This window comes from Pygocentrus nattereri, chromosome 5 (genome assembly GCF_015220715.1).
Source record: "Pygocentrus nattereri isolate fPygNat1 chromosome 5, fPygNat1.pri, whole genome shotgun sequence".
In the NCBI taxonomy this organism is placed as follows: domain Eukaryota; kingdom Metazoa; phylum Chordata; class Actinopteri; order Characiformes; family Serrasalmidae; genus Pygocentrus; species Pygocentrus nattereri.
In genome coordinates this window covers 27,887,461-28,169,511 of record NC_051215.1, presented here as the reverse complement: position 1 = coordinate 28,169,511, position 282,051 = coordinate 27,887,461, and the positions used below count along the sequence as shown (strand labels likewise).

At 39.5% G+C, this 282,051-nt stretch overlaps 8 protein-coding genes across 21 annotated transcripts; 3 read left to right on the top strand and 5 right to left on the bottom strand.

Moving 5' to 3' along the window:
* Positions 1–17,898: 17,898 nt before the first annotated feature.
* On the top strand, positions 17,899–55,024 carry dlk2 (delta-like 2 homolog (Drosophila)). Of its 4 annotated transcripts, none has more exons than XM_017690664.2 (6): positions 17,899–18,588; positions 40,364–40,452; positions 48,064–48,139; positions 49,740–49,870; positions 49,993–50,137; positions 52,424–55,024. In XM_017690664.2, the coding sequence occupies exons 1-6, from the start codon at positions 18,554–18,556 to the stop codon at positions 53,241–53,243; spliced, it is 1,296 nt and encodes a 431-aa protein (XP_017546153.1). In that variant the 5' UTR covers positions 17,899–18,553; the 3' UTR covers positions 53,244–55,024. The 4 variants fall into 4 exon arrangements, with proteins under 4 accessions (XP_017546153.1, XP_017546155.1, XP_017546154.1 ...); XM_017690666.2 differs by lacking the exon at positions 17,899–18,588 and adding an exon at positions 26,204–26,217; XM_017690665.2 differs by lacking the exon at positions 17,899–18,588 and adding an exon at positions 27,791–28,067.
* Positions 55,025–61,869: 6,845 nt separating this feature from the next.
* Positions 61,870–67,193, bottom strand: dnph1 (2'-deoxynucleoside 5'-phosphate N-hydrolase 1). The gene is made up of 4 exons (XM_017690418.2): positions 66,907–67,193; positions 66,330–66,401; positions 62,446–62,556; positions 61,870–62,216 (listed from the first exon to the last, which is right to left on the bottom strand). Exons 1-4 carry the CDS (start codon positions 67,040–67,042, stop codon positions 62,089–62,091), a joined length of 447 nt encoding a protein of 148 aa, XP_017545907.1. The 5' UTR covers positions 67,043–67,193; the 3' UTR covers positions 61,870–62,088.
* Positions 67,194–67,965: 772 nt separating this feature from the next.
* mea1 (male-enhanced antigen 1) lies at positions 67,966–71,706 on the top strand. Its single transcript, XM_017690671.2, has 4 exons — positions 67,966–68,123; positions 69,508–69,820; positions 70,738–70,846; positions 70,930–71,706. The coding sequence occupies exons 2-4, from the start codon at positions 69,536–69,538 to the stop codon at positions 71,091–71,093; spliced, it is 558 nt and encodes a 185-aa protein (XP_017546160.1). The 5' UTR covers positions 67,966–68,123; positions 69,508–69,535; the 3' UTR covers positions 71,094–71,706.
* ppp2r5d (protein phosphatase 2, regulatory subunit B', delta) lies at positions 71,561–114,663 on the bottom strand. Its single transcript, XM_017690670.2, has 17 exons — positions 114,511–114,663; positions 113,427–113,510; positions 108,918–109,095; positions 91,894–92,093; positions 88,188–88,298; positions 86,553–86,645; positions 86,008–86,138; positions 85,696–85,755; positions 85,463–85,571; positions 85,053–85,106; positions 84,209–84,379; positions 78,857–78,984; positions 78,564–78,665; positions 78,234–78,306; positions 77,713–77,760; positions 75,272–75,385; positions 71,561–74,213 (listed from the first exon to the last, which is right to left on the bottom strand). The coding sequence occupies exons 1-17, from the start codon at positions 114,535–114,537 to the stop codon at positions 74,076–74,078; spliced, it is 1,821 nt and encodes a 606-aa protein (XP_017546159.1). The 5' UTR covers positions 114,538–114,663; the 3' UTR covers positions 71,561–74,075.
* A 5,531-nt stretch (positions 114,664–120,194) lies between these two features.
* On the bottom strand, positions 120,195–137,356 carry znf318 (zinc finger protein 318). 5 transcript variants are annotated; one of them, XR_001857551.2, is made up of 13 exons: positions 136,930–137,356; positions 135,567–135,676; positions 134,407–135,061; positions 130,379–131,744; positions 130,188–130,285; positions 129,045–129,144; positions 128,652–128,947; positions 125,037–125,201; positions 124,795–124,885; positions 124,385–124,503; positions 120,718–123,707; positions 120,593–120,628; positions 120,195–120,493 (listed from the first exon to the last, which is right to left on the bottom strand). XR_001857551.2 is itself a non-coding variant. In XM_017690673.2 (12 exons), exons 1-11 carry the CDS (start codon positions 137,152–137,154, stop codon positions 120,936–120,938), a joined length of 5,997 nt encoding a protein of 1,998 aa, XP_017546162.1. In that variant the 5' UTR covers positions 137,155–137,356; the 3' UTR covers positions 120,195–120,807; positions 120,922–120,935. The 5 variants fall into 5 exon arrangements, 2 of the variants coding, with proteins under 2 accessions (XP_017546162.1, XP_017546161.1); XR_001857549.2 differs by having other exon boundaries at positions 120,593–123,707; XR_001857550.2 differs by having other exon boundaries at positions 120,195–120,628.
* A 947-nt stretch (positions 137,357–138,303) lies between these two features.
* On the bottom strand, positions 138,304–159,185 carry si:dkeyp-121d4.3 (titin homolog). Of its 2 annotated transcripts, none has more exons than XM_017690675.2 (19): positions 158,190–159,185; positions 154,757–154,855; positions 153,477–153,628; positions 153,348–153,390; positions 153,036–153,161; positions 152,841–152,939; positions 152,238–152,459; positions 151,382–151,519; positions 151,149–151,280; positions 149,762–149,884; positions 148,109–148,336; positions 147,360–147,497; positions 146,751–146,855; positions 146,568–146,662; positions 144,824–145,589; positions 144,342–144,731; positions 141,817–143,985; positions 141,487–141,577; positions 138,304–140,217 (listed from the first exon to the last, which is right to left on the bottom strand). In XM_017690675.2, the coding sequence occupies exons 1-19, from the start codon at positions 158,832–158,834 to the stop codon at positions 139,598–139,600; spliced, it is 6,381 nt and encodes a 2,126-aa protein (XP_017546164.1). In that variant the 5' UTR covers positions 158,835–159,185; the 3' UTR covers positions 138,304–139,597. The 2 variants fall into 2 exon arrangements, with proteins under 2 accessions (XP_017546164.1, XP_017546166.1); XM_017690677.2 differs by having other exon boundaries at positions 138,304–138,866.
* A 936-nt stretch (positions 159,186–160,121) lies between these two features.
* LOC108423187 (cullin-9) lies at positions 160,122–207,616 on the bottom strand. 6 transcript variants are annotated; one of them, XM_017690678.2, is made up of 42 exons: positions 207,438–207,616; positions 203,044–203,691; positions 193,684–193,838; positions 190,796–191,383; positions 190,550–190,691; positions 189,848–190,038; positions 188,689–189,112; positions 188,210–188,402; positions 186,681–186,882; positions 185,991–186,181; positions 184,571–184,767; positions 184,181–184,418; positions 183,732–183,837; positions 183,384–183,611; positions 183,202–183,292; positions 180,581–180,752; positions 179,675–179,780; positions 179,490–179,585; positions 179,119–179,294; positions 178,073–178,221; positions 177,759–177,944; positions 177,425–177,454; positions 176,970–177,109; positions 176,628–176,810; positions 176,312–176,469; positions 175,963–176,164; positions 175,586–175,757; positions 175,304–175,449; positions 174,971–175,100; positions 174,567–174,769; positions 170,795–171,045; positions 168,425–168,800; positions 166,774–166,914; positions 165,984–166,148; positions 165,604–165,767; positions 164,115–164,208; positions 163,902–163,976; positions 163,706–163,816; positions 162,510–162,627; positions 162,209–162,342; positions 161,831–161,922; positions 160,122–161,620 (listed from the first exon to the last, which is right to left on the bottom strand). In XM_017690678.2, the coding sequence occupies exons 2-42, from the start codon at positions 203,684–203,686 to the stop codon at positions 161,401–161,403; spliced, it is 7,779 nt and encodes a 2,592-aa protein (XP_017546167.1). In that variant the 5' UTR covers positions 203,687–203,691; positions 207,438–207,616; the 3' UTR covers positions 160,122–161,400. The 6 variants fall into 6 exon arrangements, with proteins under 6 accessions (XP_017546167.1, XP_017546168.1, XP_017546169.1 ...); XM_017690679.2 differs by having other exon boundaries at positions 177,425–177,451; XM_017690680.2 differs by having other exon boundaries at positions 178,088–178,221.
* An 11,322-nt stretch (positions 207,617–218,938) lies between these two features.
* Positions 218,939–257,744, top strand: LOC108420861 (synapse differentiation-inducing gene protein 1). The gene is made up of 4 exons (XM_017690420.2): positions 218,939–219,554; positions 224,610–225,262; positions 235,300–235,437; positions 256,742–257,744. Exons 2-4 carry the CDS (start codon positions 224,717–224,719, stop codon positions 256,898–256,900), a joined length of 843 nt encoding a protein of 280 aa, XP_017545909.1. The 5' UTR covers positions 218,939–219,554; positions 224,610–224,716; the 3' UTR covers positions 256,901–257,744.
* Positions 257,745–282,051: the final 24,307 nt, after the last annotated feature.

Below are 282,051 nucleotides of genomic sequence, written 5' to 3'. Positions count from 1 at the left end.
ATTTTCTCGCTGCGTTTCCTTTCAACCTGTATTTAACATGTTGTCCCCACTATCTATGCCAATCAGCTTAACCAGCCAATCAAGGACTTCTGAAGGAGTTAATTAGCTGGAGCAGGTGTGGCAGATTGTGGATAGTCCATAGTCTATAGTCCATAGAAGGTATCTCCAGGACCCAGGTTGATCACTGTTTTATAAGCCTTAAATTCTTCAGATGTCTGGTTCCTATCAGTACCATTGTGAGCAATTCTGACTTGGTAAGTCCCTCTAGAATGGAGCATTTCACATCAAATCACTCTGAATGACTTTATTTACATTGTCATCATTTAATTATGCATACATTTTTGAAATTTGTTGGAATTCTCCTTTCAGTATGTTTGCTACAGTTCCTTAGAGCAAGCATCTGTGACCCACAAGAAATAGACCAAAAACAATGCTGTGCTATAACAGCATGTCATTAAAAGCGAAAGCTTCTGTTTCCACTGTGTAAAATCACTGCAGCAGCTAAATTCCTGTTTTGCCCGTATAGCAGTCAAGAGGACACTTTGAGCGTCTGCTTTGTTTGAGTGAATAGAGTGAACAGTTTTAGCAAGAGCTCATTGAAACAGATAAGCGCTCCATGAGGGCCAGATCTCTCTGCTGTTTCAAGAGTAAACATATAATTTTACACTGAACCAGGGATTGTTATGATAAAACACAGCCCAACCACAAAAAAGCTCTTAACTTTGCAGGTAGCGTAGCCTGGATGGTAACAAAAAGTGCATAATGATTTTGTGTATGTGTAAAGCTCTATGGCTCTCATGCGGGCCACTGCTCTCCATTCTATTCTCCACCAGCAGCTTTGGCCTATGGCTATGTTTGATTTTCACGGTTGGAGTTGGTTATGGGCTGCTGGAAAACCCATTCAAAGCGCAGTGGGGAAACCTGCTGCTCTTTCTCAGAGGCTAGGAAGTGCATGGGAGGGCTTCTGTGTTGCTAATGTGAATCAGGGGGATGATGCAGCCAGATTTAATACCTCAGGCTACTGGTGGGATGTCGTATTGCTACTTTTTGGGACCACTTTACAATATGACTCCCCTAAAAAATAGTTTGTTAATGAATGTTATTAATTAGGCCAAAAAACACCTTAATGATCATTTATAAGCAGAAAAAGTAACCAATTCCATACTTATTTATTGAATCAGTTTAGTATCTAAGGGTAATAATTAAAAGGGCAACCTGTTGCTTGCCAAATAGTGAGCACACATTCATTCATGCTGTTAACCCTCACATCTCGCTGGTAAGGTTAAGTGATACTTTTTTAATCCCACTACCAGGGAAATTCCACCTCCACTTTTAACCCATCCGTGAAGTGAAACACCACATACACACACACTAGGGGCAGTGAGCACACTTGCCCGGCGTGGTGGGCAGTCCTATTGGGGGGGTTAAGTGTCTTGCTCAAGGACACCTCAGTCATGGACTGTCGGTGCTGGGGTTCGAACCGTCAACCTTCCAGTCACAGGGCCAGTTCCCTAACCTCCAGCCCACGACTGCCCCCATAACTTGTACTGCTTCATCTTCTTCAATTGGTCAGCATTAAACCTGTCCACTTCATCAGATATTTATGTTCATCAGACATAACAGCTCACTGTTGCCCTTTTTGTTTGTAGCTTGATAAGGTTTTCAGCTAATAAATAACCATAAATGGTTTATGGACCAAATCTGAAATGCATGTAAATATAAAGGTTGGCTGTGCTTTCAAGTAGATAACTCACATCCAGTCAGCATGAAATCAGATCAATTTACAGTAAATACAAACACAACAGACAAAAAACTGACAATAGTAGTAAATCTGTTATTTTTGAAGCTGTAATGTAAAATTTTTTTTCCTGTTTTACAGCCTTCAATAGCAGGTAGACCTGCTATAATTAGTATTAATCCCATCGTTGGAAACTCTCGCAGCTGAAGCCACAATAAAGAAATCCTTTACATCAGTAAGACCCTTGGGCTGACCATGCGTGACTGAAGTGCCCTTCAGTAAGATACCTAACCTCTGCTCCCCAAGTCCTGTGAATAGGGCTGCCCATCACTATGGGCAAGTGTGTTCACTGCCCCTAGTGTGTGTGTGCTCACTAGTGTGTATGTGGTGTTTCACTTCATAAGATGGGTTAAGGATCACTTAAAATGTGAACTAATTTGGTATATTGATATTTTAATTACTACTTTTAGAATTATTACTTTGTAGAGAGTTGCCACAAGGTGACATAAGCTAGTTAAGATGCTAACGCATTTAACATTTACACTAGTGGCCACACAACGACTGTTGTTTCTCAGAGTTTCACACTCAAAAGAAAAAATTTGAAGCATTGATTCTGTGTAAATGTAAACATTTGTGAGTACATTGTTTTATATCAGCCGATAAGTTAAGCTAACTAGCTGTCACAATTGGCCCCTCCCAGTCCTTTCCATGTGTTCATGTTGTGTTTACTTCCCAGTCCTGTCCATGTGCTTCTTTGTTTTGGTTTTCAGTCCTGTCCCATTGTTTCGTGACTCCACCCCTGATTGTCTCCACCTGTTTCCCACCTGTCCCTCATCATCCCTGTGTTACATAAGCCCCGTGTTTGCCTTGGTCTGTGTTGGTCTTTGTTTGATTGTATGTTTGTATGTTCTGTTGGAAGTATTTGGGTTTGTGTTTCATGAGTGTATTTCGACATGTCTGTCCCTAATTCAATCCGTGTTGGCTTTATGAACCTGGACTGTTATGACTACAACCCTGGATTTACCCGAAATAAAACTCTCTTATCTCTGCATGTGTCTGCCTCATCGCTCCACGTTACACTAGCAAACAAGGTCAATTTTTGTAAAATCTGATTTATATTGACATAAAAACAACCAAAAAGAGAATTAAAGCAGTTGTGGTTATAATCATGGTAACACAATCAGGTGGAAAACGAACTAGAACTATGAGTTCACTTGGTTTATGTTTTGGGAAAGTCCTCATAGTTCAGCCTGTTCACTTTGGCAGCCATTTTTGCAACACCACCAGGCAGTTATTTCCAGCTACACATAAGCAGGCTCCTATCCCTTTTAATAGGTAGAAACTAAAAAGCTTGACACTGACGGTTAAATCGCTGTTTCAAAAAAATACTTGAAATCACTAATAAAATATGACAAATTTCATAAATACTTTGTTGTGTTTGGCTCAGTAACACACACAAAAACTTGTTTTTTCAGGTTGTTTTGGCTACTGCACTCACGCTGATCTCCACAATGAGGGTGGCTTTTCCCACTTGAAGCATAGCTGATTGATTTTTCTTGAGAAGCAGGCCTTTCTCCATGAACAGATGCCATGTTAAACACTACGAGCTTTCCCAGTCATATTTCAACCTTTTATTATGTCTCTGTTTTTGGGTCAGTTCTTGTTTTTGAATATGCAGTGGGAAACCCCTTCATAAAGCAAAATCCAGTACATGTTTATGATCATATAAAAAGAATGAACTGTATAAGAACTTGTATTTTCTGTTTTTACAACACTAAATAACTAAATAACTAAATGATTTCCTGTTTCCTGAAATGTTAATTGCTGATTTGTCTTATTTTGTTATTATGCTGTTTGTTGGTGGAATATTGGTCAGTCAAATATTGGCCAGAGGTGACAGTTTCTTGGTTGTCTTCATTTTGAAGCTACTGACAATACCAGAAGAAGCCACAAGAGGAGGATAACTACCAGTGATTGTGGAGAAGATTGTATAACTCTGTATAAGATCTACTCTCTTACCCTTCTGGCTAATTGCTTGGGGTTTTCTGTAGCAATATAGGTCAGAAGGCAATTTCTGAGAAACATATGGTGAATATATTGACATTTAGGAACGATGATTAACTGAACTGACAAGCAGCTAACATTCTGAGCTAAGATTTCACGCCTTTTCTTCTCTTAATACAAATGTCTCCAGTTAGACGTCAAATATGAAGAGCTGATAAGGTATGCAAAACAGCAAGGCCTATCTGCAAGAACCATCTCATTATGCTCCCTCAGCTTCTAATGTCAGTGTTTTTTCTTTCTGCCATATGCAAGCTCTAATTAAAATGCACCCATGTCTCTAAATAAACTCGCTCTGATTTAATTTCCCCACCAATGGCCTGATACTTTCAGAATGTCAGCATGAGTTAGAAGCAGCAGACTTTATCAGTGCAAGTTCAACATCTAAAAGATCACTAATAACTCTCAGGTCTCATTCTTGTTTCTTTTTCTCTCAGATTATGGCAACACTGTGTATTAAATTTTGCAGTAGAAGACATATTAACATGCTGTTATGGATCATGGATTAATCATAACTTGTTATTCTTCCATTTCTTAATTGCAGTGCACTTATTTTTCTGTCCCCTCAAATAAAGTGAACAATAATGTGTTGTAATCATTTTCAGTTAAATAATAGTAACTAACGACTAATTAATAATCAAAATGAGCCCAATCACTGTGTTCCATTCAATGCTGCACAATTGAGGAGAAACGTGATGTTAAATCAGAAGATTCATTAACTGATTAAAACAGGACTAACACATAAGTACAAGTTACTTCTTTGTATTTGCTAATTTATTTCAGTAACACAATTAGTTCACAGAGTAATAAGCAATGGCATGTACACAGTTAATGAGTAAACCAGCTCTGAAATAGTGACAAACTATCAACTGTCAATAATAACCTAAATCACTAAGAACTTAATCAGTTACTAAGTAATAACTAAGTACTTAACCACTTACTGTCTAATAGCTAAATATGTAACCTCTTTAAATCCCATTATTATATACTAAAGCTTATTATTTGGTAACTACAGGCATGTTAATGCAAACTGGCTGAGCTATTCTTAGATTATAGCAGTGTGTAATAAAACTTTGGGCCCTGGCCCTTTAAGGGCTTAATCAGTTGCCAAGTAATAACTAAATACTTAATTAGTTACTATGTAATAATTGAGTAGTTACCCATTTAAAAATAAGAGCTAAGCACTTGAGCAGTTCCTAAGTAATAATGTATTAGAAAATCAGTTACTAAATAATAACTATCTAAGTAGTTAATCAGTTACTTAACAATAACGCTGTTTACTGAACAGTTAAAAAATGTCAATGATAAGCAATCTATGACTTATTAATATAATTAATTACATTTTGAACCCTAAATGAATTCATTCAATAAATACCATCAATAAACTGTTAACTGCACATTTTTGAGAATCAATTTTATGAGAATTGAAAGTTATACTCTTGTCATCAGTCCATCTAAAAGAGTGACATCAAAAGGCCCTGTCAATCTAATAATTAGATGTTATTAGATGTTATTAGAGTGTTACGCTTTTTTTTTTTTAGCAGATGCTCATCTCCAGAGAGACTTACAACTTGACTGTAAAGACAGTGTTAGGACTTGACAACTTGACAACATGACTTGCAAAGGTAGCGTTAGGAGTCTTGCCCAAGGACCTATTGATATACGATATAATGATATTAATGATATAACATAGGGTCTTGCCCAGGTGGGAGAACGAACCCCAGTCTGCAGCATGGAGGGCACCGATAATCTATATTATCCATACAATATAATGCATACAGTATACGACACTAATAGACCATAGAACATAATATTTGGAAACCTGGCATCTGGTACATGTATAATTCAATCTATCTTCCTCTTAACTGTGTCCTCATTAGTAGCTCACCATCTATGGTTCTCTTCATAATTCAAATGACTGTTTCCTCAGCCATCACTACTCTCATAATCAGTTCAGGAGCAACTGTGATAGTGGGGCAATTTATAAGGCAGCAAGTTGCTCTGATCTGGTCCTCACTGTGGTTAATTGGAGCACTGCAGCTGTAGAGGCAGCTGGTTAAATGCAGTAATGACACACAGGTCATTCTGAATCAACCCCCGCAGTCCTTGTTCCACCTGGTTATAGTACAAATCTGCCAAGCTTATGATAGGACATAGACAATGTCCACACTCAATACTTCAACGACCCCTGCAGTCTCAATCCACTTGTCTCAGAGCAACACATTGAAGAACATCTCTGCATTATTCAAACAATGGAAGCTATTACAAGCATGCCCATTGGTTCTGGAGTACAACTCCCGAGTCCAGCAGCTGCTGGTCTTGTTCTGACCTCTGCTTCTCCACTTCTGTTGCTAGTGTTATTTTAAACCACCTCCAACGCTGTTCTCTCATTCTCTCAGAGGCCCCATCTCTGCTGATAAAACCAAAGCAGGCTGTACAGGTTGAGAGATACACTGCCGATGTTTCAGTATATAGTTGTCGGCAGATGACAACATAGGCATAAATGTAATCTTCTGGCAGTTCAGACATCAAAGGCCACCGCGTCAGACTTGAAATAGCGCCTCATTTCACCACCTCTACCACTTGGTCCCTGCACTTGCCACCAATCAACCACAAGCATACAAAGGCCAGCCCTGTAAGTAGCACTCCCTGGTGAGATACACATGCCACCCAGGAGCCACAGCAACAAACCTATTCAATAACAGTTCATTTCCATATTATTTAACAATGCTTTTGGTAAATTTTCATGTTATGATGTGTCAGGATCTCTCATACCTGAGCATTACTCTGAAAAAAAAACACATAGTTGCTATCCATTTTTTGTTTATTTGTTTTTCTGCATCATTTGAACCTGGTATTATCCTTTAAGCTATCCAACCACAAAAATCCATTAACCAAAAATGTCACTTATTGAGTGTCTGTACTTTTACAGTAAATCACCTGTTAAGAATCTTTGACTTCACAATTGTTCCTTTTTGCTGATGCAGTTTGCAATGCTGGGGAGCGAAGATGAGGCGGACGCATATGCGAAAAAAAGCAAGATTTATTAGGGGCAAATCCATAATCAGGGTCAAGACAGTCCAGAAGAGACAACATGGATAGAATGAGGGACAGACATTACAAAAAAGGAAAACAGACTAAACAAACACCAGCAGAACAAACACCAAACGATACAATACAATACAGTGACCAGCACCCTAACAGGGAAAAACACAGGGCTTAAATACAGGTAACAAGACACAGGTAAATAACAGGTGAGAACAATCAAGGGCGAAGTGTAGAAACAAGGGGGCAGAATAGGGAAGAAACAAAACAAGGAAGCACATGGACAAGACCAAAAGGTAAACAGGCACATGGAGGACTGGGAGGGGTCAATCGTGACACAGTTTGACAGTGTTTGGCAGTTACACTTACAGTTTTCAATACACACATTCCTCTTGGCACAATAGATCATTCTGCTGTTTATATGACCAATGCATCAGCAATTTACTTGCTGTTACTGGTTGTTTCTGTTATTTTGTCCACTCCATGTACACTTTTTATGTCACAGCATACACGGATGAGTCAAAACATGACCACTCACAGGTTAAGTAAATACTGTTAATTTTCTCATGACAACATTGCATATCAAGGTCTGAGAAATATTATATGGACAGTAAAAAGTCTGTTCTCATAGTTGTTGGTGTGCAAGTGTGAAGACCTGAAATACACCGACAAAGGCCAAATCATCATGGTCAATGACTATGCTGAAGCTTCAGCGAAACACCCAGATTCTGATCAGCGGTGGTGAGCACCTACCACCAGTTGCCCGAGGGGGGACAAACCATGACAGGGTTTTAGGTACACAAGGCTCACCAGTGTGGGATTGCAATGAAGGCTTTGCACAAGAATGGTGATCCTTATTTCTTCATAAGTATAAGTGATACTTTTTTAATCCCACAAATGGGGGAATTCCACCTCCGCATTTAACCCATCTGTGAAGTGAAACACCACATACACACTAGTGAATACACACACAATAAGGGGCAGTGAGCACACTTGCCCAGAGCGGTGGGCAGTCCTATCCATGGCACCCAGGGAGCAATTGGGGGTTAGGTGTCTTGCTCAAGGATAACCTCAGTCATGGACTGTCAGCCCTGGGGATCGAACCACCAACCTTCCGGTCACAGGGCCAGTTCCCTAACTTCCAGCCCATGACTGCCCCCCATTTCATGGCAATGAAATCCCCGATGGCAGTGGCCTCTTTTGGCAGAATAGCAGGCTATGGCACATTGCACACATTCTTCAGAATTTTTATTTTTTTTTAATTTCCTCCCAAATTTAGACATATCTAATTCCATTCACTATTTAGGACTGTTCCAATCACATGATTGCATCTTTTCAAACTGCTTCTAAACACACTCGGAGGAAAACGCTAACCATCTAAAGAGAGGGCCATCCTACCCACTCAGAGAGATCAATGCCAAATTGTGCTCTCTTGGACTTACAGCCCCATGGATAGCTGTAGTATCACCAGGCACTGAATTCACAATACAGGAATGATTTGAGAGACATGAAGAAGAGTTCTGTGGGATGTGCTAGAACAGTGACTCCAATCTGTTACAGCATCTCAGAACTTACAGGACTTAAAAGATCTGCTGCTAATGTCTGGGTGCCAGACACCACAGGGCACCTTCAGAGATCTTAGAGAGTCCATGTGTCAGCAGGTCTGAGCTGTTTTGGTGGCTTGAAGAGGATGAAGCACATTAGTCAGGCGGACATAATGTTGTGTTGTACTTATATAATGTTGAGAATGATGCTTTGTATAAATACCATAATTTGAACTTGATTTCCACTTATGAATACATGAAAGTAGGGCAGATAAAATGCACAGAAATCTTCAGTTTGACTAGTTTGCTATATCCTATAAATGAATGATAAACTAATCCTTGTATTGTCCAAATAAATGAGTGCTGCTCCTTCTACTTGTTGTTGTGTTTGTTGTTTTCTTATGATGGCAGCACCTTCTCCTTTTTCTTCAGTGCAGCAATTCTGTATCTGGAAAGATTTGCTGGTGATTTCTGCTACATGTGCCGTCGGCACCTTTTGTTGTTGCACTATTTCAGCAGCACTTGTCTTCACATGGTAAATCCCCTTTCCTCAGGGCCCTGCCTTTGGCCTGAACCTTTACCGTCTGCATGATTGATACGCTGTGTCTTATGGAGTGTCTTCACCCCCACCTTCAGCAGCCACGGATCAGATGTCCAGTTATTATAGGCTCTCATCATCTGATGGTGACGCTGGCTTCTTGGGGTCTCGAGCTAGAGGGAGGCGTACTCACATGAGGGGGTGGGGACACTTAAATGAAGGACAGGACACCTCTCAGCCAGTTCACCTCGAAATCTTGCACTTCTTCCAAATCTTCCAAAATAGCTTGAGGGTATTTATATGGGGAGACATCAGAGTACACAGTGAAAGATGGCCTCCTTCTGAGGGATGAAGTAATAGCGAGGGCCAGTGGGTTCAGTAGCTCATCCTTACATGCTGTTAAATGCGCCCTCCAATGGTGGTATTTGCTGGTGTGAAGTAGAAATCAGGCCCCATTCACCATGATTTAGAGCAGACAGATGGCATGTAGACACATTATCAATACCTACAGCAAGAGATTCACTTTCAACCTTTAAATCAATCTTGCTGCTATTCCTTACCAGACAGAGATAACTAACAAAGAAACTCTATCTCAGCATTTGGCAGTCTTGTATGTAGATTTAGAAACAGATACGTACACTTAACACCAGCACTGACACATGCACATACAGCTGTATGCAAAATTCTAGGAGCCCCTACTCAAATGACATGTTGTGTTGATTTTATGAAGGAAAATGAATGAACACATCCTCTACAGAGAACACACTTCTGCACATTGTAATGCACAATTTCAGTTTATTTACTGAATTCAACATGCTAAGTGAAGAACAGACTACATAAAATGTGGCGTGTGCAAAAGTTATGGCACCTTTTATATTACATGTTTTTTTCAATATGTTAAAATCAGCAAATGCATACAAATTGTGAATGAAAATGAGCAGAAACGTATGATTTTAAGGGTGGTTTATTCTGTAGAGGATGTACTTACTTATTTTCACTTTGAAAAGCAACACACCATGTCATTTGTATATGACGGGACATGAACATACGAACACAGAAACTCGCTGTGATAAAGAAAATACAAGAAACATCTTTCTCCCAAAAGTGTGTCAGGTCATCCTAAGGATGTCCTGACATCATTGAATGACTCACCTTATGCCTGCAGATCCCTTACAACAGCTAGTGCTAAGACTGTGTGTAATCAGAGACACAACGTCTTGCCTTGCACTTTCCCCTATATTACAGTGAACCTGCATCTTGGCCAACATGGTAACTGCATAACAGTGTTTTACTTGTTGAATATCTCTGCACTTTTACAGCCCTCATTTATGTTCCTAAGCTCGAGTGTATGCTCATTCGGCGCCTATGGTCCGCACACAGGCAATCTCACATCTGCATTATCCGTTAATATCGGTGTGACGCTTGGAAGAGGATCACTCAACAGACAGGTGGCTTAGAGAGTACAGTTGCACTCGAGGGCTGTGTGAATAAGTTCACATATTGCAGTAAGCAACAAATCGCCACATGGACACTTAACTCGACGGAGAGAGTGCTGCAGTTAAGCTTTTGAAAATACTGCTTTGGTTCAGCTACAGGTGAGTTCTTTAGAATGCTTCCTACCTACAACATGCAAACTAGTACTTTTATATAAGCAAGAACACATGGATGTGGCAGAGCGACTGAGCAAGTTCTTGGCACGAGCTTTAAAGAGAAGCATTTCTATTCGTACTAATGTGCCATCCTGACAGGCTTCTAACAGCAGTCACTGGTTTTCATGGGCCTATTTCTCACTGATTCTCTAAACAGTAGTTGCTGGCTTTCATGGACTTAATTCTCATTCTTACTCTGACAGGCTTTAGAAGTCATTGGTTGTCACAGATTAAAGGGAATTTCTTTCAAACTTTCTGTATACTGAGATGTAAAGAAGTTGGTATTTGAAATAATACATTGACGAGATTTAGATTTCTTTAGATGGGTGCTGATAGGAACCAGGGGCCTTTTATTTTATTTTAATTTTATTTACTATCCAAGACCATCAGTGAAACTACATGTGTCTTCTATTTGTGATGTTTTATTTTTAATGTTGATGATGATGATAAAATCGTGGTAAATCCTAAAAAAAAAGGATTTTTTTTTATTGGGTTTTAGCATATATGGCACATGCCCATCTGCAATTGACGTATTATAATAATTGTTTTTAGCTGAAAGTTTCTCCCAAAACTATCATAAAACAATGTTTCAGGCATCAGGAAGCACATTCATAACCATATTATGTAATAACTTTCTGAGAGGCAGGTTTTACAGATCTGGACGTCTGGTTCCTATCACAATCATTGTGAACAATTCTGACTGTAAGTTTCTCTAGAACAGAGCATTTCATACCATACTACTCTGAATGACTCTGTCTACATCTTAATAGTTTCATTATGTAGATATTTTGGAGAAAAAAAAGGTGAAATTCCTCTTTAATTTAAATATTTCTATTTAATGCTCATTTCTTTCCTTTATCAATTATTGACTGTCAAATATTTATTAATTACTCATATTGCTGTTGTGTTATTGTTTTGTTATCTGGTGTTGACCAGAGGAGCAGGGGTTCTTGGTTCCCCTCAAGGTTGATTCCTTGACTTATTTGGGGCCTGGACCTGGATTTCTGTAATATTGCTTTGCGTAAAAGCCTTTTGTTAAAAAAGGCTAGATAAATAAATCTTCAATTGAGGTGAATCTTTTTGTGCACTGAGGCAATCTAATAGTACAGCCTTGATATTTATATGAATTTTATTGAATCATTGCATCTCAGAAGTAGTGCAAATACATTTACATGGTAACAGTAAACAGACATAAAAAAATGGCTTATCTGAGGTTTGGTTATTCAAATTCCTACTCCTTCTCAATAGACGCCAGTGTTTTACTCTGACACAGAGCTGGTGGTCGCATCACAGACACCAGATCTGTCCCTGACTAAAACCAGATTAATGTATGGGGATTATCGTGGGGTGGGTGGTCTGCCATTAAATACCAAGATTAGAGGGCACACTGTATTGAAGTCAGACTGTTTTGTAAATTTCCCATGATGCTGTACATTCAGGTCTGCATTGCACCTCTCAAGACTGTTTCCATGTTGTTGTGGTGCAGTGTTCGCTATGTGTGTTGAAAAGGAGAAATGAGAGGGCACACAGCTTTGATCAAGGAGATGAAAGTGTAGGCGTGACCAGTTGTGCTGCCAAGGTTGGGCTAGGAGGTGGTTTTGATCGGTTGAGAGTTGGAGGAGACCAAGAAAAGAACAGCTTTGTTGACAGAAGAGATAGATAGATAGATAGATAGATAGATAGATAGATAGAGAGAGAGATAGATAGATAGATAGATAGATAGATAGATAGATAGATAGATAGATAGATAGATAGATAGATAGATATATAGATATATAGATAGATAGATAGATACTTTAGCAAGAAATTTAGCAAGAAGTAAAAAAAGTCATAAATTAGCACACAGATTATAGATTATTTTTTCTAACATCTTTATCATTTTCCAGTTTTTGTTGAAAATATGAACATTATTTATAGGCTTGTATTGTAGTGCTATTTTAAGGAGGGCACTGTTTCAGAGCTCCACAACAACATTTATGTATCAAAAAACAGTCATGACAATTTTCCTTCCTCCAGAATTTAACAGGTTGTTTTTGTTACTGTGCCTTTAAGGGGGATATATGTAAAATAGCTCTTCCCTGTATTGTGACTCTGTTTAAGTGGGTAGGGTTAAACTGCTGAATGCCTACATGCTGGGTGTATGTAAATGACTTGTTTTTTTAATGACACCACAAGAACAATGAATTCAAAACAGACTATTTTTGTAGCTTAATTTTCTTTTATGGACTGTGCTGACTGAGGATTGAACAGTATGTTTTAAAACTTTAACAATATTTACATACTATATCAAACTTGGACTTTCAGACAATGTTACACCTTTAATGGGGCTTGTATAATCTTCGCACTTTGAAGAACAATCAAATGCACCTGTGTAGCACCTGATAATGTGTTGAAATTCTGTGGTCTGTACTGAAAAGCATTACAAGAAAAGTCTGAACAAAACCTGGAACCAGACTTAATTAACCAGAAGTAATTCTGGGTAATTTCTGTTTGTCCATTCATCATGAACGATACATTTAATGCATTTTCAAATCATGTCAAAAACTGAAAAATGGACAAAAATGGAGATGTGAGGTTTTGTTCCAACAGCAATTAAAAATAATAACAATAATAAAAAAAATATATATATATATTATATATATATAAAATTGTGTTGTCCAGAATTGTGGCCTATAATGCTGAGAAACTGCCTTATTGATTTGTTTAGCTCCATTATTATCAAGCCTTTTTTATACCTCGCCTCACAGTGGGAATTAATAATGTAGCTGCAGCCTTCTCTGCACACTGGCGTAAAAAGATCAGGTGTCAAACCCTCATGATGGGTATGATGAACGCAGACTGTTACTCTCCATGTATATCTTTACTCTCTCTGCTTACTACCTACCTTCCAGACATGCGGCAGTCATTCATATTTGATTGTGGCTGAAGACAACTTTGAAAGGGTGTATTAGTCACTGTTCAGTATCACATAGCTTTTGGCAAAGAAGAAAAAAAGGATGTCAAGCTGCAAAGAAAGCATGTGTGGTTATGGTTGATTAATATATGCCCCCTATATGGGTTTACCTATTATCTCAATGAGTAAACTATCTACTGTGAGTTTCCCATGAGTGCTGGTACTGTTCAGAGGATCAAACCAGCGACCTTCTGGTCACAGGGCTTGTTTCCTAACCTCCAGGCAAATGACTGCCCCATGTTAATGTAAAGAGATTTCATTCTAAGCAATTTTAGAACGTTTGTATTGGTCATCACCACAAAGTGTTCACCCCATGTAAAGGGCAGCTGCTGAGCTCAAATTATGCAGAAAACTAAAATGACAGCAATGATATGCTGGCTTTGCTGGTGACCAGTACTGCAGGTCTATGCTGTTGCCAGGATTGGATTCATTTCAGTGGAATACAATGCATCAAGCGTCATAGACTTCCAGGTCAAATCCATTTTGTGTGTGAAATTTCCATCCTCTACAAATAATGCTACAGCTTTCGCCAGACCTCAGAAGGGGCGACGCTTCATATAGCAGCGCTGAAGCTCAAGAAACGCTAATGTAATCAGCATCTAAACACAAACCTTTCAATATATCTTCCTCACTGGCTTTAAATAAACATAGAGTATGCACTTAGTCGAGAGACTGTATTATTACCTTTTGATGTTCACTGTTTGTCACAAGTTATTCATCTTGCTAACCGTGATGTTAGCTCCATGGCTATTTGAAGCTGCACAGAGATAGAGATGGCCCATCTGTCACCAGCCAAATCAGCTATCTACACTTTTCTGCTACAAACAATTGGAGATAACTGAGTTTGTTTTCTGCTGTGACAAGTATATAGTTACCTACTATAATTTATGTTCACTTTTGTGTTTTCATTGCAGGCGATTTTTATGGGAGGTTAGGGAACCAGCCTTGTGACCAGAAGGTCGCTGGTTCAATCCCCTGAGCCAACAGTACATGACTGAGGTGCCCCTGAGCAAGGCATCTAACCCCCAAATTGCTCCCCGGGCACTGCCCACCACTCCGGGCAAATGTGCTCACTGCCCCCTAGTATGTGTCATCACTACTGTGTATTTGGTGTTTGAACTGCATGGATGGGTTAAATTGCAGAGGTGAAGTTTCCCCATTTTGGGACTAATAAGGGTCACTTAATCAAATTAATAATTAATTTAGCCAGGTTGCTAAATGCTAGCTCCTTGGCTAACCACAAATCACACAAGTCCTCTATTTTTTTGGCAGCACTATATGCTCACAAGTAAATAAGTATCTGACATAACTGCGTTCACTGTTGTACTGTTACTGTATGGTTTGCAAATTAGCCAGCTTGTTAAAGTGTGACTGTGGCTTTAGGCATTCTACTCCTTATATACTCTCAGTATCATGTGTTTTCTGTTTCTTTATGGCTTACTATTAAGGGTTGCACAACTATTAATTGTTAGCAGTTGACTAGTTATAAACAAAAAAGCTAATTTTCCAGAGGTCTGTAAACACTATTTAATTAGTGGTGTGCTATTACGACAGTAGATACTACGATGTGATGTACAGTGTGCATGTCAGAGGTTTGGTGTTGTGTTTTTGCACATTTCAGCCTTAGACGCAATGCTCACAGAAGCAAACAGACTGTCTAATGTAAACTGCACCTTAAAATCACCACAGCTTTCAGTATCTAATCTCTCACAGATCATTTAAACTGACTCTGGCTATCTATTTGCTGGCTTTATCAGGGAAATCAGCAGAATGCTAGTAGCTAGCAGCTGTGTTGCCACACATTGATATGCCTTCCCGAGTGACATATAGGTCTACAGAATGCTATCGCACATTAAGATATTGTTCCAAAGTTAGCAAGTAAGCAAGATATCCTTGTGCGTTCGCAAACCGGTACGCCACAAAGGTGAGTGTGTTTTGGCTATGAGCACATCTTGCTAAACAGTCAGTGACTGCATGTCAGTCACAGGGCCTTTTCCTATAAGAGATGCCAGTTCCAGAAGCTGATCTGACTTAGGAGGTTGTATTTCAAAGTATTCTTGTGGAGGCTTCATCTTGTGAAGTATTTCCAGACAAACAAAGTACTCTGGTGCTTGTTTTTAGCAGACAACTTCAGATTTCTGTTCTTTGTTCTGTCCTCACTGCAGTTTTTTATGGGACTGTATTTCAGGCACGGTCCTCGACTAGCCAACTGCTGCCCACTAGTGAGTTTATTAGTTGACTAGGCTATGCAGCCCATAGTTAATATCCTATTATGATCATAGCTTTTCTATTCCTTTATGAGTTACTGTGCTATTAGGAACAATGCCTTGATTTAAAATGACATGCAAGCCCAACAGATCTGTCAACAAAACCAACAGACATGCGTTTGGCTTCAGATGCTGACCCGAAATTAAGCAATCAACTGCATGTGGCAAGTGTAGACAATTACTTGGCTGCAAGCTAACACAGCTGAACCTGTAGCGCTATTCCATACCAACATTATAATAGCCATACTTTCAAAGTATGAGGTTGTTAGCTCAACTGTTGCGTTCCACGCGCCATATCACGCCACTGTTTGTGTTCCAAGAAGCTCAGAGCTGCTTGGTGTAAGGGGGGGTCAAAGTGCAGCATGCTCATAAATCAGAACCATTGTGCTGCTTCTCAGGAGACACAAGGCTAAGGTTACAATGCTGACTGCCCCAACTGTCACTCAGCCTTAGAAATTAGGCTTCCATTTCTGCAGATGAGCTAGTAAATACAGAACATTCATTATTGATAGCTTTTATACATCTTGCCATGCACGGACATAAATTAGACATTAAAAGAATGCTAAATTAGCAGTGCAGTGCTCAATGATGGCTCTTCAAAGCTACTTGCATGCTAAGCATGGACATATGCATATTCATAAATTATGCTACTGCATATTCATTCATTCTCCAGTTTCCATTGTTTACATATGAAAGAGAATTATAAAGAGAAGCACTACAGAGCTACAGTATATGGTTTAACATATAAAGGCTGTTTGAATTCAGGCCAAACTGCATGAGAAGAGGCTTTTTCACAGTCAGGCTTGTGAGAAAAGAGCTGATGTTTATTCCTCTCATCTCCGGATCTCTGGGTTTCAAATGCCCAATTGTCCTCGTGTTCTTCATGAGCCTCAGCTGCTCTGGGGTCAAGGCTGCCGCTAGCGTGGAATGTTTGTTGTTCCCTGCTCCAGCAGTTCAGCACCATTTTCATCCTAACATAAACAGACAAGAGTTTGGGCCAGGTGGCCGGGGAAGCATCTATGTGCCACATATTTGGGGGTCACTCAATACCGCAGCCATCAAGGTCTCCGTCTGCTGACAGATTGCCCCCCACACCCTGCATTGTCTGCAGATTACTAGCAGTTAGGGGAGAAGGCATTTCACAGCTGCACCATACATCTAAATGTGCCACCTCTCAGGCCCTCCACTGGCGGCTATTTCAAAGCCACCACTGGGCTGGGTCAAATTTAGCGCGCATCACTATCAACCCCCTGCTCCTCCTACTCACCCCCCCAACCATGTAACAATGAGCTGTAGGATTCAGTTACAACAAGCAGGCCATATCCCACGGGCCCAAAGCACCACCCCTGCACAGAGAAGGAAAGCCACTGTGTATTTATTGCAGTGCAACAGGCAGACCGCACCATCAGCACCGTCCTGTAAGTGACAGGAGTGGAGCATCTGAACTATGGAACGCTAATTCTCGCTTCCTGCTTGTAGCACACGGGGGAAGAAGGGCGTTAATGATCTGAGTGATATCTTCTTACAAAACAAAGATCTCTGAAGAGCAGAGAAAAATCGATTCTTTACAAGACTTGGTCTCGCCGTTCAAGCAAAGGCTTCTAAGGCTTATGTTTGGCCTCCTTCTAATGCAGAGAGTATCTTTTTTTTTTTTTTTGGTCACTTTTTCTCTCTCCATGGTGGCATTGCTACCTGGGCACTGTGGCACAGCTGGCTAGAGGTTCAGCTGCTCACTCGCCCAGTTTTGCTTAACAGAGTTGTTACGTTCCACCTATTCAGGAAGGCTTACCAAGGGATTGCAGCTCAGTACAAAGTCAGATGTCGAAAGGATTATGTGGGCTTTGGCCCCTTGTATTTTTTTCCTTCCTGTCTGGCCTCATGAGAAAGAAACAGAAAGGAACATTTTCCCGCTCTGTGTGGATACGACTCTGTGGTGTTATCGCTTCAAATCAAATTGCGGGTTTAGCTGTAAGTGCCTTGGGACTCTGAAACGATTAGCAAACTCAGAGGCATTTCATAAACACATTGTTTTTCTTTTTTCTTTGTTACTCGTTGCAGGCTATGGTGGAAATACCCATGATACCTGGAGGAACTAGTTGGACTCCAAAGAACTGCTGTTTCCTGATGCTGGAGAACCACAGTGCCTGTAAATCAGGAAATTCATCAAAGCACAGTCATAACATTTCCGTAAACAAAAAACAATCTTTCCAACGTCTACCAGGACTGAATCTAATCATCCTGAGTCTGAGAACTGTTGCCGCAACCCAGCACAGGAGACCAGGCACTTCTGGAAGAAGTAAACAAATCATATTCTGCGAAATGAGAGCTCAGAGACGTGCTTCTGAGTCACACTCCCAGTTATTTCTCTGAACTCTCTGAGAAAAAATAGCTGTCAGAGTGAGAAGGACTTCTCCACTGGGCTTAATTTAACACGGTCACAGCAGGTTATCTAACAAAGTGCGAGCAGCCGTGTGGGTCAGAACCTGGAGCAGAAGATCAAGGCTGGGTGAGAGGGTGTGAAGTGGGACAGTCGCATGCGCCTCCTTGACCATGAGAGGTCGATGAATTGGGGCTGTGGGAGAAGGGGTCAGCAACACATTCTTCTGGCTGTCTGCAGCTAAACACACCAAAATAACCCCCACCAAGGGACTCTGCCCATCATGTGCAGCCTGTGAGGAGCTGGACACACTTGAAGGGCACTACAGTGCAGTGAAAGGATCAGATGAGAGGCAAGCGCTAGACCTTGATATCCACAGAGATGACACTGGACACTGGCTCAGATCACAACAAAGGGTAGGTGGACGCTACATCTCAGAAAAGTAGTTTTGGAAGCTATGATGCTGTTTTTTGAAAGACTTGACAAAAAGTAGTTTTGGAAGCTATGATGCTGTTTTTTGAAAGACTTGACACATCTACAAAGTATATAAAAGTAAATGAATGAAAAGGCTTTTATGTTAAGTGAACTGACAAAATGTACATAGTACAGTTGTTTATTTAATTTTAGGTCAGAAAGCACTTTATATACACGTTATTTACTTTTCAGGAATTATTTTTGAGGATATTAGATAGAAGACTGCATAGGGAAGGGGAAGGAGTTTCCAATAAGGCACAGAGAAAATTGAACTCCATCATACAAGACCTGGTAGATCACCAAAACTGTCCCCATCAGATAAACAGCATTTAAAGCTTTCATCTTTGAGGGAGAGGAGAAAATCAAGCTGATTCAGATCTGAAAACATCCACAGGTGTTTCTGTCCATCCTTCCATCCTTGAGAAGACAACTCAGTGCTATGAGTCTGAAAGGATGTGTCAGCTTTTGAGGAGAAGTCCTTACTCAGAAAAGAGAGTTTAAAAAAGTCAAGTCCTGGTTTGCTGGTGCTCTCAGACCAAAAGACTGTCCACCCTAGAGTCTAGATCTCAGCGTCTTTGAATGTGTTTGAGATTACTTGGATCATGACAAGCAAGAAATGCAACAAACTTCAAACACTGAGCTTTAGAAGATGTGTAAAAAACATTTCTACGTATTTCTTTTGAAATGGAAAGCCCGTCTTTTGAAGAGAGTGAAAGCTCTGGGTGGAAACATGAAATAAAACTTGATATATAAGAAAATACTTTAAAAATATTAATAATGATATATTTAGTTGTTGAGGCTAAATATGTTTTCTGCTTTTCTTCATGACACTGAAAAAGTAGCCTTCTACTTACTGGCCATTTTTACTGGGAAACAAATGAAAGGTGGTGACTTTTGCACAGTAATGTGTGTTCCTAACCCTAACCCTAACACCTTAAACTGCAGGTTTTATGCATTTTTATTAAAAGATTACTATGATTATCCGGTAACTGTTCCAATTTATTTACCAACTACTAAGGAACTAAGTATGTATTTGTGACCCCTGCAGATTTAGGGGTTAAATGATAGATCCTCTGTGCATCCAAATCCATAAGAGCTCTAAGTCTGTTCATACTGATGTAATTTCACAGGGGGCCTTATGTTACTCACCTGCTTCTCAAACGTCCCTGGAGGGCACATTGCTCTGCTCTGAGTGGTGTGGGAGACTTCAGTGGGCAGTAAACAGAGTTCGTAAATACCACTGCTTCCTAATAAAAAACAGTGACAGGCACTATAATCTACTTTCCCTGGAGTTCACAGTCTGTGGTCTCTGGCACGACTGGCAAGAGGCTGATCAGATTCATCTGATGACAGGGCAGAGTTATGTACATTAGAGTGACAGACAGAGAGCAGCAGAGATGGAGAAAGTGGTAAATTCTGGCCATGTGATGAATTAAACTGGCAGACTGCATGTATTCTGCCAATAAGAGATGTTTATTTTTTTGATGATTTTCTCTTTTGCGTGTATGCATTTGACAGAGAGCAGCTTTCACGCAAGTAATGTTACTGCAGCATTAGGAGCCTTACCCAAGGACTCTTATTTGCGTAAGGTGGTGTGCTTGGACAGGCAAGGAACTTAACCTAGTCTGCTGTAAGTCAGCAAAATGAACTACTACGCTACACCAACTGCTACACTCCAGTACCGAGGTGGTCTCCCATCACAGTACTAGCCAGGCCTGACCCTGCTTAGCTTCTGAGATCAAAAGATTATGGCACATTTAAAATGTAAACATTTTTTATTTCTCCCTAATATCATAATTAATAATAATAATTTATTTTTATATAGTACTTTTCACTCTGTCACTGTGCTTTAAGGTCATTCAGAGCCTTAAAAACTAGTAGCAGAACTTTTAAATCTGTCCTGGACGATACAGGTCACCAGTGCAGTTCATTTAAAATGGGAATGATATGATCCCTTTGCATTGTTTTGTTAGGATGCTGCTGATGTGTTTTGTACAAGTTGTAAGGGATGTATTGGTTTCTTTGGAAGTCCAGTAAAAAGATCATTACAGTGATCAATTCTGCTTGTAACACATCTTTTGTCGCTCTGACACAGAAAAGGCCGAACTGAATTCAGAACCATCAGCCTACTGTGCTTGCACACAGAGGAATTAGACCCCCGCATTCTGTGCAGAGTAACACCCACATACATACATTCTAGTGAACACCCACACACTAGGGGGCAGTGGGCACACTTGCCCAGAGCAGTGGGTAGGCCTATCCACAGCGACTGGGGAGCAGTTGGGGATTAGGTGCCAAAGGCATTTCAGTCACATACTGTCGGCTGAGGGGATCGAACCAGCAATCTTACGGTCACAAAGCTGGTTCCCTGAACTGCAGCCCACGACTGCCCCCGATGTAGCGATATTTCTCAAATGACAGAAAGCTACTTTAGTGACTGTACTTGTGTTGGATAAAACAGAGCTCAGCTAATATATTAAATTAAGCAAACAAATAGAAACTGTTTTTTTAAACGTAGAAAATCAACAAAATATGATAAGGCAGAGTTATGGACAGCTATTTACAAGTGGTAAATTATGTTCATGCGATGAAGGAAATTGGAAATGCTTAAAGAGATATTTATTTTTTATAATAAAAAATCAAAATTCTAACATTTGCGTATGATCATAAAAACTGGGTATATACATGTCTTAAATATTCTTTGACAACAGCCAAAGAGTTCAGAAAAATACTTGTGACCTGTGACAGACATAACGTGATGTCTTAAGGTTGACTCACTTGTTAGCGGATGCAAACCATTTGGGTTTGGTGGAAACGAGGACTAAAACCGTCCTTTGACTCACCACGTGCCATATGTCCAACAGTGAAGCAATATGTTGGAGAGATCAGGGGAAGGATGCTCCAACCTATCCAGACAGAACCAGCATCCTTTCTCTGTTGCTATAGTAACAGTTACCACTGTGAACACACAACCAACGTTCCACCGAGCTTCTCATAACAAGATTACTGTTTTATCCACCTTTATACTTGAGATGCGAGTGCACTACCGATGCAGTACAAAGACGAGGAGGTGTATATACAAACCATGGGAAAGTGCCTTTCTTTGAACATGCTTTTATCTTTTAAGACGCTTATATTTTCAATTGCTGAGCATTTGCATGTGAACAGTATAAATATCAAAAGCTATGGGTAGAACATAATTGCTAGAGAGCTTTTAAAGTGCATTTTCTCTGAAAGGCACAGTTTGTCTCACATCCAGGCTTTTCTGCTTCAACTGCCAAACACCCACATAGCTTCCTGTTCATACTTCAAGTCATGCGAGTCAGAATAAACTAAGAAGAAGATACAGAGTGCATCTTCATTTTGGAGTCAAAGATATTCAGTGGCAACAAACTAATGTTTTCCCTTCAGTGCCTCTGGCATAATGAAGCAAAGGCAGGTATGGACAAATGCTAGACTAAACAAGCCATGGAAAAACAAAGCCAAGACAAATGCTGGTACTCATTAGACAGAAATTCTGAACAACTGTGAAGATATGATTGTTGTTTATTACTCTGTAAAAATATGACTGTTTAATGAGCCGATTCACAGTGTTTTATTTAGCGCCATGGACTTCAGGGACTGAACTGGCAGAGAGAGCTTCTAACATGTGAAAGAGCTAAAAGAGACTTCCTATTGAGCTGATAACGCCAGACCTGGTGATAACAGTGAAAACTGGATGACAGTGCTGGGAACTCAGGTTGCTCTGTATCAGGAGGTGAATCTGGGCAGAATGCTGCTTAGATAAAAGCTGGAGCCGTGGTGAATGCTATCATGATGTTCATATCTGGAGACACCCTTATCTCTCCTGTATCCACTAACATGCATTGTTCAGGAGAATGTCGACTACCAGACTAAAGAGACAGAGGCAGACAGACTGTAGTCATTCAGAATCACTGTAAAAAAGAAATCATTGAGAGGAAATAAATATCAGAATTCCCAAGAAACATGATGCATTAACATATTCTCAGCAGCTGCTTTTCAAGTCATACTTGCAGAGCTGAATTTGTTTTAACCAACTTAGATTTGTTTGTTCATTCAACATTAGGCTGCTGACACTTAATCGATTTTTTTAAAGGGAGGAATTTACATTGATGGAACCTGGCAGACGCTCTTATCCAGATGGCATCACAAAATACACAGTGAAGTAAAGTCACTTGGCTGCCAAATTGGTACTCCCTCTCTGCACTGTAAAATGAATGCTGGTATATGGGTGAATGTAAACATATTCCCAAAAAAAAGGAATATATAATAAAAATGCTGTGATGAACTGCAGTTTCCTGCAACACTATAAACTTTTTAGGCTTTGGCAAGACATTTAAGGTTTAAATACTCATATTAAAGTTTTATTTTATGATAATAGTAGTGTAGGGTGCTTACACTATACTACACTAACCAGAGGTGTTACCCACTACACTATACCAACTACTAAACATGCTTTGTGTAAGTACATGGTTTCATTTACCTAGCTTTTGACTAACTCAGCAGACAGCTCAGACAGGTAAGACGCTCCAGGGTGCATTCACATTATCCCTTTTAACCATGCACTTCTTATGTAGACATTTTTTGTGGCCATGCACAGAACAGTGTGGTGCACTATGGTGGCGTGCCACAGCCAAAGTTTCAATTTGTTGAACTCGCTGAACTTTAAATGCACAGCCAGTGACTAGGCTATTTCTTGTCATCCTGTAGTTTTAGGTTTTTTGAACCCTAAAATAATCCGTTGAAATCATGCGTTTGAGTTCCTGAGTTTGAGTTCCTCTGACAGGTGTACCACCTTAAGTCATGATGTAGTCAGATATTGCTGATTTTCATGACGTAGTCAGATCTTGTGGAATAGTGTGAACATATCTTAGTGCTTTAAGCTGAAATATTTTCAGAGTAATTCACTAGAAAAACTGCAAAACACAGGAAAGAATGTTACATGTACCAACTTCGAATGCTCATTTATGCAAAGCTGCTTTCCAGTGTGGACAGTTGGTGCTAACGTCACTGTCACTGTCAACATACTGATTCCCACAGAGATGCTAGGATAAATTACAATTATTATGATGATAGTAAACAAGACTTTTTTGCATTATACTATGAATGATCAGATGCTGTGCACTGCAGAAAAAACCCATTTGATTCTATTGTATATCTCAAAGAAAAAGATGAAAAAGATCTTTATATATTAATACATGTTAATATGGATTATATGCTACAGTAACTGACCTCTGTAACATGATTAGTAACATGCTGTATATATGTGGACTCCACTTTAAAAGAAAGATCTGTTATTGGTAGCCTAATGAATGCTGATGGATGCTGGATGATTAAACAAATCTAACTTGGATGACAACAGCAGCTGCTGTTGGGGGGGGGGGTTGAACGCTGCTGTCGTCGTTTTTCAGATTTTGAAATAATTAGAAAATGGCTGTTGCTCTTTACATTCTTCCAACAGCAGCAAGTTATCAACAGTTTTGTTTTAAAGTAATGTGTGAAACTGAGTCACTACATAAGGAAAACATAAATACTTAAGTATTCAAGAGATATGCATATACAGATGAAGTCACTGATTTCCTAACATGTAAGGCTGAATGTGTTTAGGAAACATAACACTGGTAATAGTATAAAATGTGGGCCATGAACCACGCTGGTCAGAAAGAAAAGCTATAATTATTGCATTTCCACTTCCAGCACAAACATCACAATCAGGCTGTTGCAACAAGAGCGACACCTAAATGCGCTCTTAAAGTGGCTGCACTGAATAGTTTGAGTAATAGATGTGCTATTATCTCAATATAAACACGAGCTGGGCAATCAAAACAAATGAGCTTAGAGTGCTTTTCCATTCATGTGGCTTTAATTTCCGCCGAGCAGAAGCCCAACACTATTCAGGAACGCACTTAAGCTGGACGGAATCAAGTGAACAAAAGACCTTGAACCATCACAGTAACTGATGGTATAGAGATTGATGTCCAGTTTGGAACAGATGCATGGACTGACAGGTGCTTAATAGGGCAATACAATACAGTGCATTTAGGGCAGCACTTTGAAAATATAGCTGTTGAGGCTAAAGTTAATTGCGCTAATTTTGGAGATGACAAAATCTCCAGACACATGAGCTACATGCAAACAGTTGAGCGAAAAACACTGCCATACTTTGCAGGACAGTGCTTAATGTGTGGTCTCTGTCTCACCATGACCATATTTGCATACGTGGGCTTGTTCGCGAGTGCATGACTTGTTGCATCGTCTTTCGTCAGACCGTGGAGAGAACATGTAGATACCTGTTTTAAAACATTGTGCAGGCTTGATATTGTGGAGATAATCTGCTGAAAAGCCATTCTCTCCTTCCTACGACTGGCAGCAGAACATCAGGAGCTTTGTCTGTCGCTACAGCAACAAGGAAAGACTCTCATTACCACACAATTCTAAAACATTTCTGCTAGGTTATGAAAAAGCAATTAACGCATACATGCATCCTCGTATCCCTATTAGACAGCAAAAATGATCCCAGTTAACAGAATGTTTGCTGAGGTCTATTCAAAACCCAAAACGCTGGATGTTAAACAGTCAGTACACTCTCAGCAAATAGGGTTCTGTGACTCACAGTGGCAGAACCTTTATATGGACAACATAGAAGCATTTTAAAAGAACTACAGTACTGTGCAAAAGTCAGAAAACACCCTTTATTTACTTAATTTCCAATAAAAATGGAAAGTTATCCACTTTTCAGCAGAAAACTGTTATTTCACAGAAAATGACACAGAAGCCTAACAACTAATTCTATTTGTTTTCAGTATTTAGTGTGTCCACTCTTTGTCTTTATTACAGCTCCTACTCTTTTGGGAAGACTTGCTTTCAGTTCAAGACATCAGCAGGGATATTTTTACATACCTCTAAAGTTCAGTCTTGCAAGTTGGTTGAATTTTCTGCAATTCCAAACACATCCAGTGATGTTGAGATCTGGACTCTGGGGTGGTGAGTTCACTGTTCTCAGTGAGGTTTTTGACAGCTACACATCCTTTCAGACCCACAGTGCTGAATTGTCTTCTCACAGTTGTAGGATGGACGGAAACACCGGTGGATTTTGATTTTTTTAGATCATAAGCAGTTTGATTTTCTCTTCTTTCTCAAAGATGAAAGCTTTAAGTGATGGAACCAGTTTTTGGTGGTACAGTTGTTAGGAGTCCCATTTTCACTTTATCTTTTTAAAAATGTTTTGGGTGACACTTTATTTATGTGGGTCTTTATGAGTGGTCTATTTTTAAATGAAACAAACACTCAACAGACTCTCAGTAACATGTCAAAAATATATGAGAGTTAGGATTAGGTTCTGGGTTGAGGTTAAGGTTAGGGTTAGGATTAGTTTTTGGGTAACAGACGTAACATACACTACATTTCCAAAAATTTTATTTGCTCATCTGCCTTCATACGCCTATGAACTTGAGTGACATCCCATTCTTAATCCATAGGGTTTAATATGATGTCGGCCCACCCTTTGCAGCTACACCAGCTTCAACTCTTCTGGGAAGTCTTTCCACAAGGTGTGTGTTTATGGGAATTTTTACCATTCTTCCAGAAGCACATTTGTGAGGGCAGACAATGATGTTGGATGAGAAGGCCTGGCTCACAGTCTCTGCTCTAATAAATCCCAAAGGTGTTGAGGTCAGGACTCTGTGTAGGCCAGTCAAGTTCTTCCACACCATACTCTTCCATTCATGTCTTTATGAACCTTGCTTTGTGCACTGGTGCGCAGTCATTTTGTAAGAGGAGGGGGCCGTCTCTTTGTGGTGTTCCCACAAAGTTGGGAGCATAAAATTGTCCAAAATCTCTTGGTCTGCTGAAGCATTAAGAGTTCCTTTCACTGGAACTAAGGAGCCGAGCCCAACTGCTGAAAAACAATACCACACCATAATCCCCCCTCCACCAAACTTTACACATGGCACAATGCAGTCAGACCAGTACCGTTCTCCTGGCAACCGCCAAACCCAGACTCGTCCATCGGATTATCAGACAAAGAAGCATGATTCGTAACTCCAGAGAACACGTGTCCACTGCTCTAGAGTCCAGTGGCGGCACTTTACGCCACTGCATTCAACGCTTTGCATTGCGCTTGGTGATGTAAGGCTAAACCCATTCCATGAAGCTCTCTATGCTGTTCTTGAGATAATCTGAAGGCCACATGAAGTTTGGAGGTCTGTAGCGATTGATTCTGCAGAAAGTTGGCGACCTCTCTGCACTATGCGCCTCAGCATCCACTGACCATATGCTGTCATTTTACGTGGCCTACCACTTCATGGCTGAGTTGCTGTCGTTCCTAATCACTTCCACTTTGTTATAATCCCACTAACATTTGACTGTGGAATATTTAGTAGCAAGGAAATTTCATGATTGGACTTGCACAGGTGGCATCCTATCATGGTACCAAGCTGCAATTCACTGAGCCCCTGAGAGTGACGCATTCTTTCACAAATGTTTGTAAAAACTTCTTCAAGATATTTACTTCAATGTATTCAGATGCTTCACTACTGCTACTTCACTGATGTTGTTGATGCGTTACTGATCATCTGTATAGAGTTTATTAGTCATCTTCAAAGGACCACTGAAAATAGTGTTAACGTTTTTGTGCTTGTTTTTAAAAATTCCTGTTTTTTTCACTGATTTTCTTTTGATTTTGCCACTTTCTTATGCTAGTGGATCATCTAATTTCTAATCTTCTCAGAAATAAGGTGGTCTCTGTTGCACAGCTTTGTATATGTATACAACATATTCTATGGAGTTTAAACATGATAATAACAATAACAACACAACTACCAATTATTCATGGCAATAGAGAGTAGAATATCTGACTACCAAAACTTTGACTATCAACTATCAGCAATATCAGAAAGGTCCACATAAGAAAGAATAATTTTCTACATCACAAAAAATGTACACATTCAAAAGGTTCTTTGAGTGTTTTTTTTTTTTATATTTAACTACTGTCTTTACTAAAGAATCTCTATTGCTTTTAAGAGTGTGGCGAAGAAAAAAATGAGGTAGGCGTGAGGAAGCTGAGGCACGTGTGCTGCTTGTGTCTCTGTGAGTGGTGGTAAAGGAGAGGTGTAGTGAGGGAAGCGAGCCTGTCTCTTTAAAAACTGGTCCTTGGGCAGGTTGTGCTGTTGAGTGGGGAGGTGGATCCTTGCCTGTCTTTATTCTGCCTGTTTTTTCCCCCAACAAGCATTTCTATCAACAAACCCTGCCTCACCGACAGCCTGCTGCTGAGCCAGTGTGTGAGCATAATTGATTGAGCAGTGTGTGTATGTGTGTGTGTGTGTACGCATGTCACTTCATCACCTGAGGACTGCATTCTACTGAGCAGGACTTCTCAGCTCAGGTAGCACCTACTGTACCAGTGAGTGTCTTTACTCTATTTGTATTGATTAGAAGCTTATGCATTATTAATGAGATAATCTAGGACATGATTTCAAACGTATGATTATCTTATTGTTAAGGGCTTCGGGTAATAGTAGATTTTAGCATATATGGCGCAAAGTTGTTGGTATCTGAGGAACGCTGTTTAATTGGGAAGCAAGCATTTAGAATGTTTATGGAAAAACACTCAAATTAGAAAAGATAAAATTAACTATTACAATAAGGAATAATTTTATGTCTGTCAATGTGTTTGTTTAAACATTTCAAAACCCAACTTTATAGTTATTTTTTTATTGTAGTAGTTGCAGTGGCTCAACCAGTCTGCCTTTAAGTTAACCCCGGTGTGCTGGTGATGGAATTTAAACAAATCCATGTGATGGCTAGAGGTGTCGAGGAGAAATCTGAAACTAGCTCAAAACATAACTACTTTTTTTTCTTGTTAATTTTCACTGCATGCTTATTTGTATACAACCCCAATTTCAATGAAGTTTGGACATTGTGTAAAACATAAATAAAAACAGAAGACGATGATTTGCAAGTCCTTTTCAACCTATATTCAATTGAATACACTACAAAGACAAGATATTTAATGTTCAAACAGATAAACTTCATTGTTTTTTGCAAATATTGACGCATTTTAAATTTGATGCCTGCAACATGTTCCAAAGAAGTTGGGACAGGGGCAACAAAAGACTGGGAAAGTTGAGGAATGCTCAAAACACACCTGTTTGGAACATTCCACAGGTGAACAGGTTAATTGGAAACAGGTGAGTGTCATGATTGGGTATAAAGGGAGCATCCCTGAAAGGCTCAGTCGTTCACAAGCAAGGATGGGGTGGAGTTTTACCACTTTGTGAACAACTGCGTGAGCAAATAGTCCAACAGTTTAAGAACAACGTTTTTCAACATGCAACTGCAAGGAATTTAGGGATTTCATCATCTACAGTCCATAATATCATCAAAAGATTCAGAGAATCTGGAGAAATCTCTGCAAGTAAGCGGCAAGGCAGAAAACCAACATTGAATGTCCGTGACCTTCGATCCCTCAGGCGGCACTGCATTAAAAACTGACATCATTCTGTAACGGATATAGCAATTTTACAAGCACAAACACAGTTACCGCTAAGATAAATGGGTTGATATTAGCAAAATATTGTATGTCTGACATAATTTGCAGATACATAAACAGGTTCTATGCTTTTACTGAGTGTATTTGTGTTTCTCTATTAACTCTATGATGACAATTTGTTTCTTGACATCTGATCATTTGACAAATGCCTGAACCTGAACTGTAAAATGATTTTTTTTAAAGCCAAATGTAGGCCTACATAAAGAAAGTGTCACACTGCAGTACCTCATTGTCTCCAAGTAATGTGTAGGTTCTTAAAGAACCTTTCAATGGATGGTTCCTTGAGGAACCATTTTCCTAAATTATGTGCACAAGTGTGAAGAACCTCTTTAAAGTTTACAAAGCCTCCATATCAATTAGCAATTTCACCAACACTCTTAAAATTAGAGGTGCCAACAAGGGTTTTTTTGTGTGATGCCATCGAAAAACCACTTTTGGTTCCCAAATAACAATTTTTATTTAATTTTCTATCATAGAAAAGAAAAGAAGAAGAAAAAAAAAACCCAACCCAAAATAATAACCAAAAACAGAGGAGGGAAAGAAACTACAGAACCACTCCCCTACCCCATCCCACTAACAACAAGAGACAGCTTGCTAGACATAAAGGTGGACATTCTAGACATTCCATTCAAAAAACAAATACATATAAATAAACATAGACATCCGCCTTCATACATCTCGGCCAAATCTGAGCACAGGAAGGGAGACCAAGTATGCTTAAATTGGCCTGTATGATGAACATTCATTACTAGGTCTCTTTTTTAATATAAGGGAGATATTTGCTTCGTTTAGTGAAGCAGGCATAGTATTTTTATTGAATGAATCTAAAAACATGTTCAAAAGCTGGTTGATAATTGTATCTTTACATTTTTTGTAAAACTCTAGGATGTATCCATCAGGTCCAGGAGCCTTTCCTGCTTTAAGTATGGCAATAGCATCCACAACCTCCCTTTTGGAAATCTGCCTGCCTAAAGCTTCCCTTACGCCTCGGATAGCGCAGGGAGTGAAATCTTTTCTAGAAACTTGTGTATTTTTGGGCCAGGTGTTTCGATGGATGATTTATACAGCTGTAATAAACCCTCATTGTCTTATTAATGTTTTTAGTTGCAATCTGCAATTTTCCACTTGAATTTTTAAGTGCTGCAATAATATTAGAATGTGATCTGTTCTTAACCAAAGAAGCTAAAAGTCGACCTGGTTTGTTCCCTCACTCGTGTCATTTTTGTCTGGTATAGAAAGTAGCTAGTTCTGCTTTCTGTGTCTGTATTCGATCTATAGCAGATCTAGTAGCTAACAGTTCTTTATAGAGAGCTTTGGTGGGAAAGTTCTTAAATTTCTTATCACATTCCTTTAATTTAGCCTCGAGATCCAACTGTGCTTGTATGGTCTCTTTTTTTGGCAGTGCCATATGAAAATATAGACCCCCTCATAAATGCCTTTCCAGTGTCTCATAACAATGAATGGCTTACTTCTTCCTTGTTGTCACGTATTCGGCTAGCCAGCCTATGAACTACACTTCCCAGAGTCCTCAAAGTCATCACCTGACTGAAGGAAGCTCATCAGTGGACTATAACCGCTTAAGTTCTCCTGAATACTGATGATGTTCACCTGTATGTCTTTATCACATGGCCTGCCTAGATAGTATTTTAGCCCAGGCTATAGTCAGGTTCATTGAGAGGTATTGCTTTCCTAGTGAAACTACTGAGCGTTATTTCTGGTTTGATCTTCTGTTTTTTAGACCTTGTGTTTTCTCCTGTTTTCTCGTTTACGCTGATTTTTGGATTTGCCCCTTTGTACTGTTGCCTGTTTTTTGGATATTTGGTTTTTGACTCATTGCCTGTGTTTTGGACTCTGCTCTGCTTTTCCCTGCTTGGTTATGACTGCCTTCTGTTTTGTGGATTACTTTGGAACTGACCTATGCCTGTGTATTGATGATGATATATCTGCCTGACTCCCAACGTAAAGCTTCTTCTCTGTTTTATAACCGTGAGCATCTGCTTACTGGTCAAACGTTACACTTGTCATTCATCACTAAGAAATAGCTCTATTGATCTTCCAAATATTTTACGAAATGTGGACTACTTAGCAATGAAGCATTCAATCTCCATGACTTAACACTAAGTCATAGGCTGGAGGTTAGGGAACCGGCGTTGTGAGCCGAAGGTCACCGGTTTGATCGACAGTACGTGACTGAGGTGCCCCTGAGCAAGGCAGACCACCTCTCGGTTCGTTTGTAGTTTGTTTTGTGGTTGGATTAATTTGTGCATTGTGAAAACAAAACAGCCCCAGTCCGCTTTAGCTCTGCTTTATGATGAAGACCTCGAGGCTCACCGTTCACGCAGCAGGTAAAACAGACTAAGAATCATTTATAAGGTTCTACTCAGGATAAAGTCTGTCAGTGATGTGAGACAGACAGCAGCTCTGACTTATTAACGCGATAAGATGCGAGACCTCGCGTGATTTTGCCGTGTTAAAGGCTCAGTCTGGACACGCAACACAATTTTCAGCTGCTTTCACACTGAACGATGAATGGAGCTTCACTGAGGAGCACAGCTGAAAATGGAGCCCACCACGACAGACCCGCGGGGCCATTTTTGCAATTTTGCGCGATGCACTTCGGCCAGTTTCAACGCGGCCAATAGCAGAGCAGCAGGCGGGTCTGGTGGTTCTTCTCGTCACCTGATAGGTCGGATTTATCAGCGATCGCCGCCCACTTGGTGAGCGCTGTGTACACTGTGAGTGCCGTGAACGGGGCCTGATCTCTAACGGACTTGTGGTCCGAGACCTCAAAGGACCAGAAAGAAAACGGTGTCCTCTTCACAGTTCACTCACATTCTAATGTTTAAACTGAGGTAATCTGCAGTTGGTTCCCCTCCGAGTTCACTCGGTTCAGTTCTTTCAAAACTATAAGTGAAACACTGTTACACACGCGGCTCTTCGGCAGCGAGCTGCAGGAACAGCAGCAGCCTCCGATATGAGCGGATAACTGTCATCTTTAAACGGAGGAAACGGTTAGTTAGCTTACCGTACAGTTAACAGACCGTTAGGTGATGGCGCAAAGCCCAGCAGAAGCGGCTGCCTCTTCCCTGTTTAGCCTCAGACTGACCATAGCCGGCGGCGTTCAGACAGTCCAGCGCCTGCGTGGGGGAGGAAAAAGACATCGCACCTGCTTCAGTGAAAACCTTCAGAGTAGCCGGGTACCGCATGGCGAATCTCCCCCCACGCTGCTGGAGCACGTTGCACGTCTGACTAAACCCTCGGTGTTTCTGACGGACACAGACAGAGAAGTCCTGTTGAATACGCAGCCGGTGCTCTTGAAACTTCAGCTGCTCCTCAGCTTTGGCGGCAGACGTGACTCAGACTTTATCCCAAAAGCTGTGGAGCTTGATGACCAATGGCCGCGCCTCTGGCTTTGGCCCAAGCCGATGTGCTCGGTCGGTCTTCAGGCGGTCGTTCTTGCAAACGAGCCCGAGAAGTGGTGAGTGGTGGAAGCCACGTCTCAGAGAACTCGACAGACTGCACCTTCAGGTAGATTTGTAAGGATAACATTGTCACGCCTGCTCCGATTCTCCAAGTCCATCCATCTTCTCCATCTTCTCCATCTTTGCCTCCACTTTTTCCTGCAGGCGGCTAATTCGGATTCTGCTGAAGTTAGCTAGCTAGTTAGCTTATCCTCCGCATTGGAAACCCGCGTTTCTACCTCAGTCAGCCGAACTGTTGTCTTGAACTTTCATGGCGATCGAACCCAGAGTTGTAACTAGCTGGCCGAACTTTTGGCCCAGGGCCGCTGAGATGTTAGCGGTAATGTCCTTAATTATTCGGTCGCTATCACTGCTGTATTTGTTGGGGCCATCTTGGTCTGCAGCCAACACGGTTCGTTTATCCTTCTAAAATAACCCGAGCCTACACTAAACAGTTATGCACAGCGCAAGTAAAATTAAAACATTCCAGTGGAAAGTTTCAGGAGCAGAGCGCTTCTAAACCTCTCAGCTCAGCGTCTTCACATGACCCGACCTGAAGAACCTTTTAGTGAATGGCTCCTTGAAAAACCACTTTAAACTTCCTTTAAACCACTGTTACATGTAAATGTGAAAGCCCATTTTCTTCCAAATAATGTAATAGTATTGACATAGAACCTTCACATTATGCATGTGAACCTTTATTTGGTTCCTTCATATTAACAAGCTGTTTTTTTAAAACACAGTTCTTTGGGAAACCAAAAGTGGGTTTTACTTGGCCTCTTTCAAAGAACACTCCTGAAAATACGTCTAAGCCAAAAACACATTAGAAACCCATTTTAACCAGGTAATACTGAATATATCATACTTCCCAAGACGTCCCTTTACAGCCAAAGGTTTATATTTCCTAGAGGAATGCAGAGATGGAGGTTATGTGCCGTCAGACAGAGTTGCGAAAGAAGGAAAAAACACCTCGCCAAGAATATCCCAGCAGCCACTTCTGCTCACACCTCAGCTGTTTGGTGGTGACATTTTGACTCTGGCTACTGACGTTAACTCTGAGAGTGTGACATGTGGTGTGCATGACCGCAGCAGGTCTAACAGGAGGATAAGTTGAACACGACCCCTAAACCAGAGCTAAAGTGCTTAGAATATGAAAGGAAGTAAGTGCAATTAACAGAGCGACTGGAACTTGTGACAATTAGTCACACATTACAAATTTGCCACGAGAGAAATCAGGTTTGCATGTAGCCAGATTTAGACCCACTCTTTTTTTCTGACGTTTTATAGTAGTTTTACATTTTATATTAACAAATCTAACAGATTCAAAAAAGGAAAGAAAACAGGTACACATTAAAACTGATAATTAGTGGTCATAATCCTTGCAGAAACACTCCAGGAAATGTTTCTTGTTTCGCAGAAAAACTGAGTGTCTCACCTCATCTATTTATGTGTATATATATATATATATATATATATATATATATATATATATATATATATATATACTACTGCACAAAAGTGCACCTTGGAAAATTACAATAAAGTCGGTACTTGGTTACCTGTATCTCCCTACTGTGATCAGAAATGGGGCTGATGGGTCATACAGACGCCCACAGTTTAACTAATACTGTGTAAAAGTTATAGACTCCTAAGCATGGTGTGAACACCATTTATCTTGGCAGTAAGTTCTTTTTTTGTGTTTTTTGCTTGTAAAACAGCATATATCATTAGAATTCCATGTTCCATGGACATGGAGTTCCATGTTTCTCCTCAACATACGTAGTGACTGCATAGATTTGCTCAGTTCCATCACCAGCTCACTTGATTTAACATCATGAAGTATTGATCTGCCAAATAATATTGGACTGCATCAGGGAGACGTTTGGATGTGGTGAAACAAACACACTGACATGCATAAAATCAGTACTTGTACCAATGTTATTTGTATTTTCACTCTCTCTCTCTCTCTCTCTCTCTATATATATATATATATATATATATATATATATATATATATATATATATATATATATATATATATATATGTACTGTTGGCACATTGTCCACTGAGGAGAAAAGACGATGAGCCTCCATCAGTGTCCAAGGTGCACCAGTTCACTCTTAGTTCATTAACTCATCTGAAGAGGAGAGTTTCTGTTACTTATTCAACATGAAAGCCTATCAATTTCTCTTGGCTATTTTTGATTATCATAAATCAAATGTTGTGCTTCATTAATCCTTAAAAATACTCAGATATCAAAATTTGTTGAAATACACACCCATAGATAATACCTGTCCATTTTTCTCCAGTCCTTGCATATGCTGCAACCTTTGCCAGTTCATTAAGACATTCCTGTATAGAAGGTGCAGGTCCTGACTTCCACCCCATAACCACAACTTCTATATGAATCTGATATGAGGCTGATATGAATCCAAACAGTTAGAGAGCCAGGAAAATGAGTGCAAGAAGAAAAAAAAGACTGCAAGGGCTCCAAGAAGGTAAAATCTAGGGTAAAATTTAAAAAAAGGATTTTCATTATTTCAAGTAACTAAACAAGAACACAAAGCCCAAATTGTTACATGTTAGGACAGAAAGGACAGAACCAGAGCACATGCATCAAGCTGCCCTCCCCTTCCTGACACAGAAAACTATCATCAACATTGTTAACTGCTTAATCCAGAAAGGGTCGTGGTAGCAGTTGGGAGAGCAGAGAATCCCAGATGACCCCATCCCCCGCAACTTCCTCCAGCTCATCCCCAGGGACCCCAAGCCACTCCCAGGCCAACTTGGAGATGTAATCCCTCCAGCGGGTCCTAGGACGACCCTGGGGTCTTATCCTGGTAGGCCGTGCCTGGTACACCCCCACCAGGAGGTGTCCAGGGGGCATCCGAATCAGATGCCCAAACCACCTCAGCTGGCTCCTCTCAATGCATAGGTGTAGCGGCTCTACTCTGAGCTCCTCCTGGATAGCCGAGCTCCTCACCCTATCAAATAGAGTGTAGCCCGCCACCCTGTGAAGAAAGCTCATTTCTGCCACTTGTATTCGCAATCTCATTCTTTCGTTCATTACCCACAGCTCATGACCATAGGTGACGGTCGGGATGTAGGCCCCCCCGGTAAACAGAGAGCTTTGCCTTATGGCTCAGCTCCCTCTTCACCACTACAGTCCAGTACATTGACCGCATTACTGCTGCCGCCTGTCCCAGTCTGCGGCCGATCTCACAATCTCTCTTTCCATCACTCGTGAACAAGACACCAAGATACTTAAACTCCTCCATCTGGGGCAAGTCCTTTCCCCTTACCTGGTGTGGGCATGCCATCCTTTTCCAGACTAAGACCATGGACTCAGATTTGGAGGTGCATACCAACCGCTTCACACTCAGCTGCAAACCGCTCCAGTGAGCGCTGGAGGCATCCATGTGATTCAGCCAAAAGAACAACATCGTCTGCAAATAGCAGAGATGCAACCCCCTGGCCTCCACACATAATGCCCTCCTGACCTTGGCTACGCATTGATACCCTGTCCATGAATATCACAAACAGGAGTGGAGACAGGGCACAATCCTAGAGGAGTCCAATGCTAACACAGAAAGAGTCCGACTTGCCGAGTATATGAATCACAGCTCTCACTCCGGGAGTAGAGATTGAATGGCCCAGAGTAGTAGCCCTGGCACCCCATACTCCCTGAGGGCTTCATGTTCCCCAAGATATCTTGGGGAACATGGTTGTAAGTCTTCTCCAAATCCACAAAACACATGTAGACTGTGTTGGCAAACTCCCATGCCCCCTCAACAATCTGTGAGAAGGTGAAATGCCAGTCCATTGTTCCATGGCCCGCATGGAATCCACATGTTCCTCCTCAATCTGAGGTTCAATTATCAGTCGAAGTCTCCTTTCCAGCACCTTGTTATAGACTTTCCCAGTGAGGCTGAGCAGTGTGATACTCCGGTAGTTGACCCACATCTTCTGGTCCCTTTTCTTAAAAATAGGGATCACCACCCCGGTCTGCCAGTCCAAGGGTACTGTTCCTGAGGTCCATGCAATGTTGCAGAGGCATGTCAGCCATGACATCCCCACAATATCTAGAGCCTTAAGCATCTCCAGACAAATCTCATCCATCCCCGGTGCCATGCCACTGAAGAGCTTGCCAATTACCTCAGAGACCTCCACCAGGGAAATGAAGCTTGACATGACAGAAGCCTCTGGCCCTGACTCCCGTGAGGGAGGCATGTCTCCCGGATTAAGGAGTACCTAAAAATGCTCCTTCTATCAACCGAAAATATCCTTAATTTGAAATCAAAGTTTCTCCACTGCTGCTGAATACAGCTTGGGTGCAGCCACCCCGACCATGCCTGAGTTGCCAGACAGTTGTCCAGAACCTCATTAAGGCTGATCGAAAGTCTTTTTCCATGGCTGCACCAAACTCCTCCCACGCCCTGGATTTTGCTTCTGCCACCTTTGCGGCTGCCACCTTTTTTACCTGTTGGTACCTATCTGCTGAGACCTCTTTCTTCAGCTTGACAGCGTCCCTCACCACCGGTGTCCACCAAGGGGTTCTTGGGTTACCGCCCTGACAGGCACCCACAAGCTTTTGGCCACAGCTACACCTGGCAGCTTCCATAATAGAGGTTTTGAACAGGGTCCTTTCAGACTCCATGTCCCCGACCTCCCCCTTGACATGAGAAAAGCTCTCCTGGAGTTGGGAGTTAAAATCATTCCAAACAAGGGCCTCCGACAGTTCCCAGCATTCCAGAATCCCATTCCCCTTTCCAGAATCCCGCCTACTCGCTCCAAGAAGGCCGAATACACAACACACATAAGCACACACAACAGTCAGAGTTTTCCTCTCTGTGATTTTAATTCGCATTGAGGCGACCCTCTCGTCCACCGGGACAAACTCCAACTGCAAGGCCGCCAGCTGGGGACTCGTGAGTATCCCCACACCTGCCCGGCACCTGTCACCTTGTGCAATCCCTGAACAGGAGACAACCCCACATTGTCTCTTCGGGCTGGACGCTACCCACAGGCCTGGCTCCGGGGTCCTGATGACCCTCTCCAAGGCAGGGTACACGATTGTCTGTGTCCATTTTTCATGGAGGTCATGAAGACCTGTTCACCCTGGGAGACCCTACCAGGAGAATATTGCTCCTGATGACTTAGATCTGAAGATCTCTTGACCACACAAGCCCATCCGCCATGACAAGGCCCGGATCCAGGAAGGGACCAAAAAAGTACCAATAGTGCTAATTTTTAAAATACTATCAAAAACAAAATATCTGTGATTTTACTGAAGACTTCATGTGCTGCACTAAATCCAATTAGTCAGGACTAATTATGCCCTTTGTAATGAAACATGCAGTTGGTCAAGGTTCTAGATGTACAGATGATTTTCACTTTATACTCAGATAAGCACACTGTGACATATTGTGATGTAACTCATCACTATAAATACCAATTAATCACATTAAATATTGCCACATTGTCCACCCCTACCAGCAACACCAAGACAATGCTGATACAATCTACAGTACAATTACATTCTTAAAAATAAGTGTTAAAAGGGTTCGTTGGAGCAATGCCAGATTTTTGTTCATCATCAAAGAACATTACAATGAATGAAATGTGCAAGCTTGAAGAACTGTTTCCAAATTTAAAGACCTTAATGTAACATTATCCAATTAAATTTTGCCACCAAGAAACATTATCTTTAGGATATCAGGTTCTTCACACTCACATATCTCACTTAAAGTTCTTTAAGGAAGCATCCACTGAAAAGGGCCTTTAGAGAACCCAAATTGGTTCTTCTACTGCATCACTACAAAGATCGCTGTTTGGCACCATCATATTTAAGTGTATATATCAAGTTTGAAGCATGGTCTCACATCTGGTGCTTTCTGGAACTCAGACCTGGTAATGGGTATTTGGTTGTCTCAGCTGGATGATAAACATGCTACCCAAACATAGAGAGGTGAAATCCCCATTTGGGCCCTCTGTGTCTTTAACAATGAAAAAAGGGACAACTGCCAAAACGGATACTCTCACTTCATTTTCGGCATCCTACAAACTAGCACAGGCTGATTACACACAGCTAAGTATAGCACCTGGCATAATCAATGGCTGAGCGATTGAGCTGTGAAAATGACAAGAACGGATAAATATAGCTTGTTTATTTTCACTGCCAGGTGGCTCGATGAGAGATGGGGTAGAAAGTCGAACTGATAATTGACATGGCATCTCTAGCATCAAGGACAATAGATGTTAGCTATCTACAATGACATGAGAAAAGCCTCTAGTTATGGAAATAAATCTCTTCTCAGGTTTCAAGCTCAAAGCATTTCCCAAGTTGCTTTTATTAACAGCTCCGTTCAGCAGGCAAGAGAGCAACCAAAGTGGGCAGCAGGAGCTCAGCGGCCAAAGCATCATCACCTGGACCAGAACCTATGGATGGTAATTGAGAGATTACCCAGAAGGGTAACCTCAAGCCAAGAGTGTCCTGAAAAAATTATACACTATCATTCTCTCTCAGTTCCAAGGGCTGCCATTCCCATTTTGAATAGTAGCATCATCCAGATAAGTGATTAAGGATTGACCCCCAAGTGGTTGCCTGCAAATCAGATTTTGAAAAATTGAGTCTAATTCACAATGACAAGCTTGCTAATCTTACACAATGTAGCTACTGCTGTTTATCCATCTATAAAGAAGGTGCAGATGCTGCTGCTTTGAAGACATCTAAAGTAGTTGTATCAATAGGCAAACAAGATGGGGAAGAAGGCGTGTGGTCCTGTTGTAAATGTCCACCATTAAAGATTCAAACAGTCATTTAAATTATTGAGAGAGCATCTGTTAGCTATTCTACGGTCAGGTTTCACCTCGGATTGATCTTCAGGGGGTTGAAGAGTCAGTAGGAAAGAGCTCCTGACAATTTTTGTGCATTGGTTTATGGGTGGAGATACAAGTATTCTGTGTGTCCAATAATTATATCCAGGAGCTGAAACACTGTTGACTCATTTACTGTACAATTCACATGATGTTTCAACTTGCCCACAGAACATGTATATGTTTGCATACTGATGCTTATGTTGTTGTCATTTGATGTCTTTGGAATCCTTTAGCTCCTGGTATTTTTCCTCTGGGCTGCATTGGCAAATACATTAGGCACCAATATATTTACCCTGCTATTCAACTGTGTAGTGTTACATAAGCTTTCAATGGATGATGCAGACATCCAAGAGAGCATAACTGGAATCATTCTCTCTGGGTGGATAGAATCAAAGCCAGTTCATGAGGAGCCACTTCCTATTTCTCCCATTAGATCATACAGGACTGCAAACATTGGAGGGCTCCTGTAAATGAATTCATGATGAATGGTGGTGAATGTAACAAAATGGCTAAGAATGAAATATTAAACACAATTATAGTGAAATATGTTGGAACTTTCTTTATAGAAGAATATATTCCATTAAAAAACAATTTGTAATTAGCACCCTCCTCCAAGTATTTTAAGCATATAATGGCTGTTTCCAAAAAGCTTTAAATTGAACTTGCTAATATGGCAACAAACATTGGCACTTCATAAAACTCTTATTGATAATTGCTATCCAGGTTTTCTTGAAAACAACCTAAATTAATGAACAAGGTGATAACGGTCTTTAATACTAATGCGAGATTCTCTTGTTGTATTTCAGATTTCCCTGCACCATGATACAGAGGGTAACCCTGACCCTACTCTTCTGGGGTAGCTGTGTCTTGCTCATTCCTAACTGCGAAGGCCAAGGTAAATATCCCTGACCGATTTTAACCAACCATCTGGCTATGAAAAACACATCAAGCTAACCATCTGACTATGAAAACACATCAAGCTAACTATCTGTCTATGAAAACACATCAACTAACTATGTGCACTGCAAGCTTATCCGAAGACTATAAAATATGTACAGTACAAAATGGATGAAATGAGTTATGTTATACTGACAAGTCCAAAGCATTACTGTTGGACTGGCAATCCCAAGTCACAATCCAAATAAGTATCTGTTTCTTTGTCACGAACGTCTCAAACAAGATCCAATGATGCGTTTGCTCAAAGTATTAATTGCGTTGTTCTGTTAATGACAACCTCCACTTTCAGCTCTGATGTACAGCTTTCATGACCAGTAGAGTGTAATGCAGTATCTATGACTGGGTGGGGCGGATTTGGTGGAGGGGTTCCCTCAAGGCTGATACGCCTCATGAGAATTCAGCTGTGAAATTCCTGTCTGGTTAGAGAATGTTATTAATCTGTGCCTTGGTCATTATGGTGACTGGACAAGACATGATATGCTATGACTGGAGATGTGCGACACGTGTGTCAGAGTGCAAAGGTCAAGAAACTAAGTCTCTAGCACACAGCCTTTGAAAAGCTCCGCTAGCTCTTGGGTAACCATAGTACCTTCTGCACCTCCTAGGCTAAACCTTAGGGTCAGGTCAGATCCAGGGGATAAGAAGGCAGATCTGTGCCTGGTTGTCCAGGCTAAATGTTTTTCTAGGGATCCAAATAGCTGAGCAGATGCTAGGACTGAACGATCCTGAATTACATAGGGATCTGGTTACAGCTCCCTCAGGCTCTACATTAAGCGCCCAGCTCCTTCCCGGCCTGCTCCCGAAGCTTAGACACACGCACAGAGTCGTGTGGAGTGGTGGCAGGCGCGCAGCCTGTCTGGGGATCAAAATGGAGGAAACCAAACCTGCATGTTTCAGTGGCACCAGGGTGCTGGCCGCAGCCACAGGGGTGCAGGAGATCTAGGGTAGGATTTCATGGCCTGAGTAAATTTAGCTCATGGAGGCTCGAACATGAAGCCTACTGGCTAGATCTGCTGAGTGCAGTCCCCCAGAGGTGAGCGAGTGAGACTGCACCCCTCAGGAACAAGCAAAAGGATGGTGGAGGGAAGAGCCACAGACAGACAGGCAGACAAAAAGAACAAAATAATCACAGCATCAGTTTCTCTGTTATACCCTCATTTCATGTGACATTTTGAAATGCGGAAGTAGCAACAGAAGATTCAAGACTTATCTTGAACTGTTGCCCAATTTTACAATAAATGATAAATATAAATGAGCTGAAGAGAGATATAGCAGTTCAAAGATCAGTGAAAAGATACAGCAACTAGATTGAGGGCTACATTATTCACTGTTGGCCAAATTTACAGTAGACAAGGTCAATTTTTGTATTAGTCCATTGAAGTTATCATTCTATAGTCAGCATCTTGACCATATTAGAAACTCTGGGTCTAAGCTGGATTTTCCCATGTCACAAATTAACTATATTTTTGAAAACATTCATTTTTGTCACAAAGAAATCCAGCAGAGACACAGAGGAGCGTAATATGGGCCTTACAAGCATTCAATTCATTCTTAATTAATGAACCATTAAGAACCACTGAAAACTGCTGTTAATGGAATGACCTTTGACTGTTATGTGGCTCAGGTAGCCCACCGAGTGTACACCGAGTGTTCTGCCATTAAACTTGAAATAAGTTATGGAATTCCTGCTTCTATACCCAAATAGAGCACTATGTGTCCACTGTGGAATTGTGCAGACATGGCTGAATCACAAATATCCATGTCTTAGACATATTATGCACTGTTTAGATGCAGTACATAATGCACTATGTAGGGAGCAGGAAGCCAGTTAAGATCCAGCCCATGTGTGGAAAAAGGTATGTACAATGCTATTAGCTTGATGCTAACAGAAGACTGGAAATTGCATAGAGGCACTAAAGGACATTAGCATTGTCACTGTGATGTTTTTTTTGGTGAGTGAAAACTACTTATAAAGTAAAGGTTTTTGCATCAAACACTGCTATGCTATATATTCACTATTGAATGACAAAAAATTAAAAAGTTCATGAAGTGAAAGTAATACACTACAGCAGACTAACAATTTTGTCCTCCTTCAGTGCTCCATGGTTGCTGGGCAACAACGACATACTACAAACTACATCTCTTGTTTATTGCAATCAATGGTAATAGTAATGATTTTTTTGAGAATCATGTATTTTATCTTATTTTGTGTTGTCTGATGTTTTATAAAAGCAATAGACCACTTGAGGCAGTGCATTACAGTGATTTTACACCTTGCGTCATGCCTAACACCCTTAGTCATGATAAAATCACTGTAATGCACAGTTTCTAATAAGATTATTGCTTTAATAAGTAATCTCAAAGCATATAGTTGCTAAAATGGACACTATTCTCCATCTGATTAACATGAGTTAACAGCTGAAACAATTCCCAGGGCTGAATTTGAACAGATAAAATTTTGTAATCAAAAATATTTCCAGTCTTACAGAACAGCAGAGCCCCTATAAATAGACACATGAACTTAGTAAGCTCCGGTATCAACTGGCAGGTTGTTGTTCCAGTTGGCTACAGTGAAGCTAACTGTATAAGGCCACTTGTATGGAGGCCCACTGTGGGACTGGGCTAGGATGGTTTCCCTGCCTTGACTCATCTGGCTTGCGTGGAGTCCTGCTGGAATGAAAGGCAGACACGCTAGCATAGATGACGAGGCCATAGAGGGAAAAAAAGAAAAGCAGTTATATGTACCACATCTGTTTGTCAACATTCTGAGATACTTCTGCAAACGCTTTCTGCAACCAGTCACTCAGTTCCACAGGAAAGTTGATTCACATTCATTTGTCATTGCCAAAGTCATACTGCCTGGGTTTGTCTGTAGATTCTGGATGTGGGTTTATGGCGATGAAACATTATAATGCTATTTCAAAAGTGCATACAATGTATTTTTAAGCATTTTACTATCAAAACAGCCACAATCTAACCCAAGTCAGTCCATTAAGTCATAAAAAAAGTATACCTCGTGAGCACAGGCTGTTTGGTTCTGTTACCATACCTCCGTTTAGAACTAATCCATGGCTTTCCCAGCTGTCTGTATTTAGGAGATTACTCTTCCTATTGTTGCTCAAACACTCTCAGATAACAGTTAGTACTTTTCAGCTGTTGCAGTGAAGGCGCGGGAGAGCCAGGCATGCATTGTTCAAGGTTCACTACACTCCCACGAATACAGGTTTTACTGAGAGCCAGTTTAAATGGAAAATGCCTCCCATACCAGCCGTAGTGAATGAGTGTGAGCTTACACACCAGTGGTATGGCATTATGTCTCATCCAATTCTCAGATTGGTACAGAAATAGCAATGATATCCAAGAACTCAACGAGAAATGTGGTGATGGTTCACCCAACGTGCAGAGAAAGAAACGCACCAATACCATTGTGACCAAACAAATGCTTCTGCCATCAGTACTACTTTCCTGTAGGGCAGTGTTCATGACGCTACATAACACCCACATAAGCCCTTTATGACAGCTGATGTAGGCCTACATAAACATGTATATATACTTATACCAGCAGGTGCCATTTGTTATAAAGGTGAAGTTGACGTAACACCTGTGTTGTTTTTTTTCTGACATTAGGTTGTCGTGGCGCTTTCTGAAGGGAAATGAGAGACTTTGTAGCTCAGTATATGTTATAGTAAGGTCGGCTGAACAAATGCAAGCATCTTCTGTGGCCTTTAAAGTGGATTTCAAGATGCAAGATTCATTCAAGATTCAAGAGATATATGCACAGAGAAACCGACAGTTAGACACTGCACAATGACATTGTCACTCTGCACTACCTCATGGACTATAAGTTGCTGTACAAACAAAATCTAAATACTAACAAAGGGGAAAAGCTAAAGATATAAATGTACTATTTATTTATTCATTATATACAGTATGTGTATAGTACCATAAAAGATACCATCAGTAAGATTTAGGCCATTTCCCATCATCAGCATTATGTCCCTATAATGTGAAGTCTGTTGTTAACATGCTATACCAACTCACCCAAAAACGTCTTATGAAACAACAGTCAGAAAACTGTCAGAACAAAATCTGTCTCCTGACACAGGTGTGAAAAAGCTCATGGGAGTAAGCCTTTAGAAATGTTTATGTAGGTTTTGTCAGTTTTCATGACAAGTTTGTGTAGGTTTGTACAGCTCAATGTGTGTATACTATATATGTATATGTGTATATCTATCTATCTATCTATATATATATATATATATATATATATATATATATATATATATATATATATATATATTACATATACACACACACACACACAGGCACACAAAATGCCCATGTAAGCTTGTCATGACAACTATCATAAACCTACACGAACACTTATAAAGGTTTATATCTTTATATCAAGAACAAGAGCTGCCAACTACATTTTGTAAACTCCATAATAAATGGACCAACAGAACTGATCCAAAATTACTACCAATATCATCTCACATTCAAAACTTCCATTTTAAGTTAAGATTGTTTTTTTTGTTCTCCTGAGCTGTATATTTAGTACATTCACTAGCATCTGCACGTACAGACTATCTATCAACATAACACATAAAATGTACTACACTATTAACTTACTACCAGAAATGTACCCATTCAGAAGAAGTGCACAGGGTGAAAACTTCCTGCAACTGTGTGACATATTATGCAACAAGCTCTCAGTACATGGACTGATTACAAGGGTTTTGGAAAGTGCTCAGGGGGGTGGGTCCTGAGTGATGGCGAATTCCAGTGGTGTTGAGACAAAGCTTGTACAGGTGGCGGCATGAACACATTCCTGTCCTACCACAGCACACGCTCCCCTCGTGGCCATCACCACACACATGCTTCAGACTCAAATAGACTCAAATATACACCCCACACCCACTGACACATCAGGATGTGTAAAGGACGGAAAACAGAAAAACAACCCACGTCATTCCTGGAAATGTGAATCATTTCATATAATTATCATGCAAATCACCAATGGAACTTAACCCTTAAACCACATCCTAAGGTTTATATTCAGTAATGGGAATTCTACCAAATTTGTAAACATAAGTCAACTGCTCTGTTCTAGACAAAAGAAGTCAAAACTGTTCACTGTGGTGATGATGGGAACCACATGTCCGAAGAGTTTAATGTCTCTAAAAGCTCCCTGACAAAGTTATTACATGAAATGTTTACAAATATGCTGCCTGACACTGTTATATTACTGAACAAAATCTGTCCTGACAACTTATGATAGCATATGACATCTGCATTTACAAGTTTATCGCACAGATATGTCAGGGTTAAGGTGTTATCAGCTTTTCAGACATATATCAAGTCTATGCTAAGGAAGAGTCATTACTGAAAATCCTTTGTTAGTCTACATTTAGGATTAATCTAAGAGCGTGAAAGGCGGGACAACTATTAATGCATTAGCTTTCATTGCCCTTTGTAATGTTTCAAGTCTCCTGAGCTGATTTCCATATGTGCAGAATTAAATTTAAATTAACTGCAACCTATTAATGTGCCACTCAAGTCAGGCAGTGGTGGGGTGACTGTAATTACCAGCTTCCAACTGGGAAAACTCGTTCAAGTGTCACTTTGAGTTGTAATTACAGTTGAGCTGTGATGTATTATGGCTGGATGTCGTCCTCCTACAAGAACACTTAAAACTGTGTAAAACTTTCAGCTGACAGACTGCATTATGAAAGGTTTTTATGAAATTATAAAATACTCCTACCTCAGTGCTGTTGCATTGAAGGTAATCACCTGCTAGTGCACTCCATATCTGAAAAGGTGCTTCAAATGATCTTTGTGTAAATTTAATGTTGGACCACCCTCTGTCAGTCCTCCAGAGGATCCTACTGAAGGAAAGGTTCTGACCAAGTCTACACTTCAGCCACCTTTATCAGTAGCCTTAATAGCATTATTAGCACAACCAGCCAACCTGAACACCAGAAACAAGCATCTGTGATACCACCACCTGCTAAAATGCTCATATACATTGTCTGAAAGTATCCAGACAGCCCTTCTAATTAGTGATTAGTGCACTCACTGCTGAAACAGGTGTTCATAGAAATTGTATAATTGTATAATATGAAGTACTAGAGCTGCTGCACATGGAGCAACTGTGGAGCAACTGTGTTCTCTGGAGTGACAGAGCTCCTTCCAATACCTTTGGGATGAGTTGGAGAGATCCAGCACAGATCATCCAACTTCAGTGAATGACCTCACTAATGCTCTTTTGGATGAATGCAATCAAACCGTAACAGCAATGTTCCAACATCTAGCATAAAGCCTTCTCCTGAAGAGTAGAGGCTGTTACTGGCTCACTACTAAAGGGCCCATTTAATGGAAAACTTAATTTTCCTAATTTTTTTAGAAAAAAATTTTAAAGAAGAGTTTGACGTGGTACATAAGTAATGTTAAAAGAGTCCAAATCATTTCTGAATCATTGTTTTGTGATGTCACGAAAACCACCACATTTACATATATCCTCTTGTTCAGCCTGCAACAGTTTAGGTCTGCCCAATCATGCTGAATTTACAAGGTGTTTCTTTTGAATGAGGCTCAGTACAAGGCAGCCAATCAGAACAGAGGTAATTGACATATCAGTAAAGTTATATCAGTAAAGAAAGGTTAGATACAAGGTCTGTCTTACAAGGAATGTTTTTGGTAGATAAAAGAGCTGAGGTAAAAAGTAAAATGCAAAAAAATGCAGAATATGGGCCCTTTAATACTCCTGGATTTGAGAAACAACACTGATGAGCATGTGTCTACAAACTTTTGGACATATAGTGTGTGTCCAGGACAGAAGTCAGCTTACATAACTGGGGTTTGTGTGGAATACTGTACTTTTACTGACACCCATAAGGTAAACATTCATGCCAGGAGGGAAATGAAGCTAATGAGTTGATTGTGCCCTCTGTGAGCTCTTCCAAAGTATCTCTCGACGGTAGCTTGTCAAAACAAATTAACCACCTGACCACAGCTGTCTCAGTGTGGAGCCTCATAGCTGGCCAGCTGTTGGCTCACTGCACAGTCACTATGCAGAGTGTCAGACAAGCTGTTGAAAAGGAACACCATGCACACGCCTGCTGCCGGTCACATATACTGAGGGGTCAGGGTTCATCACCCTGGAATTAGTGGCCTACAGCACCAACACATTTACCAGGCTACATCCTGTTAACTGTTCACTGGCTAAACTTATCTTAAAGCTAGATCTTACAGAAAAGAATAACAAGCTATGAAGTAGGAGCATTGGTGGTCAAAACCTAATTCCTCACCTTCATTCATTCTTCATGTACAACTTGGAGAGAAGCAGCAGGACTCAGGTGGACAATCTGAGCCAAGCCTCAAGTGTCTTTTTCAGTTAACACTGCAATGCCTGAATATAAAATATTACACAAAACGCTTGAATGAATGGTATTATTAAGCAAAGCACTTTCTAAAGGCCATCTTTACGCAGACACTATATGTTGTATCACTCTAGACGTAAAGTAACTTGTCATTCCTTATTCTACAGACACATTTCAAACTCCTGCTGTGAACTGCTCGTGTGAACTTGGCCACGGGAAGTGTGCGGAAGATGGTGAATGCAGGTCAGTGAATAACAAGCCAAGTTTCTGCTCATTTCTGCTCACCAGTTTCACAAATGACTGGCCACTAACATGGGCTTTAACATGGCAGCTTAACAAATTCATGCTTAATCATTAAACATTTGGCCTGGTACCCATGACATACGGATATGGGGTTTCAGTTTGTGTACTGCTTGTATATGTTGAGCTTCCCTTACTCCCTTACTGTGTCATAAGGCAGAGGCTTAAGGCAGAGACAAACAAACCTATTAATTATACCATAGTTAAATACACAGCAAAGTAGGAATCATGTCAGTCATTCCGAGTTTTGGGAGGAAAACTGAGTAATTTGAGACCATATATGACATAATAAGCAAAAGAGAAAACAGTATCTGACTGTTAAACAGTGACTGTTATCTTGGGTAGGATATTTGGTCAGTAGGAGCTGACTGAGATCATTAAGCCCAAGTGGCTTCAAATGAGGTGCTCTCAGCCCTGGCCCATTACTGGTAGCCTCATTAGCATCAAACTGAGCTGCAGAACTCTATTGTTAACCGTTGCCTAATAATCCATCCTCTTCAATTTCTTTCTTTTAAACTACTAAGCCTGAAATGAAAGTTGACTTTTTTACCTTGTTTATTCATGTCCCTGGTCACATTATGCATCATTCATCATATCATTCTAAAAGAAAAAAGTCTTATTTTCCAACAATCTTCCATCACAACTGAGCATTAATGGCTTTTGCCTCTCTCTAAAACGTCTTTACTTTGTCACCATGCACCGGCAGGCAGTGAGAAATAACATCAAGCAGTAATATAATTACTGGTTAATATCTGCATATTAGATGTTCACAGTATCCAGTCATCGCCACAACCTATCACAACTTAATTATCTTCTCCCCATGCATTTCTAACGTGTACCCACAACCTATCACAAGTTATTTTGTTCGTATGCCTTACTACGTCAAGCCCATGACCTAAATATGACAACTCAATTATGTTACTAAGAACTTACTACGGTATGGCCACAATTAACTTTTAATGACTTAATTATCTTGTTCCCACACTTTACTAAGTCATGACCTTGACCTTAGAATTTCATTATCTTGTTCCCACCTTTTCCTTAGGCAACAAATTATTCTGTTACCATGGCTTAACTTTCACAATTGTCTCATTTCCATGCCTTAAGTTGTGGGTAAAACTACATTTTCTTGTTCCTCACACCTTACTAAATCATGATCATTACCTCATTCCTCCGCTTTACTTATTCGTGACCATGCATTAAGATCCCATTCCCACGTTTTTGAAACTTGTGGTCAGGGTCATTTTTATTAAGAAGGAATGTCACCAGTGCAGCTCTGTAAATGTCTAACAGCTACGCTAAAATGTTGTCTACATACAGTCAATTTAATTTGTAAATAAAATAAAGACATCTGCAGACTATATAACTCATACAGTACTAAAAGAAAATGTGGTCAGAAAATGTTTTTTGCTTCATCAGTGTGAAATATGAGTTGTGTCTGCGTGTGAAATAGCAATAGCTGGGGAGCAAAGAAGGCTTCTAGTGTAAAATCAGCATAAAGCAGGAAAACCTGATGAGTTTGACGTCTGATACTGTTTGGCAGATGCGACCCTGGATGGGGAGGGCCTTTCTGCGCCGACTGTGCGCGAATGCCAGGCTGCGTTCATGGCTCCTGCCACCAGCCCTGGCAGTGCACCTGCGAGGACGGCTGGACCGGCCGCTTCTGTGACAAAGGTAGAAGATTAACGTGAATCAACATGAACAAAGATTAATGCACCCCCTTGTGGATGATAAAGTCTGAAACTATATACTTGAGGCTTAATGCAGTTTATTCCTTTCTCTCTTTATGCATCCAGATGTTCATGTATGTGAAAAAGAACAGCCGTGTCAGAACGGGGCCACCTGTTCTTTAAACGAAGCGGGAGAATACAACTGTCTGTGTCCTGAAGGCTTTCATGGGAAAAACTGCGAGTTAAAGACTGGGCCGTGCCATAAAACCAAGTAAGTGTTAATACGTTTTAAGCAAATTATCTAAACTCATTATACTAACAAATCTGTCAATTCATTATTTAACTAGAGATCACTGAGAGTCTAAGTGGTTGTTTTTCAAGACACTATAGGCCAAGTATAAAGAATGCCTGAACTCAGGAATTAGATCCCACAACATCTTTTGATATATATAACTATTTTTGACAAATCAATAGCTTGTGTGTTTCATTAAATGCCTTTTCTTTGTTTCTACTGCATCGCTGCATCAACACAGCAATAGCTGTGCTCATGCTCACTGGCACAAGCAATGCAACAGCCTGGTCAATTCACAGCCTCTGGAGAGCAATCATGTAATTCAATGGGCTCATTACTGGCCCTGTAAGAGCTTGCTAATACTAACAGACTGCGGCCTGGCCCCTACTGTTCTCCCCAAGTGGACTAAAACTGACAGACTGAGTGGTTTCCAGGGAAACCACATAGTCACTGAAATGATGAGGCATTGTGAACTACTGGAAGAACAAATTTCACATTAGAGTGGCTCGCAATTCATGAGCAGCTACCATGCACAAATAAATAACTTCATTTTGATTGGATACAAGTTTATTTAAGCAATTGCTGTTTTTACAATGTTGTCAACACAGGGTGTGGATCAGGGCTCATCAGCTAGATTTGACCTGGGTTCAAATTCTTGCTTATATAGTCAAACTGTCTAATTAATCTGAAACAGTCACTGCTAATAAAGAACACACTTGCTATAGCTATAAGGACAGCTCATGTAAGTTACCGTCCAATCACCCCACACCAAGAACATACTAGAATATCCCTTATATTTGTGTGCACAGGTACTCAATTATTCAGTAAACTGCTCCAGATGAGAGTACTTCAGTACTGAAATCACTATTCAGACATTTGTTTTGTTCCGTCATGGAAAGACCAAGAGAAAAAGCAGGCAAACTGTTCACTAAAATGTGAGGTTATGTTTCAACAGGGGGTGTAATTTGTACCCTTGAATAAGTATTTGCCGCAAAAGACAGGGTGCCTTAATGTGAGCACATTGCCAGGAATGCGCTGTTAAGGACGTGACTGAGAAGGCAGAAATAGCACTACCAGTTCTCACCCATCAAGCCGTCCTACTCCACAGCACATATCATTAATATAGTGTTGTTTTTCTAACAGTTTGGCCACTTAATTCAGCCTTACTTCAAGTATGTAATACAGACTCAGCTTAATGTTATTATTCACCCTCTGAAATGGAGGTTTAGGCTATCAAAATATCCTTCATATACTTTTAATGCTTTTCTAATAAGGTCAATTATGCTATCAAAATATAGCAACCTAAAATAAATGCTATGGTCGGATATTTCAGCAAGATAAGACAATGCATCAGAACTCTTCCAACAACTCTTCGTAACTAATCGTAACTCAGAAACAGTGAAAAGATATTTCTCTGACAAACTATTGTGTTAGCAGATCGTCCACTGAAGAGGAAATACCCAGTGTAGATGATGAGCCTCCATCAGCATCCAGCTCCAGTGTTAGTTTAGCTCTTCAAAAATGGCAGCTATACTCAGCACAAAAAACTACTGATTTCTCTTGCCTATTTTTAGGATAATAAAACTGGCACCAGTGTTATCATCTAAAATACTAAGCCTATAGCCTTAAGTTCATTTTGGCCAAAGTTAGTTTTTGGTTTCCCACAGTTAACCAACTATATTATCTTTTTCACACAGACAAATATTAAAATTAGAAAGCTTGGGTGATGCTAAAACACTTTTTAATGCTTTACCCTGCCACAACAAACAGAACTGAAAGTGGGTTGGGCTTGGAGAAAGCCAGATTTGACTCCAGCTATAGACTCACATAGATTTCTGAAATTAAAGGGGAATTACACTGAAAAATTCTACATCATTCAGTTGTTGACTGAATGTGAAATGGATAACTGTAGAGAAAGATTTCTTTGCAGCTGTGGTGATAGAAACCAGGGGTCGCAATGCAACTGCACACCAATATAGCCATTTTATTTACTTCCCAAAACAAAAAATGAACCTATACATGCTTCAGGTGGTCAGGGCGTCATTTGATGTAATAACTTTCTGTGAGGAGCTTTCAGAGGCTCTACACACACCTCTCACCACCAATATGGACAAGTCTGACTTTCTCTAGAACAGAACATTTCATATCAGACCAGTCTGAATAGCTGTGTTCACATCGTAACCATTTCTTAAAGCAGAAATATTTAAAATGGGTAGAATTCTCCTTTAAAATGGGCTTGACCTGTGCTATTGTAATGTTTCACAGGTCCCCTTGTAAGAACGGTGGTCTGTGCGAAGATATGGGCGGCTACGCACCAGAACTCTCCTGCCGATGCCTGGCTGGTTTCACGGGGCCTCGCTGCGAGACCAACATGGATGACTGCCTAATGCGTCCCTGCGCCAATGGTGCCACCTGTCTGGACGGAGTGAACCGCTTTTCGTGCCTGTGCCCCGCTGGTTTCACAGGCCGCTTCTGCACCATCAACTTGGATGACTGTGCCAGTCAGCCCTGCCTCAATGGAGGCCGCTGTATAGACCGCATCACTGCGTTCCACTGCTTGTGTCCCCCTGGTTACACAGGCCGAACTTGTGAAGTTCCATTGTGGGATAAGGGGCCCCAAACGCAAGCCCCACATAGGAACTTTGGATGGGGAGGAGGAGGAGGTGGAGTCAACAGGGTCACCCAGAATAAGCCTAATATTCCCACTTCAGCAAACAACTCACAGGGATTTACAGCCGGTGGGGGCGAGGGGCGTCTGCTGAAGATCTCCGTGAAGGAGGTGGTGACGCAGAATGCAGCGGCAGGACTCACAGAAGAGCAGCTCATAACCCTGCTAGTACTGGGGGGCTTGACTCTGGCTGTGGTGGCACTTACAGCTGGGCTGGTGCTACGAGGACACTGGCAGGCCTTCTGTGCCTGCAGCCGGTGTAGAACACCAGCCTCCCAACAAAACTCATTCCAGCAATGCTGCACGCAGCAGCGCCACCTAGTTTCCCCTCAGCAGGACTGCAAGATCAGCTTTCTCCACTCCCCTGCTCCTCCCCGTGAGCTGGAGAAGAAGAGACTAAACACTGAGGTCATATGAAGCCACTCTTTTTACATGAGTGCTAGGATACAAGACAAAGACTGCTTGATTTCTCTCACCGAAGACGAATATCAAGCTCAAGAAGAACTCCGTCATCCCTACCATATACAAGTGTACAGTATATGGACCAAAAGGAAAACGCGTCTGTTTCTGACCAGAATGACCTGCCGTGTAGGCCGTCAATCATGGGTGAAGGAGCAGATTTGGGGCAGTATCAGGAACACTTTCTGAGTGACCATGAATAAGAAACACGCCTCAGAAAAGGGGAGTAGCATTTGGGTGACCATCATTGACTAAGCGAGTAGTGTGGAGCATATAGCACTGAAAAGTTCCACTTTTTTTTTTCTTTTTTTTTTAAAGACGATTTTCTACATCATTTAATGCTTAAGATTTAAACAAAGTCATTCACAGTGGTTTGATGTGAAACGCTCCATCCTAGAAAAAGAATGGTGGCAATAGGAACCAGACATCTGAAGAGTTAAAATGCCACTAAAAGCTACCTCACAAAATCAGTTGGTTATGAATAGTTATGATGTCTAAGACACTGTTTTAAGCTTTCTTAGGTTCTCTTGTCATTCTGGATAGTAAATAAAATGGCTATATTTGAGTTCTAGACATCATGACCCCTGGTTCCTATCACAACCACTCTAAAGAAAATCTGAGTCTGTAACTGTCTGTACAATGAGCCAACTCACATTAAACCACTCTGAATGACTGTGTCTACCTCTCAACAAGCAAATTATGCAGAAAATCAGTGGAATTCCACACAGATGTGTGTGGGAACACAGGACCTCTAGGAGCTTTTGTTATGAGGTATGTACTAAAATGGACCTGGGACTGCAATATATCACAGTATCATAATATTCAGATTTATACAGAAAGACTTAGTAATTTGTGTTTAAAAAACAGTTTAAATCCACATAGTTAAGATGATTCTTCTAATCTTTAACAGCTGTATTTCTCATAAAGAGATAGTGAAGAGTTAATGGAGAATCTTCACAATCTCCAAAATGTAGAATATGCCCATTTGGAGATGACTGCAATATAGACGATAATAGAATATTTGTGATGTTTTATATAAGTGCAAAAGTGGTTTTTGTACAAATGTTGTAAGACCTACTTTCATTGCCATAGTTAATGTGGTAAATTGTTAATCAGTACTATTTTTAAGATGAAAACAGCACAAAAAAGCTTGTGAAAATGTTCACTGATGCAGTGATTAACAGTATTTAAATGTAAATCTAATTTATTTGCTGTAATTTATTGGTGTAATAAGTACTGGAGCTCTGCAATGTGTATTTTTGATACAAAGTTGAGTGTATTAAATGTATTAACTGAGGAATAATTCTGTTCAAAGTAAAATATCAGAAATATATGGAAGAAAATGCAGAATATGTGACTAGTGGTGGCATTTCATAACAATAAAACACTACATGGGCCCTGTTTCCCAAAAGCATTGTAAGTGTTAAGATCTTCTTAACTGGTAAGAGAGAGTGTTCAGTGTGATGCTCACTCTATTATTTAAGAATCATCTTTATACTGAGATGATTTTGGGAGAAGGAGTCCAGGTTAATAGTCACACTGTCCTTTACTTTGTTACCACAGCCATAATGAGAGTTGGATTTGGATGGAGTTTCAACACCAATAGAGCTTGAGTATATGGACAAAAGGGACCTCCTCTAATGCACCAGCAGACTTGCATTTAATGGGGAATGTCACAGATTTTTCAACACATCTGTAGATTTAAGTGATTCAATGGTAAATAAAATGGTTAACAGTTATTCAGAGTGCTTTAACGTGAAATGATCCATTTTTAGGAAACTAAGACAGCATTGTTCACATTGGTGGTGACAGGAACCAGATGTTCTGAAGAGTTTAATACTTCTAAAAGCTCCCTCACAGAAAGTTATTACTTGTATGCAGCTTATTGTAAATAGTGTGTTCAATAGTTTTGTTATAGGATTTTGGACTCAATTGTATTTTATGGCAAGGCAAAGGCAAAGAAAACAACTTGTGGATGCTCACTGGTGGTTTTGAATAGTAAATGAAATAGCTATGTTTGCGTTGTGGACATCACAATGCCTTCAGCAAAGGTTGGTAAGTTTCAGAGTAGGTACGTTTCTCTACAATGAAACATTCTGCATCACTCTGAATGACTTTCAATGTTCAGAAATTCTTAGAATTTGGTGGGACTCCCCTTTAGCACTTACATTTTTAGTCTGATTTTACCCATTTTTTGTTGTGCATGAAATGTGTGAACTTTCCTTACATTCAGAGAATCACAATCAGACCTGGGGATTTATTTAGATTAGATTCAATTGCAATCAATAAGGCTCTGGCAGGAAAACAGTGGGGACTTTGTATCAGCCATGCAATAAGTGTCTGGGTTACATCTGTTGTCAGATTTAGACAAAAGCACCCACTTTGTTTCTCTACATCTTCACAGCCATGCAAAGTTTTGCAAAACTAGCATCTTACCAAACGTGGCACATCTGCCGTTCATGCGTACAGGGTTTCTCTCACTCTTACGGTTCCCTCGACTCCATCTTGCCTCAGATTCTGCCTAATCACTTCTTGCCTGGAATGAACTGGGGCCGGGTCCCACCCTGACACTATATATCCCACACAGGAAGTGAGCATCGAGCCCAGGAATAAACTGAAACTGGAGTCCACATTAGCTGCTGATAGAAGTGCTAGTATCACTCACTCAGAGGGCCTGAAAATGTGGCACAGTGCAGCCCGCTCACCCTCCCTGCTCGGAGTCACGACACTGTCACAGAGGAGATTCTGCTTCATATTCATCTTATTGCCTATAAACTGAAAACTAACTGTAGGCTATAAAACCAAATCAACTGTTCCTTCCTTTCTATATCTGCTTACATAACACAGTGCACAACTTAAACAGGAAATTTCACAATTTAAAAAAAATAATTTCTGTATAATGAAACAGTTCTGCTGTCTGGATGTCCCAGCAAAAGGTTTAACAAGCTTCAGTTAGTCCAGAACGCTGCAGCCAGAGTCCTCACAAGAACCAGAAAATTTGACCATATTAGCTCAGTTTTATCAACCCTACACTGGTTCCCAGTTAAATTTCGCATTGATTATAAAATTCTACTATTGATCTTTAAAGCTCTAAATGGACTCGCCCCTCAGTACCTGAGTGAACTTCTCTCCTACTATGAACCATCACGTCTACTTAGATCACAAGGTTCTGGCTCACTACTCATACCTAGAATTATTAAAGTTACATCGGGGGGGGGAGCCTTCTCATACAAAGCCCCCCAGCTCTGGAATAATCTTCCTGTTAATGTTCGGGACTCAAACACAGCCTCAGTTTTTAAGTCTAGGCTAAAAACTTACTTGTATAGTCAAGACTTTGGTAATTCGTCTTCCCTGTCAGATCTAGACCTGCCAGAGTCTCTGCTGCTCTGTTATACTGTAATCTGTAAAGAGTGGCTGACCACAGAACTGACTGCGTTTTTCTTTCCTTTCTTTGTCGAGTTGAATAGCTGCCCATCCTGTGCGTCTCATGTTGTTGCCTCTTCTGCCTTGATTGGGTGCCACTGCTCACCAGACTCCTGGACCGGCTTGACCACCACTGAGCTTCTTGCTTTACAATGCTGTGCAATCCTCACCTGCTGCAGCATAATCATAAATTAATCAAGTTAATCACTGCTTTTCTTTTTCCCACTTTGTACTATAATACTTTATACTAACAATGTCTGCTATCCGGTGTTGACCAGAGGAGGATGGGATGGGTTCCCCTTCTGAGTCTTGGTTCCTCTCAAGGTTTCTTCCTCTTTAGGGAGTTTTTCCTCACCACTGTCGCCGCTGGCTTGCTCATGGGGGCTTGGACCCGGATTTTCTTTTCTTTCTGATTGAATACTGTTTGTTCTGTAAAGCTGCTTTGTGAAAAAGTGCTTTGCTTTGCTTCAGATGTAAACACAGTCTTTCAGAGTGGTGAAATTCTCTGTTCTAGAGAAATTTACAGAGTCTGAACTCTTCGCAGTGGTGGTGGTGATAGGAACCTGACATCTGAGGCACTACGGTCTCTAAAAACTACATTCGCATCCAAAAGATTTGGTGCTGCAGTTAAAGTTTTGTTGGTTTTCTAAATATAAATAACTCATTGTACTACAGGTAAAAAAGGTAAATATAGCTTTTTTTCCTGCAAATCTTAATGCATAACTTCTATTGGAACGTATTAGAAAATAAATAAAACAGTGGTTTTAAAAATGTATTAAATTAGCAAATAAACAAATTGTGTATTAAAATGTGCAGAAGTGTGTTCTATACACTTAGTAATTCAAACAAGGGAGCATGACTGTATATTCAGTTCGGTGTGTAGCTGTACTTTGTAGCTGTATAAATACTGACTGTAGCCCATGTCCAATCTTCAACCCTGTTTCATCACTGGAAAGGAACTGCCACTGATCAGGGGTATTATTTGGGTGGTGGACCTTTCTCAGCACAGCATTGTGGTGCATTTTAGTGTGTTCTGGTACAAGTGCTGGGTTTACATGTCAGTGTCACTGCTGGGTTGTGAATTATTTGCTTACCAAAAATATCCAGCCAACAATGACCAACAGACCAGAAACTGACCAACGGTGTTGTACCTGATACACTTGTACCAGTGCCAAACACGACCCTCCTACTACCATGCTGGTACCAGTATTGTTACCAGACCATTGTAAGAATGGTCTACCAGCTAATATTTGATCAGTGGTGGTCCTGTGGTGGTCCCTTTCTATTGGGCAACTGATAAAATTACACAGCAACTGATGCACTAGGCAGTTATTTAAACCTACAAAGTGCGCCTATATGGCAGATATAGCAGATAAAATGGTCAGAGTGTAGCTTCAAGGTAACAACTCAGTGTATCTAACTATTAATCTCACCCGAGGGTATAATTTAGGCTACCTGCTAATAGCTAACATTGGGTAACACTAGTTTGGCCTAACATTCCTGCTATAAAATAGAAATAAACTAATCAATACTAGTGTTAAACATTTTATGTGCATAAGAAAACTTATAAAAGCACTGATATTGGGATGCTAGCCTTCAAGTTACAGTGCATCCGGAAAGTATTCACAGCGCTTCACTTTTTCCACATTTTGTTTTGTTACAGCCTTATTCCAAATTTAATTATATTAATCTTTTTCCTCAAAATTCTACACAAAATACCCCATTGTGACCATGTGAAAAAAGTTTTCTCGAGAGTTTTGAAAATGTATTAAAATTAAAAAACAAAGAAATCATATTTACATAAGTATTCACAGCCTTTGCCATGAAGCTCAAAATTGAGCTCAGGTGCATCCTGTTTCCACTGATCATCCTTGAGATGTTTCTACAGCTTAAATGGAGTCCACCTGTGGTTGATTGGACATGATTTGGAAAGGCACACACCTGTCTATATAAGGTCCCACAGTTGACTGCATGTCAGAGCGCAAACACCAAGCATGAAGTCAAAGGAATTGTCTGTAGACCTCCGAGACAAAATTGTCTCGAGGCACAAATCTGGGGAAGGATACAGAAAAATTACTGCTGCGTTGAAGGTCCCAATGAGCACAGTGGCCTCCATCATTCGTAAATGGAAGAAGTTCGGAACCACCAGGACTCTTCCTAGAGCTGGCCGGCCGTCTAAATTGAGCGATCGGGGGAGAAGGGCCTTGGTCAGGGAGGTGACCAAGAACCCAATGATCACTCTGTCAGAGCTCCAGCGTTCCTCCGTGGAGAGAGGAGAACCTTGCAGAAGGACAACCATCTCTGCAGCAATCCACCAATCAGGCCTGTATGGCAGAGTGGCCAGGCGAAAGCCACTCCTTAGTAAAAGGCACAAGGCAGCCCGTCTGGAATTTGCAAAAAGGCACCTGAAGGACTCTCAGACCATGAGAAACAAAATTCTCTGGTCTGATGAGACAAAGATTGAACTCTTTGGTGTGAATGCCAGGCGTCATGTTTGGAGGAAACCAGGCACTGCTCATCACGAGGCCAATACCATCCCTACAGTCAAGCATGGTGGTGGCAGCATCATGCTATGGGGATGTTTCTCAGCAGCAGGAACTGGCAGACTAGTCAGGATAGAGGGAAAGATGAATGCCGCAATGTACAGAGACATCCTGGATAAAAACCTGCTCCAGAGCGCTCTTGACCTCAGACTGGGGCGACGGTTCATTTTTCAGCAGGACAACGATCCGAAGCACACAGCCAAGATCTCAAAGCAGTGGCTTCAGGACCACTCTGTGAATGTCCTGGAGTGGCCCAGCCAGAGCCCAGACTTGAATCCGATTGAACATCTCTGGAGAGATCTGAAAATGGCTGTGCACAGACGTCTCCCATCCAACCTGATGGAGCTTCAGAGGTACTGCAAAGAAGAATGGGCAAAACTGCCTAAAGATAGGTGTGCCAAGCTTGTGGCATCATATTCAAAAAGACTTGAGGCTGTAGTTGCTGCCAAAGGTGGTTCTACAAAGTATTAAGCAAAGGCTGTGAATACTTATGTAAATATGATTTCTTTGTTTTTTAATTTTAATAAATTTTCAAAACTCTCGAGAAAACGTTTTTCACATGGTCACAATGGGGTATTTTGTGTAGAATTTAGAGGAAAAAGATTAATATAATTCAATTTGGAATAAGGCTGTAACAAAACAAAATGTGGAAAAAGTGAAGCGCTGTGAATACTTTCCGGATGCACTGTACATCCAGATCAAAAGGAAAGTTCCCATTTTTACTGTAAGGCAGCTAGCTAGCTTTTTAGTTCCTTACAGCCACTGAAGCGCAGTATTTATTTAATCACTTGCACATAAGCAGCAGATGGCCTGCAAAGTGGGCCCAATGAGAATTCATACACTTAGTCCAGCACACATGGGCCAACATTCATTCAAAGAAAGCACAACAGCACCAACTCTGTCTCAGAGCGTTTCAATAGAGGGGAGGTCAGATTATGGAAAAGAGGGGGGGGGATAAATAAATAATAACCCCCCCCCAAAAAAAATCCCCACACACTCGGAAGATGTACAGGCATATACATAAATGGTCACCTCTGCTAAAATTACATGTTTTGTTGATGTTCTAAGTGAAAATAAGTAATGCATCCTTCAAATTTTAACACTCAATTACTGTATATTTGCTTAATTTAATATACTGGGAAAAATAAATCATCAAATGTGGCCTGTGCATGTTATATTTCCTTTTTTCTAAGATGTTAAACTCAGCAAATAAACAGAACCTGTGCATTAAAGTGTGCAGATGTGTGTTCTTTGAAGAGAATGCGTTACTTATTTTCACTTAGAAAATCAACAAAAAGTCATTTGATCAGGGGTGTTCAAACTTTTGTACATGACTATGTCTGAAGAGATTTCAGATCCACAACTGATTCTGATTTCCTGTTGTTCTTAATTCGTTATTTAACTGGTTCATTCCATGCTGAAAGATAATTATTGTTATTGGTTGAATGAAATTACTGTAAATTAGAGGGGAGCAATAAGACGATACTAAATTATTATTGTGACAAATTGTTCCTGAGCATATCTTCAATATCTAGCTCACTTAAAGAACTGACCATATTAAATATTAAACACAAAATAATGCTACAACTATTTGTATATAAATAATGCGGTACTTCATTGTATATGTATCAAAATATCATATGAATTGAATGATGAAAAAGAGTGATCTTTTCTTTTTTGCCACCCCTAATGTAAATTCTATTCAGATGGGCTGCAGTCATTTATTCACTGTAAATCTATTCAGCCTCACTTTAATTTTGCTGTCTAAAAATGTATTTCTTCTAAACTCTGGGATATTATCTTACAAACAATCATTTCTAACATTTTATCACTAGTTATCAAGAGTATTTTTGCTTGTTTATTTAATTTCAAATTTAAATCAAATATTTTAATTCGAATTATTTTAACTTTACTATTCATGGACATTGTTTATCTGTCAGTTAATGTAATGTAAAGACTGTCTAAGAGGACACTGTGAAATATCCATTCGCAAATTCCACAATAATGGTTTACATTTGAGAAAGCATTTATAAATCTGTTACTTCTGCCAGTCACCTGTCAGAGAGGAGAAATATAGAACAAGCGTCCCAGAAGGATTACTGGACAACATTGCCTTGCTGAAATACTAAGACACGTTTTTCCTTCTTTCTTTGTTCTGTTTTGTCCATTATTACTAATGGTGTTCAATAATGTTTTCCCTTAAATATTGTTGACATAACACACCTGTAGGGCTGTCACGATAACTCTATTAAATATCATCTTTTTTTTTTAAATAATCAAACTCAAATTCTCAAACTCTCCAGTGATTTGAAATTTGACATTAGATAATTTGCATGATAACATATTTCCAATCTTACGACTAACACACCAAATGCATTTATGCTTTTTTTCAACCATATAATGTTTTATATCGTTTAACAACATCTTTGCAGGTTATCTTTTTCCTGTAAAGAATTTTGGTAGATAGATAGACTGATAAATAGCCTAGATAAGACTCTGATTGGTTCATTATTGTTTAGTGTATTTTTATTATTCAGGCTGTTTAAAAAGCTTCCGTTGATTATCAGAATCATCAGTAGATTCTTCATGTAATCAATACTGACAGCAGTAAACTACTGTTATATAACAAACAGCAAAACTTTAATAGAAAAGACAAACATTTACATTGTTATGCTTTTTTTCTTCTAATTAAGTGTTAACACATCTTAATTATTTTCCACATTTTGAAAATTCATCTTGTGTCAAAGTAATCTAATCAGAAAAGCTGGTTAGCCGAGTGCCTCTTGAACTTTGCCCTTAAAGCTGGATAATGTATAACAGTAATGCTGATTTCAGTGTTAGTTTTTGGTGAGTTCACCAAAGTATTTCTCCAGGATAACTTCGACCTCCTCTTCTGTGTAATCCAGTACTTTAAAAACAGAGCTTTCTGTCCTGCAGTCAGCCCCCCGTATCATGGCAGACAGCACTAGAGGGAATCGAGAACAACATTAAATGGACCAGAATGCTATACATAAAGCAAAAGTGTGCAGGTTTTGTCAGTGATTTGGTTAAATCTCTATCTACAACACCATGAATTTGGAGCAAAGAGAGCTGCATGTCAGGGAGAAACGGGTTGAAGTGTGTAGTAAGCGGTGAGCTGCAGGATGGCAAATACGGCACTCTGACTCATGTTAAAAGAAACGTATTACATCTACCTCTGCCAGATGAGGGTCGGAACAGACACAGAATCCTCTTGTTCATGGCTACGGCTCGACCGAGTTCATAACCTACCCCCAAAGACGGCTGCGTCACCTCAGCCACAATGACTGGAAAAGGAAACAAACAAAGGGAAGATCAGGATGAGAATCTGCCTCAGAATGGCCAGTTAAAGCTTTCTCACTGATCACAAGCACACACAAATCTTAGGATATCTACTAAGGTCTGCTGGTACAGTTGGCATAATTAGTGAAGCACTTACTGCAGTGATTTTATCATCACTGATACACTATTTCTCCAAAAGCATCTACAACCCCAATTCCAATGAAGTTGGGACGTTGTGTAAAACATAAATAAAAACAGAATACGATGATTTGCAAATATATATTCAATTGAACACACCACAAAGACAAGATAATTAATGTTCAAACGGATAAACTTTGTTTAAGAAATCAAATCTTGATTCAACAAATTGTAATAATTTTAGGCCCATCTCTAAATTACTTTTTATTTCCAAGATTTTGGAAAAGACAGCCTCAGTTCAATTTATGCAGTTTTTTAAAGAAAATGCCATTCTGGAAAAATTTCAATCTGGCTTTCGCCAAAAACACAGCACTGAGACAGCTCTTCTGAGAGTCTTAAATGATCTTTTAATGCATGCTGATGTTGGTGAGGTATCACTTTTAATTCTTTTGGACATCAGCGCAGCTTTTGATACCAATGATCATGGTATTTTATTGGAAAAGTTGAGTCAATGGGCAGGAATTTCTGGGACAGCACTAAAATGGTTTTATTCTTATCAAACAGGTCATTTTTGGTGTTTACGGGTGACAGGATGTCTGCCCCTGCGTCTCTCAGCAATGGGGTGCCTCAAGGGTCTATCTTGGGTCCACTTTTATTTTTTGTATATATGCTCCCTTTAGGTGATCTTATTCAAAGATTTAATGTTTCTTTTCATTTTTATGTTGATTCACAGATATATCTATCTGTCAAACGAAATGACACTGGTAGATAATCTTACCAATTGTCTGACAGTCATTAAAACCTGGATGTCTTAAAATTTTCTTAAACTAAATGATGAAAAGACAGAGGTTTTAATTGTGGGCTCTGAGGAAATGTCCAAAAAGGTGCCATTAGCTATTGATTGTCTTGGTTTAAAGGCAAAGCCCTTTGTGAGAAATCTCGGTGTGACTTTTGACTCCCACCTCAGTTTCTCCTTACACACCAAGAAGCTTCTTCAATCCTGCTTTTTCAACTTAGAAATATTAGTAAAGTTAGAAATTTCCTGCCCTTTTCTGACATTGAAAAAATTATTCATGCTTTTGTCTCCACCTGTTTGGACTACTGCAATGCCTTATTTTCTTGTCTGAGTCAGAGAGAGGTGGCTCATCTACAGCTTGTTCAAAATGCAGCTGCTCGTCTTCTCACTAGGACAAAGCGTAGGGAACATATTACACCAGTATTGGCTTCTCTACACTTGCCTATACGCTACAGAACAGATTTTAAAATTTTAATGCTTACTTACCAGGCTGTTCATAACAAGGCTCCAGCATACATTATTGAGCTCTTACATCCTCTTCATAGTGCGAGAACTTTAAGATCTTCAAATCAGGTGTTATTAACTGTTCCACATACTAACTTAAAATCAAAGGGGGACCAGGCTTTTGCAGTTTATGCCCCAAAATTGTGGAATAATCTTCCTACTGATGTCAGAGTCTCTGAATCAATTGAGGTTTTTAAAAAACGTTTAAAGACTTAATTTTATTCTCTTGCTTTTAACAGCTTTTGATCAATGTGCTTTATATGCTGGTGTGCATTTGAATATTTAAACTGTGTGTATTACTTATTTGAGTATATGATTATAATGATCTTAATTGTCTTGTATTTTATTTGTAAGTATTTTGTAAAGCACTTTGTGAGTCACTCTGGAAAAGTGCTATATAAATAAAGTTTTACTTACTTACTTATTAATGCAAATATTCACTCATTTTGAATTTGATGCCTGCAACATGTTCCAAAGAAGTTGGGACAGGGGCGTGTTTACCACTGTGTTACATCACCTTTCCTATTAACAACACCCAATAAGCATTTGGGAACTGAGGACACTAATTGTTGAAGCTTTGTAGGTGGAACTCTTTCCCATTCTTGCTTGATGTACAACTTCAGTTGCCCAACAGAAGCATATGTTGCTCCAAAACCTGAATGTACCTTTCAGCATTAATGGTGCCTTCACAGATGTGCAAGTTACCCATGCCATGGGCACTAACACACCCCTATACCATCAGAGATGCTGGCTTTTGAACTTTGCGCTGATAACAACCCAGACAGTCCTGTTCCTCTTTAGCCCGGAGGACACGATGTCCATGATTTGCAAAAACAATTTGAAATGTGGACTCGTCAGACCACAGGACACTTTTCCACTTTACGTCAGTCCATCTCAGATGAGCTTGAGCCCAGAGAAGCCGGCAACGTTTCTGGGTGTTGTTGATATATGGCTTTCGCATTGCATGGCAGTTTTAACTCGCACTTGTAGATGGAGCGACGAACTGTGTTCACTGACAATGGTTTTCTGAAGTGTTCCTGAGCCCATGTGGTAAAATCCGTTACAGAATGATGTCGGTTTTTAATGCAGTGCCGCCTGAGGGATCGAAGGTCACGGGCATTCAATGTTGGTTTTCTGCCTTGCCGCTTACTTGCAGAGATTTCTCCAGATTCTCTGAATTTTTTGATGACATTATGGACTGTAGATGATGAAATCCCTAAATTCCTTGCAGTTGCATGTTGAGAAACATTGTTCTTAAACTGTTGGACTATTTGCTCACGCAACTGTTCACTAAGTGGTGAACCTCACCCCATCCCTGCTTGTGAACGACTGAGCCTTTCAGGGATGCTCCCTTTATACCCAATCATGACACTCACCTGTTTCCAATTAACCTGTTCACCTGTGGAATGTTCCAAACAGGTGTTTTTTGAGCATTCCTCAACTTTCCCAGTCTTTTGTTGCCCCTGTCCCAACTTCTTTGGAACATGCTGCAGACATCAAATTCAAAATGAGTGAATATTTGCAAAAAACAATAAAGTTTATCCGTTTCAACATTAAATATCTTGTCTTTGATGTGTATTCATATATAGGTATATAGGTTAAAAATATAGGTTAAAAAGAATTTGCAAATCATTGTATTCTGTTTTTATTTATGTTTTACACAACGTCCAAACTTCATTGGAATTGGGGTTTTAGATGCTTCTTCTAATAGTGCATTCAGTTGCTTTAAGGTAGACCCATTACTGACAAATGTGCTCCTCTGAGTACACACAGCTTGTATAATCTAGCATTTACCAACAGAACTGGGCGCACTGGAACACGTGAGCCAGTGGGGCACAATGCCCCAAAGTGGAGGTGGAACTGTGTTCTCTGTAATGATGGAGTTCCATCCAGTACCTTTGGGATGAGTTGGAGTGATCCAGAACTGATCATCCAACACCGACAGTTGACCTCACTAATGCTCTTGTGGCTGCAATCAAATCCTCACAGCAATGTTTTAACAATCTTCCCAAAAGAGTAGATGCTGTTACTGCAGCAAAGTGGGCACAAACTCCTTATTAACACCCTTAATTTCAGAAGAAACATCAGATGAGCAGGTGTCTATAAACGTGTGGATGTACAGCGTATTACAGTGGCCCCAAGCAATCACACAAATTTCTTTCAGCCTGGCTGAGGTGTGAGTAAAGGCACAAATCAGCGGTCACCAGCGGTGTGGCAGACTGGTTGGAACTAGACTCTGCTGGATCTCCAGGACCAGGGTTGGTGTCCAATATCATGGGGTAACATATTTTCTGCACTGCTCATCAGTTCCTATCATGTTCTCCTATTAAAAAATCTCACCATCAGACGAAGCCAGCCACTCCACATCTCGGTCATGGATAGCCTTGTCTCCGTCCAGCACAGCATCCTCACCTAAATCAGGAATACACTGTCATGAGCCATTAATGAGCAGTATAGGCCATAGCAGTGCCTTTTTCAGTCTCAGCAGATTGTATTCTTTTATTTTCCTTCTTTCTTTATTAAAGGGGAGTTCTACCATTTTATCCAAAATTTCTCCATAATTCAGTCCTCAAGATGTAAACAGTTATTCAGAGCAGTTTGATGTGAAGTGGTTCAGTGTAGAGAAACTAACAAACTCTGGTTTCTTTACAGTGGTGGTGATAGAAACTAGGGGTTACAATGTCTACAACACAAATCCAGCCAGTTTATTTAGAGGCTACCACTGAACCTACACGTGCCTTCTGAGTTTTATATGTAATGTTGAAACAGTATGGTAAAACAGTCTTAGGCCTTACGCTCCGAGTTTCTCTATAACAGAGGAGTTCACATCAAAACACACTGAAGGAATTTGTTAACAAGTCAACAATTTAATTATCCAGAAATTTTGAAATTAGGTGGCGCTGTCCTAACCCGTTACCTTTCTCAGAGACCTCAGCGTGGCTCACGTGCTCTGTCAAAACTTTCCCATAAGTCTGCAATTTCTTCACAATCCTCTGATAAACCTCCACGTCCTGCCTCCCTCCGCGGATGCTGCCACAGAAGTAGATGTGCATTGTTTTGGGGGTTTAAGATTAAAACACCAGCTAACTTAGTTTCGTCTTTTTCTGTAAACAGACTCTCTGCTTCTGCCCCGAGATGCCCGCCGCCTCCCTCTGGGCACGAGCGCCACCCGGCGGCTCAGCCTCTCACACAAACAGCAGTCAAACCAGAGAGCTTGCAGAGAGAAGAGCCACCGGGGAACCTGTAGAGAGAACTACCGCTCTGCGATGTATTCCGGTGTTCTCAAACACTAGAGGGCGCTCCCGAGCGAGTCCAAAATGAATGGGTTGATATAGAGCATTTGGGTAAAATCAGACTTTATAAACGCTTAAACATGTTTAATGTAAAGAATGCATTCATTCCCTGAACACAGAGCAACAAGAAGCATTTCAACACCGCTGTTATATTTTAAGAGCTTTTAAACTCGACTTATAGGAGTTTAAAACGGAGCCTCATGTAGGTTCATGACGTCAGTGGGCGCGAACAGCCACTGAGCTGCTCTGCTCGCCAATCAATCATCACGCTCTAGCAGTAAAGCCCGCCCCCTGCTGCCCAAAACCTGTTTACTGTAGAAAAATAGAAATATATGGGTAAGATTTCTTTGATTTTTTAGTGAAATACATCCTCTTGCTTTCTAAAATTAAAGAAACGTTCTGGGCGAGCGATTAGAAACTATTTTAGCTTTTAGCCCTTGAGCTCCTTTTACTCCAATTCATTGAGGACTCACTCGCGGGCGCCCTCTGCTGTTAGCAATCCTGTTTTGATATAACGGGGGAAATAGGAAGCGGCCAGGCTCCTCATAAACCGACTCTGTCATAAATTAGGTAGCTAAGGGACTACATAGGGAGTAGGGCGTAGGGAGTAGGGCGTAGGGAGTAAGGAGTAGGGAGTAGGGCGTGAAGAGCCAATTGCGATTCAGCCCAGTGAATGTCGACGAGGAACTTGACGCAGTTCCGCTTCCATGAGGAAGCAAATAGTGCGTAACGTACACCGAGCTTCGTTTTTCTGTAAACCGATGAAGTAAATAACAGAGGGAGAGAAAAGACGGGGAGAAAGGAGAGGTTGCTGTGTCTGTTGCGGACAACAGCAGTGCAGGTATGAACTCGTATCGTGTTAGCTTGTGATAGCTGTGCCAGTCTGCTGTTTTGATGCCAGTCTCTGTTTGGTCTTTTAAAAAGACCATGTTTCTCTGAACAGACGAAGCTGCATTTAGCGTCTCACTCGAATTTCCTCGGCCCACCTTAAACGAACTGCTGCACCTTTTAAGGTGGAACGGGAAAATTCGGTCAAGAAGCTGTAGAACAAGACTCTGCCTCGTTTTAGACAGGTCTTTGGGCTTAAATGGTCAGGCTAAGGCTGCCTCCACAACCCCATATTACCATTAGCTGTTGAGCACGTAACAGCTAGTTTACGTGGTTCTCAGCCAGAGAATTGAAACCCAAAGTCCTGTAACTATGTCCTGTAGGTGGACAGGTAGGTCGACAGGTAGGTCAAGGGAAATCTCTTATTTATCTATAGGCAGTCCTCGCTAGCGTTCGGCGATGCAGTACAAAGTAATACACCTAATAAAGTAAAAAACCTAATTTCTCGATCCCAGTTCTCAAACCGGTGTGGCTTCTGATTCAGTTCCCTGGTAAATCGCGGTCTCAGGCACGCGAATTGGCTAAAAGGGCCAAAAGTCTTATGCTTCAAATTAAAATTCAGTCGGCGTCAAAGCGCAGATTTACACCCCTTCTGATCCTTTTCGCTTGCTGTAGTGGCAGTTTTGGCTGGTGCTGAGTTGCAGCTCCTGAGGACTTGATTCGTGAAGGGGAACCGATTCGGATGCAACACCTGTTAGGGATGCACGATAATATTGGTTTCGTATCGTTATCGGCAGATTTTTGCTTTGAAAATATCGATATCGGGTCAAATGTTGACATATTCCTCACCGATTTTTGATGGCATACTTCTTGTACTCTTGACTGTTCTGGAGGTGCTCTCATTTGATATATTCTGTTAATTAAAAATATAGAAATGATGAAAATTGTATAGTTTGTCAGAATGATATAGAAACTATTGGTCATTTTGTTTTTGTTTTTTTTTTGTTTTAATGCAGTGTTTTATAACAAATATGTACATAAACACAGATGGTCAATAAGAAATTAAAATATGTCCTTTTTACGTTGGAATTCAGTGATTACTTAAATCTTTAAAACAGTTAAAAGTTCAACATAAAATTAAAAGTTCAGAAATAAATGTTACATTATATATTGGCATCGGCATCGTGAGACGTAAAAATATCAGATATTGGCACATTTCTAACACTGTAACTGTTAACAGTGTAAAAAGTGGGATTTCTGCAGTGAAATATTGACCTCAAAAATAATACTTGAAAGCCTTGGCCACAAAAAACGATTGGTGGATTAAAGTATAGGAACTGAAGTATTGATGCTCAAGTATCAGAGAAAAAAAGATACCTGTTTTATTTCTTGTGCAGGACTGCAAGCTGAACTTGGAGCCCGTTGATGGAAGTGGGGAGGGCTCGAGACATGGGTCCAGAAAGAGTGTTACCGAGTTCTGAGGAGGATCTGGTGCAGGACCGAACCTCAGACACGGCCGTGGCAGAGGAGTGGAGCGGTGAGGATATGGAGGAGGAGGACGGAGGAGCCGGGGACGATGATGAAGACAGTGGGGGATATTATTACCAACCATTGAACCAGGATCCAGACAGCCTGGGCAGCTCGCAAATGGAGCAAGCTGAGGAGGGAACACATGCAGAGCAGCTGCAGGAGGTCCAGGACAGAATAGAGGTAGGTTTTATTTTTATTTTTTTCCATATGATAGGAAATATGTAGCTGGAATTTCCCCAATTTTCAAGTTATGCATAGTTAATTCAGAGATGTGCACAAAGTTGTCCAAATGGTTTGAAATGGTTCACTGCAGAGAAAGTCTGTGACTTTACAGCAGTGGTGAATATGAACCAGTTTTCATGGTGTCTAAAATGCAAATAATATACCTTAAATAAAAAAAAAGTTTTATACCAAAATGTTTAGTGCACATCTATCAGGTCTTCACCAGCCTTCTTAAGGAGAAATTTTTACTTCAAACCAGACCTATTTAGTTTCCATAAAGATTCTGACATATACCCATGTTTTATTACTTGGGATTTGGTAAGAACAGAATCCACAGAGTCAAAACTGCAGTTCTGCAGTTAAGGAACACGTCACAATCCTGATGCAGACTTTTTCTTAGGACATTTCTCGAGAACAGATTTAAGAAAAAACTTAGGCAGATATTGATGAATGTGGCCCAGTGTCTGAGGCATCAGGCAGTGTACTGATAACCATAGTTTTCTATTGATAATGCCTCTAAAAGCTATGGTTAAATGGTTTGGATGTCTGGTTCCTTTAACTGCTGCTGTGAACTTTGTTCATCTTTATGAATAATGCAAAAAATGTGTGAAATCAGATTTCCCTTTTGATCAAAGGTCATTAATTCTGATCCTGTTCAAGTCCAGCAGTTTGGCGATTTCCCTGCTGTGCCTCACCAACTGTACTTTCTAATTAATTGCAAAGTCTTTGAGCTTTCAGTGCTGTAACTGTTGACCACTGATTTAAGGCTGTATGTTTTTGAGATTGGTCTATAAAACATACTCAGAAGATCAGTAAATTTCAATAGCTGTGAGGGTTTGCATATAGATTGTTGACATTCGGCGGCTGTTCTTCAGGCCATGGGTTTGTTCCTGCCTCAGCCACCACCTCCAGACAGCGATGAGGAGGAGGACCCTGAGGGAGCTGCTGCACGACGGAGCCATGCATCTATTCCTATGGATCCAGGTAAGTAGATATTCTGATGATTCCATCAGAAGACCCAGTTGTCTTTGATCATTCATGTGTTTCTTTACGTGTTTGGTTCACAGACCATGTGGAGCTTGTAAAGAGAACCATGGAAGCGGTGAACTTGCCGTCACTGGGTATCCCTGCCTGGGCACGGGAGATTTCCGATGACCAATGGAAGGACATGGTCCAAAAGACACTTCAGTCCCGGCAGAGCTCTGCAAGTCTCATACTGGAACGCAAGTGAAACCAGCCAAGGCCTTCTTCATCTCCTGCACCCTGTAACTCATACAACTTTAAAAGAACCTGTGACAAAGCTGACTAAGAACATACGAAAATGTTCCTCCCTTATTGTTGTTAGAAGATAAAATGTCCTACAGACCAAATGTCAGTGTAAATCCAGCTCTCCATAATCTTAACATAATGCTGCATGTCACTCAAGTCTTTAAGGATTACACAAGGTGACCAGTCAAAGGAGATATTAATACAGCTTCTTGTAAGTGGAGAGTTATTACTCAGTGTATTTAACTTCTGTGTACTACTGCATCTAGTCACTCATTTCAAAAGGCTTTTTGTATTTAAATTAAGATTCTCACATTAACAAATCACTATTTTCAAGTTATCAATCTCCGTATCACTTAGGTGACCCATCCTGTTCATGATTAGTTGACCTTTTGCTGTTTTGTATCCTGTTTGCAGTACACGTGTGTAGAATTTTGTGCAGCATCCCACACATTCAGAAACACTTTTTTTTTTTTAACTTTATTTTTGTTCTGTACATACATGAACATCTGTACAAAATATGACTTTCATACTATGTAATGCTCTACCTAATTAAAGTACAACATATGTACATATGACCTGGAAAGCAGCGCAAGATTAGTGTCAGACTTGGGAAAGGGGGCTGGGAAAGGGGGAGAGGGGGAGCAATGTGGAGAGACCCATACTTTTCATAATTTCCCTCTACAGTGTTTGTGTAGCTGCCAGACAACAAACACATGCCCAGTCCACAAAGCAAGCTAGATCATCAGTTTGGACCCAGGAGTGATACTGTTTAAAGTCAATGTTGAAAGAATGAGGCTCTAACAAGACTAGTAAACCACCACTGTTGAGGCAACAACTCAAGAAATGTTGGAACTGTGCAGCTTTTCCAAAAAAGTCGGAGTTCAAGTGTGTGAACACTGACGAAAGACAGTGCCAAGTGTTAAGTTGACCATGTAGCTGAGTGTGGACAAGGCAAGCTTTGCATTGTCTGGCTGCTTTCCTAAGGAGTGAATATTATTTTGGAATGATCTAAGTGAGTGATGGTTCACTCTACAATGCGTGGGGGGGGGCAACAGAAGCAACAAAAAAACAAAAGATCTCTTGAGAGGTAGAGGGAAAATCATAAAGAATGTGACAAGCAAGGGTGCAACCCTAAGCAATATACAGTATACAATACACAAATATTTGCAACGGTAACTGCAGGCTGTCTTCATTTCCCCATATAATCAGCCTGGCAAGTTTAAGCAAGCATTTTTCTTCTTTATAGTTCTAGTATAAGGATTGTATAGCGCTTGACCATACACCTCTCAAGTGCATGTTTTATTTTTTTCTCTTTAACTTCTTTCTAAAAATATTGCTTAGGCGCTTAAAAAAATGCATAATCTATTAAAGTAATGGCAAGCAAGGTTTGCAGATGAGAGGGCAGAGGTGAGTGAAGAGATTCCCTACACTTGCACTTCACATCCCTCCCATTCCACATGAAAGAACTGAAATAAGGGAAATTTTTTTTGTAACACAAAAAAATACAGGACAAAACAAGACAGACTATAAGATCAGAAAAGTTTTTTAAGGGGGGGGGGTTCTTGCGATTTCTTGGAAAGCAGTTAGAAATGTATAATAGGATTACCTATATGCAGCCATACGCCACAGAACCATGAAGAAGAGCTGGTAGCTGTAGGGCATGTTTTGATACGGACGGGCCAAACAGCATTGTTCTTTAGCAGAATGATCGTGACACATGGAATGATCTGCTGGTGTTGGTTTAAGAGGTTTATCATTTTGATAAAGCAACTTGCAGTACTGTGATCTCAGTTTGTAAACTGATCACCACTAAGGCAGGAAACGGATTAAAGCTCCCATCCTGCGGTGAGATTTATGTCTGAATGTAACTATGGGTTTAAATCATAGCAGCCTCCCAATTAAGGGGACTCTGAAGCAAGGCTTGTAGAATCAGACTCTTTATATTGCCACTAAAGCATATGGATCTGGACTAGCTCACACCTGCCTAATTGTAGGTTTACGTGCGTCCTTCATCTACGGGCAGGACTTCTGATGTGCAAGGGGGAAGCATGATGCTTTGTCTTGAGGAACTTTTGATGCAACTGTGTTTGAGTTGTAAACTTAACCTAATATGACACCAAGTATTATGCAGAGCCTGGATCCTTGTTTCTGTAAAAAAAACAAAGGCTCCAATTACTTCTCTAGAGATCACAAAAACCTCAATGTAATGCGTGTGGCACATTTTGAAATACTGCTTACATTCATATGCTCCACACAGTCCTACAAGAGCAAGGCAACATGATCCATAAAAACACACACACACACACACACACACACACACACACACACACACACACACACACACACACACACACAGAGGAGTCCCTAAACCTGGCTCATGCAAAAAAAAAAAACATGCATGGTCACTGTTGCCACTGAGTTCCTTGTTATCTTTTGGATAATGCAGTCCATTTTGTCAAGTGTGGACCCTTCAAATCAGACATGACTGAGTGAACATAGATCAACAGATGAGGAAAAAGTCCATCCTGAAAAAAGCAACACAGTTTGAAAAGAGGAACATAAAAGTGAGGTCTAACGATTAAATCTAGACAAGAAAATTGAGTGAAATAAAAAGAAAAGGAAACACGCTCTGAGTGGAAACATTCAAAATTATTAGCACAACCTATGTATCATTTTGCATGATCACTACATGTGGCTTTTGATGCATACTAGAAATTGAAGTGCTTTTCTGTGATTGCGTTTGTGTACGTGACTAAGGGAGGGCATGGAAGCTCTCCACCGTTCTCTGTGCTGGCCAGGATTCTGCAGAAAGGGCTCTCCAGAGGAGGTGAGGAAGGAAAGAGGCAGAGGAACAGAGACGAGTTTACAGCAGGCGACATTTCTGGACAAAGACGAGAGGGACAGATTAGGCGTGGTGCAGGTGAAGGGTGGCGGTGTTCCCTGGTCAGAGAGCTTCCTGGTTAGATGTCAGGTACTCTTCTGCCCGCTTGTGGGCCTCCAGGGCCTTTATAGTGTACACATCCTGCGGCAGCTCTGACTTCCGTCGCATCAGCACCTTGTCCTTCTTTATCTCCTTCATTCCCTGAAAAGCACCAAGTAGATATTAGTACATCACTAAAAACCTGTCATACACATAAAAGAATGCATTGAAAAAGGCACTGAACAGTGTCTTGGCACTCCACCAATTCTAGAAATGACAATCACGGATTTGCTAATGTAATGTACTTGGGACAGAATAGCTCAGTTTGCATTGAAGTCCCTGTAGGTACTGAATAATAAGCTTTTTAAAAGATTTTAAAGGGTTTATAGGGGTCCAAATAATTTTAATGCATTCATGACAACTGTAGAGGGAACCAAAGAAACAGAATATTTTCCATATATTTAACACACTGCTATGTTGTTACTGGGGCCTGGTGAAAATATTTTTGCTATGTGGCCAAGCATCAAGAAGTAGTAATATACTACAATGACAGCATTCTCAGCACCAAATTATGTACAAATTTCACAATAACACTGTTACACATTCAATCTACACTTTGTGCATTTAGGTCCATTTCTTGTTGCTATGCAAATGATGGTGAGGTTTGTATCTATATCTAAAGACAGAGTCTCAGTCAGTTTCAGTTTTTAAAGCTGGGTGGTATATTAATTAGAACAATTAAAGGGTCTGCTAGACCAATGATTCCCAACTCTGGTCCTGGAATTCCCCCTGCCAGCCATTTTAGTTTTTCCCCTGATCTCAACACACCAGATCCAGCCCATCAGATCAAAAACAAGCTCTTCATGACTTAAAGTAAGTGTTGTGGCAGCAGGAAAAAAAAAGAAAAAAAAAAGCAGGACTGGGGACACTCTAGGACCAAGGTGAGAAATCACTGGTCTAGCAGACCCTTTGATTGTACTAATTAATCTAATGCACAGCTTTAAAATGCTTTCATTTTTTGATAAATCAACACTCTATGCATTAATACTATGACTTGGATTTTTTTTATATCTGGAGTTGGTGGTGACTGGGTGGACATATGACAATCAGGTTCAGACACAATACCTGGGCTCTGAGTCAGATAAGGTTGGACTCCTAACAGTTCTTGCGCAATGTCTTGTTTTCGATCAATATTTCAGGCTTGATAAAAGTTCCAATACCTGTGAGGCCTCAGTTTCCACAGTCTTCTTCAGCAGTTGGATATCTTCAGCAGTAGGGGTCTCTGTCTCCATAGAGTAGTGAGGCATCCCTGGGCTCTCATTATACATCATATACTGTTTGCACACAAATACACACACACACACACTTAGGTTTTGAAATCACATCTTTCCCTTTCTCTCTCTGTCTCTAGGATCTCTAAGTGTGTATATACAGTATCTCACAAAAGTGAGTACACTCCTCACATTTCTGCAAATATTTTATTATATCTTTTTATGGGACAACACTATAGAAATGAAACTTGGATATAACTTAAAAGTAGCCAGTGTGCAGCTTGTATAGCAGTATAGATTTACTGTCCTCTGAAAAGAACTCAACACACAGCCATTAATGTCTAAACAGCTGGCAACACAAGCGAGTACACCTCACAGTGAACATGTCCAAATTGTGCCCAATTGTGTTGTCTCCTCTCCCTGGTGTCATGTGACTCATTAGAGGTGTGAATGGGGAGCAGGGCTGTTAAATTTGGTGTTTTGGGCACAATTCGCTCATACTGGCCACTGCATATTCATTATGGCACCTCTGAGGATGTGAGAAATAGAATTGTTGCTCTCACAAAGACGGCCTAGGCTATAAGAAGAAACCCTGAAACCGAGCTATAGCGCAGTGGCCAAGGTCATACAGTGGTTTTCCAGGACAGGTTCCACTCGGAAATGGCCTCACCAGGGTTGACCACTTCTTGTAAGTCGCTCTGGATAAGAGCGTCTGCTAAATGCTGTAAATGTAAATTACCACAGAATTTGAGTCCACGTGTTCAGTGCTATATCCAGTGGTTGGCTTTAGAAAACAAATAGACACGAGTGCTGCCAGCATTGCTGCAGAGGTTGAAAAAGAGGGAGGTCAGCCTGTCAATGCTCAGACTACATGCTGCACTATGCAGCAGCTCTGTCTGCATGGCTGTTGTCCCAGACGGAAGCCTCTTCTGAAGCTGACACACAAAAAAACATGGAAATAGTTTGCTGAAGACAAGAAGTCCAAGAACATGGACTACTGGAACCATGTTCTATGGTCTGACAAGACCAAGATAAACTTGTTTGGCTCAGATGGTGTCAAGCATGTGTGGTGGCGCCCTGGTGAGGAGTATCAAGACAACTGTCTCTTGCATACAGTCAAGCATGGTGGTGGTAGCATCATGGTCTGGAGCTGCATGAGTGCTGCCGGCACTGGGGAGCTGCAGTTCATTGAGGGAAACATGAATTCCAACATGTTCTGTGACATTCTGAAGCAGAGCACGATCCCCTCCCTTCAGAAAGTGCGCTGCATTTTTCCAACATGATAATAACCCTAAACACACCTCTAAGATGACAACTGCCTTGCTGAAGGTAAAGGTGATGGACTGGCCAAGTATATCTCCAGACCTAAACCCAATTGAGCACCTGTGGGGCATCCTCAAGCGGAAGGAGGTGGAGCGCAAGGTGTCTAACATCCACCAGCTCTGTTATGTCATCATGGACGAGTGGAAGAGGATTCCAGTAGCAACCTGTGCAGCTCTGGTGAATTCCATGCTCAAGCGGATTAAGGCAGTGCTAGATAATAATGGTGGTCACACAAAATAATGACACTTTGAGCACAGTTTGGACATGTTCACTGTGAGCTGTACTCACCTGTGTTGCCAGCTTTTTAGACATTAATGACTGTGTGTTATTCTCATAGGACAGTAAATCTATACTGCTATACAAGCTGCACACTGACCAAGTTATATCCGAGGTTTATTTCTATAGTGTTGTCCCATGAAAAGATATAATAAAATATTTGCAGAAATGTGAAGGGTGTACTCACTTTTGTGAGATACTAATGTCACATGGTAAAATGTACAGTTAAATCACATAATTTTACAAAAGCACTCAGAATGATCAAAAATAGAGGAAACTTTCAGAGTGAGAAAACACACATAAATCCTATGGAGAAGATTATTATTGTCACAGCACATAACAGATTTGTGGTCAAGTTTTTCCACCTCCACCTATGTGTTTGCGTTTGAATTTCACCAAAGTGTGTTCATGTGAAAAGTTGGCTGATAGCAGGATATAACAGATCCTTTAAACTCAGTAATAGCTGATTTGGTGAACGTTTGGCATCGATTCCTCTGTTCATGTCTTATCCTTGCAACCTTTGCGGAGAAGCCGAGATCCAAGGAACAGATGCAAGGAAAGGAAAATGAGCATGTGCAATTAAAGACCCGAGATCCAGTCCCTCTCTGAAAATGAAAACTGCTCCCCCAAACAAACAGTGTCTTTTGTGGAAGATAAAAACTGAGATCATCAACATTCTAATTTGTAAATGCAGCCACTACTGAAATATTTTCCATATTATGACGACTGGTCAAACCTTGAATTGTGGAAACAATCTTTTCATTACACTGAATTTTACAGAAGAGACTGACCTCATCTTGAGGCAGACCTGGTCGGATACTAGGATGGATCTTTGTACTCTGGAAAAAAAAAACAAAACAGAAAGACTTATGTTTTCATATAGCTCTTTTTCAACTACTTAAGACACTCACATGGAGACACACACCCAATTTGTAACACCATAATTAAATTCTCGACTCTTACATGTGCCCTCAGAGTAAACCCAAAACTCTGGAGAGAAGCCCTGTGATAATTAGACTTAATCTGGAACACCAAATTTTGAGCATTAATTAAAGAATGACAAGCTTAAAACTACCCAAGGCTTCCCTCACACCAGTGCATCAGGTACATTTTTTAAAAGAGTTTACTGAAATTGACAAGACAGTACTGAAGTTGAAGGTTCAACACAATAAATGCACTTGTCAGTAAGACAAACACTTCAGCATAAATGTCAGAAATGGCTTCAATGGTTCAGTAACAGATGTAAACTGTATTTGCAATCTTTTCTAAACACACTGTCTGATCCTGTATGAATGTGAAGTTGTAAGCGTACCTGAGGATTCTGTTTCGCAAGCTCTTCAATTTTGTGCCAGATCTCCTCCCGCTCCTTCAGTTTGTACTTCTCTCTAGGGAGAAGAAATGAGTACAGTTTACGCTGTGTCAGAAGTGGGGATTTGTAACAGAACTGCATAAAGCTCTTAAAGGGGTTCTTTTCATACTGCTAAAGCTTTTAGGGAACAAATGCTACATCAACGAAAACGAGAAAATCGGCTAAGTTGCTCACAATGTCTGTGAGGTACCTATATTTTGATTTCTCTCTGTCTATGCTCTCATTCTGTCTCATCTCGGTCTCCATCTCTCGTTTGTTTTATAGCTGACTTACTTTTGCTTCTCAGCTTTGTACTGTTGAGTGCAATCGTCAAACAGCTTCTGGTTCATCTCCATAAAGAGCTTCAGAGCATTGTAAATAAGACCATGGATCGTCCTACAGGAAGAAGAGAAACAGTGTAAGAAAAGCTCTTGCATTATTTGAAAACTCATTCACACAAGTCCAAATATCTGCATTTAACTGTTTTATGCTTGTTTATCTACTTTTGGCTTGCACACATCATGAGATGATCACTCCTATATTCATGAGTGTAACTGACTTCACTGTAGTTGACATGGATGGCTTACTTGTTCCAATGACTCTTGGAATTCTTATAAAGAGCAGGAAACATGATGGGCAGGATCTTGGCAGCATTGTCACTAATTAGGCTCATGATATACTCGTTGTTCCAGTAATATAGTGCCCTCTCAGCAACCTGGAGCAAAAATTGTAATTTTAGTTCACAACTGGTTAAAGGGGAATTCCACAGATTTTTCTGTTTTTCAGCATGATTTAATAGCTACGATGTAATCAGTGATTCAGAGTGGTTTGATGGGAAATGCTCTGCTCTAGAGAACCTTGGCAAGTCAGAACTGTTCACAGTGGTGGTGATAGTAACCAGATGTCCACAGACTTTAATGCCTCCAAAAGCTACTATTTGAAAGCAGTTACTATATGAGACAGTTATGCAAATGCTGCCTGATACCCAAGATATTCTCTTATGATAACTCTGAGATAAGACTTCTGTCTAATGCTAACCATACACTAGAAGGCTTTGAAAAGATTTTGAAGACTTCTGAAAGGTTCAAGTCTGACACCATCTCACATCTAAAGACAGCATCACAGTTTTTAGTCACAGACTATGACTTTGCAAAGACTAGGGATCTTCCAGTGTCACTATTTACAAGACTGCAACTAGATTTGAGATTATTTTCCATCATGCAACTGGTGGAAATTTACAAGCAGGTAAACACCTTTCCTTTCACTCTATAGTGGTACAGATGGAAACATATGTTAGCTGAGTATGTAAAGATGTGGGGCTCAGAGCAGTTCTCTGTAGAGCTGTATACTCTGATGGATCATCACCCAGAATATTTATAATTAAGCTGTGAAACGTGCAGTTACTTTTTTAATTTGAGATAAAGATTTAAACATTAACACAAAATTCAGCGATTCAGCATTGTTGATTGGATGTTATGAACTAAACCATAAAAAAAAAAAATAAATAAAAAAAATCAAACAGTGTAACAGAAAGCAAAAAAAGGAAAAAATCATTGATGATTCTCCAGTAATGCCGTTCTTAAAGTCCTCTGCACATTTCCTTACATCACTGTTACACTCAGTGAACCTGAAATATGAAAGCAGTCAGTTTACCCGTGAATTTCCCCGCTGTGGGACTAATAAAGGATTATTTTGTTTTATCTTACATTTTAAGTTAATATGACTGTTGTATTAAAGCAGAGCAGATTCACCATTTTTATAGAGATTTCAGGCAGTCACACGTACAATTTAACACTATCGTTCTACCGCGCTGAGGGCTTGTGTTTGCTTGCAAGCACTCACAGGCGCCCCTCACTATTTGCATGAGCCAAGACTTAAAACTTACATTAATATTAAACACGGTTGATTTTGTCACAGCATCAATATGAGAAAGACTGATATAAGACCAGCGTCTTGACCAACTTACACTAACCAATCGAGATGAGGCAAATGCGACGTGACTCTAACAAGAATCTTATGATTTTATTCTAACATTGGATATTTGTCCTCTCCTTGGATCACCACCTTATCGTGGTGGAGGGGTTTGCGTGCTTGAATGATCTCAGGAGCTATGTTGTCTGGAGCAAAAGCTCCTGGTAGGGTCTCCCATGGCAAACTGGTCCTAGGTGACAGGTCAGACAAAGTGTGATCCATAATAACCCCTATGAAGACACAAAAACGGGACTTGTGTACCCTGCCCGGAACAGGGTTACCGGGGCCCCACCCTGGAGCCAGGCCTGGGGGAGGGGCTCGCCAGCGAGCGTCTGGTGGCCGGGCATTTACTCATGGTGCCCGGCCGGGCCCAGCCCGAAGGAGTTACATGAGTCCCTCCTCCCATCGACCCACCACCAATGGGAGGAGCAGTAGTAGGGGTTCGGTGCGTTGTGGATCGGGCAGTGTCCGAAGGCGTGGGCCTTGGCATTCTGATCCTCGGTTGCTGAAACTGGCTTTTGGAACTTGGAACGTTACCTCACTGGCAGGGAAGGAGCCTGAGTTGGTGCGCGAGGTTGAGAGATACCGGCTAGATATAGTCGGGCTCACCTCAACACACAGCTTGGGCTCTGGGTCCAATCTCCTTGAGAGGGGCTGGACTTTATTCTTTTCTGGAGTTGCCCATGGTGAGAGGCGGCGGGCAGGTGTGGGCTTTCTCATAGCCCCTCGACTCGGTGCCTGTATGTTGGGGTTTTCTCCGGTGGACGAGAGGGTAGCTTCCCTACGCCTTCGGGTTGGGGAACGGGTCCTGACTGTTGTCTGTGCTTATGCACCGAACAGCAGTTCAGAGTACCCAGCCTTCCTAGAGTCCTTGGGAAGGGTGCTTGAAAGTGCTCCTCCTGGAGACTCTATTGTCCTACTGGGGGACTTCAACGCTCACGTGGGCAATGACAGTGAGACCTGGAGGGGTGTGATTGGGAGGAATGGCCTCTCTGATGTGAACCCGAGTGGTGTTCAGATTTTGGACTTCTGCGCAAACCACAGTTTGTCCATCACGAACACCATGTTTGAACACAAGGATGTCCATAAGTGCACATGGCACCAGGACACCCTAGGCCGCAGTTCAATGATTGACTTTGTAGTCGTGTCATCGGACTTGCGGCCATGTGTTTTGGACACTCGTGTAAAGAGAGGAGCTGAGCTATCAACTGATCACCACCTGGTGGTGAGTTGGATCAGGTGGTGGGGGAAGATGCCGGTCAGACCAGGCAAGCCCAAACGCATAGTGAGGGTTTGCTGGGAACGTCTAGCAGAAGAACCTGTCAGATTGATCTTCAACTCACACCTCCGTCAGAACTTTGACCAGATATCGGGGGAGGTGGGGGACATTGACTCAGAATGGGCCATGTTCCGTTCCTCCATTGCTGAAGCGGCTGACTGTAGTTGTGGCCGTAAGGTAGTTGGTGCCTGTCGGGGCGGTAATCCTCGAACCCGGTGGTGGACACCCCAGGTGAGAGATGCCGTCAAGCTGAAGAAGGAGTCCTACCGGGCATGGTTGGCCTGTGGGACACCAGAGGCAGCTGGCAGGTATCGACAGGCCAAGCGATCTGCGGCTTCAGTTGTTGCCAAGGCAAAAACCCGTGTATGGGAGGAGTTTGGTGAGGCCTTGGAAAGTGACTTTAAGTCGGCTCCGAAAAGATTCTGGCAAACCGTCAGGCGACTCAGAAGGGGAAAGCAGTGTGCCACTAGCACTGTATATAGTGGAGATGGTGTGCTGCTGACTTCGACTGAAGACGTCATTGGGCGGTGGAAGGAATACTTTGAGGACCTTCTCAATCCCACCGACACGTTCTCCAGTGAGGAGGCTGAGTCTGGGGACATGGGAATAGGCTTGTCCATTACTGAGGCCGAAGTCGCTAAGGTAGTTAAGAAGCTCCTTGGTGGCAAGGCTCCAGGGGTGGATGAGATCCGCCCTGAGTTCCTCAAGGCTCTGGATGTTGTGGGGCTGTCTTGGCTGACACGCCTTTTCAACATTGCGTGGACATCGGGGGCGGTGCCACTGGATTGGCAGACTGGGGTGGTGGTGCCTCTTTTTAAAAAAGGGGACCGGAGGGTGTGTTCCAACTACAGGGGAATCACACTCCTCAGCCTCCCTGGCAAGGTCTATGCAGGGGTACTGGAGAAGAGAGTCCGGCTTATAGTCGAACCTCGGATCCAGGAGGAACAGTGCGGGTTCCGCCCTGGTCGTGGCACACTGGACCAACTCTTCACCCTCTCCAGGATTCTGGAGGGTTCATGGGAGTTTGCCCAACCAGTCCACATGTGCTTTGTGGATCTGGAGAAGGCATTCGACTGTGTTCCCCGGGGTATTCTGTGGGAGGTGCTTCGGGAGTACGGGGTACATGGCTCTTTGCTACGAGCCATTCAGGCCCTGTACAAACAAAGCTGGAGTTTGGTTCGCATAGCCGGCAGTAAGTCAGACTCGTTCCCAGTGAGAGTTGGACTCCGTCAGGGCTGCCCTTTGTCACCGATTCTATTCATAATTTTTATGGATAGAATTTCTAGGCGCAGTCAAGGGATGGAGGGTGTCCGGTTTGGTGACCTCAGGGTCACATCGCTGCTGTTTGCAGATGATGTGGTCCTATTGGGGACATCAGGCCGCGAACTTCAGCTTTCGCTGGATCGGTTTGCAGCCGAGTGTGAAGCGGCTGGGATGAGAATCAGTACCTCTAAATCCGAGACCATGGTTCTCAGGCGGAAAAGGGTGGAGAGCCCTCTCTGGGTCAGGGATAGGCTCTTGCCTCAAGTGGAGGAGTTCAAGTATCTCGGGGTCTTGTTCACGAGTGATGGTACAAGGGAGCGGGAGATTGACAGGCGGATTGGTGCTGGGTCAGCAGTGATGCGGGCTCTTTACCGGTCTGTTGTGGTAAAGAAAGAGCTGAGCCATAAGGCAAGGCTCTCGATTTACCGGTCGATCTACGTTCCCACCCTCACCTATGGTCATGAGCTTTGGGTAATGACCGAAAGAATAAGATCGCGAATACAAGCGGCTGAAATGAGTTTCCTCCGCAGGGTGTCTGGACTCTCCCTTAGAGATAGGGTGAGAAGTTCAGTCATCCGGGAGGGACTCGGAGTAGAGCCGCTGCTTCTTCACGTCGAGAGGAGCCAGCTGAGGTGGTTCGGGCATCTGGTTAGGATGCCTCCTGGACGCCTCCCTCGGGAGGTGTCACAGGCGAGTCCACCTGGGAGGAGACCCCGGGGAAGACCCAGGACACGCTGGCGTGACTATATCGCCCAGCTGGCCTGGGAGCGCCTCGGAATCCCCCTTGGAGAGCTGGCGGAAGTGGCTGGGGAAAGGGAGGTCTGGGCTTCATTGCTTAGGATGCTGCCCCCGCGACCCGAACCCCGGACAAGCGGAAGATAATGGATGGATGGATGGATGGATTGGATATTTGTCTGCGACAGTGAAATCGCTTGAAGTCATTTGGCGTAAGGCCGGCATAAAACATATTTTTAAAATCCGTGGCAGAGAGGTACATGCAGGGCATTTTGAGGCAAAATAGTTCCCAAAGACACAGATTTGCCAGTGTTTTACCATTTATAACATCAAATACATATTTACAACATCACACCGGTTGATTGGTGGTTTGGATAAAAAAAAATGTCCCTATTTGTGGTGGTCTCTGATTCCAATTACCATGACTGAAAATAAACTGGTTATTTTCTCTACAATTAACCATTTTACATCAAACCACTCTGAATGACACTGCTTACATCTTAACAACAGACATATACAGAGATTGTGAACAATTGATGGAATTCCTCTTTAAAACCATAACTTGGTTTCTGGGCAGTTATAAAACATATTACGTGATCTACAGAACAGGTAAATAAAGGAAAATAGTTCACTATGCAGCCATAGAATTGTACCCTTAGAGGATGAGAATGGTGGTTGTATGGTTTCCTACCTGAAAGTGTGGACTTGATACACACTTGGCCAGCTGTCTAAACAGAGGCTCCATAACTTTGACGAATTCTGAAGGCTCAATGACATCCAGGATCTCCTCCAATTCATTCAGGAACATGACCTCTTTAGGACTGTGGGTCTTTGGCCAGAACTTTAAGAGACCCATTATAACCTAGAATAAAGAAAGCAAGGCAAGAAGGTGTTAAAGCTGGGTGTAGGGATGTAAATAATTACCCAGTGAATGGCTGCCCAAAACAAAGTTTTCTACCAATAATGCTCATTTTAAATAAATATAATTCTAAATAATTTCCAATAAAACCATTATTCATATTTGAATAGGTAGGCTTACCATTTAAAGTTAAATAACTTTTCTGAACGCTTGGAATGTTCAGTAAAGTGATCGTTACACATTCCAGTCATTTAATTTAAACTTTTTAGTTTGTGGTCATATAATCATGATTATTTTACAGTTGTCAGCCCCTCGGTTTAAACAAACCCAGGTTCTTATTTAGAGTATATTTAATATGATTTCAGGTCATTTACTTCATATGCATGCTTATGTCTTGCTCCACCTACCAGTACTTTGTTTCACTGTCCATAAAAGGAAAAAATTTAAACATAGAATAGAGAATTCGGTCGATGTGTGCTTGTATTTGTGTGTAACTGTACATGGCTCAGCCAATCAGATTTCAGAACCTTTGTAATCCATTTTATAATTGATATTTTAATAGGCTGCTTCCTTGATTTCAGACTTGAATGAGACTTAAAAATAAAGCATAAGTCAATAATCATGATTAAGCATGAATTTTCAAAATGACTAGAGCTGTAAAAGCTGTAACACTTACTGGTTCAGTGAGGCTGCTGTCTTTTTCTAAAAACTGCACAACACAGTATGCCAGCTGCAGGAAAAGGAAATAATACATCATATTATTATTTAGCAGAGCTAAAACCACCTGTAACAGAAATGCTGTCACTAATGCCATCAGATCACACTTCCACTGTACAAGTGAACTGCAAGACCATTCCTGGGAAACAGCAGTTTCTGTCTGATACAACACCTCTAACTCAACAGCAAAATAAACTGGGTTAAATGTGCTACAGCAAAAACGAAGAATTTACAGTGCACAATATCCACAATACTGGGATTATTAAGCAAGTCGTTATATAGTTTTCATTTGCACTAGGCCAGAAGAGGATTTACACAGGATTTATGTCAAATATAGGCTTAAAGAGGGAACATTTGTAGAAGTAATACCTGAGGGTGATAGACACTGAGAGACTTGACTTTGTGTAAAGGCAGCAGCACCCGGATCAAGAACATTTTGTGCTCCTCTTTCAGTGGCAGGGCAAAGCCATTAATTATACTGTGGATACAAAGCTCTGGTCACATGCCATTCCAGGCCAAGTCCATTCAATTCAATACAGATAAGGGAGAGAGCTTCTCTACAGTCAGATTTATATGGCAACAGTGTCAGTAGGTGCACTCACCTTCCTAAGATTTCTAAGAGTTCTGCAATGCCATTATGATGTTCTGTTTCATATATGAACCTGCAATGAGACCAAGGCCAAGTGGAATAATGAAACTGCAGTAAATTTAAAACACTGTCAATATTGCAAAACATGTTCTATGTTTGCCCTTAATGTTAACTTGGTCTAATATCTTGAACTCACTATAAGAGCAATTTAAAGGCAGTCAAAATGATTTCTACAAGGAAAATTATAATTCTCATAGAAAAACACCCCAATATAACAATCCAGTCATCATATACATGTACACATATAAATGTGTAGAGACCTCACCTATAGAATATGTTGTTAATCTGTCGACGGATGTAGGCTCTAAGCCCCAGAAACTTGCCATAGATCCTGTGCAGGATGGTCTTTAGGAAGTCTCGCTCTCTGGGGTCTTCACTGTCAAACAGCTCCAATAGCTACAAAGAGTCATTTGTTTCTTTTTCATAAATTATGCTTAAAATAAATATGCTAACATCTATAACTTATATTCCTACAATACATGCAAAATTGGAGCAAAATGCAAACACAATGCAAAATAAACTGACCTCCTGTCATGGTGAAAGATTTTTTTTAATAAGAATGTGAAATTCATCTTCTTTAAACATTTTGCAGTTTTATTTTTTAGGCAAACTTTGCAAGCTTCAATCCAAATCAGTTTTCAGTTATGTAATGGAACCCAACAACACAGATCTGACTACTGTACATCAAAGTCATTTATAATACATCTGTAAACACTAAGTGCACATTCAAATAGTTAACAGACATCACATTTTAACAATCTATTACTGAGAATATGCTGTGTCCTAGCTATATGAAGAAAAGATACTTACAGACAAAACAAATTTTTGGTCGATGTATTTTTTGGCAATATTAGGCTGGAAGTCAGGTGACTCCAGGAACCGTAAGAAGAATTCATACACCAGCTAAACAAGGAAAGGGAGAGTAGAGAACAAAATCATGTAGAGTTTAATTAAAATTGACAATTTGCGTTAAATAATTATATTTCAGTAATCAACTAATCTGCTGATTATATTTTCAGTGAGTCAAATAATCCAAATCCTGCCTGGCAGAACACATATTCCACAATGCTTGTGGTGGAGTCTGGATAGCACACTATAAACTGAACCAGCTTTTCTTCCAAACTCCAAACCATGCATCACAGCATTGGGTTTTTATTATTTATATTTACAGGCTCTCTATGACTGTCTGTTTTATGATGCATGCAGTTGTTAGGTGACTATGCCTATGACAGACTCCGGAAAGTCCACACCTAACTGACTAGAGACATTTGCCATACTGACCAATACTTTGCTTGCTTTAACGACAGAAAAAGAGAGGCTCTTGCGCTGAATAGGGACCTCATACTGGGCTTCCATATGCAGCAAAAGTATAAGTGCTGCCTGGGTCTGCCTCAACTTCGAAGATGCATTAGATTCCATGTGACTTTTAGTATCATACACTAAGCCTCTTAAAAGCACTGTCACTTACAACTAATATAAAAACTGTTAAATTTGCAACTAGCATTGTGGTTTAATCCTCCTGACCCTCAGAGTTACTGTGAAGTAATGGATATTCTTAGTACCTGCACTCAGGTAGAGGTCTTACACTTATAAAATTACACAGTGACTAGACTTACAGTACAAACAGATATACATAAAGAAATGTCTGCATCATTTTAAGGTATGATTTTATTTGTATGAGATCTCAAACTATATGCAGGAGCACAAGGAATATCCACCCTGCCCCACACTGTTTTGGGGTATTTCAAAGTACCTCAAAGAACCACAGTTACTGTTGTCACTTGGTTCCATTTAACTTTACATTTTACAAACCATTTTGATTGAAAGATAGTACTGCACTACTATACAGAAAGATAATTAAACAGTCTTGGTTTCCTGAAAGACCAAGAAAATAGAGCAAGAAAAGAAAAAAACAAAAAACAAAAGCATTCTCACCCAAATGCTGGCATCAAGGCATTAAATGTAGCCCATTCGATTTTAAAATCTGTCCACCCTGTAAGTGAGGTAGCTTTTGTATGATTCATATATGAAGGATTGGAACATAGGCCTACTGATTATTAAATGGGATTTATATGGCTGCAGAAAGCTTTGCAGAGAATACTTTTGTTTGGTGACCACAAACGTTGTCTTAGTTATACTTGTCTTTGGCAGGTGTTACACCACAAAATTAGTGGCTAACTGCTAGTCACAAGGTGGCCACATGGCTTCTCGTGACATCTGAAATGTCTCCACAGCCACTGTAGGGAACAAAGGCGTTTTCCCAGCCTGCTTTGAGTGTTTATCTCTTTATCTCTTCTCTGTGTCTCACAAAAGCTAGTAGATTATAGAATCTAATTATAGAAATGACAGCTCTTAGGGCTATGTACTCTGAGATTTTCCTTTCATTCAATGTCCTGCGGAATATCGGCAGACTTGCGCTGTGGTGGTACAGAGGGTCACACTGACCTGCAGGTGGGGCCAAGCTGCCTCCAGTGTAGGCTCATCTTCCTCAGGGTCAAACTCTGCCCCCGTAGGATTGGAAGAAGGAGGCAGAGTCCTGAACAGATTCACTGAAAACTACAAGGATACACACATACACACACACACACACATACAAAAGACAAAGATTTACAGCACACATACACAGTGTAACACTACTTATTTTGCGATAACTCATGTTCAAAGAGCATTTGATATGCTGTGAGCCTGTTTGAAGAACAAAGGCTAGTTTCAGATGTGTACTGGACATCCCTCAAACACTGCATAGATTTGTTAAAATCCTTTGCCTGTATACCTGATGTAATATAATAAAGCACTGATTAGCTAATCCAGACACTGGATGAGGAGTACAAATAATTTTGGGCTTCCTCAAAGAAAGTTTTGGAAAGGGCTAAACAAACAACTAAACATACATACAAATTGCTTGTTGTAATGATGTTATTTATATTCTTCCAAATATTTGTGTTTTTCTGAGAAAATAAATATTTATACAGCTACATACACAGTTTAATGTGAAAAACTCATTTAATTTATTAAATGTCCAGTCAGAATGGTCATTAGGGGACAAGCTATTGAATTTCCAGCATCAGGAAATAACTAGAAAACAAATATTTAACAGAAAAGTTTTTTCAAAGAAATCTGCAAAGGAGACTGCAAAAGCTACACATTCTTTCTGACTCAAAAGCAGTGTCCTCTCCCAGTGGAAGGATGGACAGAAATGCCTGTGGATATTTCAGATGTAAAGCAAGAGTGGGGCTTAATTTTCTCCTCTCGCTCAAAGATTAAAGTTTTAAGTACTGTTTATCTGGAGGGTACAGTTTTGATGGCCTGCTAGGTCTTGCACAATTGTTAGGAGTGTCAATATTTTCTGAACAGAGTTTTGGAAACTCCTTTTTTGTCCCCCACTTACTTGTCTGTGACTTTCATCTTCCTTATGCAAGGGATATCTTCTCATCTCCTCAAGCCATTTTAGATGCGCATGAAGAAAAGAATCGCAAGGCAGCTAAGGTATGTTTGGGTAGTTGCTTGTGAGAATGTTAATGTCTCATTGAAGAGAGATAAAATAAAGTCAAGGGTTTAATAAAATCAGTGTCTGACATCTGTGTTGAACACACATTGGTGGTTTCATCCGGTGAAAAATCTGAATCTGCACACTAACTGCTTTTGTCGCAGAACGCTGCAGCACTCACAGTGCCATGGCTCTGTTTACCAGACCCGCTAGTCTCTCTAAGCGGTCGGTTAGAAAATAATAGCACAGTGCACAAATGGATTAACCAGTGCTTCAAGGAGGTGGTCTAAATTGAGGTACGAAGGGCATTTATCACGGCCCTAATAAGGGGTCAAGTACAGCAGGGCAATGTTTGCAGCCACCCTGGGACCACATGCTGTCTAGCACTCCACTAGAGTGACGTTCACTGCTGTGAGTAATCAAGATGTCAGGTGCCTGAGCTGATATAGTATATATTTCCAAAGTTTAACAGTGCAATTAAAAAGTATAAATATAGTACACAAACATGCTGACAAAACGTATTGTGGCGTAGCCACACTGCACTGTCAGGATTTCAGTTTAGGTTCATTCATACAAGGACTTATACGGAGTCTGAATACAGGTGCAGAGGTGGATTTTCCAGAGTAGAGCAGAGGGGTGTGTTTCTAACTGTTTGTCCTGGAGAAGCTGGGTTTCTTCACCGTTTTCAGCAAATTAAAAATTAAGCTACATTACAGAGCGCAAAAATGAAAAATGAACAGGCCATTTTGACTGTAAACTTAATAAATGAAAGAGTGATCGCTGATATTTGCACAATGCTGTATTATCAATACATACATGCACAAAAATGTGAAGGACAGTATGCACATATGAACAGAATATCAATATATGCCTTTACTATTAAGTTTTGGTTTGGCTGATATTCACTGTGGGACTGAGTGAAAAAATGGTTTATGATGGATCTGCAGGAATCATTAGTGGGCTCTACTGCCTCTGGCTAAAAGGCTCAAACTGCGCTGGAGAGAGAGGAGAAACCAGGTAATCTCCACTGCTACCTCTGCCATCTCTGCCAAAGGGCAAAAAAATGACCACAAAGACCGATTAATCATGACTGATTAATAGTGCACAAAGAGAAAATGCTAAGAGACGGGTAAGTGGATAAAAATGAAACAAGTGCAGCACTAGTAAGCTGATTGTTCAGCTTTGTATCACAGGTCTGTACTGTGAATTATAAATGCCTGAAAGGAAGCGCAGGTGTCTGATGGCAAATCACCCAAGACTCCCTAGTGATCACGTAAGAGGCGAGAGAGACGCTCCTATTTGTCAATGGAGCGCAGAGCTCAACACAGCCCCGAGAGGGGCAATAATGTCTGGCTTAGAGGCTTTTGCTGAGATTGGCAGGCACAGGCTTTGCCACCAGAAACAAATTCTAAGGTCCAGAAACAACTTGGCTTGACTAGAAATCCAATGTAGCTACAATACTGCTCCTGTGCAGTGCTGTATTATTATTGACATTTTAAAATTTTCCCTTAAAGGTATCATGTAAGGGATGAGTCATAAAACATATTCCCTGGGGTAGAGACAATAACTGTGCATTAAAGCACTTCTGAAGGACCAGAGGATGGCTGAAAGGATTATTGTTGCCATGGAGATAGAATTTCAGGGGGACACTTCTATCTAATCTGGTGTTATTGTAAAAAGGGTCATTCTATGTCGAATAAATGGGGAAAAACCCCAAAACTGGAGCCAACATAAAATTATGCTTAAGCATTCTGCATTCTGTAAAAATGTTTATGAGAAGCTAAACACAACTGGCCATTTTTATAGATGATTAATGCAAAAACAAATTAATAAAATAATTTTATTTATTCATCTTGTACATGGTAAAAGTGGGGAGAGTACTGGAGATGATTATTCTCCACATGTTCTGAGAATATTTGTAAACATTCATGTATTCAATCTTCAAAAAATTTGTTTTTTTTCTCCAAGTTACTTGTTTTTCAAACGGTTATTGTTCATTACTCCTCATCATGAGAAACTTTGATGATCAGAACTGTCAGCTGTCTGACAGATGATAAAGACAATGCCAGATAAACTATAGTCAAAATATAATGTGGACCATCCTCTTACTCAGATAAACAAAGTTAACAATAATCAAGAGGAAAAAATATTCTTTAAATCTTAAAAAAGAAGAAGAAAAAAAACTATGAGTCACCTGATCATAATTGTATCTCTGATATGGTTCAGCTGATACTGCTACTACTACTACTAGAATTATCATCTAACTGATCATTTCAGATGGCAATCACAACAATCTAGTTCTTAGATTATTAACATAATACTGGGATTTCAGCATGCTTGTTACAATAAGTTAAAGAAACAAATCCCTTCCTTTATAGCAAATATTAAGTAGCAACATTTCAGAAAATTTTTTATTAATTATATTATATACATTTTGTCAACATATTTTATGTTAGTAGCCATTTAAGGCCTCAAATAAGTTACCACTTTTTACCACAGCCGACTTGAATTGAACTTGAACTTCACCTGAAGCTGCATAAACCTATACTGAGGATTAGGTGAAGGGTGAGCACAGACACTTGGGTGAGTTTATGTTCAGGTATGTGCTTTTAGTGTCCTGCAGCATGTGAGAACAAGCATGTGGGTGCATGTGCTCTCTCTCACCATAATGACAGCTTCAGGATAGATGGACTCCGTAACTACATCACGATTGTGTGTGATGTACTCCACCATCTCATTGAGGCCAGCACGCTTCACCTCCTTGTATTTGAGATCGCTAAGGGGATCCGTCACAAAGTCAAAGAGTACGCAGCACTGGCGCAGCTTTTGAACAAACAACTCCTCCCTGTCAATGGGTGGGGCATCTGAAAAGTCAGAAAGATAAAGGCACATACAAAGATCAGAACGTTACAAAATACACAAAAGAAAAGTACAAAAAGAAAAAAGCGAAACTCCAATCATACTCGGTGAACATTGCTGCTGCATTCACATAACCATCTTTATACCATCAGACTTTCATTGGCACTCCCTTATCACTTCGAACATCAGGACGGTGAACACACATCTGTGGCCCTCTGTGCCTGCGAGGGCCTGTGGAAAATAACACTGCTCTGTCAGGTCCCGCATACCACACATGTCTCCAACCCCCTTGATACTGCATTGCTATTTTCTGTCACTGATGTCCACTCTGGCATCAGCTGACTGTGTTCTAGGGATGTCGTTCGTAATTATTTCTACTTCTATATTTCTAAGACTCCATTAGTTCCATAATGGGGAAATTTCACCTCCACATTTTAATGCATCCTTGTAATGAAAATGCAAACACACTAGGGGCAGTGAGCAAACTTGCCTGGTGCGGTGGGCGGCCCTATCCACGGCACCCAGGGAGCAGTTGGGGATAAGGTGCCTTGCTCAAGGGCACTTCAGTCACATACTGTCAGCTCAGATGATTGAACCGGCAACTTTCAGGCTGGTTCCCTAACCTCTGAAACCTATTAATTCAGTAATTACATCTGTACATTATTATACTGATGCACTGATTAATCTAAATGATTCGTTTTCATAATGATAATTTCAAAAATAACAGAAAAAAGTACACCTAAATTTAATTTCTCAATAGTTTATAGTTTCTAGGCAGTCGTATATCAACACTAATATTTTGTTGTTGTTTCCAATACACTGTAAAGCACTTTTTTTTCCCTTTTTTTTAACAGCAGTCAGGCTCGTCATAGACATGCTGTGCTGGAGCCTTCCATATAGCAAACATCTCACAAAAGCTGACATCCAGCTTAAATAATTCTGAAGCTGTGATTGATCAAAGGTGCTTAGTATTGAAAAGGACAATTTAAATATCAAAAAAGACAATTTAACATGCAGCACTGTAGCCCAGCTATATAGTAATAGGATACAGTAGACCAGGGGTGTCCAATCTTATCCACAAGGCCAGGGTGGCTGCAGGTTTTCACTGCAAACAAGCTGACTCCACTTGTTTAATTAGTTGGTTTTAGCCTTCAAACATTTCATCAGGTGACCTCCTGCTTTATTGGAGGAAAACCTTCAACCACACCGGTCCTTTGCGGATAAGACAGGACACCCCTGCCTGAGTAGACTACAGATATAGTTAGCGCAGTAAGCTTTACCCAAATTAATTTAGTGATTTATAGGCAATTTATTCATCCACACCAAGTTCTATCCAACTACTATTGGTAGTTCAGGGTTAGGAGCAGCAACTAATTACTCTGCCACTCTTCTCCCATGCAAACTGAAAACTAGCTTAGACAGTGTGCTGGTAGATTTACATGAATTTGAATGCAGTTGATGATACTGAGGAACTGCAGCGGTCCTACTACGTTCTGACTAAGCACTCTTTAAAACAGAAAGCAAAAGCGATGCTGGTCAGCTTGATTAGAATGACTGCTAAAAGGTCTATAGATCTGTGATGAGAACATGTACTCAAACTATATAATCTTGTTGAATTGGACTTGACAGGCTTGAAAAGGTTTTGGTCTGACAGATTTAGAACTTAATCACAATCAAAATGAAATTTCCAAACAAGACATGTCAAACTTATCAAGAGGATTTTACTAAAGATACATTTTCACCAGCAATGGAGTAGTGAAGAGTAGTGATGAGAAGAGGAAAAAAAAATTGATCCGTTTCTGATGCAGAGCTGAGAACATAACGAGAGACTAAAATCTGGGGCACAGACGACAGCTCCAATGAATCTATATTAAAGGGAATCCATGGAGAGCCACACTGCAACAGCTCTCTAAACTGAACATTCGCAGCTGATGTGTCAAGGCCTGCTAAACTAAATGATACAAGAAAGAACATGAAAAGCACAAATATCTGTCTCATAAAAAGAAGTAACCAAAGCATTTTAAAAAAGCATAACATGACATCAACACTATGGATATGAATATATTGGCCTTTACACACAAACATGGCATTCTGTAATAGCAAAAAAAAAAAAAAACAAAAAAAAAAAAACCCACAATTATATATATATATATATATATATATATATATATATATATATATATATATACATACATACATACATACATACATACATACACACTTTATAATTATTATATCTTTTTCATTTGGCTGCTCCCTTTAGGGGTCACCACAGCGGATCATCTGCCTCCATCTTGCCCTATCCACTGCCTCCTCTACTTTTACACCAACCATCTCCATGTCCACCCTCACTACATCCATAAACCTTCTCTGAGGTCTACCTCTTCTCCTTCTACCCGGCAGCTCCATCTCCAACATTCTTTGACCAATATATCCACTATTCCTCCTCAACACATGTCCAAACCATCTCAACCTGGCCTCTCTGGCTTTATCTCCAAACTGCTCCACCTTCACTGTCCCTCTGATCTGCTCCTTTCTAATTTCTTTTCTACACTGTCCATTGCTCTGGATGGTTGACCCAAGATATTTGAAGTCATCCACCTTCACGACCTCTACTCCTTGCATCTTCACCTTTCCACCTGCCTACCTCTCATTCACACACATGTATTCCGTATAAAAATAATTATAATTGTGTGTGTGTGTGTGTATATATATATATAGATACAGTGGTGTGAAAAAGTGTTTGCCCCCTTCCTCATTTCCTGTTTTTTTGCATGTTTGTCACACTTAAGTGTTTCGGAACATCAAACCAATTTAAACAATAGTCAAGGACAACACAAGTAAACACAAAATGCAATTTGTAAATTAATGTTTTTATTATTAAAGGAGAAAAAAAATCCAAACCATCATGGTCCTGTGTGAAAAAGTGATTGCCCCCCTCGTTAAAACATACTATAACTGTGGTTTTTAACACCTGAGTTCAATTTCTCTAGCCACACCCAGGCCTGATTATTGCCACACCTGTTCTCAATCAAGACATCACTTAAATAGGAGCTGCCTGACACAGTAAAGTCCACCAAAAGATCCTTAAAAGCTACACATCATGCAGAGATCCAAAGAAATTCAGGAACAATTGAGAAAGAAAGTAATTGAGATCTATCAGTCTGGAAAGGGTTATAAAGCCATTTCCAAAGCTTTGGGAATCCAGCGAACCACAGTGAGAGCCATTATCCACAAATGGCGAAGACATGGAACAGTGGTGAACCTTCCCAGGAGTGGCTGGCCGCCCAAAATTACCCCAAGAGCGCAGCGACGACTCATCCAAGAGGTCACAAAAGACCCCACAACAACGTCCAAAGAACTGCAGGCCTCACTTGCCTCAGTTAAGGTCAGCGTTCATGCCTCCACCATCAGAAAATGACTGGGCAAAAATGGCCTGCATGGCAGAGTTCCAAGAAGAAAACCACTGCTGAGCAAAAAGAACATTAAAGCTCGTCTCAATTTTTCCAAAACACATCTTGATGATCCCCAACACTTTTGGGAAAACATTCTGTGGACCGATGAGACAAAAGTGGAACTCTTTGGAAGGTGTGTGTCCCATTACATCTGGCGTAAAAGGAACACTGCATTTCAGAAAAAGAACATTATACCAACAGTAAAATATGGTGGTGGTAGTGTGATGGTCTGGGGCTGTTTTGCTGCGTCAGGACCTGGAAGACTTGCTGTGATAAATGGAACTATGAATTCTGCTGTCTACCAAAAGATCCTGAAGGAGAATGTCCGACCATCTGTTCGTGAACTCAAGCTGAAACGAACTTGGGTTCTGCAGCAGGACAATGATCCTAAACACACCAGCAAGTCTACCACTGAATGGCTGAAGAAAAACAAAATGAAGACTTTGGAGTGGCCTAGCCAAAGTCCTGACCTGAATCCTATTGAGATGTTGTGGTATGACCTTAAAAAGGCCGTTCATGCTCGAAAACCCTCTAATGTAACTGAATTAGAACAATTCTGCAAAGATAAGTGGGCCAAAATTCCTCCAGAACGCTGTAAAAGACTCATTGCAAGTTATCGCAAACGCTTGGTTGCAGTTGTTGCTGCTAAGGGTGGCCCAACCAGTTATTAGGTTTAGGGGACAATCACTTTTTCACACAGGGCCATGATGGTTTGGATTTTTTTTCTCCTTTAATAATAAACACCTTCATTTACAAATTGCATTTTGTGTTTACTTGTGTTGTCCTTGACTATTGTTTAAATTGGTTTGATGTTCCGAAACACTTAAGTGTGACAAACATGCAAAAAAAAACAGGAAATGAGGAAGGGGGCAAACACTTTTTCACACCACTGTGTGTGTGTGTGTGTATATATATATATATATATATATATATATGATTCCTGCAATCTAATAGATGATCTCTCAGTAACAAAATATTGAGATGCAAACTTAGACTCAACATATAAAACATGCATTCTAGACAGCCCACTTCCTCAGCTAGACAGCTAAAAGATGGCTGATTCTAATACAGTTCCCATGAAAATGTCTGCTAGTTCCACACCATTCTTCAGCACCCTTGCAATTTGAGGTATTAGTGTGAGACATGAGCCCTTATGCAATAGCTGCAGAGATGCACTCTGAGCATGGCTAGTGGGGGAGGACAGGAAAGAAAGAAAAAAAGAGGAAAAACTATTGTAACATGAGTTTACAGCCTGGAATATTTCCAGTCTGCCATGGAACATTGAAAAGACAGCACTTTCACACGGCTTCAGAAACTGAAACGGGGGCACAGAAACAAAAGTCCAAACGTTATTATACTCTGTGAAACAGAAAAGAGAAAAAAAAGTTATACAAAATGCAAGAAAAATCTTTAGTGAAAGAAACCCAAAGGAGTTTACTGCAGCCACAGATTCCACAGGAGGACAGCTGACACAAAAAGTAGAGATGATCTACGCAGAGCTGGGTAGATTAGCCCTAATCCACACTCAAGTAAGAGTACCGTTACTTCAATGAAACAAAAACCCAAGTAGAAGTAGATGATGCTACAACAAAACAGGAGCATGAAATACATAAAATACATATGAAGTCAGAAACTCATTACAAAAAAAGAAGGGGAAAAAAAGACTTCCTAATAGAACTGTATTTGAATATTTTAAAGACAAGGGATCTCTAAAAGCAATCTCTAAAAGCACAACTGAAATTTAACAGATGAGCTCATTAATAGTCAATGTAAAATAAACATAGAAAAGTGCTACCTAGAAGGAAGCAAGTGGGTGCAGAACCCACAGGACAGAATGAGCTGAAATCTTTTTAAAAATGTAAAAGAAATTAGGAACTGAAGGTGAAACAGTTGGACCTAAGGAAAAAATCTTTCAGTAAACTTCCTCCCTCACAAATATTTTTGAGTGTACTTAAAAGTAAAATATTCATAGGTAGACAGCATTGAATAGCTAACTAGTTACTCCCCAGCTTCGTATTGGAGCGACACCATTTTCTGAAAGCTTAAACTGATGTTATGAAAGTTCTGCTTATTGTATCTGGCTATACTGAATTCTAATACAAAGATTTTCATTTTAAGACACCACTTCTATTGAGACCTTTCAATATGCAATCAATTTTTATTCTGCAGGACTCTGATTTTTAGATGTGGTGTAAAAGCCATTACATTTTCAAGGACGATTATGTGAAACCAATAATTTTGTCTTTTAAATGATATAGTAAATAAAAAGATTTTATTTGAAATAGGCTAAAAAAAAAAAAAAGCAAAACAAAAACAAGACAAGACAGTTCTAGCCCTTTACATCTGAAGTTTCATGAAGGTTGATAAGTTCCAAATAAATAAATAAATAAACACACACACACACACACATTGTTGTGCCAGACATAAGTACTGGTTTTCCAGATTACATCTATCCGATACCAAAAAGAAGTACAGCTCAACCCTGACTTTACACCACTGTTTCAAATGTCTTACTGACAGTCTATCTGATTATCTCAAAGCTGCCAAACTCCTTACAATTCAAACAAGTATGTGACAGAAGTTCCCTCTTACACACAGCAAAATCAGCTGCCATATAGAGTAAGTTATTGATTTAAAAACCTAAAGAATATTCTGACTGGGCAAGACTACAAATAATTCAAGATATTTTCTCAATATATCAAAGTATTAGACATTTAAGTTAACATTAAAACCAAAAAGGTCAGGTTTATGAATTTCAGAATGGAGTAACAGTAGTCAAGTTGAATGAACTTATTAACTTTATTATTGATCCGTTTTTTCCCCATTTTCCCTTTAAATGACAAAAAAGGGAATTTTAAACAGTAATGTAAATATTAAACACATTTCCAGAAAGGAAACATCATATTTATTTAGTCATTACAGATTGTAAACTGTCCTGAAGCACCCAGGAAATGACAGACACCTGTTAAGACCTGGAGACCATGAATGAAGTGCTCAAAACAGAAATAAAAACTAAAATCAAACTGCTTGGTTATTGGAACACAACTATCTTAAGGGTATTACATCATGAATATAATAGTAATCTATCAAATACACTGGCTAAAACTAAAAAGGATAACTACACAACTGCATGCTGTGCAACTGAATAAACCCAATCGCAACTACCTTTTCCATCTAAGCTAACTTCCAAAGATCAGGTGGATTTGTCTTTGGAAATGATGCACAGAAAAGGAGGTCATTTGGACAATCTGCCGTACAAGACCTCCTTTTCTCCCTCCAATTACCACTGATATTCAACCCTAGCAGCTCTGTTTATTTAACTTCGGTAAACACAAGTAAATATAGTAAAACGGTTTGTTCATTTGTGTAATTTAGTTGGCGGCTGAAAAAGAGTGTGTGTGTGTGTGTGTGTGTGTGTGTGTGTGTGTGTGTGTAGGGGGGGGGGGGGGCGCTACTACAAAGACATGCATTATTTCAACATTTAATCTGAGAGTTAATGGTTTGGTGCTACACTGACTAAGAAATTATGGATAATTATGTTTAGATTCAGCTGCTTGAGTTTCCACTTCAGAACTGCTCTCAGCAATCAGAGGTCTTCAGCTGAAGACTGAATGGGAGATGATTGCATGCTCAGTGATCACTGCTGCTCAATGAGTATCGGACTGACTACTTATGTGTCCTCCTTTTCCATCAAGGAAATAAGCTGTTTACGGATACAATCACAGCAAACAATCACCACAAGGTCCAGGGATGTTATCCATTAATTGCAATTATATAAAGACAAACAATTCATTTGAATAATCACTTCTGTTGTTTTTTTCCCCCACATTTTGTATTTCACTTTTAATTCTTTGTAAAATGCCACACACACACAATATTATATTATATTACATTACATACACATATATTTATATGCGCACAAGTGTGCAGTGTTGACTGCAAAAACATCATCTTGGGTTTTTATCAGAACTGAGCAATTATGCAATTATATATAAAGTGCTATTTACATGTCCTTGCCTCAAATGGATGTATAAGATCCATTAAAACTGCTTGCATGTCTTGGCACATGCCTATTTGGGGGAGATAAGCATAGATGATGAGCAATAAAGGCCATATTAATTGTGCTTCTGCCCCTTGTCAGTAAGACAACAGCTCTTTGCATCAACTACTAAAAATCAATACTATAAATATCTAGCATTATTTTGGACAATAATACTCCATCCAAACATCAGCTCTTACTATAACCTTTGCTCAGCATGTTTTCTGAGGCTCTGTATATAACAGAGCCTTTTATATTTAATTTTTATATTAGTCATGCTCAAAGACACAGTACAATCATAATAAAAACACATTAAACAGGAGGCAACACAAACAACAAAGAATGACAAAGAGACATACATAGACTGCAAAATAAATGACGTGTGGAACAGTAAAACAGTGAAAGCAAAATTAGTAAACATGTGTGTCTTCAGGAAAGATTTACACAATGACTGATTCAGAAGGGGCATCCTGAACAGACCAAGGAGAGAATTCCATCATTTAGGGGTTACTATGTTAAATGATCAAACACCCAATCATGAGGCTCATCTAAACCTCAGAATCTGGAGGAGGCTCAGGTCAGCCATAGGATGTGTGACTGAGTAGATGAATGTGGGAGCTCAGTCAGATAATCAGGACCCAGGTCAATGCTTTGTATGTGCATAGAGACACTTTATACTGTACACTGTAGCCAGTGAAGGCTCTGTGTATGGAAGTGATTCGGTCAGTTTTCCCAGAGGATCCTAGCAGCTTCATTTTGCATATACTGTGACCTACCAGGGGTCTGAGAGGGAGGGGAAAGAGAAGAACATTTATTATCTGACCTGGATGTTACAAATGCATGTGCAAGTGACAAGAGTGATAAGGTAAGGGATGGCCAAAGATGAAAAAAGAAAAGTACGTCTTCAATAAAGGGCTAAAACATATGAGTGTGGAATTTAAGTTTAACTGAAGGCATTATGATGATTTTATCAATATTAATATTGAAGCCTGATTAAAGAGACCTTGGATTGTGAGTATAATCAATGCTTTTCTTTGTATTTTATTTTATTTTTTTCCTGAAGTTAATAGGCTAGTGATAGCAAACAAAGATGTTAGCAAACTTTTGAAACTTTTGAACAAAGATTTGAATGCTCAATTATGAATCCGGTCATGATCTGAAATGTGTTTGTCAGAGCAGAGAAAGCATGAAATATGCCAGCATAGAGTTTCATTCAATCTCTCAAGACTGATGCCTCAAGGTGTTTACATGTATTCAGGAATTAAATGTTTTTGCAGTCCTTATAACCTCCCATTGTGTGGGATGCATGTATGCTTGCAATAAGAGAAATGCCTCTGCAAACTAATATACACAGATGGGACACAGTTGAGAATGGGTTTCCAAACCCTGAGTTTGTTGGCCAATCAGACAAATTACTAACAAATATGTATAAATCCATTTGCAACCTCAAAGGAAAATATCAAAACATGAGCTTCTGAGGCCTTCTCATATTTAATTTGAACTTTTAAAATGATAACAATTGAAATACACAATGTTGTAACTGTAACAGCACAAATATACAGCACTACAAAAATTTACCCAGCACCAGACATTTAGTAATTCCAAATCTCTATAGTCCTCCTGTACCCACATCTACCCATTTAGCAATACTGGATCTCCTATGGAAGGGGCTGCACTAGCTGAACTGATTACACCAACTCAATCACTCTCCAGTGGCAGAGTATAAAAGTCTTGCTTTTGAAGAACAGCAGGATTCTCCTCAGGGCATTGAGGGACGTACAAAATAGGGAGTGAGCTCAGTTTGTCTAAATGTGAGTTCAACAAAATTGAAGGCCAGTCACTAAATGAATTACCTTAAATCTAAATTAAGGCTTTTGAAAAAAACATGCTGGGCAGTCTTTTTCACAATACACCCAGGAATATGTAAAAATTAAACTTCAATCAGCTTAGTGCCTGACACTTTTATATATCCAAAATGTCTTGATCTAAGAGCAAAGCAATGAGTCATGACGTTTTGATTCTAAATGCCAAATAATTTCTCCAAGACAAGCTGTTTGACTGAAAATTTCATTTTAAAAAAATCTGTATTCAGTATTTACTGGCAAGTTAGTTACTATTATCAGAACATGGCTCATCTCATGATGATATAGCTGCCCATACTCAGCCCCACAGCACCACAAGGTCAATGCTGAACAGTACAGTCAGGGAGTCATGAGACCAAGCCTTCACCTCCAGGGCCAAATCAACTCATCAGTACACTCATCAGTACAAAAAAAAACAAACAAACAAACAACGACAAAAAAAAAAAAAAACCCAGCCAGCACTCAGTTCAACAGTCTCCAAGTCAGAGGAGACAGAGGGATGATGGTAATACACAAGGTACAAAATCAAGCATTACAAAAATCCTACAAATCACTTTTATTACATTTCATTATTAAACAGGGGAAAAAAATCCACTGAGGTTTCCTCAAATGCAAATTCACATTTTTTGCAGTTTTCCCAAAGCTATAAACAAAAAACTTCAAACTTCCATTCCAAAATAAAGCATCTGAAAAATATCCTTCATCTAAATAAAACTGTCCTCAGATGGCACACACACACACACACACACACACACACACACACACACACACACCTACTACTGGGATCAATTCAAAACACCAACACAAAACCCAATGCAATGAAGCAAGGGAGTTGTTTTTTTTTTTTTTTTTTTTTTTTTTTTTTAGAAAAACCTATAAACACAAAAATGTACACAAATTGTATGTAAAAGCGCAGGTGTGGTAAAAATTGCATTATCAAATTCCAAAAACTTCACACTGAAAAAGAAACTAGCAAAAAAATAATAAATAAATAAAATAAAAATAAATTGGCCTAGAACGAATGTAGTTAAAATCTAAGACTTTACGAATAATTCCAATGACATTTTAAGTAAGAAATAGAAATGCTGTTTACTCATTTATAAATGTGGCATTAGCAAGAGATTTATATCATTTATATCAGAAGAAACTCCCAAAAATTTCTCTATTACAGATTTGTTACAACTTGAAGGGGCAACCTGCTCGACCCACAGAACAAGGCATAGCAACAGAAGCAGAAAGGAAACTCTCAGGAATCATGCCAATTTTTTTTTATAATCTGGAATCATTAAAAAAATCATCACAAATATCAACAAAGTGCAAAGTCTAATTAAAAAAAAAAAACATAACAATAATAAAGTATAAATAAAATAATAATTCATTGCTGTGGAGGACCAACCATTCTCTGTTGTTGAGAACATTTGCTTTCATGACGCACCATAGCCTAAATAATTTAATTCAATTAATTTTTGTAAGTTGATGTTAACTTATTTATTGTCAGCTTTTTTGTTTTTTGACCCAGCGTGTCCCGAATTTCAGTAAGGAGTTTAACTATACTGTATAGTACATGTACTATAAACGGTACTAAACAGTACCATAAATGGAGTGTGAACTCCTTAGTGCTCACATCTGGAGAATTGTGTTTAAAGGAGTTCTGGTTTTGATAAATTCAGTTAACAGTATTGAGCACTACTGCTTTCTAAATGAGCCCACTGCATAACCCATGCTTTATGGAGGAATTTGCCTGTAGAGTTTTGTACAAATGGATCAACAAATCTGCAATGTGTCACACACACAGCAGGGACTGTTTACAGTTCTGGGAAATGAGTCTTTTTTTTGGTAGCTGATCAAATAGTTGAAGATATCTGTCTCACAGTATCAAAGTATTTTTAATGCCAACATGAAAAATTACAATACCAAAAACCTACTAATTTATTTATTCTCATAACACACAGCTTTTAGCACCACTGACACCCTGACATGATAAAATGCGAAAAAAAGGACTGAATTCAGAAAAATGCATTATATCCCACAGGGGAGCATACTTCGCACAAAAGCAGGAAAGGGAGACCTCAAGGCTTCCTCTGTTTGTTTGCCATGTGGACTTCCAGAATTGGTGCCAGACCACTAACAGCATGCACGGGTTAGAGTCAAGTGTTGATGGTGCCATAAACAAACACAGAGACAGACGTCACTGCAGCAGAACTTGCATCTGTTGGTCTTGACTCTTTGGATGTTGTGTGTGAGAAGTGAACACGTTCAACTAAACACAGGTCATTAGAGAGCCTTGTGCAACCACTTTTACTATGGCTTCAGTCTGGTACCATTACACTGAATCATATTCACTGTACTACACACTTAAAAATTATGGTTCTTCAAGGGTTCTTTAGTAAAGAAAAATTTTTATATAGACCCATCAACACTCAAGGACCCTTTGCATGATTAAAGGGTTCTTTACATTGTGAAAGGGTTCTCCAGATTGATGGAGAATGTACTGTAGATGGTTCTGTATAGAACCTTTTTTAAAGAGTTCTTCTACTGTAACAAACCTGACATCATACCTATAGAAGAACCTTTTTTGGTGCTATACAGAACCCTTTTCAAATATGTTCTAGATAGAACCATCTATATAGTACATTCTCAATCAATCCAAAAGGCCCCTTCATGATGCAAAGACCCCAAGCAGGATATCAGCTGGAATTCTTCCTAAGGTATTAGTTACACCAGTATGCTACAAATAACACACGAACAGCACAAAACATACCATGAGAAGCCCTTTTGTTGAATGGCTTCTTTCAGTAATCACAGTCTGAGTAAATATAAGTTCAGTTTTTAATGAAGAATGTTCCTTGTTGAACTGTTAGCACCTTGGAGTCCCAACAGCTTTTAGACTTGGTTTATGCTTTAGCATAGCTGGCCTGCAATGCGCCTCGGTTGGTCAGCTGCATCAGACAGCAGCGTGGTCTTGTGGCCTGGTGCCTTAATAATATATACAGTGCGAATGACTATATATTTACTGAACTCCAACAGATTCTGACCCTACAGGACGCAGGTATAAGATAAATGACTTTAAAAATTCGCATTTAAAACATTTACGAGTGTTTTTGCTGAAACTGCTACAAGCTTATGTGTACAGCCACAAGTTTATTTATACGCTGTTATCTATATTTATAACTATTTTGCACAAAATAAATAGTTTACCTTTATTTCAGCTGTTAATACGTTTTTATTACTGGTCACAATATGGTTAAATATGAATTATCTATAATAAATAAATAAAAAATCCAACAAGTAAATGACATTCAGTTAAGTTTAATACGTTTTATTTTGTGGCACAGAATATGGCATTCACTAAAATAAAACAAAAAAAATGAGGCTGTAGAAATATCAGTGCCTATCAGCTAGTTAGGTTAGATACAGTACTGAAATCGGCCAATACACCCGCATCAGGTATCTGTATCGGAAATAGAAGTGGGTAGGTGAATGTTAATTTGTTTCTAAATGTTGCTTCAATGTTTTCAAATATTTATGTACCAGCATCGGTCCACAATTCACACATTTGGCATCCCTTCTCTGTACAGTATTCAGTTAGACCAACCAGCATTGTATGCTGAATTTTAGGATAGTTCTATTGATGATGATTAAATTAGAGAACACAAGAGCAGAAACCGAAAAATACTGCAGCACAGAAGGCAAAGTTTCAGTGTAGCAATTTAGTTATTTTTTTCGCATCATCTGATAGCACTAAATAACCCTACTCAATTAATAAAAAAGGTCAGTTTTTAAATTGCAGCTAACAAAATAATGACAGTAAATTGTTCCGTTAATTTCTACCTGTTGCAAAAAGCGAGGAGTGAGTAAAAATTCATATCAAATTACACCACATATTTGTTAGCACTGACAAGAACCACGACTTCAATCTGAAGAGGACTGCACGTCCCATGGATTCCATTGCCGTAATGACAGCACTGAATGCATTTACTGATTAAGAAACAGAACCTCTTCAATAACAAACTGGTAAGTGAAAAACTCGGCCTGAAGCAGGAGAAGCTCAAATCCATTTTTACAGTGCCATTCATTCTGAAAGCATTTAAATAAGCTAGCTTTCGAAATACTACAAGCATGAAAATCTTCATGAAAAGACTTCGTCTTCAAAAAAAAAAATCTGTCTTAAATGGGGCGGATTCTTTAACTCATTCATTAAGTAAGCATGAATGAACTCGAGGCACTGTAGTTTGCTGAATTCCATAGGCACTGCAACTTGGTACATTCCATAAGAACTGGGTTTCTGTAAAGGTTCAGAGGTCACACTTCAAGGCACCAGCTGAACGTACGATCATGTGTAGAAAACGACTTTCAACTTCAGGGTAGCAGTCAGTGAGGGAAAACATGTAGATCAAGCACACAAATCTGATGTTTTCACGCTCTGGGTATGGTAACTATAATGGTCTATAACAAAGTGCGCCTAAACTAAGGATGTTTAGAACGATTATCTGCTGTAGAGACGGTTTCAATATTGTGTCTGCTCAGTCTCGAAATGTCCAGGCGTTGGTCCCTTTATCAGGAATATAAAAGTTTGTTCCCTAGCCAGGAGCCTATGACAGTGGAATGGTCCTTGATCTCTCTAAGTGGATGGGATCTCTCTCTACAGCATCACTAAGCCAGATGAAACAGTTTAAAGAGCAGCTGGTATTAACACAACTTACATTCTCAGCCTAAAATCATGGAGAGAAGACCAAGGCTCAGGTTGTCTGTCAGGTTGTCAGATCATGTTCAGTTGAAACTATATTCAACGTTGAAAGGTGACACTTTTTTTGTCAAAAATACAGATTAAAATGCGGATAACCAATTAAGAAACTACATATTCAAGCTTTCATTTTTACTCTTACATAACTGTTTTTGTTTTACTAACTTTTTGGTTTTAATGACTGTCCAAGACATGAAAAAGTAATTTATGTAGTCTAAATTACTTCAAAGTACACTATGTTTCCAAAAGTATTCACTTGTCTGCCTTCACATGCATATGAAATTGAGTGAGATCCCATTCTTAAACCATAGGGTTTAATATGATGTTGGCCCACCCTTTGTATCTATAACAGCTTAAACTCTTCTGGGAAGGCTTTACACAAAGTTTACGGGAATTTTTGACTATTCTTCTTGTGAGGTCAGACACTGATGTTGGATGAGAAGGCCTGGCTCGCAGTCTCCGCTCAAATTCATCCCAAAGGTGTTCTATCAGGTTGAGGTCAGGACTCTGTGCAGGCCAGTCAAGTTCTTCCACACCAAACTCGCTCATCCATGTCTTTATGGACCTTGCTTTGTGCGCTGGTGCACAGTCATGTTGGAACAGGAAAGGGCCGTCTCCAAACTGTTCCCACAAAGTTGGGAGCAGAATCTCTTGGTGCTGAAGCATTAAGAGTTCCTTTCACTGGAACTAAGGGGCCGAGCCGAACTTGTGAAAAACACCACATCATAATCCCCCTCTTCACCAAACTTTACACTTGGCACAAGGCAGTCAGACAATTACCGTCCTTCTGGCAACCGCCAGAAGTTATCAATTAGATTACCAGATGGAGAAGTGTGATTCGTCATTCCAGAGAATACGTCTCCACTTCTCTAGAGTCCAGTGGCGGCACTTTACACCACTGCATTTGACACTTTTCATTGCACTTGGTGATGTGTCTGGATGCAGCTGCTCGGTCTTGGAGAATCATTCCAAGAAGCTCTCTACACTGTTCTTGAGCTAATCTGAAGGCAACATGAAGTTTGGAGGTCTGTAGCAATTGACTGCAGAAAGTTGGCGACCTCTGTGCACTACGCGCCTCAGTATCCGCTGAGTTTTTTTTACGTGGCATACCAATTCGTGGCTGAGTTGCTGTCGTTCCCAATCGCTTATAATACCACTGACATTTGACTGTGGAATATTTAGTAGTGAGGAAATTTCACAACGGGACTTGTTGCACAGGTGGCATTCCATCACTGTATCATGCTGGAATTCACTGAGCTCCTGAAAGCGACACATTCTTTCACAAATGTTTGTAGAAGCAGTCTGCAGGCCTAGGTGCTTGGTTCTATACACCTGTGGCCATGGAAGTAATTGGAACACCTGAATTCAATTATTTGGATGGATGAGTTACAACTTCTGGAAAAACAGAGTATGTGTATATATATATATATATATATATATATATATATATATATATATATATATATATATATATATATATATATATATATATATATATACATACATATACATACACACACACACACATACATATACATACATATACATACACACACACACACACACACACACATTGCCGCTGTAGGAACAAAACCATTGTTTTTCAGTTTTTGACAAAATTTTCTTTTTACATTGTGTGTAAATTTCATGATGAGTGGATCAAAAGAAATAACCCAGGGGGGTAATATACACACACACACACAGGCACACACACAAAGTACGTAGATTAATAACACCAGAACACTAGAATGTACAGCTTCTTAGCTGTAGTGTTGTAAGTGTTGGTACTACACTATAAACATACATATCTGTTCAATATTTTGACAGCACAACTGAGAGTCCATTACATCTGTGCCTGTTTCTGTATGTTAGACAGCAGGGAGCCTAAATTATCCGCATGGAGTGTTGTGACGAGCTTTCACTGTCCTACTTATTACAGACACTACTGATCCAATTACTGCCAGCATGTCATTATTTTCTCCCTATCACTTTCTCTGCCTTTGCCTGGCCAGGCAGGGAACGAATTCTCAATGAGTGAACATCACAGCATATCAAGGCAGAATAAGAATGAAATGAATATTTGTTTTTTTTATTTGCCAAATACAACAGTCAGTTCTCCTTTGTTAGATTTCTTTAACTCAAACAGCAGAAGCTCTCAAAACAGACAAAAATATTATTAATGCCCACTGTATACTGAGCCCCTAATCATCTTTGCTTCACTGAGAGAATAGCAAGTCTACAGGATTCCTACTTTGGTAGTTATCAATCAATTAATCATGCCTTAATTTGGAGTTATATAAACTAAGGAATGAATGAACCTCGCAATCAATTCTAATCCTTAATAAAAAAAGCAAATGAACACATATGTTATCTGCCTCACTGAACGGGCTGAAAAAAATCTGCACTGTATCTGAATGTTTTGGCTGAAAAATTCAGCAATGAAATGTTAGCAAACACCAACAATACACAGATTAATTTTGGGAAAATACACATCTAATACACATACATCAAACCTCTAACTCCTGATGCCATGTCCTTTGTTATTGTGTTTTGTTTACATGGTGGTTTAAAAAAGCTTTCTTGGCCTAAAGGCTCTTAAGATTGCAGATCAATAGGCGCTACTTGAAACATTTTCTAAAGCAGACACAGATCAGCAGGAGGGAATCCCAAAAGAACTCAAACCCTTTAATCATTCATGGTGGAAGGAAAGCACTAAAGCATCAATGTACCTTTGAGGGCAGGAAGCTTCTGAAGCTCACGGTTCTTGCTGAGGTTAAAGCGTGAGGAACTCTGTCGACGCTCCTTCTTCACAATCTGTGGGCCGCCAGAATACTTGATTTTGTTGAGCTGGGTTGGAGGTGGAGTGCTGTTGCTAGGACGTTTGCTGGCTGTCTGTTGCTGCTGTGCCTGAAGAAGAAGAAGAAGAAGAAGAAGAAGAAGAAGAAGAAGAAGAAGAAGAAGCAAAAATAAAGATTTAAAATTAGAAATACAACACTAACTACATGGTCTTCTCTCACGACACCTTGGGTCTTAAAATTTTTAGAGACTTAAAATTACCAACCCAATTACAACACTACTGAAAAGAAACAAGTAAAAAAAAACACAAACAAAAAAAAAAACCCTTTCATTTCAATGGTTAAATTCAGTGTCTAGACCGCCAAGCAGATCGTTCATAGTCTGAGTAGTTCTGCATGACACCACTCTGAACAGCCTGCATTTGCAATAATATTGAGTTTCATAGTTAATTTGTATTCCTTGGCACTCTGGACAATAATGAGATCTATTGTTCTGTTATACAGACACACAGGCTAAAAAGCTGCAATCCGGCCAGAAAGTGCTCCAAAAACAAAAGAGATGAGAACAGAGCAACAGCCATTCATAATTAATTCATTGTTTTTTTTCTCCTAATATGAATAGACTTTGATGTTGGTCACATGTGAAGAAAGCCATGTTGTTCAATAACAGGAAGAGGAGAATGAGTTACAAAATTAGCCTTGAGACATGTTCTACATAGCAAAAATGTCAAAAAAGGTCAAATGTGGTTCCACACCAACAGTGAAATATAAAGCACTTTATTTTTAATTGTAAAGTTAAAAGTTGTGGAACTGCTTTTCAAAGATCTGTCCATACAAATAAATACACAGACAGATAGACAGACTCTGAATAAATTATAAGAATAGTGACAGCAGGGTGGTTGTCTTGGGATGGGGGGTGGGGGGGTAGCAATACAAGTGAATTTAAAGATCAGATAATACTATAATATATCTATATCTATAATATATCTATAATAATAGATAATGCACGCAAAAGTCTTAGCGCCCCTTATCAAGTTGCATGTCGATTTTAAAAGTGAAAAGAGGTATATATCTTCTACAAACCACATTTTACTGCATCATTAGTGTGTTTGCTCAAGTTAACATATTGGAAACATTTAACTGTACAAAGTTTACTGCACATTTAAAATTTTAAATATCATTTTCTTGTTAAACTCAATATGCAGGAAAAGACTTTTTTTTTTTACAATTTATGGAAAATATGACCAAATTGTAAGGTAAATTATTCAGTAACTGCATAAATGTAATTCTTTTTATTTATTTATTATTTTAAAGACTCCCCTCAAATGTGTTTCATGAGCATACACATATTGCTACATGCTTACAATTTACTGCTGAAAGTCAAATATTTTAGACTTTCTTTGTATTACTTTATAAAAAATAATTTTTAGAGTATATCACTGAAGAGTTTATAGCCCAGATTTGTGGAAAAATGGGTTGACTTTCAGTAGACATAAAACGGGTAAGTTCAGCTTCTTTTATTATCATGGTTTAAAATGACATCACCATCTATTTGATTGGAAAGAAGACAGTTCCAGCTCTCATGACACCCAGGTTTTGAATGTAGCTTATGAAATACGAAAGTTATGAAGAATATGACGAAGCGTGTTTTGGAACCACCGGTGGTCTCAAGGAGTTGAAGAGGTTAAGGTTGTTCAATTTCACTTGTTAACTTCGGCAAAACATTTAATTTGATCTAATTTTTAATTTCAGTTAGTAATGGAATACATACACACGAACACACACATACACACAAACATTTTTTTTTTACAAATATTTTCTAAACCGCTTATCCTTGTGGGTTATGGCGGGGGGTGGGGGGTGGAGCTATCCCAGCGGGCACTGGACGGAAGGCGTAATGGAATACAGACAGACAATAACTGAATCATGCAGTAAGCAGAAAGGTTTCTGGATAGTCTGGATTTTAATCAGTCTGCAATCAGCTCACCATGAACCTGCTCTGGCCGAGGGGCGGCAGAATATTTGAATACACGGATATCTGAACTCACCACAGACTTTGTTTATTTATTCGGGTATTTGAATAAGAATAAGTGAATGTTAAATCTCCCATGATCTACATAGATTTTATATGTGATGCATCTCATGGACCAAGATCACATGAAGGTTTAGGTCATGGAAATGACCATCAGGAAAAAAGTGACGCTGTGCATCAAGGACACTGTGTGCCATTGTTTATTCGTAAGTCTGAAATATTTTCTCCCTGGAATTTGTTAAAATGGGGCGAAATGGAAATAATATATAGTTAAAATGATCCAAAATACACTAAGGCAGCCATCATTATACTTTGGAGGAGGAGTAACACCGCGTGAGAAACACTGCTATAGAAATGAAGCCCTCTGCAAAAACACCCGACAGGCATGCATTCTATATAAACATTAGTGAGCAATGTCTGAATGAATGAGGATGTCTGAATGAATGCTTACAGAATACCCAATTAAAATACAAGACGAGTCTGCGCATTCCCAAAAAAATTTAAGCAGTGTCAGAAAATTAAATTAACATAAATTGCCAAAGAGCTTCACTGCAGCATACCGTATCACTTATCTGCTTTTCCAGCTTTAGAATTGATTGACTGAGTCAGATGAACAAAAAAATTATTTTAAATGTGTGCAGAAAGTTACAAGGTAAACGTAGATGGACACACTAAGCTTACACCTGTTTACACTCTTGTTAAGACCTGCCTGTGACATGGCAGTGCTGACCAGAGTGGCCGAGTTTGCATGACTGAATTAGACTGAAAATAGACTAATCGATAAGCTTCACCCTGTGCAACATCAACCTCTCTCCTCAGTTTTCTGTCACTAACACCAGTTACGTTCCTTCTTTAAAAATACATCTGAGAACCCAGTAGGTACTAAGACGCAAGTCACAGCTCAATAGTTCAATTAAAGAGATGTTAAAATCCAGTTTTCACCTCTGTTCTGTAACAAATTCTTGACCTACCAAGGGTGATGGAGTCGCAGGTTCCTTTGCAGTTAAATCATTTACCATAGCTAAAGCGTGAGGTGAAACTGACTACAAGACTTTTAGTAGGAGTGGGCTAAATGATGCTGTTATCAAACGATAAACTGTTTTTAAGATCACCACATGGGTGGTGTTAGTATTTTTAGAACACTGAGTGGCTTCGTGTATCATAAAGAGGATATTAAAACAGTGAAGTAACTAGATGCCAGTTCATAGATTACCACATTTTTGATTTTTTTCAACAGTTCCCAGTCAAACCGCTTACTTTTGCAAATGTTGTATTTCAAAAAAACTGTATTTAAAAAAAAAAAACTGTACTCAGTTTTGCATAATGTTTTTCATATAAACCACTGCTGTTTGGCAAACCTCAGAAAAAAATTAAACACTGTAATACATCATATAACAAATATCATGACATTATCTTTTCCATATTGCCCACCCCTAGAGTACTATTTCATGGGCATCCAAGTGTTCGTGCACCTCCTGTACTACAAAACAGACAGCAACAATGGCAAGATCTCTTATCTCTGACTTGCTGCATATCCTAGTAACCTATGTGTCACAACCACAATCTGCTGAGTCCTGTGGACATCGCCTTTCCAAATGCTTACATTAAGCAAACATGGTCTCTCTACAACACAGACCAAATACAACTGTAGTCCTTCAAAGAAATAAGAGCGAAGTTAACGGCAAAATCCTACAACTGTTAATACTTCTCCCTTAGAAGCTCATGTACTACCATAATCAATATTATAGTATAAGCTGAGGCATGTAAAAAGAATTCTTCAAAATGAAGTAAAAGATTCAGCTCACATGAACATGAAAACTCTACGGGCTACATATGATACCATGTCAAACACTATTTTCCTGAAAGAACTGGAACACAGCTAAGCCAATATATATCTAAAAACCCTCTCTCTCATATGTTAGCAGGGATACATTTCATTAGCAGGAAACACCAGTCAAAGCCTTCCTCCACAGGCTTGCATCTAGAAAGCGCAGCCGAGGCGCCTGGTCTCACTCAGGTCAGCTGCTCCGGTTAGCCGCTCCCTTCCTGATTAAACATACTGTAGTCTGGATCAGGCTTGAGTGCTCTAATGGTCCTCTGTGTGCAGTATGAAGATATAGATTCAGTCAACAACCCAGCTTGATTAGCATTAAGCAACTAGTCCTTCTCCCATCGCTGGCAATAACTAGGACAAAAAAAGCAACCCTACACACACTCCACATGACAAACAGCACTAGCATGTTTTAGAAGGCATAAAAGCTTAAATATGTATCTCAAAAAAGATGAACTTCATTTGTACACCATTTTTAATTCACATTTATCCATGCTTTGAAATGAAGCACAGAATTACCATGAGGTCATCTGTAGCCATGAAAAAAAAAAATCATCAAATTTAATTTGTCTTCCTTTACCTCGTCTGAATTTTCAGTTCCAGTATCCTTCCCACCGCTGACGTTACTGTTTTTGGTGCTGCTTTTTGCAGATTTTGGTGATTCCTAGAAATACCAAAGAACATCAGAGTAAAAATCTATGAAGTGCAGAGCTAAAGTCACAGCACTGAAATGACACATCACCATCATGCAGTTTCACGCTGCGCACCCATCAGACTAACTGACCACCGATCATACTGGGCCCTGGTGTAGCGAAGCACCATTAACCGAATTATCATTCAATTCAGATGACTGAGATTACCTCAGACAGGCCCGGCGCATAACGTCGGCAACTTGCTGCGCTGTAACTGACATCCATACAGCTACCGGTCATCTGCATTACAACAACTAATGACAAACACGAAGCGGTCAACGACCAGAAAGATTGAGCTTCGCAGTCTGTACAGTTCTCTTTCATGAAAGTCACATTCAGGCTATCAGACCTTAGCATGCACGACCCGATGTACATCTGTAATGAGTATATTATTAAATAAAGCAGGGTTAGCCAAGCTAGCCAGCTAGCATGTTACTGTCAGTGTCAACACCACGGAGCAGCCGGGCTGCAACAGCCAAGCTCAGAAAAACGTCTGTCTGAATGCTGCCACGGCAGTGCACAGCTAGTCAACACTAACGGGACAAACTGCCCAAATAGCTTTAGTTACAACTTGCGCACAGACAACCGTGAATAAAAACTGACCCGACATAAAATATAATAATAATAACTGATTTTAAAAATCATACCCGAGACGAATGAAACCACGTTTAGCCATATCGAGGGGTGAAGAAGAAGTGTGGACGGTGACATGATACCGACACAATTTTTAAAAAATGCCCCGTTAAAACGCACGTAAGTAACGGTTAACTCTGTTCGTCCGTTTTATTCAAGGGGCGCTCACTAACGTTAGCTGGCGGGCTAACCTAACAGCACGGTTTGTTTTAGCGTTAGCTAGCAACAGCGGCTACTAAGGCCTTTTGTACGGTACATAGCAAAATAAAGTCCTACCACCACAGACTCACACGAAACAAAAGCGGAGAGTCCGCGTCCCCCACGTGGCAAATACTTTACCTTTTCTTTTTTAGTTTTATTCGGCATTTTGCAGATGTTCTTGAAGTATTTTCACGGTGGCTCCGTGACAGACTGTGCAGCACTTCGCGCTCGTCTCTTTCTATCTCCCTCCCTCTCGCTCTCTCTCTCTCTCTCTCTCTCTCTCTCTCTCTCTCTGCCTCCCTGTGTCTCTCTCCCTCACTGCGCTCCCCTGCAGGCCGAGCTCATTTCCATTGGTCGGTGCAGAGCGACATGGCCTGGAGACAAGCAGCAGGATTTTACTATTGGGGCTTGTTTTTTTGCCCAGCGCCGAGGGAGGGATGATGCACAGGGTGTATCGCCGGTACCACCGCCTATTTTGGACAGAACTTTATCAAACAACGCATTTATCCTGCCAAAAAACACAGCCAGCTTCCTAAAAAACGTGGTGCTTCACGGTTTCTTTAGAAAAGGCAATGGTTCTACTTAGAACCTTGAGTTCTGTATTGAAACATTTCATAGGTAAATGCCTTGCTGAAAAAGTGGTTGGTGTACTGTACTGGGTAACATCTCTGCCTTTTGCACTGGAGGCCGGGGTTCAATTCCTGCCTTGGCAAGCACCCTACACTATACCAATAAGAGTCCTTGGGCAAAACTCCTAACACTACCTTCGCCTACCTGTGTAAAAATACAATAAGTTGCTCTGGATAAAGGTGTCTGCCAAATGCCGTAAATGTAAAAAGGCCATTATGATGGTTTTGCTTTCTAATGGGAATGTTTTACCAGTACACTCTGAGAAATAAAGGCAGTAAACTGTCACTGAACCCTCGAGGGTTCATCTCACTACCTTTATTCAGGGAACATAACTGAACCACAATCCATCGAAATGATATTTTCTAAGTTGTATTGATTCCACTCGTTTCCAGCCTTTTTATTTTACTGTTCTATTTTAAAACATTAGGTTATGAAAATGTACAAATATGTACTTTTCACCTGGAAAAACTTAAAACCACTGTTGTACCTTTAAGGGAACATTTACATTGTTTGTATCTTGATGAACAAAAAATGTATCTGCACAGAACCTTTATTTCTAAGTGTAGAGACCCCTAGTTTCTGGCAGGACACCTTTAGATCACATTACGAAACCATCCGGAATCAGTCTCAGGTGTAGAACACCTGTTAAACTATTAGAGTCCAACCTATTGGAATTCAAACTGCCACTTCAATGTAAAAATGTCCAATGTCCAGAGCCACTGTTTAGTTTTGTCCATTCTTGACTACTATAGGAACATGGTGGCACAACATTTTGAGAGAAGACCTGCTCCCTATGTTCATATGAAGACCTCATTTGAAGCTAATGAAAACACAATAATTTGTACTTACAGGTGATTAGACACTAGTAAAAATATGGTTTTGTATACTGTATTCCATTTCTGCTAATACAGCACGCTAAATCTTACACACTGCACCTTTAATCAAAGGGCATTTATTCTTGCATTTATTATCAAACACACCTCAACCCGATAGAACACCTTTGGGATAAATTAGAGCAGAGACAGTGAGCCAGGTCTTCTCGACCAACCAGTGTCTGACCTCACAAATACACTTCTGGAAGAATGGTCAAAAATTCACATAAACACACTCCTAAACCTTGTGAAAAGCCTTGCCAGAAGAGTTGGAGCTGTTACAGCTGCAAAGGGTGGGCCTATGGATTAAGAATGGGAAGTCACTCAAGTTCATATATGTGTGAAGGCAGATGAGAACACCACTTTTGGCAAAATATATATTATATAAATATATACACTGCTCAAAAAAATAAAGGGAACACTCAAATAACACATCCTATATCTGAATGAATGAAATATTCTCATTGAATACTTTGTTCTGTACAAAGTTGAATGTGCTGACAACAAAATCACACAAAAATCATCAATGGAAATCAAATGTATTAACCAATGGAGGCCTGGATTTGGAGTCACACACAAAATTAAAGTGGAAAAACACACTACAGGCTGATCCAACTTTGATATAATGTCCTTAAAACAAGTCAAAATGAGGCTCAGTATTGTGTGGCCTCCACGTGCCTGTATGACCACCCTACCACGCCTGGGCATGCTCCTGATGAGGTTGTGAATGGTCTCCTCAGGGATCTCCTCCCAGTGGAGTAGAGTCCCTCTCATGCTACCACGAGTGTGAAAGCACCACCAACATTCAAAAGTGACCAAAACATCAGCCAGAAAGCATAGGTACTGAGAAGTGGTCTGTGGTCCCCACCTGCAGAACCACTCCTTTATTGAGTGTGTCTTGCTAATTGCCAATAATTTCCACCTGTTGTCTATTCCATTTGCACAACAGCTGTGAAATTGATTGTCAATCAGTGTTGCTTTCTAAGTGGACAGTTTGATTTCACAGAAGTTTGATTGACTTGGAGTTATATTGTGTTGTTTAAGTGTTCCCTTTATTTTTTTGAGCAGTATATATATATATATATATATATATATATATATATATATATATATATATACACACACACATATACTCACCAGCCTTGCTAGTAAAAGGCTGGACCCTCTTTTGCCTTCAGAACTGCCTTAATTCTTCGTGGCTAATTTTCAACAAGGTGTTGGAAACATTCCTCAGACATGTTTGTTGGTTATTTGAGTTACTGTTGCTTTTCTATCATCTGGAACCAGTCTGCCCATTCTCCTCTGACCTCTCACATCAACAAGGCATTTTCGTCCACACAACTGCCACTCACTGGATATTTTCTCTTTTTCTGACCGTTCTCTGTAAACCCTAGAGATGGTTGCATGTGAAAATCCCAGTAGATCAGCAGTTTCTGAAATACTCAGACCAGCCCGTCTGGCACTAACAAACTTGCCACATTCAAAGTCACTTAAATCACATTTCTTCCCCATTCTGATGCTCGGTTTGCACTTCAGCAAGTTGTCTTGACCACCTCTACATGCCTAAATGCATTGCGTTTTGGCCATGTGATTAACTGATTAGCTATTTGTGTTAATAAACAATTGTACCTAATAAAGTGGCCAGCGAATGTACACACACACACACACACACACACACACACACACATATATATATATATATATATCCCCTACATTGTTACAGTATCTATTACACAGGCACATATGAAACAAGAACATTCTTGCTTTCCCATCTCCTTTATGCTCACTCTCATAAGCATGTCCACTTTATTTTTAACATTTTTTTGTCAGTGACAGGTCAGAGTCAGCCTTAGGTGATTTTGAGTGCATTAGGACAGCAGCTCAGTTCTCAGTTTCTCTAAGCTCAGTTAAATTGCAATTATCATGGAAATTTGAAGCTATTCCTTTTTTGAAATTATAGTTTAATGCAGCATGTAAACGGGGGACCGAGCTGAGAGGGGAATAAGAAAAATTGGGGGGAAAAAATTCTGGGTTTGATTATTTGGAAGACTAAAGACCATGGTATACAGCTCATCCTAACTTTAAACAGAATAATAATTTTGTAATATACGTGTTCTAGTGTAAATTGTGAAATGTAAAAAGGGCTTTATTACATGTGTAATCATGTGTATGGCAGTTTCATGTTTCAGAATCATTATACCCCAGTAAACACTGTTTCAGGTTTCACAGCATGGCACTCACTTTCTTGTCCAGACAGTCCATATTTGGAAATCAAGCTGCAAAAACAGCCTGTCTCACATTCACTGTTCGTGTGAGGTCATGAAAAGCCAATGTCATTTACATACATATGCCCATTCAAGCTAAAGTCAAAAGGAGTGTCTCAGTCTAGACTGTCTATGAGAAGAAGCATGATACATGGCAGCTAATCAGAACAGAGATCATTTACATAAAGAAGTCTAAATGGCACAGTAACAAAAACAGCCTGTTTAAATCTATGGGATAAAGAGAGGTTGGAAAATGGTCATGTAAAAAAGAACAACACCCGATTTTGGTATATAAGATACATTAGATTTTTTTAAGATATTAGGAACAAAGATGTACTATATGGGCTCTTTGTTTGTTTCAGGTCAACATAAGCAACTTTAAGAGTGAAATACAGATGTACTAGGCATACATCTCTTATTAGCAAAATGCTGTTATAGGCAACAGTGGCTAATCTTTAGAAGTGGTGCCTAATTCCAGTCCTAGAAGCACATATTTATGTATAGCAACAACAAAAATAATAATTATAAAAACATTATTTGAAGATGTCTGAACTCTCATGACTGTTGCATATTTAGATTCTTAAAACTGATTTATAAAATCAGCCTTTGGTATGGTAGCCTACACCCAAACCTAGTCTTTAGTGCACTATTCCAGTTTAATCTCTAGCTTCTCTAATTAAGATGCCACAAATAATGCATGTGCAAGTTGCATTGAGTGCATCTTTTCTGAATTGTATGGAGACTGCAAGTTACATGCTTACGTCTTGGCATTGGTCAATCAGAGAAAAAGTGAATGTAGCACCATCTAGAGATACAGCGTAGGCCTGCATTCCATGTGTTCTTTTATGGTATGTGCCTAGTGTGGACCTGCATTTACACAAGACAACGAAAACAAGGATGCAATGAAAATCAGATTTTAATTCCTCAAACAGTAAACAGCAGCATAAGTAAGCTCTATTAATGATATTTTACACAGGGTCAAAATAAGGGTCAGGAACAGAATAAACCCAAAATGTACAGAATAGTGTCTTGATATTTTTTACAATCAGTATGCGTAACTCAAAGAAGGGCACTTACCTTTTTGGCTCCAGTTCATTCCTCTTCAATGACGAAAAGCCTTTGAATGCACCAATATTTGGGATCCGAAGCACTTCGTCGTTCTCTTACTGTGTAACGCAAATATTTACTGTTTGAGAATCCAACCACTCAATTATTTTCAAAGGCATTTATGCAAAAAACACCCACTGGTGGAAATGAGACAAAACTATGTTGTATTCGAGTGACAGTAAAGTATACAATGATCTTGTCTTTCACAATTGTAAATATATTTTTTAAAAAAAGCTGAAATACCTTCAAAAGATTAATAGTGACATTACCAACAACGGCAAAGTTAGCAGGACAGCCCACTGCTTTCAAGTCCATTGAGAGCCGAGATTAATGATCATATATGAATTTCAGATAATGGTGTACAGCAAATTACCGAACTGTTAGTCTGCAAAATTATTTATAGAGTTGTATTACAGTTGTATGCAAAGGTTTGTGCACCCTGGAGAAATTGTGTTGTTTCTCTATGTGAAAATAAGTTAACACAACATTTAGAGAACACACTTCTGCACATTTTAATGTGCCCCCCTGTCCAATATGTTAAAGTCAGGAAAATAGAAACTAAACACTAAAATGAAAAAAGAAAAAATGTTAAAGTGTATTCTCTGTAGAAGATGTGTCACCATTACTTTTCACTAAGAAAACCGATAAAAGTTTGAACAAGGGTTCAAACTTTTGGACACAAATAAAAACAGACACAACAAATAGAATAATTGATGTGTACTGAAGTCTGTTTCCACCACTGATGACAGCATTTACTAGATGTATTTTCTAGATCAGTGCTTCCTAGTTCCAGTCCTGGAGCATCCTTGGACTCAACACTTCAGCATTTTTATTTGCTCCAACACGCTGTACTCATCAGATACTTGAGTTTTTCATCACCTGACAAAAATATCAGTCCTGGAAACACTAACATAAACGGTAAATATCCAGATATGATTAAAAACACAAATTTTGGTCACTGAAATTTATTTGAACTACAACTTGTATACCAGCAACTACAGAACAACAATTATTTACAGAGTCAGACAGGGCAGGTGGAGCACTTTCACTGTCAGGTCTTTTTTTTTTTTCTTAGGAAGGTTGGGGGAGTGGGGTTGGGGGATGATATCCAACATCTTAATATTCAAGATGTTTTGTAAAGTACAATATGTAGATCTTGCTTCCTTTCTGGTAAGGGCTGTGAAGAGAAAATATCTTATGCCGACCTCCATAGCGTTTTTCTCTTCGGAGCTTGGATCTCTCTGGCTCCTGTATTAAAATATCTTTCATTTACTTCAATGGAAGAAACAGGCAGAATGGTTTAGACATGAACTTAAAGTGGACCTACACAAAAATGTTTTACATTACCTTTGTTTTTTTTTTTTAAAAAAGGAACTGTTTCAGCTGCAAACAAGGCAAGGAAAAAGCAGGATGTTCAAAGCCATGTACAATAAAAATACTGTAACACTTTACATGTATTAATGGTTCATTACTTGAAGAGAAAGTGTTCATTCTTTCTGTGGAATCTCCTTCCCAACACCCACTTCAGAATGAGTGTCAGTCCATCATTTCACTGGCATTACCTGCCAAAAGGTTAAGAAAAGATGTGAAATATCTCGACTGAACAACGCAAATTAAATGTTTACAAATCAAAAGTTACAGAAACAGAGAGGTTTTATGCACATCCCTAAACCTACTGTCTGAAGGTCCTTTACAAAGAGTCAAAATTGAACTCAAATGTGTCCAAATTCAGTTGCTCTGTGAAAGACCCTGGTGGGGGGGAAAACGAAACGGTTATAGCGTCTTCAGAGTCCAGAGGGTTTTCCCCATCCTGATTATCCCCATCCAGGTCGTCACTTGTATCCATGATCTCAATGCTGTCCAGGATTGCTGAGGAGGCCTCATGTTCTAGAGTATCTGCTTCATTCTTGTTAACAATCATTTCTAAACTCTCACTGTTCTCTTCATTTTCTGAGACCTCCAAAGCCTTTGAGTCTTTAGCCACATGTGGCTCCTCCTCCAGGGAGCCGTTATCCACCTGTGGTTCCTCATCCACAGAGCCGTTATCCACCTGTGGTTCCTCAACCCGTGAGCCCTTATCCACCTGTGGTTCCTCATCCAGAGAGCCTTTATCCACCTGTGGTTCCTCATCCAGAGAGCCCTTATCCACCTGTGGTTCCTCATCCAGAGAGCCTCTATCCACCTGTGGTTCCTTGCCCAGAAACCCTTTTTCCACCTGTTCCTCAAACAGAGAGCTTTTGTCTACCTCTGGTTCCCCATCTAGAGAACTTTTATCCACAGCTAGTGGTTCAGATTTTGTTTCTCTATCTGCAGCTGATTCTTTATACTTTGAGTTTCCAATCTTTGGGCTCTCACTTTTTGTTGAATCTTTATCTTCCTGTTGTGCAGAGTTAGCTTTAGAGCTAGATTTTGTGCCAGCCTTATTGGCAGCACTGGCAACACTGGAGCTAGCCATAGTGCTGCTGGCACTGTAGAAAATGTCAAATAAATCTTTTGCTTTTGCTGCAGCAAGGCTTTTTTTAGGCTTGTTTGATTTTAAAGAGGAGTCACTTGCACTGATTTGAAGCTGAGGAGGAGGACGGACCACTACTGTAAGGTTCTGCTCCTCCTCAGGTACTCCAGGAGCAGCTACATCAGATTCGAGGCTGACTATACATTCAGGAGGTGCCTTCAGCTGGATAGCCTCAACCTCCGTCATTGTGGATCCTGGAGGAGGCACAGAAGTAATTGTTGGAGGTGGCAAAAAAGTAGATGTTGGAGGTGGCAAAAAAGTAGTTGGAGGTGGCATGAAAGCAGCAGTTGGAGGAGGGATAAAAGTTGGTGGTGGCGGCATAGAAGTTAGTGGTGGTGGCGGCATAGAAGTAATTGGTGGTGGCGGCATAGAAGTAAGTGGTGGTGGAGGCATAGAAGTAAGTGGTGGTGGAGGCATAGGAGTAATTGTTAGAGGTGGTATAGAAGTAACTGTTGGGGGTGGTACTGAAATAACCTTTGGGGGTGGCGTAGAAGTAACTGTTGGAGGTGGCGTAGAAGCAGTCGTTAAGGAGCTTGATGTGGGTGGAGAACTTGAGACGTTCTCACCTGGAGTTTTCAACTGCACCTCTTGACCTTCAAATGCCATGGAGATTAGATCTGCTGAGAGCACACCTTCTTTCTGGGGCTGGTTTTTCATTGCAGGCCCAGGAGATTTGCTGACTGTGGCAGCGGCTGGTCCAATTGAGGGTGGTGTGTTCAGAGGAGCTGGTTTGTTCTGTAATCCGACATTGGACTTTCTCAGAATATTGGAAGTAGGAGGTAAACTAGGGCGGTTTTTGTTTTGGTTATAGGCCACCCATTCTTGAGAAGGGGGAAGAACCGTCTTGCCAGACAATTTGATGGCAATGCTCTTGGCAGCAGCCACCGATTTGGTAAATGCATCATGGTCCTCAGGGTCTTTGTTGATCTCCTGTGCTGCTGCAGCTGCAACACACTCTTCATCTTCCTTTATGAACTGTGCTGCAATTCTTTCAGCTTCCCTCTCCAGCGCTGTCTTTTCCGGCTTCTTCCAGCTGAACTTTCCAAAGGCAGGACGGCCAGTAGCCTCCTCATTCTTTTTGCGAAGTTTTGCCAGCATGGCTGGACTGGGCCCACACAGGATCTTAGGAGGCTCACTGGGTTTCTCAGGCTCAGACTTGGTGTCTTTCGTCGAGGTCTTAGAACTCTCTTTGGCTCGATCAGCCTTATCTTTCTGGCGCTGCCATTTATCTTCCTTTTTCTCATGTCTAGTTCTCTCCTCATCTTCATCCTCCCACTTAGATTTTGGCCACTTTACCCCATCACCTTCCCTGTATTTCGGTCTCCTGTCTTCCTCAGCTTCGCGGCTGTATTTATATTTCTTTTCATCTTCTCTACCATACCTAGACCTTTCATCATCTTTCCTGTATCTATACATGTCGTCATCTTCCCTGTACCTGTACCGACTTTCTTCCCTGTACCTAGATCTCTCTTCCTCAGCTCTATACCTCTCCTCCTCCTCTTTCCTCTGTCGATACCGGTCTTCCTCTTCCTTTCTATACTTGTTCCTCTCTTCTGCTTCCCTAGCATGTCTGGCCCTCTCCTCCTCTTCTTTTTTATACTTAATTCGCTCATCCTCCTCCTTCTTGAATTTTTGTTTCTCTTCTTCCTTCTTCGATTTCATTTGCTCCTCCTCCTCCTTCCTGTATTTAGGTTTGCTCTCTTCCTCTTTGATGTACTTCACCTTTTGTTCACCTTCTTTGCTATATTTAGGCTTATCCTCTTCTCCATCCTTGCATTTGGACTTCTTTCCCTCATCTTTGCTGAGTTTGGACTTTTTCTGGTCATCTTGCGTGTCATCATAATCATCACGCTTCCGTTTGTGATCAGCCTGCTTTTTTTCACTCTCCATGCCAGCCTGGCGATCCAGGTTCCTCCTTTGCTCATAGAGAGGATTCTCATACATTTGTTTCTAAAAAAGTAAGACACAAGTTAGCTAACAAACTTTCCAGCAATATTGAAAGCATATGCACAGTGGTTAAGCTCAAAACTTGAATATAATCTGAATTGCAAAACTGCATTAGTTTTTTTTCACAGCAAATAATGGAGCATATGCAAAAGATCCTAAAGAACAACAATAAAACCTAATTGTTTTTTTTTGGCCAACACAGACTGGAATCGAAATCATTTGGAGTCCTTACAAGATTGTTTACACACATCAACATGTTAACACGTCAACTCCATCAATATCCTTAGACTAGTCTGCAAAAGGAGGTTTTAAAGTGAACTTTTCTGTAGAATAAATAAACCTATTTAGAGCTGTGTGTGAGGAAATAATTCTGTGACTGTTAATTGCTGAAATATCTGCATTAAAAGTCGTTTCTGAACATATTTAACTAGGCACTTAGGTGTACTTGTATTTTACTTGACTATTTGAATTTTACCCAGCTACAAATGTATCAAGTTCCCCTTGTTTTCACTCGACGCATGCAACAGCCTTACTGAGATGCTGCGTTGCCACTTGTACCACAAGTTTTATTACGTTTGTGAAACCTGCCACAGATAAAATAAATAACACATATAAAAAAAAAATTAAAAAAAAAAAAAATCAATCTGTACCTGAATCTATGACATTTTAAAAAAAATTACCTTGTACTTCTCGTTGTGCGCATGGCACGTGACATGGGCCTCTGCGCAAATAGGATCGCCAAAAAACTCTTCACACAACTGGCAAAAAAATCCTCTCACAGGAAGCAAAAACTCTGATCCTGCAGGTGGGAAAAAAAAAACATTAAGGCATAATGTCTTCTCCAGAGACACAATAAGCAATAAATAATAACACTTGCTGTGTTCCTGGATTCAGAGAAAAATTTTTTTTTTTTTTAAATCTTAAAACCATGCAAGTCACTAATAACTTAAGACTTATATATAAAATTTGTGTTGCACTTCATCACATCGATACATATAATATTTAAATAACTAACCTACACACTGTAAACAAAAACTTTTATTTTTTTTGATGTCAGCACAGGTCTCTGGTAGTAAAAATGCACTTTTACCTTTCGCTGGTTTGGAAATCAGTTCTCCTGTGTGGCGTTTCTTTTCACTCTCCGGCTTTGTTGCCCAAGGTCTGTCATAAGGGTCTAGGGTCTTTAAAGCAAAGACAAAAATAAATGACTGATTTTGCAATGTCTCTTAGTTTACAACAGTAGAGTAAATATAAACTACTGCACAGATTTAACAAAAGTTTATAAAATTGATGTGTGTACCTGCATAGGGTTAAAAGAGAAGGCACACATACCTTCCTATGTGTTTTGCTGTGCAAGTGTGTGAAAAAATCAAACATGGAACCACTAGTAACGTTGCAGTTTTTGCACCAGTGGTTTCCCGCATCATAGTACTCAAATAGCTCAGCTGACGTATCTGGAGTCTGGGCACTAGCTGGAGTGGCCGACGGCTTGGTAACCTAGATTCGTTTAGGAGGGACAAATTACACATTAGAAAAAAGTGACAAGATCAACCGAAAGCAGAGTGAAAATAAAGATATGAAGGCACCTACAACTGAAAGAGAAATCCCAAATAAATAAATCATGTAAAAAGTAAATCCTGAATCCCAATTACTAAAAGTTCAACAAAGTAGTCTTACCTTTGCAATTTAGGCCATCTGTGCTCCAGCTGAGATGGAGTTACTCATGGACTAACTAATTTTACTCGCTTTTGACAAATAACTGGGATTTTTCATTTTGAGCACCTGGAACATGGTGCTGCGTACAAATGCCTAAAACCCTTTACTGTGTAAAGAAGTTATTGTATTAAATAAAATTCAATTTGACATCCAAATGATGAAAAGTGATTGATCAATTTTGCTAATTACACCGCGAGATCATCTTGATCACAGATGACGAGCAAAACATACTATGTGTCCAAAAGTTTGCAGACAGCTGCGCATCCAGTGTTTCTACTGAAAGCAAGCATATTAATAGAGAGTGTGTTGTCCCTTTGTTGCATAAACATCCTATGCTCTTCTATGAAGTCTTTACACTAGCTGTTGGAACATTGCTCTGAGGATTCGACTGCATTCAGCTACAAGAGCATTAGTGAGGTCAGGTACTGATGTTGGAAGATGAGTTGGAGTGATCCAGAACTAATCACTGGATGGAGCTCCACACAGTACCATATGCGGCTCCTCAAAAGAATTCTACTCTATTAGAATGCTTTTCTACTGAGAGGACATGTGCTTGTGCAATCGACTGACTGCAGAGTGCTCCTTTAAGTAGCTGAGATCACTAGTTAGAAATTAATTAGAATTAGTGTGTCTGGATACTTTTGGACATAGTGTATGCAGTTGAATCCTATGACTGTATGAAACAACTCTAGCTTACTGAATTTGAAATGGTATCATTAACTCAACCTAGCTTTCCTGTAGTTGAGCTTCAAAAAACAAATAAGCTCATTTGCAGTTTCTAGATCACTGCAATTCAGTCACATCCACACTGCCTCAACTTCATGAGAATGGGACACTCACTCTGCTACTTTCCAGAAACGTTTTCTGTACTAGATTTTTTCTTATTATAAACATCATCATATGCCGACATCCATATACTCCTAGCTCCAGTGTTTCATGGCAGATTTGTGATGAATTTTGATGAAAAACAATCAGTTACATTTTTTCTTTTTGGAACTGCAGTAAATGAAACAAGTCAGGTAAATCATGCAGAAATGAAACATCATATACTTAAAGTATTACAGATCCTGCAATCTACCCTTGAATAACCATCGCCATGGTTATTTAAATACACAAATTTTCAAACTTTAGGTATCAGCTTATTTAAACATAGAAGGTGATATTTAGAGTCTGTAACGTAAAACGAACGTCAGGAAACGCGTTAATAATGTGTTTCATGTTAAGTGGAACAGTGAGTTATATTTCGAAAAAAATATTTCGAAAACAATATTAACAATCACTAATTTATAATTTCTAAGTTACACAAGTTTTCACTCTGTATGCTGAACCACATGCACCTAAAACACAAATTGAAATCAGTAAATCAACCCAATTCCTTAAGTGCTGAATCACCTTTATGCTGGCTGCATACCGCAAAACTTAAAGGAGTTTTCGCTTTAATTCTTATGTTGGCCGTACGCTTCAAATCATGAAGAAAAAAAAAAGAAACAAAATGCACTATACTGCTGAACACGCTGTTGTAGTTGTACTTAAAAAGAAGGCCTCACCATCACTAGAAGCCTGCAATGCATAAAATCATGGTTAGGGCAGAGGTCTCAAATCAAATGACGCAGGCGATTAAGAGTTTTGCTCATCAAGTGGCACACAATGCACAAACTCGGAGCAGCGCACCAGTCTGGCCAAAAAAATGACGTTTTGCTTTGAAACATTTCTGTTTGTAATGCCAGCTTTCATCTGAACTTCTTACTGGCATATTCAAATACTGTTGGTTTAAAAATGAGGACACTGGAATTGCAAAAAATGCCCATCTGTATTTTAAATTAACTAGCTCTTTACCCAGAAACCAGTAGGAAGATGACTACCTGTAAGTCTACACATTTATACTGATTTTCAGCTTTTGAATCCTACTCATCTAAAGCATATTCCTTAATGTTTTGGGGGTATACTACTTGCTCTGTTTATGGATGGTGGAATGTAGTCATTATAAAAAAATGCATCACCTGTTGTCCCAACGCAAAATAAGAATGGAACATTGGTGCACCTTTAAACTCTTTATCATCAGTCAATGTTAGCTATGATTATTTAGACAAACTGCAATATAGCTAACTGTCCAGCCCAATCTAAAGTCTAAACTGAAAACAAAGGTTATGCTTGATTTGAGTAAAAAACAAAAAACAAAAACAAAACAACAACACTCTCCGTGTGTGTGTGTGTCTCTCTCTCTCTCTCTCTCTCTGGCAAATGTTGGTCCAAAAAATAAAAGTTTTATCTTTTATCTATTCTCTTTTAAAAAATTAAGTCACCACAAGTCATCTGTCAGCAAGAGTGACTAAATAACATGCAGGTTTCAGAAGCCCAGGCTCCCGAGCAACTTTGTAGAAAATATCTAACTTCTACATAGTGCATCTATTAAGCACGCCGGAATGGAACTCAAGTCCTGGAGAACTGGATTCCTGCTCAAAACACACCTAAATCTATGCTGGACTCCAAAGCCAACCCAAATAATACTTTATTGAAGTGAATACTCCTTATTTCCCTTGCAACGTTCCTGCCCTCCAGAAATGTAGCAGCTGAGGTAGATTTTACTAAATGTGTCAAATAATAAATGCATTTCTATTTGACAAGCTTGTTTAAATACCAGTTTCTGCTGATGTAATGTTTAGATGTTCATTACAAAGTAATATCTTTCTATTTCCTCCATGCATTTTAAAACAAAACACAATAAATACTAAAAACACAAACAAACACATGCAATAATGATTTTTAGTTTTCACAGACTCCACCAAGCATCAACTCACTACCTGATAGGCTTCAGCAAAGACAATGAAATCTTTGGGTTGAAATGTAGCTTAGGGTTGCGTAACAATGAAATAAACCATGCATTCTGATTCCCTATCTGTGGGCGCTGATGCTTATTTCAATTGCTAGGCCTTAATGGACAACTCACAGAAATGTGTAAGTACTTGCTTCTGGAGTAAAAAGTAAAAAATACCCATTACAAAACTGGCTGAGAACACCTCATGAGCTTTCCTAATACTTTATATTTCTATTACTTACATAAGGCCTTGTTTCTATGTGGCTTTTCCCGACAGTTTTCATGAGAAGACATGAGGTTAATTACCAATTATTAGACAGAGTTGTCCGCTTAGGCTAAATGATAATGCAGAGGATAGAGTTTTACCAAGGCCCTTTCTCTCTCTGCCTATCCTGTATCAGCATAAGGAATTCTACCTTTGTGGTGGAAGTGTTTGAGGGCGCTTTAGATTTCTCTGGGCTTCTGGTCATCTCTTTTGACTTGCTCTGAGAGGGAGGTTGCTCACGGTCCCCAGAGCCCCGGAGGTTCCTGTGATCCAAACCCAGGATAGAAGCGACCTTCACCAGTTCTTCATGCTTCTTCTCTGCTGCCTCATGTTCAGCGCGCAGCTTGGAAATCTGGGCCATCACGTCTTCTTGAAGCTGACCAAGCTCAATAAGCACAGGGTCCTTGTGTCCGTCTTTCTCCCTTCGCTTCTTTCTTAGAAGTTCCCCTAAAGCACACAAGGCAATGACAAACGGACATCATTAAACCTCTGCGACCCATCATGTTATTTTAATGGAGGAACATTAGTAAAAGCAATTACATACCTTGTTGCTTGCGCAATGTCTCCAGCTCCTTTATTAAACTGTCTTTCTTCTTCAATCGGGATTCTCTGTCTCTTTTTAGCTTCTCAAGCTCTTCAATAACCTAGCCATTATAACATTGCATTTAGTATTTACACAGAATGATGCCAACCCATGTTTCAGCATGCTCAGTAATCTGCTTAGCCAATGGTACATCTGTAGCATGGAGGTCTTGAGCTAGTGGACCAGCCAATTACTTAGATCAGGAACATTAACAGGTCAGAATGGTCAAATATCAAATGCAAGCAAATGTTTGTGCACATAGTTCCTTTGGGTGGGTCATGGGAGCTTCAGAAGCCAATAAATAGCCTATAAGACTAGCCATAAAACTTACTACTTTTAATGGTTAAAGCAATTAGGGTATTAAATACAATCACACTAAAAACATGATACTATTGATTAAGACTGGTCATGAGGCTAAAATGAGTTTTAAAAGGCAATGACAATGAAATCAAGGACTAGCCTTAAAAGGGAATTCCACCAATGTTTGAAAGATTTCTGAATTATTAAATGGTTAAGTAAGAAAAATAACCCAGAGTGGACTGAACTGTTCAGTTCTAGAGAAATTTTACCGATTCAAAATTGTTCACAGTGGTGGTGATAGGAACCACATGTCTAAAGTGTTTAATGCCCTTAAAAGTTCCCTCACAGAAAGTTATTACAAGATATAGTCACAAATATGGAGCCTTATGCCACATACATTGTTTTTATGATGGTTTTGAGGGCAGGTCTTTAACTTATTTTTAAATTAATCCATCGCTGAGAGATACATAAAGGCTGTTAAGGCAAAATAGTCCTCAAAGAAAACATACTTTTTTCAGACTTACCGCTATTAACATTACATATAAAACTCAGAAGACACAGGTAAGTTAAACTGATGTTCTGGACAGTAAATAAAATGGGTATAATTGTGCATACAGTGTGACCTTTAGTTCTCATCACCACCACTGTGAACTTTACGATGAACATAATCAGCGTAAAAATCAGTGTAATACCCCTGTACATTGTGCTTGGCCAAAACAAGCCCAATAACATTCTCTAAGTAACAAAAAAACAAAAACACAGCTTACAAAAATAAATGCATAACCAGTCACTTCCACAAGCTACCTTTTGTTTTTGGCTGGCTGTATTCTTTTCTTCAATCACCCTCCTCTGATTGCTGCTGCTACAACCTTTCATGCTTTGCACTGGGTCCACTTTTGATCCTAAGAGAAAAAAAATATTGAGGGGCTTTACAACATAGAAAAAAAAAATCACTCAGGTTAGCTACCAAAAAGAAAAGGAAAAATGTTATTCACCTTTTTTGTCTGACTCTTGCTTTTCATGTGAACTTGTATCGATCACTTTCAGGAAGGGTCGCTCTGTGGCAGGGGAGCTGTATTCATCCATGGGACTTTGTGGTGGCACTGGCATGCCTGGGGGTGGGTACATAGGCCATCCTTGGGGCATATATGGCATGTAGTTCCCATAAGGGTCGAAGCCAGAGGGGTGGTAGTTGGGAGGCATAACCCCATGCGGGTGCTGGTGTGGATATGGAGGCATCTGGTGGGCTGGGTGCCCAGGGTGAGTTGGGAATGGATTTGTCCCCGGACCAACAACTTCAGGAGGCTTAGGACCTGCATTAGTCCAAGGGCTTTCTCCAGATTTGGGGGCAGATCGGCCGTCCTTCTGATTCTGACTGACTGACCGTGAAGATCGCTTTTCAGGAGGAACTGACCTCTTCCCGCTGTGACTTGGAGTCCGCTCATGGCTGCTGCTTCGACTACGACTGCGGCTGTGGCTGCTGGGGCTCCGGCTGCTGCTACTACTGCTGCTGCTATAACTCCTGCTGCGACTTCTGTGCTTCCTGTCAAACTGGCGGCGTGCTGCAGGGGGCTTCTTTGCAGGATTCTTACCATGGAGACGCTCCTGTGTCCTTGCAGCCATCTTACTGATTTCAGCCACACCTAGGTCAAGCCCAATAGTCTTGAGCAGGTCCTGTATTTTCTCATATTCCTCTACTTCTTGCCTAACCTTAGCATCACTTGGCCCAACACCAGGTGCTAAGGTACCAGGTTCCTCATTAGGGTTCTTTTCAGGTCGGCCTGAAGGATAGTGCTTGTCTCGATGCTTGCTCTCTCTTTTTGAATGGCTTACCAAATCTTCAGGATGCCCAAGAACATAAGCCGATGTGCCATAATCATTCTTCTGCACATCGTGTGGCTGAATTGCACCTACTTTCGTTTCATTATAAAGTACATCATCAGCTCTGGTCTCCCCATAGACATCCAACAAGCTGCTCTGTCCAGTTTTAGGCATCCCTGTCACTGGAAAACTGGCCTCCTCCTCTTCATCCCCATAGAGAAACTTCTCTTCATCTTCAATATCTACAAAGTTTTTCTTTTTGTCCAGTGGTTGGGACACCACTTCAGCCATCATGTTGAGAAGCTGGCTGAGGTCTGTGTTGTCCTGGCCGGGTCTCTCATGAGGGATAGGGAGGTCGTGTCCACTTTCTTTGGCAGGCTGAAGCTTGCTGATCAGCTCTTCAAGAGCACTGGCATTGGAACTTTGAGAAAGCATTGATGCTAGTACGTCTGGGTCCATGTTTTTGGTCATTGCACTGAGTAACTGCTCTGCCTCTTGTGAAAGGCCACTGCCTACGTTTCCTTGTGGAGAATCAGCATTCTGAAACACAAAGTATTACAGTTTAAGTAGAAGTTAAACACCAGCAAACTATGTACACACATTTTGATTATTAACCCTCTTTGAACTCAATGCTAGACAGAAATATTTGAATGGTTAACAGATACAATCGGGAAATCCATTAAGCTCAATGCCACGATTGCCTTGTTTGATGCGATTCCCTCATTAGTGTCTCTTTCATCTTTGGGTGCTGATTCTATCAGTCTCCTCAATAGATGATAAATATTAATCAAATGGAAATCTCTAACTCGCTCTCACACATTACGTTTTAAAGATCCCCAGTGTTGTGAATCTGGAGAAACATTGATGTGTAATTAATGGTTTGATATGGACATTCCACAAGGTCTGGGACTCACAAGTACATTGGACTGACTCATCTTTTGGAGTCAGAAATCATTGTACTTCATGTATTTAGTTATTCTTTTTCATAATGTACGTTTTTATTCTCACTGCTTTTTTTTTTTGCTTTTCGCTGCTCTTGGAAGACAACCTTGTATGTCCAAAATATTAATTTTATAGAAGGAAAAAAGTGTTTTTTTTTTATTTTTATTTTTAATCCAGTTTTTCCCCCAATTTTAATCGTCTCCAATTCCACCCCTTAGTTATGACTCCCCCAGTCACACAATGCCATCAATGCTAGGAGAGTGAAGGGAGACCTGTGAAGCAACCACATCTTTTCGAACTGCGGCTCACGCAAAGTCACTGGACAGCTGAACGTGCTCGGAGGAAAGCGCCAACCACCAGATCTGTTATGTCAGCTAACAGATGCTTGCGATGACTAGCACTGTGTTGAGTGATGGGGGGGGGAGAAGGCCATCCTACCCACCCAGAGAGAGCGAGGCCAATTGTTCTCTCTAGGACTCCCGGCTGAAGCATCACCAGAGATCGAGCTTGCAATCTCCTGATGACGGTTGCGCCACTCGGGAGCCCACGTTCCTAGTTTTGAATGGAAGTTAATGGAAATAGGTTTTTTTACAAGCATGTTTGGAGTACATTGTAAAGGTCAGCTGGAAATGACAAAAACGGAGAGAAGGTTTTCTTCCAACAGCAGCAATTTACAGTTTGGGTTGGTACTTTTTCTACTTTCTTTTAAAAACATTTTGTGTCTGTGTATTCATTACTGTATTTTTACTGTTGCTTTTTGCATCAACTTCAAGTTCAATAAGTAGATTCTTGGAAAGTAGGACTAACAAATATCTATTACAAATGGGCCTGCCTTTGAATAATTTTCTCTGTAGATTACATTCTATTATTAGATTATTAGACCTATTATTATTATTATTATTATCATCATCATTATCATTAACAACAACAACAACAACAACAACAACAACAATAAAAAATTATTATACATTTTCCTGGTATTTAAATTTTTCTCTCCAGAAATCCACTTATGCTTGGGTATTTTTATGTATCAAGGACACCCATGACTCAATTTTCATATTACTGGGCTATTATAAATACATACTGCACATGGTGCGATGGTTGCAATGTCTCAATTGAAGGTGAATTCAAAACAGGCTTTTTGGCAGCTTAGTTTACTTTACACACATACACTGTATGGACTAGGTGGTGAATTTGATCAAGATTTAACACTCAGAAATGGGCATCATTAGGATTTCACTGATACTACTCTCCACAATTTGGTGTAAAAACAAACATGACATTAAAAGCTGTGGGGAAAGGATGAATAATGTCATGAAAAGATGTGAAAAGTGTGGGGTCATCTCCCTAGTTGAAAATGTTACCCACCATAGCCAATACAAAATTAGTTAGCCCTGGCTGTCAGAAAGTTTAATCTTAGGACCAGCAAATTTAGGAATTCATACTGTGCTCACTAGTGTTTTTTATATATATATATCTATATATATATATATATATATATATATATATATATATATATATATATATATATATATATATATATATATATATATATTATATATAAAAATTTATACAGCTCAACTTAGTATTACAACTTCCTCTAAAAAGCCGATTTAAGCTTTAAGAATATTCAAATGACTTGTAATGTTCTGGACATTCAGACTATCAAACTCCCTTATCTGCATTTTAAACAGATGCCACAGTTGGCTTTGTATCAGCCAACTTCTGGTTAGAATTTTCCCCATTCCACCTTAAATGGAGCAACATGGAGCAACAACTTGCTTTGCTAAAGCAAACATACTGCACTGCTTCATATTCACAGAATGTTGTAAGTGTTTCATGAGGTTGTTTGCTTTAAGCTGCTTTCACACTGAACATGGAAATTTCGCTTTCCTCACATGAAGCATTTCATCACTCCTGCTGACCCAAATGAGCACCGACCATGTGAAAATGCAAGCTATGCAAAATGCATTTTCTTTGTCCAGGAGCTTGTCAACATTTCAGTAGCCAATTTAGTATTGGGTCTTGAAACCCATACCTATAAACCACGGTCTCATTAACTGTTGTTGGAACCCTTAAAAATGTTTACACAGCAAATCAATGTCATGTCAAAAAAAGGGGAATTTTTAAAAATGTTTTGCAACCAAAACGGTGACAATACTACCTAAACAACTGGTTTGGCAAATGTAGTTTTTTACCTCAGAATGTGTTTTGGCGCAAGCTCAATAAATTAATTCCCTCAATACCAAGTGACACCTACCTGCACTAACAGGGGAGAATCCGTCTCGGAGGAGTCTACTCTTTTCTTCAGGATGGATTTAGTGGGCATCGACAGCATGTCCTCCAGTTCTTTACGTCGCCGTGCCATCTTGAGCTCGCTAAAGTCTTCACTACGTTTCTTTTTGCCGCTGCTGTGGCCACCGCTGCTGCTGCTGCTGCCACTGCGGCTGGAACTTCTCCCTCGGCTCCTGGCTCTGCTCCTTCCCCTGCTGCGGCTTCTGCTCCGACTGTGGCTCCTGCTCCGACTGCAGCTCCGGCTGTGCGGACGGCTCTTACCCCTTCCTCTGCTGCGGCCCCTGCTGCGGCTCCTGCTCCGACTTCTGCTGCCTGCTTTGCTTTTGCTCCGTGCTCTGCTCTTACTTCGTGCTCTGCTTTTGCTGCGCCCCCGGCTCAGTGCCCTGCTGCGGCTCACGGCACGACCACGACTACGGCTGCGGCTCCTGCTGCGGCTCCTTGGTCGACTCTTGCTGCGCATCCTGTCAGGACTGCGGCTCCTGCTGCGGCTCCTTGGTCGACTCTTGCTGCGCATCCTGTCAGGACTGCGGCTCCAGCCCCTGCTCCGGCCACGGCTGGGGCTCCGCTTTCTTGAGCTGTGATCATCGGGGCCATCATAGCTCTGGCGTGGGGAGTAGTCTCTGTGACAGAAAAAAAAAAAAAAAAAAACACATGACAAAACGAATAAGTCCTCTAATGCGAAACATCTAAATTACACAATTTTCTCCTATACCAAATGAAACTGATCAGAAAAATTCACCAACAATGATTTACTTGTCATAACCCATCAAAAAGCACCATATAAACTGCATTAGTTGTTCTCATGGGATGTCAAACAATTTCTGATACCTTATAATGAACATTTATAAAACAGATAAAAGTATTAAATAAATTCAGATTTTAAGACCCTTACAACTGTTATTAGCGATGTAACACAATAATGTTATTTTTTATAGGTAACAGTTTGCAACACACCGTCAGAAATCACTTATCATTGCTGTCCTAAACAGTTTCAGCTGTGCCACACCACATCATCCCAATCCCTTATGTCCCTGTTCAAGGCTTTTTTTGATGTACATGCAACATCACGCACAGAAACTATCAGAGTGGCATGCTGTCATGGACAAATACAGAAAAACAGTCCACCTGGCATAGGGGATCTCCGGCCCTCCTCTCTGGGTCAGCTCATTGCCCACAGTTATAATGAGACTATGGTCAACAGGGAGCCCACCTCGAGGTGGTGAGGGGGTGTATCTCTGTAGAGAAAGAAAAAAAGATACAAGTCAACAGCAAAACAATGGCTGCACATCCACCACATCCAGTGCAGGAGCAGGACACAAAGAGGAATTTTCACCTGACAAAGTGTTTACATCTTAACCACTGTTTTAACATGATCAACATACAAACAATCTGAAGAAGGTTCATTGGTAGAGGAATAAATTACTATATTTGCATTGTAGACGCTGCAACCCATGGGTCTAAATACTACCACTATAAAGAAATAGGACACATTTTGTTTCTCTAAACTAAACCACTGCACAGCAAACCACTCTAAATTACTTTTATCTCTCACTGAACTGAAGCAGAAGTTTTGCAAATTTGGTAAAAGTGATCTTTAAAACAGAGGCCCTGGAAAATCCATGTTTGCGCGTTTTGGTGTTTTCCTTCTAACAGACCTGATGCAACTAATCAGTTCACTGACCACCTTTACAGAGTAGAAGTAGGTGTGTTAAGCAGGCAAAATGCCACATCATGAAGAGCAGGGCATCTCCAGAACCAAGACTGAGAGCCACAGGTTATTCATCTTATATCACAGTGCTTGTGAACTGCCTGTAGATAGGTTAGACTAATCAGAGGCCCATGTGTTGTGACATCACAACCTCAACTTACTGGCTTTCTGGCACAACTACATTCAGGAGTTAAGCCTCAAGCCAGGGAAAGTGGATATTCTGGTGTTCTTGGCAAGAAACAAGCCTAAACCCTAATTTTATAGAAATTATTTGCAATTCAAATCACAGCTGCAATATTAGAAAAAATGCAAATTGATGTTTTCCCTCAATTCGTCCAACCCTACACTGCTTTCTGATACATTTACTACACAGTGGACAGCACTGCTGCTTTTCAGACGTTGAATGACGACACACTGATGCAGGTACAAATCAAAGCTGACAATGACAGTTTAATCAGTGGTTTTGAGAAGAGGCTTCGTTTAGTTCCCCAGTCGCCAGTTTCGTGTTCGAACGTTCCCGTTCCACCTTAAATGGTGCAGCACTTACATGCTGGCGCCCAGGCATCATAATAGTAACTGCTGGACCATTTAAGGTGGACCGGGAAAACTCGGACAAAGACGCTGGAGAACATGAAGATGACTTCAGCTTCGCTATTTTGCTAACTGATGTGTAGCTTCTCTGTGACACCCGGATATGAACAGGACTTCATGCACAGCGCTGCACTGTTTCAGCAGGTAATCAAACAGCATCCAGAAAGCTGTGAAATATTTCCAGCCTACATGTCCGTAGTCTCTGGGGGGAGGCCCGTCCCCCGGTCCTCTTCCTCCGGGGGAGGGGTACCTCCTCCTCGGCGGAGAGCGCCGGTGGGTCTCCGGGGGTCCGCGGTATCCGTGGGGGACTCCGTTGCGGAACGGCGGCCGTGCGAACGAAGAAGAACCGCGGGGAGCGAAGCCGCGACCAGACGGGGGGTAAGAGCCTCTGTGCGGCCTACCGCCTCGGTACATGCTGCCGGCCGTTTTCGTTTAAACGTGCTCCTGCCGCCTACGAGGAACAACTTAGGGGGCGAATAGTTTTTCGCACGCTAAGCGCAGCATTCCAGATTGACCGGTGAAGATAAAAGTCCAGCTCGGCGCTGCGGATCAATCAAACTCCTCTGGCTTTCCTTCCTGCACCGCCATTCGAGACGATGCCTCGAAGGAAATGACGCCTTCGCTCTCTGAGCCAATCAGAAACAGCGGAGATCGAAAATAATAACAAATGGACTTTTTGATAAATTAGTGATTTACCAAGCTGCTAACGCGAGAGAATATACTGTAGGGTTTGAACGCGTTACGCTAAGCGGATAAAACACTTAAAACCCGAACCTACTGTTCGATCAAAACTTGGCCGTCTGTAAAAAAAAAAAAAAATCGCATCCGTTTAATTAAAAAAAGGCTTTGTGCGTCCAAATGACGCTCAAACTGTTTTAAAAATCAAGCATTGTGAAATAAAAATGTACAGCTATTTTAGATCTGGGATTTTTTTTGAGGCATTTATCAATGAGATGCACAACCAAAGTCGTTTTTTTTCCCAGTTGTTTACCCATTACAGCTGGGGGGCCCCTCAGAAACAGTCATGAGAAATGCACACCGTATTGTGGCCAAAGCTTTTCGTATTTTTTCTCTTTATTTTTATCCTTAGGAATTAAATTAAAATTAAATTTTGTAAAATTAGCCAAAGTAAAAATTACCAGCAAGAAACATCATACAGCTAATGTATGCATTATGTAATATATGGGCTCTTTTGGAATAAAAATGGTTCCATGTAGAACCATTTGCATGATCAAGTGGTTCTTCAGATTGATGGAGAATGTATTGGGTTTGGGTCTATATGGCACTAAAAAGGGCTTTTCTACTGTTACAAGCTTGACATCATAACAATATACATCTCGATCAATGTGAAGAAACGTGTTACCATGCAAAGAACCATTTAAGCACGCATATAGCTCCTTGAATGTTCATGGTTATATAGAACCACCATCTTTACTAAAAGACCCTTGAAAAAATCTTAGTGTTGCTTTCAAGCCAGCAATAAAAGCAAGCTAATACAGATCCTCAGGATACATTTGGTCTTGCTTATAATTTATCATGAACAAAACAATCATGACACCCAGATGTATTAACAGATGACTTTATTCCCCATATGCTCAGACAGTGGTCTGTTTTGCTACACAATAAATTAAAAATAAACTAATGAAGTGATCAGCTGCTCTTACAGTCTCATTTGGATCCTGAAATCAGGATCACCTGATGGGAATCATACTTCAGCCTAAACCACTGTTTAGTGGTTTATGTGCATTCCAATAATGCATCCAAACACTTGCAGAACAAACATATCAACATGGCACTGCTGTCCTACCAGTACAACGTTCTACAATGCAATAAAGTTCATACAAGTTTCTCAAGGTCTTCTAGGCAGTGTTTTCTACAGAACTTAATACACAACTACAACATAAAAGCTTTTTTGTTCAGATTTCAAGTAAGTACATTATTCACATACAAAATGAACCTTCTGAAGATAAAATATAGTTGCTCTTCAGGACTGTGTTGTCTTCTTGTAGCCCAGCCTTTGCTCTGTTTTCAGAAGATGTACAGTGCAGTCCATCAGATGCTCCAAACCTACATAAACTTCTGAGTCTATCCAGAAGATAGGGAAAGCTAAGGGCTCCCATTACCACCTGCAGAAGAGAAAGGCAACCACTGTATAGACCACCAAACCGGCTTCATGCTGAGACAACAGGGGAACAGGGACAATACATTTAGTAGCATCCAGTGGACATTACGATGAGCAATACAATCTCTGCTGCAGACAGTAAATCTTAGACAATACAAATGATCAGAGTAGAAAAAGTTTGCTTTAATTAACATTTTATGCTGATGTGTACAACTCAAGGATTGCATTTATCATCAAGGTGCATTGAGAACTCACTCATACACAATTCTTACAAAGTGGGATCAATACTGCTTGATCAGCAGTATTAAACCATGCTACATTACTGTGGTTCAAAAGGCACATCCAAGTTTTCAAATAATTTTTGGAACTGGAAAGAGAAAACCTCAATAAACGGACACGGTTGTAAATCCTGTATTATTTTATTTTCATACTTGCTTGTTTACAGTTTTGTTTTCAATAAACATAACTCAATAAAAACAAATTTAATCTAATCAAAAAAAGATTTGAGTAGGTGTTTATTAAAGATCACAGATTTTTTTCCCAACATTCTTTCAATAGACTTTTTTTTTAAATCCATTAAAGCATGCAGCGACATTCGTATAACCTTAGGTTGGTATCCAACCCTAACAATGTACGAAAGAGATACATGAGTGAGTTGCGAAGACATTTACACAGTACAAAAAAATGTACAGTAAAGTAAAACAGCATTATGAAATGAACCATGTTAAAAGAAGTCTATATTTCAGAAGGCTCGTCCTTATTTATCTCGCTCTCCCACTTCTCAAGGAAGTCTTGCATGTTCAAATTGAAAGTGTCAATTCCCTTACCAGAGAGGTGAACCCCATCTGGTCTGTAGAGGCCAGTGTCCAATCCAGGCTTTATGTTCTCATGAGTGAGAGAAGATCCACTGAGCTCTGTAATAATACCGCAGATGCTTTTGTTAATGGCCCTACGTGTGTTGTCCACTGCTGCGCTGTCCTCCGAGTGCCTCCAGGACCTACGTGGTAGGATGTTGGACCAAACCAGGAGGCATTCAGGAAATATGCTCTTCATCGAAATCAGGTCTTTCTTCACTGCTGCCAGGAAGGCCTCTGTGGTGGACTTGCCGATGTCATTTCCTCCCAAGTGTAAGAGAATCACATCTGGTTTGGGCCAATTGTCTTTGAGCTGGAGCAGCTGGGGCAGAAGCTGTTGCCAAGTCATGCCCTGCACACCCTTCCACCATATCCGCACACAGTTGGGGTCCATCCCAAGCTGCATACCAAATTCAGGAGATGTAGCCCTCTTCTCAGCCCAGAACACCAGGGAGTGGCCACATATCCACACGTTCTTTACCTCGTTTCGGGTAACTTTTCCTGTAACAATATAGCGGGAGCATTAACCTCAGAAGGCTTGGCCAAGTGAGATGCGAAGAATCTTCCCCTGTCTGAAATGGTGGTCGACATTTGCATAACCTGCTTCAGAATAGGGCAATAGGCATTCCTTTCCCTAAAAAGATTTACATTAGATGTTAGTTGCCCTTAAAATACCACCCACTTCTCTGTAGCTGTATATTATAGCTGGACTAAAATGTAATGTCCTCTGTGCTGTCATATCTATATATACACATACATCATCTAAAGGCAAAAAGCCCTTTAAAACACTGAAAAACAAGTCAAGATGAAAGTTACAAATATACAAATATTTGTAGATAAAACAGCCCTGTAGAGCAGGGGCTCTCAACCCAAGTATTCCCTTACTGAATTTGATCCAACTTACCAGCTAATGTCAAGCCTTTCACGAAGTGGATCAGGTGTGAGGCGAGTTCTGTCCTTACTGTTTAGACCGTTTTAGTAGGTCTTAATACGTCCTCGTCTAGCTGGCACTGGACTCGCTGGTGGTCTTTCAGACCATACCTCGCTTGTCATTCCTCATCATGGCCCCCAAAAGCCTGGAATTCTCCTAGTGTCCCTGCGAATGCCCTTCCATCTCAACCGAACAGAACTCTTGCTTACTTTATGTTGGATTTATATGCACCAAATAAGCTGACTGAGGTACCCTACGTAATCCCCTTGATCACCTTCTTGCTGGTGCATTTTCCTTGCTGTTTGTTTCATCCTTTGCAAGAATCATCAGTTATGATCAACTACATACCACTATAAGGTAATTAGGCGATTTAACATTCATGATTCTAGATCTCATCAGCAGGCGGGTAAGTTGGGTATGATGAATGGAAAATTGCTGAGTTAATTCTAGCGCTACAAATAAAATCATGTTCCGCTGGAGAATGCACACTTCAGTTTTAACTCTAAGTCTTTTAGTTTTATCTTTAAAATTATCATGTACATTCCTTATTTTAAAAGGCTGCCACTTAAGGACCTTAACTATCTAAACAGTTTAGTGTTTCACTAAAATATCTGAAGTGGACATGTGATCATGATAACAAGCACTGGCAACTACCTTCATGTTCTGTTTCCCAAAAAAAAGGAAAACATGCAACTGCAGAACTGGCTTGGGTGATGTTCATAAGTCATGACTGGACTGAAACCTCAATCTATACGCATTTAATATTTTGCTGGAATTTAATCTGATATCCTGCCTGTCAAGCAAACGGCCCTATTAACGTCAAAATAGTAATCTGGTACCTGGCGCTGATTTCTGGCTTTGTCCATGTGTTCGCTGAGCTTCCATTTGTTGTTCTTTCTTCAGTCTCATCCTCTGGTTAAACTGCTCCAGCTGCTCAGAACAAAGGCGCAAAAAAAAAAAAAAAAAAAAAAAAAAAAAAAAATTCTCAAAGACATAACAGTATTAACGCAACCGCTCGGAACGCAGCACAAAAAGTGCTCTTCTGGCCGAATTTATAAAACTGATAGGCACTGGCCGAGGTGCCTTCAATCAAAAGCATAAACAGCCAAACAATATGCAGTTCAACAATCACCTTTTTATAACTGGGTGCGAGAAGAAAGGTGACCTACCCTCTTCTTTTGTTTAGCTTTGATGTCATCCTCCATTACAGGTGCAGCTTGTTTTGATTCATCTTCTCCTTGACTGTCTTTAGGCTGAGTTTCTTCTACGGGCTGTATGCTAATAAGTGCAGGGCGTACATTGGCCAGTGCAGGTTTTGTACTAACAGGTTCCTGGGTTTTTACTGTTTCGATTGTTTTAAGGCATCTGGTTGGGGCAGTGGGTTTGATCTTAACCTGACTGATGCCGTAGCCAGAACCTCCTGTTTGCAAGGGCATGTTAAATTGACCTGGGGGTGGTGGATAAACAGGGGCTGGAGGGGGGCCAAAAGGATTTGGTGTGGAAAAAGGAGGGGGGACTGGGAACAGTGGTGCTGTATAAGTGCCAAAGCCAGGTGGTACACTGGGGGGTGGTATACTGGGAAGTGGTATATTAATTCCAGCAGTGTAATGCAGAGGACTTTGAGGAACTGAACTGTAGGGAGACACAAGATCCTGAGAGTTCCCTTTCTTGTCTTCATCCAAGTGATAGCTAGACTCCCAGGAATTCTGTCTACTTTTGATGTAGGGTGTATCCAATGAGGATTCAGTGGCTTTCTGTGTATAAAAGAAACTGACAGATTGAGCTGATGTTGACGTGAGCTCCGTTGTAGGTTTGTAAGAATCATGCACTTTTGCTGTTGACGGTGCAAGGTGATTTGAATCTGGAGTTGCCTCTGGACTGTTCTTAATAGTCCTTTTAAGACTGACCAGATCCCTCTCCTTTATACCTGATACTTCATCATGTTGGTCTCGAGACCTAAGAGAATCCATGTAAGTCATGTAAACCTCACGACTGGAGGATTTTTTAGGAGATACAGAACGGACTCCCTCAGAGTCAGAGGAATCTGCTCTACTACCTCTTCGATTATATCTACTCACCGACTGCTCATCCTTTTGATCAAACGAGTGAGATGATGCACTCTGAGGTTTCACTTTCTTCCCATACAACCGCTCCCTTGTCCTGTCAGCTAGCTTGCTAACTTCTGCTGTGTCTAGTTTAAGACCAATTGTTTGCAGTAGATTCTGAAGTTTTTCATAATGCTCTGTCTTTTTGGCTGTATCTTCACTGGTGTTCTCTGAGGTCTGATGCACTGGGCTATGGCTGCCTCCTACCCTGTACCTCTCAGACACTTTTTGTCTTTCGTATCTCTCTCTATTATCTGTACGCAATTCTTGAGTATTCAAATACGGATTCTGATAGCCCTCCGCAGAATGACCCTGCTGTTCAAAATCACTGTAGCGATTCTTGTGCTGATCATATCGATCATGTTCTGAAAACTGTTTCTGCTCTTCTGAAAATCTGCTTTGACTCTCAGGGGCTTTTTTCTCTTCATAAAGGAACCGATTCTCAGCCTTAGCTTCTGTCCCATATTTCATTCCGACAATTCTCGAAAATCCGCTGCCATCCTGCACGGCTCTTTCATGCGGCAACAGATCATCATCACCATGGTCTTCCAAACAGTTTTCAACTTGTCCAATCGTAGATATCCTACTCTGTCTGCTCCCCAGTAAGAAAGGGTTATCTTCATTGTCTTCTGTTTCTTTGAAAGGATCATACATTTCATCCTTGTGGGGTACTTTTCTACCTGACCGAACTTGTGAATTTGTTTGACCCAAAGAATTTGAGTCTTTTCTGGCTTCCCTCAACAGTGAGGACAACAAATTTGAATCTGCCTTATTTAGAGCACTGAGAAAACGTTGCATTTGTGTGGCAAGATTACGTTTCTGCTCTGAACCTGAAGGCTGGACTGTAGGTCCATCACTGATGGAGGATTTATCACGAGCCTGGTGGCTTTGGGAATGTGACGCAGAACTTGTGTCTTCATATGAACAACCAGCTTTGGCTTCTCCTGTATTTTTTTGGCCGTAAAACGATCCAGAATTCGACATGGAGGAAGATGACCGTAGGCCAGGTGGATTATTAAAAGGTGAGGACTCACTCCTACATGCACTGGTAGAAACTTCACTAATCAACCGCTTGAAAATATCAACAGTATTTGGTGGATTAATGGATTTTTCAGGCACGGTATGAGAAGACCCAGAGGGTTTGGAGAAAGCTGAGTAATCATTTTGAGGGGGATTAGAACTGGGAAATATAGTATGACTGTAAGGAGGTGTATCAGTTGAAGTCATATCACTCTGTGAAGCATAGAAGATAAAAATAATGCAAAAAGATAAAAGCAGTAATACTGTATTGTTGGAGTGAAAATGTATTACTTTGGAAGTAGTAAATGCAGTTTTACTACAGTGTAATGCATGTCAAAATTGATGTATTCTTAGCCAGGCAACTCAAAGAAGTTACATGAAAGCACTGAAGGGTAGATATAGTACATTACAGTTTTCCCATTACTGACTAATATTCCTAAATACTTTGTTGTAGACATAAGTGTGATTAAAAGTCTAATAGCACCATAAAACTGTTCTACAACCTAATCTTTCTTACCACTTATCATAAATCTAATTTAAATAATGTAGATCAGTTAAGAGAAACATACCTGCAGCTGATCAGGGAGGATTTCTGATCGTTTCTTCAAAATGGACTTCTTTGGCTGGGGATCAGGTTTTATGTCAAGTCTCCAGGTGTCCTTGCTGGGTGCTGAAATGTCCAAATTGTCAGAGCGTGAAGCAAAATCATATTCCTTTTTTATGTCAGGCTCATCAGAAATAGTTTTAGCTTTTTGCTCCATGGCCACAATTGCTCTTTTACGTGCTATAGATTCACTTAATTCTTCCAGCTGCCTCTTCTTCCTTGCTAATTCTTGATCTGTAGTCTCAGGGGAAGAACTCTGATTCACCCATGTAGGCGTTGAACAAGCAAATGGGCTGGTAGTACTGTTCCTCGGGTATCCTTCTGGCTCCTCTGGGCTCAAGCTTCTTTTACTTGCCTTTGTAAAGAATAAATGAGAAACCAAGAGTAAGACACTGAAAAAAACAGGTGTTACTGTTAAAAAGTATTTAACTGTATGAGAAAACAGACCTGATGTTGAGATAAAGTAAGAGGATCTGAGTGTTTCTTCAAAATGGACTTGGCTGGTTTCATGTCAGGCATCCATGCGCTTTCTAGACACGTTTTGTGCTGGTAATCAAATGTGGCAAACCCATGTTTTCTGTCCATTTCAAGTACATCTTTAAATGATTTGGTGTTTTGTTCCATAGCAATGATTGCCCTTTTACGTGCTATTAGCTCATTGAGCTCCAATAACTCTTTCCTTTTCTGTGCTATTTCATCATCTACAACCTCAGAAGATGGGTCCATATAACCAGAGGAGCTAGGTAGAGATTTTGATGAAGATTTTTGGCTCTCAGTTTTCTTATCAGGGCTTTTGCTTCGCCTCTTGCTGCTGCGCTCCTTACTGTTGCTTCGTCCTCTGCGGGAGTCATTCCTGTGTTCTGGGCTACGGCTTCTCTTCTTGCCACTTCGACCACTCCTTTCCCTGCTTCTACTGCGACTATGACTGTGGCTGTGACTAGGCTTGTATCTGTGTGTCCGATCTCTGCTGTGGCTGCGGCTCCGTCTGTGTCTGCTGTAACACTTCTCCCGGCTGGAGCTCCTTTGCCTCCTGTAGTAGCTGCCACTCCTATCATGGCTGCGGCTCCTACTTCGACTGTACCTGCGTCGGCTGTTTTCTCTGCTATGCTCCCTCTCTGTTTTACCTTTCTCTTGCTTGCCTTTAATGTCTTGCTTTTGTGATTTTGTTGGTTTAACAGCTTTGGAAGCTTCAGATTTTCCCTTCTCTGGTCTCCTAAAGCAGAATAAACAAATGAGGACATCAGTTAGTTTCAACTCATCCTTGTCAGATATGGTGTTAAAACTTCAAAATCTTTTGTAATGTATTCACAGCATAATTAGCAGTAAATCTGTATCGTTTATTTTCACCACTTTATACTTTACGCACTTGTCCTAATGAAGTTAAGAAAATGTTCTTTAACAGACATGGTTTATCTTGTACTATTTGTTTCAATGACCTGGCCATAACAAACAAAGGTATACCAAGATATTTAAAACACACAATATTGTTACTTTGTGAAATATTCTCACTCCATTTTGGTCACATAAAGCCCTATTCCTACTGGATTACTTTGACTTGGTGAGGTAGTGATGACTGACAAGATCCAGATGATTTTAATCCAGTACAAAGTGGCAAAGCCTGCTCAGTAAAAAATCTGGAGTGAATTACCTTCTATAATTTGCTGAACCCAGTCACTTAAATCACATGCAGATTACATTACTAGACCATCTCCGGTAAAACTAATGAAATATGGCTTAAGTTACGATTTTTTGATACGCAAAGTAGCTCTGGTTTCCTACTATGCCGTCACATTTTGATTCCAAGCTTTATTTGATATTTGTTCATCCATTTTGTTTTTTCTTTTATTTTTCTGTCACAGACATCCATCTATGTATATCTATTATCTAGCGTTTTTATTCTAAATACAATATCATGATATCTTAAAATTATGATAGTGTTAGTTTTTATGTGGGTATCAACAAGTAATAACATCGACAAGTACGCAAAATAGGCCTTGATGACAATAAGCATGGCTCCAAAAGCTCCAAATTAATAATTCACCCAAAATGCTAATATCATTAGTATAAATACCATTTTATTAATTACTAGCAACATTTCGATTTTCCTTAGAAACTGTCAGATTATTGTAAGTATATTAAAAAAGTGTGTTTTCTAACTGATAACCCAAAATGTGTGTTAATCATTAGTTACCTGGCAGCAGCCAAGTCACCATTCTTGACCTCTTTTTTCACCCCGTTATTGATTTGCTCTTTCGGACCCCTCAACAATTTGATTGTCATTTTCTTCTGCAAACATCCAAACATAATAAAAATAAACAATGTGTATTAAGCAATCAATCAACTTTTTAGTTGCCTTTTAAAGCATATACAGTACCTTCTCTTTCTCTCCAAGGCTGTCTAACTTTGGCACAGATGTGAAGACACTCTCAGTCAGCCTCCTGATTCTGATGGCTCGTTTACCCCCTTCAGCTCCTTCATTCTTGAATTAAAGTAAGACTTGTATTAAAATGTATCATCCTTTATTCATCAGCACTGAAATTCTTACTTATGGTTAAAAGTCATATCTAGATACAACATTTTGAAAAAAATTACAGGGTAGCAGTGGTAGATCATTCGAAACACATTTGTTTGCAAAAGTTTGGCTACCCCTGTCAAATTACATGGTTTGTTGATTTTCTAAATGAAAAGAAGTTAAAACTTCCTCTACAGAGAACACACTTCTGTACCTTTTGAAACATGATCTGGATTTCACATGGGGGGGGGGGGGTGATGTAACCTGGACAAAAGTTGTATAAATATTTAGATTTTATGCTAAACTCAGCAAATAAATAGAATCTGTACACTACAATTTTTCAACTAATGTGTTCCCTTTTTTCGTTTAGAAAATCAAGAAAGCATGTCATTTGATGAGGGGTCTTCATGCTTTTGCTGTATCGGGATTCTCAGAGAACTGACATCCTGACAGCCATAATAAGACACTTACCACTGCTAATGTAAATTCAACCTTTTCTGACAAAGTGAGCTTGGTAGATTCCAGGACCTCACTCAGATCAAAAACCAGTTGTGGGTCCTGCGGAGTCTTGATGAGCCCAGAATTATCATCCAATTTTACAACAACACCCTGGTAAAGGAACATATGTCATGACATACGATGTACATAAAGTGAAAGTAGACAAAACAAGCTGGCTCCAAGCTTGCATTTCTAATAAACGACACGCATTTTGTTTTGCTATTAAAGGTCACTGGGATAACACTGAAGACTAAGCTGAGGAGGCATTCTTTGCATGTTTCACAGCAAGCAGGGAAACGCAATCAATAAGTTTGTCTTTTTCTGACTAGCTTTCTGTTTAACACTTTTTTTTGCTAGACTTGCTAACTAGCTATACCCTAGTATTCTGAACAATACTGAATAATATGCAATTGCATCAATATGTTTACAAATTGTTTAAAACTGAACAGACCCTTAAAAAAAACCCTCAGAAGTCATTTGATCTTAGAAGAGCAATGCTCTTTTTGCTGTGATGCAGTACTGTAACATACTTGTTGCTTCCTGACATTTCAAACAATACAGCAGATCAGGGTCAGCCAACTGTAGTTAAATCCCAGGTTCATTAAGTGTGGTAGAACAGAGTTGGATACCCCCGCTCTTTCTCTACTGAGATCAACAGATATAAAGCTTCTGTCAGACCTGTCTTCTCAAAACTCTTAACTAACACCACAAACAAAACTCACTATCCTGCGTTGCTCTGCCGAATCTGTGTGAAGGCTGTCTGGCTGGATCTCAATGTTGACTGCACGCTCTTCTTTGGTGTCCGTGTTGATAGAGATGTTGAAACGGACCTTGTCGCCAACCATCATAGTGGCTTGTGTGATCACATCACCTGACCTAAAGGGTAAGCGTTTGTGTGTGCCTGCCACTGTGGAGTCGAGAAGACCCTGGGCAGGTTCCTGTTCCTCCGTCTGCTCAAAAAAAAAAAAAAAAAAAAAAAATCATCAATGCATAACATGCTTTCAAAATGTAAATGATAAAAACACACTGATTAATGACTCCAGTCATGTATCTGAAATGCTATTAATAGCTAATAATTACCAGATAAGTTTGCAAGCCATCTTGTTTGTGTTACCTCCAATTCAATTTATTTCAGCTTACCATCAGAGTAATTAAGGTAGAAATAAGCCTTACATATTCAAATCAACTATAATCATTTATGCTAAGAAAAACACCAAGGACGCTTCATCAATTAAACTTTCCACTTTAAGACCTGGCTCATTTCCTTTAGCTTAGTCCTGTCTATTGTTAAGAACTTACCTCCTTAATGACAAGAATAAATAAAACGGGTACAAAGAACTTTCTTTACCCCTGACTACACACAATATTTTCATGTGAAACCTATGCTGGCCAGTCTTGAGCATAACTGAGTTAGGCTACGTTCACATTACCAGACTGAAGTGGCATAAATCAAACTTTCTGCCCCTAATTTGACACAGATCTGATGGTTCCGTCGTTAATTATTTTTTTGTTCAGGGCAGTTCGTTCATATTGCGTTTTAATTAGGATGTGCACAAGCTGGTCATTTCATGACGCAGGTTTGTTCACATTAATGACAGATGTACATCACTTACCTGCACAAATGTAAAGTTGATAAGATCAGATCGGAGCAAAAGACAATCAGAACTGAACAACAAATTTGCAAAAAAAAAAAAAAAAAAAAAACCCAACATGTTCCTGCTAATTTAGACCAAAACCATACTAGCAAAACACACAAATAATAAAAACAATAAAGCAAAATAGAAAATTACAATACAATTAAACTCTCACACCCACAAGTGCATAGAATCGACCATACAACCATGCAGTCTTCATATACAAACAGTGGCAGTAGAATGGATCATACTGAAAAGCTTGGCTAAAAGTCAGTCATCAAATTCCTGCCTTGCTAGTGCTCCCCTGGCCAACTGTAAGTGCTGTTATTGTGATGCAGGAAAGTCTAAGAGCAACAACAGTTCAGCCGTGAAGTGTCAAACCACACAAGCTCACACAATGGAACCACCAAGTGACAAAGCATGTATGCGTTAAAACAAGTCTGTCCCATTACAACACGTACTAAGGAGGTCCAAACTGCCTCTGGATGTAGCGACAGAACACAAACTGTTTATTGGGAGCTGAGATCACTACACAAAATGCAGAAAATCAGCTGAAGCAGTATAAACTACACTGCCACTGGTTTGGGTTTGGATGATGCCATGAAAATGCTACCTACCTGAAAGCATAGTGACAAGTGCAAAGGAGAAATAATAATCTACTGTCCACATACTTTTGCTATGTAGTGTTTTTCTAACAAGACCAGTCTTTCTTTTTAGAACTATTTGTTCAAAATACCCCACCTCCATTCCCTCTTCTTTGGAATTCTTCGTGATGACTTTGAAGATGGTTCCCTCATACTTCTCACTGTTCGTGTCTTCACTAACTCCGTCTTCAGAAATGACCTCCGAGGTCACTGGTTTCCACTACAAAGAAAGATTTTAAAGAGAAAAGGAGAGAGCTTAGGACAAAAATACAGAGAGTAAGGACAGAATTTCAAGAAGAAGTTTCAGTTGCAGTTTTGCACAGAAAATCCAAGGCAGGAAATGATGGACTTATGGTTAATCTCTCCCTTGTGAACAACCTGAATCAGTTTTATTGAAGATTTGATTCAACAGACTGCAAAGATGTGAGCAATTGACTATGTGCATGAAGAGGGTCCAGGACTAATTAGACCCATTACAGTTTGCTGACAAAGTGCACAGGGGAACAGAAGATGCCACTTTAACTATGACGACATCAAATTATTAAGATTATTTTTTCTGATTACTTTGAGCAAGTTTAAATCAGAGGTATGGTGCAAATTCAGCTCCTTGTGAATCAATGCTGAAAAAACAAAGAACATTTTCCACCATTTATACTCTCTAACCAATCTGTGGAAATTGTCAGTTGTTTTAAGTATTTAGGAATATACATGGATCATCAGTTGAACTTTACATACAACATTGCTTGTATATGGAAGAAAGCTAGTCAGAGATTTCATCTAATTAGTAAACTGAAGAGTTTTGGACTTAATAATATTTTGGAAAAAAAGTGTATGTTAGCCTGATAGACAGTGCGCTTAATGTATGCTGTATGGTATGGACATCGGTCATCAGTATACAAAAAAAGTGGCAGGGAAAAGAGCAGGATGCCAGGAAAAGTCATTAGATGAGCTATAACAGAGGTTCATTCAGGAAGGCTACGATTAATGACCCAAATTAATGACTCAAAGCAACCTCCAATTCCTGAGTTTCAGTTGCTTCCTTTTGCATTTATAGATCTATAAACGATATTTTGTCCCTAGTGTAACTGAACGTAACAACAAACTGTATTAATTCACACTAATGTACATCTTAGTAAAGAGAGTTTCATGTTCATTGTATGTCTTTAGTAAAGTGGCATATATTGTGTGGGTGTTGTATGTAGTGGGTGGGTTTACCTTTTTAACTGATGAAACCAAAAATGATTTTTTCTGCTTTGGTGGCACAATGTTATATTTTGCATTGTATTGTATAAGTGGCACTTTCTCAACTGGCACATTGTATAAGGGACACAGAGTATACTGTCTTGCATCATATCATGACAAATACTGGGTCAGCTGAACAATTCAACATGAGCATGCTGGGGGGCCTTACCTATAAAGGTGTATAGTAATATAGGGTCTCGAACGACAGCACAACAACAACCAGTAAGAATAATATTACTAACCTTGTCTTTGACTGCAGAGGGGTCGGTGATTTTCTCCTTTGCTTCAGCAATTCTGTTTTTTGCTTGTGAATCAAAGAACACTGAGCCCTCAGGAAGCTTCTTCAGTCTGATGGCTTTCACAGTGTCTTTTACCTAAATGAGACATTTTCAACATTCAAATTCGAAAAAAATCACAACTGAAGAAGAAGTAAAACAAAAGAAAAACAAAGAAGAACAGAGCTCAACTGACTCACAGTCATAGCTGTGAACTCCACCTCATCCATAACATTGAGTTCATCATCTGACAGATTCTCTTTGACAGAAGCAGTGAGGTTTTCATTTCTCTTTGCCATGATGGTACAGACTTCACCCTTGATATTCATTACCACACCCTGTAGATTGATGAGAATTCAAACAGGTCAAACTATTTACCAATAGTGAAGCAATTCAAAACTAAACCAAAAATAATACTAAATAAAGCTGCTTTGTGATTACAGCCAATGAATGGGGAATTACACTGACTAAGACATGAACAAAGCAATTCAGAGTGATTTGGTGTAAAGTGATGTAAAGAGAAACTTCTAGTGAGTCAGAATTGCTCATGGTTGTGGTGATAAGGACCAGAGGTCCAAAGAGTTTAATTCCTGGAAAAGCTATTATTTTACAGAAATATTTGACATAAAATTATTGTTTTATGACAGTTTTGATAAAAGCTTTGCCACAAGTCATACTTTTAAAATCCATGCATGGCAGAGGGCATATGCAGGGTGCTGTAAAGCTAAATTGTACCCAAAGAAAAACAGATTTACCAACATGTTACTATTATATACATTGCACACAACTCAGAAGACATTTGTAGGTTCGCTTGTTTTGGGTAATAAACAAAATGATCATATTTGCATTGTAGACATTGCAATCCCTGGTTCCACCACTGCAAAGGTGGGTTTCTCAACAATCATTTTACATCAAAGTACTCTGAATACCTCTGTGTACAACTCAATCATGGAGCTAATCAGAAACTTTAAAAAAGAATTACTCTTTAAGGTCACTGGATTATGATCTTGCATGTAGTAAAGTAGTATGTAGAATGTAAAAATGTAGTAGTCTTACCCTTTCCCTGACTTCCTTGGTGAGCTGAAATGTTTCTGGTATTTGTGGCATGATGTTTGTGGCTCTATTTTCTTTAGAAATAATATCTGTGAGCAGCTGAAATTTCACTCGATCAAACAGTAGTAGAGTGGCTTTTGTGTCTGTCTTTCCAAAAGGTAGTTTAATGGGGTCAGTAGAGATAATGGTTCTAATACGGCCAGGGTGAGGTTCCAACACGTAACTCTAAAAGAAGGGGGGAAAAGGGTTTATCATTCATCAGTTTATCATAATATCATTCATCAGAATACTGATGTTATAAATGTATGTAGCCTATATTAATAAAATCAGTACAGTGATACACAAGTGCAAGTGTGTAAATTAACTGGTAGACAGTCACATTATAAAATGTCTTTTCTTCTTATTTAGTCAAGAAAATTGGTAAAACTGTGTTTGCTCATGAAATTACACCTTTAAGGTTGCCAGTAATTTCAGCAGGCTGAAAAATGAAAGCTGTTACACATCTACTGCCATGGATGATTGTGGTGGGAAAAGTATTCTACATTTGGTATTAGGTTATGTACCAAACCCTTAAGGATAAGATGCCACTGTAATCCTTCTACTCACATCTGGAAGGACAGTAGTGACCACTCCTTCATAGATTGTCTCTTCAATCTCCTCTGTCCCTCCCGGGGCAACTTTCACATCAGTGGCACATTCTTTTCCCTACAACCAAAGCAAGAAAGTAGCTTAGAAGGTATTAAAAATGATATTAAATATTGCTTTACTGCAAAATCCCAAAAGATATAAAAAATCACTCACCAATTCTTTGACTGCTGTGAAATGCACTTTAACCCCAGGGACCAAATGTTCCCGTTTTCCAAAATAGGCATCAAAGGGGAAAGAGAATTTTTTCAGGTCCTCGCGTTCAATGAACCCATAATTGCTCTAAAATAGCAAAAAGAAAAATAATAAGTACATAAAATGCACAAAACACAAGATTCCTGGCAAATCAGTACTTTTCCTCAAGAAGATCATTAGTTTTACTGCTAGTTTAAAGTGGTGAAAGCTATTTATTTTTACCTCTCTTTTACATCATTAATATGCTTCACAAAACTGTGCAATGGTACTTACACCAATAAACGAAATTACTCCCATGGATCGTCCTGGAGGAGGTCTGAGAAACAATACACAGGGTTAAATTCAGTAACATATCAAAAGTTAAGAAACTGAACCAAACCGTTCAACAAAAAAAGAAATTACTTGACAGATCTTGATAAATTCTTGACTGTGGATGTTGTTGTCTTTGAAGCCGTAGTCTTAGTATTTTCATTCTTTGTCTGCTTGGATGCCTGCTGACTGGCATCATTCTGAACGCTGGGAGGTGGACATGGAGGCGGAGGGGGAGCTGTAGTCTTGAAAAGGGATAAGAAAAAGAAAAAAATTGATTCACACCACAGTATTTAATTATCTGGCCAACATTAAGATTACTAACATTACTATACACAGACACTATATGCACTATATGCTATTGTATGTATCAGTTAGAGGGGTTTAACAATGTATTGTAATAATTTATTTTGCAGAACTGTAGCAGTGTTTCGTGAAGAAGAGACATTCTATTGATTATACCAGTGGATCTCAAACCGATCCTTAGTGTCCCTCAGACTGTCCAGATTTTGGCTTCAACACAAGCTAGACAGTCCACAAATTTGCTCTATAGGTCCCTGAGGACTAGTTTGAGAACCACTGAATTATGCGACCTAGTGCAATTACATTAAGATTGACCCTCATCAGTCACACAACAGGGAAATCCATGGTAAGGGCACAGCACATCAGTCATGTACTGTCTGTTCAGAGGATCAAACCGACGACCTTCTGGACACAAGGGTGGATCCCTTACCTCCAGCCCATGACTGCCCCACTGTTGTATTGTATGAGTACATTATACATTGTATGAACAAGATTTGCAGTTTGCAAACCTACAGCATCAATCCACACCTTACTCCAGCACTCCGCCAGCCTCCTAGCTCTACTGCTCGTGGTAATTTATACATAACCATCGTTATTGTTTTTTTTATTATTTGAATTTAAAATAAAAATATTGAGAATACCAAACTGTAAACTCTGTATCATGAACTGAATGAAGTGATTATCGTTTGCACCCCCCATGTACCAAAAACAAACAAGCAGATACAACCCAGGTATGGGGTAACATACACAACAGTCTATTCCGAATCTTAATCAATGCTGAGTTGCTTCAACCAAACCTCTGTTCCCCCCTCTGGCACAAATGGAAGCCTAGTCACACCTGAATTACCTGTAGCTTTAGATTTAAGAAGGAAAAAAAAAACATTTACTGATAAATCTGTCCTGTTTTTTTTTGTAGATCTTTCAAAACTGCTTATTATCCAATAGTAAACTAATAAATATAAGCATCTTTCATTTAGTTAGTAAGATAAGGTCATGTAATGTAGGCACAAAAAGGACAGTGAGTTTCAGGGAGTGGCCTGCTAAAGGAAAGGGAGGATGGATCAACTTACAGCTACATCCTGGCCTAACAGTCCAGGTCTTGGTCCCGGTCCCATGAAATCTGGTGGAGGCCCAAAATACTCTCCTGTTGCTCCAAAGGCAGGATCACCCTTAGTCAAATTAAACAAAATATGTTGTGACTCCTTGCTTAAGAAGTCATTTACTACATATTTCAATTTATTACAAAACAAGTAAACAAATAAACAAGACTGAACCACACTGAAAAACCTAAGCATTCTTCAAGCAACATCACAAAAAAAGACAAGTATTTAAGGAATTAAAATTTAGTAATGTGTAAAATACATCACTGATATGTCCAAACTTCATTCGAAAACCATTATGGCCTTCAAGGATGGCAGGGAGTGACTTGCAGATACCTTGTACTGTGATCATGATCTTGATTAAGAAATTAACCTTTGGGTTAAAATCATATTGCACACTATTGTTTCTCGCAAGTGCCCAATTCACACTTTCAGTTATTGAGACAAAGCAACTTATATTAACAGACTGAATGCCAGACTCCACCAGTGCACTACAGCTCCCTGAAATCCATTTAAGATCCAAGTAACCAGAACATTTAGGTTTACCGTTGTCTTTCATTTCATCATTACACCTTCACCTTCTAGACAACCTGAGCTCCCTCACTGCACAACTAAGTATGGGGACCACTGTCAGCATCTCTAGCCTCCTTCTTATTCACTTTGGAAATGTAGAGTAGACTCTTGTGTTTCCAGGTGCGAGACCATCAATTATTAAAACATCACTAATACCCCCCCTCCAACCCAAACAATATATGACCACAAAAAAGACCTTTCATGGATTTGACTGTTTTCAATGACCTTGGCAGAATTTCCAGTCTTCATAGGAAATACAGAGAAATAGACTGTGACACAAAGTTCTCTCTCATTCCAGAGAATACTTTCACGGGCCATATAAAAGAGAGCAAAAGAGGCCAAAACAAAGGGCACATATAAAGAATTTACACATAATCTGTCTGAACACCTAGGAAATTCTTTACTGTCCAGGCAATAAAAATACTTGCGACTGTCAAAATGAAATAATTATTTATGTAGGCTTACTACACTCTGAATTACACATTAATGACCGATACTGAACATTAATAGCATTCAAGTGAACTAACCGGAGATCAAAATCATGCATGAATGAAAATCTACTAAAATGGTTTGATCAGTGATGCAGTGTGTATTGGAATCATATCAGCTGTATATTTTGGTTTGTCCATCCGAATTTACATGACCAAATCGTAAGGCAAATTATTCAGTATTCTGCATGAAATAAATGTCAAATTTTCTTTCATTTATTTATTTTTTTGTAAAAGCTCCTATCAAATTAACAGAACATGTGTTTTATGATCACACATATTGCTATATGCTTATAATTTACTGCAGAAAACCAAAAATCTCAGACGCTCTTTGTATTGTTTTATAAAAGTAATTTTTACAGAGCAGATCACTGAATGTGTTTATAGTTTATAGCCCAGGTTCCAGGAGAAAAAAAAAAGTGAGTTCATCTCCTTTTATTATAAGGGTTTAAATTTACATCACAATTTGACTATTTGACTGGAAAGAAGAATTACAGCCTCATACAACACCCAGCTTTTGAATGTAGCTTATGAAACATGAAAGTATTATGATGAAGTGTGTTTTGGAACCACTGGTGGTCTCAAGGAGTTAAAGAAGTTAAAAATTTTATACATACACTCATAACTGTGTGAAAGTTTTAGGCATCTAAGCAAATTTTTAAACAATTTACCTCAGCAGTGAGTTTATCACAATATATATTAGAATAAAGTCATATTCATAATTCAATTAAACATAAAAACAATAAAAAGTAACAAATTTCTTGGGTCCATATTTTTCCTTGACACCTTCACAGCCACCAGAGACTTGTTAATATCATCAATTACATCATGAGCACAATTTAATGAAGCACTGATCAAACTACATATAACACTGTAATACTGGGCTTCCTCGAGGAGAGGTCTGACAATGGTTAAACAAACACACTAACATCATATATAACATCACTAACTACATTATATATAAAATACACACACAGGCCACTTTATTAGGTGCACCTTACTAGTAAACAGTTGGACCCCCTTTTGCCTTCAGAACTGCCTTAATTCTTCATGGCATACTTTCAACAAGGTGTTGGAAACATTCTTCAGATATTTTGATCCATACTGACATGACAGCGTCACGCAGTTGCTGCAGATTTGTCAGCTGCACATCTATGATGTGAATCTCCCATTCCACCACATCCCAAAGGTGCTCTATTGGATTGAGATCTGCTGACTGTGGAGGCCATTGGAGTACAGTGAACTCATTGTCATGTCCAAGAAACCAGTTTGAGATGATATGAGCTTTGTGACATGGTGCATTATCCTGCTGGAAGTAGCCATCAGAAGATGGGTACACTGTGGTCATAAAGGATGGACATGGTCACCAACAATATTCAGGTAGCCTGCGGCATTTAAACAATGCTCAACTGGTACTAAGGGGCCCAAAGTGTGCCAAGAAAATATCCCCCACACCATTACACCACCACCACAAGCCTGAACCGTTAATACAAAGCAGGATGGATCCATGCTTTCATGTTGTTTACGCCAAATTCTGACCCGACCATCTGAATGTTGCAGCTGAAATCGAGACTCGTCAGACCAGGCAACATTTTTCCAATCTTCTATTGTCCAATTTCGGTGAGCCTGTGCGAATTGTAGTCTCAGTTTCCTATTCTTATTTGACAGGAGTGGCACCCGGTGCTGTCTTCTGCTGCTGTAGCCCGTCTTCCTCGAAGTGTTGTGCGTTCAGAGATGGTATTCTGCATTCCTTGGTTGTAACAAGTGGTTATTTGAATTACTGTTGCCTTTCTATCATCTGGAACCAGTCTGCCCATTCTCCTCTGACCTCTCACATCAACAAGGCATTTTCGTCCACACAGCTGCCGCTCACTGGATATTTCCTCTTTTTTGGACCGTTCTCTGTAAACCCTAGAGATGGCTGTGCGTGAAAGTCCCAGAAGATCAGCAGTTTCTGAAATACGCAGACCAGCCCGTCTGGCACCAACAACCACGCCACGTTCAAAGTCACTTAAATCACCTTTCTTCCCCATTCTGATGCTCGGTTTGCACTTCAGCAAGTTGTCTTGACCACCTCTACATGCCTAAATGCATTGAGTTGTGGCCATGTGATTAACTGATTAGCTATTTGTGTTACCAAGCATACTCACCTAATAAAGTGACCGGTGAGTATGAGATATACATACGTACATACATACACACACACACAAGGAAGCTACAGAATTCAAGTCAGTCATCAGTCATACAACAACTACTGAGTGACACTACAGAAGAGCAGCACCAGCTTTTTCACTAAAATCTGCACACATGGAGCTATAACATTGAAGCCACTGCATACTTACACGGACTTCCACGGGCGGTGGATAATGTGGGTCCGGTGCACTGTAAGCATCCGCTGGCCCATATGCAGAATCTATTACTGGATACCCAGCTTCTCTCTCAAACCGAGGGGGGTGGAAGTCTGGTGGTCCACCCCTAAATTCTGGAGGGTCAAAACCAGTTGGCCCAGCTTTATATGGTGGTGGGTAAAAGTCATGCTCAGGTCCACGATCATACGCTGGTGGTCTGCCTTCAAAATCTGGATGAGGGTAGGGGGGGCCACCTTCAAACTCTGACGGGTGATATCCGCTCGGTCGTCCCTCAAAGTCTGGATGGAGGTAGCGTGTATCACCTTCAAACGCCGGCCGGTGGAAATCTCTGTGCATGAACGCGTCTCTCATCATGAATTCGTCATGAATATACGGCTCTCCCTCCCTCGGCGGGGGACAGGGAGGTCTGAAGTCGGGTGGGCCCATTGGAAATCGCTCTGGTGGCATCCTCGGTCCAGGGAGACCCATTGAATGGGGCGGGTGACCACGAAACTCACCTGGATGTGCAGGCCTTCCCCAAAGCTCGTCGGGGAGTGGAGGCCCACCTGGAGGAGGCATCCTAAATCTAGGTCCATTTGCCTGAGGACGGGCATTCCCTCGTTTTCGACCTTTAGCCATTCGCTGACCTTTTCTGGGTCACCAGTTGTGCGCTGTTTGCAGACTAAGTGACCGGGTCAGCGCGCTGCGTGGAACCGAAAAGTAACGTAAACAGGAAAGACGACTGGCTAAAGTTGGCTAGCTAACGTTAGCTGCTACAAAGCCGCTGCTTTACCTGGCTAGCTACAACAAACGGCATCCTGGGACATCAGAAATGTTTTCTACCCCAGCGGATCACATTTATGTCTTTTAATTGCAGCTTTTGTTGGAGGCAGCTAGCAGGATAATGACCCCAAACGGGCACGGCAGCAGCCCATATTACCGAGCTGGCTAACAACACTGCTCGCTTTGCTGCGCCAGTGGGAACGGAAGGGGAACCACCGTGGTAAAGTAAGAGCACGAAAATAAACCTATACTAAACCCATATTTTACTGTTGACAGTTGTAAAGGAAAACAGTCCATATATTTCTCTTGATTTATTTTAAATTTCTACATAATTCAGTGGTTCAAGTGTAAGCAGTCTTTCAGAGACTCTTATTTCCTTACAGCGGTGGTGAGGGTGGCCTTGCCTACACCAAAAATACAGCCACTGTGTTTACTATCCAAAACCACTAGTTAGTTAACCTACACTTGTCCCCTACTTTAATATGGAATATTGATTATTGTAAAATAGCCATAAAAAATATTTGGGGTCTATTTTGCTTCAAAACGCTCTACATGTATCCCTCCATCATGAACGGCTTAAAGTAAATAGATATTAAAATCTTAAGCCAACACCATCACAAAATTATGAAACAGTAGGTCACACACCAGGCAGCATATATCTAACCATTTCATATAATAACTGTGTGGAAGGTTAACATTTTTATGTATATATATTTACACATCTCTTTAGCTCCTCCCCATGGCTCTTTATTATTCTTTATTCCATTTATTGTATTTTTAAGTTTCCCGTAGTTAAATGCTTGTTAGAAGTCTGTGTGCTTGTCTGGTCTGTTTAGTATATTACGTCATCCATGTTTGACTCAATAACAAATTTCTTGTATGTGTAATCAAGTGGTTCTAATCTTAGAGGTGGACATCTGGACGATTGACTCAGGAAGTTTCTCTGGAATTGAACACTTCACACCAAAGCACTCAATGACTGTTTACATCTCAACCATAATGTATGAATTTGGTTGAAATTATAACTGTAATGAAATTATAATCAAACCAGTCATTTTAAGATGAGCATTTACTTGCCATTTTGTTCAACCTAATAAAGTCAGTGCCACGTTGAATTATTTGAGTAAAGAATAAACAAGACTATTAAATTGAAGAAAAGCATTTTATTTAGTTAGCATATTATGAAGTTGCATAACTTCATGTTTAAGAGAGATAACATTATATAAGCAGAACAATATACTACTATATAAGGACATCTCAGCCTACAGCAGATTCAAAGTGGGACACTGCAAGATATTTAATATCTCTCCATTTTTATACAAGTGAACATAAACATGTCCAAAAGCGACAATTTTTTTTCTTTTGAGGAAAAACAAAAAAGAAATTAAACAGCAAAACAATGTTTTGCTCAGCAAATAATGTGATTATGTGCAATCCTTTCAAATGTTTATTGCCGTATCATGTTCATGGAGCAGTGCGCGACTTTATTCTGACCCGGTTAGCAGAACTTTTTAACCATTTTAATCTGAACCACGTTTAGAACCATTTTGTTTTCCGTGTAGCCCTTGAACTCAGATGCTCATGAATGAAACTTTCTTCAAATATTCGTCTCCGCAAATATTTTCCATATTAAATCAATCGTTCATATGGTGACCCAATTTGGAAATACAGCATATGAAGGCATCCAAATAAATTTACAAAATAAATCAAGGCAAGTCTTTTATACTGAAAGATGAGTAGATGCTGTTTAAGTTTTAAAAAAAAGGATTTCTGGATTACACATCCCTTTTTTTTTATCATTGCAAGTGAATAAAAAAGCAGCACAGGTTATTAACAAAAGAGGACTACATTCCAAAAAATATAAAGTATTGTCTATGCTTCAGTATATCCTCAAAAATTCCTTCCTTGGACTTGGCCACCTCATCTGCTATGAAAGTGTGAGGAAAAAGAAAACGAGTAGCATAAACTTAAAGTGAAGTAACATTTTCTGTATAATAAAGAGCAAAAAAAAAAAAAAAAAAAAAAAACCAACAAACAACTGCAACAACCAAATTGTTGGATATAGGGGCTAACAGTACTAGCTAAGAGGCCAGGCAGAAAAACCGATTAAACTGGAGAGGGAAAAAAAAAAAAAAAAAAAAAAACAACAAAAAAAAAAACCAACAAAGATTAAAGTCTTTTTTTAAACTTAAGTGTTTTTCATCTTCAAACATTTGATGTTGGTAGAGCTTTTTTGCTTTATTCTAAGCCAGTGTGTCCATTGTATGGTTTGATGTTTTCCCTGCTCTTACACATCCAATTCTATTCCATTGATTAGGTATGTAAGGCCAAGGAAAACTCAGAGGGGCCTGGTTTACTAAATCACTGGTTTAGACATTTTCTTCATTATCTTTTCTGACAATCACTGGTCATCAACCTTTATTTAGTCAAAAGGACTGAAGTCCCTCTCTAGGTTCTCAGACTCATCATCGTCTGAGAAGAAGTCGTCCTCGTCGGCGTCTTCCTCGTCGTAGTCCTCGTGCCACTCCGGGACGTACTCGTCATCATACTCATCATCCTCCTCTGCTTCATCACCCACATCTTCACCGGTATAGTTGTTGTTGTCTGACTCTCCGGTGTCAGAGCCTCTATCTGACTTGGACCTGAAAACAAGTACAGCTTTACTTTTCAAGACGAATCATGTCAACTGAATAATATTCTATAAATATGAATCTGATCTGATGTTCAGATTCTGCACAGAATACTGCAGTTAAAAAAGGCCTCTTCCTTCATCAAGTGGCTGTTGAATACATTGCAACACTACGAGTTTGTGAGAGCTGACATCAGTCTTGTTAATATGCAGATTAACTCACTCTTTGTTCGTGTCTGTGTTGTTAGCAAGGTTTGAGGCTTGTGCTGCCTCCTGATCTGGCCCAGTCTTGGACTGATATCCTACACGGAAGTCCTACCAATAAAAAATAAATAAATAAATAAACAAAATAATAAATCAAATTAAAATGTACCCTCTGCAGCTAAACCTTTATGCAATAACTATACCTGAAAAAAGGGATCCACAAACAAAGGATACAAGAGGTACATAAAAGACTGTAAAGGGCGGCAAACTGCAGTCCATCAACTCAGACCTCTCTGGTCATCATCAGTTTTATAAGGCTGCGTTCAGGTCAATTATCAGTTTCGTTAGCTAAAGCTGATGGAGATATGTATAATTTAGAATTTGGGTAGGAACATACCTGGGTAGAGTGTTGTAGGATAGCCACCAAGCGTTCCTGGATTCGGCGAATAAGCTCTAAGCCAGTGTTGAGGTGCTCTGGCTTCAGCAGGCGGACACAGGACGCCAAGTCTGTGCACTGCAACAGGGTCTCCTCTACATAATCCAAACATGCAGGTCAGTTTAATGACAAAACATTCACAGCCAGTGTGCACAGATGTAACACACACAGCAATTACACTGCTTGCAGAAAGTAATTTTTTTTTATTGTAATTATCAATTTTTTTTTGAGATCTCAAATCTCTCTTTTATTTAACACTAACCAAGCAAGATCTGCAGGGCATTAGTGTGAAGGTCCAGAGCTTCAGTCTGTTGTTCCATAATATCCATCTTCTCGGTGTCCTGGTTGTAATAGCTGTACACACATGAGTAGGCCAACACCTGGATGGCAAAAAAAAAAAAAAAAAAAAAAAAAAAAAAAAAAAAATCAGTAACAAACTGTTTGCGCTTATCTAAGAAAAAAATAGTGCTCTAGAGGCACACTTGGTTAAGAAAGTTCTGTCAGATTGAGACCTGAGACTGTTCCAAACGATGACACACTCATATCTGCAGACAGAACTAGGCTTTTTTAAATTTATATATATATATATATATATATATATATATATATATATATATATATATATATATATATATATATATATATATATATATATATACACACATACACACACACACACACAATTTTTCGGTTATAACCATTCTACTATGTTGACTACGATGCTCCAGAACATAAATAGCAAAAGTTAACACATCCTTATACAATTATTGCAAAATTACGGTTTGTTTGCTGAATGGAACATAAGAAAATTAAATAAAGCTGTGGCCTGTGCAGAAGGTGGCAACATTTCATATTTTCCATTTTATTTTTTCACCATGTTAACTTAGAAAATAAATAGAACCTGCCTACTAAAATATGCAGAAAAAAAATTACTTATTTTTTTGCCCTGCAGAGAATGCATTAACTTATTTTCACTTAAAACATCAACAAAACATGTAATTTGATAAGTAGCATTAAAACTTTTTTGCATACAACTGCAAATTTACATCATTTGTGGTAGTCATTATTATTAGTTACCATCTAGTTAGCCTCTTACAGTACATCAGCAAGTTACCCATTTTTAAATTGATTTTTTTATTTAGTAATTAATTTATGTATTTTTATATGTAGATGTGAGGACCCCAAAAAGCTAGAGCCAGCCCTTATGTAATGAGCAGTTTTGGGACCATTCTTCAAAAAGTAATCGATTACAAATGACTATTTCTATAAGTGGCAGCTCAAAAAGATGTTTTGACTGGCTATGCAAGTTTCACGGTTAGTACTCACCCGCCCAGTTTTACTATTACACAACAAGGAGATACAGATAGAAAGTGAAAATGTATAACAACTAAAGCTGGGGACACACTTTATGTTTTAAAAAAAAAAAAAAAAGAAAAGAAAGAAAAGTAAAGCACTCACCTTGCGAGCTTGGGCAAGAATCTTGCAAGCATCGATAACAAATGTCAGAGATTTCATCTGCAAGGCCTCATTGATAGAAGACACCTTGTTTTCCAGATTGATGGCAAAATCCTAAACAGAGTGACCAGCAGAGGTAAATTAGCTACAACAACCTTTAATAAAAACACTTAAAAACATTATATTGTTGTTCACTCGCCTTGGCCTGATTATGGAAAGTACACCTCTCATTGTAGTCCTGGAATTTTTTTTCTTGTCTTGCAGCTTTGCTCACCTGTGATGACAGACACAATTTTATAACACCTCGGCTGTAGTTATGAATGATGAAGCATCGAATCATGTGTGTGCCATATCACTGAACAACATGGAAGACCATGCCATTATACATAATTATACTCAATGAATTACTCACCATGGCTGAACAGTTGTAATAATCTTTATGAGTTGGTTTCCATGGCTTGAGACATCTCCAACAAAATCCATGGTTACATTTGGCACAGGTCATACTACAAGATGAAACGCGTGTCAGTCGTACATTAAGACTAGTTAAGCAGGTTCAGATGTGCCATTGTAAACCTGCTTTGGTGATTTTAATGGTGCTTTTCTGTCAGACAGTGTAGTACATCACGATACATTAACACATTTTTTGTCATGACTTCCACCTCCAGGTGGCATGTATTGCACCTGAGTAATTATGCTGAATCTGGTTACCCATCTTGCCAGTGTACCAATTGTACCAAACTGGGCCAAATGGGTGGAAACAAGTAGTACAGACCACCTATTGGTCAAATGCAATCATCACAGAACTGGCATGCCTCATCTCTTAAACCAGACAACCACCATTTAATAAATAAATAAATAAAACCTAATGATACAGCAGAAGTATCATTCTACAGCATATTTGAACTGACATCTAAAACTGGGTACAATACTTTTGATTCAATGTGTTGTATAATGTATTGTACTAAATCAAACAGGACTAATTATGTTCTGTTATTGAAGGAACGTGCACAGTTGGTTAGTGATCTTTTAGTATTGGTGATATTCAGAAAACGTTTACAAAAGCTGATCATCATGATATCTAAACTATAAAACTATAAACAATAAAATCTTGTCAACTAATCCACGTCTACTGACAAACTCCCTACTTTTGTGCGGACCACTGTGTAATAGGAAACACAAGCAGTCAACCAGAATACATATAGTTCTGGATTCAGATTAGTGATTATCATATACTGCACTGTGAGGTGGAAAAGCACTATTAACTGCACTGGAAGTTTATGTTGGCATTTTTCATTAAAGCAAGGCAATGGTGCTATCTGAGGGATCCTGCTGGGTTAATGTACATTAAAAGTACATAAAAATGTACCTTTAATTTGGCTTTTATTTTAGAATTTATAGGTTTCTCCTCATTCAAAGATGTAGGAGCCTGGTGTTGTATGAGTGCAAATAACTGCCTGGGGGCATTGCCAAGATGGCCATCGAGTGGATAGACTCTCCTTAAGGACTTTGCTCTTGTGCCTTATGGACGGGAGTAATGTCGTCTCTGATGAAGTTCTGCCCTGATGGGAGTGGTCTCCTCTAAGGAGACAAATGGACCCAAACCATGCCAGCAAGACGCTCTTCATAATGAAGGGTTTACATATCTTTTCAGTTACTCTGCTTTTCCTTACATAATGCACTAATCACTCTTACTGACATTTTCCCCCAAAGATTTGAATGCAACAGTTGCCAGCTAAGTGGTCTTTGTGACTGAAGCTCCTTGTTAATTTTCATTAATCATTTATGCAGGTTTTGTTACCCATCTGCGTATACATACAGCCGTCTTAAAGACATTTTTTATGTACTGGTAATTGCTCTCACTCAGTACGTGTTGTACGTATGTGCAGGTATACACTTACTGTAGGCAGCCCTCATTTTTCTCAATCTGCGCCTGGCAGCTGGGGCAGCGCTTGGAGATGAGTTTGGCCAAATGTTTACTTTGAGCCTCCATACTCATTCCTTCATAGTACCCACCATCATCCATCCACTGGGACATGTGACTGCAGCTGGCTGGATAGTGAGCCTTGAAGAAGGGAATAAGAAATATCAAAACATGTGGAGAGAAGGAAACATTACATTCATTCTGAAGTAGCTTGTGTAACAACTTACCACTTGTAGACTAGCACTGCAAGAGAACATTGTACCGACAGAAGATGGAACATTTCAACAAGTAGGTATATACAAAAGTCTCCCTGTTTAACTGTGGTAGGAGTTTAATGAGTAGTATGAGTTTTCTTACCTCAGGAAAGTTGCAGCTGAAGCAGGAGGACCAGCAGCATTTGGAGCAGGTGCCCATGCTTCCAATATTCTCTTTGCAGAGGATTTGGTCACAGCCCTGAGGGTTGGTGCACCAGGTCAGGTTGGAACAGCACTCTACATAGCCTCTCAGGAGAGCGTTCTCATACTGAAAGATAAAGATATAATGACACTTCAGGTTCCTCAGCAATAAAATATAACTGAATTTCAGTGTATGTCTAAACGACTGTAGACACCTGCTGATCCAAAGTTTCTTGTGAAATCAAAGTCATTAATATGGACTTTTCCTCCCTTTGCGACAGTAACAGTCTCTACTCTAGGCTATCCTTCTAGGAAATAAATGAATTTACCAAATTGAAATGGGTGCCTGGATACTTCAGGACATACTGTGTATTAATTTTGTTTTAAAAACAGCACGAAGAGAAAATGTTGGGTTACTTAATGAAATCCCTGGTGTTTCACCAACACTTCCTTCCTTGCTTAGGTACAGGAAGAAATCTCTTTAGAGTGACTCAGTCGGATAGGTCGACCGTGGCTATAGGGCAGGGGCGGAGCCGGGTCACAGGTCGACCTTTCTGTCATGGACAGACGTAGTGTCATTGGAGCTTCCGTAGCTGGTCATGCCCAAGGCGATTCCCATAGTGAAACACCAAACGGAGTTCGAATCAGTGCTGCTTCACTTGTGGCTAGCTGTCTCACAATACAACTATATATTCTAACAGACAGAAAAACAAATGGTTCATCCAATTGCACAACAGTGATAGAGGTCAAACCTTTGCAATGGTATCCTTATCAGTGAGGATGCTGTAGAAGAACCGAGAAGTTGGCTGAGCACGACAGTCCATGATGGGGCAGTTGCAGTTCATCACCAGATTTTGCTCAATGCGAGCAGTCAGATACTCCTGCCAGCAAGACTGCAAGGAGAAGGAAATCCATTATAATACAGCAAGGTAAGAGAAATGAACACAGCCAAGTATTACTTGATATTTTTGCACATGCATAAAAATACAAAATTTATCAAAGCATGACCTGATTATGGACCATGGCAGATTTACGAAGCGCATGACCACAGCTGACTGGTTATTTGTATCTTAATTTGTAGCTTAATACTACTAACCACAAGTATGCATTCTGAGCTATGTAGTCCCTCTTGGTTATTACTTTTAAAGCATTATGATGTAACAATTTACCTTTATCAAAATCATTTTAATCATTCAGCAGCAGAAGGAATGTAGAATATGAGCAGAAACCGGAGAAATGGAACAGCTAACTTCTCTCAACATCATTAAGGTTGATGTCAACTCCTGATGAACTGAGCCCATCACAAAACACAGTTACACGCCAATTCACATGTGTGATTTTTGACAATCTTTTTATTTCACACCCAGAACAGAGTACACAAATAATATATAAAACACAAGCATAATGCACAATTTAAACTATAACTGGAATGCTCAGTGTTTGTCCGTCCTCTCTAGGCGTGTCTGCAGTAATGTCACTCTATAAATCTGTAAAAATCTCTCTGGTTAGCATACCCTGGTGTATCACTTGCATCTACTTCAGTGAATGTTTTAAGCGGCTTTTCTCATCTCCTCCGGTATTTGAATAGCTGATAAGATGGCATTATAAAACCAGTTTCCGGGTCATGGAGGAGAAGGATAAGTAGTAAAAAAGCTGCAAATTTTAGGGTTTCTGGATGCAGCCAAAGAGTAAGAGTAAATGTCGGCTTTTACTTGTTGAGCTATAATGGATAAAAGGGCACAAGACAGTCTAATGGCTAATGGGAAAACAGTGAAAAGCTGACAGCAAAGTGTAACTTTCACTCCTTCTGTTATTAAGATTTTAAACTGTGGAACTCAATTCCACCTTTTATTAGGTAGTTCAGCTTGGTGCACACTTTCAGTAAAAAACATCTGAAAGCATACGTTTTAGATCAAACTTTTAACTACAATTTACCTCTCTTTCTGAATTTGTCCTTTTAACTTTTAACTTTATTTAGCTGCTTTCTTCATATGTAGCATTTGGAGCTGCTATCAATACGAAATGTGCTCTATACATAGTTATTATTATTATTATTATTGAGACTGCTGATGTTAATTTGCAAGAAGCAAATCACAAGGAGCTGTGAATTGTCCCCTTTTGCCAAACAGCTGGCGAGTTTATCCATAGTTGTGGAATAAGGCATACAATCTGAGTCTAAAGCTGAATCGCAAATGGCTCCACACTGCCACTTGCACCGCACAGGCCTTGGAATGATGGATTTAACATGCATGTCTCCCTACTGGAAATTTAGAGCAATGTTTAATTCTAAAAACATGCTTTTGTGAATTATGTAGTGCACTATTATAGAGAGCAGGGAGTAATTTGCTTTTCAGCCTAATTAACATTGGTGCAAACACTGAACCCAAGAAACGTGATGCTCACCTTGCAGCAGTAGTGCATGCAACAGAGCGTGGGCGCAGACTCGATCTCTCCGGACCGTGAGATCAGGCACACGGGGCAGACGGTCACAGGGCTAGGAGGGGGCTGAGGGTTGCGGATCTTGAGGCCAGCTGCCAGCACCAGAGAGTCTGGGTCATCCGTGTAGCGCTGGATCAACATATCTACGTTCCACTTGCAGTGCACCAGCAGGTGCTCGGCACGGTCCAAATCCAGACTGAGCGTGCTGGCTACCTGCTGGACAGTGCGCTGCATTAGCTGCTTCACCTCCTCCTGGGTCATGGTGCGGCCCATGGAAAAGAGCACCGCCTCCAATACCCCATCCTCCGCATGCTGAGGGGCCATAATAAGGCCTCCCAGGCTACAGGGGAGACATACACACAGCAAGTCAAAATGTGCATTAAAGGGGTTCAGATGAATTTGCAGCATTTCAGGGAGGATTCTGTTTTGGACTGCTACGCACTGCTCTGGTGAGATCCAATTATGCAATCCAATATGCACTGTTTCATTCGTACAGATGATGGAATGAAAAGTGCCATTAGTGTTATTAAATCAAGGTTTTTTCTCGATTTAAGCTTACTTTTAGCCTGGTTAAAAATGATTTCAAATGCAGGCTGATTTTTTTCCAAGTCATGGTTTTCCGTTGCTTAAAAACAATGTGCTATCATATGCTGTTTACATTTTTTTCCCGTTTGAATTACATTACACAGTTTTAATAAAGAGAATAAATAAGCAACAAACATGAACATTTAATATTTAGCTTTATTTCTGAAAATTAGTAAGACATACTGGTAAGTTTACCTGGGTCTAAACATCGGGCATAACTCTATGATTAAATTTTGCGACCCGTTAACAAATCCCCAAGCATTAAAGCCAAACATTTTCTCTGAAAAGGTTGATAGGTTTAAAATGAACTACAGTATCTAACTTTAATGGCCTTCAAGGGGCAGATTCTGACTGTCAGCTCACAGCCAAAGTTTGCAAGAGGACTGATTTACTCCTCATGGTTAATGTTTGTGTTTTTCTAATGACCAAATAACTTCAGACAGAAATTATGTATACACTGTAAAGGAGTACCACTATACAACAGCACTATCCACAAAAAGGGCTTAAAAATGGTATAAAATTAGTTTAGTAATAGTTATTAATTAGGTCATAAACACCTTAAAAATAATTAATAAGCAATTACAGCACATAAATAAAAGGGAAATAGAGCACTGTTGCTTGCCAAATAATAATAAAAAATAATAAAGCAAAAATTAATCGATAGTGTTAAACCTCAGATTTTGCTATTCAACTTACTTTTATTAGACCTGCTAGCTTCATCAGCTATAACTCTGATAAGGTCACAGATGGGCGTTTTTGGCATTATAACTGCTTATGAATTATTTTTAGGGTGTTTATGACCAAATTCATTATCATGAATACATAAAGTTTAAACCATCATAAATTTAAGGGTAATGTTATTGTAAAGTGGTAAAATTCAGTAGAAAGAGCATAGCACAAGCCACTCTCAGCTCCATCAATCAGGAGTTCGTCAACAGACTGGGTTTAAAGACATCTTACTGCAGACTAAATATTCTGAGATCCACACCCATGCAACAGTAAACAAAACTGCTTGACAGTACGTCTGTGTTCAGCACCACCAAATATTTGTTTCTGCCCTCTAACCGATGTCAGCAAAATCAAAAGGCACAGTTGGCTTTATTTCAGCAAAATGAAAGGGATGAAAATGAAAATTTAGGTTTTAAATTTCATAAGATATTATCTTAGTTTGGTCTCTTCAACAAAAGTACTCTCACAAATGTTTATATAAATTCTCTCCATCTCAAAGGAAAAAAAAGGGTTGGCACCGTCTCAGTAGTGCTGACATACCACCACCAGGAAATCAAGGCCAAACCACTTTGGCCAGTTGCATCATTAACATTATCTCATTATTTAAGTGCACTTTGAAAGGTTGACTGAAGCAAGCAAAGTAGCAAGCCTATAATATTGAATGGGAAAAAAGTAAACCTAAAGACTTCTTCCTGTCTAAGCCTCATACAGAGAGAAAATGACAACCAATCTAATACATGGCACTAGCTAAGCAGGAGGTGGGCCTGCTTGCTCAGGAAAGATTGCCCATGTGGGAGAATCTTCCCTCTTCATTACACGGAGAAATGAAAAGAAAAAAAAAAAAAAAAAAAAAAAAAAAAAAACAGCCCTGAGGGGGGAAAAAACCCAAAAAAACAAAAACAAACAAACAAACAAAAAAACAGAAATAAAAGAAAACTGGGCAAAGCGTGTATTCCGCCACAGTTATGTCTTCTCCCTCCTCCTGCTCAAGGAGTCATGGGTTAAGGGTCATCAGCACACCTGGTGTCAGCCTTGCTGCTGCTGGAGCCCTTCTTCAGATCCAGCTTGCTGAAGAAGTGTGCCTGGCCCTTCTGGGGCGTCGATGGGTCTTCCACCAGGAACTCCACGATGTGGGGGTTGTCCTCATTGCGACGGATGTAGCCCTTGTTGATGACATGCATGATGCAGGAAAGCACATCGGTAGTACTGCAGCTGAAGCGGACTGAACTGGGAGAGCGACCAATCTCCTGCTTCTGACACATGTCCAGCACCTAATGCATGGAGAGACAGAGGAAATGAAGACAGACCTCAGAGTCTGTGAAAAATGTGTTTTTTTTGTACAAGTGCTATTCCCTTGCACAGCTGACCAGAGGTGTAGGAAACATTTTTATGGCTTGCCACTCAAAACTCAACTCTTAACAACTGTTACTTATTTCTTTAAATACAATGTTAAAAGGACCATATACTGCACTTCCCTTGTATTTTATTTTGTCCCATCAGGTTTTATTTTGTCCCATGAGTTTGCCTGATTTTATATGAAGATGTCCATTAGACCAGGGGTCTGAGAACCAGAAGGTAGTGGGTTCAATCTGAGGTCTACCTAGGTATACCTGGTTTTGCCCTAGGATAAGTCATTTAACCCCCTACTGTCCCAGACAGCTCTGCTCCCACACTGGGCATAGTCGGGCAGCAAAACGACATTTCCCTGTAGGATCAATTTTACATAATACTGTATAACAAAAATGGTCATAATTAATTTTTACATGACCATTTTCCAACCTCTATTTATGCTTTAGAATTAAAAAGGCTGTTTGAATTACTGTGTCTTTAAGACTAATGTAAGATAAATGGGCTCTGTTCTGATTGGCTGCCCTGTATGATTCCTTATTCAAAAAGCACTAAGAAGTAAAATGTTGTAACGTTTTAACTTCAGTGTGAGTGGGCAGAGTTAAACTGCAGTAGGTTGACTAGGCGGATATATGTAAACGAATTAGTTGTCATGACATCACAGAAAAAATGTATTCTAAGTGAGCTGTTTTTACAGCATAGTTTCCACATATGGACAGTAAGAAATGGATCACCTGTGTTAAGTTAGAGTTGAAGCCAAACTCTCCAGGGTCTCCAGTACCAGGACTGGGCACCTCTGATTTTCATATTTATTAGGAACATGCAATTTTTTTTTTTAAAGTGCATGTTAATATATTCCTATAAGAGTGAACTAAATATTGTAGCTGTTGGAACACATCCTATATACAAAATGGTAACTTTACAGCAAAAGGTAACATTTAGATATAAATTAAGGTAAATAGATATTACTCCAAATCATTTTGGAGCATATCTATATGACCACTTTCACACAACGTAAAGGGAAACTGGTGTTTCCAGTATCTATTAAAAAAAAACAAACAACAGAGTTACAAGGTTTTGTTCTGATGGGAACAATATAAACTGACTAGCAATGTGTGTTTTGATCTACAGTGCCCTCCATAATTATTGGCACCCCTGGTTAAGATGTGTTCTTTAGCTTCTAATAAATTGAGGGTTTTTTTAAATAATATAGGACCACGATGGAAAAAAGAGCAAAATCCAACCTTTATCTCAAGTGCATTTATTCAGTAGGAAAAAAAATCCCACATTAAGAAATAATTGTTTAACATCAAATAATGTGTGCCACAATTATTAGCACCCCTGATGTTAATACTTTGTACAACCCCCCTTTGCCAACAAAACAGCACCTAATCTTCTCCTATAATGTTTCACAAGATGGGAGAACACAGAAAGAGGTATCTTCGACCATTCCTCTTTGCACAATCTCTCTAAATCATCCAGCGACCTGGGTCCTCTCCTCTGCACTCTCCTCTTCAGCTCACCCCACAGGTTTTCAATGGGGTTAAGGTCTGGGGACTGAGATGGCCATGGGAGGAGCTTGATTCTGTGTGTGGTCAACCATTTCTGTGTAGATCTTGCCATATGTTTAGGGTCATTATCTTGCTGAAAGACCCAGTGACGACCCATCTTCAGCTTTCGGGCAGAAGCCACCAGATTTTGTTTTAAAATGTCCTGGTATTTCAAAGCATTCATGATGCCATGCACCCTAACAAGGTTCCCTGGGCCTTTGGAAGAAAAGCAGGCCCACAGCATCACTGATCCTCCCCCGTATTTCACAGTGGGCATGAGGTGCTTTTCTGCATACTCAGCTCTTGTGTTACGCCAGACCCACTTACAGCATTTGTTGCCAAAAAGCTCTATCTTTGTTTCATCTGACCAAAGCACACGGTCCCAGTTGAAGTCCCAGTACTGCTTAGCAAACTCCAAACGTTTACGTTTATGATTGTGAGTGAGAAAAGGTTTTTTTCGTGCATGCCTCCCAAACAGCTTGTTGGCGTGTAGATAGCGTCTGATGGTTGTTTTGGAGACTTCGTGACCCCAAGATGCTACCATTTGTTGCAGTTCCGTAACAGTGAGCTTTGGAGAACTTTTTATTTCTCTTATCATCCTCCTCACTGTGCGTGGTGGCAAAATAAACTTGCGTCCTCGTCCAGACTTGTTTACCACTGTTCCAGTTGTTTTAAACTTCTTAATAATTCCTCTGACAGTAGATACGGACAGGTGTAGGTGAGTGGCTATTTTCTTGTAGCCATTGCCTGACCTGTGAAGGTCAACACACATCTGCCTTACTTGAATGCTATGTTCCTTTGTCTTTCCCATGTTGAAGAGAAATGGCCTCTGTGTCACGTCATAATTATACCCCAGGGAAACAGGAAGTTGTGAATTGCTAATTAAATGTTCCTACACACTTTGATTAACTTCGTAAACTACTGTAGAAGTGACAGAAATTCTTTAATTACATTTATTTCCTAAGAATTGTTAGGGGTGCCAATAATTGTGGAACAGGTGATTTTATGAAGAAAAATTATTTCTTAGTCAGGGATTTTATTTTCCCCCTAAAACTCTACTTGAGTTAAAGGTTACATTTTTCTACAATTTTCAGTGTGACAGTATGTTTCCACAATAAAAACTGAATTTATTTTAAGGCTTTTGACACATCTTAACCAGGGGTGCCAATAATTATGGAGGGCACTGTATTTGAGAAAAAAAAATAAAAATACAACAATATAGAATACATGTATAACATATACATGATTATAGCATATAGCATTATAGTTAACTGCATGATAGAACATCTCTACTTGTGTACAGTAATAAACTCATACATGAATACTGAAATAATTAGCCATTGCTCAAATCGTCATGGTCTCTCTCATATACATCATATAAAAGTGGCAGGACTAGAGAGCGATGGGGCCTGAGAACAGGCTCGCCACTATTTTTCTATGGCAAATTAACAGGCACCAATCAAGTTATCTAGTTCCTGTTCTACTATAAGTGCTATGATATTGCACTAACAGGTTCTCCACTACAACATAAGCAATCGGGTCATGTTGGAGTGGGCAATATATTTTGTTTTTCTGAAGTGGGATGAAATTAACATATTATGAAGAACTATCACATTTTCTGAGTATGTCGTAGATTTCAACAGTACTTAAGAGCATTGACCACGTGCAAGTTTCTTAAAAAAAAGGGGGTATAATTGGTCCTGTTAGGATTTAGTGCAGTGAACAAAAGTAACTGAATACATTTTATTGATAGTTTTTAAAATGTGGCCTTACCAGGACATTGTGTGTTTCAATTCATTGAACCGCAGAAAAACTAAATATTATGTTACATACATTGTGTATCATGAAAATGTCTTCAAGTATTGTGAAACTGTATTTTTGCCATATCATTTTACCTTAAACACCAGGTTGTCAATATGCATCTCTTTCTCTTTCTTCATGATCTGCACGATGAGGCAATACATGTAGTTTCGTTTTCTCTCAAGTGTGCGAGCTGCATCCTCATCCACATTCAGGTAGGTTTGCTTGGGCAGCAAGTAGCAATAACTTTGCTTCTCAGAGTTCTGTGCCAATGACTTCTTATTCAACTTCAGCACCCCTGGAGAGTCACAGATATGTTAAAGAACAGCAAACTCATCAGTTTAATGAATATAATTTTCCAATTTTAGTGGCTGTTAAAACATCAGTATCTCCTAAAAAACTTAAGACAAAACACTAATAATTTCTAAATCTTCACATATTCAAAGTATTTGAAAATACAAAGATCCATAACTCCAGAACATACCACAAAGGAACTTACCCTTCACAACATCCTGGCTGCAGCCTGAATGAGTCAGAATGCCCTTTTCGGATGTCAGAGGTTTGAGAGCATGGGCTAGCACAGATGGAGACAGGCCAGTGGCCTGCTGCAGACTGTCCACACTAATATCCTGAGAAACAGAGAGGAAGTAGCAGGAAAAAAGTGACAGAGAAACAGCATAAGGAAAACCGTTCCAAAGACTGGTAAAGTATTTAAAACACAACACTACAATACAGATCATTTGATCCTTAATAATCTTTAATGTACAATAGCTCTACACGCATTGTCTATTTTAATAACTGCCTGCATTTTCACAAAGTGGGCTGTCTGTACCTCTTGCTGATTGAACAGTAGCAGGATGTACATTTGTAGCGTGGAGACACAGAGTGTGCAGGAGCCGTAACGCAGTTCAGCGTGGCCAAGCCATGTCCACTGCAGCCGCCGTGGCTTACTGTTGCTTAGGCTATACATACTCTGACCTAACATTAAACAGATACACATACAGGTCAGACCAGACACTGATGAAAAGTGAAAAACTATTGTTCAAATTTAATTATTAACAAAAAGGTAAAACAGTTTTAAAAGTGTATGTATGTATGCAGTAAATAAACTAACTCTTGCAGTAGAAGTCAGCAAACTCAGCAAGGTAGCTGCAGAGCTGCTGGGGAAAATATTTCCTGGGTTCCTCCAGGTAACAAGGAGCAGAGATGGCCCAACATCGTGGAGATAAAACGAGCACCTTCACGTCACTCTCCTCATCTGGCTCTGACAGCTGCTCATCCATCATCTGAACACCACAAAACCCACAAAGATGCTTACATAAAAGTTTAGCATTAGACATTACTGCCCCTATCTGGCAAAAACATTTCATAACAGAAAAAGGTTGTTAAAATTTAAAAATATATAATAATAAAAAAAATGTCTCCGCAGACTGCCCTACTATACAGTTATAGTTTGTCCAAACAGATGTAGTCTGACAAGTTTTCTCTCACCTCCTCATCTATATCCTGCAGCTTTTTGTCCAGTTGCTGTAGCCTGTAGAGATGGAACTCCTGCTGCAGCTCCTCTGACTCAGTCAGGTTACTCAGCATCTGCTGGGGGAAGCGGTTAGGGAAGCAGGTACTGATCTGCTCAATCACAGCACTTTCCAGCCACACCTTGCCCTGACCCAGCAGACGATCACCCAGGTAGTACCTAAAGAAAGAGGTCAGTTATCTAATGAAAATCAATGACCAGTAAGGATCCCTGAGACAAAAGACAACAATTTAGGCCAGAGATTAGTTCAAAGATCAAAAAGACTACACACCATTTGCCCTAAAATGCAAACATGGTTGCTTGTACCTGTAGAAGTGTTCAAACGTGTTGGCCAACTCCAGGCCAGAGAGGAAGAGCATGGGCTCTAAGAATTGCTGCAGATGGTTCAGTGTCTCCATATTCCCAGAGTCCACACCACTCTCCTGAATCATGTGGTCTATATACTGTGCAAACCGTTCACTCACCTAGAAGAAGAAGAAACAAACAATATGGTTTAGCACAATCTTGAAAGAAAACTCTTTTCTGTGATCTTACATCACATGGTTTTGAGACAAAATACACAGTTCTCACGCAAACACCCAATGTAATGTGATAGCAATTACTGCAGAGCGGCGTGACTCACATGCATGGCAGTAAGGATGGAGAGCTGCAGCAGTGCAGCGGAAAATCCCTGGCGCAGGGCCAGAACAAAGGCCGTCTGCTGGCCAAAAAGCTCCTCCATGGCATTCTTCAGGCGCAAGTACATGTTCTTGTAGCGCTCCACAAAGTCTGGCATGTTGTATGTTAAATCTAGGAATTTTTTTACCTGCAGGACACAGAGGACAAACTGACTGAAAAAAAAGCATCACACAACTTCTACGACCACATTGATTTAAGTGTGTAGGTTTATTTTTTTAAAGAATGTCATAAAAAGTTTGTCAAAACACTAAACTTTTTTTAATTATTAACTTATCATCTTTCTTACTTGCCGCTGGACGACTCCCTGCCAACACAGTGCAATACCAGCAATACTGCTGGTGTTCTTGACTTTGGGTTTTGCAGCAGATGAGGGGGAGGAGGACGAGGTTGCCGCAGACGCCTCCTTGTTCTTTCCTTCTTTTCCATCTGAAAAGCAACAATAACAAGAAACTGGCTATGCTGACTTCTGTTATGAAAGCGAATAAAGTATCATGCCAACCAAAATTCCAAGTTGAACTGAGGAAAACAATGTCTTCCAATAACTTGCATGTAAAATTTAAAGGCTGTGCAGTAACAAAATTAAAGAAAAAGCGACAACAAAAACTTGCTATGCTTTGGTATGGTTAGTATTGAATTGATGGATGAATTGCTGGAAGACCCAATGAGGAGCAAAAAACTGAGATAAAAGAAACTAAAAGAGAAGGAAAAAAGTTGCTGATTATCTTCTAAGCTGTTACTTACTCTTTATATCTTTGCTTCTGTTGATACCTTCTGAAAACAAGAAAAGTACTTTGACATACGGAAGTCTTTATGTGGCTTTGAATATTATCTGTCTGAAACAGGTGGTTTAAATAATGAAACTGTTCCCAAAACAGAACAGAATGGTCAGAACAGCACTATATTACAAATATCACTACATTAAGAGTCTCCATATCTTCCTCAACAGCATTCCAAGTTTCAAGCAACTGAGCAACATTGTCAATTCTGTCAAAAAAAGAAAAGGTGCTGTGTAAGCACTTCACAGGAAAAGAAAAGGAGGAAGGAAGGGAATTTTCAGGGATGATGGTTCACTCACTGGATTTGACAGGAGGTTTGAGTTCTTCTGTATCAAGCCGGCTGGTATCGACATGCACCAGTAAATGGGTGAGGCGACGCACACGAGAGTTGAAAATGGCAGCCCTGGTCTTATATCGCTTTGAGGATTCGGCATTTTCCAAATATTCACTGAGCAACCAGGCGAGAGGGCTTAGAACAGGCGAATCTGTTATGAAGAGAAGGGAAAATCAGAGGGACAATTCTACCATGCAATGCAGAAGCATGTAAGTAACAATTAGCCGACTGTGTTTATTGAGCATCTTGTCTGGGATGAATTAATTATTCAGACCGTACACTGAAGCTGGTTACCAGGGACAGTAATGCTCTGTACAATAGGGTTGATTAGGGCCTCCCAGCAGGTTCTGCCCAGAGCCTCTGCAGCTTCAGCATCAGGCAGGAAACGGTCTGCAAACATTTGCTCATGGCGGAGGGCACTGTTTAACCTGACAAAAAGAACAAACAATTGATCACAAAAACAGCACAAGTGTTTTTTAAGCCACTAGGTCACGCTTCAAAATTTAAAATAGGCACTCCTGCTAAATTTATCTTCAGCAAATTTCTGTTAACTAAAAATCTAATATCCAGTCAAAACTACTATTCAGTTATTCATTTGGCAAGAGATTGTTATGACACAATCAAATATAAGATAACCCATTTGCATAAACACAGAAAAATGAGTTTCCAAAACAGGTGTTCAAAAAATTAAAGTGATGAGAGAACACTGGACCTGTGCACATCAGATAAACAGCACTTAAAGCTTTCAATTACAATTTTCAGAGAGACGAGGGAATCAAGCTCTACTTTTTATTCAGATCTCAAAAAAAAGAAATGATAAAAAAATGTTTTTTTTACTGTGAGACAACAGCTCAGCACTATTGGTCTAAAAGGATGCAAAGCCAATCAAGAAGCCCTTACTGAGAAAAGAAAATAAGCCAAAGCTGTTGGTTTTCTCAGAACAACTGACTGACCACCCCAACATCGCCTCAACATCGCTGAATGGGTTTGGGATTAGAAACTGCAACCAACTTCTGAGACTGAATTTTAGAGATGTGGAAAAACATCTCTTCAAATGTCTTTGGAAAACTGTGAGAAATAATCTTGCAAAGAATGGAAGTTGTATTAAAGGCAAAAGGTGAAATATCTAAATAGTATAAAATCTGATATGATATTTAGTAATTAAATGTTTTTTTCCCAATGTAAAAAATGAATAATTTGTATTTACTAGCTTTTTGACTAGAAATAACACAAATTAAGGGTAATCTCTGACTTCTGAACAGTACCACACCTTTATGTCTAAATGAATTAAAAGGAGTAAGCTGTTACAAACTGGAGAGACTCACTTATTAAAAAGTTGCAGCAGTTGGCCTTTGTCCCCCAGGATTTCCTGGCACCAGGTGTGAGCCTTGGTTGTGTAGAAGAGGTAGGTACGGCAGCACAGCTGCTCCTTAAACACCGGCCAGAATGTAGGCTTCGGGCCCAAAACTTCAAACCCACGCACTCGTGTATCAATGCCACCCTGGTGGGATGTAAAATGTACATGAGCCATCACTGAACTTAATTTTGTGTATTTATTTAGAAACTGAGTTTAAAATATAAGGTCATTCTCCTTTTCTATCCACTAGGTATGTATAAATTGTTGCATACTAACCATAAATGCATAAACTCAAGCAAAAATTCTTAAATTTACAAAAGGAGTTTGTTCCTGTCTGACCTGCTGACACCTCTTGATCCTGATCTGAATGATGGACCAGAAGCGAGTCATATTCTCCAGCAGAACAACACGACTGGCTGAGGGTGGCACATTTACCTGCTCAAAATCAAATCAGAATTCAGTAAAGCTAAATATTGGGTTACATTACGATAGTTACTGCTGTGGTGTAAGTGCACTTTTCTCACAGTATTAAGTTCCGTGTTGATGTTTGTAGGATCATCTCCTCCCAGCACTACTATACGTGCAGGCATGTAACTCGAGTCCTCACTGGCTACAAGCACTGCCAACTGCCTGCAGGGGAAAGTAAAACATATCACATGAACAAGCTATTCTAAGCAAACAGAGTGTCCCTTGTCTTTTTCTTCAAATATACACTATATGTCCAAAGGTATTTAGACAGCCCTTGTAATTAGTGACTTCAGCTACTTTAAGATACCCCTATTTCTGACACATGCTATCAACTGCACGCCCACCACTTGTATAACCTCCTTAGAAAAGCACTGACCAATAGAAAGACACTCTGGAGCAGCAGTACATAGCCAAAAGGAACCATATCTAATGGCAAGCATCGGCTCGGGGGGCATAAAGCCATATTGCACTGGAATGTTAAGCAGCGGTACTGTGCTGAAGTAATGAAGCTTGATCGCAAAAATGTGACTCCAATTTGTGATCCAGTACAAATCATCCAACATAAGTGCCTGACACCACAAATGCTATTGTGGCTGAATGCACCCAAATCCTCTATCAATGTTCCAACATCTAATTTAAGCCTTTCCAGAAGAGTAGAGGCTGCTACTTTAGCAAAGGGGAGCCTAACTCCCTATTAATACCCTTGACTTCAGAAGAAACACTGGATGAGCAGATATATACAAACATTTGGACATACAGCATAAATACAACTGATGAACATTCTAATAATATCTTGAGGACCTCAATGATAAATACATGGAATTAAAGAAAATATGCCATAGAAAACAACACAATTCATGTATAATAAAAAGCTAAAATCAATCACATACACCTCGGTTGAGCACATTAAATACAAAACTATAAACTCTAGACATGATTCTGAAGTATAATAAAACACGTACCTAATAATGACCCCTTTGTGCATGTAGATATTGATAAAATGGGAACCTGTGCAACCATTGGATTCCCAGTAAGTTTTCGGATTCTTGTCGGTTAACTTGTTAGTTCGATGATGGTTAGATGAGACTTCCACTTTCTCCCAGCATTTATCCTCTTTCAGTTCCACACTGGAGCCTGAGAAACACAACTCATTATCACACAAGAGAACTGAATATAACTGACTGATTTCTGTCATGTAACATGCTCTGATGTAGACATGGTCACAGACAGACAAGTCTTTTGCTGAAAGTAAAAAAAAAAAAAAAAAAAAAACACTACATGATGTGACAGGTTAAGTCAGATTTTAATTCCTACTGACTGGTAGAGATGCACAGCAAAGAAAAAACATTCAGGCTCTACATACACACAACCCGCACACCAAATAGTGTTGCAAAAAAAAATTTAGCTGATTTGTAGCAGATTCTTAGCTGATTTCTTCTGTCATAGTTGGTACTTGCAAAGTTTCAACTTAATAGGATGTATGGATGCTTAGAAACAGCTATGTAGGCATATTAAGCATTTACAGCGCCCCCTAATGACTTATGCACAGAAAACTTAATAGGCTACCTCAGAGTCTCCTTAGGAATAAGTCGGCCAAGTTAATTTTTTTTTTGGGGAAAAGATTCTTGAGTTCCAGATTTTCCAATTAAATAAGAATTATTTAGATTTTTCCAGAAGGATTCATTTGCATATGGCAGCCATATTGTTTACAAAATTAAAAATGTGCTGGATAATTATTGAGGTTTAGGCTACGCTGAATTTTTAACACCAAAAACATGAGGATCAGATGAAAAGTGTAGGACTAGTTTGCAAAAGTATTTTTTGCATATTATGCAAATTAGCTCAAAATCTAAGTAGTCGGAGCTTAATGGTCCAAAATACAAAGTTGCTTTGTTGGACCCAAGCAATCAAGGAAAAAATGTGTCTTGTCTGTTAAAAATCTGAGGAAGGAGTTAAAGGGCCAAGCGCGTAGTGTAGCACAATAGTGCCACCTTTAGGCCTATTGGACTGTCGCGCGCCTGAGTAGTGGGAGGGACTACTACCTACTGACCAAATTTCATGTCGCTAGGATTCACTTTATCGGGAAAAAAAATAATAAAAACTCTAGCAATACATGTCTCAATGCTCATTTTTTCCTCACTGTAGATCCTCTGTGAACCTAACCATCTTGTATCAACAAAGGCACACAGCTACAAGATGCATAAAACAGCAAGCTATATAAACATCCTTGTTCCTTTTCTTAAATGAAACAGGTTAGGTGAGTTCTGTGCAGCCCTGCAGCTTTGACCGACCCGTGTATGTCCTGCAGCAATAAGCTGACATCACAGTGACAAGCTGGTTTTATCAGATCAGGCCACACAAAGATAAACTGTCCACAACTTCACTACTACATAAGGTTCAGTCTTATTGTCAGGCATGAATCAGATAAATTTCTTTCTGCTGAGATTGCATCCCAGCTATGCTGTCTCTGATGACGCCTTAACAAAAAAGTCTTATGAGGACTGTCATTCATGGAATCACTCTGTACCACATAGTTTGACCAAAGGCATACAATGTCTATTGCCTAGTGCCCCTGGCTACATCATTTCACATTTTGGCTACTTACTTTGGAAATGTTTTGCGTATCCCCCACCTTTTGGGTTGGGCACAGAAATACTCAGCCAAATCAGATTTTATCACAATTTGTTAACTGTTACTTCTGCGATAGCTAAAGTAATGGTGTGGTGATTCTCCATCCTGTGGTGAACTAAACAGTAACTTAAAATAACTTAGACTGGACGACATCAATGAGGACTAGATCCCCAGGAAGGGTGAAATTAAAGTCACCACAATGGGCAATGCTCTTATTCGTGTAAAGTTTAAGTCTAGCACAGCACCTGCCTCATTGGGCACAGTCAGCTAATGCCCTGCATTGCAGCATTTCCCCAGTCACATCTCTGTCCTGGGTAATTGCAAGAGACTCATTAGTCAGACAGCCTCTTTGACTACTGGACTGTTCGTGTGTCTACAAATTACCAGCACTAACTCACCAGCACCAAGGACAGAGCAGCTTGGAACGGATATATTGCAGCAAGTAGCAACTCACTTTTTTCAGATGTGCATTTAGCTCTGTGCTTTGAATTGAGACCAGACACAGGCCTTGGTGACAGTGACACAGGTTTACATGCTGCAATTCCTCTTCAAGTTTCCAGTGTATACTTCTGTTCCAAAGTTTTCATGTCTTTTAGCAATAGGTTACTACTAAGAGCATGGCATGTCCTTGCACAAAATATCTAGCTAGCTAGGTGGGAATTCTAACTGTATTAACTTCACAATTAATTATTTTGCAGTGCAGCTAATGACACAGTATTCATGTCAGATGACCAAGAATGCATGCATGGCAATCCAATGCAGAAATAGAACAACAAATGTGGGGAAATGTTTTTTTCTTTCTTACAAATTCATTGCTATTTAATGTAAAGTCTGAAGGGAACTTATGGCAACTGGAAGTAAAGACCTGAGTCGAGTTTAAGTCACAATCTGATCACTCAAACTATCAATATCAATTATAAACAGGAAATGAAGCAATGTTCTGTTCTCAAACCTTGGCACAAGTTGCGCAAGAACACATCAAAGAATGGGATGTTGATGGGCTGATGGTTTCTGCGGTGTTCTTCAATCTGGCCCAAGACCATCTAATGGAAAATAGGAGGAACATACATGTCATGGGAAACATGCAACATGCGTAAGGTTAAAGATTCTTTGCAATTTATAACAGTTAATGACCTGTATGCATCCAGCCAGCACACTGGTGGTCATCTTCTTATAAAGGCTGGCGTACTTTTCACAGTCATTAATCAGGTCGCGTAGCTCTGTGACCATTAACAGATTGGTGCTGTGCTTGTCCAAAGCTTTGACGAGTGCCTCTTTAGTGCCAAGACGACACATAACGACAGCATAGTCTTTGTTCAGAGAGGCCAGGCGATAGAGGAAACGGATGAACTGCTGCACAGTCTAGATTGGTGAAATAAGAACAGAAGGCAGAAAACATAAAATGTAAAACAGTGTAACTACAGAATCAGTTTCAAGCCAAGGTTATGGTGCGCAAGCGCATGTTTGAAGACAAATGGCTACCTCTCTATCATTAATACAGGCTGTCATTGAGGACAGGCAAGGTTCAATGCTCTCGTGCCAAGGAAGCAGATCCTCCTGATAGTTGTCCAAGAACTTGTTCAAGATTCTGTTTAAAACAACAGTAATGATTAAAAAAAAAAAGTAAGGCCGATGATCTACGCTTTTAGACCTTGTAATATTCACACTCGCAGATCTTTCACTTCTTGTAGTTTCACATGATTGTCACAAACAATACAGACTGGCATATTGAACTGAATGCTTACTGAATGCAACAAACAATCAGCAATGAATCCATGACCATAATGTAAGTTTCATTGGCTGTTTTTTGACTTGTGAAACTAATCTTAATTCTTCAAGGAAAAATATATAAAAATTTAACGTAGCTCACCAGAATTGAGTCAACTGTGTTTATGAATATAATTTCATGTGCATAGCACTGAGCCACTTGCCTGAGAATGGGGAGCTGCACTGCACGTTCCACTCTGTGCTGGTCCATGAGGCGCACCAGGTCCTGAAAAGTGTCTCTGCTACGCATCACCTCATTTCTCTCCTCTTCCAGCTGAGAGGTGTCATCACAGAGCAGCTGCTCCAAGGTCATAATAACCTCTTTGGTGGTGGTCATCTCCTTCAGACCCACCACCAACATCTTCAGCTCTGTGTCCTTGAAGTCAAGCTCCTCCTTAGACTCTATCGGAAACCAATCCCAAAACTGGCAGTATTATTGACCAGAAGTCTAAAATTACTAAAATTTGTTCCACTACGAAAAAGAAAAAAAAAAATCTAGACATGAACATATATATGTAATGATTAACCATAAGAGCAACTATGAACATCAATACCGTTCTTTTCCAATTTGTGAACATTAGAGATGTGGCTGAGGGCAATTATTGCCAACATTGTTTCAGAGCGCTGGGCAGAAAGGCACTTTTTAAGCACAGCAGTGACATCACAGGCCACCAGCTGCTCCGCCAGGCTCTTGTGATTGGAGATCAGCATGATTATGACCAACAGGCCATTCCGCACAGACAGCCCACACCTAAGTTACACAGACAAGAGAACATCATTAGCAGATCCAAGACTTGGTCTATCTAAATCAAATTAAAAGTTTTTTTTCTGCAACTTAAAAAATTAAAAGCAAAAGAATGGCATAACTGTAAGGCATGTAATAAGGGTAAAGCGGAGGACCTCATGAGTAATTCATAAGTAAATCCAACTAATAAATGTCCATCAAATAATAATATCTAGATTATCTATCCTAGCTGATGTTGCTTTTCTCTGACAAGCTAACAAAGTTTCCACCTGTAAGAAGACAAGTCCCCATCTGTCTTCTGTGTTGTACCAGTTTACTATGTTAGCTTTTTAGCTCATCTGAAGAGGTAGCCTTTGTTACTCAAAGATGAAATCTCTACAGAGATTCCTCAGCATGCTGCCACACCAGTGTGGTCACCTAAAAAAAAATAAGCTTACATCCTTACATTAACCCCTTAACAAACCAGGGTTATTGTTGGACACATGGCTTGTTCAGGGGTTAATGTCAATCCTTGTGTTCTCTTTCACTGGTTAACCAATTATCTTTTTATTAACCCCTTCAGGTATTCAAACAACAAAATTAGTAAAAATCCATATTCCCTTACTGGTCATGTCCGATAAAGGCACAATCTCACAGATAGGCTACTTACTGAATCCAGCGTAATCTCTAGTAATTAATTAAGACTGATAAGTTTGTATAAACTCAAATTACATACAAACACTATAAATCAGAAACAGTGTTGTAATGACTGAAGCAATCTCAAAAGAGCTCATACTGCTTAATTCTGAAATGCATTCATATGTTCATATACATTCATCACATTCATATAATTGTGATGCATCTTACGTTTTACTTTACGGATACTTTAAGCTACATCAATAAAATGCAAACCCTGTGCAAGCACCTAGTAGCTTAGCCTTAAGTAATTTAATTAAACTCTTAACTGATTTAATTAAACTCAATCATTTGGTAGTACTAGCAATTTTCTCATTTTAAAAGCTGTGGCTGCAAATATGTGCATTCGTAAGCCACTCAGGTGGGCTGTTTCTTCTCTTTAAATGACGTACACAATAGTGTGCGACTGTGCTAAATGCTCTTCCTTGTGAAGAAACTAAATAATATTGTTTTTGAAGCATTGCCATCAGGATGCTTGTCAATATCCTACATCATCCTATTGCCTAAGCCTAAGAACACAGGGCCTAGTTTGCTAACAGAGGTCAGTCACATACCCAGAGGTGTTGAGCATGAGGTCAACAGCGGAGGGAATGGCACCAAGAAGCCCTTTGGAGCCCTCAGGTGTTGCTGAGCCAATGCTGGCAAAGATCTCCAGCATCATCTGAGTTCCAGACTCTGACAGTGGCAGACAGCTCCCTACACTGCGCAGGTCGTGCTTACTGGCACCTGTGATGACCTTCAGAGTCTGGAAGAAGCAGATAAAGATGAGTGGTTTTTAGACCTGGACTTATAGGTTGCCTGCTCTGCACATTTTAGGGTTTTTCCTGCTCCAACCTAACTTAACGCACCAGCTAATTAAATGAAAAGTTCAGCAGTAAATCTAATCTAATCCAAAACTTCTCTCAACCTACTCATACATCCAGACTTTTATAGTTCACAGTAAGTCATACACTGAAGAAGCAAACATGTCTTGGCCGAACTACATCTGATTTTTCACTGAACCAGGCCTTTAACAAATATTTCCTGTTTTGAAGTAGGTGTGTTAAAGCAGCAAAAAAACACAATAATGATCATGGTTTCTTACTGATTTCTTCTGATGAAAAATTCTGATGGCACTGCATTCTCTGTTTATCATGTGTCCACTTGCTGCCACATTTGACAAGGTTCATTTTTGATAATTAAAACTAGCACAAGATTATCAAGTTAAACTCAGCCTCTTTAAATGTCATCAATAGTGGACTTACCGCTAATGCAATCTGCTGCACTCGGGTGCAGGTGGGATACTCTTGCATGCATGACAAGATGGCCTTAACTCCACCCTCTGTAGCAAAGGAAACCCGCCACTCATATTTAAGCATGAGGCTGCGGGTCAGGAGCAAAGCAATGATGGCGTTTTGCTTTGGCTGGCTTCCAATCATCTCTACCAGCATCTTCAAGACTTTATCCCTGCAGATCAGAGAAAGGTTCAACTCGATTTATAGCAATTTATTGTAACAACTTCTCATTTTAATTATTATAGATTCTAAATGGCACTGTTACCCTGTAAGACTAGAAGCCAGTCTCTAGAACTGAGACTTAAAAACTGTTTTTACAAAGTTCAAACATAACAGCATACTAATTTTAACTGATAATGGTTCTGTATAACTGGTGTACAGACTTCAAAGAACAACTTCATAGAGTATGTTTTGAATGTACTCTAATTTGGTTAAATGGCTGATGACATCAAAGTGGGTCAGCATACTCAAGGTCAGGGTGCATATACTCAGTATATTCATTTTAACCAAGCCAGAACCCTTAATGCTTGGACCTCAGTATTTCAAGAAAAAGTTTCCCTATTTCCAGAGGTACAATACTTGATCACTTCTTAGGATTTTCTGAATGATAAAATCTCTCAAAACTGCACCCTGACATGCCAAAAAGGTGCACAGATCAGCATACAAAGCTGGAAATGGTAAAGATTGCATGAATAACTTATATAACTCTTCATTTCTCTGCACTGAGTTTCACAGACTATAAACCTAAGTGTTGTGATGGTTTACAGTTGGCTGAAGTGTGTGTAGTTCTTCTATTGACTACGCTTGGATAAGAATATATTGATGTTTTTGCACCAACTCGTTAAATCAGTGTTAAAAAAATAACTGGTTTCATCATGCAATTGTGTAAAAAAGTTTTTTTTTTTTTTTTTTTAAAATACAACAAAGACAAGCTAATATTGCTTAGTCTAATCACCTAATAAGTTAACCATACAAGGTTACAACAACTACAGCCTACACACTAACTTAATCGTGTGCTCTTAGGCAAATTTATTACTTTAAGCAAAAGATATCAAAGAATGAGGCTGTTAAGGACGGTCTGTTCCATGGTGTTAGGATCTGTAGCCTGACTGGCTAACAGTGTTCTCTTTGTAAGCAGGAAACAGACTCAAACGATACCTCAGACAACAGTACAGGTTTGATTTTGATTAACTGGTGCTCACAAGTAAATACTAACCTCTGACAGAGCAAAAGGTAAATGACCTGTGAAGGTTAGGCTTATGATTCTGGTTTAGGGTTTAAGGTTAGGTTACTGACTCTCCGCCAGTATTTGACACTTTTCTCCAATGCGTTTAGTTATCTAGTTTGCATGGATCATCGGAAAGCAGCTCTTTTTTCAGGGGAAGCAGCCCTCATCTGCCAGCCACTACACCTGGACAAGCCCCACCTGTCACCCCCACACCCTGATTTTATCCTCAATCACTATGGGCCTGCATTGAGCCTCAAATAGTACGTCTCACCGGATGGTTTGTGCCGAGTCTGATCTAAGGGTGCTCCGTTCCTGAGGGCCCTCTTCCTCCAGGACTTTACAGATAAATTTCATGCCAGCCAGCTGCTGTCCGGGGTCAGAGCTGCTCTTCTTCATGATGTCTACAACCTCTCCAATCTTCTCCAAGGCTGTCTTCTTACCTTGTACCTTAGGATTATTGAATACTATGACAGTGGAAAACACAAAAGGCAAATTAATGTTTGACTTCAGACTTTATTTACAAAGTGAACGTCATCATATAAGCATTGTTCTCAAGAACAAACACCATGACTGATTCAGTATTGAAAATAACATTCTAAAGAAAATGTTAGCTAAAGGAAAGTTTAAAGGCAGAATTTGGGGGGGGGGGGCTACAAACTACACGAACAAAGGCATAAATATGCATTTTATAAATACATTATAAAAAACTATAATACATAGTCCCTCATCATATCCAAAAATGCAACTTACCTTTCATTTTTTCCTCCAGGTCCTCAGGAAACTTGGTCTCATCTTCAGTTGGCAGCTCGCTCTCTGTGTCACTGCTGCAGCTGCCAGTATCAGCAGGGATCTCTTTTTTAGGCTTTTTACAGACAGAGCCCATTGTGGAGGTGGAGGAGGAAGCTGAGCAGGTTGAAGCTGCAGGTGCCGCTGATGAAGATGAGATGGCCTGTCCACTTAGCCCAGAGGGATTGAGGGAGCCGTCTGTGAGCATCTCCTCATCCTCCAGACTTGCTCCGCCACGCCGCAAGTAGTGCTTGGCAAAGGTGTGTGAGCAGAGCAGGTCACCTAGGCAGGAGGCCTGCAGTGTCTGCTTCAGGTAGTGCAGGATCTTACGGGCCACCTCGCTTGACACTGACAGCTGGATTAGAGTAACCTCATCCAGCTCCACAACCTAACAGACAGCATAATAGAGCATTGAAAAAAGGTCTAAATAAGTCTCTTACCATCATTACAAAAACATAACGAAGATCATTGTGAAACACTAGGGGGATACACAAATATGAAGCTTACTTAGCTTATCCTATATTGGGTTCTTTATTCATTCATACCAACAAGTCAAGAAAAGCTACCAAAAGTAGCCACTGGACTTCAAGGACTCAATTCTCAGTTTTACCCTGATACACTCATTTCAATCTGATATGCCTGTAACAGTCAGTGGTCTTCATAGACTTATTTCGCAATGGTACTCTGATAGGCTTTTAACCGAGATCATCGATTATCACTGCTTCATTTAAATACATCTGTCTAATGACAGCCTCATTTCTTTATTTAATATTCATTAATGTGTATTTGATGTCATTCATTTTCATTCTTTATTCTTTACTTATTTCACTCTTTTTGGGTTATTTTTGATATCTGGTATGGACCAGAGGAGGATATCTTCCCCTTTTGAATCTTGGTCCCTCTCAAAGTTTCACCCTTGGCTTGCTCACTTTCTTTAAGTTGCTTTGTTAGAATACAAGTTGTATATATGTATAAGAATTGGAACAATAATAATAAACCGTTTGTTTCCCATTTATCAGTGAAAAATACATCTGCTGTCAATATCTTGTGCACCCCTTTAAAACATTGTGAAATCAGAATGGAGCATGGAGTACCAAGGTGCAAGAAATAACTGAACATTTACCTGTTCATCAAGGTTCTGTCGCAGGATGTTGTTGACCTCCTGCTGCTGCTTTGGTTCCAGCTTCTTAATAAAGAAGAGCACTTCCCACCACTCAGCACGAGTAAGGGTGCTTTCATCATCATGAAGGCTGTCTATCAGATAAGGCAATGAGTATAGTCCACCAGGTGGCTTCGAGAAGAACGTCTGACTCACTGATGCAACAGAAGAAACAGAGATGTCACATGTTAAATATGCACACATACACAGAATGAGTATAACCAAACACATGGCTCATTACTTAGATCCATAGAAGATTTTCCAATAATGTTGGCAGTATTTAAGTTCATTATCAATGTGCATCCTTAAACCTTATGTATAAAATAAATAAATAAATAAATAAATAAATTAATTACTTTTAAAATAAATTAAAATTTACCCTGTATGCAATTATTTGTTTGCAATGTGCACAATACAAATTTGGGTTGCTCTACTAGTTTGTCTAACATTAAGATACAGAGCCTGATGGACACATTAATGTTTGCGTCTTGACATCTTCTCTGGAGGCAAGTCCATTTCACTTGTTTGCCTCTTTTTCCATTCAAATGATTCAAATAACCGTCAAAATGAACAATTATGTAATAAATAGTGACTGTCAGTCAGTCAGTCAGTCAGTCAATAAATAAATAAATAAATAAAAAAATAAATAAAGTGTTCTCATCTAACCAGTAGTGAGTTTGAGTGTCTCTGTGAGAGAAGTCGCTTTTTCCTGAGTCTCTTTCTCGGCTTGTCCACTGCTTCCAGAACCCAGGATCTCAACCATGTGCCAGTGCACCCAGTAGGTCCTGGAGATTGAGTTCCAGTATACCTGTAACATACACATTTGTACACGAACAAACAAATTAACCAAATGATGGTCTTTAGGGAACCTTATTTATGAGTGCAATGCAACACCATGTGCACAGTGCCTACCTGAACAGGTGGCGAGCCATCGTTGCTGTACCGAAACTCTCCCTCATCACCGGCACTGACCTCCTCATAGTCCTCCAACATGCGCACCTGCATTCCACTCTTCAGGTTGTCCTGCACATACTCCACATAGGCAGAGCGTGTAGCAAAGTCAGTGCGAGTCTTGAAGCCGTTTCCTGTCTTCTTCTTTGGCGGAGTGGATGCTACCGTCACCGAGGCAGTCACAACAGTAGGGGAGGCAGAGAATCGAGGCTGGAAGATGGAGCGGACAGTACGCCTGTTTGCCTCTTCTTCCAAATCTTCTGCCCCTTCTGCTGCTGTAAGTGTGGGAAGGGGAGGCTGGCGGTTGCGGTCCCAGCCCATCACACGCACCAGCTCTGAGATGAGGTTAGCCATTGCCATGGTGTACTCAAACTCACGTTGCACTCGAGACTGCTCCGACTGATGGCCTGATGTGGTTGATGAGGAGGATGACGGTCCAGGGTCCTGACGCTCAGAGCTGGACTCCACGCCTGCTGTGTTGAGCTTGTCCATCAGCGAGGTTACACACAAGTAGCGCTTCACCAGGGAGAAAAGCAGCTTGCCTGGGATCTAGCAGTGGGCAATACAGCAAAACACATCATAGAAATATATTAAATATTGTGCTATGGTACGCAATATGTATCACAATATGTTGACACAAACACAATGAATTAGTAGTGCCAAATGTAAAAAAAAAAAAAAAAGATTATTATACAATATTTCTGTACTACATTTTGTGTGATTAATCAAGACTATGTTTTTCTAATGAACCATGCAGTCAGTCAGTGTTTTTAAAAGTAGGGATGATATTCACAATGTGACCACAAAAGCATATAGTTTATCACAACAACAAAATTAATTAGACCTGGAGAACTCCAGAAAGTAGCTTTAACATACCTTGAACTTAAACTCTGTAAATCTGTACTGACTGACCTCAATTTGACATTAACCTCAGTCACTGAAATGTCAATCAATTCCAGGTAGGTTGATCCAAACTTAAAAAGCTAACATCAATTAAGCACCAATAGGAGTGATTAAAAAAAAAAAATAATAAAGTTTTTTTAAATCACACTTCAACAAATACTGGAATGACATAAGGAGGTTTTAGACAATTTATCTTAAAAACAATTAACAGCAAAATAATTAATGATTTATGAAGTTTTATGAAAGCAATTTGCTGAGGTTGGTGCCTTTGTTTAACTACGGTTAAATAATGACCAGCTTAATTTCTCGTCATAAAAACTTAAAATATTAACATAAGCATATTTTTGTATAGGCTATTTTTAAAGGGAAAAAAAGCAGCAATGAAAGAGTTAAAGAGCATGATTCATGATTAAAAGTTATATGAAGCCAAATTTACTGAATTAACAGTTTGTCAGCTTTGTTCTAATATAGTCAATTAAATTCAGGGGTTTAAATAAGCAACATTAAACAGGCCCCACAGCACACAAAAAACTATCAGTTAGATTTTGTTTTCTTATAGCTACTATAGCTCAGAGGTCAATGATGGCAACTCTGGGGGTGACCCATCCTACAGATCACAAGAATCCACATAAAGAATAGGCTGATCACATTAACTTTTGGCCTAGAGTCAATTTTATTGCTAGTGTTAAAATGGAATTAAGATTTAGTTTTTTGTCAGGATGGTGCCACTGCATTAGTTGCCTTGTGCCACATTAAATCCTCCTGCAGTGGAAGGCAGTTTTATAGTGCATATAGCCAATCCACTTCCAGAGCACAGTACAAATACAATCATATTACTATATACCCATGTATTATAAATACACAACAGCCTTAGATCCTAAAAAATGTCTGGCATTTTCAATTCTTCCTAATCACCTGCACAGTAAGGACAAAGGATCAACCTGCATAAGTATATTAGGCTCCACATAAACAATGTAAGGCTACAACATCAGTTAAAGGTGCTATAAGTGCATAAAGCTTAGTAGTATTAATGATCTCAAGTTAAATGATGACCAAAGAAGGGTCATGATATTATGAAACAATGCATTTTGAGTACTGTGTAGAACTGAAAGTTTGTGATGTGGTAGTAAATACTGTTTAAGTTTCAAAACATAATATTCACTCCCCGGTCCACATAGTCGATGTATGTAAACTACGCAGCAACAACAGCGTGGCCTAACTTCACTGTTTTTGTGAAATCAACACAGTTGTTTACCACCTACTCAGCCTACAGCAGTTTAGCCCTGCCCATTCATGTTGAAGTTAAAAGCAGTGTTTTAACCTGGACTGCTTTGTGAATGAGGCACAATAAGGAGCAGCCAGTATTAAACTGAAAATGAATATTTTGACATTACCTGCACATTAACATACACACACATGAAACATTCCTATTATATTTTAAAGGAAATAAAATGTCTACATGACAGAAAAAAACTCAAAACATATGATCCACGGTGCCAAGTTGCTCAGTGCTTAAAGCCAACATATGATTTTTCAATATTTTAAATTATGAATATTTGGAAAGACGGCTTATTGATTCTCACAGGTTTATGTGCAAGAAACACCAGAAAGTCATGTTAAAAATGACTGAATGGACCAACAAACAATTCATTTGATCAAAAAATACAATAATAAAATAAGCATGATAAAACATTGACATAACTTTTGACATCTGAAAGTGACTGGAGTGTAAAAGCAGTCTGGCCCTCTTTCTCAATGTAAAAATGTTCGTCCACGTTCGCAAGTGTCTGGTGCCCAATGCTACGTTTGGCGGATGTTATGACCAATAACTAGTTTAAGCAAGTCTGCAGCCAGTTAGCATTCATGGGTTACTTGCTAAATCAGCTTCAGCGCGCACGCACGCACACACAAAATATACCTCCAATTTTCTTTCACTAAACATTTACCTGGGGTAGATGGATGCCCTCAAACGAGATCCCATGCTCCTCTGAAGAGGTGGTCTCTGCAAACAGCTCCAGCAAGGTGTAGCGGTTGTCAAAGTCCATGTGCTGCTCAATGCCATCCTGCTGACTGAGAGACAGCAGTACGTAGGCACGACTTCCTGAAAGAACACAGAAGATACGAAATTATGAAAACCTAGGCAAATATTTTTCTTAGTTAGCTTATTTTAAAGTAGCACTGGGGCATAAAAGAAGTTAACTATGGTACTGTGTGTTATGAATTAAGCTTGTTATGAATTAAGCTACCATATGAACCCCAGACAAAGATTAGTAGATATTTCACAAACATTTCACTGCATTTTATTACGGATAAGTTTTATATTTGCTTAGTATTTAGGGCTTTATGTTTGGGATCTACAGACCACTGCATTCCAGCAATAAGATTTTTCTCAGATTTGAAACAGTGGAGGAGGTAAAATAACTTAAATGATTGAGAAATTGTTTTCACGACAATATAAATTGCTAGGCCAACTTGTACAATGTGCTTTACTTCTCAGTTGACTTAACCTTATCAGTTGTCTCATTTTTGTTTATCTGCTCAAATCTTAAAACTAAACGGCAGGCTTGGCATAACCAAAGCTATAAAGCACTGAACTGGCAAATTAAGCCTGTACATAGCTGTTATCCAAAAAGTTGGGACGCTGTGCAAAATGCAATAAAAAAAAAAAAAAAAAAAATCTATTAAAACACAATATTTAATTGTAAATAGTATAACGGCAACATATCAATGTTGAAACTGAGAATTTTACAGCTTCTGCATTTGATGCTGGCCATGCATTTCAAAAAAGTTGCAACAGGGGCATGTTCACCACTTTGTTGCATCACCTCTTGTTATAACACCAAGTGTCTGGGAACTGAGGAGAGTGACTGCTGTAGTTTCGAAAGCAAACCATTTTCCCCCATTCTTGCTTGATATAAGACTCAACAGTCCAGGGCATCGTTAATCATAATTTCAGTTTTAAAGCACCAAATGTTTTCAGTGGGTGACAGATCTGGACTGCAGGCAGGCCAGTTTAGCACCTGGACTCTTATTACAGAGCCATGCTGTTGCATATTGTGCAGAACGTCATTTGACACCGTCTTGTTGAAATAAGGCCTTCCCTGAAAAAGATGTCACCTAGACAGCAGCACATGGTGCTCCAAAACGCACGCACGCACGCATATATATATATATATATATATATATATATATATATATATATATATATATATATATATATATATATATATATATATATACACACATATATATATACACACATATATATATACACACATATATATATATACACATATATATATATACACATACATATATACACATACATATATACACATACATATATACACATACATATATATATATATATATATATACATACACACACATACACACACACACACACACACACACACACACACACACACACACACACACTGCTCAAAAAAATAAAGGGAACACTTAAACAACACATTATAACTCCAGTCAATCAAACTTCTGTGAAATCAAACTGTCCACTTAGGAAGCAACACTGATTGACAATCAATTTCACAGCTGTTGTGCAAATGGAATAGACAACAGGTGGAAATTATTGGCAATTAGCAAGACACACTCAATAAAGGAGTGGCTCTGCAATTGGGGGCTACAGACCACTTCTCAGTACCTTTCTGCTTTCTATCTGATGTTTTGGTCACTTTTGAATGTTGGTGGTGCTTTCACACTCGTGGTAGCATGAGACGGACTCACACCACAACCCACACAAGTGGCTCAGGTAGTGCAGCTCATCCAGGATGGCACATCAATGCGAGCTGTGGCAAGAAGGTTTGCTGTGTCTGTCAGCGTAGTGTCCAAAGGCTGGAGACGCTACAAGGAGACAGGCTAGTACACCAGGAGACGTGGAGGAGACCGTAGGAGACCGTAGGAGGGCAACAACCCAGCAGCAGGACCGTTACCTCCGCCTTTGCGCAAGGAGGAACAGGAGGAGCACTGCCAGAGCCCTGCAAAATGACCTCCAGCAGGCCACAAATGTGCATGTGTCTGCACAAACGGTTAGAAACCAACTCCATGAGGATGGTATGAGGGCCCGACGTCCACAGATGGGGGTTGTGCTCACAGCCCAACACCGTGCAGGACGCTTGCCATTTGCCAGAGAACACCAGGATTGGCTAATTCGCCACTGGCGCCCTGTGCTCTTCACAGATAAAAGCAGGTTCACACTGAGCACGTGACAGACAGGACAGAGTCTGGAGATGCCATGGAGAGCAATCTGCTGCCTGCAACATCCTTCAGCATGACCGGTTTGGCAGTGGGTCAGTAATGGTGTGGGGTGGCATTTCTTTGGAGAGCTGCACAGCCCTCCATGTGCTCGCCAGACGTAGCCTGACTGCCATTAGGTACCAAGAGGAGATCCTCAGACCCTATGCTGAGACCATATGCTGGTGCGGTTGGCCCCGGGTTCCTCCTAATGCAGGACAATGCTAGACCTCATGTGGCTGGAGTGTGTCAGCAGTTTCTGCAAGATGAAGGCATTGAAGCTATGGACTGGCCTGCCCGTTCCCCAGACCTGAATCCAATTGAGCACATCTGGGACATCATGTCTCGCTCCATCCACCAACGCCACATTGCATTACAGACTGTCCAGGAGTTGGCGGATGCTTCAGTCTAGGTCTGGGAGAACCCTCAGGAGACCATCCGCCACCTCTTCAGGAGCATGCCCAGGCGTTGTAGGGAGGTCATACAGGCACATGGAGGCCACACAATACTGAGCCTCATTTTGACTTGTTTTAAGGACATTATATCAAAGTTGGATCAGCCTGTCGTGTGTTTTTCCACTTTAATTTTGTGTATGACTCCAAATCCAGGCCTCCATTGGTTAATACATTTGATTTCCATTGATTATTTTTGTGTGATTTTGTTGTCAGCACATTCAACTTTGTACAGAACAAAGTATTCAATGAGAATATTTCATTCATTCAGATCTAGGATGTGTTATTTGAGTGTTCCCTTTATTTTTTTGAGCAATGTAATGTAATTATATATATATATATACACACATACATACATACACACACACACATACACACACACACACACACACACACACACACACATATACATACACACACACACACACACACACACAAAGTTCAGCATTAATGGTGCTTTCACAGATGTGCAAGTTACCCAGTCCTTGTGCTCTAATGCATCCCCAGGCCATAACAGATGTTGGCTCTTGAACTGTGCACTTATAACCTGGATTATCTCTCGCCTCTTTAGTCAATAAGACATGATGTTCAGAATGTCCAAAAAGCCACAGGACCCTTTACCAACTTAGTTCAGTCCATCATAAATGAACTCGGTCCTGAGACAGTGGCAGTGTTTCTGGATCCTGTTGATATGAAGTTTACACATCATAGCATTGTTTTTATTTACAATTTGCAGTATCCCAACTCTTTGGAAATAGGGCTGTATAATTAAATCATCTATTAATTTATTCAAGACTCAAGCAATGTGATTAATTTAGACTGTGTCACTGACATAAGGGAACTCATGTCATTATTGAGAAAATTTACTGTGTATAACTTTCTGTATACTGTAAATAACTTTCTTGTACTTTGCTGGCAATGTGAACAGAAATGACAAAACCACTGAAAATAAATAAATAAATAAAAACATACATTTAATTATAATTGTCTGAGCGGTCTGTGCAGGTAGGAGAAGCAGAGCAAATAAACAGAAGTAAAAACATCTTTCAGGGCAGAAGCAAAAGTGAAACATAAATGAAATGAAATACAGCCAAGACTGTGTGACCAGTACAACATCTATAAGACCTATAAAGCTTGTTTTAAGCTTACAACTGTGCAGTGATTTTGTTTGTATTTGTTGCACACAAGCATTTGGCTCTGTAATGTATGCCTGTGTGAGAGGCAGTTGTCTGGCAACATTGAAAGTTGGACAGTCATGTTCAGATATCGTTCAGCTCCCGTCATGGCAGAGATGTTCTCAGTGTTGATTCTGAATGACCAAACACCACGTAATTTTCAGTTCACACTGAACAGAAACGTCTGCAGCTGCAACACGCGACAAAAATGCCCTGCGAGGTCTATGAAGGCACCTTATGTGTGCTAAACAAGTTTACCTTATATTTCATGTAACTTTGCTGAGCTGAGACGAACATTTTGTAATCTAAAGCAAACCTTCTTCCCATCAGCTACACTACTTCACTCAGGCTTGTTTCTGCCGAGTGTCCACAGAAGTACAGAGTTTACTGACAACTTGAACCTTTCCAGTTTGGAATTCATTTAAAAGTCCAACTTAAAAATCTTTCTTGAAATCACACAAATGTGTTTCAGTTGTGAAATCAAACCGTTGTGTCCTGCACAAGTCTGCAAATTAAAAACACATAGATCCTCAAAGATGTAATGATAAACGACTTGTGGTAGATGAGGAGGCGTGGCATACCCATGCCCCCAAAAACAAACAGCTCAAAGAAAAAGCTTTAAGCTTCACTGGTTCTGTAATAAAACAGTTCAACATTTGCATAAATATATCCCATGATTTGTGCTACAGACATTCAGAGGACTGGAAAACTGATCAAGGCCGTCTGGCAGCGTGATTTGTCCCCTTTAGTACCGTTTCCTGATATTTGTGAAATGACAGGCAAGAACATAACCATCATGTTGAACATGATCAATAGACCAAAAAAACATCTTGGGACAAAGTCTGGCTTACACAAAAAGTTTATTTTTCCCTTCTCCTGAAAAAGCGGACCTTTTGGAGATACAAAGTTTGTGGTTGTACCTGATACTGTTTTGATGCATTATGTTTAGTGTACTTTTACTGTGAACTTTCACACTCTGCCTTGACAATCGAAAGCTTACAGTAGTACACAAAAATAAGTGAGAGACCTTCAGGACAGGCTGATGTAAATGCAGCTAATAAATATACATTTCATGACTGTGGCCTGGAGAGAGGTCAAATCACACCGGTTTGGAAACTAAACACGAATCCAAGAACAAACAGAAACCAGCGTAGATGCACAAACCTTTCATTTACACATAACTCAAGCAAACAAAAACTTGGCTACTCTGGCTAAGGCACCAGCACCTTACTTTTAAGTGTCTGAGCTCTTCCACCAATTCATCCATATTTAAGTGAAGGAACACTTGCACAAGGCTATGGGGAACAGCAGGTCCCCCTCTCAGCTGCCTTAAGGTATATATACACAGCAAGTTATACACATACACTAAAATATTAATAAGTGGCAGTTTTTCCACTCTTGTGCACTAGCAAGCGCAGACAGTTTAAAGAAAGGATAGAGAAGATTTCACCAGTAAAAAGTCCAAAGCTGTTTGTAGTTTAAGTTTTTAAAAATGATTTCTACAAAATCAAAACAAAAGAAGGCAGCTAAAGTACAGAAGTCCAGAAAGGCCATGAGGTAGTTATAATTTGCTGAATTGTCATTTTGAAGCAACAAATTCTCTTATCTTGAAATAACAAGTAACAAAAGCTATCTTGATAATTGTGATTTCAAGATGAAAAAAAGTTGTCATCATGAGATCACAAGATAATTAAACTGTAGCAACAGCTCATGGCTTTTCTGGGCTTCCATATCAAAGCACTGTAACATTCAAAAAAGTTATAAAAATGTCAAATTAAAATAAACGAACTAACGTAATGCCCCTCAAAACTAAAAGTACGAACAAAGCTGACACCCGAAGTGCTCAAAGTGCTTTATTAAAGATTTAAAACAGTAGAATAAAAGATCAGCTTTTCAAAATATGTAATTCAACGATGAATAGTAGATTAGGATATTTATAATGCATTACTTTGCACTTTGCTCAGAGGATCTCCTCACTGACATCTAAATACTGCAGCTTAGTAACTTCTGAGTATTTCATTAACATTAAAGAGAGTTTTAATTGGATGCATCTGAAGAACGTAAGAAAATGCCAGAGTTCATTACCAGAGCCCTCTTTCTGTCTCCAGTGAGTGAGGCTGCTTTACTTGTTGAAAGAAACATGCACTTTTGTGATCTCTATGTTTTAGTTTAGGAGACAGTTTCAAGCCATATCACAGCTTCAGACTATCTATTGAATCTAAACCTATTTATTTAAAAAAAAAAAAAAAAAAAAAAAAAAAAAAAAAAAAAAAAAAAAAAAAAAAAAACACACACACACACACCACACACAACAACAAACATTTACCACTAATGATCTGTACCAAATATGAAAAATATGACTGCAGTATGAGTGCTAAAGTCTTGACTACTTCAATAAGTTATTTATAAAATTACATAAAATAATGTTTTATCCTTTTGGCCCCACCTTTGCTGGTAAGATGATTCACTGAGCAATGAGTCATAGTACAGAAAACAAAAATGGGGGATGGGGGGTGGGGGGGGGGGGGGGGTGTATCAGCAGTAAAACCTTTTATGGTGAACAGAAGGTTTTTAGTATTATTTCAAGACCAACAACATTTGGGGTGCCTCTGTGTGCTTATTACAGAGAAATAACTGCTGAGTAATAGATCGTAACTTAGAATGAGAAGTGCAAGCTTAAAAGCAGCCACTTAAGAAATAAGGAACTACGTCAAGCTTCACTTACATTGAATCATTTACTTTAACGAAGTTGTCACAGGATAATAAGGACTTGCATCATTTTATAGGCGGTTACATGTAAGTCTTTACCTAAGTCTCTACAAGTAAAGACTTAGGATTAAAGGATTAGTTATCAGCAATGCAATTTTACCACAGGACATCTGTAAAAGATTAAATTCATGCTCGACAAGAAATCTTCAGGATAAATTATAGAGAGACAGGAGTGACTGCTTGATTTACATGATGCATTTACTCGAGAAAAAAAAAAAAAAAAAAGACAAAAATTTAATTTGGCTGCCATTTCATACCCCAACTATTTAGCTTAGCTATCTTAAGTGAATGTAATGTGTGATTGTCATTAACTTCAGAATTTACAGCCAACACTCAACATCACTGCGTCAGATCAAACATTTTTCTGTCATTTTTCTGTTTTAATGATCAGAATCAAACACTTGAGGTTTGGCCACAGACAATACAAGTAAATACTTCTTCGGGTGAGAAGAAAAAAAAGTGAAATCTCCCTTTCCACAGCATTTTTACCAACTTAGCATCTGCCTATGATTAACATAACCTGGAGTTATTTCTGCAAGTTTTTCTATAGAAGGTAAAAGGGAAATCTTTAATGACACAGGAGTGCATGGTCATAAACATTTACTATTACTGAGAAACACTGGCAATAACTACATTATCCTCCTCCCCATGTACAACAAATACAAGGCTCTAGTCAAACTAATAGCACTGAAGGCAATGGTTGCACTACATATGAGACACAAACAAGCCATTGTTCCTGTGCATTTAATTGATTTTGCCAAGTTATATGAGGGCAAGAGTATTACTATAACCACACACTACTCCAACGCTGTTATATACCAACACTAGCCACTCAAATAGAAGCCTACTACTGCCAAAACGACTTGACAAAGTTTGTTGGTTTGCATAGGACATTTTGGTGAGGTTGTCAATTAAATGCACAGGAGTGTAAGCTTCCATGTAGCAATTTTTAATTTATGTAGCAATGTTCATATTTTGACAAATTAAGCATTCAGATCAGAACTCAAATGACTGATGTTCTGGGAAAAGTTAAATTGAAAAAAGCTGTCTTCATTTTTCCCATAAACGAAATTGATTTAGACCCAGGTTGCAACCAGACACCAATGGCAAACAACAAAATGGCAACATATTCTCAAGATTTCATTCAATCAATCAAATCCGCAGCAGTGTGTAATTCTTCACAAGGCAACAATATAAAAGAAGCTAATACAACCCCCATTTCCAATGAAGTTGGGACATTGTGTAAAACAAATAAAAACAGAATATGATGAAAAGACTGGGAAAGTTGAGGAATTGGAAACAGGCGAGTGTCATGATTGGGTATAAAGGGAGCATCCCTGAAAGGCTCAGTCGTTCACAAGCAGGGACGGGGCGAGTTTCACCACTTAGTGAACAGTTGCGTGAGCAAATAGTCCAACAGTTTAAGAACAATGTTTCTCAACATGCAATTGCAAGGAATTTAGAGATTTCATCAACTACAGTCCATATCATCATCAAAAGATTCAGAGAGTCTGCAGAAATCTCTGCAAGTAAGCGGCAAGGCAGAAAACCAACATTGAATGCCCGTGACCTTCGATCCCTCAGACGGCACTGCGTTAAAAACCGACATCATTCTGTAACAGATATTACCACATGGGCTCAGGAACACTTCAGAAAACCACTGTCAGTGAACACAGTTCATCGCTCCATCTACAAGTGTAAGTTAAAACTCTGCCACGAAACGCGAACAACACCCAGAAACACCGCCGGCTTCTCTGGGCTCAAGCTCATCTGAGATGGACTGACGCAAAGTGGAAAAGTGTCCTGTGGTCTGACGAGTCCACATTTCAAACTAGGACTGTCCGGATTGTTATCAGCGCAAAGCTCAAAAGCCAGCATCTCTGATGGTGTGGGGGTGTGTTAGTGCCCATGGCATGGGTAACTTGCACATCTGTGAAGGCACCATTAATGCTGAAAGGTACATACAGGTTTTGGAGCAACATATGCTGCCATCCAAGCAACGTCTTTTTCAGGGACATCCCTGCTTATTTCAGCAAGACAATGCCAAGCCACATTCTGTACGTGTTACAACAGCGTGGCTTCGTAGTAAAAGAGTGCGGGTACTAGACTGGCCTGCCTGCAGTCCAGACCTGTCTCCCATTGATAATGTGTGGCACATTATGAACCGCAAAAACAGAGACCTCGGACTGTTGCACAAGTGAAGTTGTACATCAAGCAAGAATGGGAAAGAATTCCACCTACAAAAGTTTCAACAATTAGGTCCTCAGTTCCCAAATGCTTATTGAGTGTTGTTAATAGGAAAGGTGAGGTAAACCAGTGGTAAACATGCCCCTGTCCCAACTTTGGAACATGTTGCAGGCATCAAATTCAAAATGAGTGAATATTTGCAAAAAACAATAAAGTTTATCCGTTAGAACATTAAATATTTTGTCTTTGTAGTGTATTCAATTGAATATAGGTTGAAAAGGATTTGCAAATCATTGTATTCTGTTATTATTTATGTTTTACACAACATCCCAAATTCATTGGAATTGGGGTTGTAAAAACATGTTTTACAGGGAAAAAAAACTACATGAGACGCCAACTATTTTTTGGCCTTGGGAATGACCAATGTGATGTCTACTATACTAGCAGATAATTCATAATTGCAACATACCTGCATCGTGAGAGGCCAGAGCACGCAACATCTTTCCAGCACTCCGCCGGGTCTGTCGCTCTTTGTTGCACAGCAATTCCATGAGCAGGTCTAGTGCACCAGTCTCCTTGAAGACTCCTACCAGCGAGCCGATACTAGCATAGGCGCTCAGCACATGAATGGTGTGCGTTAGGCTAATGGCAAAATCACTGTTTTTGGCCATTTGCTTCCGCGCACGCTCGACAAGGTTCTTGACGTCATCTTTCATGTCAGAGAGCTCCACTTCATCGAAGGTGACGTCAGCAGGAAACTGACCACTGGGCCTCTCGTTCTCCTCAAGCAGAGGACGCTTACCCAGCAGCGTGGGGCAGTTGGCATACACATCCTCAGTTGACATCCACATCAGGATATTTTCTGTTTTACTCTCACCAGAAGAGGAGCCACCAGAGCCACCAACACCAGAGCTACCACCACCACCACTGCCTGTCTCGTTACTGCTGCTGCCTGAGCTGGTGCCATCATCCACAGCCAGCAGGCTCCAGCGGATGAGGTACTCTGTCTGGCCGTCATGAGTGCGCCTCTGACGGATCAGCTCCTCTGGATAAGCCTGCTGTTTCGGCCCCAAATGAACCAGCAGGTTCCCATTGCGGCGCTCGCCCACCATGATACCTAAGGATTGAAAATAAAAACAGAACACTGGTTATAGTCTACAAAAACAATGAAATCAGTCACTTAAATATACCGGTAAAAAGGCACATTCAATAACAAATAATACAAGAAATGTTATATACCAGTGTAGAGGTGGGCAATATGACAATATTTTAAAGTTCAAGTTAATTTTGTTATCGTTTATCATTTAAATTTGAAGTTAATTTAATTATAAACCATACATTTTTGGTAGGTAGGTACCATCACTATTTAAAGAACAGCAATCAACTGCATTTTCATTACAGACAGAGCACAATTAGCTCTGCTTAACCAGATTTAGCACAGTATGTGAAACCATGTACCCAAAGCTTTGACAGCTGTTTTAAAAAGTGACGTTTCTAGGGCATTGTGTCTGTGTCTCAAAATATCAAGACCATGAAAACATTATTAAATATCAGGATTTAAATTTTTTGCCATACAGCAGTGGTTCCCAAGCTGATATTAATCTTCATTTCAGTTACAACAGTTAGCTCTGGCCACATAAGCTGATTGGTTGAGAAGCGTTCTAACTGCGCTCATATTTCACCATAATATCAGGGGTTTTTCACAAACACTGTACCGTTCCACTAAGACGCTATTGCTAAGCAACGACTGACAGCTGTAGGAGACGCTCAAGCCATTTGGACATTTTTACTTCTTATTTTGCCATAAAAACGGAAAATGGACATTTAAGCTCACATTTGACCAACAGCTGATTTGTTCCGACACTGAAGGTCAGACTACACTAAATTTCCAAACTGTCATCACCACTGAGCAGCTTTTCAGTCGGCAGCTGTGACAGAAGAACAGCTAAACAACCTGCAATCAGCAAGAAATGAACCGAATACCATTCGCCAAACATGGAGTTTGATTTTCAGAGTCTGACCAAATCAGAACGAGCTATTAAGCTGCTCAGCGGTGACGAGTTTGGGAGTTTAGTGTAAGGAGCTGGAGAACGAACTGCCGGCTGTGCAGCAAGTGGGCGGAGCCCGTTACTGTGACGTAGCAACGAGACGCTTGTTAGGGAACTATAATTTGGCGGAAGGAACTGCGATCATTAAAACATATTAAACGCCGTGACACAGCCCAGTTTATTTATTTCTAACTTATTTATTTAACTGTTGTATAAAAGCAATAAAACATTCGAGGTCATGTGTTATCGCTATAACATCACGGCTGTGATGATCTACGGCGACCAAATCACAGCCGTGATGTTATTTCACGATAACACACTCCCTCTCGTGTTCTACTGCTTAATTAACTGCTGTTAAGGCATATATGATCCTTGTTAGTTGAGCATTTGAATGAGTTCAACTTTCACAGGCGTGATTTTGATTGTGGTTGTAAGGAGTTTGTAGCATTTTGGTTGTGTTTGTATTTCACCAATTTTTCAAAGTTTCTGTATGATTTAGTCGTTGAGATATAAACAAAATCATTCAGAGTAGTTGGATGCGAAACGGCTCAATGTAGAAAAACCTACCAACATGGATTTCTTAACAGTGGTGATAGGAACCAGGGGTCATAATGGTTGCAATGCAAATATAACTTTTTTTTTAAACCCAAAGCCACCGGTGAACATAAAGGCATCTTCCAATTTTTTATATGTAATGTTGGTGACGCCAAAATAATGATAAATCTGGGGAGGAAAAAAAACAAAAACATTTTGTCTCTGAGGACAGAACGTACACCCTGTACCACCAAAATTTGTTAAAAAATAAAGTTAAAGACCAAATTTCTATTCACACAACCATCATTGAACATTGTCATCAGATCAACGTATTCCTAACCACTCAAGTAACAATATAAGGTAGCTTTTCGATGCATTAAACTCTTCAGAAATCTGGTTCCTATCATTACCACAGTGAAAATGTGTGTAAGGAGCGTTGTACACCTTTCTAAGCGGCCACCCTTTATCTCATCATTTTTAAACTGTCAAACTATGCAAATTAAGGAAGTAGTGCGTTGTAGTGGGTGGATCACAATGAAAGTGAAAGACAAAAATACAGTGCACCAACAGTGGAGGGTCTTGGATGTAACTGGCAACTGAATCATTCAAGGGGTGGAAGCAGAAAATAACCAAACAAAAATGTAGGGGGAGTCCTCCATGACTCATCTCCTTACACAAGGATAATGCTGCCATCACATCCAAGAATATGTATACTATTCCTAGTAACTTTTGCAAGTTGTGTAACTATTGGCTGACCAGCTGGATTAAAGAAGAACTTTTTTTTTTTAAATATTATGTGAACAATACTGAGAGTGCCACTGAGAGTGGTTTGGTGTGAAACACTCCACGCTAGAAAAACTTGCCGAGTCAGAATTGTTCACAGTGGTGGTGATAGGAACCAGGCGTCTGAAGAGTTTAAAGTCTTTGTAAGCTCCCTCAAAGAATTTTTTTAATGAAATGGTTAGATATTTGCTGCCTGATGCCAGACACACTGTTTTGGCTTAAAGTGTCTATTCATAGCAGAGGGGTACATGCAGTATGTTGTAAGTCAAAACAGTCTCCTAAGAAAACGTTTGCTCAGATTTGACCATTTTACAAATCGACATTACATATAAAAACTCAGAAGACAATTGCAGGCTCACTGGTGGTCTTGGAGAGCAAATGAAATGGCTATATTTGTGCTGTAGACATCGGGACACCTGGTTCCTATCAGCACCACTGTAAAGAAACCAGAGTCTGTGGGTTTCTCCACAACCACTTCATGTCAAACCACTCGGAAACACGGAATCGCTCACAAATTCTAAAATTTCTGTAACTTGTTGAATTCCCGTCTAACTAGCTACCTGAGCAGGCTTTTTGATTAACGAGTTGTAAGCTCACCGTCGAGATACCGGCTCAACTTGTCAAAGCTCAAAACAAACATGGGTCTCTACTTGGGGTAAACTGAGGAAAACGTTAGTTAACAAACTGCATTTAGACACGACTATAACATCAAATACAACTCTAACACGCAGGAGTGAGCGACACAAGGCCCCGTGTCAACTGCCTCTCCACCCGCTTCAACACGAGGCTAAAACGGCTTCCTATTCGCAAACCTGTTCGAATTTGCGCGTTCCGCCTTAAATGGTGGAGCAATTCCATTAACTGCTGCACCATTTAAGGTGGAACGCGCAAACTGGAACGAGAAGCTGGCGAATAGAAAGCCGACTTCAGCTCCGTCAGTTCCAACTTCACTTCGAGTGCCAAAGAGTGTCAAGTCTCCGCCGCTCCGCCGAGCAGCCGCTAAGGCGGCGTTATGACAGGCTATCGCTCGCTGCGAATACCATCCAGCGCCATTACGGTAGAAATGAGCACGCTTTGTCCACAAAGGCTGCGTTAACTCACTTCTGATGCTGACTCACTCACTTCTGGTAAGCTTTCCGAGCCACTCCCCTTTCATGGTAACTGCTTCGGGACGCGGCTCGGCCGTCTTCGGTGTCTGTCTAAACTCCTTACTGAGGGCCCGAGACGCGCTCCGACGTGGCGCACGTTTGCGGGAAGACACAAACTCGCGCAGGGCGGAGAAGCGAGCAAGCGACCACGGCAGTGAGCTAGCGTTAGCTAACTGAGCCAAGGCCTCGGCTCAGCTCCGCCTAGGCGCCTGATTCCCAGTTACAGCAGCAGACGGGCTAACTCAACAGCCCGGCCGTCTCAGTGGCGCGGCTCTCCCCCGAGCCGAGGAGGAGGAGCGCGGCCTGCTGAACAAGTTCATCAAACAATAAAACACATCGTTTTCGTTTACCTCCAGTGTTACAAGGTCTCCCCTCCTTCACTGCTTTCTCCCTCGCACGTTGGGGTTTCCTTCTACGCGGTGAATTGTCGTTGCCCAGCCTGAAGTCGTTGTTTTTTTTCTCCTCAACTTGTCTGTTTCTCTCCCATCCACAATATTTTCAACTGCGCTTCGGTGTGCAGACTTATGGTTCTGACTTCCGCTCTGGCGGCGGAAGCTGCGAGTATTTTGTTACCATAGAGATCGCACAGGCCTCGGTCTGTGTATTCCGCTCCCAGCGGCCGAGAATCACGGCCACGAACGCTTTACCGGACAAACGGCGATCTATCTTGACGCCGTTACGTTTGAAATGAAGGTCAAGGACGTTTTAATCACAGATAAAGTGTCCTTCACAACGACCAACTGTTTGTGTTTTACATACATAACTGTAACCAGCTGCACAGGGTCGGCATGTAAGGGAGCACTGGGGATACGTATTCAGACCAAGTTACATTTAGCAAGGGCAGTATACAGAATACATCTCCTTTTCTTTCCTTCTTTTTTTTCTACAATTTTAGAAGAATCGTTTTAGAATACTTATCCTCTCAATAAAAAAAGCATTCTTTAAAAGAAACACCATCATCACGTTTATGAGCTTTTAACTCTTTTGAAGACCTCACTGTCTTCACGGCTTCTTTACAAACACTGGAGTTCCTGTTCAAGCCTGTGTAGACTGATAAATCAGTGATGAAGCAGTTATTAATGCCAGTGTTACAGAGCTCTTTTGAGGGATGATCAAACCTCTGCTACTGAGACTATGGGGGCAGCCACTTTTTTATGTACTGTGAGGGAATATGTTACTGAATGTATTCACAACGACTACATCACTACTTTTGCAAAGTATTGTGGCGTTGGAGTAGAGTAAGACACAAGAGATGCCACGTTTGCCCTTTTATTGAAACACCAGCAGAAAAGGTACGTCACAGTGTGAAGCACTGGACTCATGGGGGAGGTCATCACCAGGTGTAGGATTTCACCCTGTGGTGATCAACCCCAACACAGAACACCCACACTCCCAATACCTTTAAGTAAATAGCACACAACACATCTTTACTCTAACCAAAATGACAAAAACAGCAATAAGTCCCTTTTCTGGAGAGCACGTGCTTCCCAAGAGCCTCTTCACACGGCCCTCTGCCTGGTCATGTCTCCAGAACCTCTGCAGCACCTCGAGCCAGTAGCAGGATACTACATTATTTTGCCAAACTCTGCATCTTCAGCACTTCGAAAACAGTATATTTGCCTGATTCAGGCCACTACATCTACACTTTAACATTAAAATACTTCATTATATTATTTTTGGATTAAATTGTAAATCAATTTAATGTTTTTCGTTACACATCCTTTACCCCTATGAAATACAGTATCTGGAATATTCCATAAGTCACATGTTCACCAGGAATCTCAATTTCCTTAAGATCACAGGTAGTAGAAAAATACATGTTCAAGTTTTTTCTTTCTTTTTAATGATTGATATTTATTCATAAGGTCATTTTTTTTGCAAATTGTAGATTTAAAGAAAATTATTTGTTTAAGAAGTATATTTTAAAATGATTTAAATAATTTGATTTACATAAGATTGCCATTAGCATGGATGCCTGTTGACAACAAAAAAACAAAATGCTGTGTGAAACAAGTAAAAAACAAAATAAAACTAAACAATAGCTATCAATGTGTCGCAGTAATGAAATCAAATTGCAAAATACTATATTTTGTAAATAATTTCTAACAATATACAGATTATGAGAAGAAGAAATGTTGAGGGAAAAACATCTTCAGATCTGACTGTTTAGAATTCTTTAAACACATCTGACAGGCTTACTTATCATGGAAAGGCACCAATTTGTTTTTCTCAGTAAATAGCAGAGGCAGGGTAGGTTCCAAAAAACAAGTAACAAGTAAATCTCAAATCTTGAGAGTCAAGTCCTGAGCTTGTGCAGGCAAGTCTCGAGTCCCAAGTCCTGAACAAGTCAGTGTACATCCTTCAGCAAATGTAGTACTATTTCAGGCCTGAGCACCAAATGTGACCACTTTATGTTAATAAAGCACTACTCCTCCAGCACACTGGTGCTTTTCTGTGGTAATCTCTACAAATCAGCAGTTGAAGCAAGGACATTTTCATTTTTGGTCATATAATCAAGAAAAATTGCCAGCCGTTCATTATATTTTCGAATAGTCGTGCAATTTCCTAATGTATACACCTATTTATTTAATTATGCACCATTAGTGATTTTGTTCTGGAACCTGGCCTGGCCTTTGTTTATACAGTTGCTCCAAATCAGACAGAAGCTGACAATACAAAGAGAAATGTCACAGTTGTGCAGTAACAACCACCCCTGAATTCTGCTCATGCCCGGCACCAGAACCACATCACGAGTGGGGCTGAAAACTACAGAGGGGCCATTTGGTTTTGGGGCCACAAGGTTTTCTTACAAAACAGCAGCTAAAGAATATATAGGGTGTGAAATATGCAGTAGGCCTGTCCAAACGTGCCATGCCTTCAGAAGAGAATCAACAAAGCCACAATTATGATAAATCACCAGTATTTTGGAAATGTGTCTGCTAATTTATCTTCCCATAAACATAACGCATTTATGAAGTCTGGGCAGCATAGAATAATTTATTTGAACTCTGATCGATGTAGCTTTTCATACTGGTGTGGCAACATGCATAATTTACATAATAGATGCAAAATAATGAGTTTAGTTGGTCATGATGATTGGCTGGTGGAACATTGCCCCACTACATCACCACCTGACACAAGGCCTGAATCTATCACATACAAACATATGTGCAAACATCCATTCCAGTACACAGTCACACATACAGCCATTCGTACAGTGGGGAAAATAAGTATTTGATACACTGCCGATTTTGCAAGTTTTCCCACCTACACAGAATGTAGAGGTCTGTAATCTTTTTTATCGTAGATACACTTCAACTGTGAGAGACAGAATCTTTAAAAAAAAAAAAAAAAACAGAAAATCACATTGTATGATTTTTAAATAATTAATTAGCATTTTTTGCATGAAATAAGTATTTCATACAATAGAAAAACAGAACTTAATATTTGGTACAGAAACCTTTGTTTGCAATTACGGAGGTCAGACATTTCCCGTAGTTCTTGAACAAGTTTGCACACACTGGCAGCAGGGATTTTGGTATACTCCTTCATACAGATCTTCTCCAGATCTTTCAGGTTTCGGGGCTGTCGCTGGACAACATTGAGTTTCAGCCCCCACCAAAGATTGTCTACTGGGTTCAGGTCTGGAGACTGGCTAAGCCACTCCAGGACCTTGAAATGCTTCTTATGGAGTCACTCCTTAGTTGCCCTGTCTGTGTGTTTCAGGTCACTGTCAAGCTGGAAGACCCAGCCATGGCCCAATTTCAATGCTCTTACTGAGGAAAGGAGGTTGTTGGCCAAAATCTGGCGATACATGGCCCCATCCATCCTTCAATATGGTGAGGTCTTCCTGTTTTTCCCTTTCATGGAGCCCCAGACCAAGGAAGATTGACAGTCATCTTGTGTTTCTTCCAACAGTTGTTGCCTTCTCACCAAGCTGCTTGCCTATTGTCCTGTAGCCCATCCCAGCCTTGTGCAGGTCTACAATTTTGTCCCTGGTGTCCTTAGACAGCTCTTTGATCTCGGCCATGGTGGAGCAGTTGGAGTGTGATTGATTGAGAGTGTGGACAGGTGTCTTTTATACAGGTAACGAGTGCAGAGTAGTAGGGCTTCTTAAAGAAACTAACAGGTCTGTGAAAGCCAGAATTCTTGCTGGTTGGTAGGTGATCAAATTCTTATTTCATGCAATAAAATGCAAATTAATTATTTAAAAATCATACAATGTGATTTTCTGGATTTTTTTAGATTCTGTCTTTCACAGTTGAATACAATAAAAATTACATTTAATTATTACAAAAATTACTCTCCATTCTTTGTAGGTGCTAAAACTTGCAAAATCAGCAGTGTATCAAATACTTATTTTCCCTACTGTAAATAAAAACAGTGCTTGTGTAAAGTGCGCAGTGTAGCTAGTAAAGATGTAGAAATACTGAATTAAATAAAAAAAAAAAGTACCACATACAATGTTCTAGTTAACCTAACAACCTTCTACGGCATGGATGTTTTCCAGAAACTTTTCAGGAGTCTGGTTGTCTGAATGAGAGAAGACAAATAACTCATGAACAGAAATAAGAGATGGGATGACGATGATGGTCCCTGCACACTTTGTAGTTCTGGAGGTGTACCGATTAAGGACAGTAAGCAGATAAACTCCAATGATCTTTCCTGCAAAATCCTAATAGAATCACATATTTGTTTTTTTTTTTTTGGTCTCAGCAGCAGCTAGAAAGTGTCATTGTTATGTTTGTAAAAAACAATCCATCTCAAATGGACAAAATCTTCAAGCACTAATGTAGAAACTGTAAAATCATGAAACAAAAAAGAGAAATGTGACCCTAGTGGTAAAATATCACATCTCAGTAAAGAGTTGAATATGAAAGCCTAAATAAAACTATTTAGCCCCAAATTGAATAGCTGATTTCAGAGAGTTGATGGAACCTAGTCCATCTTCCTAACCATAAAATAGTACAGCAATACTTTTTAAAACTATCTTATCTATGTAAATTAGCAAAGTGAGTCGTTTGCACTGCAAAAATGATCAGAATGATAGATAGAACTTTATTGATCCTGCAAGGAAATTGTGGAGTGTTTAATTGAATATGTTGTCCTACATTACAATCACATTGTATATATAAGCCTCATGTTAACTGTATGCCTAAATCATCACAACCTGCCTACTGTCACCAATTAAAAGTGGATGTTACATACCTAAAATAACTGTAACAGCCATCTTGGGACCTGACATTTGTTTGTATGTTTATTTTTTTGCATAATTTCTTAGCCATTTTATATCTTGTCTTATCATTTTAGCAGGGCTATAGCAATACATACAATTGTCTGCCTAATGACTTCATGGTCGGCTATTATCCATTGCAACACATGCAAAAGTGAGCTTAAAAAGGATTGGTACTAGATATTGCAATACATCTGCAACTTTTTACTATTGTTGACAAAAGTGGTGAAGAACAGCATAGAAAATCAAAGAGATGGATTACCAAAGAATGTAACTCTTGATACATTTAGAACAGTACAGTGATCTTAACTGCTCAAATTCCAGGGGAGGCCTAAAATCTCATGGTGACTGGCCTTGAAGCAGAACCATAACCCCACAACATTGCTGAAGCAATTATTGAGTTTTTCAGGGCTTTCAGTGGAATGTTCTTGACTGCCCTGAGCTAACTTCAGTCTCACTGAGCATGCGTCTTAGCCTTGAAGCCAAGGCTTGAGATGAAAAGACTTCCCCACCTCTTGGAGTACGCAGGAACTGAAGATGGCTGCTTTACAGACCTGCCAGATGATCGCTAATATCATCAGGTGTCTATTAGGGGTTGAAATGTTTATCCAAACCTGACAGCATCCAGTTGCTTAGGTCAGGTTTGGTCGTCTTTGAACATAATTTCTCAAATATTCTCAGGCACAGGTAGAGTTCAGGCTTTTTTATTGCCCATCTCACTTTATAGATTTTGGCCTGCAATTCTCTCGCCTTGAATTTTCTCCCCGTTCTTCATTACTCCAAAGTCTTAGTTAAACTGCTTTTCAATCTAGAATGCTGGAGACAGATGCAGAGTTGAAAGGTCCACAGGGCCAGCTAATGTGTGCTTAGCAAAAAGGCTGTGAACAAGTTCAGTTGCAGTTCCCTTCTCCAATATCTTGCATACATGTGGGAATTCAGATTGGGTCAGAAAATGTCCGTTGGTCTGTAGTCTTGGTACCAGGCACATTGCGTTCAGCAAGGATATCTGGTTATAAAAGGTGTCTGGAAAAATCTTGCTGTGGAATAGAATATAGTGGGTGATGGACTGGGGTGGATGTGCTATGACCACCCAAAGGTCAGGTTAATTACTGCTCCTCATGGAGTAGTGTAGTTGTGCCTGATTAGTGAAGGAGTAAGGAATGTTTAAAAAGAGGTTTTCTAGGCTCAGGAAGAGAAAATACCAGGACTAGAGGGCATTTTAAACCAAAAAAAGGACCAAAAAGAAACATTACCCCACCTGAATGGAAGGGTCAAGAATGTGTCTCAGAGTTTGGCTGGAAGCTAACCACTTCAGCATTTTTTGTTCTTTCCATTTGGTGATGTATTACTTTTGTACTTCATAGACAAGTATTGATGGTATTGCATGTGCTGGGCAACATGCTGACAGAAGCAAAACCAAGTAGCCGTGAGAAAAGTGGCCTTATTGTCCTGTTAACAAAGTTATTCTGGTGTCTGAAGCCCAGGTGCTACTGCATCTGCTCCAAACCAGTGAATGTCTTGTCTTGAGGCCTCACCTGTCCTGGGCATCTGGGGCTATAGCTCTGAATATTTATTAACCAGCCCTGTTTATAACGCTTTATAATGCTCAGGGTCACATTCACCTGCTCCTCAGACTCCAGAGTTTCTGAAAGTATCTCTGTAAAAGGAGAAAATCTACTTCACTGTAAAGCAAGGACCATAGAAAAGTAGTAAGTAAACTGATACAAAATGACCTATACAGAATGCATTGTTTTAGTTTGTTGTTCAGTTTTAGGTAAAATGAGTTTTACTCAATGTCTATTTAGCTTCTGTAACATTAAAAACTGTAGATAAAATGTGTCTCTATTATTAGGACATTAGAGAGGATATGTGTAGAACAGACTGATATGAAGACAGAAGACTTTAATTATGGCATTATAAAGGACACATCTCCATATTTAAATCTTTTTTTTTCTAGAATTAAGCACATTTTGTATGTTTATAAAAAAAATGATGGGGGAAACAATTCTCCAATGAATTGGGTTGAGCCATGGATCTTTACATACCCAGCCAATGTCCTTGTTCTTGTCTGGCCACCATTAGGCAGGATTAGATGCAGCAGATCCCAGCCTCAGGGAGGTGATGAGATACCATCTCTGTGGACAAGTGCCCCACATTCACATGACATATGCTTTATCTCCATCAGGACTGCTGCTTTTGCAAGGACCTGGAAGAAGACAATGTGCAATGTGCAGCTGAACTCTACTGATTTTTCAATATTTTTACATTAAAATGTAAACAATGTCAAAAATGTATGCTTAAAATCCATGCAGAGCGGAGAAGTACATGTACAGCGCCTTAAGGCAAAATAGTCCCTGAAGAAAATGTATTTTTTTGAGATTTACTATTTACTAACTATTTTAACGTCATTAACATTACATATAAGAACTCAGAATATGTGTAGGTTCACTGGTCAGAGCCTGTAAGTTTCTCTACAATAACCCACTGCACAACAAATCATTCTGAATTACTTTGTTCACATCTAAAATCTAAAAATCTAACTTTGAGATTATGATGTTTTCCTGGGATTGTTTGTTTTTTGATATTTTCAATGACAGAAGGAAACAGGATGCTCTGGAGTCACCATGTCCAATGGCAAGTGTCAGCTAGAGGGGTATAAAGTTACTCAGCACTGTGGAGCAGTGGAATTGCATTCTCTAGGGTCATGGAGCACCAATCAATACCTTTAAGAATGAGGTGGAGCGGCATTTGTGATCCAGAACTAATCATCCAACATCCCTACCTGACCTCACTAGTGCCCCTGCTGCTGAATGCAATCAAATCCTCTTGCAATGTTGTAACATTTAGTGTAAAGCCTTCCCTGAAGAGTAGAGACAGTTACTGCAGTAGAGGGGGACAAACTCCTTTTTAATACTCTTGATTTTGGAAGAAACATTGGACAAGCAGGTGTCCACAAACCTTTGGCCATATAGTGTATATGACGAATCTATGTCCAGTCAAAATATCTCAAGTAAAACTAGGGTATTTAACATTAGGTCAGCCTTCTTTGATTCCAGAAACCCAGAAGATTGCATCTCTTTTTCATGGATCAAACGAGTTTTGGTTGAAATTGTTCTGTGATTGTACACAAACATAACAAATCTCAGAAAAAAGGGTAGTAAACAGTGATTGGGGCAGTACCCCTCTTGTCAATGGGGTGGTCCTCTAGAGGGCAATATCTTCAGTATCTTTAGTCAGGGAACATACTTGTCCCACAATCCACTGAAATTATTCATGTATTGACTCCACACACCTCATCTTGACTGTAGGCCTTTTATTTTATTACTCTGTTTTAAAACATTAGGTTATGAAAAGATTTTGTATCTTTTCCCTGAGAAAAAAACTTATTTAATTACACAGTTGGACCTTAAAACCATTGATGTACTTGTGAGGATACAATCGCATTATTTGGACCATGATGAACAAAAACGTACAAGCACAGAACCTTTTTTTCTGCCAGTTCTGAAATGAGACTGACATAACAATGAAAATAAAACATTCTCTTGCATGCACTTTACACAAATTCAATATGCATATTGGACATGTATCAGCTAATTCACTGTTCTTTGCGCAGCCAGTAATACTTTGAGTACAATTGAACAATCTGACAGAGCAGAGCTTCTGCGAAGAGGTTGATGTGTGGGAAACACAATAAGGGTTTAATTGAAAGTAGGAAGGACCCCAGAGCCTAGAGAAATAATAAAAGCACAGAGAAGATAAAGGATGGAACAGAGAGCTTTGGGATATTGCTATGGTGATAAAGAACCTGCCTCTGCTACCTACATGGTTAACAAAAAGAACAGCAGCTCCTGGGAGCCGTGCACACTGATACAAAAGAAAGCACCTTTCGTACACTGCTTCTTTCTAGGTTTTGCAGTTTCTTCAAATTCATGCAAGTGAGCATCGGGACTTGTCGACTTGAAGAACAAAAGAGTGCGTAGTAGTTGATTATTATAAATCATAAAACTTCTAATAACTGAACAGGAGATTGAAGGTGAGCATACAGTAAATCTGCAAACACCAGAGACAATCATTCATCTATTTAGTTTACAGTCAAAATGGCCATTAAGTACAATGTCTTCATTTTTCAGGAGATATTGCTAAGGAGATTAGATAAAAATATGGACACAAAGTCAAAGGAAAAGAAATGAAAAGATTGGAAAACTAGAGTTCAAAAATGACTCAAAGCTACAGAGAAAATGTGACTCCTAACAACCAACTGGAAGACCTGATAGACACCAAAACCACCCCCATCAGATAAACAGCACAGCTTCATATTTGAGAGAGAGGAGAAAATCAAGCTGCTTCAGATCTGAAAACATCCACAGGTGTTTCTGTCCATCCTTCCACTGTGAGAAGACAACTCTGCGCTGTGGGTCTGAAAGGATGTGTAGCGGTCAAGAAACTCTTAATTGGCTTTTATATAGCATAATGGCCAAGTTGTATTGTCAGACCTTACAGCAAACACTAATGTCTGATTTCTTATCTTTTGGATGACAATCCTTTGGGCACCCTTGAACAGCAAATGTCCTTTCTAGGCAGTCACTATCAGGTCACTTTAGTATTTTGATTTCTGTAATGGGACATTTTTCTTTACACAGTGAAAAAAAGCTACACTAAAAAGCTACACTTTCTGCTTAATGCCCTCATTAGAATTATAAATTAGCCAAAGCTCTCAAACATCTCATGCCAGATGGCTATTAGACGATAAACTGGTACAGGTCTTCTAGCCTACCATCTCAATCAGAATGTGACCAATTGTGTCCTCTGTGAACCCCAGTCATGACACATGGCACAGCTTGAAACCTGAATCTCATAAGGCCTGTCATGAGTTTTGCACAGTGGGTAGGCCTTTCTTTTCTAAACAGCCACTGTGGACTAACGACCCAGACCTCAACATCACTACATTACATTGTCTTGTACTTCTACTGAGCAATTACAATGAAGTTGGATCTATCTATCTATCTATCTCTGAATGTGTTTGAGATTACTTGAATCATGAAAAGCAGAAAATGCAAAACAAACTTCTAAGACTGAACTTTGGAGGTGTGGAAAAATATCCATTCAGATTTCTTTTAAACTGAAACTGAGTCTCCTGAAAATGATGGAAGTTGACAAAGAGTGGACACGCTAAATACTGAAATATTTGATATTGTTTAATTTTTAGTCATTTCTGTTAAATATATATTTTCTTATTTTTTCATTATGCTGAAAAGATTTATATTTTGCATCGCAGAACTTGTAATGTCCACCTTGCTTGGAAATTTTAAAAATAAAGGGTGGTCTCTGACTTCTGCATAGTGCCGTAGATGGGCTTTGATGGGTTTTCTTTTTGTGCCATTTGAGTCCACTTTGGAGTAGCCTATTGGCCAAGTTGTGTTGTCACGCCTACTTAAGTTTGTAAGGAAACACTAATGTCTGATTTCTTATCTTTCGGTTGACAATCCTTTGGGCTCCCTAGAACAGCAAATGTCCTTTCTAGGCAGTCACTATCAGGTCACTTTAGTATTTTGATTTCTGTAATGGGACATTTTTCTTAACACAGTGTTCTAAAAAGCTTCACCTTTCTGCTTAATGCCCTCATTAGAATTATAAATCAGCCAAAGCTTTCAAACGTCTCATGCCAGTTGGCTCTTAGACAATAAACTGGTACAGGTCTTCTAGCCTACCATCTCAATGAGAATGCGGCCAATTGTGTCGTCTGCGAACCCCAGTCATGACAAATGGCACAGCTTGAAACCTGAATCTCATAAGGCTTGCTGTGAGTTTTGCACAGTGGGTAGGCCTTTCTTTTCTTTAATTTATTTTTTATTTTATTTGATAACATAAGGTATGCATAACACTACAAATTAAATCACAGTGTACATACAGTAAAATAATTTATAGGTCAAGAGGTCCTTCATCTCAACAATATATAACAATAAAAAAGTAAATAAACACAAAATTAAGGAAGTGAAAAATAAGTGTACATTTTATAGTAACCATAAATTTCATACATACACTGACAGTTACTATGGCTTTTATACATTCTTCAGTTTCACTAAGAAAAACATAAAATACATGTTTTTTTGTTAGTAAACATTTATGTACATAAACCTTAGCTTTAATAATGATGACATTTGCAACATACACTATATGGCCAAACTTTTGCCACAAAGTTTGAAGCATGCAATTGCCTAAAATGTCTTTGCTAGCTGTAGCATTAACATCCTTCACTGGAATTAAGGGTCCCAAATCCTGAAAAACAGCCCTAGCCCACTATCCCACCTCCACCAAACTTTACTACTGGCACTATGCATTCTAGTAGTGTTCTCCTGGCATCCACCAAACCCAGATTCATCCATCAGACAGATTTTTTTATGGATATGTGCTCAATTTTATATACCTTATAAACCCGGGTGTGGCTGAAACACCTGGAGGGGTGTCCACATACTTTTGGCCATAAAGTGCGCGGGTGGAGAGATGCTGTTGTTTTACTTTGTGCCACTGGGTGTCAGGATTGCACCACACGCAACGCCTCAACGCCAAACCCCTAAAAGTTTTGCGGAAAACGTCATAATTCATCAGATTAATCGACATAGTCAACTGATCAGTTATCAAACTCCTCGACCTTCACAAGAGTGAGCAAAAATCTTAAGGCGAAAACACAGAGCGACACTGGAACGAGGTGAAACGGGTCGAATGCAGTGTAGGTCTTGGCTACGCTGCCCGTACGGTGTCCATTACAGCGTGCGCTCCCCTTACAGTGAAGCTGCAGGGTCCGTGGTGAGGACGTCCCAGCGCAAATCTGCGCTTTAGGACCAAGAGGAACGCGAGCGCACCGCTATAAAGACGGCAGCCGCGTTCAGGTCACGCACAGTGCGGTGCGCGGAGCTCACGCACCTCGGACGAAGCGTCCCAGAAACGCAGGAGGTGCGTATCTGAACCGCAGCGAGCACGAAGCCGGCGGAACCCAGTGTCACAATGCAACAGCCCCTGCACTGTAGGCGCGTCGTCGCAGGGAAGACGAAGCTCTCCAAGCCCTCGCTTCGGTGACTGACTTCTTGAAGACGCGGACAGCAAGCTGGACACTTTGGGCTTCTCGCATCCTCCTCTAGAATCTACCTGTCGAGGGATATAAGGCGCCAGAATACAGCTGTTCTGAGTACAGCAGGTCTACTGGGGGGCTCATCGACTCATTCGTTCAGCTCGAAAGGTAAGTGGCAATCTTACCAGTCAGATCACGAACTTGTACAGCAAATGAGCGATTGCACCAAGATGACATCGATGCATCTCAGCCTCCTGCAGCCCGTCAGCCTGGCTGGATTTGTTTGCGCCAAAAGAATAGACACCATTACCATTTAACACCCTTTTTTCTTTTGCTGTTTTAATTGAGGGCATTACCTGTTTATGCATAGTGTCCTGGTGGTCTGTATGCTTCAAGGGTCTGTCTGTAAATCTATATCCAAACTGGTATTCATAGAGGAATGTAGATTGCAGTACCATGGACAGCTCCCATTGCAACCCCAAAATTTGACACTAAAATGCACTAGAAACAAAGTGTCTGCTATTTGGATGCAGCCAGTTTCGATTAAAAGGACAAAATGAGCACATGTACATGTTTATCTGCTTCAAGAGCTCTGAAACGTGCCGTTGTTACTATTCACCAAAGTTGTAAATCAAAATATTTACTGTGATTTGTTTATTTGGTTGGTAATTGTTGTACCATTACATGTATACGCTGGATTCCAGTTATACATACATTACTGGCAACATGCCTCAGCCAATCAAACATGTTTTATTATTTATAAAAAACACACCGTTCCACAATTCCACAATGATAATAATAAAAATAATAATAATAATAATAATAAATAAAACATTAATCACATGGGCGATTGCATTTCTAATGCACCCTGAGGTCAGTGAGCTGCAGAGACGCTCCAATAATAGTAAGGGTTGGTGATGTAGTAGAGAAATGTTGACAGCTTCTCTCCCTTCAGATAACAGATCAGCCAGTCCAGAAACTCTGACAGTGTAAAATCCACACTGATGGAGATCAGACACCAGCACATCTGACATAAGCCAGTGATTACACTAAGTACTGCAGGTGTAAGCTGCTCATCTTTTGAGTCGCGGTGATTGTCCTCTCACACTTTACAGCTTAGAATACAAATGCTTTTTCACATCTAAAGGCCAATTTCTTTTTCATTCGTTCCAGCCTTACAGCCTATATTCAGTCATTTGAACACAGTTGCTGTTAGCAACTACATCCACTTATGAGCCCTACAAACATCTTCACCACATCATGTGAATGTGTGCCTTACAAGCTACCAAAAGAATCCGCAGTTCTGGCTCACATGTTGGAGTCAGGGGAACTATTTTTAGCCTTTCCTTGGCAAATACCACTGAAATCCAACCTTCCAATTCTTTAGCCCTTCCAGTATTGAAGCATCTAATTGGTCACAGGGCAGTGCACAAGGAGCAAAATCTGCCTTTAGTTGTCTTCACAATAGAGTTGAATAGAAAGGGCCAATGACATTGTAGCTGCAGTTTTTCTGGACAAGGCCAATGTTTCCGAATGTTGTACCTTGCATTCAAACCCAGATCCAGTCAAGCTCTTAAGTGATGCTGAAGAAATGTGCTTCTTCAGAAATACTGCTGGGGTTTTTATATGTTATTAACAATATTTACCCTTGGCTGTGGGCCTCACACTGGTATTCAAGATGTTGTAGACTCCAGAAGACAAATGTCAGCAGGCATTTATTGTGGGCCTTCATACAACAGCCACTGATTCAAAGAAGATAATATAAAAATAGAGCCGTTAGGGCTAAGGATTAAAGGGGAATTCCACAGATTAATACATTAAATAAATAAAAATAAATATAAATAACAATGACATTTTTGCATTCAAATTGTAACATGTAAACCGTCATTCTAAGTGGTTTGATGTGAAATGCTCTGTTCTAGAGAAACTTACATAGTGAGATTGTTATGCATTCACTATGATAGGAGGTTATGATGTCTACAATGCAAATCTTGACATTTTATTTAAATATTTAAGAAAAAGCCAGTGAACTTACATTTGTCTTTTATACATAAATCTGGAAAAAATCCATTTTCTCTTGCGACTATTTTGCCTCACAATGACCTGCATGTTCATTTTTCAGACGTCTGGTTCCTATCACTATGACTGTAAATAATTCTGGCTCAGTAATTTTCTCTAGAATGAAGCATTTCACATCAAACCACTGTAAATGACTGTGTTTACATCTAAATGACTTAATTGTGCAGATATATTTTCCCTTTAAGGCTACATATTGGAACTACCTTTTCAGAGAGCAACCAAAAATACACTGTATCCATGAAGATCCTCAGCAATGGATCATTTCTTGTCTTGGACAAAGGGTTTTCCTGCTGAACTTAGCAGAAAAGAGTGAGTAAATTGCTGGGAACTTGGCCATGTTTTAGATAATTCAATGGTGCAGAGGCAGGAATCAATGGCTCAGGGATGCATGACAGTGTAGGCTGAACAAGCCATTCCATAGGTCTGTTAGGAGTTCTGAACAACAAATGGAGGAGGATGACGGGGCTTTGATAACGGCTTTGTTTGCTGTTTTTCAAAAGGTCGGCTATAACAGCAGCAAAAAACAAGTAATTTGTTTTTATGACAATGTTAGCATTTACAAATTGGATTATTTAGGCAGGGAATCAAATGATGTAGGTATAAAGGTTTTTTGTTTGCTTGTTCTTTTGCTGTAGAGCATGTAAAAAAATGGACCGTCTGATATTAAGCCTGCATATCATTATAGCAGTGCTAAATTGTATACTGACATGCCTTACAGAAAAATGCTAACATCATGTGACAACCACCAGCAAAGGCATTCATATAGCAGGTTATCATAGCTGCACAATCATCAATCATTATGTTGCATCTTCCTAATTGCAATCATCAGTCATTGTGTCCTCTTAATTGGTGACAGTTAAATCGCTCCTTTTTAAAAAAAAATACAGCAAAAATAAACATAGTATTTGCACACTGTGCATTACTCATCGCTGACAGTAAATTTGGAAGTCAAATATCTCTTCTCTGAGCATGTCATACAGACTCCTCACTCCTTTGATAAAGACCTAGCTTTCTCAGAATAGCTGCCTTGAAGTGCAGGATGTATGTGGTGGTTTTGCACTCCTGCTGGTGGTGTTGTTTTGTGATGAGACAAGACTTCTGGCTATGACATAATCATTTTGTGAGAAAACAGGAAAAAAAAATGTCCCAGCAATTAACCCTTAGTTGATGTAGATATCAAAGGTGATATCAAACAACACACTGTAATTAACAAACCTCAGTTCCAAATACAGCTTGGGATATTATGTGAAATGCTAATAAAGAAAACAGAAACAGTGATGAGTAAATTCTGTTTGACTTGTATTAAATTGGAAACAGTACAAAACATGATAGTTTTACCTTAATTACATTATTGTTTTTATAAATATGCACTCAATCCAAATTTGATGCCTAAAGCATGTTTCAAAAAAAGCATGTTTGCTACTGCATTACATCACCTTTCATTTTAGTAGCACTTAGTAATCATTCATGGATCAAAAACACCAAATGATATAGTTTTGAAAGTGGATTTTTTTCATTTCTTCCATTATACAATTTCTATTCATTGTTGTATTTTACGCTTCACAATGCACCACATGTTTACAGTGGGAGACAGTTTAATACTGCAGGCAGGTCAGTCTAGTGCCCACATGCTCTGATTAGGAAGCCGTGCTGTAGCAACATGTGCAGAATGTGGCTTGGTATTGTCATGTTGAAATTAGCATGGATGTCCCTGAAAAAGACGTCGTCTAGAAGGCAGCACTGTACTGTTTTCATTTAAACATGGTTCAGTGTGGATTTACAAATCACAGTTTTTACACAAAATTCTATGGAAAATGCTGATTTTAAACATTTTATCAATATATTTTTGTTTGAAAGTAAAGGAGGAGAAGAAATTGTATTATTTAAATAAGATGAAAAATTGTCATTATAAATATAGTATTATATTAGGATATTTTTCCATGTATTTTTCCCTTTGAAACCAGGAGAAAAAAGTCATAAGTTTAGATGCAGACCTGCTAATACAGAATAAAATGTAAATGTAATTCCATACCTACACTCTTTAAAAAAAGATGCCACAAAGTATTCTTTGAGCAAAAATATGGAAGAATCAGGTTTGGGTTCCCTAAAAATGTATATGTTAATAAAAAAGAAGAATCTTCATGTAATATAAAGGTTCTACACCATTTTAAGGGTTCTTTCTGAAAGCTTTACATGTGGAGCTTCTTTAAAATTGAACTTGTTCACAGGTTTTTCACATATATCCATAATATATTTCCAAAATGGTTCTCTAAATAACAATTTTAACAAGATGTTTAAGATCTGTCGAATTAGTCATGTAATTGTGTAATTATATTCCTATTACATGGCGAAATGATGATCATAACTCAAATTCTAAAACACTCATATGCACATATTTGATGATTCCAACTTCACATAACATCTCATACAGGCAGTGTGAGTGTGCTGCTACTATTCAGCATTGTGTATTTATAAGTAATTCACATGCAATATCTGAGAACAGATTTGGAACTAAAGTAGTTATAGAAGAAGAAGTAGTTATAGTTTAGAAATGAAGCCCCAGAATTCTGAGGGTTAAGTGCATTTTAAAAATAAAGCAAAAACATGCATCGGTAATGGTTTCTTGTACAGTACCATGTATTCTAGGTATTAACCAAGTAAGTGTGAGGTACAAAATCCAAAGAACTAGGTAATTATTTTGGGCGAAATGATGGAAAATTCCAAGGCACTCTTACTAAATTACACTGAAATGCATAACAGGTTCTAGGGGTTCTTAACTGTGTAAGTGTGTGGTACAAATTCCATATTACTTTTCAGTAATAATATTGGGTAAAAGGTTCCAGGTGGTTAGTAGAAGTAAGAGGACTGTACACAAATAAGGTACAGAAAGTCTTATGTAATATATCTATTGTTATCTACCTGTTACCTATAAATAACACAAAAGCAATGATTCTGAATGTAGCAAGTTCAGTGTCATCTTGGCTAGACTGTACTTTGGAGTTTGTACCAAACACCAACTAAGTGAATATTTAAAGCCTGTTAGGCATTTCAGTGTAATTTAGTTAGACTGTCTTGATTGTTTGTTCCTAGAACCTAGGGGACTGTTAAAAAACAATTACTAACAATTGCTATGGTTTCTTATAGGAGAGATCACAGCAATGCTTCCACCTCCTGCATCCTCAGCTTCACTCATGAGGGAAACTAGCAACGGGGCTGAGACCTTTCCCAGCATCTGCACTCATTAGGCCAAAATGGAAACAGGGCCCCGATCAGAGGAGGAGAAGGACCCTCCTGCTCAGCGGAAGCCATCCTCGTCAGCAGACGGTGGGGATGTGGGACCTGAGAGCTGCAAACGCAATGGCTTGATCAACACCCGTGGTGTGATGGTGGAGACGAAGGAAGGCCTGGTGTCGGTGTACTCCGCCCCGCAGTATCAGGGCCATGTAGTGGTCAACCTCTCGCCCCAGCAGCCAGGTCAGGACAGGAACGGGACAGGGGTTAGTGGACGCCACCCACAGCTACTCAACCCCAGTGCTCTGCCCCAGGCTGTGGACCCCTTCTACAGGCCCAACCTCATCCTGTACCCTGAGGGTGTGCTGAGGGCATGGGGGGAGGGAGGGGAGTGCTGTGAAACTACCTTCATCGAGGACATGGGTCCAACCTCGGCCACTGCTACCGTCACCAAAGACGGAATCGTATTTACCGATAGCAAGTTCCTGGACTTGTCTATGGACGACGCCAAGATTCAGACGCTCTCCTACGATGTGGACGATGATGATGACTTTCAAGAGCTGGAGGTAAGATACATCGTTTAAAATCCTCAATCCTGGAAATGAAATATCATCTCTGTCAACCAAAATTTTGAGATTTTGTCGATGTGCCCTTTAAAATCTTTAGTGTTTCTACATAATTTAATGGTTGAGATGTTAACAAAGTCATTTAGAGTGGTTTCAATAAAAGTGGTACATTGTATAGAAAAATACTGACTCAGATTTCTTTACAGTGATGGTGATGGGAGCCAGGTGTGCAATGCCTACGGTGCAAATATAGTGATTCTATAGGGTCTAGGACCACCTGTGAATGTCTCAAGGATCAGGTAGCGTATTTGTAACTACTTTGTGTTTTGGGTTTTTAGAGACATCAAACTCTTCGGCTGTCTGGTTCCTATCTCCACCACTCTGATTCAGCTTGATTCATTGTTTGTCTTGATTAGAGCACTTCAAAGTCAAACCACTCCGAATGACTCTGCTTATATCTTCACCATTTAATTATGCAGAGATTTTGAAAAATTGATGGAATTTCCCTTCAAGTCATGAACAACTGCTGGTGTGAGGATAAAGAAGAATGATTCTGCCTGTAATACTGGGTGCACTGTGTTTCTGAAAGAGTGTGCATGGAACACAGTTCTGATTACTGGTTTCACCAAAGTAACAGTAGAACTGATTAGAGTATGAAGTATATTGCTGTTCATGTGACCCAAACAAATAAATAATCCACAGATGTTCAGCTTTGTTAGATTGTGTTCTGTCCAAATACAAAACACCTTATATCAATAAAAGTGAAGAGTAGATTAAAAGACGGAAAATGCAACCAACTTCTAAGACTGAACTTTGGTGGTTTGGAAAGATATCTCTGCAGATTTCTTTAAAAAACTGAAAGCAAGTCTGCTGAAAAGAATGCAGGCTGTAATAAAGGCAAAGAGTGGACACACTAAATACTAAAAAATATATATTTAGTTGTTAAGGATTCTGTGTCATTTTCTCAAATCTGCTTTTTTCCGCTCTAGTTACATGCCCTTTTGACCAAATACTAATTGCTTAAAAAGTGGTATATATATATATATATATATATATATATATATATATATATATATATATATATATATATATATATATATATATACATTATGTGACTGTTTAATGCATATATTTTTTAAATGACAACCACAGTATACTTTTTGAAACACCTCTATTTTCACACCTGGTTTATTTATTGATTTTTATTCTGTAAAGTGATTTGTAATTCATGGTCATTCATTTCACACCATCGAGTCAAATGATGAATTTACAGAGCACGTTTCTTGGGTTCTTTCCACATGACTGGCTGTGAGTGCGTGTGAGTGTGTGTGTTATGAGGGTTGGCGGTTGTTGGAAGGGTTGTGAGTGGAGTGGCAGTCTGGACGGCCAGTTTCCTGCTGCTGCCCGCCTGCCTGGGCCACCTGTTCCGATTCGTCGGCTCATTTCTGCAGATCCGTGTGAGGTGACAGTAATGCTCAGAGAGGGGGAAACACGCAGGTGTGCTGCAGAGCTCAATCAGTAATGTCTTCATTTAAATTAACTCACAATTATTCATGAAAATGGTGTATGATGAACTGGTGAAGTCTTCATGTGGAGAACTTCGTCATATTAGAGGGAAATTACCCATTTTTAAAAGTGGCTGCATAGATTGAACACTGAGATGTAAAATTGTGTGAAGTAGTTCACTGCAGAGAAACCGACTTTTGATGGTGATGATAGGATACAAGGGTTGCGATGTTAACAACACACACACATATACACACACACACACATATATATATATATATATATATATATATATATATATATATATATATACAGTGGCAAGAAAAAGTATGTGAACCTCTTGAAATTTTATGGTTTTCTGCATTAACTTGTCATAAAATGTGATCTGATCCTCATCCAAGTCAAGCATATCGACAAATATAATGTGCCCAAAATAATAACACAAAATATTTTTTATCCTTCATATCTTCATTGAGAACAACAATGAAAACATTATAGTGCTAGTGGATAAAGTATGTGAACCCTTGAGTTAATGATCTCAAAAAAGCTAATTGGAGTCATACCTGGAGTCTTGTTAAGAAAATGAGTTTGGAGGTGTGTACTAGAGCTACTTTGACTGATAAAAACCACTTAGACTTTTTGAGTTTGCTCCACACAAGAAGGATATGCGTATGTAAGCCATGCCTCGCCAAAAAGAGCTTTCAGAGGATCTACGATCAAAAATTGTTGCTTTACATAAAGCTGGAAAGGGTTACAAAGCAATTTCAAAGACTTTAGAAATTCACCAGTCTACAGTAAGGCAAACAATCTACAAATGGAGACAATTTGGGACTGTGGCTACTCTGCCAAGAAGTGGGCGCCCAGTCAAAATGACCCCAAGAGCACAACGGGGACTAATCAATGAGGTAAAGGAACAACCCCGAGTGACAGCCAAAGATTTGAAGGCAGCATTGATGCAGGCTAACATCTGTGTTCATGAATCTACAGTTCGTAAAACTTTGAACAAGCAGGGTGTCTATGGCAGGACACCACGAAAGAAGCCGCTGCTTACTAAAAAGAACATTGCTGCACGCCTGAAGTTTGCGAAAGAGCACATTGACACTTCACAACGGTACTGGCAAAATGTTTTGTGGACAGATGAAACTAAGATTGAACTATTTGGAAAGAACATGCAGCGATACATCTGGCGTAAAAAAGGCACTGCACATCACCATAAAATATCATCCCAACCGTCAAGTATGGTGGAGGGAACATCATGATTTGGGCCTGCTTTGCTGCATCAGGGCCTGGTCAGCTTACAGCCATTGAGGGGAAGATGAATTCCCAAGTGAATCAAAAAATTCTACAGGATAATGTGAGAGAGTCTGTACGCCAGCTGAAACTCTATAGAAGTTGGGTGATGCAACAGGACAATGACCCAAAACACCAGAGCAAGTCCACAACAGAATGGCTTGTGAAAAACAAAATCCGCCTTTTGGAGTGGCCAAGTCAGAGCCCAGATCTCAACCCTATAGAAATGCTATGGAATGACTTGAAGAGAGCTGTACACATGAGGCATCCAAGGAACATGACAGAGCTGAAGCAGTTCTGCCAGGAAGAATGGGCTAAAATTCCTCCTGAATGATGTGCAGGTCTGATCCACAGCTACAGGAAACGCCTGGTTGAGGTTATTGCTGCCAAGGGAGGGTCAACCAGCTATTAATTCCAAGGGTTCACATACTTTTTCCACTATCACTTTAAATGTTGAATGAGTGTGTTCAATAAAGTCCTGAAAGAAAATTTATTTTTGTGCGTTATTATTTTGGGCACATTATATTTGTCGATATGCTTGACTTGGATGAGGATCAGATCACATTTTATGACAAGTTAATGCAGAAGACCATAACATTTCAAGAGGTTCACATACTTTTTCTTGCCACTGTATATATATACATATATATATATATATATATATATATATATATATATATATATATATATATATATATATATATATATATATATATGGTAAATCTGAAAAAATAAGTTCTTTGTGGATAATTTTGCCACACAGTGCCCTGCATCACCTTTCCATCAATGAATAAGATTCAAAAATACATTTTTGACCAAAAGCTTATCTTAAAACTATAGTAAAACATGCAGCATACATAAATACAATAATTTCATGTAATAACTGTGAGGGAGCCTTTTAATGCATTAAACTCTTTTTACATCTTAATGGTTGAATTATGCAGAAATTTACAATGAAATAGCCCTGATGATTAATGAGATCCTTTATCAATATAATCACATCACAATGCTTATAGAGTAAGTGTCTGTGTCTGAATTATGAGCTAGTTATGTACATATTATAAATGTTTGATGAAGTCATTACTTAATGATCTTCAAATAACATATTACCTTGATGCTATATAGCAAACTAGCTCAGCTTCAGGGAAGGCTGCCCTCTTTTTTTTTGGTTTTATTTTTAGTGCTTACAGAGGTAGCATATGCTTTCTTCAACGTGTCTAGGTATCTAGGTGTACCTATATTTAGACAGCAGTGATATTTCAATATTCAACAAATGTAAGAGATCAAAAAGCTGTTTGTGAATGTACATACCAGGAGTGCTTGATCAGAATCAACCAGGATGAGGATCAGCCTGTATCTGCTTAACATGCAATTGGCAACATGCCCATTTCTTTGTATTTTAGCTGATCTTTGTTGTTTTTATGATGTAAACAATGTGAGCCGCTTAAGTACGTGTGTACTGCATTTGAATGATGTTGCTATACTTTTGAATGTTTTGTGTTAAGTGCATGCAAGTGACATGCATGTGTCAGGCCTACCCACCAGCCTATGTGTTTCATATCAGCCATACAATTCAAGATGGGAGTATATCGCAGCTGTCGGAACAAAAACTTGTATCTCCAAAATGGTAAATTTACAGGAGAAGGAAAAAACATAACTTACTTTTAATGTAAGTCAATGGAACCAGACTTTTCTCTAAGTACTTTTTGGCCGTTTCTGGTGATCCATTTATCATTAAATTTACACACAATATAAAGAGCAACAGATATTTCAGACATTTCAAATTAACTGAAAAATGACAAAAATGGAGATACGAGATTTTGTTCTGACAACTGTGATATACAGGTGACTTGTGTTGTCCATTGCAGTACTGATTGCACTGTACTGTCTTTGGGATGGGGAAATGGCCCTGCTTATGGACCTGAAATGGACCAAAATCCAGGGCCAGGTTTGACCACATGTCCTTTGCAGGACACAAAGTTACTGTATGTTACACCTGCTTTAAATGTTCAGGTATAAACAGGTGGAAAAATAGCATTACATTATCTTTGATGTTCTTATACACATGAATACACTGTGCTCTGTCCTCGTGTTAAATGGCTCAAAACTTAAATTTCATACTTCCCCAAAACTCCACTTTCACATACAGATGAATTACTTTTATAACGTAGTGAATAGAAATCCTATTACACTGTCTAGTAAAAACACTGCATTGTAATTTAGCTCGCCGAGTGTCTGGAATGATTTATATAACATTCTCTCATTATTTTCACGTACCAAGCTTAACAGCTCTCATGAACCTCCCTCTGAATGAGTTGTATTGGGGTGCTCAGCGCAGCATTGTTAGGGGGACAGAGGGAAGCCTATTGTCCCTGCCCATACTGAAAGGCCACCGCGTCGCTCTAATTATCTTAACCATTTTGGGTGTGTTCTGACCTTTCAATAAAAATTTACTTTTGAAGTTCATTTCTGGATCCAATTAATGGAGCACTTGACTTGCCTATTATGCAGGCGCACTCCTCAATCTGTAGCAGCATTACTTCGTCCCTCTCATTCCTCTTCATGACACGCTGCCCAGAATATGATTTGGCGGTTTGCTAGGCCTATGGGTCATCATCCAAACGCTACAATGTAAAAAATAAGGTCAGAAAACATCTGCAGATGATTGCTCGAGCTGGACATCAGTAATGAAATCATTCTCGTTTTTATTTAATTTTCACCTGTTCATATGCAGACTGGCAGTTTATATCATAAGGGTCCTGCAAAAGAAGCCAACAGTAGAAGGGATCACTATAGACAATATATTACTATGTTAGGTTTTTTACTGGGCTTGAAGCAGTTATGCAAGCACACCCTTAAGAATAAAAGTGTCAAAAATGTTCTTGGGAGTAAAGCCATAGAAAAAACACTTACCTTATTATTACCTTAGCAATTTCACAGTAACCATAACATGTAATTTCCTTCTGTTTTGGAGCTCCATCAGTTAAACTATGCAGTTTTTCCTTCAATAGTGTTTTGATGATAGTGTGCATGATTTAGAAACCTGGAAGCAAACTAGATTGTTGTTTTTGAAGGCAAGCAAACAAGTCAACATTTCGTTTTATTGTTTTTATAGATATTTTTTATGGCGGCAGTTATTCACAATTTATTTGATATCAAAAAAGCTGCAGCTGTGCTGTCATTTTATCTTGGGACAGCCATCAGTTGGACCGCTCATTGCTCGCTAGCAGCTCATCACAGAATCACAATGTTTTAAACACAGAGCGATAACAGAGTCTTAGTTCAGGTGGTAAAAAAGTAAGATATTTTATTTATGTTAATCAAAAAAAAAAAAACAAACCTGAGTTGATTTTCTTTCCCTAGCACAGGGGCCGGCAACCAAAATATTAAGTAGAGCCATTTTGTCCTTTTAATAAAAATCCACCTTGGGAGCCACAACATTTTATGTACATTTCACCATCTTGGCTGTAAATATGCCCTAGTATGGGCTAAAAATATAATATAAACGCAAACGCAGACTTACTTTGCTCTACTTTAAGCTTTAGCTCATCTACAGCTGCTTTTCTCACATCTCCAGCAGGAGAAAAGTAGAACAATTTTTTGAAAATGTCTCTCAACATTTGATTTTTTACAAAGGTGAAGTCAGCTTGTCATTTGTCAGCATCTGTTCAAATTTTTCCCGCTCTACCTCAAATGCTGCCTGAGGTGCCAGAATGTAACTGCTGCATCATTTAAGGTGGAACAGATCAATTTGAACGAGAAGCTGACTTGAGCTTTGCTACTTTTTAGTGTTTGACAGTTTCTCATTGCAGATTAAAAGTATCAGGAAATCAGCTGGAGTACTACTTCTCAGAATTATCGTTGTTCGTCTTATTTTTCTTTGGCCTTTCGTTAGCTACTAACGAGGTGAGGGTGTCTGCATTACTATGGTGACCAGCAGTCTGCGCGCCAATCTTCAGGGTTAAAGGTTGAATTAGCAATTATTTAGGGTGAGTCAAAAGTCATAGGACAGTGTTTTATTATGCTGAAGGTGGTGTTTGTTGTAGATTTTCTCAGCATACACAACTTGTTTGAGATAAAAGTCGATAAAAAATAAAATAAAATAAAAAAAACCCTGTCCTGTGACTTTTGGCTCACCCTGTACATAATTAAACTCTTGTGTTTAAGACCGTTTATTGTTAAAACCATGTTGAACGGTGAGCAGAGCTTTATTTTACTGCAAAGGAGGATTATTTTATTTTTACCTAAAAATCTAATTCTGCTTTAGAGCCCAATCAGGGCAGTAAAAGAGCCACATGTTACTGATCCCTGCCCTAGCAGAATTGTGAGTAGGGAGCCTGAAGAAAGAGTCTTGTTCTTCAAAGCAAATTAAAGTCAAAGCAAAAGTGATTTTCTGACTTGTTAGCCCACATCCCTAGTCATATTAAACATGACTATGTCATAGTAGACAAGATTCTTGTTTTCCTATAATCTTTCAAGTGTAAAGACTTTTCACCTGCCTCTAAAATGCCTTATGAGTTTTAATTATGTCATTGTGAGGAAAAAAAAAATTAACTGATATCATGTATCGTCACCTCCCCGTCACTCCACACCCACCTATCATAGAAAATACTCAGCCAGCTCAGAGACACTCACTGATACTCTGTTTCACTTAGACACACGGTATGGAAGGAAAATGCCATATACTTAATGATTCGCATAGACTTTAAAAAATCTCTTTTGTGCATGACAGTTGAGAGTCTGACGAGCCTTTTTTAAAACCTCCAGAAATATAAAGGTTTAAATTCCATTTAAAGGTTTTTCATTAAACCCTACGTTCAAGCCAACATCCATTTAGGAACCTCTAAATTGTGCATACATTCCAGTAAGCTGTGCGAGCGAATCACTGGCCTCTTACTGACCCCCTGTCCATAATCTTTCTAATGATGATTAAGATTCATTAAATACTCTGTTAGCCTGTTACTGGTCGTTATCTGTCATCTCCTCATTTGGGCTGCAGACTGAGTGACGCTGCTGTTCTGTACATGCAAAACACAGCTTTTAGATATTCATCTAATGTAACAAGCTTAAGGGGTTTATGCACAGAGGTAAAAGAAAATAAAATGTAAATTTTATTTTGAGTATGTAAATATGATTTGTTTGCCTTTGATTTCCTGTCTCAGTGATGCATGTTCCATTGAGTGTGTGTAAAATGCCCCACACTGGTGCTGGGCTTCGGTCTCTCTGCCTCTCCAACACCTACACTGTTGCAGCAGGGTTTCCATAATGCATTGTAGGGGGACACAGTCTATTAAAAAAAGATTTATGTTGCCATGACACATGAGGCTCAGAACGATTGCAGGATACCATTGCAGGGTATTGTATAAGCCAGAGAGGAAGGGAGGGAGGAAGGGAGGGAGGGAAAGAGGGAAAGGGAAAGAGAGAGAGAGAGAGAGAGAATTTTGTGTAGCAGCTGCAATGAAATACATCCTTGTCTGTAAACATATGCAGAAGGCCATCTAGGTGCAAACCGGTGGTGTGAGAGGGAGGTCATGCAAGCTGTTAGTGCCTTTCCATACATGTGGTAAGGTGAAAGTGCCATCTGGAGTTCGCAGATGTATATGTAACTACGGCGGCTCAAACCGAAGGGACTGAAATGACAAAAAAGTGACAAAAATCAGTCCTCTTGAATAACCGCCACCCTCTTATCCATTCCATTTGGATTAATGTCATGTGATATCATTTAAAGGGGCCCATATCAAACCAAAAATTTTCCTTAGTTTTTCTAAGGGCTCATATCAGCCTTTTGTTGTATTTTACTTTTATTAGGTCCACTTCTAACATTACTGTGGTTTGATGCACCAAAAAATGCTGTACATGTTAATGTACAAAAACTGTACATTGGAAGTGCAATACTGGGGGTGTGTATTAATGCACACACACACACACACACACACACACACACACATATATATATATATATATATATATATATATATATATATATACACCTTTTTAAAAATGTTCTTATATATTTTTGTATTTAAGTTCAACAAGGCGGCTACGCACCTAAGATTTTCACACATCTTCACACCTGTGTAAATGTGCTGTGACAATCAATGTGACTTGATAACCCATTCATTTACATATATCCACCTACAGCAGTTTAGCTTCACCCATTCACTCTAAAATCATAAGAAGTGTTTTAACATTTTTGAATGAGATACAATACAGTGCAAGCAATGAGGACATAGAGAATAAAGGTCCAGTAACAAAAACAGCCTGTTTAATTCTAAGGGATAAAGACAGGTTGGAAAATGGTCATGTAAACCCACACAAACATCATAATTGGGCCTCGAAGAAAAAACAAAAGAGGAGAAAAAACTGCAGGATAGGGGCCATTTAAGATGTCTGCTATGCATATTTTAATGTAACTGGAGCACCCTGACTTCCACTCTGTTGGTTTGAACCCACTACCTCTCCATTAAATTTTTTTTTGTACTGACAACAACACAGTGTCACATTAAGAGTCATTACTGCAGTGTGGTTCACTACAAAAGGATGAAGGTTGTTTCATCAATTCGTCAAAATGTCAGGCACAATCTTTGCTTTGTTGGTCCATCTGTGCCTCCAAATCATGTTTCATTAACATTCAGAGCTTCAATACAGTATGCAAATTTCTGATATTGCTTATGACAAGTCTTTATGATGAGGGCTTTCAGGACATTCGGTGACAGTCATTCTCAAAGTAGATTACGCTCATATTCAAAAATAGATTATCTTTCCTTTCATCCAGAATCATACTTTTCAATTAGTCTGGCAGCCGCTGTCATTTGAATGGCCAATTACGCTATTGTTCTGGAGGAGTGATATTGCAAATCTGAATTTGATATACTTCAGGCAATAACATAGAACGCTCCATGTAGCATGGTGGAATAAACAGTTCTCGGAAAACAGATCTTGAAATGCTGGAGTCACAAACGAGCTGTTCACTAGGCCAAAAACACAAAAACAATTCAGAGCCTGAAATTGGGCTGGAAAGCTCTGCTGTGTGATTCACAGCTTACAAAGCTGATGACTTCCCTTCAATGTCGACCCATTAGAGTCAGAAATAGGAGGAAAGATAGCGTACATCATTTGGCCAGATATTGTAGGCAGTCATTTTATTTGGTTCAGAATGAGACATTCAAAATGGGCAGAGCTTGTCCTTGATGTTTTGTCTGATTCGGTTAGCATTTCCTGCATGTATGCTCTTTCTGCAGAGCGAGTACTCAAGTGACTCGGAGAGTGAAGACAACTTCCTTATGATGCCGCCGCGAGACCACCTGGGCCTCAGCGTCTTCTCCATGCTGTGCTGCTTCTGGCCCCTCGGCATCGCCGCCTTCTACCTGTCTCACGAGGTAAAAAGCTATCAACCACCTGCTCCATGTAATCTAATTCACCCTCTTCAGTAATATCAAAGGGTTTATATGTTACTTTATTGGTGATATATCCAGGATTCCTCACTATCAGGACACTGCCGCAACTTTAAATCTTGTGAATATTTCATTCATTATCTTAGGCCCTGCTGCTTTGTCTTTTATCCTTCCTAGGGTTATGCCTTAAAATCCTCTTCTTATATTTTTACAAATGATTTCTTACTCATAACTCATTGAAACAAGCAGAGACATTCTGATGAAAGTGCAAACTGTAACTTCTTAGTCACTACAGCATTTGTGTTTTTGAGAGGATATTTTTATTGTAATGTGATGAAAGGTTATTGTTTTGCAGGAAGAAAATCCATCCTTTATATTTGTGCCATGTTTTCTCATTATTTTTTCCTTCAAAACAAATAAAAAGTAAACTGCAATGCAAAACTGTATATAAATGGAATACATTACATAACTAACCACATAATTAACAGGGATGGATGATTAGTAGTGGGTGGTATACTGGTTCTTCCTCTGGTATGAGTTTGTCATAATCATTATGACACACATAAGCACAGATAACATGTTGTACACACCGTGCAAACCATGCTAATTTAACTGAGTGGCTGATTCAGGGTTGTTTCAGTCACATTTCAAATAAAATCAGAAAACGAGCAGCCCCTCAGTCCCCTCCCGATGTCTAGTCTGCACCATATTGTTTTTAAGGCAGTGGATAGAAAGGAATGGCTGATCTTTTGGGGTTAGCCTCAGCCTAACATGGACACCAGGCAACCTGCTGTTCTTCTGTTTTCTCTCGTACCACATGAGACGCTGCCTAATTTGGTTAGGTGCATCAAATGGTACCATGGTCAGGGACTTGTACAATAAAGTAAGCTGTGGAGCAGTTGGTGCTGAAGCATGAATGACTAATATTTTCCTAATTCCAACAGTGTCTGACAGTCGGACGTACGAGTGTATGGCAGGCACATATGAGACAAAAGACTTGAGGTATTAGACTAAGCTGAAGTTGTCTTGCTATTTGAATTTCTCATTCCACCTTAAAAGCCTTAGATGGTGCAGCAGGTACATTCAGGCACCTGTGTCCAAACATAACTGTTCCTCCATTTAAGGTGGAACAGGAAATTGGAACCAAAATCTGCCTAATATGAAGGCTTGCAGAAATTCCTGTGTGAAATTCAGCACAGTTTTCAGACCCACAGCAATAGTGAAAGCTGACATAGATTAATCTGTATATAGTTCACTTTGATTTTACTATTTTGCACAGTAAAATATTTCAGATTTATTTTGGTTGTTAAAAATGTGAAAACCCCAAAAAGTATTTTTATTTAAGCTTCTAACATTGTTTAATATGGAATATATACTGCGATATGTGATACATAACAAAACTATAACACATTTTAATTGACAAACATGCTGTCCACTGTATGGTAATACTGTCCAGTGTCAAAAGACACAAATCTTCAAATCATATTAGTACTTGCAGATAACTGTTTAAATAAAAGTAACGTTCTTTATTCTTAATGGACCTTTGTAGATGATCTGTAGACTGATACAGAGTATCAGTAGCATATCAGTGAAGTAGCAGTAGTGCAGCATCTGGATACATTGAGGTAAATATCTTGAAGATGTACTGTTTATACATTACTTACATTAAGTAGATGTGTTGTTGATGTCATATGAAGTGGACTTTATATGGTGCTTCCATTTAGCAAAACCTAATCCAAACCCTGTCCCTAATCCTAGCCCTAACCTAAACCTTAACCAAAAGCCTAATCCTAACCCTCACCCTGGCACAAAACAACAGCGATAACTCTAGATTTCTAATGCTTAACTCAGAAGTAGTTGCCGCAAACATGGAATCCTTAGAGAATCTTGTGTTTTCACTTAATTGCATGCATATAAATGCATGCAATTGCGGCTTTGAGCAGTTTACATGCCAGTGCGGCTTGCGGTTACAGAAAAAAGACGATAACTCCATCCCAGGATGACTGTGTGACAATAACGGCAGACAAAAGTGCATCTGCGCACCATCACTGTCACACTTTTAAACGCTGCAGGGCTCGAGAAGCGCAGGGAATTTCACTGACACATTATGCCATTCAGTAAAGGTGACTACTGCATGCTGCTGAGCCGAATGGGCTTTTGGTCCACTGTGTTGGACTCTCGAGTGCGGAATGAAATTGCAGAAACCCCACAAAGAGAGAAGAGGTTATATTCCTCACAAGACGACTGCGTACAGCAGAAGCAGAAAAAAAATCATATTATAATTTTACATTTTATAAATTCTGCTGCTGCTTTTAAAGTGATTTTTAAAATGAAATTTACAGAAACTTCCCTTCACTATATTTAATTAGATAAGACAGCTGATTTACACATTTTGTTTGTTTATTTGTTAGCTCCATTTACTCAGACTCATACATCAGAATCAGGCCTTCTTGGTCAAGTATAGTTCTACCACACGTGTACAGTAACACAGACGCCCATAGACTCAAGAAATGTTTTGATGGGTTTGGGCCTTGATACTTCTACTCAAGTAGATAAGTAAGAATAGTTATCTACTTTTTATTTCATTCAATTTCAATCACTAGCATTTAGCTCCTAATTCTCTTGTTTGGGTTTAATTTCATTGTTGTGTTGGTCCATCTCCTGGACTGCTTTACTGTTGCCCCTTCCTCTCACTTTGGAGCTTCAGCATTTAATTTAGACAGAAGGGATCCAAAAAGAAATAAAACAGCATCTTACAAACTTCTGATTTTGAGTCATTCCACAAGATCAGTGCCAAATGGACCAATTTCAATGTGAAAAATCACTGTTTTGTTCACCATAGCTTTAATTATATATGTATCTTACTAAAAAACAGATTTTCCCACCATTTTTGTGCCAAATAGCAATGAGAAGTGACAGTGTGGAATATTTCATGTAAAAAATGTCTGCCATGCTCCATTCCATTATATTCTTTCATACTGCCTAAAAACAAATAAATTAGGAATACAGTGTATGGCATAAGATTCATGTACATACTATACTGTAGAAAAGTAAGAGATCATCCATTTATTACATACAATCTATTCATATTTCAGTACTTGTTTCTGGAGATTCAGTATAAGATAATCTGCTTGCATAAGGAAGGAGAGAGTGAAGTAAAAATAAACAAAAAAAACAAGACCACCAGAATTGTCCCCATCCAATAAACAGCACTCACAGCTGTTTTTGTCCATCCTTCCGCTGTGACAAGGCAACTCAGTGCTGTGGGTCTGAAAGGATGTGCAGCTGTCAAGAAGGTCTTACTGTGAAAAGGAGATGGACACATCAAACAAAGAAGCTGAACAATGGACTGACCACCCCAGAGTCCAGACCTCAGCATCACTGAAAGTGTTTGGGTTTACTTGGATTGTGAGAAGCAGAAAATTTTGCCAACTTCTAAGATTGAACTTTGGAGGTGAGGAGAAATATCCCTCCAGATTACTTTGAGAAAAAAATAAAAACAAAGCAAAAAGCAAGTGTCCTCAAAAAGAACGGAAGCTGTAATAAAGGCAAAAGCTCAAACTAAATACGGAAATGCTGAAAAACTGTATGTGAAACTTAGTGATGGAGGCTTCTGCTGTTTTTCCTGTCTCTGAAAAATGAATAACTCGTACCCAAAAGTAATTAAGTAAATGAAGGGTCTATGACTTTTGCATAGTACATGTAAAGAAACCGTAAATTTTGTTGCAAGTGCCCACCATGCGAACATTTCAGCTGAAAGGCAGGGCAAGTTTATTTATATAGCACCTTTCATACACTGCTGTCATTCAAAATGCTTACAAATGAGAAAATGCGGTCAGAAGAAAATAAGAAATGTGGTGTGATATAAAATAATATAGGTGTGAATTCAATGACTCATACATACAATTTAGTAACTGAAAACACTCACAATGTAATTTTAAGGATGAAAAAACAGTTTATTTCACAAAAAGCCCAGATGTCAGATAGCTGTCAAATGCCAAACTTGTGCTCAGTGCTCCACAACTTCATTTGTACTATATGCGACTCTATTGCTAAGTTTTCATTAGGGTAGATTGGTCTGACTTTTTCACCAGCCTACTACTCTCTCTGTCTCACACACACACACACACACACACACACACACACACACACACACACACACACACACACACACACACACACACACACACACACACTCTGCTCTCTGTCATTCTGCACATCACGACTCAACACCTACAGCTCTCTAACTCTCCATCTGAAAGGAAAGAAAAAAGCTCTCCCCAGTCTGGCGCTAGCCACTAAGCCCACGCCAAAATCAATTCCCTAAAACCCCCCACTGCAAAGCCTCGTTACATGTCAGAGTGAAAACAGAACGAGCCTCCGGAGTAATTTTTGTGAGGTTTTAGTGGGCGCCCCCTGCTCAAGCTACATGACTATGCCCAATGCCCTACGGTATTTACATTTGTTTAACATTTTGAATTGGTGCATAATGTCAGCCTCTATTATGGAAAGGTGCTCTATTCAGCCACTCTACTGCTGCCTTTGATTTTGGCAGAAAACAGAAAATCAAAAGGGCTTTTTTTTTTGCTTGACTGATAAGAGACACCATGAGAATAGACAGCAGATTTAAATCAATGGACAAATTAAGTGTGGTTACATGATGTTGGCTTTTTGTTAAAGGGTAAATCTCATACATAAAGACTGGTTGGCTTTTTTGCAAGAGTGTGAGCTTGAGAAAGCTATTTTGTGGGTGCTTAACATGTATGAATGCACTCAAACCCCATTTCGTGACAGAATGGTGTTCTGACTCAGATCTGAGTGCATTAAGTGAAGTGTCTATTCTGTTGAATGCACTAGAAGTTCAACCTATAGCTTTTTCAGCCAATAAAAAGTCACTGGACTGCAGCAGACGCATACGCGGAGATAAGAGACTTTTATTGAGGGCAAATCCAGGGTCGTGGTCATGACAGTCCAGGTTCAAAGATCCAACATGGATAGAATGAGGGACAAACATGACGAAATACAACCAAACAAACAAATCCAAACTATACAAACAGCACGGCTTTCAAAAAAGACAACAATTCAAACAACTACAACATCTCAAACACAATTCATACATACAAACAAAGACCAAAACAGACCCGGGCAAACACGGGCCTTATATAACACAGGAATGACAAGGGACAGGTGGGAAACAGGTGGGAAGAACAGGTGCTGGACTAAAGCAAAACAAAGAAAACACGTGGACTAGACCAAAACACAACACAAACACATGGACAGGACTGGGAGGGGCCACCCAGCGTCCACCCAGTCTCCACAGTAATGACTATCAGTAAACTGTGCGTTTGGGACATTAAGGCAGCCAAGAAGCTCCACAATCGATAATAAAAGTGAGGTTTCACTTTCTAATTTTCTTCAAACCTTGATGGCATTCATTTGGATATGTTACACTCTTAAAAAAGATGGTTCTTCGAGTTTTTTGCAGTAAAGGGAATGGTTCTTTTTAGCTCTATATAGAACCATTTAATGCTTAAATGATTCTACAGACTAATAGAGAAAGTGTTGTATATTGAAAGTTCTACATAGCACCAAAAAGGATTCTTCTGTTGTTTCTAACTTGATGTCATAACAACAAAGGAACCCTATTTGGTGCTATTTAGAACCTTTTTCAAAAAGGTTCTACATAGAACCGTCTACAACACATTCTCTGTCAATCTGAGAATAGTGTAGACTACTCAACATGAATTATATTTAATATTAATATTAAAATGACATTTAGTGGGCTTAGTTTAAACCGGTCACTAATGTACAGTTTAGCATGTTAGTTAATGAAACTCGAATATAAGGTAGAATAATGACTGATACCCATCTAGTGAGACTGCTAATGTCAGCCATTCATTGTGAGATAGGTGTCTAAATGTTTATTGTTTTTTTGTGGAAGTCCAAGAACAGAAAGGCAATTTTAAAGGTGTATTTCAATGTGAAAATGCACCAGAAAAAGGCAGGTTATGATGCTTTTTGTGACAAAAACCAAATGGTTCCTCCAGTAAAACTTGGCCATTTCCATCCCTGGTACTTAACAACTCTTCTGTAGAAGGTAGGACAGACTTCAAAACGAATCACACTCTGGGTCAGAGGCTTTCAGATTGATTTCAGAGTCTCAGGAGAGGCTTAAAAGGTCACTCAGCTTATAATTGGTTTCCACTGTTTTTTTTAAGGATTTCATTAATTGTGTCCTTTTAGGAATCACAAAGCAATCAGTAGGAAGCAAACTATAATGACAAATAGGCCATCAAATCAGGATGTCAAGGGTGCCTTTTATCTAATGTGGTCTTTTTTCTTTTCAAACCACACCTTTCCCCATGTTTTCCATCCAGGATGCACTGTTGTCTTGTGAAGCCTCTGGGAATTAAATTAATAATTAACTAGTAAAAGGTAATAGTCATTTCAGAAACTCATGACATGGAGGAGTTTCTGTAACAAATACAGATCTTTCCAGCATTAGACCTCTGGTACTGAACACTTCAATAATACTTGAATACTTGAATGATTCAGAAATAAATTTAAGTAAAAATGTATTGTTTTATATAAAACCATAGACTACATTAGTTGCAGATAATCATTTAACCTCTTTAATGTCTCCAGTGTATAGTAAGTTTTTAAAAAATTTCCCATTTGCTTGAACGCCACCTGGCATCTTTTTGTTTTGTTTTGTTTTGGTGGTGCGGTCCCATAGAATGTTGTTGGGGAGGGGGTGGGAGCACAAGCACAAGTTTGGAGTGCATGCTGGGAACCGTAGTGCAGCTCATAGTGAAATGGGCTAATATTTATAAACATCCATCCATTTTCTAATCCGCTTCTCCGTCAGGGTCGCAGGGGGGTGCTGGAGCCTATCCCAGCAGTCTTCGGGCGGAAGGCAGGATACACCCTGGACAGGTCGCCAGTCCATTGCAGGGCATATTTATAAACTATTAAAATAATTTTAATGAAATAAAATAAAAAACAGGATTGTGCCACAGACCTGACTTGGCCCACAGGCCTTGTGTTTGACACATGGATTCTTAACTCTCAGCAGAACTTAAGTGAAGTTCTGCTTCTGATTTTGCAAAACCTCTGTATACTTAAATAGCCAATATTTAAACAAAGTTATGTGGAAAAGGGCCATTCTAGAGAAACTTACCAGTTCAGAGTCACAGCCGTGTTGATAACCAGGCGTCCGAAGCAATTAATATTATACTGGAATTCCCTTTTAACCAGAGCATTATTCAGAAGGTCTTACACATTGATGTGTGAAATGATTTTGCTTTTAGCTTATTTTTAGCAAGCACTTTTCAAAACATTATGGAAAACCATGCAACGAGACAGATGGCTATTTCATTGAGGCAGTCTGTTCTTGCTTCTAACATGGTTTGCTTGGAATATCAACAGGATTTCCTGACAACTACTTGAGCCATATATTCTCATTCTGCTCCCACTGCGCTCAAACAGCCTTAACACCTATGAATTTTTATGTCACAGACTCACCTGCTTTGAAAGATCCATTACTACAATGCAAGATCTATTCCGTTTCTGAGATATATGCCCACTGTGTCCTTCAACTTTAATAGCTATGATCCACTAGGAATATACCTCTATCAGTCTAGATCCTCTGCCCAAACTCCCTCTTATGAAACAAAACCTCACTAGACACTTCATGTCACCCCATAAATCAAATTAGCTTGAGCAAAATGGCACTTGTTAAAATAAATGTCACACAAGCCATCAAATATGTTTCCGAAGTGTTTTGTCTTTCTGGAAATGGGGTGCCTCTGCACTAAGTCCCAAGCAATTACTGAGTTCAGGAGAAAGAGGCCTTACAAATGCTGTTCCTCATATGTCCTGAAACTGAACTGTAACAATCTGTTTTTGCTAAGCTTGTGTGCATAATCTGATTCATTGCTTTTAGATCGTGCTCGAACACAAATGGGGTAAGCTCTTTATGTAACATTTTGGCTTGCGAGAGTGCGAGAGTGGGCCTTATAAGGCGTAAGCTTAAATAAATACCTTCCCTGGACAATAGGTGGACATATCCAACAAATCAGTATAACGTATACACTGCGTATGTCTATGCACGTCTGTGGGTGTTTCTCATGCTCTTTTTTATCCAGCTGTTCTGTTTCATCATATTTTGATATGTGGGCCTGTTACAGTTCTTACATAATCGCTTGATCGAAGTTATTAAGAGCTGGCAACAGTTATTTCCACAGTTTTTACTTTTCACATGTATATGTTGATTTTGCAACAAACAGTGTGAATCAGGTGCATCTGTTGGATTGAGGCACATACATTGAAACAAAAGATAACACTAAAAATAAAAAATAAAAGCTCTAAGTTTTTACTGGTGCAATAACATCTTTAGAGGGCAGAAGTGAATAATGTTTGTTTTTCTGATGTGTGTTAATAACACCTTTAGAGGGTAACAGTGAATACTGTTTGTCTGAGTAACATTTGTTTACCTGATGTTTGTTAATAACACCAGCAATGAGTAATGTAATGAATTAACTCCGTTAGAGGGCAACAGTAAGTAATGTATATTTATTTGATGTTTGTTAATAACACTTTTAGAGGGCAGCAGTGAGTAAGCTGTGTTAATTTGATGTTTGTTAATAACACCTTTAGAGGGCGGTGCTGAGTAATGTTTGTTTATTTGATTTTTTTAATAACTCCTTTAGAGGGCGGTGCTGAGTAACGTTTGTTTATTTGATGTTTTTTAATAACTCCTTTAGAGGGCGGCAGTGAGTAACATTTGCTTATTTGATTTTTTTTAATAACTCCTTTAGAGGGCGGCGGTGAGTAACGTTTGTTTATTTGATGTTTTTTAATAACTCCTTTAGAGGGCGGCAGTGAGTAACGTTTGTTTATTTGATGTTTTTTAATAACTCCTTTAGAGGGCGGCAGTGAGTAACGTTTGCTTATTTGATGTTTTTTAATAACTCCTTTAGAGGGCGGCAGTGAGTAACGTTTGTTTATTTGAGGTTTTTTAATAACTCCTTTAGAGGGCGGCAGTGAGTAACGTTTGCTTATTTGATGTTTTTTAATAACTCCTTTAGAGGGCGGCAGTGAGTAACATTTGTTTATTTGAGGTTTTTTAATAACTCCTTTAGAGGGCGGCAGTGAGTAACGTTTGTTTATTTGATGTTTTTTAATAACTCCTTTAGAGGGCGGCAGTGAGTAACATTTGTTTATTTGATGTTTTTTAATAACTCCTTTAGAGGGCGGCAGTGAGTAACGTTTATTTATTTGATGTTTTTTAATAACTCCTTTAGATGGCGGCAGTGAGTAACGTTTGTTTATTTGATGCTTTTTAATAACTCCTTTAGAGGGCGGCAGTGAGTAACGTTTGTTTATTTGATGTTTTTTAATAACTCCTTTAGAGGGCGGCAGTGAGTAACGTTTGTTTATTTGATGTTTTTTAATAACTCCTTTAGAGGGCGGCAGTGAGTAACGTTTATTTATTTGATGTTTTTTAATAACTCCTTTAGAGGGCGGCAGTGAGTAACGTTTGTTTATTTGAGGTTTTTTAATAACTCCTTTAGAGGGCGGCAGTGAGTAACATTTGCTTATTTGATTTTTTTTAATAACTCCTTTAGAGGGCGGCGGTGAGTAACGTTTGTTTATTTGATGTTTTTTAATAACTCCTTTAGAGGGCGGCAGTGAGTAACGTTTGTTTATTTGATGTTTTTTAATAACTCCTTTAGAGGGCGGCAGTGAGTAACGTTTGCTTATTTGATGTTTTTTAATAACTCCTTTAGAGGGCGGCAGTGAGTAACATTTGTTTATTTGAGGTTTTTTAATAACTCCTTTAGAGGGCGGCAGTGAGTAACATTTGTTTATTTGAGGTTTTTTAATAACTCCTTTAGAGGGCGGCAGTGAGTAACGTTTGTTTATTTGATGTTTTTTAATAACTCCTTTAGAGGGCGGCAGTGAGTAACGTTTGTTTATTTGATGTTTTTTAATAACTCCTTTAGAGGGCGGCAGTGAGTAACGTTTGTTTATTTGAGGTTTTTTAATAACTCCTTTAGAGGGCGGCAGTGAGTAACGTTTGTTTATTTGATGTTTTTTAATAACTCCTTTAGAGGGTGGCAGTGAGTAACGTTTGTTTATTTGATGTTTTTTAATAACTCCTTTAGAGGGCGGCAGTGAGTAACATTTGTTTATTTGAGGTTTTTTAATAACTCCTTTAGAGGGCGGCAGTGAGTAACGTTTGTTTATTTGATGCTTTTTAATAACTCCTTTAGAGGGCGGCAGTGAGTAACGTTTGTTTATTTGATGTTTTTTAATAACTCCTTTAGATGGCGGCAGTGAGTAACGTTTGTTTATTTGATGCTTTTTAATAACTCCTTTAGAGGGCAGCAGTGAGTAACGTTTGCTTATTGATGCTTGATAACAGCTTAGAGGCTTATAACATCTAACATCAAATAACAGCTTATTTGTTCATTTAAGCTGAGCTATTTCCATTGTCAGTGGAAGTGGAAAGATACAAGACAGTTAATCAGCCAATCTACCCACTTTAGACTTGTACTTTAATGGTTGCAACAGATGAACAGAAACGACAATAACATTGTTACGCAGTTATTTACGTGCCAGCATCTGTATCTCCGTACCTGTATCTCCATGCAAAAGCTTGTAGTGATGCTGGACCACCATGCAGAATCATTCCATAAGATGTATTGTGCGCACTGCAGTGATACAATCTGATGCAAGCTCATGTTAAATGCTGGAGATGCACTGAAGTGGCTGCTTGATGGATCCTTGAAGTGCATTTTGCCCTTTTTAGAGCAAAATCATTTTCATTTTCATTTTATCTTCCCCCTGTATCTTCAACAGCGCCATTGCGTCATTGTTAATTAGCTTAGCTTTGATTCGATGTTAATTAGGCATGCATAAAGTGCAGCAGTAATTACTAAGTACAGGTCCTCAGCTGGGCAGAACAATAGGATTGTTAATCATGTTTGCATAGCAAGTGTCCACATTAGCAGCAGGGGAAAGAAATCAACAGTTTTTTAATAAAACCCCAATTCATGTGCTGCTATTGTTTGACTGTGATTGCTTTAATTGAATCTTTGCTGAGAAAAGGCCTGTTTGAGAGAGCTTTATTCCAAAGTTCATATTAAACTCTCAACCTACTAGGCCTGTCTGATTTAAGACATGGACCATTCTATCAAAATAGTTCAAAGTGCAGTTCCACAGTAAAAAAAAAAAAATTAAAACAATCAACTGTTCAGTCCTTAGAAATTTACAAGGATTGTTGTATAATCTGCTTAAATGCAATGCCTTAACTGAGATGGTAATAGGGTGCTTTCTTTTGAGAGTTGTTTGTCCCAAACCCTAACCTCTAAATTTATGCATGTGAAAATAATACTCGCAATTTTTTTCAATGGTTTTCAAAAGATTTTTCATTTTTTAAGTGAGGTTGAAAGATTTAGATTGATTATTAATTGAATTTTTATATAAAAAAAACTTGCTATCATACATTTTCATGCCACTACCTGAAACAGAATGTTTTAGATTATAGGCAGAGACTTGTTTCAGCCACGCCCCTGAATTTTAGAGCAGGAAGTGAGACTGCATCTCTGTCTTTCATGGCCACAAGGTGGGCAGTTAGATCCCATTTGTAATGCCGGGGAGCGATGAGGAGGCGGACACATATGCTGAGAAGAGTCATGGTCAAAACGGTCCAGTGTCAGAGAGCCAACACGGAGAGCAGAAGAGACAGACATAACAAAATAGAAACACAGAAATCCAAACACCAAACAAAACCATACATCAAACACTTCAAACAATACATCAAACACTTCGAACAATACATCAAACAAAGACCAGCAAGAGACTAGGGAAAACACAGGGCTCAAATACAACAGGGATAACGACAGTTAACATGACACAGGTGGAAAACAGGGGGTTACAATCGGGGTGGAGTCAAGAAACAAGGGGGCGGGACATGGAAGAATTAAAAGAAAGAAAGGACATGGACAAGTAAACAAAAGCACATGGAAGATTGAAACCAACAGAAAAGCACATTGGTGACTGGGAGGAGCCAATCGTGACACCACTGCTTTGAAGTAAATGTGAAAATCAGTGTGTAACATTAATGTGTCACTACTGAAACATGTTCTGCTATATACTTTTTTGTGTTTTAATGAAATATATGATGACTTTGTGTGTACAGCCATTCAAAGCTGTGTTTGCTAGTCATGAGTTTTGCTCAAGATTAGATAAAATTATCATCACCAAAACAGTCACTACTGAAACATTTGGTAAAGGTTTGGAGGCATTAATATTGTTTTGACAGTGACAAACAATGTTTCATCATTCATTTTCATAATCAAACAAAATGCAGGGCCATTTAAAGCAAAGGGATTTTAGTCGAGGTCCAAGCCGTGCTTTTAATTCTGACTGTGTACCCATTCAGTTGAATTGATTGTATGTAGAAGAAACAATCCACCCTCCTTGATCCACCACACATACAGTACTGTGTGAAAGTCACCCAAGACACATTTTCAAAATCTATTTATTTGTGCAGTATGTGTTTATTTGCTGAGAAAAGTGTTCATATTTGAATAAACAAAATTTATAGAATATGCATTAATGATTTATATATATATATATATATATATATATATATATATATATAAATAATGATTTTCTGGATGATGTGTGTTTGTTTTACCATTTTCAAACCTCTCCTCGTAGTTATACATATAATGTATAACTACATTATATGTAGTTAAAAAGCAACTCCTGGCTTGACCAATCAGAGCTTCATGAAATTGTGCTCATGATGTAATTGATGATATTAACAAGTCTCTGTGGTGGCTGTGAAGGTGTCAAGGAAAAATATGGACCCAAGAAATTCTTGTTGATGTTTATTTGAATTATGAATATGACTTTATTCTAATGCATATTGTGATAAACTCACTGCTGAGGTAAATTGTTTAAAAATTTGTTTAGATACTGTAGATCTACTGTAGATAAACACATAGCAGGTTTTTACAGACCTGCTCACTAATAGGTGAGTCCGAACACAGACGCTGTCCTATGTGGACCTGGACCTATAACTGATAAACTATGGAGAATCATTTAATTACGACAGGGTCCTGTTTTAATCAGCATAACTTTTCAAGTCATTACAGTACCGGTTTAGTGGGCGGGAGACTCACAGACCAATCACATCCTTTATAAAAATCACGTGACGCTACTCAGCCAATCAGATCTGTGCGTTACGATGAGTACTGAGACTCGAGTGAGTGACACACACAGGGGAGGGAAAGGGGAGAAACAGCAGTCAGAGAAGAAAGTGAGGGAAGTTATTTCACATGAAGTTCTCTAAAAAGAGACAATAAATGTTGTTGAAATCTGACTGAATTGTTCTTTATTTGATTAGACTTTCAGTTGTTGGCTGTATAAGATGTTGATATAACTACTAGGCCACTTCAGTAAACAGTATAAGGTACAGAGCCATAATGCAAGATAGGCATTATGATGTTCCAGACCTTTGATTGAGGAAATTTTCTCTAACTGGACATTATTGAATTTTAATGAAATACCCCTGTGATAGATATTCACTGTTTGCTTTGTTTTACTGGCCAGTGTATTTTTAGCAGTGCTGACCTATTACTTGACAGGCATGCAGAATACATTGTGCTTAGATATTTTGTATGAAATGCCACTAGCAATCAGTAAAAGCTGAACAAACTATACAGTCACATAAAATGTGTGCATGCGCGCATGCTAATGTGAATGCTTTGGAGCTTTTATGAGATGATCACATTAAGCTTAGATTAACAGTATTTTGTTGCCTGGCCTCAATGTGTCCTGACACTGTCTGTAGTTATTATCTCCCCTTTTTGCATGGTGTGCATGGTGGAAAGTGAGTGAAGAATACACTGTGTTTGCGCATATCCTTCATTAGGGGAGGCATGTTTGGGGGGTCCACCAAACCACACTAATCGCAAGAGAATCAGACCCAAGTTTCCGCTGTATTGAAATTTCACCTCTGGGCATTTTCAGTAACAAGAGTTCAAAAGCAGAGAAAAAAGCAATCCATAATATATGGAGAGAAATCCTATTACTGAGAGCAAGTCATTTTTTTTTCCTTCTCTCTACGAGGATAACAAATAATTCCTTTTACATATCGGTGGAGCAGTTTTATCCCTCCTTAAGGAGATTATTCCTTTTGTTTAGCTTTCCGAAGCCTCCTAAATGTCAGCTACAAGCTCACATACAGGATTTTCTGTCAGTATTTTTGAGAGGTTTTGTTTTTTACATTCTGCTCATGACGGTGCACCAAGCAACAGTTCAAATCTCATGTTTTGCTGTGAGGAATGTTCTCCTGTGTCAGTCCAGGTCAGTCAGCACAGGAGTCAATAAATTATTATAATTTTGCGGCCTGAATTTTACATCTGCATATGACTGGGTTTTGGTTCTAAATCTTTCTCCTCATAGCCTCGTCCCTGAAAGGCAGTAATGCTGGAATGTGAATTGATTTCTCCTGCTTGGTCATGAACAGAGGATGCTACCAAAACCAGCACAGTTGTGGTCCCCGAGCGAATTATGTATCGTTTCCAGAGTCAAGAACATTTGAGCGATATGCCAGGGAAATAAATGGATCACAGAGCCAGAGATAATGACTTGCTGGCCTGCCTTTTGGATTCAAGGGCTAAAATTTATGCCCTGGCAGAAGGCATTACACAAATCTTCTTGACTGGGTGTGTATTGAGAAGCTACAAAAAGACTACGAGGGAGGCGTCTGTGTACCAGCGAGGCTTCCAGGACGGCCTGCTGGATTGTTTACTTGTTAGCTTTTCAAACAATGCATCATGATAATATCGCTGAGAATTTTATTACATCACCTCCTCAGTAATGGAAAGGATGAATTCTGCCCCTCCCATCCCCTTGCAGATGCTGTATGCCCCCAGATGCGAAAATATACAAGTCTAGCAACTATTAAGCTCCATTGTACATCATCACGGATGTAAATGGCCCATATTCTACAGTTTTTTAGTAGATTTCTTGAGGTCCACTTACAACTTTTGTGGGGTTTTATGCACCAATAACAGTGCTAATTCATTTTTAAATAACCGTTTTACAGTTTTTTGAGGTCTGCTTACAACATTTGTGTGGTTTTGCACCAATTAATTAGGACTATTTTGCACAGTCCTATTTCATTTTAACATTTTAACATTTTATAACCTCAGAATTAAACATGCTTTCATGTTGCTATGGTAACATTGATACAGACTGATATATTTAGATGATCTCTGTTCAGATTGTACTGTACTGTGTTTTATATAAAAAGGAGACCAGTTTCTCTGCTGAGTTTAATCCAGTAGCTTTTATTTGCCCAAGCTCTATACAGAAATTTTTCATTTTATAGAAATAAAGCATTTAGGTTCGGCCTTCTTGCACATATGAAAAGTGTAAAGCTGGTGCAAGGAAATGAATAACGACATAAAAATGATTATTTTAGAGGTACCAACCATTTTTCGAATAGTACATGAAAACGAGGACCAACGACAACTACTGGTTGTTGTATTCGAGTTGATTTGCCTGTTACACACCACATAGCAATCGGATTTCAGTCTGACTAACTGCAGAGGCCTTTGATAAAGAAGTCATGGTCATTTCATGGGTTTAAAATCTCATCAGGTCACAATCCACATGAAACATCCCAAGTCACATGAAATGACCAGGTGTAAACAGGATCTAAATGTGTTGGTATTCATTACATCACAAAAGCGTTGAATTCAAAACGGCTGTTTGAAGCTCATTTTCTATATGCAGACCCCGTGTGTCAAACACAGGCCTGTGGCTCAATCTTATTCAGCTGGCAAAATGATTTTAAATTTCTATTAATATTAGGCACATTTCAGAATGAACTGCACTACAGTTCCCAGCATGCACTGCAATGTAATGTGTGCTCCAACCCCCTCCCAAAAAACAATCTATGGGACAACACCACAAAAAATTAGGTGTCTAGTATAGGCGAATGGGCAGTTTTAAAACCCTACTGTACGTTGGGGAGATTTAATAGTTATCTGCAGCTAATGTAGCCTATTGTTTTATATAAAGCAATTTGTTTTTATTTAAAATTATTTTTGAATTGCGCAAGCACTTAGTGTCTGTTTTTTGATGTTGCGGTTTTGGCATATTTTGAATAAATAATGGTCAGCTGGGGTCATGGCAAAATATTAAGAATAAAATAAAAAACAGGGCTGGTTCACAGATTTGTTGAGATTTTTTTAACATGGCCCTTTTAGTGGCTGAGTTTGACATCCCTGATGTAGACTGTGGGGGGCTGGTTTACATGTTACATCAAAATGTTATATTTTATAAAGCTAAAGAAAGTGCTCTAGTTCTTCAATGACCTGGGTCCTTTAAATCATCTGCCTGTTGTAAGGAAAAGACCACTATTACCCCCCAATTATACATGAAATGGCTACTTACTGCTTGTTGTACTTGTTCTACTTCAGACACACTAACAAAGGAAGTGGCCATGAACCTAAAGTCACATGTGCATCACTTACACTTTGGCACACAGCTCACTCTCATTCTACAACCTTGGCTGCAACCCTCAGATTCCCATCCTCTTAATTACTGCACACTCCACCGAAGGTGAAATGGATTGCAATTTCAGAATTAATTAATTACAAAGCTCACAATTAAAAATCATTCCCCCAACACCCACTAACCCAGACTGAGATCACCTTCATACTTGGTTGGGGTTTGGGTGAAGGACAAAGCAGCCAGAACACAGGATCTCACAGAAAAAGCTTTAACAGACACAGATTCATAAGGAGGCCTGTGTACAGACAATTTGGGGGGGAGGGAAAAAAAAAGCAAACATGAACATGAATTAAACATTCACAGCTTTTACATCATATTGCCATGCCACTTATAAAGACAACTAGTGTACTAATAATCATCTTTCAGCTAAAACCAAAGGTAGCAAGAGTTTTTCCAAAGGCATTAACGTTACTACCTACGCAGGGATTTGAACCTTGGCACCCAGTGTGTCAAGTCAAGTCAAAATTTACTTATATAGTGCTTTTTACAACATTTGTTGTCACAAAGCAGCTTTACAGAAAAAAGAGCCCCCATGAGCAAGCAAAAATAGGAAGAAACCTTGAGAGGAACCAAGACTCAAAAGAGGAACCCATCCTCCCTGATCAAAGCCATGACATTAGTCACTATACTGTTTAATCTTTGTGTTGTAATAGGTATTATACTACAGTTAGTTCTAGCCACACAAGCTGATTGGTTGAGAAGCGTTTTAACCGTGCTGTTATTTCGACATAACATCACGTTTTTTTCACAAACACTATCATTCTGCTAAGACACAACTTTGACAGCTGTAGGAGACGCTCAAGCCATTTGAATGTATTTACTTCTTTGCCACAAACAGAAAATGGATACTAAGTTTACAATTGACCTACAGCTGATTTGGTCAGACTCTGAATACGAGACTACACTAAATTCCCAAACCGTCATCACCACTGAGCAGCTTTTCAGTCAGCAGCTTTGACAGAAGAACCTAAACAACGTGGAATTAGCCTGAAATGAACCAAATACCATTCGCCAAACACAAAGGGCTGTAAGCTGCTTTACAGACTGTCTGGAATGCAATAACATTAATACTGATCTAGCAAAAATGAACAAACTGAGATAAACTTGATATTGCATCAGTTTTATGACTATGGCTCAGTACATACTTCAAAGGTGAGGCTTACAGGACATTGTGCAGTGAGTGAGCAGAGTCCATTACCCTGGCGTAGCAACAAGCTGCTTGTTAAGGAACTACAAGTTTGGCAGAATTATAAAATTTCTATATTTTATGCATTATGTTTGGTTGTTATTCAGAATAACCACAATATGGAATATGATGGTTTTATTGTTGGGATCTCCAGCATTCTGGTGAAATGTGGAGGTTGGCATTACTGAGAACCACAGGCTACTACATCAGAGAGGATGCACATAAGCAATGAATCTTGTAGTACTCAAAGGCTCTATTCCTGGGGTGGAGTGCATTTCACTGAAACAGATCCTGAAGAAAGGCAGAGGCAATATAAAATACTGTAGTGACCTGCTACTGACTGACACTGGTCTCTAGACATGTCATGAGGTGTGACCATGCTGATGGCCACACCAAAAAGCGTGCCCTCCAGAAAATAACTTAAATGTTATTTATGTTGTTTGTCAGTTAAAGGTAAGTGTTATTTGTGTTGTTCTGAGTGTTTTGTGTTGGGGGTTGGTCTACAGTCAGGGTCAAGACAGTGGCAAGTGTTGACCTTCACTATGAGTTCAGTGATTTGTATGTCTTTCTACCCTGGTGTTGAAAAAAGAATACCTCCCGTGGTGGAATCATGGCCTCCTCTGTGTCTTACTCTATGCTGATGTTACACTGGTGTCAGAAGTGTGATCACCAGTCAACTGGTGAGACATGGTCGTTCCATAAACTGAAAAGCACATAGTGAGAGAGGCACAGCTTGGCAGAAGACTGTGATGGCAAAGACAGCGCTGCAAGGTTTCACAAGGAAGATTGCCTGACCTGGCTGGATGGAGAGGGACAGGCTTGCCAATATCCCCATACTGCATCCAGGTGTGCTCATGCATGCAGAGAGAGGTGCATCAAATGGATGGAAGCCGACCATCATTTAGGTCAGGTCAGTCACCTGCGTCAGAGGCAGGGCCCCAGCATGTATGAGGGACGCTTATGCCAGTATTGATGGCATTGTGGGAGATGAAGTGAGCAAAAAGCAGCCAGGTGGAGGGCTGTGATTGCTTCCATGGCCCCCAGCTGCACGGGACTTGACACAGGGCATCATGTACCCTCTGAAGGCAAAGGGGTAGGGGCTCTATGAAACTTATTTTGCACAGCTCATATTATATATTTTAAAATTCTGCAACAAGAACCAATGTGGAGACTCAAACACAAATGAGTCAAATAGATGCTTTGCGCCTAAAATGAGGTTCATGCAATAGTGCAGCAACATACGCTTTAATTACTTTTACTCACTGACCCTCACTCTGTTTGTGAACACAGTAATGTGTAATCTCCACACTGTTATTCTGAACTGAATGTTGCAATGCTCTATAAGCTGTACTGATACGCTTGCGGTTGTCTCCAGGGACCCAACAGGCAGAATGCATGAATATTTCAGTGGCCCACCTGTCATCGATCACTTTCACACCAGCACACACAGCTGAACAAAACTTTCTAGAAGGAGGGAAAATTAGTGGACCAATTATCTTTATGAAGGTGGACCTGAGTGTTGGCTTCTTTTTTCCCAGCTTTTTCTCCTCTTGTTTCCACTTTTTTCAGTGTGCTCTCTTACTGAGTCAGCCCGCCTCTTCCTCGCTGTGCAATATGCCCTCTGTGTGTTGCAGAGAGAAAATGGGGCTCCCTTGAGAGAGAGAACTAGCGTGTGTATGTGCGTTTGGAAGAAAGAAAGATTGCGAGAGAGAGAAAGTGCATTTAAAACTCCTCTATTAAGCAAAAGAGAAATTCTCTACTGTTGTGAAAGTGTCCTAAATTACCCTGCGTGACATTTCGCTCTCCTCAGTCCGCTCACTTTGAGGCAGACTCTGCAGATGAAATTCCAGCAGGCGGTACAACTCACAGACCGATAAATGGGATCTGCTTGCCAATATTTACTGAGAAGTTGATTAATTTAAAGGGACCATATCCTACATTTCTGTATTTGATTTTTATCCAGAGGTTTACTCATTACATTTATGAGGATTTATGGATCAAAACAGTTGTAATTGACCATTTTCAACAGGCTCTTTTTGTTGTGCCTGGAATGCAAATAATACATGTAAATACACTCTGTTCTGATTGGCTACCCCATATTAGGCCTCATTCCAAAAGCAGCCCTGGCTTCAACATTCCTTATACCTTCATCATAAATGGGTGAAGCTAATTTGATGTAGAATTAAGGTAGATATACTGTATGTAATCTGTGTTTTCTTACATAGTGTACGGACTGGGATGGTGAATTTGGGGCCACTATTCTACATTTTTCTTGTATTTAATTTTTGTGTTTATGTGGTTTTATGTATTTTCATATGATATTTCCTAGCCTTTTTTATCCCTTAGAGTTAATTAGGCTGTTTTTGAAGACTGATATCTGTAAATGTGCTCTGTTCATGACTGGCTGCCCTGTGTTATGTATCATTTAAAAGGCAGTTTGACTGAAACAGGCTTTCATCACAAATGGGATTTGCGAAACTGGCTGAATATGTGGATATATGTAAATGCATTGTTTTTTTGTGACATTGCAGTTTATTTACCATATATGGACTGGGAGTGAATGGTTTGTTTTTTTTTGACAATATTTACATACAAATACACTAGTTTCAAATTTCTTTCAAAAATGAAATGATATGACCTTTCTACAGAGGTAAAAAGGTAAAGGGGGTGGATGAACTGGGCTGCAGATCAAAGATCATAGGATTTCCATTTGTGAAACAGGCTAAAAATGTAATCCTCTTGTGTCCACTTTTTCTTCCCTGACCCAGAGACCATTCTGATTGAGATTTTATGATTTTAGCCATGCAAGCCCACAGTAATCAGCTTTCACATCCCATGTGATGCAACTATGTTAGCTTTACCTAATATGATTGCTTGATAGATTAGAGCTATAGTCTGATAATTAACATCATCAGGTCAGGCTTAGTGTGTTGCGGCCTGTTTGATGGCTGTTTGCTTGGGCAAAAGATGTAAGCCAAAAGGCTACAGAGGGACAGCCTGGCTTTTCTCTATGACCGTTACATAATAGATTAAATAAATAGGAGAAATTTTGTTAATTTTCTTCAGACAGGTCAGAAAGAGACAACTGCCAATGAAGAGGAGGAGAAAAAAACAACATGGTGGCAGGGTGTTGAGACATAAATGAATTCATCAAAGAGAGAGAGAGAGACAGAGAGGGAGAGAGAGAGAAAGACAGAGATAGAAAGGAAAAACACTGTCGTTAATCTTGGCAACATTTCCTGAACTTCAAAGGCTCGGGAGCCCTTAGGAGAGAACTGAATCATGGCACTCTAATTATTTATGCAACTGCTCTCTAGCAGATCCCCCCGTCAGTCAGCTGCTGGAGAGTGGCCAATTAATAATTTCTACACCCTGTTTTCTCTCCTTTCTCTTTCTCCCTCATCATCTTTCCCCTCTCTTTTACCCTTGTAATATTCTCTGCTTGTCTGCTCTAACTAGGCATACTTTGATGCATCTCTCTCTCTCTTTCCTTGTCAGACGAACAAGGCGGTGACCAAAGGGGACTTTCACCAGGCCAGCTCCAGCTCCAGAAGGGCTCTCTTCCTGGCCGTGCTCTCCATCACCATCGGGACTGGCATCTATGTGGGCGTGGCGGTGGCCCTTATTGCGTACCTCTCCAAGAACAACCACTTGTAGCCTTGCCTTGCCTTGCCTCCCCGTCGTCTCTCGGCTGACTGATTGTTCTGAGTGGAATTACTCTAAGGGCCACTTAGGGGTAACACACCAAGTAACGATCCACACACTTGACTCCAGCACTTTTATGAATCACATGAAATTATTGAGTGGATCCTCATTTGTAAACACAGTGATTATTTCACTCAGTGTGAAATCATGACATTTCTTTTTCGGCACTCACTTGTTTACCGTGGTGGAGAGAAAGTGCTTTGAGGGACTATAGAAACAGTGACTTTTATATCTATTTACAAGGCAAGGACATCGGGTCAGATGGCTTTGAGCAATCACAAATACTGTATAGTATTATATAATGTGCCGATTTAACCCTTTGAACCCTCCAGTGATGTTTTCTTTTTTCTTTCGGTGGTGAGATGTGAAAAACACAATCTATCTGAAGTGCCACAGTACTCTGAAGCCTTTTTAATAAGAGCTACAATATTATAAGGTCTAGGGTCAGGGATTCCACACCACAAGAAGGGGCTTTTTTTCAATGAAATTTCAAGGGTAACATGGACACAAAGCCATAAAGATGGGCTGGAAGACTCTGGATAAGGACCTGATTGAGCAGTAACCTTTTGATCCGAGAGGGTGCGTGTATATTTGTAAACTGTCCTTGGTGAGGTACCACTTGGAATCCCCAAAACCTCTGTAACCAGGCCCAATGCTTTCAGTTTCTATTTGCCAAACTATGATTCTGTACATGCTTCCACCGTAAATGTTATGGTGTTCCACCTTTTTGGGAGATTCAGTCACCAATGGACTGCAACCTCTTGCCAAATAAATATATTCTTTTCATTCAAATGTATGCCATTTATGTGAACTTCTGTTACTTCACACTGCCTTGTTTTTGTGCTGCTCAGTGGCATCTTGGTTTCTGCTAAATGTGGTTACTAAAGTACTAGACCTCAATGCTCAAAACAAATGCATGTGCCAGAAATGGAATATGTGCACAAACACACAGGTCAGAGATCAGTTCAGCTTATATGTCACCATATAACCCAGTCATCATGAGTTCTGCATTAATGCCTGGATTCAATGCAATTTCTTGATGGAAGGCAGAAAACATCTCTATCATGCTTGATTCACTAGAAGAATATTGGCGCACTCACCCTTTTCTAATAATAGAACTGACTTCATTGTCATCATGGTACTACTGACAATACTGTTGCCTGGAAATTCAATTCAGCTGACCGCTTTCAAGATGGCCCACCTCCCTATTGTTGCTTTGTCTGTCAAACTTTCAAACTATAAAGTTTAGTAGCACAAAGGAAACTTTAGAATAACACAGTCATTCAAATTGGCTTTACAAGATGTTCAGTGCAGACATACATGTTTGAAAAAATATCAATATTGGCTAATTCAAAGCAAAAAAAAAAAAAAAGAGTTCTGACAACCATGTATACATTAATAAAATCAGGGAAATTGTTGAGACACTCAGTGTTTAGTCTAATAAGTCTAATAAGGAGGAAATGTTAGTGATTGAATCTGCCCCTTCAGATGAGCTAACATTAAAGCTAACTAAAGCCAGTCAGAGCAATGTTAGATGCTGAGCAGGGCTTGTCTTTTAGGAAACTTTAATGATAGGGTGCTTTAAAATTTATCCTCACACAGAATGTTCTTAGTCACAAATGTAAGAGCTGTACATACTGATTTACCTGTTGAATCCCATTCTGATTTAAGTTGGTTTATGCTAGTTTATGCTGGTCTGCTGCTAACATAGCTTGGTCACCCAGCATGGTCATGGTCACCACAACAAATCCTGTTGCTGGTTGTGACCAGCTATGTTGGTCTATGCTGGCCTTTCTAGCCTGGTCATCAAGTTAACTTTCAACAGCTAAGTTAAGAAAAGCTGACTAGATAACTTACTCATTTTAAAATGGTTCTTTAAAGTTGTCATAAGACATCATATTAAAATGATCTAGTACAGTAAACAGATAAAGTTGAGCTTACCTTAGACCCAGAGTCTGTCTGTTAAATCCATGCAAAAAGAAATACATGGGCATGTTTTATTCTATATGTGAAATATATTTGAAATATTTTGTTTCATTTCAAAATATGTCAAACACTAATGTGCATTAAGCAAAAGTATATTTTAAATCACACATTTTTGGCCATTTCATTTGTAAAATTATATGAATACGTTTTACTTATTCATTTCATCTTTAGGAATGGAATAAAATCAGCCGCACCCTCCAGATTATCGGGATAGCATGTATCAGGCATTATTCATTCCTCAAAACCACCTTTTCATTAGTTGGGAATCCATGAAGTTAATTCCAAAAGTCTTTTACATACCATAATCTCAATTCCAAAACAAATACATAGAGAAGGACAAAAATAAAGAGTGCACTATTAATCATTTTGAGCTTAGCATGGAAAATCGAACAGCCAATGATGATGAAATAAAACGTTTCTGACCAATGCGGGCTGGCTTAGATGTATCTGATTCCCCTCTGTCAGCAACTTCAGGTGGGTGGATATTTTGGCACAAATAGTGTTTGATTTTGGGCCAATTTTATATTAGAAATGTTAAATTTAACTTTGTTTTTTGCTTTGTCTAAAGTAAAATACAGTTGGACTATCGATGCATGTGTAGCGGAAGGATGAATTGTTCATATAGATTGTCTAGACAACAAGGGTAAAATATCTCATGCTCCATGCAGTCAAACCTGAACGTCTCAGCATGGAATTAAGTCCAAAGTTGATACCCAAATGCCTGGAATTGATGAATTGATTCTTTTTGTGATCCACCATCAGCCCTACTTTCTACCACTTCTTAGCCTAATAATTCTGACTAATTTACTGCCATTGCTGTTCTCACTGCATGTTTGTTCTGTAAAGAGAAACTTGTAGTTGGCTGGGAGGCATGTCAGTTAGGCATTGCAAGCTTATTGAATTAATATTAAATCCAGCAATCAACATAGTGCACAGAAAAGCACAAAAATATTAGAAAAGTGAAACCAAGAAATACAAGATAAGCACAGCTTAAAAGAGGTTCAATCATTATAATGCAATAGCATACACATCCAGAATGAGATCCACTCTGTCCATATAAATGCATGTATTAAGATGTAAACTACAAAAAGCTGATCCTTGATCAGTTCCATTACTCAAAATATACTGTAAATATGGGTCCCGTCCAGCAAATCTTAGTCTTCACCTACAACTCCACTGCAGCAGGCTGAATGACTAATCACCTGCAAACACTATGCATATTTCATAGCGACAGAAAACATCTTCACAGCCTGCCAGTAATATTAGCTGCTTCTGCTCTCAGCTGATTTATATATTTGGCCAGCGGAGATGAACGAGATGCATCCCATGATAGCTGCTTTGTGGGCTCCCTTTAAGAGCTAGCGGCAAGGGGTGAGGACCCTGTGGAGAAAAGATCAGAGGAGGCTGAGGTTGCTCTCTAATTAAGGAAATTGTCATTCAGGATGCTCATCTCGAGGTAATTAGCGAGGCTCTTAGTGTGAGTGTGTGCAAGTGTAAGTGAAAGAGAGAAAGTCGGCAATGACTTGAATCACAATTATGACATATTTTGTCTTTTTATCACTCCTATGTCCGGAGCATTCCAGGATATCCTTGCTTGGTCCTGTTATCAGTGAATCTACAGTAAGGGTGTCAAACTGAATGCTTTCGGGCCAGAGCACCGCAGAAAGCAGCGTTTTCTCTGCTCTAGTGCTCGGAATTTAGCTCATGAAGGCTTTGCTAAGTAGATGATAAGTTGAATCAGGTGTGTTCATTAAGGCATTTCAGAGCTTTAGCCTGGAATAAACCCAGTTTGACAACAATCAATCTACAGCCTTAGTTCATACTTTCATCAATAATAGAAGCACAAGTTCAATGCCAGTATTGCAGACATCAAATGTTGTTTTAGTGATTGAAAGAGAATCTGAGGGGAGCAGTGTGATCAAGCAAGAAGAGTTATTTATTATAGAACAGAAGCCATTGAGCTACAAATCGACATCCAAGACTGTAGATCCACTGATACTAAGGAAGACTCAGAAAGTGATCATAGTTGTAGAGCATTCTGATGCTCTAGAAGAGATCAAAAGGTGAAATGTGTCATAATTTGAAGGATGGCTCCCTTATGAGCTTTAAAAACCCTCAGAAAGCTTAAATAGTCTGCACTGAATCCCAGGACAGAACCATAAAGTCCACAATGAATTCTTATTCCCTAGTGAGGGATGAGTCACTGGGTCTATATTACTCTGGCTGTAGCCCTCCACCTACAAGTGCATGCATAACTTTATTAGCCTCATTACTCAAGATGAACTGATAACCAATGCGGTCATTACTCTTCAGACATTCATGTACCATTTGACAGCACATCCTGCCATATTGGCAGGATTCATCCTTTGCTTAGATACTGCAAAACTCTTTAGCCACGTTTACATGCAGCCTAATAATCCGTTAATAATCCAATCAATTTCAGAATTGGAATAGAATACGTCCATGTATACACCTCAGTCGGAATAGACTACTTTCATTGCCATTCGGAATACAGTTTCTATCCGGTTGAACGAGGTGGGTAATTCTGTAAATAATCCATTAAATAAAAGAGTAATAGCCATGTAAACGCCTGGATCCGATTACATTCCCAATCAGAGCGTTTAAGCACGTTATGTACGCGTGTCACATCATAGTGAAAGTTTATCACGTTCAACATGGCGGGAGCAGAATCTGGTCTGCAGAGGAAACGAAGTTTATGATGTGAGCCTTAAAAGACGGCGGTGGGACAGACGTCCAGCTTGTGTGTCCCAGAACATGACGTCTTCCTCTCGGCCTTCTTTAATAAGTACACGTGGTTTGTTTTCCTAAGTCTATCATTATTTTAAAGTAATTAAAAGCACAAGCACTCTAACTGAAAACTCAGGTAACACACTGCTGCTCATCTCACTTTGACTGGATCGCATTACTTGTATGTTTTATAATAAATCCACTTAATGATGTTAGCCTTATTCCATCACACCTAGAGAATAAAATAAGCTTCATGTTTATCGCCACTCTCACTGCAATGATTCTGATCTGTATCTAAATAGCGGAATTAAGCTTCCGTTACTATCTACATTCCTTGATTTTGCTCTGTCTTTGAGTCCATGGGCTAATGATCAGGTGAAATTAACAGAGCACGTAGAAAAGGAAGATTCATTCAGCTATTCAGATCCAGCCCTACACCAGCTAACCCTTCACCACTATGACAGAATATCCACAAGACACTGTGTCATGACATCACATTCCCACACCCAGTAACTCCATGGCTGAATCTCTATGGCTCCCTCCTTCCTACATAGTGCAATATGTAAGCTATAAATTTTTAGTTTCTACACCCAAATAGTGCGCTATGCCGTACAGTTGGAGTGTAGGAGCCAATATTTTAATTCCTATATAGTGCACTACATAGGAAGTAAGGAGCCACTTGAGATTCAGTCTTCATTTTCCAATCTTATAGATTATAGATTATAATATTTCCATTTTAGAGGAATATATCTTAAGAGTTCAACTGGATTCTCCTGACTAATCCTAGTCTACCATCTAGTACCAAGACCGAAACCTCGCCTAAAAAATAAACCACCATGTCCCAGTGAAATCTGCAGAGAGAGCTACATGGAAGAGGTTCACCTTCGGTCAGTACTCCACTGTAATCCCCCGATCACTGGAGGCGATTTTTATAATCTCTTTTAGAAGAGATGGAGAAATTAAATGGACATTTTGGCTGGCTGTTTGAATAAGATCTTGATTTTCTTGAGAGAGCGAAAAACATTACAGGCCTGTTATTCCCCTTTCAAGACACAGCCTCAGCCATTAGCTTACTCCCGAGAGCTCCATCAACATTGCCCCACTCGTCCCACTCAGCTAAAAGGGTTAAAACAGTGGCGAGAGCGTCAACGTGATTAGCTTAATGCATGGTTTGCTTTCATTTATAATAGCTCTCTGAGACAGATTCTCAGGAGACAGGACAATGTCAGTGGAGTTTGTCTACACCACGTTTATGCATCTAAAGGCCTATGATGGTATCCTCTCGGGAAATGGATACAGTTGGATAATAAGCAGATTAGCAACAGTTTTGACACTATAACAACTGGTGAGTAGCAGCCCAGGGGGAGGAGCATGCGGCTGACATCTGACTCAGAGATGTAAACACTGCATATCAGAAAGAGCTCTCAAGGCACGCCAATAATGAGACGCATTACACTGCATGACCACTCCAAGACAGAAAACTTACAAACATCATGCCTATTAAAAAGACACCCCTACTAATACACCTGTTACAAGACAGGCCTCCTAAATGAACAACCTCCTCATCTTGCCAGGGACCGATCAAGATCTTGCAAAGCCCCTTGTCATAAAAGACTTTGGAGGTAATGCCAAAAATGTGGGTTTTTTTTTTTGGTTTTAAAAAGTAAAACGGGTAAAATATTTATCAAAATGGGAACAATACCAACCTTAGTGCACATGCCTGTTGACTTTGCAAAAGAGCAATGTTTGCAAATATAATATATGCAAAGAATATGCATTGATTTATGGCCATCATAAACATGAAGCAAATATTTTACATAAAACTTAAAACATAAAATGTATTATCTTATAATTATTTATATTCACTAGATGCAAACCAATGTGGAGGAACCCAAAACTGATTTAATTGAATTGTATTAGATTTTTCCACTAAACCTTATTAGGAGTCAGTGCGCATGTGCAATAGAAACGCATCATCAACCAGGAAACTGCTTCAGCGGCACGGTGGACGTGAAATGGCTCTTTATTTTCACAATCTCCTTTGTTATTCAGTGCATCTGCAATGAAACAGTGATGCTCATTAACTTAATTTGTGTTTTTAATGTTTTTTGAGTTTCGTTTTGCTTCTTTTGAGAGAAACTCTAGACAAACATCAGGGAACTAGCCAGCTAGCGTCCTTGCTAGGTCTGCTGTCATGGTAACGGGTATAAAAGGTAGATTAAATAAAGGACTGCAGGGATTTAATGTTTAGCTGCATATAAAGATCAAAATCAACAGTCCATGTTTTTGTAACTAGGTGACCTCGACATGTTAGCACGGCATGACTGCATGATAGCGTTAGCTGCTAACTGGCATGATGGTTAGCATGAGAGCTGCACCAGAGCCAGTTTACAAGCTCTCTGGCTGCACCTCAGTAGGAAGGTTGTGCACATAAACACGCGCTTTAGTTAGTAGTTCAGCTGGGAGTGGGTAGAAATTCTAAACCAGGGAATTTGATCTGAGCTGAAATCTATAAGTTATGTTTATTTCTTTCACATTAGACTTTAGAGGGCACCTGTATCTGTAATGAGCCTCAGCTGATGCTGTTTAAGCCAGTTTGGACGACAGTAAATGGTGAATTTAACGTAACTTATTGTCATTTAATACATTTACACAGTATAAGTAACTGTACAGTGAATTCAGAAGGTACTATAAACTCTTTAGGAATATATAAATGTGATGTAAAAGAAGTTCATAAATCCTACAAGCACTTCTCATTTAAACGTTATTTAATTCATTTAGGTTTATTGAACATGATGGAGAAACATACTATATAATACCATTTTTACATTGGATTTATGTATTTAAATTTAATGGAAAATTTACATAATTAAAATACATAAGATATGCATGCTATTGGGCTTAATATTTTTTGAGTGTAGTAATGGAATAACAGTAAAACATATCTATTAAGAACAAGTGATACATTTATAAGTGAACAGTCATAGAAATAGAAACCACCTATATGCACCTATATCTTGCATTTATTCATTATATTCGTGAGTATATGGCATATTGCATATCGCTGCTGTCGGAACAAAACCTCATAACTCTACTCTTGATGTTTTTCAGTTTTTGACATCATTTGAAAATACATGTTGCTCTTTACATTGTGTGTAAATTTCATGATGAATGGACCAAAGGAAATGGCCCAAAATGACTTGGAAAGAAGTCTGGTTCCACTGACTTACATTAAGTTTTTTACTTATATGAGGTTTTGTTCTGACAGCAGTGATATATTATTGAGTACATGGCATACTGCATTTTCAGACATGAATTATAAAATAGGCTATGTTGGGCAACATGCTCACATTCAACACACACCTGATGGAACTGCCATGTGTACAGAATAACTTTAAAAATGTACAGACAATTGATTCAAGTCAAAAAAATGAAAGAGTGTGGTGATTCATCAGAGGCAGGGCATTTTTGCTCAGGGGTCTGGTCAATGAATCAGTGTGGCAGTCTTTCCTCCAGGGTCATTAATTAGACATGAACACAAACACAGGCAGCCCCGCACCAGTTTCAGTTCTAGCTCAATATCTCACTCCTGCATGGCTGAAACAACGAGCTGAATCTTACAAACTAAACGGAACAATATCATCAGGGAATTGGGAAATAACCTGGAAATCTCTGGCAAACTACTCTCACTAACAAGGAACGGATGGACGCATATAGAATAAGATTGCCCTGGTAAACACTGTTTAGAATGCAGTGAGCAATACGTCATTTGAAGCTGCCGTTTATTCACCCAGGCAAGCCTTTGCATAGACAGCAGTCATTATTTTTTATTTATTGATTTATTTATTTTCTGTCACAGAGATCAGAGTGCACTCAGTTCTGTGTTTGATCTTCTGTAAATCAGAAATCTTATAGAATATTTAGCTAAAAATTCTTCCTGTTTTTTCAGACTAAGGGAGGCATACTTATATATAAGCATGACTGTTTTCTCATTACTCTTAATGTTTACCAGACATTGCAGGCAAGTTTTTGTTTTGTAGTGTATTCAGTGCAATCCAGTTCAGCTCTGTTCCCAATTATTTCTAGACTATATACCTGTATTATAATAAATACTATTTTTACAGCTAACCTTTTAACACAAAGGCAAAAGAACAGCTATTTCTGATTTTTAATCCACACTGTTAGCAATAAAGGTACGTGATTCGTTCATCAGGTACAAACAGTATAAACGTTCCCTCAAAGGTACAACAGTGGTTTTAAGGTCCAATTGTGTACCTTAAATAAGTTTTTCCTAGTGGAAAAGTAGATATTTGTATCTTTTTATAAACTAATGTTTTAAAACAGAAGCATTTAATAAAAAGGCTGGAGATGAGACGGGGTGTGTGGAGTCAATACAACTTAGAAAATATAATTTCGATGGATTATAGTACAGTTATGTTCCATGACTGAAGGTACAGAGGTGTACCCCGTCACCATAGTGACAAAAAGGGTACTTCCCCAGTTACAGTGTCGTACCTTAGTCTACCTTAGAGTGACTACCTTAGAGTGTAGTCACGTATTTCTCAATGCTGTTGTTACATTTCGTTTGAACATGACAAAAAGCCTTTTTAAAATTTTTCTTTGTCTCATACAAACGGCACGGGGGCACAGTGGCGTGGTGGGTAGCGCTGTCGCCTCACAGCGAGGAGGGCCTGGGTTCGATTCCCCGGCCGGGTGATCAGGGTCCTCTCTGTGTGGAGTTTGCATGTTCTCCCCGTGTTGGTGTGGGTTTCCTCCTACAGTCCAAAGACATGCAGTCAGGCCAATTGGACATGCTAAATTACCCCTGGGTGTGAGTCTGTGTCTGTCTGTCTGCCCTGCGATAGACTGGCGACCTGCCCAAGGTGTATCCTGCCTTCCGCCCGAAGACTGCTGGGATAGGCCCTGACGGAGAAGCGGCTTAGAAAATGGATGGATACGAACATTTTAAGCAAGGATAGGAATGTACCTCACAATTCATTTGCCTTTAATAGTTGCTCTGATGAAAGAAATCAGTAGTGATCTGAACTCTGGTCTGAATGTGTGTGCAAGCTCCTTCAGAAGTTCAGAAGTATCCACCAATCAAAGCAGCAGATTCTTTTACATAGTGCTGGAAAACACGGTAGAACACAGAAACCTCAGTTCCACACACAGGAGGAATCCGAGGGGCAAGTAGGCACAATTAGCATAATAAAGTATATGTTTACATTCTTTGGTTTAGCTCATATATGCCATTTGTAGTAATATCCTGTAGCAGTTATTATAATAGACAAATGCTTATTGTACAACAAAGGTTATTTAGGTTTTAAATCATGACTTTAGGGCTACTTTAATGAGTTAACTTGGACAAAGTCAAAGTCTCTGAATATGTTATGAGATGTTGGGTAAGATAAGGTAAGAGTCAAATAAAAATGTTTTCACCAGTTTCCTGCCCCATCATCATCTCATCTGGCTCAGGCTCTAAAGGGCACTGCTGATGTATGTCACCCTCGCTAGTCTCCAGATCTTTTCAAAGCTGTCCAGTGAGCAGATGAAACTGAAGCAAATCTCAACCGAGGCTCTCTGAAGATCACATCAGAAGACCCAAATGCTCTTGACTGTCTGTCTCGTCCACTGAGGCGCAGCACCTATCAGCTCTTGTCCTGAATGAAGAAGCTTCTTGGTGCCCCTGGGTCTCTTGCGAGAGGAGTTCATGTCTGAATGTCTGCGCCAATCATGGCCAGGCAAGTCTGAGAAACCCTGGGCCTGTGCTGTCTGCATGCCAATGTCAAGGCACTGGCAACAGTAGTTAGTGTTGAGTTAGCCTTCTGATTTGATTGACAGTGAAGTCCAGTCATGTCCCCAGCGCACAATATTGCCAATTAGCAGGAATGAGCTTGATGAAGTGAGCGCTGGATTCCCCAGAAATACACGCATCAGCAGAGAACTTTTTAGTGAGGCTGCGAAAGAGGTGCACAAAGGGCATCTGTTAAAACAATGGATTCATCATATCAACCTTTTAAAGAAGGTTTCGCAGCATTAATGCTGAAGACATAAAGAAGTTATTAGTAAAAGGAAGGAACCAACATGAGAGTTCAATCACTACTAAACCTCTTCAAGCAACAGAGGCTTGAGGAATTAGTAGGAGAGAAAAACAAAAATAGGCTCACAGAGCTGAAAGAGAAGAGACCGTGGGTGGGTGGGGAGGTGGGTGCTCATTTATAAAGAGGATAGAATAAATCAACCTTTAAAAGGACATTTAATGCAGTCAAATGGAAATAACTCTCACCCAGCAACGGGCGGTTAATTACTATGCAAATTCTAAAGCACACCGGGACACAACGTCACCTAGGGCATGACAGGAAGCAACTATGTGCCAATCAAATAATGTTCTCTGCTAAAACGTTTGGATTTTTGACATAGAGTGGGTATGACAGTATTTTTCTTACCAAATGCGATGTCAGAAACAAGAGGCTGACAGAAGATACCAGCACTAATTTTCTACGACATCCATCCTACTTACTAACATTCACAGCATAATTTTGTCTAGTATAGATGTACGTGAACCGAACTGACTAATGAACTAACTTTCCACTCACGCTTTGCAGCATGAGGCATGAAGCTAACAGCATAACAGAGTGGAATCAATCGAGTCAAGTGAGTAACCATGGATTCCAAGGGCAATGCAGCATATGTGCTAAAAGCAGTAGCTGTTTATGCTTTTGTTGCCCACCCACACACAGATGCATGCAGCCAAATGCATGGCAGCACTGTTATGTAACTAAGGACAACATAAAACTGAGAACTTGAAACACCCAAAAGCGCAGATCATCCTCACCTGAGCACAGAGAGAAACTGCAAATGGGCATGTAATGCCATGCAGATGTCACACATTAATAACTACTTTTGAAAGTATTAACTCAAGCACAGTTTAGGCTACTGTAAGTAGATAGTTTTCTGTAAAAGCCTGCTCCATTCACCATTAAATCCCACGGGTAAGTGCAACATTGACATGCTTTGAATGTCAAAGGGTGAAATAAAGTGAGAGGATTAACGCTCGCTTATGTGGACTTGGGAAAGGTCTGTCTGGTCTGGCAGACTAAAGCTAGTCCTGGCACGAGACTGCGTGCACACATACACATGCGCGCTGGAACCCAAACACCACTAAGCTGCACATTGTAACACAGTTAAAAAATAAAGATGCTATAGAAAGGGACTGTGCATAGAACGGCCTGCAGGCCAAAGTAATCTTCCTTCAAAAACAGATATTTTCAAATGCTTATGACAAAACATATAACCTAATGTTATAAATTATTCATAAAAAAGACCCCTAACACCACACAATTGGCACTAACTGGGACCCAGGTTACCAAAAGCATCTTAGTGTTAAGATCATCCTAAAGAGTGTTCAATGTGATGCTCATTCTACCATTTAAGAAGGGTCTTTGTGCTTTCATCTTTGTGCGAAGACAGAGACTAAAATGCTTTGCATATTATTTTAATTGTTAGAAATGTTTCTTATTAAAAAGTGAAGGTTTATAAAAGTGTGAAGATCCCAGAATAATAAGCCACTGTTGACCTACAAAAAACAGGCGTACTTAAGCTGATATACATGATATACTCATTGAGCGTTTGGAACATTGTGTTGGGGTCAAGTGTTTGGCTCTAAATTGGTTTATCTCCTATATTAAGTGTAGAACTTTTCCTGTAACATTGGGAAATACTTCTCTTCATCTGCGGCCATGACATCTGGGGTTCCACAAGGGTCCATTTTAGGCCCTGTGCTTTTATGCTATACATGCTTCCCTTAGGCCAAATTATTCGTAAACATAACATCTCATTTCGTTATGCAGATGATTTATAACTATATTTACCTTTAAACCTGGGAAATCATTACTCTTTAGGAAGACTCAATAAATGTATCATGGATATCAAGAATTGGATGACCCAAGGTTTTCTTCAACTGAATGATAATAAAACAGATGTTATTTTATTTGGTCTCCCCACAGTAACCAAGAGTTTGAAAGAAAATCTTAACCCCCTTTATAAAAACTCAAGTTAAAAACCTTGGGATCATTTCTGATGCTGAATTAAAATTCGATAAGCAAGTAAATGCAGCAGTCAAGGCCAGTTTCTTCCAGCTTAGGACAATCTCCAGGTTAAAATCATTTCTTAATGCTCCAGATTTGGAAAAAATTATTCATAGCCTTTGTGACATCTAGACTGGATTACTGTAATGCACTGTATTTTGGAATTAACGAAGCATCTCTGGCTCGTTTGCATCTAGTTCAAAATGCTGCAGCCAAAATATTAACTGGTACAAAGAAAAGAGAGCACATTACTCCAATTTTAGCATCTTTACACTGGCTCCCAGTGCATTACAGAATCCAATATAAAATGGCATTGATGGTTTTTAAAGCTTTGAATGGTCAGGCACCTGCATATGTTGAGGACATGCTTTGTATATATGCACCCTCAAGATCTTTAAGGTCTGCATCTCAAAAACGTTTAACTGTTCCACGATCTAGTTTTAAACAAAAAGGGGATCGTGTTTTTGCTCTTTCTGCACCAAGAATTTGGAACAACCTTCCACGTGACATCAGGCATGCGTCATCTGTGACTGGTTTTAAAGTAATGCTTAAAACACATTTTTATCAATTACCGTTTAGCAGTCGTTGATCTGTGGACTGAGGTCTATACATTGTTGTGTGAACTTTGTTGTGTGATCAGGTCTGTACATGGTATGATAGTGGTGTTCGGAAGGTGGGAATTCTTTTTGTTTTCCTTTTTATTGTGAAGCACTTTGGTTTTAAATGTGCTATATAAATGAAATTTACTTACTTACTTACTTAAGCATTTAAAATGGTTTTATTTGAAAACATAAGTGAAATCCTAATGAAATCCGAAATAATTAAGGCAGTTTTGTTTTTTTGCCTCTCAGTCCACGATCAGTCCAAAATTTGGGCACCTCTTAAATAGAATGAACCACTTTTGGTTCCTTTGAGTGGAGGGTTCTTTAAAGAAACACTTTTTGTGAGATGTGCAAGTGTGAAATACCTTTATAAAGTTTAAAGAATCTCCATATAATGTAAAGGTTCTATGATAATTAAAAGTTTTATACCCTACATCTTGACCAAGAACAATTTATGCAACCTTTTAGGAGGCTAGCTAAATAAATGGAATGTTTATCGAAATTTAACCTTATCCTCAGCTCTTTTAGCTGTGGAAGTGACAGCTGCATTTGGAGTTACTCACTGGGACCAGCAAAACATTTCCGAACATCAGAAATCTCTTTTTTATTATCATGAACAGAACACTTGGTCCCCAGGAAGAGAGTAAAACTAGGCTGACACATTCTCTCTCGCTCGTTCACTTACTCTCTCTCTGTCTCTCTCTCATACACACACACACACACACACAAGCCACAGATATAAGACCCACCAATGAAAAAGACAAGGTGACCTTCATGCTACAAACTGTCATTGAAAGTAGGCACACACAGAAAAATCTGAGGCAGAATTGAAAGACATAAAGGGTAATGAGAGAGGGAGAGAGATAGAGAGAGAGAGAGAGAGAGAGAGAGAGAGCACAAAGGAAAAAGAGGAGACATAGTGAGAAGAGGGCTCTTCAAAACTGCCATTTCTTTGGTGTTGTGCCTACACTGTAAATCCTCAAAGCCCCAGAGAGAGATGGCGAATACAGGCATTCTGCTGTGACCTACATTCGCTGATATGAATGACATCTGCACTTCATGTGAGCTTGTGGCTCAGAGGACTTTACTGACTTAAGTTAATGACTGCATTATTCTGATCCAGTATGCCAGCGTGATCATAATTTAGAAACATGAATTAATAATAAGTACAAACCCAATTTAAAAAATGGCTGGGAATGGTTTGTGAAATGCTAATAAAAACAGAAAATAGTGATTAGTAAGTTCTGTGTGACCTGTATTAAATGAAAAACACAGTATTTCATGTTTCACCTTATTAATATCATTGCACCTAATTCAGCTACCGTTCCTATAAAGACATTTCTTCTTAAAATCCACTTGCACAGTTTTCATGACAATTCTGACGCTCACCAAGGTCTTCTTATTTGGGATTTGGTCTTAAGTAAGAACTGAAGCTACAAACACTCAACAGCATAAAGGTGCATACAGTTCTGTTTAAGAACATGTTATGAATCTGGCGTAGACTTTTTACTAAGACCTTTCTCAACAACAAATTTAAGAAAAAACGTAGAAAGATATTGACAAATGAGGTCCATTGTTTTTTTTTTTTTAAATATGTGCTCATTTCACATTTGATGCTCTCTACACGTTCCAAAAGAGTGGAGACAGGAGCATATTTACTACTGTGTTACATTTACATTACATTTACATTATTTAGCAGACACTCTTATCCAGAGCGACTTACAAAAAGTGCTTTGCCTATCTGGAGAAAGTATCTTTGCTAGTTACCAAGGTTAGACAGAAAGCCAGTCCTCAGCTCAGATACTGTTAGAAACAGACGTCCATGTTGATAACCAGAGAAAAAGAAAGAGATAAACACAGAACAGTGTAATACAATACAATTAGTTTACTTAACTCAGTGCTCTTTTAAGTGCTGTATAAAGAGATGTGTCTTCAGTCTGTGTTTGAAAACCATGAGAGACTCTGCTGTTCGGACAGCCAGTGGCAGTTCATTCTACCACCTGGGTGCCAGTACGGAGAACAGTCTTCCACGCGTCTTGAAGGATGGCGGGTCAAGCCAAGCTGTACTCGAAGCTTGAACTTTTGACCACTGACATCAGATAGGGAGAAGCCGGTCCATTTTTGGCTTTGTAGGCATCAGGGTTTTAAATCTGATGCGCGCACCGACAGGAAGCCAGTGAAGGGATCGCAGCAGTGGAGTGACGTGACTGGGCTTGATTGAAGACTGGAAGATTGAAGACAGGCTGTGCTGCTGCTTATATCACCTTTCCTTTTAACAACACTTCATAAACCGACCCAATGTTGAAAGTAAAACTTTTTGCTGTTCTTCTGTTATATAAGTCTTTAGCTGTGCAACTGTACAGGGCCTTTGTTGTATTTTGAGCTTAATAATGCACCACATGTTTTTAATATATGACAGTTCTGGACTGTAGGCAGGTCAGTCTAGCACGCGCACTCTTTGATTACACGGACATGCTGTTGTAGCATAGGTAGAATGTGTCTTGGAGTCGTCATGTTGAAATAAACATGGATGTCCCAGACAAAGACAGCATCTAGAAGACAGCATATGTACACGCTTCCACAATGCATTAATCATTTTCTAATGAGTTAAAACCCAGAGAAGTCGGCGGTGTTTCTGGAAGTTGTTGACATGTGTCTTCCACTGTGAATAATACTGTCTTAGCTTGCATTTGTGGTTGCAGTAAGGACTGTGTTTTCTGACAACAGTTTGCCAAAGTATTCCCAAGTTCATGGGGTACTATACCTCACAAAAGTATGCTGGATTTTAATCAATTTGTTTTTTTGTGATTTTACAATGTTCCTAGTCTGAAATTGCCCCTGTCTCAACTTTTTTAAAATGTGTAGAATAAATGTAGTTACAAAACAAGACAATTAAGTTAATAAAGGGTAGCACATCAAACAACTTGTCTTTGTACTGTTTTTATTCATCCCTTCACCGTTCATTTATTTAATTTGTAGTTAAATAGCCATTAGGTAACAATTATTGATTTTCCAGGGGATCTTTCGAAAAACTTTCAATATAGCATAATTCACTTGCATAAGGAAGGAGAAAGGGTGAAAAATGAGAAAAAAAAACAAACAAATAAACAAACAATTTTGAAAACTGTTCATAAATGAGTTCTGGACTCATTCAGGACTCATTCAGGACTTCTGGACAGATTCTGAAAAAATAGGACTCTTACAGCCAATGCAAGACTGTAGATCAAAAAAACTGAAAATAGACAAAAAGGAAGAACAAAGAGGTTGCTGGTGTTCTCAGAACAGTCTCAGAATGGAGTGACCACCACAGAGTCCAGACCTCAACATCACTTAATAAATTGGGGATTATTTGGATAGTGAGAAGCAGGAATTTCAACCAAATTTTAAGACTGAACTTTGAAGGTGTGGATTAATGTCCTTACAGATTTCATTGAAAAAACTGAGCAAGTGTGTCTCCTGAATAGGCAAGATAAGGCAAAATATAGAACATTTATATTACACCCTTCATACACTGCAGTCATTTAAAGTGCTTTACAGAAGAGAAAATAAAAATATAAAACTAAAATTTTAAAAGATGTAGGAGAAGAGAAATCACAAAATTGTAACAGCGTATTGTAAATACATATCTTCTTCTAAGCTGCTTATCCTTCTGGGTTGTGTGCGGGAACTGCAGCCTATCCCAGCAGTCATTGGGTGGAAGGCAGGATACACCCTGGACCACCAGTCCATCCAAGGGCAGACACACAGACATATACATTCACACCTAGGGGCAATTTAGCATGTCCAATTGTCCTAACCACATGTCTTTGGACAGTGGGAGGAAACACGCGCAGACAGGTGGAGAACATAAACTCCGCACAGATAGGACCCTGGTTGCCTGGCCGGGGCATTGAACCCAGGCCCTCCTTGCTGTGAGGCCACAGCACTGCAACACTGTGCAACTTGTAAACAATAAATAAAAAATCCGACTCAAAGGCTTGAAAATTATTAACATTTACATTTTCAGCATAAAAATACAAAACTCCAATCAGAAAAAGGATGGCAAAAATGCAAGGCACTGTATTAATATGGAGCGAGCTAGTTTGAGGTGCTGCTTTTGCTTCTGTTTGTAGCTTTAAACTATTCAGTCTAACAAATTAATTATCTTGGTCTCATTTTAGACTTTCAAACTGATCAAGGTGAAATAACAGTGGTTAAGCATGACATTCAGCTAGACTGAAGTATGGGCTCCATGCCATTCTCAACAGAAAATGACTGCACTTGCCAAACAGGTTATTTGCTGCAACTGATGGAACAAGGCTATTCCTGCCCATATTACCATTGATATTACACAAGGCCATCTGTGCCAGCCAAAATTGTATTAGTATAATATAAATTCAAAGGGCTCTTCTCTATCACCTGAGCTCTCAGCTCTCTTAGTGCTGAGAGTGTGACTCTGTCATATCACTACATTATTTCTGCAGCCATGACAAAGCTAATACACTAGAGCACATTAAAGTGATTGCTGCATATTTTTCAAATAACTGTTAGACTTTTAAGACCTTAATATCTCTCATGATGACTGGAAAAACGGTTTTATTCCTGGAATGTCTAGGAATAGTATGAGCTTTCATTTGTTGGAGGACTTGGCCAGTGCATGTCATCCGTCAACGACATGGGTATTATTTCAGAGTTAATAATTAAAAACCCCTGAGTAAAGTAAAAGGAACATTATGGCATTGCATTTCATGTCAAATTCCAGTTCAAAGCACTGATCCGGCATTCTCTAGTACATTGGCAATGGTGTGCAGCAGTGAAGCTACTGCTTTTGTAATCGTTTTCTGCCAATTAAAGCAATGCTATGTGATTTTAGAGCAACAAAATGATAACCCTGCCAATTCATTTGCCATAAAACTGCAGTCATTCACACAAGCCCAGTTTCATGGACCAACAGCCAGCAACCTAATTAAACGTTTGTAAGCTCTAATTGCTTTATTAATGCTATCATTGTTAACAATGGAACCAAAAGTCATTGTATAGTTGTCCACAAAAGGGTAAGAACATACGTCTGTGCAAGTGTGTTCAAGAGATAATGTTCATATGCAACAGAGCTGATGTGATCAAAGTGAGCAGAAAGGAACAGATGGTGGCAGAACGCTACCTCTGAGGCTCTGACAACACATTCATTACACACTCATGTGATTATTTCCATGAGATAATGATGGTTATATTAAATCAATTCTTCAGATTCTAATTCCTTTTCCATCTTTAGACTGAATTATGGGCCTCATCTGGGTTTTTAAGGAGATCACTATTGAACAATCCTCTGATTGAACGCATATTGACATTTGACACTTCAGAAGGTTCAGTAAAGAGTACACTGTTTAAAAGTGGGGAGTCATGAAGGACTCTTTAGCAAAAGTGATGATATCTTATACATAGAAAAGTCTTTGATGGTTCTTTTATTATTATTACTGTTGTTTTGTATAAGCTCCATGTTAAATACATTTTATTACCTTAAAAAATAGAAAAATAGTGCAAAAAAAGTGCAAAATGTGCAAACATCTGGAAACAAAGTCTGTAGCTACTAACACCCTTTTTGACAGGTATCACAGCTTGCAAATACTTTTCGTAGCCTGCTAGAAGTTTTCCTATTCTTATTTTAGGAATTTATTTTATTTTCCTATTCTTATTTTAGGAATTCCACTCTTCCTTGCAGAATGTTTGAAGTTTTTCAATATGGTATGGTTCACTTCTGATTACTCTGCCATGCAGTCAAGCAACATTGAGCAGTGGAACAATGCACCACCAGTCCTGTGTCAGCTACATCTTCCTGCTGGTTCTTTGCTGTCATTTGGGGTTTTTGCTTTACCTTTGGAGTTTTGAACCATTTTTTTCTCAGAATTTTCTTGGTATTCCAGGTCTTGCCAAGACAGTTTGGACAGACAAAATTATAAGCTGGAAGCATTTAGATTTTTTTTTTTACAGCCTCTGCTTCATAGGCATCTATTAGCTTCATTTTCAGATCCTAAGCCAGTTTTACCTCACGATTTGAAGAGTCAGAGAATTTATTACACTCTGGAAATGTCATTAGGTAACAATTCCCAATGACAATTCTTGACCTATCTAAAAAGGCCTAACAAGTCAATGAAAGTCTAACAATCTAATTATCCCCATACATGGCCTAAAAAGTTTTATTACACACTTCTATAACCTAAGAATAGCTCAACCAGTTTGCATTTCAGTCCCTGTAATTAGCAAATAATAAACTAAATAGGGTGTCCAAACATTTTAACATGCCATAGTTTTTCCATTTTTTTTAAGTTAAATAGTAAAATCACATATGAAGTAACTGTCCATTAACATATGCAGAAAAGTATATCTATATCAGAAAAGTAAAAGTATATAGCTATCTTCTAAACCAGTTTGCTGGAATAGAATTCAAAGCCATTAGCCAACTGTGTTTTGCACACACAGGAATTAGACCTCCACATTTAACGCATCCATGTAGTGAAACACATGTGCAGAGCACACCCACTAGAGGCAGTGAGCACACTTGCCTTGAGCAGCACTCAGCCCTATCCATAACATCCGAGTAACAATTGGGGGATAGGTGACTTACTCAAGGACACGTACTTTCGGCCAAGGGGATCGAACCAGCGACCTTCTGGTCACAAGGCTGGTTCCCTAACCTCCAGCCCACAACTGCCCCTGCTTTTCAGAACCTTTTTGTGGTACTATTTAGAACCCTGTTTGCTATGACTGTAGGGCAGAGATTAGTATTCACAATTCACGGATGAAGGGCTTCTCTCGACAACCTCCTCAGTGTAATGGAGTCTTCAGTGTAAGCAGGTTAGAGATTAACATTGTGTGCGCGATGACAGCTAATTAACATAGGGTAGGTAGTTGCTACGGAAAAGGGTGGGCTGCACTGAGCGCATTATGCCTTTCTAATGTCATCCATCAGCTCTGCCTGCTAGAGAAAACAAACCAGCAGCTTTGTTCTTCCCAAGCCTCTCTCACCAGGGCTGACTGCTCTTGATCTATTGTTTTGTCTCTGCATGGTGTTACTTCCTGACCTCTAATCATCCTCTCCTGCTTAGTTCCTCTCCACCTAACAAGCCCCAAATGTAGAAAATGTCTTCCAGGCAATCTGCATTTATTCTACATCTGAAGCCTTAAACCCATTTAGATCCAAAGGCTTAAAAAAGTAGAATAAGAAAAAGAAAGTTTGGCAGCTCGGATTTGCTGCCAGGCCACTTTCAAACTAACATTTGTAATTTTTCAGAACATAATGTTTCATATCTGTAGTATTAATCAAAGTTGGAAGTCTGGAATAACAAGAAAAACAATGCAAAAGCAACTTCAGTGTTCAGACATTGATTTCTCTCCAAATCTCAGACACAGCACTGTGCAAAAATCAAAGACCAACCAGAGACCAGCAGCATTGTGTTTTGAAGTTCACATCTGAGTGGACGGCACTGAGAATCCTCCGCTGCAGGATTCATTCTAGAACATCCATCACTATTCGGCAAACTGTTGCTAGGTTACCCTCCAAGCAGAGCTGAGGGCCACCCCTGTTTAAAATGGCGAGAAATGTGCATCTGTATTTTCGTGTTAAAAGGGTTAAAGTTCATTGTGCAGCTGTGGCGGCCTTGAAAAGCAATGAATAGATAATGTTCTCTGAGAGAGAAAGAGAAAAAAATAATTTAGCTGGTGTGCTGATATTCTGTGTGGGCAGTGTGAAAATGAGGCAAAAAACCAGCCACACACATATGTGTGATATTTTTAGCTCTGTTTAGATTGCTGGTCACATTCTGTGTCGTCATATAATGGTTGGCTGTAACAGATGAAATTACATTACAATGTCATTTCTGTGGCACATCTCATGCACACATGCCAGAGGACAAAGACACCCCACAGAGATCTTTCCCACAATCTTCCTGATGCTTTCTAAACATGTTGAGTAATCACAGAAGTGGTGTGAAATTCAGATGGAGAACAAATGAACTAATGAGTGTGTTGGCTGAAGTGTTCTGAGATGTCTTTCGGATGAATAAATAAACGGATGAAAGAGTTAGTTAAGTGCTGAGTAACTCTGAGAAATAAGCAGTAGATCCAGATGCATGCATCCGAAATCCAAACGCATTACGTTCTACATGTGACAGTCCCTCAGAAAACCTCTTGAATACTGATGAGCATCCGCTTATGTCAGAAGAAATGAATAGCTCTACTTTTAAAAATAGCTCACTTTTTTCAGCTGCGTTCAGAAACAAAGTGCGCCTTCATGAGGGCTGTTCATGTTTTCTCAGACTGTGTGATGTTGCATAACCCTGCAGTGAAGATCACTCAGCATCTGCTTTTTGCTGCAGGTTTTTATGTTCTATCTGCACTGAATCAGCTCATCCACCAACTATCCATCCTTCATGAGTCAAATCAGGTGCATTTCAGTGGGAAAAACAACAAACACTGCAATACTCGTGGGTAGAGGAGAGCAATAAGACATTATTTTATTATCAGTGTGATGAATTAAATATGATGTGCTTTTTTGAGTACATCATGAGCAACAGCAGCTCATCTGGACCACTGAGCAACTGCACTGGTTATGAAAAGATTTTTTATATTTAGACCAAATTATTATGCATTTTGATTAGGATTTACACCCGTTTTTGAGAGCCTGTAAACAACAACTAGTTTCTAGTATTAGCATAACTGTGTAGTGAGGGGGATTTTAATGCTTTAGAGCTCTTCATTTTATTCATTTATTTTTAACATACTGATATTGAAAGAAGTAGTCAGGAGACAAAAACACGCTAAAAGTTGGGTGGGGGGCGCTTACGGCGATGGCAGAGTAAAGACGTCCCTATGTGCGCTCCTCATATATTCCTCGATTTATTGTTTTTTTTTGTAAGGTAGTTTATTTGTAATAGACTCGTACTGCAGCTAAATAAGACGTGCATCTGTGCATTTTGTCAGATTTGCAGCCAATTGCCATGAAAAAGAAATAAGAAAGTAAACTCTGCATTTTGATTTTAGTTTTGACTCGTGTTCTGCGTTTCATGAAGAAAAGCCAAGGCCAAAGTGATGTTTGTGTTTTCTTCTGTCTTAGCATTTTCATTTTAGATTTGGCCGTGAAAAACCAGAATAAGGACTAAAATGAAATGACAAATCTGCGTTTTCAATTTACTTTTATTTTTGTCACAAACGGCTCGTGCTCATGTGAAAAATGAAATTGCAAATGAAGGCATTTCATTTCATTTTCAATTTTGGCAGGATATTTCCGCAGATGTTTGGAAAAAGAAATGGCAAAAAAAGGTTTGCATTTACATTTTATTGTTTTCATTTTCATTTCGTTTTTGGCAGGATTTGCCACCCATGCATTTACAAGTCCCTGTGGACGATCTGGAAAATAGGTCCAGGCGTCAAAATATTAGAGTGGTGGGGCTCCAAGAAAAAGTTGAAAAAGGGAATCCTACAATTTTTCTTGAATCTGTTCTAATTGAAGTTTTTGGAGAGGAGAGTTTTCCCTGCAAATTCCAAAGTTGATAGGGCTCATCGTGCTTTGTGGCCCTTACCACCACCTAACGCCCCACCGAGAGCCATGATTGCCCATATGCACCACTACACGACGAAGGAATTGATTCTGAGGCTATTGTAGGACCGATCGGGTCAACTTACCACAGAAACAAGATCAGTTTCTTCCCCGATCTTAATGCCGATTTAATGTGCAAGAGAGCCAAATTCAACCGGGTGAAAAGGCAACTTCACCAGGCCGGGGTGAAATTTTCCCTTACTCATCCGGCAACGCTCCGTTTCTCCTTTAACGGCTCCAGGCTGGAATTTAAATCCCCGAAGGAAGCATATGACTTTGTCGCTCATTACATACTACCTACAACATCCGCGGCATCGGGCACTGAGCTAACAGATATGCCAGCACTGGAAGACTAAGCGTACACAGGTCGCAGAATGTCTCATCCTAAACTTGCTTTACTTCCCCAGCCTGGACTCACATAATGATTGGTGGGACAGACGGAATTGACCATATGCATACGATATAAGTTAAGTTCTTGTAAATATTTAATCAGTTTGGGTCTCCAGCCCAGGGTTGTTGTTCTGGATGTAACAAAATAACGGTCGCTACTTTTCTTAAGAACTACCTCATACTTTTGTACTGCTGAGGAGTGCCAAGTCGTGTAAAGGTTGATGCGCCTTACAATCTTTGTTAAACTGTTTGGCTTTGCTGCACTTAGTTTGCGTAAGTGCTGGGGTACAGGAAGGGGTGGTCCACACCATTGTTTTCAGTTCTTCTGACTCTAAAGCCAGGGGCACAGCAATACTTATCCATAAAGGTATTGTCTTTGAAGCTAGTAAAACTATAGCTGACCCAAATGGTAGATATATTATAGTTTCCAGACAACTGTTTAATAAATTTGTGACCATGGCATCCATTTATGCTCCAAATTGGGATGATGAAGCATTCATTTACTCGTTCTTTTCTTCTCTACCAAATGTAGACAGCAATTCTCTCATAATTTGGCGTGATTTCAACTGTGTCTTAAATCCTGAATTAGATCGTTCATCTTCTAGACCAGCCCATATATCTAAAATGGCATCTGCCTTAAGGAATTTCAGCACTCAGCTAGGCTTACATGACCCATGGAGATTTAGACACGCAACAGCTAGGGCTTTTTCATTTTTCTCAACAGTACATCATACATATTCTCCAATTGACTATTTTTTTTTATGGATAATAGATTTATTCCCTCCATTAATTGTGTGACCTATCATGGCATTGTATTATCGGATCATGCTCCTCTGTCTTTGGAATTAACATTTCCAAATTAGCCTTTTACTTTCAGACCCTGGCGTCTAAACCCTCTCTTCTTGTCTGACTCTGAATTTATTACATTCATGAATGACCAGATCAAGTTTTTCAGGGAAACCAATGCAACTCCATATATATCGCACTGTGTCCAATGGGCAGCATTAAAGGCATATCTTCATGGTCAAATTATTAGCTACGGGTCTAACAAGAAAAGGGAGAATACTGCTAAGCTAAAGGATCTTTCTGAAAGTATAGCAGAAATAGATGCACGCTACGCCAAGGCTCCAACCTCTGAACTTTATCAAAAAAGAATTAGTCTCCAAACAGAATTCGACTTGGCGTCTACTGCTAAGGAAGAGCAACTAATTCTTAAGGCTCGCCATCAAATTTTTGAACATGGTGATAAATTTGGTAAGCTCTTGGCACGGCAGGCACGTCAAATCTACACTTCATGGCTAATAACAGATTAAAACTCCTCTTGGTTCTGTAGTCACTGATCCTGTTCAGATTAATGATATGTTTCGTGACTATTATATGAAACTATATACTTCAGAATGCAAACACAACCCAAATACAACGGATTGCTTCTTTGAAGGTTTAGATCTCCCTCAGTTAAATGAGACTGAAAAAATTGTCTGGAGAACCCTTTATCAATAGAGGAGATTACAGATGCTATTAAAAGTATGCAGTCTGGTAAGAGTCCAGGTCTTGATGGATTTGTAATAGAATTCTATAAGAAGTTGTCTAGTGACCTGGCTCCCTTGTTTTAGTTATGTACTATGAGGCCTTATCAATTGGACTGCTGCCCCAGACCCTTAGACAAGCTTCAATATGCCTTCTACCCAAGAAAGACAAGGATACACAACTTTGTGAATC

Bases quoted from the DNA above. Each gene is read 5' to 3' on its own strand.
- dlk2 (XM_017690664.2), top strand. From the start codon at position 18,554: ATGACACTGGACACTGGCTCAGATCACAACAAAGG. The intron at 18,589-40,363 runs GTAGGTGGACGC...GTTGTATTTCAG, and splicing joins GGCTCAGATCACAACAAAGG to ATTTCCCTGCACCATGATAC. The intron at 48,140-49,739 runs GTCAGTGAATAA...ACTGTTTGGCAG, and splicing joins GCGGAAGATGGTGAATGCAG to ATGCGACCCTGGATGGGGAG.
- dnph1 (XM_017690418.2), bottom strand. From the start codon at position 67,042: ATGCACATCTACTTCTGTGGCAGCATCCGCGGAGGGAGGCAGGACGTG. The intron at 62,557-66,329 runs GTGAGATTTTTT...TTCCTTTTCCAG, and splicing joins GTGGCTGGCTTCGTCTGATG to TCATTGTGGCTGAGGTGACG. The intron at 62,217-62,445 runs GTAGATGTAATA...GATTCCCTCTAG, and splicing joins CCGACCCTCATCTGGCAGAG to TGCTGTCTGCCATGATACGG.
- mea1 (XM_017690671.2), top strand. From the start codon at position 69,536: ATGGAAGTGGGGAGGGCTCGAGACATGGGTCCAGAAAGAGTGTTACCG. The intron at 69,821-70,737 runs GTAGGTTTTATT...GCTGTTCTTCAG, and splicing joins AGGTCCAGGACAGAATAGAG to GCCATGGGTTTGTTCCTGCC. The intron at 70,847-70,929 runs GTAAGTAGATAT...TTTGGTTCACAG, and splicing joins ATCTATTCCTATGGATCCAG to ACCATGTGGAGCTTGTAAAG.
- ppp2r5d (XM_017690670.2), bottom strand. From the start codon at position 114,537: ATGCCGAATAAAACTAAAAAAGAAAAG. The intron at 86,139-86,552 runs GTAAGTATCTTT...GACTCTTTGTAG, and splicing joins ACCAAAAATTTGTTTTGTCT to CTATTGGAGCTGTTTGACAG. The intron at 85,107-85,462 runs GTATTACTTCTA...CTTTTCCTGCAG, and splicing joins TCAGTGTCTATCACCCTCAG to CTGGCATACTGTGTTGTGCA.
- znf318 (XM_017690672.2), bottom strand. From the start codon at position 137,154: ATGTACCGAGGCGGTAGGCCGCACAGAGGCTCTTACCCCCCGTCTGGT. The intron at 131,745-134,406 runs GTAGGTGTCACT...TTTGTGTTTCAG, and splicing joins ATTCTCCCCTGTTAGTGCAG to AATGCTGATTCTCCACAAGG. The intron at 128,948-129,044 runs GTATGTAATTGC...TGTGTGCTTTAG, and splicing joins GACATTGCGCAAGCAACAAG to GGGAACTTCTAAGAAAGAAG.
- si:dkeyp-121d4.3 (XM_017690675.2), bottom strand. From the start codon at position 158,834: ATGGCTAAAGGTCGAAAACGAGGGAATGCCCGTCCTCAGGCAAATGGA. The intron at 147,498-148,108 runs GTGAGTTTTGTT...TTCCTTTACCAG, and splicing joins CGGCAGAGCAACGCAGGATA to GGTGTTGTTGTAAAATTGGA. The intron at 144,732-144,823 runs GTCTGTTTTCTC...TTCTTTACAAAG, and splicing joins TTACTTTATCTCAACATCAG to GCAAGTAAAAGAAGCTTGAG.
- LOC108423187 (XM_017690678.2), bottom strand. From the start codon at position 203,686: ATGGTGGGCGAGCGCCGCAATGGGAACCTGCTGGTTCATTTGGGGCCG. The intron at 190,692-190,795 runs GTAGGCACTGTG...TGTATGTTACAG, and splicing joins ATGGCTCGCCACCTGTTCAG to GTATACTGGAACTCAATCTC. The intron at 163,817-163,901 runs GCGAGTGAACAA...CACTCTGTTTAG, and splicing joins CTTTCCATAATCAGGCCAAG to GATTTTGCCATCAATCTGGA.
- LOC108420861 (XM_017690420.2), top strand. From the start codon at position 224,717: ATGGAAACAGGGCCCCGATCAGAGGAGGAGAAGGACCCTCCTGCTCAG. The intron at 225,263-235,299 runs GTAAGATACATC...CTCTTTCTGCAG, and splicing joins ATGACTTTCAAGAGCTGGAG to AGCGAGTACTCAAGTGACTC. The intron at 235,438-256,741 runs GTAAAAAGCTAT...TTTCCTTGTCAG, and splicing joins CCTTCTACCTGTCTCACGAG to ACGAACAAGGCGGTGACCAA.